This window comes from Argiope bruennichi, chromosome 6 (genome assembly GCF_947563725.1).
Source record: "Argiope bruennichi chromosome 6, qqArgBrue1.1, whole genome shotgun sequence".
Lineage (NCBI taxonomy): Eukaryota > Metazoa > Arthropoda > Arachnida > Araneae > Araneidae > Argiope > Argiope bruennichi.
The window spans coordinates 24,262,456-24,550,813 of record NC_079156.1 but is presented as its reverse complement, the minus strand read 5'-3'; the positions used below and the strand labels follow the sequence as shown (position 1 = coordinate 24,550,813).

General features: G+C 29.5%; 1 protein-coding gene across 1 annotated transcript; it reads left to right on the top strand.

Annotated features, from left to right (window-relative positions):
• The first annotated feature begins 86,549 nt into the window (after window positions 1-86,549).
• Window positions 86,550-214,708, top strand: LOC129972479 (homeobox protein DBX1-A-like). The gene is made up of 5 exons (XM_056086624.1): window positions 86,550-87,813; window positions 148,622-148,684; window positions 159,044-159,169; window positions 193,995-194,254; window positions 214,146-214,708. The coding sequence occupies exons 1-5, from the start codon at window positions 87,396-87,398 to the stop codon at window positions 214,449-214,451; spliced, it is 1,173 nt and encodes a 390-aa protein (XP_055942599.1). The 5' UTR covers window positions 86,550-87,395; the 3' UTR covers window positions 214,452-214,708.
• The last annotated feature ends 73,650 nt before the right edge of the window (window positions 214,709-288,358 follow it).

Below are 288,358 nucleotides of genomic sequence, written 5' to 3'. Positions count from 1 at the left end.
AGGGGTAATAGTTATATACAAGGGGCTCTGCTATTGAGCCGATGAGGTAGTGTTAACACCCAGACCTGAACAGATAATGTTTTTTATATGATGATCATAGGACGGTATTGCTGCTTTATTGGACAGTCTATTTGTCATGTAACGATCTCTGTATGTTTTTTTGTCGTCATTATACGCGGTTCCTTAGTATTAAGTGGTGTCAAATTCGTAACTTTGGTCGTTATGTATGGCTGCTCTATACCATCTGTTAATGTATACTCAAAAGCTAAACTATGCCTTTAATCATGTCTTTGTTGTGAGAGATAAAAATTATTGTTTGTTGTACTGGAACGGCCGTAAATTTCATTTGCGACCAATCGTGTTACGGTAATTTGACTGCAAGAATTTTGTGTAAAACTTAAGCAAATATTTGCTGACTGAGTGACAAAATTTGTTCAATAAAATTTTTTTTTTTTCCCTTCATTTTTTTGAATCACCTAAAAGTCTCCGAAAAAGTATGGTAAAAGCCGTCAAAAATTGGCTTTTACATTAAGCTTGAACAACTTTCTGATATAAGTAATTTGAAAAGACATTTAACCTCTCTGCGGTTATCTGTTTTTGTTCGAGGTGCCTTCTGTCAGTATTATTATTGGCCCATTATCATTTTTAAAAAGAATAAATATGGATCAGAAACACTTTTGAAGTTTTCCGAGCACCAAACTAATTTTTTTTAAACCAAGATATATATATATATATAGTAAATTTTTACTAGGCAGGCATACTTTGTAAATAATTCTGTGCAAAAATCTTTCAAATTGCTCTGTAGACTAAGCTACCAAGTTGGATTGCAATTATTCCTCAAGAAGAAAATGCTCACTGAGAAAGAGTTTTTCAAAAATTTTACTAAACTTTAATCGAAGTTGTAATGATTTTTCTCAATAGTATTGGAGTATTTCATTACACAAAAGCATTTAAATGCTAACATTTTTATCACTTAACTTTTTTTTTAATTTTTAATAATTTTTCAGAATTGTTTTTAATTACAAATTATTACAATGCTGATTATTAAAGTGATAAATTTACAATTACTTTTATCAATTCAGTAAATTGTTGGTAATATTAAAAGTTATATACTTTCTGTTGTGAATGTTAAAAAAAGTTTCAAATTATGTTATTATGATTACGATAAAAAAAAAGTTGTTTTGGATAGAATTTTCACTCTCGCTTTTATTAATAAGATAATATTTATAAGGTTGCTTTCTTCTGTAAACTGCATAATGCAAAAATCATTATTACATCGGCCGTTGAATTCTGCGGGCAGAGTTCCAAAGTCGATGCAATCAAGCCAGACCAAGAGAAGACAGATAAATCAAATCTACAACATTACCACATTCTGATGTTTCCAACTAGAGATTTAATTTATTTTTTTCGCTAAATTATTTTTCGAAAATGTTATTTATACATTATATAATATATATACTAGGAAAAGTTTGGTATAAATAGTAAATCTGAATGTTGAAAGGATTTTTTTTTTAGTTAAAAATATAAGTTTTCATTCTCTTACTGAAAATTCATCCTATGAAATTTATCGATCAGTTTTAACAAAATCATTCTTGAGAAATGCTGAACTAAAACTGTAGCTGCAACGCAAGAGTAGCGGTGCCAAGTCTACTCACACCGAGCAGATAACACACATTCGATATATCAGATTTAGATGGAAATTATATGGTAAAGATGGAAACCAACTAAAAAATTAATACGTAACTCAACTATGCTTAACCTATAACATTCTTACAAGAATTACTTGAAAATATATACATAGGGTGTTCCAAAAGTCCATTATATTGAATAACTGTTACAATTAAAAACATGTATCTATATTTTATGACTCAAAATAATTCATACAAAGAATTTTATCAGATACTAGAAATGCCGTTATCCAATAATGTTTAGTTATTGTTGGAAGAACCGACCAAAGGAATAGAAAATAACATTAAGTACACCATTTAGCATTTAGTCTCATTTTTTTTTTTTTTTTTTTTTTTTTTGCCACTTTGTGGCCAATTACCTCGAGGAGAATGTCAGTTTGACAAATCGGTCTATGCAAGGATGTACAATGCTCAAGATAGCAGTCGGCCACAACAAATCCTGTCGATACTGCTACGTTCAGTGTGGTGGCGGGGTGGTCGGCTGTACGCAAGAAGAAGTCTCATTTTTTAATGGGTGCTCTCAATTCACCGATTGCTTCTAAAGTTGGCTTACAACTATATCACCCTTCTTTTTGTAAAGAAATCCATTGTATGAGATTTGGGAAATTTGGGTAAAAAAAGGGGATCATTTTTTTGCAGTTATAATAGTGGTATATTCGTCAGACCATTATGATAGGATTTCAGGTTGCGCAGAGGAGCTCCATTAAGCTAGAAATATCATTCTTCACTCTCAAACGCCTCTTGAATGCCTGACATCATAACACATTCGTGTTGTGAAAAATAAATATTGTAAATCATGCTATATATATATATATATATATATATATATATATTTATATATATATATGCTAACCAGCAAGAATGGTCTCTCCAAAATTTTCTCGCATACTTTCTAATAATGGTATCATCTCCCTCACCACTCATAAAAGTACGAACTGGACAAGCCGCTCATGCCATGCATGGCAATTTCGTAATTACGAAATGTAGCTTGGTTTTTACTGAATCTAGCGTGCGATCTTTGACGAATTATCGCTGGTATACGATAAATACATCAATACCAAAAATTCGAGTATGTATTTTGGGCATCTTTTTTCCAACCGAAATCGAAATCAAAATTTAACACAGAACTGCAAATTGTAGTCAAAAAATCACAAACCGAATTTTATATATTGAAGTCACGGCGTTTTCGAGCTATCCCGTTTATGTGGTTGTGAAAGTAAAATCCGATTTGGTTCCAATTTTAATACCATTTTCAATTTAGATGTTAAATCTGAACCAAATTTTATCTATCTAGCTCTCTTCGTTTTGCAGTAATCGTGTTAACTTATATTCGGATAGCCGTATAGGCAAACTTGCCCTGAATAGATTTTATAAAAAACTTGATAAGAATCTACAAAATTGATGCAGAGAGGATATGGGTTGCTTGGGCTCTCTGAGATCTAAAATGTGGAAATTTGTTAAAATCTTGAGTTCATCATCTTTGGCGATTACAATATTTTTCTCTTTGTACACTTCCTATACGAAAAAGTAAAAAGTTACATTACACAATTAATATAATGTTCCTATACTACTCTAATGTCAAATAATGAATGCTATCAACCGAAAAACTTTCATGAGCAGAATGTCTTTCATTTCAGAGAAGAATTCATAAGCCCTCCATTGTGAAGACGCAAAATTCATTGAAAGAACAGGATATATTTGAGTTGCTGGATGGATAGCCATAAGAAACATCAAGAGCTTTTAAGAGAGCTTTAAAAAGTTTCGAGTGCAGTGATTTTATAAATAGTTTTTTAATAAATATATTTGAGTGACTTAACAATAATATCTTACAAACAATTGATAAATTCAAAAGAAATTCCATTTTCAAAATCAGCTTTTCCACTTTTTAAAGTCAAAATCTATGGTTTTAGATCAATCAGTCCAAAATGTATCTACTGTTGACGACGCTACACGACGGATCGAATATTGACTGAAATGTTAGACCCATGTGTGAGTTAAATAATTCATCCGTTGCAGGGATAAATATTTCTACTTTCACAGTATGGTGTCCAATTAATCCTGAATCACAGTTTGAATAGTCCGTTGATGTCAGAAGAATTGCTGACGCAATGGTGATATTATTAGATTCCAATTTTTCGATTCAAATTGAGAAATTAAATTAAAAATGATTATTTATCTAATTAATATTGATAAAATAATTCGTACCATGTAGCCGTACGATCACACAGACGAATGGCTTGTTATGAATGTTTGGGGCTACAATTGACTCAGCTGTAAAAAGACGACAATTGCTGGAATATTTTCGAATTCGAATGTTCGACTTGAGAACTGAAATCCCATCACATAAACTATTAACGGTTGAAGCACTCGACGTTTAAAGGGTTCGTAGAATCTTGTACTGCTGTCTTAGTAATAAATTTCATAAAAAATATCATGATGTTATAAATATGCCAAAGAAATTGTTTATTAATTCAAATAAATACAAATGTGCTGAAAAAAATGAAAATTTATATAAAATTCGTTGCATATATTTTCTTAATTTTTAAAAATGAGAATTCATAAGCGAATCTTTATAAGGAAATAGCAAGCACAAAATCTGTTTAAAACTTTATAACGCGCCCGTGTGAAACAACTTTCGTTTACCGAATGTATCAAAAATCCTAATTCTTTAAACGATTTTGAGTTGGAAAGCGATTGCAGCTTTACGGATGAGAAAACGAACTTTGTTCCTAAGCAAAATGAAGTCACAACTAATTCAGTAGACGCATTAACATCATACTTTCAAATACTGGAGCGACCTTGTTAAATTATTCCAAACTATTCCATAACTTACATTGTACCATGCAAATGTATACTGAAAATTCATTCGGTCAAAAAATAAATAATAAACTGATGGATAGAGGAAGAGGAATTATTATGTCAATAGATGCCTTATTTGGCGTAGATAAAGAAAACGAAAAAAAAGTACATTAATTTCTGGTTGATTTTGATAATTTTTTAAGATAAATTATTATTATTATTACTGAACAAATTTATCAAATGAATATTTTTATATTTCGAAAACTGTATATCATTTTTAATTTTTTCTAAAAATATCTATGTTGATATTTGCCAATCGAATTGTTGAATCGTATGTAAATTTCCTGAAGAAAATAAATTTCTTTTGTTCGAATTACGATAGAAGACATGTCATTTCTATGAACAATCCAACTAACTTAATCTCTAAAAATACGTATTTAAGTCTCAAATTTAATGAGTAATTCTCTTTGATGGAATGGCTCGCTTTTTATATAGATAATTTTGATTCCACTAATAATGATTTTCCCCAAGAAAGTTAAAGCTTTAATTGAAATTATTCTAACGTCTAATGTATCATAATTTTGCTAGTGATATTTTAAATTTCAATAACAGTCACTTTAGTGGCATAGCCCCTGCATTTTATATAATCAGACAACTTTTGACCTCTCTAATAATGGTTTTCTCAAGAAGTTAAGTTTTGAAGTCAAATTCTAAAGTCTAATGTGTCTTATGATTTTGTAGTGGTATTTTAAATTCGAATAAAAATTATACTGAATTAACTTTCTCGAATTGTAGGTTATATTTTCAGTTTCTTTATAATTTTGCAATTCAAAGAACCTGGGAAAGATCAACTATGATTTCTTGTTGTTGTATAATCTTTCTGAAATATGTTTTGCAACTGTTATCTTTGGCATTGAGAGATAAATGAAATATACGTACATTTTTTCCTATTTCTAATATATATTAAGATAATAAATTTTTTTAAAATCAAGTAAAAAATTCAAAGTCTTCTGAAAAAATGAAAAATAAAAATTATTTAGTGAAAAAAATTTTAGAAAAGAAATTAGAGAGAATAATTTTTGTCAAACTGCTACAAACGCCTAAATTTATTAGTGTGTTTGTATACATATATATTGCTCTGACTATCATTTTCCCAGATTTTATTATAGTGCTAATACTTTAATGTACAATAATAATTAACAAAATTAACGGATGAAAATTAATACTCTTAAAAATTTTCTTTCAGGTAATTGAGTATATGTGTGTATTTCTGTTATTAAAAAATGATGGAACTATTTCAAAAATCCTATAAGAATTCAAAAAATTCGAAAATGTTCAAATAATTATGTAAGTGTGGTATTAGTCAGAGTTTCGAATGAAATTAACCAATTGTTAAAGGAAAAATTAACCAATTGTTAAAGGAAAATGTAACCAATTGTATTAATTATCAATGAATTAATTGAATATTTATTCTTATTGTAAATAATATAAATCGATAATTTAATTTATTATTTTGTATATAGTTTAAACATTACAATTGTTTTTTGATTAATTTGAAATATGATTTTTTCTTTTTCAAATTCTATAATTTAAATAATAATTTTTGCATTGTATTTTGATTGTGTTAAGTAAATGAAAATCTCTGTTTTCTCATGTTATGAAGTTACGAAAAATTTAATCGTCAAAAAATTTGAAATCCAGATTTTGTCGAATATCCACGCTTTAGACTTTCCTGAATTCGAAAAACACATTTTTGGCATTATGTCCATTTGCCGCGATGTTCTAAGTATATGCAATTTGGTATGGGATTTTTATGACTGTAAAGTAGTTCGGTGTTAGATTTTTGTACCAGTCGACTGGAAACAACGCGTCTAAAACACAAATTCGACTTTTAGATGCTTATTGCTAAATCTCAAGGTTTAATCTCCGAAAAATCATCAGAATCCCATGACAGACTCAACAAAAGTTCGGGCCATAAATCAATATTTCGTAACAATTGTTCGCTAAAACCATGTAAGGCACTCGCTGTCTACAATTTTATGCGGAAGAAAGGGGGAAACACATTTATTAGAAAATATGCGAGAAAGTTTTGGAAGGATCAATTCTCCTTATTTAATATTGTTTCAAAATTTGAAATTTCAAGCGGGAGTATGTTATGACATCATATAATCTCCCCTTCCTATTGTAAAGCTGTCAACAGAGAAATGTAAACAACCAACGGTTCAAGCAGAAATTCAAATGCGCAGTACGACCTGCGCGTGATCTAGTGCACCCCAGCAGGGGCAAATGAAAAACATCTATTAATATTATCAACGATATAAAATCCACTCCCTCTTAACAGCGAAACGAAAAATAAAAATTGAATTTATTTACTATTAGCCACTTTTGCCGAATAGTTTGTTCATCCAAATTATTGTCTACTTACACTCTTAAATGATTAATATGGCGTACATTAAAAAAAAAATAGTTCGCTTTTTTATTCGATACAACTGAAAAACACGAATTCAATTCAATTGGCTTTCTGCAAATTAAAAAGCGTTTATATTGAAAAATAAAAACGGAAGCGGAAATCTTTCCACGGAGTTAATAAATGGTAAAAACACAGGATTGAATGCTCTGATGAAGGAATTTGAATTCTTCATAGCATGTAAGAACATTGTTACGGATATTGCATCATATTTATTTAATTTCTTAAAATTAAAGGAAAAAAATTGTTCGGAAATGAAAGCGATATCATTAAAATGATAACTTTTTGAAACTCATTTTATAAGATAATTGTTCTGGAAGTTATGAGCAGCAATTTCCATAAGCAAGTCATAACGATTACTTATCTGGTAGACGGTTGTGTTCGATTAACCTTCCTGTTTGAAGCCTATTTCTTGCTTTCTTTTGTATCTTCTGCCCTCTGACTGAATGCAATTTTTTATAAAACAACGAATCGTCTCATAATTTATTTACAAAATAATATCGAGCAACTTCATTAATTAATTAAACGAAGTGTTGAATTCAATTCAGCTGTAATAACGGTCAATAAATAGCAATCTGAAATTCGTATGATGATTTGTTTACATTTAGTTGTGGCCTCTCGGCGATAAGTAATAAGCGCTATTTCTGTGCCACATATGTTAGAACTTTATATATATATATATGTATATGTGTTGTGTGTGTGTGTGTGTGTGTGTGTAAGGATATATTTAACTCTTAATTTAATCCAAATTAATTTCCATAACTTTATCCTAATTTAGCCCATCGTAACTTCATTCTAAAATATTCTCTTATTTCGTGATCCAATTCCACTGTGATACTTTTGCCCTTATCAGAGGTTAAAATATGATTTCATCTGCACGTGTCAGGAAATCCTATGTTATATAAGTCTAGTGATCATTTGTTTCGGCCCTTTTTCGCTCTTCTACTTCTACTTTTGTGCAGCGCTGCGCCTGCTTGTAAATAAATTGCTTTCCCGCGATGAATATTAAAGAGAGAATAAAACGAAATTAAAAATACAAAGCCTCTTCACTGCTTGTCAGACCTGCACTCTGCTTCAACCAAAGTAATGTTATATATATATATATATATATATATGTATATATATATTTCAGTTCTAAACCTTGAAGTAATCATATCTAAATATATTAAGTAATCATTAATAGAAAACCTTGAATTATTATTATATAAAAATTTTAATCAATTATTAATAGAATTGGAGAAATGACATTTAAAAATATTCTAATTTTGTTATAAAATATTCATATTTCATTTGCGTTACAAATTTTGATTTTGTTAATACTTGGATGAAGACAGAACAGCATTTTGGAGTTTCAAAACAGATAAAATAAAAAAAAGTACATTTCACAAGATACAATGTCCAGAATCTTGAAGATAAAAAATAAAAATATCCTATTAGATTAGAAGCGTGCTGCGGACAACGGTCAGAAAATAATACATTGATAAAATATCAAAGGTCAGTGGCTAATCCTATCTTTAAGGGAATTGCACCGCGTGTTTTGGAATTGTTCATCGATGACCAAAAGACACACACACGCAGCTATCAAACTCAATCCAGACTGTGATGCGGGCATTCGAGAAAGATAAATAAATAACGAAACAATAATAAAAAAAATACGAACGTTCTAAACCCCAAACTTTTCAATGTCAAAAACACGCTCCTTTGAAAAATTTTTCAATCCGGTCCGTTTCTTGACTCAGAATTTTATTTTTTTATAAGTTTTCTCTAAAAAACGCAACCCCCTTAAAAAGGCTCTTGCTATCCGCCCCTCCCCTCAAGAAAAAGGGGGCATTTGTCCGTAAATAATAATAAATACACGAAAAAAATAACTTTTTTAAAAGTTCGAAACATCTGTCTTTTATTATTATCATTTTACTTATTTTTTTTCAAAGACGATTTCTATGTTGGAGGGCGACTGATTCTTAAAATGCCAACAAATAAAAAGTTATTGCTCAAAAACGTGATCTGGCAACATAAAGTTAGGGAGAAAATGCTGGTCTTTAGAGGGGTTGGGGGGGGAGTATTTGCTAGGGCATGTGTGTATAGCGAAGAAATGTAATATATATAAGTCCATATAGAGTAAAGCTAGCAGAGATAAACGATAAATTTCTCAGCCTATAAAGTCGAATTGAAAGTTTTGTTTATTTATTTTTTTCATTTTCCTCCTTTTAAAGTGAGCCTTTTATACTTCGAACATGATGGTTGGCGAAAGTTTTATAAATCTACTTTTTTATTTCGTCTTTTTCACTTTTTTTTTTTTTAGAGAAGGATATCTATATTTGTTGCCATTTGAAATAAGAGGGGAAAGTGAAAATAAAACCTGTGATGGCAACAAAAATCTGTTAGATACAGTTTGGTGGATTCTGTCCATCAATTTTTTTTGAAAAAAAATATAGGTTTCAATTTTTTTTTTTTTTTTTTTTTTTTTTTTCCTTTTACACTTATTAGATTCTTTCAGAAGAGCGACGCGATGACAGAGGAGTTCCTTTTATGAGCATAAGTATCGAGTTCTTGTCAAAATATTAGACATTTTTTGTCACCCTCACACTCTCCCGTGGCTATATTTGAGAAGTTTTAACGGATGGCTGATTCTTTGTCTCTCATCCTGCTTTTCAAATTTTCGAAAGTTGGGGACAACTAAATAAAGGAACAAACTTTGAAACTGATCTTTTTAAGTTAGTGACACACTGGAGAATCAATTTCTGATCGGTTTCTGTAAAATTGGCATCACGTTCAAAGACTGTGGAGAGCTCGTAAAAGGATATTTTTAATGATAAAAGAATTTTTTTTTCGGAAGTATTTTTGAAAAAGGTCTAGCTATCTTGTAAAGGTTATTTTTAGAGATAAAAGGAAGATTCAAGATGAAAAGAAACTGTCTTTAATTTTTTGTAATGGGATATAAAAGAAATAGAACACAAACCTGCATTTTCTTAGAATTTCTTTTTTTAAAGGAATTAAAGAAATTATTTAATTTTAGTAAATAAATTAGTAAGTGTTCTTTTCCTGCGAATGCTGCATTTTTCATTTATATATTTAAAAAAGTATCTTTTACGATTTCCCATTCTGTTTTAAAACATAATTATATGAGGGGATAATTTCACTGATTTTCAATAGAGTTTTAAATTACTCCAAGGAACTAAAGAGAAAAATTAAATGAATAAATAACCCTATTGTACATATTTAATTAGCTTCTGAAAATTAATAAACTGAGAGTGGCCATTTTCGTGAGAGAAAATTTTTCTGAAATACTTTTAACAGGGTTCCAACAATTTTTATTACAATTTAAAAAAAGATTGAAGATAAAAAAATTTTCCTTTAACTTTCTGCAATGGGATATAAAAGAAATAGAACATGAACCTGCTTTATTATAGGCAAAGATAAACATTAAAAATTATTTAATTTTAGTAATGAAATGAGCAAAACCCTTTTTAAACTAGCTTAATACGAATACCATTTTTGTCAATTACAAATTGTCAATTATGAATTATCTACTTGTTTTAAAATTAAATCGTATCGTGTGAATGATCGTATTGAAGAATCAATTTCCGATGAAAATATTGAATACTTTCTTATTAAATATTCTTTATTATTTTAAATGACGTTTTTATGAACCCATTAATTTTTCCCCGTTCATTTCTATATTCGTATAATCTGCATTTCGATACTACTTTATATCTTCAAATGCAGTTTTCCCAAATTTAAAAAAATATTCTGTGTATCATTCAAAGAATCTCATAAATAATTTATATTTCTCTAATATATATATATATTTTTATTCCATTTTGATATAATAATTTCCTAAATATAAATTGCAGTTCTCGAACTGCAAAATAAACAAAGTATCCAATTAAAAAAATTTGCAAAAAAGGAAAAAAAAAAAGAGAATGTAATTTTAAAAAAAGTTTGCTGATGTTTTAATTCTTCATAATACGAAAAAAAATTTGGAAATTTAATGTATTTATTCGTCGAATTCTAGTATTTAAAGACTAGATAGAAATCAGTTTATTTCAGAGTTCAGGAACCAGGTAATATGTTTCTTAAATTATCTCCCAAATTTTGAATTAATCATATGATAAACTTCTAAATTTGAAAGTTTTCGCTTTATACCCATTTTTGACAAAAAAAAAAAAAAAAAAAATTTCATAAGTATTTTTTTTTCAATTTATTTGATTCAAATAATCAAAAATATAATACCTTTTAAAAAATTCTAATCGAATGTAAAATGCATCTTAGAAAAATATTTAATTTTAGTAAGAAAATGAGTAAGCATTTCTTTTAAAATCATTTTCTATATGATTGCCACATTTTTCATTTACCTATTTCAAAAATATTTTTATTGCAAATTTTCATCTTATTTAAAAACTTAAATCCGTCACAGAATTTTTCACTGATTTTAAATAGCATCTTAAATTATTCTTAGAAATTAAGGGAAAGTGATTAAGTTAATAGACAAGCTTACAATATATTTGTGTGTGTGTGTGTGTGTGTGTGGGTGTGTGTGTGTCTGTGTGTGTGTGTCTCTCTCTCTCTCTCTCTCTCTGTGTGTGTGTGTCTCTCTCTCTCTCTCTCTCTCTGTGTGTGTGTGTGTGTGTGTGAATACTGTTACGAATCTACAGTACTGTTTTCCTGCATTGCTAGTATGCTTGTTGAAAAAACCGATTTACAGGAATTTTAAATAAAAATTTAAATAAATTTTAAATAATAAATACAAAAAATAAATATTAAATAAACCCCAAATTTGTAGTCCATTTGGCAACAAGAATAAACACTTCAGAAAATGCAAGAATTAAATTCTTATTTTTTTAAGAACGGAGATCTCGAAATTCTTCGAGAAAATTAAACACAAATTCATGCTCTGGTGGAAAACCTAAATAAATTCGAGAAGCTGAAGTAATTCCATCAAATTTATTTTTACAGCGTTTATTTCTGATTGAGCAATCTGATTTGTAAACTCTCGGCGCTAACAAAACAGTGTACTCATGCTGAGACTAACAGAGAGTACTGCTTCTGTAACTTAATTAATGATTTGCTGTTTAATTGTATGTTATTATTGTCAACAGGAGCTGTTCTTTTTATATATCTTCGCTGTATATTTGCTACCTTTGCCCTATGCTTTCCCAGAATTTTCATATAATAAAGCATCATCTTCCATTATCTAACGGAGGGTGTTGGACTTTTATTATATATCCTTCGAATGGTTTTCCAAACAACTTTTATTAATTTTCTTATATTAATGCTTGCAGAGCAGATATTTTCACGAATTTTAATTTTCCCCTTAAATTAATTAAACAAATCTAGGCAAAATTATTAGACTAACAAAAACGATTGGGTAGTTTAGCCAAAAATAGTTCTCAAAACTCGAGATATTACATTATTTACATACATGCTCAATATCCAATTAATATTTTTTTGAAAATATATTTATTTTATATGTATTTGTATCCCATAGTTATTGACTGTTTTGCATAAATCTACTAAATAAAAAAATCAAATTAAAATAAATTTATCTTCGTTTTTTGAAAGTAGATTGCTATTTTTAATCTCCAAATTAAAAAAAAATCTCAATTTCTTTAAAATCGTTATTCTTTTATATATATATATATTTATATAAACACATTTAATTTTATTTTCGCTTTTGACTAGCTGACAAAACCCCTCTTGGTACAGAAAGTTTGTTACGTCACCTGAATTTTGGAGCGAATGAAACATTTTTGGAATCTTCATTCCATCTTGTAATAACGATTCCAAGATGAATCAATCATGGAATATTTTTACGAGATTTTAAAAACAACGGATTGATTTTGATACTTTCTTTCAGACACTAATTTATAAATTTATATCAATATGTTAATTATTTTGTCAAGCATTTTCTGTTTTAATGAAATTGTATTTCCTTACTGCTTTATTTAAATATACAAAAAAAAATTGTGACCTAATTTTCTTTTAATTTTATTCAAATTAGTGAAAAAACCTAAAGTTATAAAACCTGAATATTTCTAAAAATTAATAAGACAAATAATACATGCTAATAATTTTTCACAATACACTTCATACTTTGAGTTGAAAATAATTTTTCAGTAATATATCTGGTCAGAGAACAATATAAATTAATTCCTTTTTTCAGTTTTAATTGGAAATTTTTTAAAAAATAACTAATTTTATGTTTTTTTTATTTGGCTTTATACTCATCTATAGATAATAACTTCTCTGTCATAACAAAAAAGAAGAAGAAAAAGAAAAAGATCTGTTGTCCAAACTTAAAGTCGGGAATTGAGACATTATTATTCCTTCCATAACCCCAAGCAAACTGCCCTGTCTATGGAAACTGCGTCCAACATATACCATGTCAAGAGATATCGGTACACTAAACCTTGTAGGCCCCATTCTCGGAACTAAATTTTCCAAAAAACAGACTTTCAACGATACACTGGAACAGTCGGAATCGGCGTTCGGAGAAGAGTGGTTCAAGTCAAAGCCTTACAAAATGTACATTGAAATTCAGGAATCACCTAAAATTCACCTAATTAATGTAAAAAAAACTAATATTATAAACAGCAATATATACTTTTTTTATTTAGTTGATATTTAGTTGATTTAGTTTGATTTTATTTTAGTTGATAAAAAATAGCTTTTCGTCTTCACACCTCTTTTCTTTTCTATTAAATTCAAACATTCTAATAAGTTCAAAAATTCTAATTTACTGCCACAAATCTCGTTGCAATAAATTCAAACATAACGAGATTTTAAATATATAAAAAAAATCTCAAAAGGGCTTGTAAATATGATATTGGATAGGATATAGGAAAATACATAAATATTTTTTTTTAGATTCTTCACTACTTATAATAAAAAATCAACCAGAAAAATATTTCGATTTTAAAAACTTATTAACCATTATTGAAATAGTAGTGAATAAAAATGCTATTCTTTTTTTTTTCTTTTTAATATTTTTTCGTATACAAAATAAAAAGGAAGTACTATAACCGTCCAAAAATTCACATTCCAGATTTTGACGAATGTACAGGTCTCAGACATCTGTGAGTTCGAAAAACACGAAAAAGAATGTCTGTCTGTCTGCGACAGAGATAATTTAACCCTTTCTAGGGCGTGGGAAGTATGCTTTCCACCAAATTTATCAATCTTTGTATGAAATTATGTAGGTTGGCATAAGTTCTGACAAATTTTTTTAGTAAGTCAGAAACATAGATGCTTCAGTTCTTTATCTCAGACAAAATAATGTGTTTTTATTTGTTACTTTAATATTAATTAACCACATTAATTAATTAATCAAATTAAATTTACCTAATAAGCTAAATAAATCCCTTTTCTTAATTTAATTTCATGCCTAAAAATATTTTAACATAGTATGACTATAAAAAATGGACCTTTAAAGGGTTAAAAGACATTAAGCTGGATCGATGAAAGTTGATATATAGATTTAAGATTAAATTTAGATGTATATCAAATTTTGAAAGAAATCTCTTCACAGAAAGTCTGTCTGTCTGGTTGTTGGAGTACAAATGAATTCGATATTTACAAGATGCAAATAACTAAGCAGATAAAATTTGGTGCACAAGTTTAAGATTTAAAATATAGTCAAATTTTAAACCAAATTCATCAAACAATTGACGCTTTGTCAGTTTGCACTTTTGCATGCATGTAAACACAATCATTCATAAAAGCAATGAAATTCGATATGTTATCTTTAGATTACTGCAGTAGTTTCGTGATACATCTTATTGCCAATCAGTTGGCAAAAGGTCATTCAAAATAAATATTTTCGTGATGGAATCAGTCATAATATTAGATTCACGCCAAAGATCTATCGTTCACCAATATCATGCAAGTTATTTGCAGTCTTTCCAAGGCTCTCAATTTCATGTGGGGGGAAAGAGGACAAGACCTCTATGGGAAGGTATACGAGAAAGTTTCGGGAAAACGAATCCACCTGTTAATTTTTAATAATTTTTATTTTTGCATTTGAGAATTGAGATAATAATTTTTAAATGATAAGAAGGTCTCAAACAGAAAGAGTTTCGGATCTCCAATCTATTCAACAACAGTTGCGAGATAGTCAGTTTCAAAAATATTGTTTTTGTGAATTTAATTGTGACTCTTAAAACCAGAGGTAGAAAATATTGCATTAATAGTGCCACTTCATTGAAAAACTACAGAATTTCTATTTCTCACAGAATTTGTAGACTAAACTTTTTAGACTAAAAAAAAACTCTATAAATAATAAAGGTGAATTAAGTTTGGATTCTTAAGGACAGACAACATAACCTAGAGTTATCAAATTTAGCACGGATATTTTTTTGAAGAATAAAAATATGCATCTTGGACCAACTTTTTAATTATTTGAAAATTAAATAAGAATTCAAAGATTTTCTCTAAAAACTCCTGAAAATATTATTGCAAAAAATTGATTTTTACATCATTTTAAAATTTATAAAATTATCTCTTTAAATGTGCAATTTTTTTCTTATTTTTAGCAGTTTTTTTAAACATATTTTCCTCATTTTCAATAATAGACTTTATCGGTTTGAAATTCAAACCGTTTGCATTATTCCATCAAATATTTATGGAAACATTGTTGAAAGCTAAGGAAGAAGGACAATGTTTAATATATGTGTATACTAGTTACTTGAAGAATAAAGAAATGAAGTTAATGTATCATGAATTTAAATGATAATTTTCCCTGAATATTATGTTTTTAATAGAACTGCAATGTTATGGAACTTGATTCTGTTAGGGGGGCTCATATATACAATGAAGTAAACATGCGTAAGGCTATTGAAATAAACGGCCAGTTTTGATGTTCGTTACAATTTGATAATTAAAAATACTTTTTAAGCGAAACACATTAAATTAAGCTTAAGAGATTTGATTGCATTTTAACATGATCAATATTTTTGGCTACCAATTGGTCATTAAAGGCGTGTAATATGTAATAGAAAGAACAGCATGAAATTGATAATTAAAACTTCGTTATTCTTTTTAATTTATAATTTTAGAATGCAATAAAATTTCAAAATTCAATCAACTGTTTATTAAATTTTGTATTGGGAAAAGAATGATGCCAAATATTTGCAATAAAGCTGTAAAATGGGTTTCATTAGAGTATAAAGAGTACTGTTTATCCTTTAATACAGGGAAAATATTAACTGTTCTGTAATGGTGTTTCCCTGCACAATTAGTCCCCCGATCCTTGTAACCATTTGGTGATTCTGTGAGATAAAAATGAACGATCGCGAAAATACAAGAATTGTGGGTATATCTTTTTTAGAATTTGAAATCCATAGATTCTCCTAAAACATTTTATTCACAGAGAGAAAATATATAGAAACATGAGAAAACGACAGCGAGTGTGTCAAGCTAATTCTTTCATCGCAATGTTGATCTCTGAGCGATCTCTCTGGCTGTATTGGAACAAAGCATCTTTATCCTTTTTTTGAGCTTGTTGGACTTTCCGCTATACATTCTCCTAATTTCTATAACAACACGACTGCTTAACTTTTAATAGAATTAAGGCCACTCTTTATTCTAAATGTTCATTTTAACAATTATTGTTTCAGTCATTTAAATCTGTTTGTTGCTTGCAAGAGAAAAAAAAATTCTTTAATACTGTAAAATAAGAGGAATAGAAATATGAAAATTTCTTTACTATATAAAAAATTAGCCGCATAAATAATATGTTCATCTAATCTTTATAATGCATAATGTTCGCCAATGTTTTTTGCTTAAGATGCTGCTTTCTTAATTGGTTCAAAATTTGAAAAATCTTTTGAGGAAGTTTTATAAAAATATTTACAAATGAGCATTTCATTATTTATGATCAAGTTTGTTTCAAGCATGTTTTGCAACTTGAAGTCATTATTTCGCAGTCACAAAAAGAAACAATTTTTTGACAAAAATTAGTTGGTGTTTTGGTACTTCTAATATTAATAAAAGATTATTCATTAATTGAATATACTTTAATTAATTGAATATACTTGCAATGGTTATCAAACGAAAAGGAAGCAATTGAAACGTATGAAGGTGATTAAAAAATAGAACATCTAGTATGTTTTTAGATTTTTGTTCAAATTATGCATTTTTTTTAAAATTTAAATTATTTTTTATCCGTATTGATTTAGCAGAATTTCAAGCTCATGGACTGCCAAAAATTTTTTTAAGTGATAAAGGATTTGCCGAAACATCGCTTAAGTTAAAATCTAAGCATGCTGGAAAGGAATCATTAACTTTATAATTTTTTAATTTTTTTATAAACTTTCGGCCACACTAATATCCTATTTTAAAGATACGTAAAGAATAAGAAGATCGAAAATTTTTATATAAAAAATTTTCAAGTTACTAGGACAATCTATCTCCACATCAAAATAATATTCTCGATCCACTATAGCTTGTTACAGTCATTTTATTACCAAGGTGCCACTGGAAAATGGTTAATAGACTGATTGGATATGAATACTTTTAATGTAAAAGTAATAAATATAGGAACTACGCCAACTGACAAAATCAAACTTTGGAGAAAAGGCTTACTGACTTGTTTTTATTCCCTGGATCTCCTAAACGAAATCTTTCGAATAGAATGGCAATCTGCTACTCTTCTACACAAAGTTCCCATCATTTTCCCTCTAACTCTCTTCGCTGCCATCTCAAAACTTTTTTTCACATCTTGTTGCTATCTGAAGCAAATTTTGTCATTTTCTAATGATCATCTATACATTTCCTCAGCTTTTCCTCCACCCTTTTCTTTACATAAAGACAACCATCTTGAAGCTTAGAAAGGGAAAGGAGAAGGAATCAGGAAATAGATTGGTTGAGTTGGAGAATTGTCATCAAAGGGTTAATGTTGTCTCTAGTAACCGCATTTGTTATGAACTTATAAAGAGTAAGGGTACATAGCATCTTCATAGAAACTGGAATACGAATTTCAAATAATCATCACAGGCATAATATAGTTGAGAAATCTAAATGGTTACTTAATTATCTTTTTAAAATTTTTATTAATTACCACAATCTATGGTTTCATAAAGATAATTGTATTTACCCTTTATTATTTATTTATTTATTGTTTTGGTATAACTGATCTGCAAATTTTGCAATTCTTTTTTTATTGTCAAATGCCCTGAACAAAACACTGCTGTATAAATCTCCACAGAATATTATCGTCTTAAAAATTATAGTATTCCTTTTAAAGACTAAGAAGCTGATACTGCACTAATGTATTAAAACCTTAATTGAAGAGCGATCATTTGTATGACCATAGTAGGTTTAATTCCAATATTACAGGTATTTGTATTACAGTAGGTTTAATTTTTTTTTTAAAGTAATATTGAATAAAACAATTTTAGAAAGTTCAAATTGTTCAATCTTTTATATACATACATACATATATATATTGATAACCTTTTATTGTAAATAAAGTTTCGTAAGAGTGACATTTGAAATCATCCTATAGCTCTTGTATATTTTCTATGCCTCCTTTTTTTTTGTGTGTGTGTGTGTGTGTGTGTGTGTTTTTGTTTGTTTGTTTCTTTAATAAACTTCATGTGGATTCCAATAAATACGTTTAATGCAAACATAATAGTAAATTTGTATATTAATAAAGCTCAGCAGGTTTTAAAACTTCTCGATATTCATTATCTCTTACAACATTTCACACAACATAGATATAATGAGATAAGGAAGTTCTCTCAAAATAGGCCTTGCTTAGCTTTAAGATGCAAAGTTAATCGATGTAAATTGAATTGCACACTGCTGTGAATAAAATTGCACTAACACTGAATATCATTGAGTTTAATTAAAAATCTAACATCATTGATTTTTAACTGTATTAAACATTGAACATAACTGCGTTTAAATTTAATCAAAAATTTAACATCATTGATTTTAAATCATGCTAAACATTGAACATCATTGCGTCTAAACTGAATTAAGCAATGAATATTTAGCATCGTATTATAAGATATTCTTTTATACGCGAGATTAATCGGTTTAAATTGAACTGAATATTGAAGCTAATAAAGCTACACAAATGTTGAAAAACATTGCGTATAAATTGTGCTAAACATTGAACATCATTGCATTTAAATTGTGCTAAACATTGAACATAATTGCATTTTGTTATGATGTATTTGTATTGTATTCAAACTTAATAAGTTTTAAATGAAAATGTGTGTGATATTAAATATTGGTAGCAGTGAGCGGATATTTGATTCACAATAGGATCAACAGGCACATAGATTACAGATCATCAGTAAAATCACATATCGTATTTGTAGTCGGTATGCCGAGACCTTATATAAGATTTCAGAAATGAGGTGTAATTGTAGTACTAGGTAGGCGATAAAATATTACTTAATTTTTTTTTTTCTATTTCAAGAAATTTAAATCTATTAACAATACTTATAATAGAAAAATATTTTAATCTAATCACCCAGGTTGTTATTTATAGGTGGGAATTTGTGCATAATACAAGGTTCAATAAAAAGATTTTCTTTAAAAAATAGGCATTGTTTATCTTCAAAACGCAAAGTCAATCAACTTAATTTGAACTAAACATTTTTAATGGGAAATATTTGTGTAATTTCTTCTAATTTTAAGAAAGATATATAAATATTTATGTATCCTAATGTGTGTTTTAAAATTAAATTACTTTTCTTTTTAGCTGCCATGTTGCTCATCATTTATAAACTGAGTTACGTAACAACACTGTAAGTGATATACGTCTTACTAACTATTAAGAACTACATACACAGTTTTTTTTTTTTTTTTACTCTTATTGTTCCTTGTATTTGATATTAGGCGCCAGGGACTTGAACCAAACGTGCTCGAACTTTCCGACGATATATGGTCGGATAGTAGCAAGAGGGGAGGCGTATTTTTGAAAGGGGATGGCGTTTTCTTCCTTGGTGCCGGTGTTAAGGTGTCCACTATGGCCGGTCAACAAGCCGTAAAACCAAGGGTCCGTTGAACGGGCGAAACGGCTGAGAAGGTCGTAAAAATTCGAGTGCCGCTCGTTCCAGAGTTTGAAGGTTGCTACAGCAGCACGGCGTGCTTGGCGATCGCCAACTGAATCTGTTGACAAACTAGAATGCTTGAAAAAACAGAAAATATATGCTAACATCATCTTAAAGTTATTCGGAAATAAAATGAGAGATAATAAAACAACAAAAATTGCTTTAAGAAATTTTAAGAAAGATCATCTTCATTCTTAATAAATGAGCATAAAATTTTAGCATATCCACTTAAATGCTAAATTTTTCGTGTGTTGAATTTCCTATGGGTTATAATTTCAAAGGCGCTTTGCGGTTCAACTGATGTCTCCCTTATCTGGTATCTTAATGAGGAATCATGAGGGATTGTAAGGAATAGTGAAAGAATTATGAAATTTCACTCCACCGGCTCTCATATTTTGATCTAAACCGGCCAAAACGGTCTCTTGAAACTTCCTGCATTGTCTCAAATAAAGATTTTACTACCTTAATTTAACCCTTTTTAGGGCCGTGGGAAGTAACTTCCCACCAAATTTATCAATCTTTGTATGAAATTTTGTAGGTTGGCATAAGTTCTGACAAATTTTGTTAGTAAGTCAGAAACTTAGATGCTTCAGTTCTTTATCTCAGGCAAAATGATGTGTCTTGATTTGTTACTTAATTATTAATTAACCAAATTAATGAATTAATCAAATTAAATTGATCTAATAAGCTAAATGAATTCCTTTTCTTATTCTAATTTCAAGCCTAAAAATATTTTAACATAATATGACTAGAAAAAAATGGCCCTTAAAAGGGTTAAGCATAAAATACAGACTTGGGACAATGAACGCCACGAGCGCTCAGTTCTGCCTGTGAGCATTTTGTGCTACAAAGTATAATAAAGACAACGGAGTATACGCTTAGGACATATTTTTAATAGATTAAACCAAAATTTGACAGAGATATATAATAGCAAATAATGCCTAATTTCATTTGTTTAGTTTTTGAATTATTACAATTACATAGTAGAGAATAAGCATACAAAAATTGTCTTATCGATTTCATTCAAGATTTGACAAGAATCTACGATTTAGACACTAAAATTATGTACCAAATTTCATTTATCTAAGTCTTTTAAATTTCTGAGTACTTTAAATGCATGCAAAAATATAGACCAACAAACGATCAAGCCTTTGACGGAATTTGCTCAAAATTGAATATATGTCTATTTATTAGATGTTAAAACTTAGTACTAAATATATTCATTGTCCTTTTTACATTTTGTTGTCACTGTTTACACTTTAATTCATTCAGATATTCTGATGAAATGAGACTTCCTTTGAAAATGAAATTTCTCTCAAAATTTGGCAGAAATCTACAAATTTAGTGAAAAGACCACAAAATTTCATGCGTCAAGCTCGAAATGCTTTTGAGTTAGCGCATTCATAAATAGATAGTCATAATTCCAAAATTATATTTTCGAAACTTAGGGAAGTCTAAAAGCAGAGATTCGTTAAAATTTCAAGTTCGAATATTTTTTAAGGATTGCAATCATTTTTATCTTTGTACAATAACTCAGTATGCGAGAAAATTGAAATCTTAAAATGCAGAAGCATTCATTATTTTTTTTTTTTATAAAATGCGCATCCTACTCAAATCTTAGGGTTTTTTTTTTTTTTTTTTTTTTTTTTTTTGCAATTTTTAGTTATCGCAAGGGATTTTAAGTTTTTTTCCCCTTTCGACTTCATTTCGACATTGACATTACAATTTGCCATTATACCTGAAATTATAAAATAATTTCGCACCCGCTTCGAATGAAACTTCAATTTTATTACAAAATATATGCCAAGGATTTATGCATAAGAATTTTCTAATATCATACTTATTTGTACATGAAGAACTCAAATATCGATTAGGCAGGAAAATAGATTATGCTAATCCATTATTAAAAAATAAATTCTGATGGCATTCTACAAGATAGACCGTTTGACTCAAAGCCAGCAAATTTGGCACAAATATACTTTAAAGAGTGAGAATATGCACCTTGAGGCAAGTTTTTATATTTCTAACATATTTTAATTAATTAAATACTAAGCGAAAATTTGGTATTGCATTGCATATAACTGATTTTAAAAGCTCCTTTTAATGACTTCAGTTCCATTAATAGGCAAGTTTTTCCTAAATTTTGGCAATTTTTTAAAGATATAATTTTGCATAATTTTCAACAATAGCTCTTACATTGTTGCCTTGAAATTTGAATCGCTTTCATCGTTTTATCAAATATTAAATCACTGGATTTTCTTCCATTTTTGAAGAAATCTAAAGATGTAGAAGCCCGTTTAGTATGTATGTAGTTTACAAGATGTATAAAAAAATGAAGTTGCGATACCAAGAAACTTAGAAACTTAGATTTTCATTTTTAATAGCACCATTACGTCATAGGACTGATCTCTATTAGAAAGATCCTTGTGAATAATGAACAAAATATATGTAAACTAATTTAAATAACACGGCTTTAATGTCTGACAATTTGACGGATATGAAATTGTATATATGTTCAGTAAATGTAATTAACTGGTGATTATGCATAATTACCGATAATGATTCATTTTCACCAACGTTTACTGGTGATAATGAATAATTATCTGTAATTATATATAATCACTAATTAATCATGATTATCGTAACACATACATGATTTAACCGAACCAGCTTGCAGCTAGAGTGAAATATATTTAATACACAAAAAAGTGAATATTTTTCTCACTTGCCTTATAATTACGAGTTATCCACTTTCATAGTTATCACAAATAATTTTATCGCAAAATATAAAGCTTATTTTAAACTGTTTTCCTTCAGATTTGTGAAGCTTTTTTTTTCGGATAAAACCGCCATCTTGGCGACCCGGCTATAACGAGAGCTATAGTCCGTGATGTGTTGTCTGGGAGCCACATATCATCAACTGTGTTTTTCGCTGTTATGGCCATGGGACAACTTGTACCTTGGCCACGTTGTTCTCAAAATAAACAAATAAAATAAATATGAAAGCGGGGATAAATATAGGGCGAAGAGGGGGAGTTTATATCTATATGGGAAAGCCGTCCGGATTTTGTTCAATGCATTTGGTCAAGTGACTGTTAGGGAATGTAGGCATGTTTGTAGGATGGAAACACTATTTATCAAACTCTTGTTTTTATGGTTGTTGTTTTTTCAGATACGTGCAAGTTTTTATTTTAAAATGCATTGTAGAAATATTATAACTCGACAGATATTTCATTAAACTACTCATTCTGCAGCATCTGGGTAGAAAATGGTGCACTTGAGCATATTATGTAAGAAAATTTGAAACAAGACACCCCTCATCCATTTTTACTTTCTCGTATAAGTATAGAGAAAGTATTGCCATCGTCAAAATATTCGAACTCAAGACAAATATTTCATTAAACTACTCATTCTGCAGCATCTGAGCAGAAAATTGTGTACTTGAGCATATTATGTAAGAAAATTTGAACCAAGACACCCCTCATCCATTTTTACTTTCTCGTATAAGTATAGAGAAAGTATTGCCATCGTCAAAATATTCGAATTCAAGACAAATATTTCATTAAACTACTCATTCTGCAGCATCTGAGCAGAAAATTGTGTACTTGAGCATATTATGTAAGAAAATTTGAACCAAGACACCCCTCATCCATTTTTACTTTCTCGTATAAGTATAGAGAAAGTATTGCCATCGTCAAAATATTCGAACTCAAGACAAATATTTCATTAAACTACTCATTCTGCAGCATCTGAGCAGAAAATTGTGTACTTGAGCATATTATGTAAGAAAATTTGAACCAAGACACCCCTCATCCATTTTTACGTTCTCGTGTAAGTATAGAGAAAGTATTGTCATCGTCAAAATATTCGAACTCAAGATTTTGGCTAATCTCCACGTTTTAGACTCCCTGAGTTCGAAAAACACATTTTTAGTAAATGTCCGTTCGTCCGTCAGTGACTAAGTTAACTCAAAAACGCTTTGAATTACACGTTTGAAATTTGGTATATAGTCTTTACCCGAAATGTGCAGATATCTATCAAATTTTGAGTAAAATCTGTTCAGAGAAACTTCGTCTGCCCGACTGTTTTAATATACTTTAATACGATCACTACAAAATGGGGAGAGCTAGATAAATAAGATTCGGTACCCAGATTTAATATCTATAATAAAGACATCTGTCGAATTTTGAGCCAAATCTAACAACGGATCGAATGTCTGTAGGTCTGTTCTTTTAGAAACATGTAAATGCGATGATTCAAAGCTTTTGGCGCTTTTTATACAAACTATAAGGATAAAACTTTACTGAGGTAGCATTCAACTGACGCTGCTTCGGAGACATTGGGTAATATGCTTACTTCAGGACTCGTTATACAAACTCTATGAACTTTTCTGAGGTAGCAATTATTAATTTTAATTGCTAATTCAATTAATTATTTCATACATAATATAACCGGTGAATGAGACATTAAAAAGCATTATACGTACCTAATTCGTTTTTAGATGATAAAGGAACATTAAACTATAATAAATGATGTTTTCTTAAATTTTATTTAAAAGATAAATTATTTTTATTACTTTATTCTGTACCTTTTACTTTCATTATATTCTTAGAAACATGTATGATGTCATCAACTGCTGCTGACGTCAGCAACTTAAATTCTCATGATTGCAATTTATGACTACGAAGAAAAAAGAATCATTATTTGCAATATCTACATAGCTATGGTGGAAAAAACAATTAACAGCAAAATGTACTTCGTTATCTAAAAAAGTCAAACCTGTAAACTGACTGAATATTGTAACTATCAAATACTTTTTTTACGAAAATCCAATTCATCCATACATTACATGCTTTCGAATTCTCGCTGCTTAACGCTCTCTATACCAGCAGGAATAAAAATCTTCCCTCGCCATCTATGTAAAGCTTCGCAATTTATCTCAAGCGTATGAACCCATCGAGGACATAAAAAATATTCCCTTGCCGAGATCGCTTTCCATCAGACATCCACATCACAAGGGAGGGAGGCTCATCCTTTCTATCTGCTGCGGAATAAGGAACAGCATATTTTCAAAGGGTCCTGTAGTACCAGCTAACCGTCAAACCCTCCAGTTGGAGTGTCGCTTGCATCACCATGAATGGCGGATGCAGGAATGGTTGGAGGTTCCTCCCATTCACTTGCTAATCGTCTGGGAGCAGATGGGTCCTGGACGCCCCTCGATCACAATGGGACGGGATTCGAATTAGCCAGGAAAACGAGGTATGGGGAGATTATTTACTTCGAATCGCGACGATGTTCCTTTCATACATGCCTATATTGATTGATTATGGAGGAGATACTGTTGGCGGTTTCTTCCTCTACTTGTGCCTTGATGTAATGATTCTCTGAATATACCAAATAAAAAGTGGGCAGATTGGTGGGTGCCGTATCATAAAGCGAAATTATTTGGGCTATAAGACTTCTGAATCTTTTCCGACTGGCATCCCTATCAGGTATAAAACATGAAACCATAAATTTGGAAAATAATTTTTTGGAAAATAAAATATTAATTGCAGACAATTAAGCAGTCAAAACTGAATTACTCATTTTGATGTAAGGATAGCTCTTAATCTAATTTAAATCTTAATTCATTTCCAAATTTCCGTGTTAATTTAGAACATATTAACTTCATTCTAAAATGGTCTCTTATTTCCTGATTCAATACCATTTTTTTTATTTAATTAATTTTACCTACTCTCTATAAAACTACTCACTTCAACGTTTTCCCATAATCCAAGTGAAGGGGAAAAAATCCTTAATGTTTACCAAATTCTTTTAAAGATACCCAAAATTTCCTTGCCTAAATCAACATGTGGCAAAGAAATCCCTTTGAAAATCGAATTGTAAAACCACCGAAGGAAAAGATTTCAGTCTCTTTGGTTCTTCTGCTCTTGTGTCGCGATATAGACTGACGTATTACTTACCACTTATTCTTTGAACGTAAATTATGCCTCTTATGCTGAAATAAATCGAAGTTCTAAAATTTCTAAAGTTTCTTCTTCTCGGCTACGTATATGCCAAAAGATGTTACAATTTCTAATGTTTCCTTTTTTTAAGAAGTATAGAAAGTGGAAATATTATAATCATTAAATATTCGATCACCATATTTTGACGAATCTTTAAATTTCAGATTTCAAAGAACCCGAGAAATACATTTCTGGGATTATTTCTTCTATCTGTCTGTGAATATGGTATCTCAAAAATGCTTCGAGCTAAAAGAATGAAATTTAATATACAAACTTAACACCAAATCTTAGAATTATAGACAAATTTTGAATGCAATCCATTAAGAGAAAGTCTGCCTGTCTGACTATTCCGAGTATAAGATAATAACAAAATATAAAGAGCTAGATAGATAAATTTAGCACACAAGATTTAGTATCTAAAATGTAGATCCATATTAAATTTGGAATCAAATCCGTCAAGAGATTGGTAATCTGTTTTGCACTTTGGAAGTAAAGATGATAATTCTAAACTGAGATAAATGAAATTTGGTTCATAGTTTCAGGATCTAAATTCTAGATTCTAGATCAAATTTTGAACCAAATTGTCAAAGAGTTGATCATCTGTCGGTCTCTATTTCTGTATGCATGTGAATGGAATAATTCAAAAACGTAATGGCTCAAATAAATAGAATTTGGCGTCTGGTTATGTGATTATAATTGTAATTCTATGTCTAATTTGGTTTCAGTTGGTTAGTAAATAGACGTCAAAATACATATTTGATTTTCTGGTGGTTTATTAACAACATATCAGTGAATAATCGTAAAAAAATATTTCCAATGATCGCACTTTAGATTCATATCAAAGAACCTGCAATTGTTGTTCGCCAATTCTAGATAATTAATATATAAGTACAGATTTTCTTTATTATGCTGTGAAGCAAGGGATTCTCATATGTGGACTTAGAAAGAAAAATCTGAGTACTCGTTTTGTTCACAATCTTTTCCAAAGCCTGTAATTTTATGTGCAGGGTGATTAGAGAATATACGAGAGAGCTTTGTGGATACAAAAATCAGTTTGGTTAAAAAATTTAAACTGTCTTTTAAATAATTTGTTAAGTAACAGATTAAAATTGGTCAGGTTTAGCATAAAAGGTAGCAGGCAGGCAGATCTTATTCATTTTCCAAAAGTTCAGAATCATCTAATGCAGTCTCTAATCTAAGACGAAATGTTCTTGACGACCTCATAGGATTAAAATTTAGAGAATTTAAATTAGATTGTGCAAAGATGGTTTTCTGCCGGCTGATGTCACAAAAATCAAAGAATCACAGAAAAGTAATCATTGTGGAAACGGAAATGAGGATAGTTGTAAAATGTGCTAAAGCTCTCTATATGGAGCTTAGCCACTTTTTCCATTCAAAAAGACGAACGTGTAGAAAAGAAATTCAACTAATTGAGAATGGATTGACATATTTCTATTGATTGGAAATGGTACCACCCTTCATGTAATGCAACTTTTCAATGCATCGCACATTGCACAGATGACTCATGGCACCAAATCAAAAAATTCAAAAGGACAATTTCTGTCTCCATTGCAAGCAGATCTTGAAGACCAGAGGCGTCAACATATGAAGGCACGTCAACATAAGTACTCGTATAAATGGCCAAGAGTCCAATAAAAGGGATCCCGCATCTCTTTTTAGAAATGATAACCTGTCAAATGTATTAAAGTTATCAGTTATCTTTAGGGGGACCTAAACCAATTGTGTACCAGCAGAAAATATGTAATATGAATAATCTAATAATATATATATATATATATATATATATATATATATATTAGCTTGCCAACAAATAACAGGCGAAATATTACCACGTGTTCATCAAAATAGGTTAGGGTGCCATTAGGTCTATCATTTGTGTCGATATGGGAGGACACATGTGTAATGTGAATTATACATAATACGATAGTCATTTGTGAGAAGAAAATAAGTATTAGTTACCTTTTTCATCATTTATATGGTGACGTTTATCTTACCCAACATTAATATAATTACACATGTGTAGACATCTACAGACTCTTCCTTTTCCCTAATTACAATTTTTATTAAAATTTGTTTAAACCTCTCATTCCTAAAATCATTCGAGTTCAAGTACCTCAGAATGCTGGAGTATCTGAATATCTCTTTCAAAAATAAGAAAAATCCACCCTCTCCCCCCGAAAACTACAACGACATGCCGTGTTCTTAAGGAGATGATATTCAAAAGAGGCGCGTGTTTTGTTGATGGCTATTGAGTTCGAACATAGTTTGAGAGTTTTCAGAAAACTTTTCTGTCTATCAAACCCTTCTGGGTGAAGGCATGTAACGAACAAAATGTGGGTCTCGGGTATTTAATCAATCACACTTAATAAAAAGGAGAAGAATTTCCCAGTGATATCTAAGCATCGTGGGCGCATGCCGTAATTTCGTTGAACGGACGTTTAAAGCTTTTTAGTACTGAAAGAGTAAACAAATTTTAATGTATCCTAATTTTTTTTCATTTATTCCCATTCTGTCTATTACCTCAACAGAAGCCGAGATAGATATATAAATAGATACCATAATTTATTGGTTCTGAATCAATATTTAGCTTTATTGCGTCAAGCCTATGATTAAGTACAAGTACGCAGTACCATATAAAATTGTCCAAATTATAAAACACTTGCAGTTAACATTAAAAGCGTCAAACTCTTACGATAAAATACTTATATTCTTAAAATGGAGCAAGTACAGTTACTAAAAATTAGTAAAAAATAATTAGAAAATGAAAACTTATTCACAAGCAGTTTTAGGTTTAAAAAAAATTAATTAAAATTCACATAAATTAACGATTTGAATTAGAGGCAGAAAAGAAGAAAAAAATTGATGGAAATGAAAATTATAGCAGTCTTTTAATTTGATGCCTTTTTAAACAGCATTTCTCATGAACAAAGGTATTTAAAGCCCAAGAATAAAATATTTTAAAATCAACCATCGAAATATTTTTTAAAATATTTGCTTCAGTGTGGCTTTGTTAGAATTCAAATTAATTAAAAAAGAAGTATGATAGAAGAAAATAGAAAATTTTAAGAATGCGAATTGTGTGTGGGCCAAATTCTGTATCCTTCATCAACTTTTATAATTTCTCACTCAAGAAGTTTTAATATTAATATAATATTTTCAGCAATTGGATTTCCTTAGAAAGCGTATGAGTCTCAGGAAAAAATAAATCGTTTTCAATGCAGGAAAAATAATTTGACATAGATCTAGAAAACGTTTTCAATTCTTAAACCTGTTAGCTGGAAAAAACTTATTGACCAATCCGGATCAATCCAATTGAATGCACCCCACTAAAAAAATCACACCCGAAACACTTAAAACTCCATTTCGATACCAGCTAACCAATGACGGAGCTCTTTAATAAAACATCACACATCGTCGTAGGCGGGGTTCACGAGGGAGCATGCGCGGGACTCGAAAAATGAAAAACAAACAAATTCCCATCCCAATCCAAAAATGGGAAAACACTATGATATCAATAGCTTTCCAAGTAGGAAAAATTAGTTCGATAGCGAAGAAAAGAGTGAAAAAAATATTCTATAAATACATACCAATGGGTGCGAAAAAATGAGGGTGGAAAAAAAAAAAGGTGTCGCAGCATCAGTTTAAAATTTTCAAAGCTGGAACACAAGCTCCTATAGTGGGGGAAGCCCTTCATAACAGCTAATGGTCATTTGATGGTGTTATTGACAGGACCGTGCCTATGCAGATATATCCAGGGGGTGTTGGGGGTGTAGCGGGAGGGAAGGAGGAGGGGAGGATACTTCCACAGCTGTGGCCTTCATCTTTGACTCATCAGTGGGTCGACCTCCGATAGCAGCTAATGGAAATTTAATAGCGCTTCCATAGAGAAAACACGTGGTGAAGCATCACTTGCTCTTGAGCTTCTCGTGTGACGTCACAGCGCAACAGCCGGCGTCCGGACGCTGTTGAAAGAAGGAGTGGGGAGGAATGCTGAGCGGACGAGAGTCGCTCGCTCCCAGTGTCGTGAAGGAGGGGGGGGGGCAATGTTTTAACCTCCTCAAGCATGAATTTTTATATTCATTTGTAAGAACACTTGATGCTGCATTATTTAATCTAGCAGCATAAGAATCGTAGATTAAAACAGTCCTTATCATTTCCTCAGCAGTATTCTTTCTCTTAATCCTTTTTCTTTAGTCTTAGTGATTCAGACTCCTTTTGAAGATAGCCCACTCTCGTAAGTAATCATATAAGACGAGAGAGGAGAATTGTGGCATGTTATTTTGATCAAAGGAATCTGGTTGGTAAATGTAATTTCTATCTTAATATTGACAAAAATCATTGTGGTTTTGTCTATCTGCCTGTAAGTTCCAAATCTTCTCTTAAACAACAATGTTGGAACAAACCAAACAGTGCGCACCTATTATTCAAGATAGGTGATGTTAGCTTCTCAAATTGGAAAAATTAATTCAATTTTTAATTAATTAGAAATTGATTATATAAAAAAAGATATAAGTTAAACTGCCTTAAAAATAATCGGGGAAATTTTGAAATATTAGTTAAGTTTTTTTAAAACATTTCTTCACATCGTTTTCCATGCAATTTGCATGGAACAAAGGAAATTTAAATGGAAAAAAGGAAATTTAAAAGATAGTTTAATTTTAGAAAAGAAGTAATTATATTTGAGATTTTTTAAAAATATACAACATCCGGTCTCAATGCTCTAAAATAAAAATTTCTAACTCATTGTTCGTAAATTAATTATATATAAAATAAAAATAAAAATGCATTTTATGCGAAATATTATCTAGAAAATTTCTTTATTAGTTTTGACATATTAATATTTAATAATTGATATTGGATATATTTTTGTTGTTGCACGTACAGTAATTATATAATTATTTTTTGTTAAATGAAGTAAACAAAACGAAATCCTTGTCATTGTCGAAAAATTCAAACTCGTGATTTTCAAGAATTTTCTAGTTTTAAACTTCCCTGGCTCCGAAAAACACATTTTTTTTGGAATTATATATATCTTTGAACACGATAATACGATAAAGTTGGAGGTTAGACTTATTAAATTTGAAGCGTTTACATTGAATTCGTAAATTTATATTAAATTTTGAACGAACATCATTTATCGAATATTTGTCTTCTGTTTGTCGGAAAGGAAGGGAACATAGTTACTACAAAGAGGATGATGATTAGGGCTTGGTACACAGTTTTAGCACCTCACATAGGAAATTTTGAATTAAATCCCATTAGAGTTGACCATCTCTTAATATATGCATTCGCATGCAGGTAAACAAAATAGCTAATTAAATGAAATAAGTTATCTGATGCCGTGGTTGTGTACCAAATTTTGTTTTTAACCGATCGGAAAAAAAGCAGTCCATTATAATACGAAGTTCAATGCAGGACTCTGAAAATAAAAATCTTAGCACTCGTGGCTTTTTTGGCCATGCAGAAGGTCTTCAAATTTTATGCCGTTCTAAGAGGAATGGAATGACATTTTTATTAGCGAATATGCAAGAAAGTTTCAGAGAGATTTTTCCAGTTTATTCTAAATTTACTTTTCAATATTAAATTTTACATAAGTTTTTGAATCCTCTCTTTCAAGACAGAAAATTAACTTCCTTTTGGCGATTTTTTTTGTTGTTGTTGGCAAAGTCAAAATGTTATTTCAGTATTAAATAATAATACAGCAGGGAATTCAATTAACTTATTGTTTTTTTAATCATCTTTTAAAAGCATTAAAGGAAAATTAAATTACCCACCAAATACTTTAATACCTACACTTCAATGTATAGACTTTAAAATGTGTTAGAGTAAAAAATTCTTGAAGATATTTGTAATTTATAATTTTTTCTGTAAGCTTTTCTCCCTTAAAATGTTTTAAAATGAATTGTGTTAAAATATAATGGATAAAATTTAATGCTAAGATTTTGGAAAATCTTTGAGTCACATTGATTTAAAACAAGTTCTTTCCTTTTCTGCCTATTTCTTGCCTGTATTTTCTAGTCTTTTCTAGCCTTTTAGCCTTCGTAAAGAATTAAATAACTAGTTTTATATATATAATGAATGGAATGAAATTAAATATACTTATAACAAAGCAAAAGTTACATTTATCAAGTTATGATTCGGCATAATATTCCTTCATTTTAAAAAGTGTAATACTTTTAATGTAAATAATACGGATATATAAAATACTATTGCTAATCTGCAATACATATTTCTTCTTGTTTGTCTTATAGAAAGAAAGAGAGACCTACAAAAATTCTAATTAGTTGCTGATGAGCTACCAAATCAATGAACCATTTGACGTCAAGTTTGAGGATAGTTTGACTACTAATTTGGCAACAAACATGAAAATTTTAGGAAAAGCTATAATCATGATCTCACCTTATAAGGAACTGAGATTTAGGGATACTTCTGGAGAATTTTACATACTGTATTATCTGTATTGTACGAAAACCGACTCGCTCATACTAGGATTAATTCTCTATTTAGAATGGTGATCCCTCTGTGATCTAGTGACACTGAACGCTATTGCATTATTCTGTTATTTATTGAACAATTTACGATTTGCTTGTATTATTAATTTCCACAAGTGTTGTTCTTTTCTTTTATCTACGTTTCATGAGTTTTTGAACAATAAAACGTCGTTTTCCATTGTCGAATTTCTTTGTATACCCACTTGACGATCTCCATACTCAATGCGGTGCAATAGTATAATATAAAGAATCCTATTATCACTTTATCGACTTTAGCATCATTCATCCACTTTAGCATATATAGAACGGAGCTGCATTCCCTATCAGGAATGGGGAAACTCAATTCTACGTGGTGACACAGTAAATAATAATATCTAATACAAATTTCAATTAATAAAAATAAGTTATTTGACTAATAGTAGCAAAATCTTCCGTTGTTTTTTTTTTTTTTTCATAATATTTGTGACGAAATCTAATCAGTAGCTTACATCCTATAATACATTTGAATATCTACCTATAGTTCCTATTTTTTATTTATATAAATTTCTAAACTTTTTAATATTTGAGGCAATAACTTTCCATATTGCTAAATCTGCCGCCTGATTAATCACCAGTTCCTTACGGCAATAGTATGGTATTTACTTACATCGTTTCTTTCACCAGGGGTTCGCCTTATATGAGGATGAGACGTTTCTAGCATTGGTGATAGGATACAAAAGGAATACAAAAATGGTGGGGGTCTGCTACCTCCTTCGGATGACGGGACCACGGAGCTTCCCATGGGAAGGGTTTTACCATGGCCGGTAATGGCTCTTAGGTCTCAACTTCATTTCCCGCCGATACTGTCGCCGCAGTCCGGTCATTCAAATTTTATCCGAATGCCTTTAATAGGGCGAGGGGGGGGGGTGGAGTAACCTAGTGTGGTTACTTAAATCATATAGGTTTCTTAATGAGGAAAAGTTGTTCATCTTATTTAAGACAAATTCCTCATCTGTCATGGATTCATTCACTACATTTAAATTACTGAATTTTGCTTACAAATTTTTGACGGCTTCTGGATTTAGTAAATAAATTACATAATAATAAAAAATTTTATCTAAAAACATTAAAAATTTTGGTTTTCAGTAGATTCTTTTTGCGTTCGGAAACTTGTATTTTCTCACATGCTAAATATATGTAGAAAGAAAACAGCATGATATTCACAAAATTCGACTTAAAATGTATTGTATTTCTGCTATTCTGTCCACACTCTATTCAAATTACTGTTTTTTTGTAATTTGGGTTTGCATATAAATTGACTCGATACTTTTTTCTTCAGAACATAGAGATATCGAAACATTCAAAATTGTAATTCTTTTGATGATAACGATGCTTTTGTTTAGCACATATTGTATACGGGTGAGTAAAACATTGATAAACTGTCAAAAGGCAGCAATATAAAAATAAAATAAAGGTCAGAAAACACATAAGTCATGCTGCAGAATACTACAAATGCAAGAAATATATAAAATGAAGACACAAAATAATTTCATATTATTAAATTTCTGTGCCAATCATTCCATTCTGTGAAAATATCCTTTTACTCAAGGTATTAATATGTATATATTTTCAGAAGATTAAAATTTACTCAGATACCAAAATAATAATTTTTACCATAATACATTTTTTTTTCTGATTACGCATTTCTTTATTATTTTTTGGAGCTTCTTTATTATTCTTTCGAACTGCTTCATTATAGTGTCTCTTTTCATATCTTGAAACGCTGTCTTTCTAATCTTTGTGAGTGCTTCATTTTAATGTGTGAAAATGAATTTTTAAGAAGATGCGAGTACCGGCAGGTTAGCACTTTCCGGTCAAAAGATAGAAGAGGCCCCACCTCCTCGATCTGTGGCTCTATTCGAATCGTCTGCCACATCCGGAGCAACCCCCTCAGGGGGGTGGGTGTGATGATGCTCTTGCTCCGCCATCCTTTCATCTCTTAGAATCGTTTTCCGGGATAACTCCCTGCGTAGCATCAATGAAGATGCACTTGGGGACCATATATTAATTGTAATTTTTCTATCTGCTGATCAGTTATCAGGATGTGATGTTTTCTGTTTTCAGGAATTAAAAGCTAGAATACTATAAGCATTCTCCTAAATAATCCTTACATTTTGTGCGAATGAAACCAAATGACAGGGCTACTTTTTTTTCTCTTTTGGATGATATAAATATTCACTCTACATAAGTATTGGGGTACATGCACTGAGCATTAAATAATGCCACTGAGATTTTAAGATCTCACTACCGCTGCTGAACTAATCTTTCTAACATCTAATCACCAAGAAGATAATTTTCAGTCATAAATTACATTACGTCCCTTCTTGTGACGAGGTTCTTTTTATACTAATGATGGAATTCAAGATTATGAAAATTCTTTTTAAGGAATTTCTTCTGAATAAAACTTTTGAAATTGCTCCAACGATTATTAGAACTATCAATTTGGATATGACAAAGAAAATTAAGTGACTATTTTTGGAATAACTTTAAAAAAATGTGATAAAACATTTGTGTACTTTAATTGTTACATAACTTAGATTGAAAGAAAAAAACATATAGAATAAAATATTAAATCAGTTGTTGAATATAGTTTGTTATATATACCAGTTAAAAAAATACATATAACAAACTATATTCAACAACCGACCGGTATTTATATCAGTTAAAAAATAGTTGGAAAATATTAAGAATTTCTTAGGAGAGGGGAAGGGAGCTAAAAAGGGGTATAAAACATAAACATTATAGTTCATAAGTTTGTCGAAGAATCATTCAAAATTGTTCAAATATTATTAAAATATATTATCTAGTTCCTGAACTGAGATATAAGCTGTACTTCTATCCATTCATTGAATAATGTTTCTTCTTTTGGCAAATAGCCAGTCAGCTGTAATTTTTTTTTCACGTCATACAACACTAAAATAATGTGAAATCTTTTAAATGAAACAAATAGTTTTTTTTTTTTTAAAATTCAGAAACTAAAAAGCACTTTCATAAATTATTATATCAAATTTAAGCAAAAATGTGAGTAATTTTTCAATTTATGATGTCTTCGGTAAAAAGATTTTATTGAAATTTGGAATTTCAGAAAATAATATTTAAAAATATAAAATAGCATTAAAAAATTAACATTACAATTATAAAAATAAATGGTAACTTCCCAAGAAAAATTTTAAACAAAATTCAAACAATTTTAAGAAAACAACTTTTTAAAAATTGAAAATATTGAATTAATGATTCGGTTTTTTTCAAGAAAAACTGATTTTTGAATGTAGTTATTTACCTTACGAAATTGGTGGGATTAGTTTTTATTACTTATAAATTAACAAAATGAAGAAAGAAAATATCCCATTTCTTTGCAAATGATTCAATTTGTATCAAATGTAGATCATACTATAATGAAAATCCAACAGCTTTGTTTAAAGTATCAGTAATTTAAAAGTTTTTATTTCATGCTTTGTTTTCTTTTTCGATATACATTTCAACTGTTTCTTATATAATTGTTTACTTTTGAGGTCTCATATAAAAATTTTAATGAACTGATATATCATTTTTTAATAGGCCAGCAAATTAAACAAATATAAATATCAACTCTCCGTCATAGGGAATAAAGGAAATGAAAATAATTGAAGACCCATTGTAATATAACAGAAATTAAATACTTTATCTAAAGTATACATACCGCAGTTGCCTCTTCATGTACCTGATTTGTCAAATGGGAAAAAATTGTTGTGTGCTTTTTCAGTTTTGTATAAAAAAGCGTCTCTGAATTTTTAAGAGAATCGATACAGGAGCCAGGCACCGTAATCTTCCTTTCCAGTTCCATACTCATCTATTAATTAGTAGTTCTGCATTCCTCCTTCAGAGTCGTAGATTAAATATATGACTCAAATTACTCTGCAAATAAGTAGTAGTGCATAGTTGTAATTGGTGCACACCAAGGTAATCTTAATATTTATCTTTAGTAAAAAAAATGTGGTGGTTAAAATTTCTATTAAAATTTTATCTTATAAAGTACACAGATATTAAATAAAATTCTTCTTCTTTAGCTTTCAATAATGGAAGAAAATCCCGCTGTTGAATATTTATTTGATGAAACAATGAAAATGGTTTGAATTTCAAGGCAAGCAACAATGCAATCTGTTGTCTGTAATTAGGCAAAAATAAAAAGATATTTTTTAAAATTTGCACTAGTATTAAACTGATATAATTTAAAAGACAATTTTAAAATTTTGAAATGGTGAAAAATTCACTTTTGTGCGATAATATTTTAGGAAGTTATCCCGGGAAAAAGATAAAAATTCTGCTTAATTTTTAATTAATTTTAATTCTAATTAAAATTTCAAAAAAAAAATTGCTCTGAGAAGTACATTTCCTGTTTGCTGGGTATTTATGTGCCTAATTTGATAGCTGTAGATCAGACTTTCTGCTATGTAGAGCGCCAACACGCACATAAACTTTTATCTTCATTATTAGTAGTAAAGATAAAATTGAATTAGTATTTGCTTCTGTGTTTAAAAATCTGATGTAATGCAATATATATACTAAAATTAATTGCTTACATGACTATGAAAATTTATTATGTTCCTATTTCTTATGCTGCACATTCATTTATAACATCGGCCATATTCTTTTATTTGAATCATCAGCAACTTTTTACATATGAATTATTTCACAAAGACTTAATTTCAAAACATATAGCAGAAATTCGTTAAAGTGCTAATTTCTATAATATATATATATTGCTAGAATAATTTACTTCATTAATGTGTTTGCAAATAACCATGGGAAATGTTTTCAGATATTTTCAAGCTTTTGATAAAACATATCCTACCAGATTTGAATGATACTTTTCTTGGTTAACCCTTTAAAAAAGTACTCCTGCCTCATAGGACGTCGAATTATTGCTTATAAAACTTATAAGATAAATTAAATCATTGACTAAAATTATAAGTCAATACAAAAATTACACATAATCTACAAACTCAAGTGCTGTATGGATTTTTTACTGAGGTTAACAGAGAACAATACAATTCCGAAATGGAAAACGTCAGTTAATTAAATAATAATAAAACAGTTAAGTGGTAAATATTACATATTAAAGCTATATGATAAAAGTGATACCAGCACAAGTGACTTTGAACCAAATTTCTAATTTTTCTTTTTCTTATCTGAAATATCCGGATTTGCTTTACATTCTATAAATCATTATTTTCTTTAAAAATTTAAACAACGCTAATTATTTTTGCAAGTTTTTGGCTCTAACTTAGTACTCAAAAAGTTAATAAAAAATATTTTAACATCAAAATGTCTAGATTAAATCTCATTTTTATATTATTAATAAAAAATATATATAAACCTGGATATCCATCATTTTTTTTATTCCAAAGAAATAAAAAAAGAAATTCTTTGGAGATGTAAAAGGGTGAAATATAAATAAAATAAATTCAGGAAAATTACACTTCTTGCTTCAAAAATGATGTTATTCGAGAAAGTGCGTGCGCAATTGTGTATCTAAATTTATTACATTATTATTTTGAATTATTTGAAATTATATCGGTAGTATCCAGGATTTTTGAAACGGACATACAATCATTTGTATCACTCCTGACATTCCCACTTCTTCAATAACCAGAAACCATCATTCCATACTTCTCTCACAATTTTCGCAACCTGTCTCGGCCCCTCCACCAACGAAACGAACAATAACGATACCCCGCAAGCGTATGATTGGTACCCAGTGTAAACCTCTCGCCTATCCCACAGGTGTCAAAGACATCACCCCATTGTCACTTAAAGACACTTAGGAAGGAAGGGAGGAAAGACACCTTCGGGCCATCCCCAGAGCACGCTCTTTGCCTCCCATCTTTTTAATCCAACCACCGTTTTGTTCAGAGGATTTTGCAGTCCTCCTCTAAAAAGGATTGGATTAAAGGACTCGAAGATGGAGAGGTGAATAGAGACCTCCCACCTCCTGCGTCTGTCACTTAATATTGTGTGGGCGAAATTACTCCGGGATTTCAGCCGGAAAAGATGGCCTTTGATTTCGGACAATTTAAAGAGGGGAAGTGCAGTCCTTTGGGGGCAGGTTGCTCAGGTATGACGGTCAGTTGGAGCTTCGGCTAATTTTAGAATAATGGTCAGGCCGGGCTACCATATTCGGAATAATGACCAGTTCAATTAAGTTCCACCAGGGTCAACAATGGGATGCTTCTGACCCTGTCCATCGTTGAAAAGTCCTAATGATATCTTTCAGTGACTTATTAACTGAAAATCTCTTAATAATGACATAGATGTCTTTCAGGGGATCAAACTTTATGTCAGAGAAATGTGGGAAGAAAATATTATTCTAATTAATGCATTTTATAGTCTAAGAAGATTCAATGATTTCAGAAATATTATATGCAACAAATTGGACTCCCATAAAGTTCATATATAAAATGGCCAGAATTTTGTAAGAATATAAGAAAGAATGTATAGAATGAATGGTGCAAAACTAATGTATTATGATTTTTTTTTTTGAAAATATTTTTCTAAAAATTTCAACTTATTAAATCTATGTTGACATATGATTTCTTTAAGCAAGACATTATGGTTTTTCTTTGACTGAGCTAAAGTATATAAAGTAGAGTTTACATCAAAAGATGGAAGTAGAACCATATAGGAGTTTCAGATACGTCTTAATTAACGCATGTAAATAAAATAGGTTCTATATATTTTTTGTTCTAGCTAAGCCATAGATCAACATTGTTTCTGAAAAATAAATAATTCTTCAATTAAATTACTAAAAATAAAAAAGCAAGATGCCTAGAATTGTTTATGCTTTTCAATCTCCTTTAGATTCCATATGCTTACAATATTACAACTAATTTAAATTGCATGTTAATTTATTAGGAATACTATGCAAAATGAATATTCTATTCAGACATGCTGCTTCTCGCAAAGATTCATATATGCTCCATTATATGTAATGAATAAGGAGAAATTTCGAAACAAGTGTCTTTTTTCACTCAAAATATTAAAAAGATTCAATTCATTGATAATTAATTTATATTGCTCAATTAGGTTTAAAAAGTGTTTAGTTTATCGCATAGGAAACATATAAAGAGATAATATCCTAATCGTAGCCAAAATTTCAATCGCGAAGTTTTAATGAATCACCACATTTCAGATCTCCCTGAATTCGAAAAACACTTTTTTGGAATTAAATCTGCTTGTCTATGAACATGACAACTTAAAAATTTTTTGAGGTAGACGGGCGATGTTTAGAATGTAGTTTTTGAGATAGACGGGCGAGTTTAGATAGTTTTTGAACTATAATTGTTTTTGAGATAGATGATGTTATATACTGAACGATACTATGATGTTATATTCTAAACGATAGTTTTTGAGATAGATGGGTGAGTTTAGATAGTTATTGAACTATAATAGTTTTTGAGATAGATGATGTTATATACATTTGATGTTTTATACTGAACGAGAGTTTTTGAGATAGACGGGCGAAGTTTAGAATGTGGTCCTTTCACAACATTTTGAACGAAATCCATAAATGGGAAGTCTGTCTGCGAGTCCGAGTGCATTAGACACTTTGATTAAATTTATTTTTTTAAACTCGGAAAACGGACAAATAATTTTTATTTAATGAAAAAAGAAAAAAAAATCACTGATTTAAATTTTCACTTCATTTTTGAAACAATGTGGATTTTCAGAAAAAAAAATCTGACCAAATTGATTCATTTAAGACTACATCAAAATCTATCTCGAGATTAAAAAATTTATTGTCTCTTCAATGAATGGATGTATTTCCAAAAATGACTCCAATCTGAAATGAATCCAACAAGAGAAACCAAATAATAGTTCACTCTAAAATTGTAACTATTAGATAAAAAAATAGTTTATGAAAAAATAAAATTTCATTAATTCGTAAAAATTTAAAAAAAAAAAAAAAAAACGAATGCTTCCAAAAAACAAAAGACCCGATGATGCTTCAATGAAGCAATGACACCATTCAAAATTGCCGAAGCCTCCCCGATTTGCAATCAATAACTGGAAGCGGCGAATAATACTTCCAACTCCCAATTCCATTCCATTGTGTTTCCATTTTCTATTAAAGACTTCAAGAGGTGTCCAAACCGTAAAAGACGATCCCATCCCTCCCGGAACGCTTTGACAACCCATCACGAGGTGATACATTGAAATACAAAATGCGCATTCTGGGACATCGGGCGAAGGGGGGAGGAGGCGAGTACAAGACTCCCCAAAGGGGTGAAAAGAAGGGAGGGGGTGCCATCTCCATTCCCTAATTAAAGTGTCGTCTTTCTAAAGGCGTAACACATGGCGACATCCGGAACTTGTTTAAACAATGCTTAAGCGGCAAGCCAATTAATACGGCCACCCCTGCTAGACAACATTCTAATTAACTGGGGACTAATGAGCCAGAGAACAACCCTTAGTGCGCTAATGAGACGACCATCATCTTCTCCTCCACCCTGCCTCCGACTCCTTCGGTTCGTTCTCTTTTGGCTTACGGTTAAAAGGGGGTGGCGAGCTCGTGGAAGAAGAAACAATTGTCCTTTGATTGGCTCCAGAGAGTGTTCTATTTTTCGAATGAGGCTCGGTCAAGTGTGAGAGGAGTTTTAAATATCTGTTTTCTGATGAATATCGTGCGTTGTGGAAGTATGGATTTTCTGATGATTAAATTTAGAAATTTGGATGGGGGTTGGCCACGTTTTGTTTAGTTTTGGATTGCGAATGAAGATTATTATATGTAAACAATGAGTTTGGATTCGATGGGTGATTCCTTGGATTTATTATCTGGAAAACAACGAATTTTAAATATTTTTGTGGGAACAACAAAGTAAGCTGGTTAAATTGGATTCTATCGAGAGTTTAATTTGGTGGAAGGCTGTGCTAAAAAGCTGCATGCAGTGTTCAATAATTTAATAAAGTTGGTGTTTAAAATGTTAACCTTTAAAATCAGAGTATCGCCTTTAAGCTACACACTTGTTTCATAAATACTATGAAAACAAGACAGAAGCTCTAATTTTTGTTGCTATCATTAGGATATATATACTGAGAATATTGTTAAGTCAATTTACAGCATACACATGGCTGTACTACTGCTGAAAAAAAACGAAAAATGATGTTTTCACTTCTGACTACATATCCTTTCTGTTTCGTTTCCGCAGTTGAAAATACCATATTGTTACAGAAAATCCTTCCTGCGTGATAACGAATAGCACTTTATTCCATAAGAAAGCACGAAAAAAAAAAAAAAAGGTAACAAAACACAGATGAAGCATACATAAAGATAGAAACAGAAATCAACAACACACTAGTAAATGCAAATCGCTAACTAAATAGCTGCATAAAGCACTTAGCGTAAAGAACTTACGAAGGGATCAAAACAAAAAGAATTTCTTTAACTACTACTTTAGCTCTGCATCGGGGTTTTATAGTCTCCGAGACAAGACACAGAAACTTATGTCATGATCAGCCAAATTTGATAACTAATAGAGATATAGGCAAAATTCTTGAATTTTCGGGAAACTTCATTTTTGTTTCCAATTTCATAACGAAGTCACCAAATAATTACCAAGTTTGTCGCCGAGGTGTAGGAACCATAGACCTTACATCCATTAAAATATATGTAAAACTGTCTTCCCTACTATAAGGCTAAGTGCGCAGAAAACAATATTATAGATTAGTGTCAATATTTTATTCCGTAATGATGAATTAAAAATTACTACTTGAAAAATTGGGTATTTAATCTATATTTATAACAGTTCATTTTATTAATATACTCTTTTAAAGCCCAGTATTGACGATTGGCAACAAATTGTTTCTTAACCAAAATCATGCTTTAAAAAGTTATAATTTTTTAAAGCATTTACTTGTTATTTAATTTTTTTAAAAAATGGAAGCCAAAATGCATTTTAAAATCATTTTTTAAAAATCAGGCATTTAAGAGTTGATGTAGTATTAATAAAATTTAACATTTCCATGTCAACTGAATATGCCATATCTGTGCATCAAAGCTGGAAGTTTCTATTCTATGTGTCCAGTATGAGTGTATATTTATCTGTTAACATGTATGGAATATATATTTATCTGTTATTTGTCCTAAATAATTTTAATCTATAGCATTTTACATAATTATATTGCCTTTTTTTTTTTTTTTTTGCAGTGTGGAAGATTTTATATAGTAACTAGTATAATGCTGGCTTACATTGTAGTATTTTAGTAGCAAATTTAAACGATGACTCATAACTTTTTTTTTTACAATCCTAATGGCCAACAATGGCTAAACAAATGTAGATAACTTCAGGGGATATATATATATGTATATATTTTTTTCCTACCTCATCAAATTTAGTTTCAAAATTGCAATAAAAGACACAGGTTTTCAATCCATGACGTTCTCATCCGGGACAAACGATACACATTTTTTCTTCCACTTCTTTGTGATCACCATTGCTGGCTCAGATGTCATCCACTTTCAGTACCCATTAGTTTCAAAATAGGGGTTCTGTGTCAAGTAGTTCTCACGCTATTGTCAAGCAATTTGTTTAGTTTAGTTTAGTTATATTAACGTCCCGTTGTAAAGCAACACTAGGGCTATTTTTGGGACGGACCTCGTCATTTTGAACCACGGTCAGATGACGAGGACAACACCTGAGCTGGCACCCCCCTCTCCACTCCACACCACACCACACCACACCAGCCGGAGGACGTTTGCATGACGGATTTAACGTGCAACAGACCCCTTACACGACGGTTCTTCGGTGGAACTGGGTCTCGAACTTGAAACCCTACGGCTCACAAGTCAAGACCTTGCCTCCAGGCCACCGCGGTCGCCAAGAAATTTGTTAATTCACCTCATTTTTACTTTCTTCTATACGAATTATATATAAAGCATCGTCATTGTCAAAAATTCGAACTCGGGATTTAGACGAACCACCACGTTTCAGACCGAAAAGCACATTTTCGGAAAATGTCTGCCTGTCTATCTGTCTGTGACAAAGATAACTTAAAAAGGCTTTGAGCCAGACATATGGAATTTGGTACATGGTCTTTTCATCAAATTTTCAGATTTCTTTCAAATTCGATAAAGCTCCGTTCAGAAGAAATCTCTCTGTCCAACTGTCAGAATATACGTTAACACGATAACTACAAAACGAAGAGAGTTTGATAGATAAAATAATTCGGTTCAAAGACTTTATTACATCTATAATGTAGGCACAAAATCAAGCCAACACAATAGATTTTGAGCCAAGTCCAAAATGGCCATCTTTCGATCTGTACTTTCAGAAACATGTAAAAGCAATAAATCAAAATCGCAAAGACTTAAATAAATATATCAAATTATGTATAGGATTTTGAGACTATGAATGTTGTTTGTGTCAAATTTTTGTTTCAACTGGTTGGGCCAAAATGCTTCTAAAATGCAAATTCGATTTAGAGTGCTAATAATTGCTTTCCAGGCATTTATCGCCAAAACACTCGCCAAGAATTTGAAGTTTTAAAATATTTTGATGAAGAAGCTATTAAAGTAGAAATTGCATAAAATATTTAATTATTAAAATTTTAACGAACATTAAGATTGGCGAACCGGCTGGTCGCCAAAGGCGGCTAGTAATAAATAAATGAGAAATATGATTGTCTGAAATAGTTTAGTAATCCTTTTCTAATATAATGTTTTTAAGATTAGATTCTGTAAAGGTATGCGATTACATTTGGGATACATTTTTTCAGAAAAACGTATAGCATGGTTAAATTTTTGTATAAAATATATTGAAAAGAAAGAAAAAGAAAATATACTCAATAAAAGTCAAAAGTGTTTAGAAAATTCAAATATACACATATTTAATAAAAATGAGGTATAAAGCCATCTAGTTTAGAAGCTTTATGAAATGTTTTATTCATTGTCTTACTAATACCTTAAAAGTGTATTATCTTGTTCTTGAACTAAATAATAAAATGTATTTGTATTCAATATTTAAATGATGAAATACTACTAATAAATAACAAGAAATGTTCACTTTCTTTCACGATGTGAAGCATTACAATAACTGCAAAATCTTTCTAAATAAATTGATTGCTTAGTGTACCTTTCAGGAACTGCAGAACGTATTGAGAAATTATTCAATCAAATGTGAAAAAAATACATATGTCTAATTCATGAGTTTTTCGTCAGAATGCTTTACAAAATTCTAAAATTTGAGAATATATAAGCTTTAATGATATATGATTTAAAAATTAAATATAAAAATATAAAAATCAAATGATTTCCCAAAGAATAATCTTAGAAACCAAATTCAATCAGTTTAATATTGCTGAGAAATTAAGAATGTTGAATAAAAAATATATTTAATATTTTCACCAGAAATCGCCTTTTCATCGCAGTCCTTAAATGACAGCTAAAAATTATTTCATTCTAAAAATTCCAAGAAATAAATTCATCTTTTATCTATAAGACTTCCATAAAAAAAAAAAAAAGTACTTTTGTGACATCCTGCAACTGTAATAACTGCATGGGACGATTATTACCACTAAAAGCACTGATGCGTTTCTTTATTGGTTGACAAAAGTATATCATTGTCCACTTAAACGACAGAAATAAATGTAGTGCGCTTTCTGCTTCGTGGGCCGTGACAAAATATATAAATAAATAAACAAGCAAACGAAAATAATAAACTGCGATTACCGAAAAATTGTAAAAATAAACAAACTGGATTGGAACACCCCATGTTCGATAAGTTTCATAAAAAAGATCTGGCAACTTATCGAATTTACGCTGACACTTGTCCCTTCCTTAATGGAACAATTGCTTTAGCAATATACGGTCAGAAAAGAAAGAAATTATACAAAAGAAAAGAAAAACTTCATTTTTCGTCTGCAGAAAAGAAAATGTCGACACTTGTTCCTTTTTCTGTAAAATGGAGCTAAGGAGCTCACAACAGATTTCCGATAACGAAGGATACAGGACAAAAGCTTGGATTTCGGAACTGAGAATCAAATGTCAAAATGAGTGGCCCCTTCAGATCGTAAATGGTGTAAGTTATTGATTATTTTCCCAGGGACTTCGCCTGTTTTTCATTTGAACGATTAATGCTTTCTATAACTTTGTTTCCTATATCTCAGAAGAATTAAATTTAGTTTTCGTAAATATTGTTACACATCTGCTATACCGATTTCCTATTTACTTAATTTTATTGTATGGAGGACAGATTTAAAGATATTTTTAATGGTTGCCCCGGAAATGATCCCAAATAATTGTAAAGTTAGCGATCATTTGTGGATTTCACGATGGAATTGGCAGAAAAAATTAAAATTCCTGAAAATGAAGGAAATTTAGCTTTATTCTTTAGTTTCTAGAGTTCTTATTGTTAGAAAAATCTCTATAAATGGTAGAAACAGATTCAATCAATTCTATCTTTGAAGTGTTAGTCATGGAGAAAGCTTTTTAGTTGTGCACTCTGAGTGCTATAGCCATTTTCTAATTAGCACTTTATTTCACACACCTACTGTTGTTGTAATTTTCTAAAAGTGTTGTGTTTTGTGTATACTTCGGCTATTTTTTGCTGCAGTCTGGGTTTTTTTGTTCGCTCGGGGAATAAAGCAGTATCTGCTATTATCTAACTCGTTGGAGTTCATTCATCGTATACCCTCCTGACGATTTCCGTAGCAAGGAGGTAAAGAATTGGGGAAGTACTTGGCCTTCGATTTTTCCTTATACTTCCAAAACAAGAAGCATCTCTTGCTTGGATTCAACTTATAATAAAGAAAATATTAATCCTCTTTATAATTTGTCACTCTAATTTAATATTTTCATAAGAAAACTGACATAATTTCAAAAATTGTATTTTCTAATAAATCGACCATTTTTTTGACATATCTACCACTTTGATGTCAATACTACAAGTAAAGTTTCATTCATTTAGCTTTCAGTATTTTTGAGTTGTACTGAATATACAAGCGAATGGTTGGATAGACAAAGAATCGACCAGTCGATAAATGGGTTCTACAATATGATTAGACTAACAATATAATATTCGTATCCTAATTAATAACAATCCTAATTATATTGTTGTCCTAAATTTCTTTCATCTAAATATTTGGTTTAAAAAAATTTAAATCGCATACATAATTATTGGCGAGTTTTATTCAACATTTAATACCAATCAACGACTTTGATATGGATAATTTGACCATGCATGTATTTTCGCAGTCAAGATCATGCTAAAATATAAGGCATACAGAAAACAGAACACATAAAAAAATTGTCAAATATATCCTTTTTTTTTTTTTTTTTTTGACTGAGTGAGTTCTAAAAAACAAACTTTTGGATCTACAAATCAAACTTTTTGAGGATAACGCTATTTCTTATTTGCATACTTCTTATAGAAACCAGTAACAATGACCTCCCAGAATTCCCCTCTTATGCTCTCTAATGAAGGTGTTATTTCTTTACCCTGTATAAAAACGAGGGACCTTAAACAAGCCCGTGCATATCAAAAGTGAGCTAAGCGAACACTAAGCGAAGGCATTTTGATTTAAGAGCATTTAATTGGTCCTCTGCGGAAAGGAAGGACTACTCCAGAAAAGAAGGGGTCAAAAAGCTGAAAGAAGAGAAGAAATCGAAACTAAAGTAAAGAAATTTACTATATTTTGAGATGATAAAAATTCTGGAAGAAAAGCTAGAAAAAAGTGTGAAATGTTAAAAATTTAACTCTGTTAAATTAGTTTTAAAGTATAGAAAAATATAATAAGTACAATAAATATAATAATGCAACCTAAAACAAATGTACACATTATAATAAAACTCCATAAGAATAAATGAATTGTACATAAATTTAGGCAATGTTGTCAAGCAATATAAGTGAAAAAAAATCCTGATACAAAATCCAAGCAAATCATATTTACAATACAAGCATTAGATGAAATAAAAATAATAATTAATGATAACTATCAATTTTGTAACTGATTGTCTGTTAACAAATTCCTTAATTAAATTTAAAGTTTTCTTTCTGTTCATTTTTAAAAGTAAAAAATGAATTTGACAGAAGTAAATTCTACGTTGATAAGTATCAACGTGAATTTTGACAGTCATTTCATGTAAATATAATGTGCATAAACATATATTCAAATCCACCTGATATATATATATATATATATATATATTAAATTGACTATAAAATGAATTCTGTAGCTACGTATTTATCATAAAATTGAAATTAGTATCTGTTAGTTATCGGTTATCAACCAATTATCACAATTCCACATAGTCAAGATCCAAACTTCTTCATTTTTTTCCTTAAAAGATATATTTCCACATATTTTGTTAAATATGATTTCTAAAAAATAATGGCCTTCTCATTCACTTTCCTTATATAATATTTTTATTATTTATATTCAGATCAGCCAAATATATATATGTATTTAAATTAACTATAAAATGAATTCCGTAGCCAAGCAATCATCATAAAATTGAAATTAGTTTCTGTTAGTTATCGTTCTGCCAACCAATATAACTATTCCAGAATAATCCATATACCAACTTCTAAACTTTTAACTTTCAAAAGGTATATTTGTACATGTTAAAGATTATTTCCAAAAAATAACAGACTTCATATTAAATTTCCTGATATAGCATCTCCTTTTCTTGCACAGATAGAAAATCATTCGCCTATAGGCAAAAAAGTCGATTTTATTTCGAATCTTTGAAAACTGTTAAGGACGATTTAGAGCCGATGAAAATGTCACGGCAAAAGACTCATTCTGCTATCGTTCTCAGCATTACGATATTGAACAGGAAAATTCTGTCTAAGTCAGAAACAGGCCTAAAGGTCCCTTTTTCCTACCTGACACTTTCACTCAAAAAAGCAAAGAAAAAAACCTGTTGACGGAAGGAACCTTTGACTTATTTCTTTTAGATGAGCTCTACAACTTCTTCGTGGTCATTGGGCGCAAATATTGATCCACTCGACGTCCGCTACCGTTTATTTGATCATTTGTTTACGTCGAATGTCTTTTCTCTTCAATGTTGCCATTTTCAACAGAGAAACTTCGACTGCTGATGTACAATTTTAGAATTTTATTCTGTAAATGCTGAATTGGCGTTATTTTTATAGTGAAATCAAAATTGAAAGAAGAATCGAAATTTAAATTTATTAAAAAAATTAAATACCCATTTTATTAGCAAATTTCATTTTAATTATTTTTTGCAATTAGATATAAATTTTTAATATTTATTATAAATTTTATGCAATAACTAATAACTGTAACTATTTTTTCAAATTCACTTTTTTTTTTGTTCCCCATGTGAGAAATCAAATTTAAATTAAATTATTTATGAGCTTATAATTAAGTTCTAAAAAAACTGAAATAGTATACTGCCATTAATAACAAATTATTTCAGAACTCTAGAATATCAGGAAATCGGAAAAAAATCAATTAAAACATTCTATTTTTATAAATAAAACAATCTAATTGAAAGTGATTAAAAAATAAAATGAAATAATAACATCAGCAAATTCGAATTCACATAAACTTCATTCTAAACAATTTGTGCACTTTTTTAATGTCGTCTGCTGAGACAGGGAATAAATTTAAAATAGAAAAAAAAATTCATCTTTTGCGTTCGTAAATTTTTGTCTATTGAAAATTCATATTAATTATAATTAGAAGAAATTTTTTCCTGTGTTCTGAAAATATTCTCTGAGAAATCAAATAACATTAATCATTAAAGATAAATAAAAACATATAAAAATAAAATAATATCATTAACTAATCTGAAATCAAATAAACTTCATTCAAAGTATTTTTCATACTTTTTAAAAGGTCGTCTGCTAAATAGATCCTATAATTATAAAATTTTTAAAAAATATTTTGTTTTCTTGGTATATTCTTTAATAGAGAATTCAGGCGAAGTAATTAAAAATTTTCCCTATTCTGAAATTATCGACTCCTGAGTAATCCAATAATGAGTATTTTAATAATAAAAAATGCTTTTATAATGACCTGTTACTTGTTATTTTATGTTTGATTTAACCTGACTTTTCGATATGAATATAGATGAAATCGTGCATTCAATCTTTCATTCACTTTTTTATGTGCTGAAAATCTAAAATTCTGTACACTTATGAATTAGAGATGTTAAAGCACTAATTTAATGTCCTCAAAATCTATTCATGAGATATCGATTATTCAATTAAATTTCTCTGGAGATGAATATGAGAAATATCTGATTTCAATATTTCGTAGTTTAAATAACAATGAATTATATATGAAAGACTAAAGGCAGAAATTAATTCAAATAAAAAATACTATTGTTTTTGTACACCAAAAAAAGTGTATATTTAAAAACGTTTCATTTTAATTTATGAAATATTTTAAATCACATTGTTTTTGTTGTAACTTTTGTTACATTTTTGTTTTGAGAAATACTGGTAAAATGTTTGGGCGTAATGTCTTTTTCGACTTAGAATTTCGCGCGATCTCTTATGTGATTCAAAAAGGTGAAAACACACACACAAAATGATTGTTTTTCCATTGAATAAAACAAAAAATTTCATTTTTACATATTAGTATATTTTACCAGGGGAAAAGATTTCTAAATTTATAATCAATTAAAAATGTGTAAGGGAAGGATGTTGGTTTATCAAAAGAAGATTTCTGGGAATATATATTTGATAAACTGAGAATGTATGTAAAAAATGTATAATGCTGAAAATATTTATTTTTTACATCAAATACAAAATTATTTATTTCTGCTTTTCTTTTAAAAAAAATATTTTATTTTAGTGGGAAAAGTCTGAACTCAAAAAATTAAGAATAAATTGACAAAACCAAAAAAGGAAAAAAATTAGACCATAAAATACAATAAATACGAAGCTGTAATGTATTAGATAATCACTAAATGCATATCATTGTTGCCTCTCATTCATATATTTCTTTATCTCTTTGTCTTTCTTCAAATATTTCTTGGATAGAAAACTGATCGTATTATTAAATAGCGTATTGTCTCGAAAACTGAAATATTTCTTATCAGCTATTTTCTCACTATCTTTTGTCATATAAACAAACAAAGGGAAAAGAATAATTTTTGATGGCATGGTTTTAAACCCAACAATAGACTTTAATGTAACCTAAAAAAAGTTTTATATCTTTCTAAACGTCTATCAAGAAAGGAGGATGTAGTGCCTCATTTCTTATATACCTCCCTTCTCATCCAAAATATATTTTTGAACAAGCGAACACGTTACTAAAAAAATAAAAAAAAAGATGAAGGGAAAAAAATTCTACAGCCCTATTATTATTATTATCATCAGCATCCATCTTTTTGTCTGCTTTAAAAACTGCTCCTAAACTGTCTTAATATCATTATGCCGTGTCGCTAAAAACTGCAAAAATTATCTTTTTATTCACTGAATTACAGCGATTGGTTAACAGTAGCCTTTTCAGACACCTGAATAGATAATATTTAAGGATAAAAGAGCTGGTGATTTTTTGAAGCAGAAAAAGGCAGAGAGAGAGAGAGAGAGAGAAAAAAAAAATCATAAAAATCTAAATAAGAAAAGAAGCAGAGGGAAAGCCCCGCAAGCGAGAAAAAGGACGTCAAACTCGAGACATGGCCACAAAAGGACCAAGATACAGAGGCGTCCGCTTTTTTAAAAAAATAATATGCAAATAAAAAAATCAGTATTTTTTTATTGTTATTATTATCATTCTTTAGAGTGGCATCGTCGCTTTGTGCGGAGCATTCTATTTTGAAGGGGGGAGGAGATCTTTGAAGTCGATGATGCTGGAAAAGACAGACGATATGGTTGCAGACGATTTTTGTCCCATCTGCTTCCCCTGAATTGTTGTGCAGATGAATGAATTGGCAGAGAAAGTGGACGGTCAGTGAGATGGTGGTGACACACTTTCTTTGGAAGATCCTGAATGTGGAACTGTCCTTGTAATCAATCAGCACCTTTGCCAAGTATTCAAATTTTGTATTTTCACTCCAGGCTGGGTAAGGTTATGCATCTATCCAATCTCAGGATATTAAAAAATAATACTTTTTATTGAAAAAAAACCCACACATAATTAATTCTAAACTAGTCATCTGGCGAACTAGTTGTTCACCCGGGAATATTCTTTCATTTTAATTTCAATTGAATCACTTATCCATATATTACAATTGTAAAATGAGTCCCTTATACATGTACTTTAACAATATATATATATTCAAATTCTGATGAATATACAGGGTGTTCATTAATTATTGTCGGGGTTTCTGTACATCATAACTTTGGAAAAAAAAATATTACGCAAAAACTGATTACGTATTCGTAAATTACAACTCAAAGAATTTTATTAATGATATTAAAAAGATTATTGAATTGGTACATGGCTGCCCTTCGTGACTCGTAACACAGCGAGACGAAATTCGATTTCCCTCCACGTGTTCTCCAGCATTTGTGGGGTAACATTTTGAATCGCAGTAACAATTCTGCGCTTCAGTTCATCAAGGGAGGGCACAGGGGTCTTGTATACAATGTTCTTGACAAACCCCCATAGAAAGAAGTCCAGCGGTGTTATATCTGGTGATCTTGGAGACCATGGGATTGGTAATCCTCTTCCACACCATCTGTCGGGAAAGTTCTCGTCTAAAAAGTCACGTACAATCATGTCCCAATGTGGGAGTGCACCATCCTGTTGAAAAATCACATCTGGCTAATGTTGCTGCATCTGAAGAACCGCATACATCTCCAGCATATCAAGATATGTCACGGAGTTTATTGTTGTTTCAGAAAAGAAGAAAGGTCCAATAACTTCAGTATGTGATAAAGCGCACCAAACATTCACCTTTGGGCTATCTCTTTCCAATTCTCGATAATCGTGCGGGTTCTCCAAGCCCCATATTCTACAGTTATGCTTATTCACTTTTTCTGAATCATGAAAAGTGGATTCGTCACTGAAGAACCATTTCCGAAGGTAATTTTCATCATCCTCAATTCGAGTCAAAATTTGTTCAGCGAACTCAAAACGACGCGGTTTATCATTCGGGTGTAAAGCTTGCACAATTTGCACTTTGTAGGCATTCAGATGAAGGCAGTTATGAAGAACGTTCCATATCGTCGTATGCGGCATATGTAACTGCACAGCTGCTTGTCTCGTTGATTTTTGTGGACTGCACAAATAAACGTTTCTTGGATGCGATCCACATTTTCCAACGAAGTGCTCGGTCTACCCGCTCTCTTTCGGTGTAGAACGCTACAAGTTTCCTGAAATTGTGTTAACCAGCGTCTGATAATATTATCCGAAGGAGGATCTTTCTTGTACGTGGTCCTGAAGCGACGTTGAGTAGTTATGACTGATTTAGTTTTGAAAAAACACAATACACACATTGCTTTTTCTTGCACGATCGCTTTTATTTATGACGTCATAATTACCCAGACTGCAAATGCGCTAAGATCGCATTGTTGTCACGTAAAATTCTTTGAGTTGTAATTTACGAATACGTAATCGGTTTTTGCGTAATATTTTTTATTCGAAAGTTATGAGGTACGGAAACCTCGACAATAATTAATGAACACCCTGTATAATAGCATATATTTTCAGTAGCCTTAATATCTGTTCTGTAGCCTTATCTATTAACCTTATTTCTTATCTCACGATGTCTATTTATCGCATACGTGAATTTTCCTTATGGTTTTGAGTGAAATGATGCGCATTTGTATGCAAACTGAATTGCTCGTCATCTAACATCTGATTTCACGTGATCTAACACAGTCACTTCATATTTTCATTTTTGTGTTTACTTTTATTACATATATTACATTATTTTAATTACATTATCCATATTTTATATTGATGATCCCCTCCAGAAAATATTTTTGAGCATCAAATTGTGATAGAAATTTGTTCGTTTAAATGTTTTACACTGATTCTGTACCTTGTGTGCATATATATATATACAGGGTGTCTCAAAACCCTTGACCGCGGCTTTTATTCTAGAAATATTGATCGTAGACATTTACTCATATACTGTAAATTACAAAGTTGTGTAAAAAAAGGTGCAAATTGCTATGAAATCAATTAAAATTTTCAGGGGATTAAAGTTTAAAAAATACAAAATTTTTAAACTGACCTCACACAAAAAAATTTCATGTGAGTAAAATGTGCTACATCCTTTAATAAGGTCATGTATGAAATTTCAGCATTTTATCACAAAAAGTCTCAAAGATATGAAACTACATAAATGCCGACTTAAACCACTTTTCGATGCCTGGATATATGATTTCGCAAACAGAAAAAATCATGTCGGATGTTCGTGTTTTAGGGGTCGTACACAAATTAACAAAGAAAGTAATGATTGAATAAATAAATAATAATTTTACTATTTATTTGTTCAAAGTTATTAAAAATTTGTAGAAATAATAACTTAAAGGAAAGATTACTTTAATGAAAGATTACACAAGATTTTTTACAAGTTTACTGACTGTGCTATTTTTAAGTTATATTCTGTAATTCACAATATAAAATTTTAAAGTATTTTCAGGAAGCATAGATTTTAAAATTTGTATTTAAAACTAAAGATATGAAGCATATTTAATTTTCTTAAGATGCATTTCTGCGTCGCGTCATCTGCAACATTTGCATTTTAATTTGTGATTGATCCTTCTCCAACTTTGTTTTAACATATCTTTGAGAATTTTCATGATAAAATTCTGAAGTTTTGTACATGACCTTATTAGAGGATGGGGCACATTTTACTAGGAATTTTTTTGTACGGGGTCCTATAAAAATTTAAATTTTGTATTTTTTGAAGTTTAATTCCCTGAACATTTGGCACCTTTTTTTACGCAACTTTGTAATTTACAGTATATGTCTACGATCAACATTTAAGGAATAAAAGCCGAGGTCAAGGTTTTTGAGACACCCTGTATATGATCCTGATAGAAACTGACTTCTTGATATAACAAAACTTAATAACGTAATTATAAAGTTCATCTATTTTTTAACTTTAGAGATACTGTAACTTCATTTTCTTATTCACTTTTAAACTACACACTTTATAAATAGAATCCCTTTTCATTGTCTATCAAAATACAAGGAAGTCACGCAATAAAATATTTTGCATAACAATTAAAATGGTTTGAATTTCCAATAAATTTTATCAGTAAAAAAAAAGTAAGAACAATTTGCAGGATTGTTTAAATTATATGATTAGAAAGACAATTTTATTTTTTTTAAATTTCGAGATGGTATGAAGTTTATGATGATGATGGTTTCTTATGACGATGGTTTAACTTTAATACTTACTAGAATTTTCTCAGAAAATTCCAAAATTTAAATTTTTAAGCAATTATAACAGTAAACAAAATTTCAAAAAATATCTCCAAGGTTCACATTCCTAGTTGCACAGGTCACATTCCTAACTACACACACACACACACACACACACACACACACACACACACACACACACCACACAAATTCTTACATACTAATTTTTATTAGGAATGGAGATGTAAAATGTACAATTTATTCCTGTATTAAGATGATACAACGCTTATTATTTCAATTTTTAGTTGATAATTTATATAATATCCAATGAATTTCTTTACAATTTTTTAAAATCTCTCAGAAGTGCGTGTTTTCATCTTCCAAAGCAAGCATGCCTAAAATGTAGTCATTCTAGATCAAACAATTCGCCCTGCACGCAGTCATGGTTTTGCTTGCCGTTATCAACAGCAATTTAAATTGCATTTAAAAATACAGTTTCCCTTATCATTAAAGATCACTTATCATTAAATCACTAAAGTTAAAGCTTAACTTATATGATTCAAATTAACTAGTTCTACTCATAATTATTAAGTTCTGAATCATAATTATTAAGTGGATAACTTTTAATGGTATTAGTGTTATTATTAAATATGTTGCAGAAATGAGCTGCCTCAAATAATCTGAGGTACATAATTGGTTCTGGTTATACATTTATTTTAAGGAAATCTTATGAAAAAAGTCCCAATGTTGTATTTTTAGATATCTGGATGATGAGGATATCCACAAGTTGTCTTGCAGTAATTGTATATGAAAACTTTAGAAGCCATTCCAATCCAAAACAACTACTAATAGTACACATAAAAGAAAATCCACCGTTCATTCGAGAACATTTTCATTATCAATTCTGTGTAATTCTTTCATTGTAAATCATTGCTTTTCGTTGTTCTTCTTTGGCGAGCTATGGTTTTAACGTTTTGGTGTTAGAGAGCTGCTTTTGATTCTCACTTCCTACAATATAATTCTAATTTAGAAAAGTCTAATTCTTACAAAAAATCGTTAACTCAAGAAAATTTTCTAATTATAAATAATGAATTTTTTAATAACAATGCAAAATTTCGAAAATTTTTACTGCAAATGGCGCTATAAAATTAACAATTAAAGCAACAAATGGTAATAATTATAGAAAATAATTATTCTTTGTATTTTCTCTTTTCATTTCGTTTTTCTCCATTCTCAGTGTATTTGTTTAAACAAAAGATTGGCCTGTAAACAAACTATATTTTTGAGAACACAGGCCAAGAAATTGAATGTCTATTGACGTCGAGGAACTCATAAAAATTCCAGTCATTAAATCTTCTATTTGGAGCATTTTGTCAAATCTTTTGTATTTAGCTCTCTCCTAATGTAAAAAGTTAACACTCGTTTAATGTATTTTATGCATTTTTTAATGCTTCACAATTTAATATGTAATGTAAAAGGAAATTTTTTTTTCTTTCTATTCTTTTTCGGTACCAATATGTATTTTCTCTATAAAGTTCTTTATTGTTTGCAAGGGCCCAATGTCAACAAGTGCAGTTTGTTCCTTCGTGCTAGGTAGGGTTGCTTGACGGCGGTCCCGGCAAGTTTCCCGCATGGTCTGTGGCTAGGTCGGGGTATCACACAATATATCTAACTAATAAAAGTCTGTAATTAAAATATTTTTTTTACATCTAACCAGTAAAGCAATTTTAATAATCTATTTTCAAATGGGCTCTTTGATTTCCTTGGTATATTTCACTATTAATAGTAAATTTTGATTTTTTTTTCTCTCTGGCCATTTTTTACATTACTAACTTTTTTTTCAAATGTTACAAGCCATTCAGTCAAAATAACGAATAGACTAATGTTAATAAAGGAAAAGAATGAAAAATGAGAAAAAGCCTTCGATGAAACATTGAAATAAAAAACATTAGATGAAACACTGAGATGAAAAAACATTGTCGACAAAAATAATTGCATGGATTTATAATGATTGAATTATGAAAGGTTTAAACATGTCGAGTTTATGCATTTCCCTTCGCAAGTCATTTGAATATTCTATGCATGATGAAATGTAAAATTTTACGATTTCCCCTTTGGAGATCTTTCTGTTTATTTCAGAAGATACTTAAAACCTTTGCATAGAATAGGAACGTTTATTAGCTCGTAAAAGAAAAAAGTTTTTAATCGCTGAATAGTAATTATTCAAGAAAAAGCATAAGGACAAAAATACTGAATAAAAAAAAGAACTCTTACACCAGAATCCCTTAAAATTCACACGCTACGACTAACTGCAGCCCGCCTTTTACCCATCCATGCAGGCTCTTTTAAAACCAACCACCTCTATAAATAAAAACCGCCGTAAAAATAAAAAGCGAGAAAATAAAATAAAAAATTCCGTATAAATAAAAGGCAAATAAAAAATATTTCATTTTTTTTTTCTTTCTTTTCCAACCACCGCGTTTCATGCATGGAATTTTTTTATCGCTTCTATAACTTTAAACCAAATCTTCTGGTGCATTCAAAACGTAACTTTATAAATATATATTTTTAAAAATATATTATTTCTTGTACCTCCTACCTCTCCCGCTCTATATCCAGGCTGGCACTAGAGGTTTTTATTATTTTTTATTTTTGCAAATATATATATATTCTTATCAACCTCTTTCTTCCAAGATGAAACGCTTTGTGAAATGAAAAGGACTGAAGAAATAAATATAAATACAAATAAATCAATAATAAATAAATAAAAATAAAACCCCTTTCCGCGAGTAAACCTAGCCAGCTAAGAGAAATAAAACCGGCTTCAATGTCAGCCAATAAAAATGGATTACGTATGGAATATTTTTGAAAAGCTCGAGTGCTATATATAGGCATGGAGACCGATATATATTTTATTATTCGTCCTATTTTATATCGCTCCTGAGTTCCGTTTTCCTTTTTTTTTTCCTTTAAGTATTATTTATTTTTTATAGAGTTAATCGTAGGAATACCAATGCAGCGTTTCTTCTCCCACGGGATACAAAAAGGGAGTGGGCCGAGTGAGGTGTGAAGAAAATGAAAAGGCAAATCACCAAAGTGGAGTTTGATTTTCTCTTTTTCAATCCAGCCTTCTTTTCAACTCCAAGTTGCGCGCTTTACATATTGTTAAAGAAATGAAACTGCTTAAAGCAGGGGTATTTTTACAGTTTATGCGATTTCTAGATGCAAATCTGATATTAATTTGGTTTTTAACCTATTTCTGCCTAATGCAGAATTTTTACTTTTTCATATACTAAGAAAAAACTTTTAAATTCCAGAGTTTTATTCGTCTCTATCCACACTTCAATCACTCTGAGTCAAAGAAGCATACTCTTAGAATTACGTCTATGTGTGAATATAATACCAATGTGTGAGTTGAAATAGAATTATGTCTATGTGTGAATATAATATCAATGTGTGAATCGAAACAGAATTATGTCTATGTGTGAATATAATGCCTATGTGTGAATATAATGCCTATGTGTGAGTCGAAATAGAATTATGTATATGTGTAAATATGTCTATGTGTTTTTAGAAAATTTATACTGCCAAAAAATTGGTATCATTGGAAAATTAATTTTTTAAATTTTGAAATGATGCGAAAATCATTTTTTTGCGGTAATATTTGGAGAAGGTAAGGAAATCTTAATTTTTAATTAAATAAAATTCTGATTAAAATTTCGAAACAATAGATTTGAGGGGCTCATTACAGCCGTCCAAAAAATATATGTACCAAATCTAATGAAATCTAAATGAAACAGTCTGACGTGTAGATTGCCAACACACACACCTTTTCATGTTTTTTATTAGCAGTTATTGATGTACTGTCCTTCTAGAATTCGAAAATCCTCCGATGTGTGTTCAGAATGTGTTTATTTAGTTAAAACTGGGGAAAGATGAAATGTGACGGTGCTTGTATTTAACAATAAGATGAACTCGGATTATACGCCGGCTTAGGTGGTGTAAAAGCTGCGGATAATTGGTAATATTGTCGAAAAAGGATATTAATTCACTGTAAGATACTTTAGAGAAATTTTTATTTATTGTAAGGGGCTAAATCATTAAATTATAATGAATAAAAGGAAGATTTCTTATCTTAAAATTTGGTAATTCACTTTTTTACAAAATAATTATAATCTTTTAAGTTAAAAACTTTTTTTATTTGTTATTGAAATTTTTGATAATATTTGGAGATAACTTTGATAATATTTCTGGATAATCTCATTATTGTATAAAATTGTAATTAATGATTTTGTATAAAATATCTTTCGTGCCATTCTTGAAAGCGTTTTTCTTCTTGAACTAGCCATATAAGTAATCAATACACAATTCTGAGATAAGATTAAATAGTAGGTAAAAAAAGATGCGACATTTGCATACGTGAAAAAAAAAAAAAGAACTAAAAGTATTTATGGGCGGAAATTAAGATTTAAGGTCTCATCTCTTAGATGGTAGAAACGCCGAAAAGTGATAATCTTGAGATACTGAAACGAACACTATAAGAATATTTTATTTATTATTTAATGCTAATGACTTTTTCCCTTTCCAACCGCTCCTTGCAAGGTAGAAAATGTAATCCTTTTATACTAAATTGATAAACGCGTTATTCATTTTTATTCATCAAATTTCGCTAAAAAATTTTCATACTAGGAGGTGAAACCTTAAATATTTTGCAAATTTCATATCAAGAGGCAGCAATTTAAGGACGATAAACTTCCCCATCTAATTACGTGGTCAGGAGCTCTGAAAAAAAAACTGCTGCTCAAAGTTTGCTTTTTTAAATAACTATTTCCTGCTGCTACAAAAGTGATTAAAGGATAATTAAGGCCTCTTTTTCATTAGAATTTTTCTTTCCTAAAATTCGTGAAAGATGGTAACTGTAGATTTCTTTCTTTCTTTCATTTTTTTCTTTTTTTGGTGATGACATAAACTTTATAATACTGTATATAACAGATTTCACTCTTTCATTATATTTCAAATGCACTCAAGAAATTTGATTTTATTGAAATTATTAATCTATACTAATAATAAAGATAAATATCTGTGTGTGTTGGCATTCTGCAGGACAGATCGTTTGACCTACAGTAATCAAATTTTTCACATATATTCTTGAAGAATGGGTGTATGCAACTCGAAATGATTTTTTAAAAAATTAATTAGAATTTTATTTAATTAAAAAATTATCCTGAATTTTGGTATTTTCCAGCTATGCCTTCCAAAAACATTATTGCAAAAATATAAATTTTTCCACGTTTCAGAATTTAAAAAAAAAAAAAAAAAAAAAAAAAAAAATCATCTTTTTAACGATATTTATTTAACAGTCGAGTAAATTTTTGCTAACTTTTGGCAATTTTTTAAAAATAATATTTTACCTAATTTCCAATTATAGAATACATTTTTTGTCCTGAGATTCAACAAATAAAGCAGGAAGTCTAACTATAAAAATTGAAACACAATGAAAAATGCATGTTACAACTTGCCCTAAGGGTTTGTTCCAACTTGCCTCACGTATGCTTTCGACCATTTATTTTAAAATTAATATTGAAAATATTAAAAAATTAAAATTACAGTGAGTGTGTTGTAATTTTCTAATGAACTGCCCGATTTTAAATATAATATTTTTAATCTACACAAACACAGATATACTACAAAATTTACAAACACACATAGACAATTAGGTTAAAGAAAACAGTATGGTGGAGGGATTCCGCCGGTTCCAGCCGAAAGCAGTTGGATTAACGCAAGGGTTGCGCATGGGAAAAAATCGCCCTCAGGATGCAGGTTTCCCATTCAACTGCTTGTCTGTAAACACCACAAGGGGGCGCTGTCTGCTCAAAGGGAAAAAGAGGTGCTACAATATTGTATTTTATAGCTTAGTACACAGACAAAATAAAAATGTAATAACTTTTTTTTAAGATTAAGATCCCCATTAACGAGTTAAAATGCAAGACGCTCACACAATTTCCTACCACCCGCTTCAGCCGGATATTTATTAACTGTGCTTATTTATTAGGTTCAATCATAAAACTCTTGTTTGATAAAAATTGGACGAAACTAAAGATCTACAATCTAGTGGCGCCCATCACCTTGCCCAAGATTCACAATTTTATGCAATTGGAACAGCATTTTTATTAGAGAACATACGAGAAAGTTTAAGGGAGATAACTTCCATTGACTTTTATAGTAATGTAATTTATGCTTAGAAAATCGAGGTCGATTCATTTTAGCATACGCTTGTTTTTAATTGAATACATCAGAAAATTGTAAAAATAGCTGATATGACTTTTCTGGTCTAACCCGTATTATAATTTAATTAGTTCTGGTATTGCAATCCTTTATTTTTTTATTTTATTGCATTAACATAGCAACACTCTGAAAAGCGAGAAACTGGGAATTTAAAAATTTTATTTAAAATCATTTTTGTTGTTGTAAAACATATTCTGTGCTGAAATAGTGCATAAAATTTAGTTTTTTGGATATGATTTAACTCTATATCATTATCGGCTCGCCACAACGTTTAGGATCCTCCGGTTTATTTGCAAATGATTGGCAAATCGCCAGGAATATGACAAAGGAAATAACAGTTTCCATGAACACATCACTGTCCAAATCTCCCTCAATCAGCCCCATCAACTCTCCATTTAAAATAACCGTCTGTTCCCTCCCCTTCACCTATCAACCCAAACTGTCGCTAAATAATCATATCCGACACTAATTGAAATACAGAAGACACTGGGGGTGGGATAGGGGATTTGGGCGCGCTTGTCTATCGGAAAACCATACAGTTACCCAGGAGAAGGACAGGAGACTTTTCCGGAACGATTCTGGCAATCCCCCCCTCCTCAACCCACCTCGGAAAAGGCCCATGAAATGAAACTATAACATTCATCATTAACGCGCGATGGGCAATAATAAACAAGCTTCGAGGGGATCCTGACAACCTCTCCTTTATCCACCAATCAGAAGAGAGAGATGGGGAGGAAGGGGAGCTCAAGATGATGAGGGTCGGTCTTTCTCTGACACTGACAGCAGACGAAAATTCATGTTGGGACAAGGGACTGAGATGTGGACCATAATGTCCGGGGGTGCTTTTGCCGTAGACTGCTGGAGTCGGTCGGTTGTTCATCACATTGCTACAGTTTCAGGGGAACGAAATCATACGCACCAGTTATTACCCTCCCCTCGACCACCCCCCGTACAAATCCGGAACCCTCTCTCTTCTAGCACCCGTCAATAGCACGTGGTGTCAGGACCCCCCTTTCTTCCACCTTATATAAGGAGCGGTGATTTCAGGCGTTTAGCTTTGTCCCCACCCCATGCACAACCCCTGGCAAAAGTCTGTTGTTCCTCATAATTAGTGGAGGCTTCGGACCCTGACCCTCCCCCTCCCCTTTCCAGAGGAAAACTTTGCGAGCCTTCGCCTTCAGCGTCCACACGAAATCTGGCGTCACCTACAAACCAATAAAAGATCATCAATTGCTCTGAGGGGGAAGGGGGAGGGTAGGTTCTGCAGGGTCCGGCAGGGGTAAAAGATGGGGAGGTGTAGGGATCAGCTGCAAGTGACAAGGCGGTACCCTGATGAATGGAAACGTTCCTTCGTTCCATTCTTAGGTTGCGCTCTTTTGTTCTATCAATTCCGTCCTATTTGGCGTGTAGTAGCAGTGGTAGGGATTTAATCGCAAAGAGTGTCGATGACAGTAGGATACATTGATGAAATGCGGAGCGGATAGGGTTCGGGGTGGACAAAAGTTGCTAGAATCAATTTAAGTCGTATGAAGGCGGGGTAATTGGAGCGGTTTTACGGGGTGTTGTTCGGAAAGTGATGATTCGCTGTAATTACACTTCTCGACGCGATTTTGAAGTTGGGTCAGTTGATTAAAAGTTTAAGGGATTTATTGGTGTGTTCAAGTTTCGGTCATTTCATGAGAATAAATATTCTTGCAGTTTAATGAAACGTCCATTTGTTCTATTAGGAAAATCATTAGGGAAATTTTGGTTATGGAAATATTTACGCATACATCAAAATGGTGATTTTACAAATAATTTTTACTAAATGATATACTCATCTTTGTACAGGATTAAAATACTTTTTAATGTAAAAATCACTTTTCTATAAAATATTATAGCAAATAAAATTTTTTGTTTAAACCTCTGAAGCGTTTTTTAAAAATTAAAATGTGAATATCAATTGGATCGGACGATTTCTAAAAAATGCCAATTGCATGTGTGTAAATGTAGAAGTAGACGCCAAAATGTATATGTCTTTTTCTTTACTATACTTCTGAACACAAAACACTTATGTACGGGATTCAGAACAGAAAATCTAAGAACGCATGGCATGGGTTTGTTGAAGGCTCATTATTTTTTTATAAGAAGGAAGGAGGATAACATTTTTATTCAAGAATATACGAGAAAAATTCGGGGAGACAACTTCCACTCCTTTTATTTTTTTTAAAAAATCATATTTATGCCTTGTTATATTTCATAGAAAATCATATTTATACCTAATAATCTAGAAAATGTATCATTATCAATGACAATTTCAGCTTATAGTTTGTAAAATTTTTTAATAACCACTTTGTTGATGACAAATATAAAATGTATCCACAAAAAAAGTAAGAAAAAATTCAATGAAATTTAATATATTTTCCATAGAACATACAGCATAATTATACAGGACAATCTGCTGACGTTTAAAACTAAATTCTGTGGGAAATATGATTTGCTTTTAAATAAATTAGAATCATGTTCAAGACTAAATAACAGAGCACAGGAAGGCAACGCGTAATTTTTTTCTTAGAGACAACATGAAACATTTGTAAGATTAAAGGCCACAGAGCCTAGGCGCTTCCCAACAACCCCCCATATCAGATTGAATGTTACAAATGTTTCAACCATTTCTAACATTCAATCTGATTCTTGCTAAAAAATTTTCGATTAATATAACCGCTTTAAACAAAAGTTCTTTTTAAATAGGATATAATAAAATGTTAATGATATTAAGTGTCAGAATATTTGAATCTAAATAGGACAGCTATTCATTTCAGGATCCTGTGATTCTTTTTCCGACGATTGTACTTCGCTAAGTGGGGGGGGGGGAGCAGAAAGATGAGTAATTATAACTCTTTCGCGAGTAAATTGAATCCTCCCTATTCATAAATGTAAACATCTTCTCCTTTCATCTTTCCTCTCACTATTTTTTTGGTGGAATAAACACCAACTGACGCATGCGCAAGAGCGAAGAAGGTTCCTAAATTCGAGAAGGAACAGTATATACAGTGACAATTGAAGCTGAATCGCTTGAAAAGTTACAAATGTATCTTCGTGTGCTGAAAATATATTTTTAATTTATTTAAAAATAGTTTATATTGTCGATAATAATTAAATTCAAATTGCATTTATTAATTTTAAGGATAATACAAATTTAAATCAATTCAAAAATTGATTCCATAAATAATGGAATTAACCCATTTGACAATTTTAAAATCCTGAGAAGGGTGATAACATAATTTTATAATTCATTTCGAAAGAAAATTAAACTTATTACAACTTACTCCCTAATTTAAGGAAGTCGGCTCGGGTCCACCGTGCTAATTTAATCTTCAAATCCATTATAAATTTTGGAGATAGTAAAAGGACACGATTTCATGGCTACAGTAGAATAATAAACTATCATTTCAATCTGCCATGTAACTGTAATTTTCCGTGGACAAATTCCAATGGAAAAAAATTAATTTCGATAGATTTGAGAAAAAAAGTATTTCCTTTTCTAAATATTTAAACTAAGTCAGACTTGGGTATCTATTTAAAAAAATTATTTCACTTATGGATATCCTTAAAATTACGTTTTAATGAAAAAATGTGTCGAAAAGTAATTTTAGCAACTTCTGTTAGTGGAGCAATGAAATATATTTTAAGAAATCAATAAATTTCTATATCTATTTTTTCTAATATTAATAAAAAAATGTATATGTGTGATTTTGGTGGCTATCCATAAGTCAAAAAGTTCAATAAAGAGCTATTAAATTTAGCACGAATATATTTTGGAGGGTACAAATGTATACATAAGAGCTATTTTCTTTTAGAAATTTTAATTAACAGAAAGTTAAATAAAGCTTCCGACAGTTTTTTTTTTTTTTTTTTTTTTTTTTTTTTTTTTGCAATAACATGTGAAAATGCTGTACAAAAAACATTTTAAAATTCCATCAAAAAAACTTTTAATGACACAAATAATGCAATTTTTTGCTGACTTTTGAGAATATTTTTGAAATCTTTTTTGCATACTTTTCAAAAAAAAAAAATCTTTCATTTTTGCAATGAATTAAGGATGCTTTCAGTATTTCCTCAAATCTTCAATGACGTAATTTTTCCATTGCCAAAAGCTAAGGAAAAGAAATCATGTTTGTTATTTGGCAATTTAAGAACGTTTTAGAAATAAAAACGTCTGCATGTTTTAGAAATAAGAAAAGTCGCTTTTGGAGTAAGAAATTGAAGTGCAGCATTCACAAAAAAACAGCAAGGAATTATAAAATAGATTACCCAGATTATTAGCAATATTTCTATGACATTATGATGCCTTGCCATTATGCAAATACCCAAAAGAACTATTATAAAGCTATTAAAATAGTATGACTGAAATATAAATTATAATTTGATGCTCTAAAAATACTTTGTTGATGCGATCATGAGTATAAAGTTACGCATAAAAAATTTAATTTGAGCATAATAATATTCTTAGTAGGTCGCCAAAGGTGGCTAGTGAATCATAAAACTGCTAATCACTAAAACGATCTACACGTAAAAACTAAAATTTATTCACTCACTTTCAATCCCAGATAACTTTGCGCGCCTTCTAAAATACAGCTTTCTGCATCAGAATCTATCCCTCCTCAACCCTAGTCCCATTCTCCAATTCGTATCGCGTTAAATAATATGAATATGTAAAATGGAGAAACGTGTTCGGCTCGGGGGTTGAGAGCGCAAAATGCAAACGAATTAAAAGCACTTCCCTCAGATAAATCAGGACTCCTATAATATTTGAAATTTAGATCATCCTGCATTGATTCGAGCGTGCATTCCCGGATTATAGCTGTCCGGGAATCCGGGAAAACTGGCGCGAGTCGCAACAGACGCTATCCGGTCGCTAGCATAATATGTACATTATCATTATGGTAGTTGCATTCTGGCTTGTTTAATGTTCCGATATTCCTATCCGTAATGCACTGCCACCGACTGCGTAATAAATTCGATAAACATGTTCCCTGCGGTTAGAGTGAAGCGTTTTTATTAACCCATCTTAATAAACACAGGCAATTACAGTTTGGATCTAGTTAAATGAGCTGCATTCACTGTATTGGTTCATTTTCATGCAGTAGTTGTAATATTTGATATGTTATGTTAATTTTATTGGGTTCGGAACTGATTATGTGGTACGCTTTGCAGGAATTAGCTCTGCAATATGTTTGGGACGAATCATGATATGAGAAAATTTGATTGGTGCGTGTGTAGTCGGAATATATGCTATTTTATCGACTAAATATGCAGTGTTTAACATCCCGAGTTAGTTTTAGTGGTTATCATTATAACATTTATTTCATTTAATTTAATTTCATAGCTCTAAAGTTCGTTATCTAGAATGTAGAGTAAGTATGCTAGCTTTTCCAAAATTTCTCATTTACAATTGTAAATGAAGCAAAAATAATTCTAGAAGGATTGCAATTGAATCCTAAAACCACAGACATTCTAGTGAAGTATTCGCTGTAACTGAAGAATAAAAAGTGGATATAAAGTAAATAAGCCTTTGAAAGATAAACTGCCTTATACAAATTTCATGCGACTTCATAAAATAGTAAACTAAATTTCAAATAAAAGAAAATCTAAATTCAGATAAAAGAAACTGGGATGTAATAAAAAATAATTTAGATTTTTTTCTTCAAAGAGATAAAATAGAAAAATAATTTAAATGTTTTTTCCTCGAATTTTTCATGTTCTTTTACATAGAGAAGAGAAATTATTTAACACTTTGAATGCCGTATGAATTAGATTTCACCTTTACTTGCTAATTAGATGCCCTAATATCTACTACAATTAAAAAGTAATAAAGAAAAAAAGTAAAGATCTCATTAGATAGATGATACAAATTACAGACTTGAATCGTGGCATCTACTATATGTAAAGCATAAACCTTTTGCCCAGCATCAGTTTGCATTGTTGTGTTTTTCAGTATGTTGTTTCAATATGCATGGCTATACAGAAAGACTCTCTTTCATGTACCTTTTTGCGTTCTTCAGTTAATTTATTATATATTCATTAATATAAAAACAGACAGCTTATGACATTTTTCAGTTAGTGTACTAGTTCAATTAGTGTATATATTTTTTTCAATGATCTTTGGAAAAAGTGCCAGGAGCTAATTGATGTATCCGCTTTGAGATGGCCGATCGAGTGGTTTAAAATCAAATTTTCATAATTCGATCGATTTAATGGCAACAGAGTGGACTTTTATTTTTATTTAAAATATTAGTGCCGCACGAATATTTCACTAAATACTACTGTAGAATTTGTAAAAAAATATAAAATTCTTCATCAGAACATTTACCAATTCATAATGAATTCATCAGAACATTTACCATTTTACATCATTATTTTTGTCATTTAGACTATTTTTCTTATTAGATATGTATTCCTATTACTAACGTTTCAAAAATTAGCTATTGAGTCCTAATTAACACGAATGATGAATGCACTGTATATATTAAACCAAATTTGCCTTAAAAACACAGAATTATTAAATTAATAATAAAAATTTTTAAGTCACAGAATTATTTTTTGTTATATTCATTTATCAAGAAAATATCTTGTTTCATATTTATTTCATTTCTAGCAGATACGTGCTAAAAATTACATTCCTTTATGTTTAGTTCGCGGTGGGAATTAAATTAAACTTTTAATTTAAGCTTTAGTCAGCGCGGTATCAAAACATTGATAAAAGCTAACTTTTTACAATTAAATTTTTTTAGTCCATCCATAATTATTTTAAATTGCTCGTGCAATTTAAATTTTATTCAATTATTTATTTATTGTGTATGTGTGTGTGTGTGTGTGAAGTGTATTGTTGGAAAATTTGCTTACAATATTTTTAAACATTTGTTAAAAATAGAAACTTAATTTATATGTTAAAAAATTTGTGTCGTTAAAATGATAGCGTTTTGGACTTTAAAATGATGTAAAAATCATTTTCGTGCTGCAATATTTTTGGAAGTTTTCCTAGAAGAATGCCAACATTTCGCTTCATTTTTAATTAATTCAAATTTTAATTCAATTAAAAAAACCGTTTTAAGAAGCCCATTTCCATTATCCAAAATATATTTCTGCCGCGTTGATATCTCTAGGTCAAATGATCTGGCCTGTAGACAGAGAGAGATGATGGTGATGTCGTGTCCACGTTACCACGGAAAGGGGGTGCAGTAGCTTCTGAGGGTAAAGACCCCTGAGCACCCGAGAGCAGAAGTCTGATTTCTAGCTCATATGAAGATGAAACTCACACATTCGCTTGCACAACCCCTTTTTACAGGGGGCGGGGGCACATTCACAGATAGAACGCAGATGAAGAGCAACCATGCCCGAACCGGGATTCGAACTCGGGACGCCCAGATCACGGGGAAGATGCGCTACCGTTATGCACGGACGCCGACGAGAGAGGGAGATAAAAGTGTGCATACATCTTTATTATAAGTAAAGTTAAATATAGAAAGTAAGTTTAAGAAAACCGTGTTTGCAAAAACACTTTTATTAATGTTCTAAAAAACAGAGCTATTAAATGCTTTTTCGTTTTTATTTGTAATTATTAATCACAATTTTTTTTAAATTTTGAAGTTCTTGTTTTTTTTTTTTTAATTTAGCAGATGCTGCCTTTATCTCAGAATCGAAATTTTAAAATATTTATAATTTAACTAATAATTAAAGTTTTGAAAATATTACAATGATGTAGAGTCATTAAAAATTTATCGTAAGGAATTTCAGAACTTGAGAATATCAATAGATAAGTGTAAAATTAACTGAAATTTTATTCTATAGGTTAAAGTGTATAATAATAAGTGCATAATAATAATATTTTATTCGATTAATGACCATTTTAAATTCATATGAACATTATATGTGACAAATCTCCTCATTTTTAATAAAGATTAGATGAAGAAGTAGCCACTTTAATCATCATTCTTCTCGTTTGATTTTCAGCTTATAAAACACATTTTGTTGCCAGTTTCAAATTATCATTTTTTTTTTTTGCCAATAAATCAAATTATTGCAATTTGGTAACAAATCAAATTATTCTGAATTCTAAAACATCTGTATAAATGTCAAAAATTCTCATCCAAATCCAAATATATTAAAATTTTTATCAAATTCAGGTACTTTCTTTGAAATGCTGTATCTTATTACTGTCCACTCACCACTTTTAGGAATCAATTGCTTCGTCTGGTTTAATGGTCTTTGAAGATTCCTATCAAATATTTTGTGTTCCTTAGTTTTAATGACAGCTTCAACTAAATATTTTTTTAGTTTCAAGTTTCGATAGACATATAATTTATTTTATTTTAGTAATTTTACACGATGATTTTCATTATTAGAAGGTGTGCTTATCTGGACTTGCTTTTATTCTATTAACAATATCTCAGATTTGATTGACGCAGAATAACCAGCAAAAAATGTCGTAGAAAATCGCCCGCATACTGGCAAAGTACTTTAAAGATTAAAAAAGAAGTATTTGTAGTATACTCTTTAAAATGTAAATATGTAATAACATTAAAAGTTTTCTTCCTTTGCATTAGGATTTTTTCTATTCATAAAATTCATATACACTCAAATCAAAACCAAATATTAAATTATATTTGAAACAAATATAATTTTTTTGTCAGAATACAAAGCTAAAAAAAGCTGAACTTCATAAAATAATAAATTCTTCTCAACATGAACTTTGAAAATATTGCAGAATTATTGCATAAAAGGAAATTAATCGAACTCAAGAATGATTGAATTCCATTTTGTTGATAAAATCCGTATTGCCACAGAAATGTAAGATCATGTGTAATATAAAAATAATGCTGAAAGAAAATTCCAACAGATCGCAACTCATTAAACTTTGCAATAATCATACAAAAAAAAACATGTATATTAAGTTTACGATTTCGGAACTACATAATGTTCAGGAACACTCCAGTAAAAAGCTAATCATTAAAATCGGATTGAAGCAAATGATAATCTATTAATAAAAATAAATTTAAGAAAGAATTCAGTGTTATACATACGTGCGTTTATAAACAATTTCAGTATCTAAATGCAACCTTATATAATAAAAAAATAATTATTATATATACTCGCTCGCATTCATTATATTATATATATAAACAGATGCCAAAACAGCATCGTACATTTTAGATCATTCTTGTATGAAGAGATACTAAATGTTCCCTTTTCTAATTTTTTGACTATATCTTTATAAAATTCCATCATTGTCACAGAAAAAAGCATCAGTATTTAAAAATGCCTCCATTAAAAAAATTCTTCATCATTGCTTGATTTTAAAGTTAAATGCAATAAAATTTCAAATACAATAAAATTTAAATGCAATAAAATTCCAAAAATTTTATGAAAAGATTATACTGAAATCTATTCAAAGTGGAATGAACTGAATCGTCGTTTTTGATCATCAACAATGGAAAAAACGCAATATTTGTGAAATATCAATAGCAAAAATAGAAACGACTTGAGCTCCATTTTCAATAATGAAATATATTTCTGTAAAATGAAATTAAAAATTTTTTTTACAATCAACAGGAAGTAGGAAAAATTATGTGGAAAAAATTGATATGATTAAAAATATAATTTTTGAGATTTTCAGTTGTTGTAAAAAATCATTTTTGTACTGTAATACTTACGGAAGTTATGATGGGAAAATATCAAGATTTCGCTTCACTTTTAATTAAAATTTCGAAATATAGACAGTTTGTTGATGAAGAAATCGCGTATGTTTCTGTCACATTGGTGATATTGTCTTTTTCCTATACATTAATTAAAAAAATGAAAGGTAAAAAAAATATCATCTACCTCATTAACGGCCACTAAATTATTTGTGCAATGCTGCCTTGGTAATGAATGATGTATTATTAATGCTCGAGAGTTCCTTTGATGAGAATGTAGAAAACTGCCATAGTGGAATATCTTTCCATTGCGAATGCTGGGCGCTTGTTATTGGGAACTAGTAGGTCAATATTCAACCACAATATGCAACAAACTTTGGCTTCCAATGTTGGGAACGTCATATAGTTCCGACTTTAAACTCAGCAGCTTCTTGTATTAATTCTGTTATTCGAAAATTAAAATTTCAGTTGCAAACAAGCGGCCTTTTATATTATATTATATATTTGTAGAAATGTAGCGAAGTGTATAGTTATTAATGTATGCATAAAATAAAAAATATATAAATAGAAAGAAACGTGAATGAATATAGAAAATAAACAAATGAAATATAAATTTAAACTCAGAACTATTTGTAAACAAAAATATTAAACAAATTTTAAATAGGCAATAAAACTTACTAACAAAACGAGAGATACCAAATGCTTAGTCAGAATAGATATTAAAAACTCAAGAATCCCTCACTCAAATTTTTCTATAATAAACCAGTGAAGTGGTCTCTCCCAAAACTTCTCGCATACTCTGTAATAAAGGCGTTATCCCAAAGAATGCCTTGTATGGCATTGACGTACAATTGTAATAAAAGTTTAGCCTTTCGAGTGAATTTAGCATTTTTACTGAATTTGTGGTGTAATCATTGACGAGTTTTAGAGATTGATCCCACGTATGCTGTTAATGGTACCAGAAAATCGAATTGGTATTTTAAATGCATTTTTCCTAGCCATTAAGACAAAAATTTGACACAAAGCTACACTTGTAGTAACCAAATCCATACAAAATTTAATACATTTAAGTCATTTGATTTTTGAGTTATCATGCCTGTATATTTCTAAAAGTATAGACCGACAGATGGTCAACTCCTAATTGGATTTGACTCAAGATTTGATAAGTATCTAGATTATACATGTTTAATTGTACGGGATTTAATTTGCCTTGCTATCTTCTTTTTGTAGTAATCGTATCAACTTATAGTCGAACAGTTAGACAAACAAATTTTTTCTGAATGGATTTGACTCAAAATTTCATAGAAATCCACACATTTGGTGTAAAGACCATATTCCAAATTTCGTCTGCCTAACTCAAAACATTTTTGAGTCATCTTTATCACAATTATTGCGGTTACAAATTTTCTCCGTATGCGAAAAAGTTAAAAGATCTTAATTAGAATTTAGAAAATTCTAAGTAAGATAGACTCACATTTTGTTTAATTTTGTAATAAGTAATTGAAGTATTCTGTTTTTGTTTCACTTTTAAATTATCAATACCTATGATAAATTATAATTTCTTGTCAGCATTTTATTCATCGTTATTTTTCATGACGCTTACATTTTATTCATCATTTTTCATGACGTTGGTATTTTCTTTCTAGCATTTTATTCACTTTTATTCTTCGACGTTTTTATCTATCGTCATTTTTTGTCGTCAAAATTACTCTAACGACTTAAACTCTAAATAAAATTTCTCCTTAAGGAGAGAAAGAGAGCTCAACTGTGATGCGCTTTTTCATTTGTCGAAACATTTGTGAAAAAAATAATTAGTGTCTATCAGAATTAGTGATTACTCTGACAAACTCAACAGAATATCATTATTAAGCACCTGCGAGAAACCGATACAATTTAGACTCTTTCCAAGCTTCTTAAAGGCAAAATAACTGTTCGAAGGAGAAGACGCTCCAGTGTTTTGAAATCCATCATTCCATGACTTAAGCACCTCTTCTCCTCAATCGGATAAAAGTCCTCTCGAATCCTACTGGAATTCCCGGAGATAGCACCGCTATTCACCGCTGCACCTCCCCCCCCCATAACTCCGAAATGAGGGCGCAAACGATACGAAAAAGAGAAAATAATAAATAAATAAATAAAGGCACAAAAGAGAGAAAAGAAAGAAGGAGAAAACCGGCGGGTGGGGTAGATCAACAACAACAGAGCGCGAGGGGAAAATTGTTTTCCATAGCAAATCGATAAATATGATGATTGGGTAAAATGGGTGAAGGAAAAATTTATCTGGCTATATAAATAAAGGGTTAGGGGAGGTGTGGAATATATAGAATAAAATGAGAATTCGAAAAGAAGGAACGGAGAGGAGGAGGAGGGAGAGAGTGCCGGTGAGAAGATGAGAAATATTTCGTCTGTGAATTGCAGGCGAGTCCTTGAAAGGGATGGAGGGTGAGGGAAAGGGTTGGTAAAGATGATTTTAAATAGAAGATGCCCCTGTCAGGGATTTTGATTATGGGTTCCGGATTCATTTATTTATTCCTTCCTATCTCTGGGTGTAGTCCTTTGGTGGGATTTAAAAAAAGACAAAAATGGGATAAACGATTTTTCCTGCGCTCGGCCTGGGTATTAGAGGAATTACAATTGCAACGGATATTCCCTCCCCTGAAGTCATCAAAAAATGTAAAAGAACATGGTAAAAAACAATTGAACTTATCTGGCTAAGATAAAGTAAATTGCTGCTCAATACATGGCCATTCTTCAACAAATATAAGCAACAATCTCACATTTGATTGGTCTTTCTTCCACTAATGCAACAAACATAAGCTATATTTTCACATTTGATTGGTCCTCCTTTTACATATACAACAAATATAAATAACAATCTACCAGAAACAGATCTTCTTATTCATAAGCATTTAAAAGCAATCACTTTACAAGTCCATAAGATATTTTCAGATTCACAAACAATTTACGGCATAGAATCAAAATTCGGTAAAAAAACAAACCAAAAAAAAAACGCGCAATCGCAGCAATAATTGCTGCGATTAACTTAACTTTTAACAGAACTTTTAAACTTATTAACTTTTAAACAGAAATAAAATTAATAAAGCAGAAAAAGAATTGAATTGTTTGTCATAAATGGCTCACAATAAAATTCAGTAAATCTTTCTCCTTGAAGATCAGATGAGAATAGCTAATAAGCATCAAAATTTTTTCTATCAGTAGAAATTAAAAGCAGTAAAATCAGGATCATGGCATTCTAAAGAAACTTATTGGTATATGGGAACTGTGAAAGCTTAGGCATTTCACACTCGAATTCTAGATAGAACTGACTCAACTATCTATTTCCAGAAATCCAAAAACCTTTGAATTAATTTTATTTATTAAAAAAAACTTATTTTAGGATAAACTTTTATAAGCTTACAATTAACCAGATGGTCATATTTGCTTCCATTTTCCTATATGGGCATATAGAAAAAGGAATCATTGTTCAAAACATGTTTGACAATTCCTTTGATATAATTTTTGAATAATTTGCCTTCAAATATTTTTCTATTTATTTCTTGTCATATTTGATAAAATAAGGACTCATTAAAAATTCATTGAATTTCATGGCTGTGTCCAGTCACGATTAAGTGTCATTTTTCTGAATCTTTTTACAATGGCGTTATCAATGAGTGATATAAATTTGTGGTAAAGGTTTATCCAAGCTATCTAGTCCAAGGAATATATGCACGAATGAAACTTTTTTTCATAATTTAATTCTCATTTATACATAGATATTAAAAAGGGAACCAATGCACACTACACTGATTTTTTTAATGAATATTATTTGAATTAATTGGCTTTTATTTAAAAAAGTATCTAGTAAATGCTTTATGCGATGGCAATATACTAATCACTTTTTTTTTTTCTTTCTTCTTTTCGATAACATATTTTTGGTCGGGGGGGGAGAGTGGGAGGTTCCTTTTCTCTATCGCTCGTCTTGATCAAGTCAAGGCCAATAGAACTCTAACATGACGTTAAGTGTACGAGAACTGTATGGGTGTCATAATTTGAGAGCATGTTTTCTCTAATACTGTGTGCACTTTGGTTTTTAAGGTATCCCCATATGTTCAGAGACCATTTTGCGAAATGTCATTAAAATAAACATTTTAATTATATTTTACAATCGTTATTGCATAAAAATTTCAATTTAAGGAAGAAAAACTTTTTTTAACTATCACAAATTTTTTATGAAGTTAAATTTGATAAAAATTCACAAAAATCCGTGGTACATTTAAACAAAATTAAAAGGACAAAACTGCAAAAAGAATGTTGAGATACTTTAATTACGTTTGTCTAGAGGATGTACTAGAATCTAATACAAAATCTCATAAATAATTTGTTTTTATAAATTTTTGAAGTGAATGATATAGAATTTTCTTAATATTGCCCAACTGTCAACACAATAACGGGCTATGAAATCCAATAATTGAGATGCAATTGTAATTATTACAGTACATTCCCTAGAGAATGATATGTAAAATCTACTTGCGAAGTTGGGCGTGGTAGTGAAGAAAGAATTTGAAAAATCACATCACAGGTGTGGGAATTTTATGAATTTACCGATTTTGAGAAAAATATAATATAAAGTACAACAACATATTTTTTAATATAAATTTATGGAACAAATTTATTTGAAATTCAAGGGTACATTGAACCATTTTCATTCTCTTCCATTTGATTCTACTTTTTTTCCCAAGCAATTTTATTGCAAGCAATGAAGGGACGCTTCGATTCATTCACTTGCTTTTGATCAAGAACAGTGCACTCTATACAGTATTTTTGATATATTTAAATCTTAAATTAAAGTTTTAAATCTACAAAAGCCTTTATTAAATTGTGTAATAACCATTTTACATCCAATGTCTGAGTTTGCAACTTCACAAATCTTTTTTTGCGAAATATACTTTCAAATGTTCCCTTTGAATCATTTGCTTTAATTCTGCATTCAATTTGAATATAAGCAGCAACTTAAAATTCACGTAATATATAAATAACTTGATATAAATATAAATAACCTAATATATACAATCTTCGATATATTCATTTCGATTTTTAGTAACCTTCTGGATTTATTGTGGTATTTTTACCTCCGACAGTGCCTTTTGTCCACGCGTTAGTTCAGATTTCTGAGAGCAAATGCATGAAAAAATTAGTTTATTTCGAATTTTTCTTTGAATTTAATTTAATGCTACTTGTGCAGTTAATTTTGATTATTTCATAATATTAGGTGCTTCCATGCATTTTAATCGGAGACATTTATTGGTAAACATGCGAAATATCTATATAAATAAAAATGGTTTTTGGTTTTACCCAATTTACTATTACTTTATTGTTATCATTTAAAAAACTTTCCATTTTGTATTATTGAGTTGTTTAGTGTATAAAGACTCCAATCATGGAACACTCCAAAATGCATTTTTGACATTCATTGCTTTGTTTGTTTGATTTGAAGAAATCTGCTGATGAAACCCATCAGGCACTTTTAGAAACTAATGATGTTGCTCCGTCATATCCTTGATTTCAACGATTTAAAAATGGGGATCTCAATGTCAATGACAAAAAACGGTCTGGAGGACAAAAAAAAAAAAAAATCAACGACAATCAATTGCAAAACTTATTGGACGAAAAGTGGAAAAAGTTGTAGAAAATGACGGAAAATATTTTGATTGATATATATTATACCAATTTTTCTCAAGTATCAAGTAAGCACTTGAAGCTCTCAAAATACAAGTAAGCACTTAATAGTTTCTAAGTATTTTTACAAAATTATCTGTGAGCTTTTCTTTTCCTCCCAAACTTTAAATACTAAAGATAAAAAGAAAGATGTAAAAAACGAAAAAAAAAATTAACAGACATAAAACTACTTGCAATAAACAGAAATTTTAAACGAATATTCATTAATGTGATTGAAAAGACTGAAATTCCTTCATAATCGTTTCCCTTCCGGCGAATTTCAAAAAACTTCTGGTTTCGTATTAAGCTTTCGACATTTACATAAAAGGGGCTAATTTTCTTTCTAATTGTCTTAAAAATAAAATAAAAACAGTTTAAGAAACTTAAAAGTATGGGCTTTCAAATCAAATAATTTAAAAAGTTTTCTAAAATTTGGTTGAAAAATAGTTTTTAACGCAGGCCGAATAACTTAATGTGACCACTTTCCTTCATATCAATAGGTTCAATCTAAATTCCATAATCTTATGCAAACACGAAATATTAATTTAATTTTTTATATTAATCTCAATAATAGTATTTAAAGTGAAAAAGAAAACACTTATTTCAAAGGGAAACCAGTAGAACTGGTCTCCCCAAAGCTTTCGTGCATATTCTGTAATAAACTTTTCGTGCCAATCAACGCCTAGCATGATATTGGCGTACAATAGTTACGAAATATATTCTTTTGGCGGGAATTCAGCATTTTTTACTGAATTTATTGTGTCACCCGAGGCGAGTTTTTCTTTTTCTGGCGATAAATCGCTGGCATGCGGTTAATAGTATCCGAAAATGAAATTTATGCTTTAGAAATGGAATTAGATATCGAATGAGAAATATGTAAACATTTTTCTCATTCGATTGAAACAAAGTTTTGACAAAACACTGTACTTGGAATCATATAATCCATACATAATTTGATATATTTAAGTCACTGCATTTTTGAATTATAGCGTTTACATATTTCTGAAGGTACAGACCGACAGACAGTAAACCGATTGTTAGTTTTAAGTCAAATTTCGACAATTATCTACACTATAGATGCTAAATCTTGTATTAAATCTTGTGCCGAATTTTCATTTATTGGCGGATTTTCATTTATTACGAATTTATACATTTAACTCTTTTCATTTTGTAGTTATTTTATATTCGAACAGCTGGAAAGAAGGACTTCTTCCGAACACATTTAACTTAAAATTTGGTAGAAATTTGCAAATTTGTTGTAAAGACTTTTTACCGAATTTCATGCGACTAAAAACGTTTTTAAGTTATCTTTATCACAGACAGACAAACATTTTCGAACTCAGGGTGGTCTGAAACATGGATATTCGTCGAAATCTCGAGTTCTAATTTTTTGACGATTACAATACTTTCTCTATAGTTTGTATACAAGAAATTAAAATTAGTGTTTATCTAATTCTCGTTGTCTAGATGATAAATCAATGTTTCCGTTGTTGTGTAGTTTATATTATATCAAAAATGTTGGTTCCAAAAATTCAAAGCGGTTTCTTAATAAATCTCAAAAGAATATGAAAGGTTTCTCATGAAAGGGTTTGTAATGTAATTTGAAGCGCATTGACTGAAATTAGGTTGTTCTCTTAAGTCCCAGTGCATGTGCACTTCTGCACAGTCTGAACAATTGTGAAAAAATAATCCCTTAGTGGGAAAAGCCTTGAAAGGATGCGTTAAGCAACTGATTTTTGATATAAAAAATCATTATAAACTACTCATTTTCATACTTTTTCCTTCTTTCACAACAACAGAAATGTTAATACTCTTAATGACAAACACTTCTTTGATATATTAGACTTATTTTATGATTATGCTCTATGGGCATATTAATGGTGTTTTTGATTTCGCTTATTTTCTTTAGCTTTTTATAGCGTCAAATTCAATATTTCGATTCCAACAGACAAAATTTACTCTTGAAAAGGGCAAAAATATAGGGAAATGTAGATGAATACGAGTAAAGGTTTCTAAAAAATCTAAGAGATGCCATTTGAAATTTTGATTTTAAATCTATTGCTTTATTTAAAGAACCTAAGGGTAAAACATTCACTATAATTTCAAACGATAATATGATTGATTCAAGATCGATAAAAAGAAAAAAAAATCGCATGGTATTAAAAATATCTATAATTTTTTTCAATTTTTTTTTAATTATTATTTTTGAATTAAACATTTCTTACTACACCTTTTTTTAAAGGTAATATGACCAGTGAAATTAATTCATTAAGTATTTGATTTTTTTTCAATAAATCTATTTTTAATGAGTTTTATTTCAATAAATCCAAAAAAATAATTTAAAACATACACAACTTTTAAGTTTTTATGAAGATTATTTCTATTCGAAATAATTAGAAAGTAAATTTAAAAAAATTATCTAAAAAGCATCGAAAATTTCCTGAATGCCGTCAAAAATTCAAATGTTCAAAAAGTTTGAGCCCATCGCTTAAAATATGAGATAGAATTGATAAGGATTTAAGCAATAAAGTATTTAATTTTTAAGGGATAACAGCCTGCAAGTACTGTAGCCACTATAACTTCCTATCTCTGCAGGTAGATTTATGAAATCCCTTATTCATATAAGAACTATGAATGTTTTGAGAGTACTAATCATATAGTATTGAAAAACATTAAAAATCCTTTCAGATTCAATAGTACATTGCATTTTTTCATTCAATGACTTTTCGTAAAAAGAGAAAATTTACTAGATCAAAATAGGAAATACCTCTCTGAAAGCAAGAAAACCCAAATTTCTTCATCCAAGGAAAGATTATTGAACGCTGTGTGTTGCTGCGTGTTTTTTTGTTTTTTTTTTAATTTTTTTGTTCAAGTCAGTGGATTTTTTTTTCTTTTTTGGTAAATGTTAAAAGTTTTAAATTTTCATTTTTTTTCTCCTGACAACTATTCATTTATTTAATTTTTGCTTTTTATTTGATCAATTAAGATATACTATTAAGAGAGAAAACAAGAAATTCCTTGATATTTTTATTAAATTTCTTTTGAGAACAAAAATTCAATAAAACAGGAACTTTACAAAATAACTAGGATCTCTTTCAGAGAAACATAGACATCACACTCAAATGCCCTCCCCCCCCCCTATACTCCCTACTCAAAGCTATCTCACAAATAAAACGTAAACAAATTCCTGCCTCCAAAACTGGACAAGAAACGACCAAAGAAAAGGTAGATCCCATAAGAATCCACGGAGATCATCCGCACGTGCAAAGATCGTCTGCCGAGATCCCCCAGGGGGAATCGAATGACACTCTCGCCCCCTCCCAAAACGTTTTTCCGCCTCACTAGCTCCCGATAGAGTTAAGGATATATATAATCCGCACGATATGGTGGGGCAATGCGTTTTTTTGTGCGTCTCTTTTTGTCTTGCCCCCCAGTACAATGGCCATTGGTGCAAATAAAGGCTGTCGGGCGCCTTCTTTATTATTGGACCCCTTGTACGGTTTGCATGCTTCGACGAATCGCATATTGGTTTTCGATTGGGGAAAGGGGGTTGGCTCACTGAGGAATGGGCTCGTCTTTTATCTGCATTTTGGCTACATTCAGTGGCGGGAGTTGCAGCAAAAAACTTTAAACTACTTTAAAGTGTCAGCACACTTTAAGAGATAAGCACTAAAGGAATTTTTCAGGGCATTTAAAAGCAAATTTTGAAATTTTTGCATGCATCATCTTTTTATTAATTCGTTCTGTGTTACATGGGAAAGGGTTTAAACATAAATACATCTCTCCATCCAGCCGAAGTGAATGGAAAAATTGAATAACCGGACTGACGCAAGTAATAATAAAGGAACGAAGAACTATACAAAAAAGAATAGGTCCGTTTGTTATCTGCATTTGAGGCTGCATTCAATAGAAGTAATGTAGCAAAAAAAAAAAAAAAAGTTAAAATTTTGGTGAGGTGTCATTCATTTTTAAATCGATATAACATGGAAAGCATTTCTGTAGCATTTAAAGGAAAGTTCTGAAATATTTTTACACATTCTTTTTTCAAATAGCACAGTCAGTTTACACAGTGTTACCTGGAAAATGTATTAATTCTTAATTAATCTGTATGGAAAATGGGTTATTCAAAATGAATTTGTCTGTACAACCTGTCATCTACTTGCAGCATACAGAAATACTGAATGACCGGATTATCAAAAATCATAATACAGAAACTGAAAACTATGAGAAATAAATATATTTATATGTTATTAATTATAAGTATAGGTAGGGCTCCCTAAAAGGAAGTATATGCCGTCATAAGCGATGTTACAGTTAATCAATCAATACCACCATTACTGTGCCTCTGAAACTAAAATTTTATATGGTAACTTCACATTCATGCTTAAATGCTTCCAAGAGAGCTTATAAGTGTTACTACATACAAAAATTATATAATATAATTGAAAAGCTCCCTTATATGAAGAATTGTTTAAGAAAGGGTTTGTTCTTGTTGTATCGTTACTATTTGGACCACTTGATAATTTTTTAAAACTTACATTGACAGAAAAATAATGAAAAGGTATTATTTTTTTTTCTTTCTTCTTTACAGTCAATTTATTTTCAAGACAATGCTAATTAATCTTTAAAGAAAACTTCTCTAAAGTAGAAAAAGATAGTATAAAAAGTTTTTGTCTTCAGTTAAGAAAACTGGATTTCTAAAATGACATTAGTTTTCTAAATAGGTTTACCAATTTCTTTAAGTACGATAAAAGTAAAAGTAGAAGTAATTTTTAATATTCAAATTCACATCAATATATAACATATGAATACAAGTATAATGTTTCATGAAATAATGCAATGTATCATTTCATGCATGTTTGCGGTTCCGTAATTTTGCTATTCATTTTAGGATTCCCAAACTAACACTTTTGGAGATTTTTATTCCTCAGAGGAATGATACGCAGTAAAAAGCGTGTGTTGCCAGAATTCTTTATTAGGCCTTAACCTTGATTTCCATTCCATTAGACGCATTTTCTTACATTCATCTTTCTCTAATTTGTCGAAATAAACGCCCCCTGACGCATGCACAAAAGCATGGAGGTTTTTCATATCTGAGAATTGGCATATTTTTTGTGTTTTTTAAACCAACATTTGTTACCTTTCATGGTTTTTTTTTTTTTTTTTCCCTTGCTTTGGTTTGTCCTACTTTCAAACATACAAGGTATACTAAGAATTTTAAGTGCTTTCATTGCTTCTCTTCTATTTGAGGATAATAACTCCACTGAATTAAACAATACAATTTAAAAAATATGAATAGTTTCTGAATAACAGCAACCAATTCAAATAATATTTTAAAACCATTTTAATATAACTAGTGCAGTATGTAGTATCCAAAGAAGTTCCCTGCCTGAGAATTTAATAATTTTTTTTTTTTTTTGTTACTTTCTTTGAAACAACGAAAAGTTATTAGTCTTTTATTAAAATATTTAAATGATGTTATATAAAATGCCTTTTCTTTAACTACAATCATGCTGATGTTTATTTCTTTTTTAAAGAGATTCAACAAACCAGATTTACATATTACATTCATTAGCAACAAGAGTAGTATATTTTACGTAGTCCAAATCATAAGTTGCCCAGATATTGAATACAATTGAGTATACCATACTTAGCAGTCGAAAGGGCAGAACCAATCCGGAATTTGCCTCTTACTTCTCTAACAAAAACTATATAATAGGGAAACCGGTGAGAGAAGTCTCCCCGAAGCTTTCTCGTATATTAATAAAATTGTAATCCCTCCTCACCAATTTCTTAAAAATTGTGGATCCTAGGGAAGGCCATAAATACCAAGAGTGCATACATTTTAACTTTCGAAATCCTGCCTCCATTTCATGTTCCGTAGTATTGAAAAAGAAACCGAGTTTGCATTTTAAATGCTCATTTGCTACCAAATGAGACCAACGAAATGATTGTTTTAGAAACTAAATAACGTGCCAAGCTTCATTTATCCTAATCTCTGCATTTTTTGAGGTATTTTGTTTACATGCGTTCGACAGCACATACCAACAGACTGTCGAATCATTGAAAGATTTACTTCAAAATTTGATATGGATGTGCATTTTAGATGCTGATTCTCTGTACAAAATTTGATACGGATTTACTTTTTAAATGCCGATTCTCTGTACAAAATTTGATACGGATGTACATTTTAGATGGCGATTCTCTGTACAAAATTTGATACGGATGTACATTTTAGATGCCGATTCTCTGTGCAAAATTTTATTCATCTAACTCTTCTCGTTTTGTAATTATCTGCACTTCAACAGACAGGCAGACAAATTTCCCGTTATGGATTTTGTTCAAAATTCCATAGAAAATCAGTATTTAGGGTAAGGACAATATACAAAGTATCATTCGTCTAGCTCAAAATGTGTTTGAATTATCTGGAAGGCTTGAATCTGAAAAACACATGAAATGAGGACATGCATCAAATTCTCGAGTTGGAATTTTTTTTTGACGGTTACTATACTTTATTTTCTATACATCATATATGAGAAAGTAAAAAATATAAAATCGTGTTAAAAAGTAATGCCCTTGAAACTCCTTGGAAAATGATAATTTGCCAAAGCATCTTCTACATTTAAATTCTCTAAGATATTCAAGATATCATATACAGAGGCAACAATATATTTTACTTTCACGCAAACCGAGTCTAAAGATTTGACTACCAGATTTGATGAATCTCCATGTTTTAGACTTCTATAAGTTTGGATATTAAATTTATAGGTATACAGGTATCTGTCTCTCTCGGAACACGATGAATTAAAAATGTAATGAGGTGAATGGTTTTCGGTCTTTACACGAAATTTCTAGATTTCTCTTATATATTAGATAGTTTTGGCTAGAATATATTAAATAATTTTGGCTAAAATTGGAATAAATAACGAATTTTGCCGATGTCAATGGGTAGTTCTCTGTGGATATGATTATTCGTGGATATGTGAAAGCGGTAATTCAGAAACACAACAAGCTACATTTGACTATTATGGCTTATGAAATGGTTAACAATTTTCTAATTTAGTAATTATTTTTTTTCAAAGAATGAAAAAATGTTAAATATAATCTGTTTGAAACAGTAGTTCTCATCATAAATTTATCCAAATTCCAAATAGGGAGAAAAAAAAAACCCATAGTTTCAAAAATACTCAAATCTATTGAAAAACCATCATTTTGAGAAAATGACAACCTATTGATTATTCTGAACTCGTTCAGGTTATTTAATAATAAATAATTTATATTATATATATATATATATATATATATATATATATATATATATATAAAGAGAGAGAGAGAGAGAGAGAGAGAGAGAGATTTAGAAAATAAATCTTTAAAATAAAATTTCTTATTTACCCCCCCCCCTTTGACGATAGCATATTTGAGATTTGAAAGTCAATTATAATCTTGAAAATAAAATTTTCTATATATAATTCTCTTTGGAAAATGCTTTAAAGAAATTATTGTATACTCATAAAGAAAAAAAAAATCTCTAATTTTGCCCATGTTATAAATTTTTAAAAAATGGAAAGAAAAAAATGTATTTTTAGAAAAAGATATAGAACTGATTAAGAGTATAAAGCCTTTTTACGGACATTTTCACCAGACGCACTTGACAAACAATTTTTTTTAAATCTTTCAATTTTTTTTAAATTTAAAAATTAATAAATTTCTATATTTTCTAAATCTATTTGATTTTCCCATAGAAACTATTTGAAAAATTGCACTGCAAACTTCCCGAAAGAAAAAGAGAAAAGTAAGATAACGAAGGAACAAATGATATTTACTAAAATTATTTAGTAGTTTTCAAAAAATAACTCAAATAAAAGAAAATCTATATTTTTTGTACTAAGAAATTAATATCCCATTTTCATAACAACAGATACTTATTATAAAAATGTTTCAAACATTTTATGCTTTAAAATATATATAAATTTTTTAATAAGAAATATATTATTAAATCCCACTATATTGAACAAAACATTTTCTTAATACTGTAATTATGAATTTAATCTTTCTAGGTAAGGAACTGAAAATGATTTTTTGTGTTTATATGGTGTAAAAATGAACTGGAAAAAAACATCGATATTTTTATAAGCAAAAAAAAAAAAAAAAACGGAAGCATTTTTTCGAAAATTTTAAATTCATTTCACAAGGAAGTTTTTTAAATTAATTTATACTTTTCTGTCAAAATCAAGCCAATAAATAAATATCGGAAGATTATTTAATCTATATTTTTTCTATTTCCTTAATAGAAATTCAGACATTCTATCAAAATGGATTTAAGGAATGCAAGAAAAATTGTTATAACTTTATATCTTAATGAAAGTCGCGAATTAAAATTTCTTGTCATAATAAAAATCTTTTCTCATTTAAGTAATTCCTTTTAATATAAGTAACGAATTTTAGGAGAATTAATAATATAAATCCATATTTTATGATTAAAAATTGAAATATCAGTATAGAATTAAATTTCTTCATAAAGACAAGTTTAAAGTTTTTTTTTAAAGAATTCAAAAATTTAGTTTTCCAAATAAGCAAATCATTTCTACTGCCTTTTTTATTACAAGGGATATAAATTTAACGGTTTTTAGGATTTAATTCAACCTCCATCCTTCCCATCGTTAGTAAAAAAACATTTCTTTCTACATTATTTAATAAAAAATAAATAAATAGAACAAAACAACTTTTGAATAACTAAACAACTAAATAAATAGAACAAACAAAAGGTTTTCCTTCAAAAGCTCAGCTTGAAATTTTCAAACCACAGCTTCCTCTAATGGCAGCAAATCATATGAAGTAAATGGACATAAAATATTATTTTTTTTTTATTTATTTATTTTCGAAATCTTTTGAGAACAAGAGCATCAGAAATTTACTTCACTCTATTTTCTTCTCTTTTTTCTTTCTTTTCTTTTTTTTTCTTTCTTATTTAACTTTATTAAAATATAAATAAAAGCAATAAAAATGTGTAAAGGTTTTTTTTTAATCAAAAACTTATTTTAAAATTTTTACACCAGTTTCATTTAATCATAACAAAATCATATTAAGCATGTGAGCACGATATATTACTATTCTTTTTATATTATTTAACAATAAGTTGTCCTGTTATTACTATTATTCATAATACTAGAGAAATATTATTTATTTTTTTGCCAAAATCCTTTGAGAATGCGAACAACAGTAATTTGCCTCATCTTATACTTATTTTCTGTTGTCTAATTTCAAGAAAAAATAAATACAATAAAATTTTAAAGATTTTCTATCAAAATCTAAACTTAAAAATCCCAAACCAATATTTCAGATTACAAATTATATGAAACAAGTGAAAATGATGCATGTTTGTTTAATTTTCTTTTCAAAAATCAGTTGAAAGTACGAAAACTTCAGAAATATATCCCAACCTATACTTGTTTTCTATCACCTCACATTTATATAATAAATAATTAAGTATAATAAAAAAATATTCTTTTCAAAGTTTTCCCACCAAAACCAGATTAAAACATTTTTTTTTCAAACTATTATTTCTTATAACGGTAACAAATCATTTGTAGCAGGCAAACGCGATTTGTTTTTATTTATCTTTCTTCAAACTGATTTGAGAACGCGAGCACCAAAAATCTACCTCATCCTGTTCTTGTTCGCGTGAATTTCGACGGCCAAACATCGAAAGAGAAAATAGATTAACCAAATCGCCCTAACTGTGGTGAATAAAAAACATGTAACAGCACTAAAACGAAACAAAACAGCATCTCAACAGGTGATTCGAGAGGGCGTCATCACGTGATAACGACCACGTGACGACAAATGGGCGAGACTCGCTGCTGATGGACAGTCATTTCGTCCAATCAGGTCGAGCGATATGGGGGCCGGCCTTACATTCATGTGGTTCCTGGCGCGGAGTGTATGTATGCGGCTCTTCCCACTTTATTCCGTGAGTTGACACAGCCTGTAGAAGCACATTACGGAAACATTTCGGTATCGCTCTGTATAATTCATGGACTCCATACGTCAGGCCTGATTTGACGACATCAAAGCGGGGCATTTGTTCGATTGATAGAACACCAGTGCTTGCGAAGTGGTTTTAATAGACTTTTATTACAAATCTTAACTTTTGAAGTACTACCGAAAAAAAATATATGAATTGTTGGCATGTTTCTATTCTCTGAGCTACTGAAATTTGATGCTTCTGAAGATTGATTGATGAAAAGAGCGCTACTACTGACGTCACATCAAGTGCTTTGTTTTGATTTGCTGTTCAATCAGATAGATATATCAATCAACATTGGAGTTGGCATAAATGATATGACTGATTGATTGCTTTCTGTGTTGTTTTTCAAACGGTGGACTTCTTTTACGGTTCTAAAATTTGCTGAAAAATCTGAAAGAGATTTATAGAAGCATCTGTAGAAACAAAACTTGTGAAGTGAGAAAATTATTTGATCTGAGCTAAACAAGACTTACAGATGAATTTAATAAATTAACCGTAAACGTCCGGAAACGAGAAATCTAAAAGAAATTAATAAGTGAATAGAAAAAGATATAAAAATTGAAAAAAGTATAGAATTGTGTTGAACCTATTCTAAGCATCGACAATCAAACGCTGCCAGCAAAGTAAGATTTTAAAACAGTGGATTGTGAATATTTCTTTAGATTTTCGTGAAACAGACTTTTGTGAGAAGAGCCGATCTTCATCAACAATTTAAACAACAAATAACTCTATTGTAGTTCTTCAAGTTTGTCGTTTCTTCTGCCGTGTTTTATGAAGACAATGACTTTGGTGACTCTCAGAAACTCTTTACATAGACTGTCCTAAAAAGGACTCAAGCTATTATGTATCCAAATTTACTGGCACAGACATCCGTCTACTCTCCCCTCCTCCGCTGCCCCATGCCAGCCGGTGGTTTGGTGCCCAGTCCGCTGTCCCCAGCGGCCAGTCCTCCAGTCAGTAGTTCTTTTTTGGTGGACAATATTCTAAGAGACAGAGCCGCGGTGGCTGCAGCGGTGGCCAATGCCACCAGCCCATTCCTGGCAAGACCCATTGCGGTGTCAGCGTGCCCCGAGCAGCCCGGGTGCACGGCCTGCACCACGTGCTCTGGGTGCACCCCTCCCGGGAACAATAAAGGACGGTGCCAGAACGGGTCCCAGAGCGGGAGCCCCGCAACGCCGTATCTGAAGTTCGGGGTGAGTGCCATACTAGCGGCTGAGAACAAGGAGAAGATGGGGGCGAAAAACGTTCTGTCAGTTTCTGGTGAGCTCTTGACTTTAATTAATAAAATAATTTCATTAAAATATTATAAAATAAAATAAATTAATATTTCGTTGCGTTCAGTAAACATAATTTTCTGTACGATCCCAAACTCTTGCATTGCAATTTCATATATATGTTATTCTTTTGAGTAAAAGCCTTTAAAAAAAGATCACTCAGAAATTTATTTGTAATATATCAATCAGTGTTGAAATAAATTTCTTATAAATTCAGCATTGAGTTGCTTTTCCAAAATAAATGGAAAATAATCCTATAATTTACTATTTTTTTCTTTTTACCTATCCCCTTTAATTACTGAATTAAAAACAGTTAACTGCTCAAGTACTTAACCTGAGTTAATTCGTTCTGCATAATGTATATATGATACTTTAAAATAATTTGATCTTCACGAGGTTAAAAATATTCTTTTAAAAAAAGATATAGAAAAAACTATTTCATAAGACATTTTAAATAAAAATGTATTTTAAATTTTAATTTAAATTGATTCAAAAAATGATTTCTGGAAAATTATTTAATTTTAGCATTTTTCTGCAGTTTTTATTATGATTTTTCTTGAAGTATTGATTCATTCATCAATTCATAATCATTTTCATAAACTTTTAATTTAATTAGATTAAAAGTTTAATAAAATTATTTTTTAAAGACTGCATTACATTAAATAAATAAATTTACACTAAATCCCGAACTAGACAATGCAATTAATTTTTTAATGTCTTGTGCAGTATGATTTAAGAATGAATCTTGAGTCCATAAACCACAAAGAAATCAAAATTCACTCTTTTAATAGAAACTCCAGTTTAAGTTTTAAATGAATTAATAATGTAAAATAAATGACAGGTTTTGAAAAGTTCAATAATTAAAAAAATATTTTAACCATCGCCTTTTAAAAGTGGGCACACATTTTTAAGAGTACGAATATTTTGAACTTCAATTCCTTAAATTAAAGAATAATTTAAACTTTTAATTTTAATCAATTTATCGAAATATTTCAATACATTTTTTTTTCATAGTTTCAATTTCTAGCTCTTTCAATTTTTAATAAAGGAATCATTGAATAGTTTTTTGATAAATTCAATTTTGAACTGATTTTCAAGACCGATGAAAAATATCCTATTATTAATCATTCATCAAAGCGAAAGATTTAGATTATATTCTTTCATTAATTTGTAGCAGCAAAAGATATTTTATTATTTGGAAAATATATTATACTTCAGATTATCCAAAGAATTTCGAAACAGACTAAATAAATCGATGTACTATAATTGAGTCAATCTCTTGAAATTATATTTTCGTTTTTCACTATATTTTTTTCACCTAAAAGTTCAATAATATCGCTTTCTTGCATTCTTTCATGATTAAAGTACAATTTTTTTTATTGTAATGACTGAATTTTAATTATTAATGAATAATTATTGATATTTAAAGAAAAGTAGAAGAAAGTTTTTATGCGCGAATCCTACTCGATCTTCTTGGGAAAAATTAAAAAGATTATATTAAAGAAAAAAAAAACCCTAAGTTCACGTTGATAAAAGTTTAGAAAATTACTACATTTAGATAAATGTGCATTCTAGGTTATAATATATAACTCTATTAATCAACTGTAAAAGTAATACTTTAAAATAACTTGCAGTAAAATGCCGCAAGTGTTTTACTTCTTTATAGTTTCGAAACTATCAAAACTGTTGACTTTTTTTTTCGAACATTATCTATTTCCTACTACTGTAACACAGATCACAGGACAAGAACATAATAAGCAATATTGAAATCATTTTGTTTCGGTTTGTAATTGTGCTAATAAAATAATTACTTGTTTTACATAAACATCTAATTTGCTTATTAAAAAAAAAGGGGGAAGAAATAAATTGCATCCTTTACATTCAACTTTCAGAAAAGTAAAAGCATTTGAATGAACCTTAAGCATTATGCGAAAACAGCATATTTTAATTGAACCCATTACCTCTGTATACCCTGTCTCTGTTATGTCTTATCTCTGAAAATTTATTGAGTAAACTTCAGATAAAAGTCACATTTCTTTTTATCTTAAAAGTTAGATTTCATGAAGGTCTTGTTTAGATTAATATTTGTCTCTTGATTTTACTTGAGAGGAGCATATTTAAATTGAATCTATTATTTCTATATTTTCTCTATTATCTCAATAATCTTTAACAGACACAGTACTTTTTATCTTAAAAGTTAAATTTCATGAATATAAATTAAATTAATCTCTTGATTTCATTTGAGAAGAGCATTACATTTTACATGAAGAGAAAATATTTTATTTGAATCTTCCTTTAAGTTAGAAAATTGCTTGAAAATATTTTACTTGAACCTTTTTTCACAATCAGAATTTTACTTGAGTGTATTTTCATATATTCAGAGAAGAAACATATTTTAATGGAGAAAATATTTTATTTGAACCTTCTTTCACAATCAGAATTTTACTTGAATGTATTTTAACATATTCAGGGGAGAATATGTTTTAATGGAGGAAATATTTTATGTGAACCTTCCATTTACAGCAGAGAAATAATTTTAGAAATCTTTATAAATAATTTCCGATTTTTTTAAAAAAATGCTTTCCATTTTAAAAACTGTTTTATCTTAAAATGTGAGCTTTATGAATAACTTATTTAGATCAATATTTGCATTTGCATTACTTGATCACTTCAGATACGATCACAATCCTATAAACTTTTAATAGCAACGGAATTCACATTTTATGATTTAATAATTATTTGCATCATCCGAAAATTCTGAATATATTTCTTAATTAAAAGTATTTAAATCAAATCATTCTTTTTTGGCTACTAATTAAGATAAAAATCATAAAATAAGAAAAATTAGAAAAAATGCCCATAAATTTAATATGCATACGAACAAATAATTTTTAATAAAAAGTGAAGAGGGAAAAAAAAATGGTTAGAAATTTAATCATAAACTCAAGAATGTTAAGAATAATTCTAAAAAAAGCAATTTCTTAATTAATATCGGATTGTCGATAAACAATTGTTTTGCTAATAGAATCGCCGTTAGACTATTACGCGTTTTAAAATGTAACACGCAATCACAATTACCAACTTTTATCAAAACTAGAGAAACAGAGATATAATTCTTACTCAGTTATACATTTTCCTTGACATGTGGATGCAATTCTTTTATTTCGACCTAGATTCAGCAAATAATTGATTTTTATCTAAAGATCATTCTTTTATCTTAGATCTAGATCTCTTTTTATAGATTTCTTTTTTATATAACGAATCCTTTCATTTTCTTTTACTATAATTTAAGTCAGTACTTCTATATATTGAACTCTTAACTTTTGCTTTAATTCCATTTTTTATTCTCATGCTGTTAAAGTAAAATATACAAGAAATTAACTTTAAGAAAGTAATTAATTTTAATGCTATGAATTAAAAATTAATTTTAATCTTAATTAGTTTTTCGGGGATTACTAAATTTGTCAAAGTAAATTTAATGAGATGGTAGTTTGAATGTTTGATTTAATTATTTGTTTAGTAAAAAATTTAATTATTTTCATTTTTTCACAAAAAGAGAAATGAAAATTTGGCAAAAGTTTCCATCTAATACGATTTATCTAATGAGTTCATAAAATTGCCCATGATTCACCATTTTACTTTCAAATAAATTTCATGCTAAAAATTTGAAATTAGTTTTAATTAAATTTTCCAAATAAATTAATTTATACCGTTAGATCTTTAAAGCATAAAAATGGATTTACGGAAAGATGTTTTTATCGTTTAAATATGATCATAAGCAAACTTTATCCATTTTTCATTATGAACTTGTTACTATTTTCTAAAATGAAAGAAGAAGAAAAAAAGGATCCATTTACTATCCACCCATTAAATTTTTAGAAACATTTTACATAGATTAAATATAAATATTTCACTAGTATTAAAGCCTTTCAAAAAATCAGACGATTTATAAGGATATCGATAAGGAGAAAAAAACACACCTTATTTTAGAATTTGGTTTTGAAAATTTGGTAATCGAAAAAAGGACTTTTATTATATTATTTAAATTTTAAATGAAGTGTTGATTAGGAATAATAGAAATGTCTTCACAAATTTAACAACACTTTCAATTTTTCAATTTCTTCACAAATTTAAACAATTTCTTTCTTATATTTCAACTTTTTTATTTATTTTATTTTTTGCAAAAAAATTGAGGTTCAGTTAAATTTTTATTGACTGAATAAAAAAAATTATGTGGACTAAAAAAAGAGAAGGAATAAGTAGAAATATCACAAAAAATTTAATGAAATGCCTGAAAAAAAAAAGCCATGCTTTAATTCCATCTCTTGCGTTTATAACTTTTTCTTTTATTCCTCAGAATAAAACTGATATGCAGATTCCATCAATTTGAAATTCTTTGAAAGTAAAAAATGTTTGTTTCATAGTTTCGCATTTCTATCCTGATAGAAATGAATTTTTCAAAAAAAGATTTTAATAGCCTAATAAATATTGCAATAAAGTAGAACAGGACAAATTCGATTTATTTAATAACTCGTATTTGTTTTCGTTCTTTGAATTTCTCCATTAATATAACGTTGATAGGAACCATTTTGGTTTAATTCAAATTATTTGATAATTCGGATTTTTAATCTGGGTCCTTCAGCTTTGAATTATCCATTATCCAATGTACTAGTCATCCTTCACAGAAAAAAAAAGTTTTTAGCACTTTAGAGTTTCTTATGTAAATTTGATATGTTCCTTATAGTTTTCAACATTGCATTCTTTTCACTCTAATTCGCATTTTCAAATAGTTAATTGCTAATAGAATAAGCCACAAAACTTTAAAAAAAATTAATAACGATTTTGATAAATAATTATCTGTGATTGAAAGTAAAGCGAGAAATATTTCAAAAGTAATTCCATAATGATTTTAATAAATAAAACATATTTCTCTACCTTTTTGATCTTCAGTTTTTATTTGTACATATATTTTACAACGGCATTCTTCTTGTTCCATTTTGTTTTAAGGGTTATTTTTAATTGATTCATTAAGAAAAAGAAATATAAAACATCAAAAACTATTTCGCTTTTTATTTACTACGTTACGTTAGATACGTTTTCGAAAATCAACAGTAGGAACAAATTAAAAGTCCTTTGGGTCGAATTTTAAAAATGCGGCCGAAGAATACAAAAGAAAAAAAAACGAGAAAAAAAATTTGATTCTGTGATTAAAAAATAAATAAGTAAAGGTATTATAAACACAAAATCAGAAATAATAGGAAAAATGCCTTCATTATTCAACTGATGTTAAATTTGGTTTGCAAAATTAGTATTAAATATCAAGCAAAAAAAGAGAAAAAATATTAAATTAATTTATATAATTTTATTGAAAAGCTATTCCATGTTTTAAAGATTCGCAGTGATATTAATATATCAGCATTACTTAAAATTTATACTATCTTTATTTTGAAGTTGTCTGTGTTTTCATAAACGGAAAAGATTCACTTTTAAATTGCCATTCCATGAATGAGAATATTAAAGATATTTGCAATCATTGTTACTTCGTGAAAAATTGAATTATTAATAAATTATGAATCGGCAGTTTTTAGAAATTGTTTGGTACAACATAATTTTCCTAAAAATTAACAGATTTAAAAATCGTTTGGTAAACTGATATTTTTATTCGAAATAAAAATTCATTTGTACACAGCAAGAATATTTCATATTGCAGTAATATTTCTCATAAAAGTACTTTTTACATTAAAAATAGTGAATACACTTTAACAAAAATAGAGAAAAAAAATATTTTCATTTTTCCCGAGCAGTGATCTTACCAAAATGCGATCAAAATCAAAAGGGCTCTTCTATTGACTTTCCTTTCACATAAAATCTGTTACAAATGATTGTGGTCATATCTTATGCAACAAAATATTCTCGAATGGTGACGATCAAAGTCATCTAAAAATATTCGAAATTCACTTCTACATAAATGTATTCTCCCTCATTAATTCTTCTTTCAAAAATTTGATATATCCCGTCGGTCATCCCTGAAACAATTACCTAAAGAAAACGATTTTTTTAAATTAATCTTAAAATTTAAATAATTAGTTATTCAGTTATTTTAATTTGATTTTTCGAAAAAATTTTCATAAATTTTAATGAAACTAGTTTTTTTTTATTTGAACGATAAATCAATTTAAATAAGTGCTTATAACATTTTTATTGGAATAAATTTTAATCTTTAAATAACGATTCGGATTTAAACAAATGCGATTTCTAAGAAAATTTTATAATTTTTTTTCTTTAAAATACGGCAATATTTTCTACAGCTTCAAAGTACTGAAAAGATAATTTTGTTTATGTTTTAAATAAATCCGTGAAAGCTAAAGATGAAAATATAAGTTCTGATACTTAAAACACTAAACTGCAGCGGTGTTTTGTTTGTTTGACAAAATCATTGAATCTCAAATTTTATTAAACTTAAAATAAATTAAACGAAAGTTTTTTGATAATATTACAAGTATGGTAACTCTTAATATCATCAACTCACTACGTTTAATGAAATACCAAAACTATTGTTCGCTTTAATTGGGACATAAAAATAAGTAACAAAATTGACTCATTGATCTTAAGTGATTTTTAAATTTTATTACTTAAATATACTTTTTAAATATATACAAATAATAAAGATAAATAATACAGTATTTTATTTACTTTTGACGATTGAATCAAGATTTATTTTAGAAAACTTATTTTTAGTGGCAGCGTTTTTACATTTTTTCTCTTTGGTATACTAAGTATAAACAAAATATTGTAATTATCAAAAAATCGAAATCATGACTTTTATCATGATTTCATCATCTCCACATTTCAGATATCTCTGAGTTTTAAAAAATCTTTTTTCTTTTCTTTTGCATGATTTTTATATGCCTGTTTGCCTTGTCCGTGAGCTCAATACCTCAAAAATTTTCTGATCTAGACAAATGAAATTTTACATATAGAGTACCGACTTAATTTGTAGATTTCTATCAGATTTTCAGCAAAATCCATTTAAAGGAAGTGTTTGTCAGTCTGGATGTATGTGGACTCTAGAATACAAAACGCAAAGAACTAGGTATATGAAAATTGGTACATTGGTTTAACATCTAAAATATAGTTTTCTTTTCAAATTTTGAACAAAATCTTCTAACAATTCTAACAATCTTGAACAAAATAATCCTAACCTTCTGTTTCATCTGTACTTGCATATGCATGTAAATGCATATGAAACGCAACCACTCAAATCTATGAAATTTGGTATGTAATCTCGTGACTACAAGTGTAGTTTCGTGTCAAATTTTTCCATTAGTTCGGCCAAAAGACGTTTAAAATACATATTTACATGATAGATTCCGATTCACGCCAATCATCTATATTTCATAGCCAATGCTCGCCAATGTCATGCAAATTATTTGTGGTCTTAGCCAAGATTCATAATTTTATATGGAGGAAGGGGAGATAAGACTTTAATTGCAGAGTATGCAAGAAAGTTTCAGGGAGAGTACTCCTGGTTTTAATTGTGACGTTCTCCTTTGATACGGTTTTTATTTGAATGGGAAATTCTTCATTTGCTTAATTATGCGTCATGAGGTGATAAAGAAAAGTTTGGATGATTATCTTATTATTCTATTTATCAGTAATTATTAGCTTTAATAATTATTAGTAATAATTTAATCTTTTTTACTTTTAAATGAGTTCACTTTTAAATTTATGAATTATCTAAAGTCTTAAGTTTTCCTGATTTTTGAAGTATGAAAAAGGACAAGTTTGTCACTAAGTTTTAAATTTTCTTATCAATTCAATATATATATATTCGTTGGGATTAGTGCTTGCTAAAATCTTCGATTAAATAATTATGTATCTTGATCTTTGCTTAGTTTGGCAAAGAATTTTAAATTTTGATAGACAAGAAACTTGTATTATTTAAGAAACTTCGCATGATTGTGTTAAATACATGTTTTTTTTTTCATAACTTTTTTGTTATCTTACTTAAAATTTGATTGTTAGTTTAAAATGGATCCTCAACTACTTCTGAAGTTTGTCTTCATATATAAACACTGTAAAATTTCAAAAAAATTATTAAAAATGTACCTTAAATGGAAAACTACTTAACATGGAGAAAATTAAGCCGTATCTTCATATGTTCGGTAACAACAACGGATAAAAAAATTCAGGATGAAACGAATGTAGCCACAGTTAAAACGATTTTAGATTTATTCACTTTTGCGACAATGGAATATAATGCTTTAAAATTTACTTGAAATATATTTATTAATTAATTAAAAAATAGAAAAAAATTATATGACAACAAAATTGATATCATTAAAAAGATATCATTAAAAGATATTTTTGAATTTTAAGTTGGTGAATATCCTTTTTGCACTATATTTTCTACAATTGGGGTAGTAAAATGTCAAAATTTCGCTTTATTTTTAATTAGTTAATATTACAATTAAAATTGCAATGAAAAGGCTCTCATTCCTCGGTACATATTTTGGCTTTCCTAAGTATATGTATGCCAAATTGGGTTGTTCTAAATCTCATGATGAATCCTGTAGAGTGCCAACACATGCACACATGCATCCTTATTATTATTAAAGATCTGTAAATGAAACAATGTAAAAAAAATGAAAGTGAGTCAGTTTAAAGAAAAAGAAATGAGAAAAGTGCCCAAAGAGGAAAACATACGAATAATAAATAAACCGCAAAGTTATATAAAATACTTCTCGTAAAATATAAGCTTGAAGAATATAATAATTCTTATAAAATATAAGCGCTACGAATGTGTATAGTGCAGCAATTCAAGGAACGCTGGGAAAATTTAATATTCTAGTTCTTTGAAAATAAGAATTATATCCATACAAAAAGTCAATAGATGGTTAAAAAATTTTTAATTCAAATTCTATGTCAACTTTTGACTTAATATGTAGAGTAGAATTTTAAAATTCAAAATACAAAAATTCAGTATAAAAAAAAAATGTTACGTTTTCCACATGCAAATACATAGCATAAGTATGAATTTTCTTTCTATGTACTTTTTTTTTCTATTTATTTTAAGAATATTATTTTTGGTAGTTTTTAATTCGAATACCTTTACAACTTTTTTTTTGCTGTTGTTTAAAATCTGTTAACCAATAGGGAATTTTACAACCTTTTTTTATAAGCATTAAATCGTTTTATTTTGAAGCGTCGAAAAGATTTAATTCGAACTCCGATTTTTGTTCCCATGTTTTAGTAAAGAAAGTTAAATATTATTTCTTCATGTTTATGACTTTATCTATTCAGAGTGATAATTTATGTGAAAAATATTCTTTCGAAAATTCACCTTTATGCTATTTATTTATGCATTACCTTTGATGAATCGTAAACTTGGCCGAATTCCTAAATTAAAAAGAAATTGTTGGAAAAGTCTTTTCAATATTTCTTGCTAGAGTCTAACAAAAGAATTAATTAGGGTTAAAGTTGGCATAAGAATATAGAGCATAGAATACAATATCTACAGTAAACAATTTATCTAAAGATTTCTGCAAGTGTTAATTATATGTTTTTTGACAAATGATATATAATGTAAGATCAATTTTATAATAAATCTGAAAAACGAATCTCTTTAAAATTTGCAATCAAGATCAATCAAAATGTTATTAATTTATCATTTCAAATGCAGGTTAAGTCCGGACGATAAAATTATGAAAAAAAAAAAAAAAAATGAAAATTACGATTACTGGATTGGATTTTTTTTTATGTGCGTGATATTTTCAAACTATTAAAATATATAAAAATAAATAAATAAATAAAAAATTAAAATGAAATCTAAGACCGCAAATTTCAAGTTCTCATGTGAAAACATTATTATTTTTAAGTCATTAATTAGTTTAAAAAGGGTTGAAACAATCACGAGACTTCTCTATCGGTCTCTATCACACTCTCTCTCTCTCTCTATATATATATATATATATATATTATATATACATATATAGAGAGAGGTAGAAAAGAATATAGAAATAGAATAGAATATACAAAGAAGTATACGTAATAATAAATCAATACTGGTAATAGCAGGTTAACCTTTTAAAAACACATCTGCTTTCAAAAAAGCATACATAATGATAATTTTTTTAAACTTTCATTTTCAATTTTTCCAGCTGGCAAACAAAGTTTTGTAACTCGACCAATTTTGAGATGAAACAACAACTATGATGTCACAGTTCTACGTCAACCTTTTATAAACGTATCTGCTCTCAAAGAAGCATACATAATAATAATGCAATACTGGTGAAAGCAGGTAAAAAAATATATGCGATTTAAAGATGATGATGAAAATTGCCATTTATGTTTTATTCATTGCCTACGCGATTTCGAGCTTCAATATTAATTACCTACTCGATTTCGAGCTTCAAAACCCCCTAACCAAAACATTATGCTCTTACATGATAAAAAAAAAAAAAATCTAATATCTCCTTAAATTGGGTCACCCTCCCCAAAATTTTCTTCTTGTTACTAAAACCGTTCAATAATTGTTTTACCAAAAAATAAATATAAATAATTACGAATTTTAAAATAAAGCATTATCAATTATCACTAAAGAAAAGTATAAAAGAAAATTTTTGAAATATAGTTAAAAATAGAATGTTGTACTTGCTCTATATTTATTTTCTTTTAACAAAAGAGTGTATTTTGAACATTGTACAAGATGCAAGACTTTATTTTGCAGAAATATGATTACCCGTATTAATTCATTTCATTTCAAATGTAAATTTTTAGCAATATTGTCACTGAAATGAAGTTTGTGTGAACAACTAAATGTCAAGATAAACATTCATAGATTAGACTTCAAGACCTGACAAAAGTAGCGTCAAGCGTCCTTTCCATGACAAATATCTTAATAAAACACAATTTTTGGAGTAAGTTCATGAGATAATTAAATAATAAGCCTGTTTTCAGGCTCATTATTTAATTAAGATGAGCATGACAAAAGCATACATATTATTTTGATATACAGAACATTGATTTTGAATATCTAATTATTATTGAAACTGAATAAAAATATAGCATCCACAACTCTAACACACGCAACCATATTTTATAAATAAGACATATAATTACATTTTTTGCATATGTACAATTTGATAGTTCATTTTACATAAGAAAAATTGGATAAAAAAAGGAACTACAGAACTAAAATTAATCACATTTCACAAGAGAGAATATCACAGAAAGTGCAATGACAAAAAATGTAATTATGTATCTGATTTATAAAGTATTGTATGGCTTTTTCATGTATTAGAGATGTGCATGCCGTGTTTTCTTCAGGTTCAACAATGATTAGATACTCAAAATCAATGTATAATGTAATATTTATATCCAATTGCTAGGCAGATGTGCTACATTTCAGTGACAATTTTGTAAAAGTTTTTAGTTTTCACATTGATTCAAGCGTTCAAATAATTCATAAAAATCTGTTTGAGTTGATGCCAGTTTATTTGAAGAAAATAATTTAAATTATATTTCAAATTAAATGAATTAATGCGACAGCCTTAGTTTTCCAGAATGAAATATTGTCTGGTGTGAATAAAAATATTTTTTATTTTGCTGAGTACTTTTACTACATAATTTAATTGTTCCAATTTTACTTAAAATTAAATAAATTGAAACTTAAAATTTAAGATAAACATTGATAACTCTTTTTATTACTAAAATTAATGCATTGACATAACATCATATTAAAAAACAATGTTCTTTTTTGTGTTTGAACATATGAATTTTATGCCATTGTAATCGTTAGCATACTTTTCGATCGTCGATGCACTGAAAATATTAATCTTTAAAATATGTGCCATTATTGATATGACAGCAAAATCTGACTTTACTCGAAAGCAATTTCGTAAAATTATTTTTTTAAAACTTCAACCGCAATTAATTTTTCTAGATTAGTCGATATATTTTTTTTTATTATTAAGATTAATGGGGTAGTATAACAACCTATTAATATCATACAAAAAACAGTTTTTTTGTGTATGTACATATATGATATAATTGTATGCTTCAGCATACTTTTCGCTTTTCGATACATTGAAAATATTTGCTTGATTTTTAAAACATGTGCCATTACAAAATATGATAGCAAAAACTGACATTACCTGCAGACTCAAAAGCAATTTCACAAAACGTTTTTTTTTTTTTTTTTTTTTTTAATACTTTAACCACAACTAATTTTCCTAGATTGGCACCACCAATAAACTGAAGTAGCTCTTTAAAATCATGGTCTTCGGAACAGGATTGCAATTTTATTTATTTCTGATATATTTATTTTTCGACCACCTTCCGCCCTGAATCAAAATTTTAATTACTTCGCAGCCTAGTCGCCTGGCAAATTGCCACTCTTTAAAGACGCCAGGCAACAAGCTGGAGGAACCAGAACCACATAAAAATAATAATGACGAAACAGAAGAAAAAAAAAGGGGGCAATATTAAATTCTTAAAGCCCGAACACCTATCGCTCGCTACTCGATCAATCAGCCAGAGCGGGATATTACCAGAATAAAACCTCCAATCTCTTATGTTCCCGGTGTGGATTTTTCCTTTTCTAGTTGCCATTTTTTTTTCTTTCTTTTCTTTTTTGTCCAGAGTGATAGCTTATTACGTATCTGCAGACAAGTAAGCGTTATGAACACGCTTTTTCGGAATGATGTTGCCCCAACAGCGGAAGTGTGGAGTTTATTTAATCTGGCTTGATGTATGGCCAATGAATGATGATGCATCGGACGGGCCCACATCTGTTTTGTAATGATTTCGGAGGTGAATTTTATTGCTGCGGAGGTCAAACGCTGCTCGTGAGGGGAAGTGGAGGGATTTTAATTAGGGAAAGGAAGATTACCAGTGTTTTCTACCCCTCGAATTTACGCCAAGGTTGGTTGTCACTGTTTGACTTATAGCCAAAAATAAGACCTTGATTTTATGATGCTAAATATTCTCAAATGATATGATGGAAATACTAATAACCAGCGGTGATGGTCTTTCTACAACTTTTTCATATAATTTCTAATAAAAGTTTTATCTCCTAAACCCTGCAAAAATTGTAGACTTTAGATAAAGTAGAGATTGCTTTACATGCAATTGGCTAACGATAATTGCCATTTATTAACCATTGGCGTGAATCTAGTAGTTTACTGAATCTATTATACCATCATTGGCGGGGTTTTTAGAGATTAATCCCAGGCATGCTGTTAATAATATTTTTTATTTGTTGAATTTGTGCTTTAAGACATCCGACTACGTTAAAAACGCTGGTTTTCGACCATACTGGCGAATTCATTTTTTATTATCATTTCTTGTAGTTCAGGCTTTCCTTTGTCCAAAATAGTATTTTCTAGGATAATGAAGGTCTGACCTATCATCCAGGGAAATTTGAAAAATTTTTTAGCTAAAACATTTCTTTAAATTAAATTTTCTCAAACTTTAATTTTTATAAAAATTTTCCACCGTTAACATGATATCTCAAAAACCAATAGAGGTATTTATATAAAAATTTCAGCGTGTGTTTTAAATACTGTGAGCAATGAAATGAACCAAAAGCTTTATTGTTGGTGAAATACTTTTTCATTTATAGGAGTTTTTAGAAAAATGAAGTTGTAAATTGAAGGAAAAAATGTATATATACGTATATTTTTACCCATAATTTCTTTGCATCTCAAAATGTTTCTTAGATTTTGGTTCATTTCATTCATCATTATATTCTATAACTTGTGTACAAAGAAAAATAGGATTGCTGCATTACAATTTTGTGTAGAGTGTTAACCGTTTTGGTTAAGTTTCATTAAAATTTACTACAAATTTTCCTATTTCTCAAAATATATTATATTTCCAAATAATTTTTTTGTATTTATAGTGTTTATAATTGACAATACATCTAAAAACCATACATATTTTTTAAAAATATTCCTTCGAACGTAGTCGGTTACCTTGTGCATTTTTCCCGATTGAAACCAAAATTTCTAAAGCACTACAATAATAATTACAAAATCACATACTAAATTTCAGTTATTTAAGTCATTGCGTTTTTGAGTTTTCGCGTTTATATACTTTCGGAAGTACAGATAAACAGATGTCCAACCCCTTGTTGTATTTGACTCAAAATTTGATAAGTGCTTACTTGAAACCTGTGTACTGAATTTTATCCATTTAGTTCTCTTCTTTTATTGTTATCGTGTCAACTTATATTCAAACAGTTGGACATACAGACTTTTTCAGAATAGACTTTGTTGAAAATTTGATAGGAATCTACAGATTTGATAGAAAGACCATATATCAAATTTTATAAGCTAGCTCAAAGAGTTTTGAGTGAACTTTGTCACAGACAGATAGACAAACATTTTCTAAAGATAGGTTTCTTAGAACTTAGGTAAGCCCAAAATGTGAAGATTCGTCAAAATCTCGAATTCCAATATTTTGACGATTACTAAATTTTATTTATGCTTCTTATACGAGAAAGTAAAAAAAAATATGTAATTTACTTATATTAATAATTCATTTTGAAGCAACACGAAATTTATTTAGGGTCAAACCTGTTCATTTTGAGTCATAGTCAACCGATGAGAGAAACAGTTGTCTAAATTCAACTTCACACAAGCGAGAGAATGTTTGATCCTCTATATAATGCATATCATACATGCAAATCATGCATGCAAATGAACATTAACATTACATTAAAATGCATTTATAGGAAAATATCTTAAAAGAAATTTTCATTCTAAAATTATAAATTAAATATTAAATTATATAAATTTAAATACTATTTTAATTAATTAACACTAAATTAAATTAACATTGAATTACATAATAGCAAAAGTTAATTAATTAATATTTAATTTAATTTAAATTGAAAATTATATGCTAAAATCATTTCTTGCTTTTTTTAAAAGTATTAAGTTAAGGAATACTAAAATTTCATTTAATTATATTAAATTAAAAAAAATTAAACATTCCAAATATGACTCATTGCAATATAGAATTAAGGTATGTCGAAGAATATTTTTTCTTTCCTAATAAGGATAAAATGTGGGAGTAAACTGTGTTGGCATTGATAAATATATAATTATTCATTTAGGAGGAAGGAGATGTTCATTTAAGTAATATTATGTCTTACAATACCTATCGTATTTCTTTTATATCGTATTTTTTTATTATTTCTTTTTTCGAAGTTGTTGCTAAAAGTTTCAATTTAATCTTAATGGCTTTTTTAGCTATACTTCAAATTTTGATAAGCAAATAACTTGCGCTATTGTAGAAGCCTGACACCATTTTCTTCATTGTGCTTCATATTTCTCTCTCTCTCTCTCTCCCTCTCTCTCTCTCTCTCTCTATATATATATATCCAGTTAGTATATCACTTGAAAGAGCAATAGCATTGAAAAACAGACACATTTAAAAAATTTCCCCATTGCTTGATTTTCAAATTAAGCTAAATTGTAAATACAACAAAATTTCGAAAATTTTATTAAAAGTATGTTTTATACTAAAAGGTATTCAATATTTAAAAATAATAATAATGTTTTGTTAAAAAAAATGGGGGAAAGGGTCAGGATAAAAGTTGGAAGGAAATAAAAGCTGAAAATTAAGCAGATTTTTGTAAAATGCGCTTAAAATATTTTTTTAAAAATAGATTGAAAGATAGAAAAAGTTCTTCGACAAAAAAATGAGAGAATTTGAAAAGGTAATTTCATGAATTTTAATATGATATGAAAATTATTTTGGCACTGCATTATTTTCAGAAGTCTTTGCGAAAAAACACCAAAATGTCCTTTAATTTTGAACTAAGTAAAATTTTTAAAAATTGTTTCGAAGTGAACATTTCTACTCTCCAAAGTACATTCCAAGTTTAGTATTCTAGGTCAAATGGTCTGACCTGTGGAATGCCAATACACGCACACATTTTTCTTTATTATTAATAGTGGTGATATTTGAAAGGCCGTTTTTAAAATGATGTAAAACAAGAATTATGAATTAATTCATTCTTAAAACGAAGATTTTTTTGAAGGGAATAAATTTTATTTTGTGATAAACATTTACAAGAAAAGAAATTCCATAAAGTTATTGAAATTCTTTCAAGCAAATCACTTCACAGAGGAAATTTAGGGCAATTAGTAGCAAATTGAATAAAATAAAAGATATTGAGTAATACCAGTATATTATTATTATTTTTTTTATCTCGAACTAATAAAATTGAATGAGATAAAAATACATAAATAAAACAAAAATTTATTAGAACTTTAATAAAAAATAACACAAATTTTGCGCACTCTTTGACTGCGTACAATTTGAGACATTTGAGCTTTTGATTTTAAAATATCGCATTTTTGAATAAATTAAATCCCGAAAACAAGAAAAGAATCTTGCTTACAAAACAACGCACTTAGCAGTCAGAATTTTCGGGTGTGCCAAAGAAAAACTTTTAGTCAAAACACAGATGTTGGTTTTTGGGTGTTTTTATCATGCATTAATTCATAAAACATTTATTCTGTGAGAGAAACTTCCCTGAAAATAAATAGCTCTTAAAACTATCAATCATTCTTTTAAAACTGACATTTTGAAGTGTTTCTGTGTGCTTGAACAATAGAAATCGGATTTTGTGCAAAAAAATTGTAACCCAAACTAATTATTTTACTATGATGATGTAAATGGACTCACAGGGAGTCGTTGTTCAAGTGTACAAAGCATAATGCGTCATGGTTAAAATTTCATTAAAAATATAATAATTGTATGTGTATGTCACCCTGAAGGAGCGAATTCTGGCAAATGTCGATATTCTCCGGTGAATGCAGAACATACCAAATATGGCGACGAAAGATCGAATATTTGCTAAATATCACTATTTCACACTTTTCCGACAAATGTCGACAATCAGTATGTACTGATTTTGAATGTTGCATGAAAATATTTTATGTTAAGACACAGACGTGATTTTAAATCATATATCATTATAAAGTATGATATTCTGCTCGTTCCAGTATCCCGAGACTACCACTTTTCGACGATTCTACTTTGCTAAGGGAAGAGACACGGAACGATAAGCGCATGGCCAGATCATTCATAGACCTTGATTTTTGTCCATTTCAAATATTTTTCGTTCAGTTTTTTTTATACGTATAATTTAGTGACATTTTGTTTCTGACCATTCTATTTTATTTTTCGAAATGATTGCTTATAGGCTAGTTCAAGTGGGAAAAAAAACTTTTAGTCGTGACACGAAGAATATTCTATATAATATCATTAAATGTGATCCAGATTAACTACCGTTGTTAATCTCAAAATGTTATCGAAAAAATTCAACAGCAAATAAAGAAAGAAATATTTCAGCATTAGGAATTATTATTTTGTAAAAAAAATTGAATTACCAAATTTTAACAACAGAAATCTTCCATTTATTTATTAAAAAATTGAATTACCAAATTTTAAGAACAGTAATCTTCCATTTATTTATTAAAATATTAAATTACCAAATTTTAAGAACAGTAATCTTCCATTTATTTATTAAAATATTAAATTACCAAATTTTAAGAACAGTATTCTTCCATCCTTTTTATTTCTTCCAGTAAATAAAAATTGTTCTAAATTATTTTATTGTGAATTAGTATCTTTTCCCTACAATATTACGTAGTTTTTAAGTCTTCTGTTTGTTTGTTTGTTTCTTTCTTATGGCACTTGCCACTGACAAGCCCGCTGTTACGAAGACAGCGATTTAAGCCTGAGGGGGAACGTCTCTTATTTTTTATAGCAGCGCCAACTAGGGCCAAGAGTACGACTTTGCCACTCACGCATCATTCATTCGCTTACACAACCCCTTTTTACAGGAGGGCACATTCACACATCTCACAGATAGAACAACAGAAGAACAACCATGCCCAAACCGGGACTCGAACCCGGGACGCCCAAATCACGGGGAAGACGCGCTACCCCTATGCCAGGACGCCGGCTTTGTCTTCTAAATCCGAGTTCATTTCATTGTCAAATATAAACTTCTGCTCCTTTCATCTTTCTTCTCATCCTTATTTCGACTAAATAAATGCATTCAGACGCATGCGCAAAAGCGCTGGGGGTTTTTAAATCCCGAAATGAACAGCATATCAAAATAAGAAAAAGTTTAAGTTATAGCTGATGTAAATATATTGTTGAACCTAAACGAGCATTCTAAACAAGGAAATAAATTTATACTTGCACAAAAATTATGTGATTAAAATTTTGTATTAAATTATGTTCCAAAAAAACTTTATTTGCCTCTTCGGTTATGTTTTCTCGTTTTCTTGTTTAACAGAATTTATCTGTGCTTGTCCATATATACAGGCGAAATATTTTCTCTTCCACTGATCTATATGATATGTGTTGACATTAATCCGAAAATATTGAAATTCTCTATCTTCTACAGAAGTTATGTGGTTAACGTTATACAGTCTTACAATTTCAATGGCTAAAACTATAATAAAAATTTGCATAAATGTCCCTTGAATTTAAAATTATGTTTAATGATGACGCAATTTTTTTCGAATAAGAGCGCGTATGGCTTTACCCTCATATTCTTGCATTATTTGCAGTAACATTTGTTACATCAAATAAAATAATATAACATTAATTACATAATTTCTGTGCAAATTTATTACTAGTATAAAAGAAAATTTTTGAATTTTGTTAAATTTCTTTTTATTCTTGAGGTTTGAAATTTTTCAGACCTGTGCATTCTAGATATACTGTTTCCACTGTTTAAATTCAATTATCTCTTAACAAGGGGTAAATTAGATTTCCAATCAGGGTTTAAAAGACTTCGTATCATTGGAGTCATTTTACAATAAGTTTGAGAAACAAATGGTCTTAAGATCAAATAAAAAAATAATTAAAATAATTTTTTAGCAAAATAGCAAAAGTTTTTTTATAAACTTTTTTGAATTATTGCTTATTTATTTATCGGAATCAAATATTGTTGCCATAAAAAGGTTTTTAAAAAGCTTAAATTCTCATACGGCTGATATTTTCAAATTAAAACTATTTTATAACAACTAAATAAGAAACAGTACCAAATTTTTACTAAAATTAAACTCTTTTATTAATACAACGATACTTATAAATGATTTTTATGTTAGAGTTAAGCAATTATATCAGGAATTTTTCGCGACCACTTTCAGTACGTAAGACTTTTTTGGTACTACAACAATACATATATAAAAAATTATTACGTAAAAAATGTTTTGTTTTTTATTTATTTAGCATTTTTTGTAAGTAAATTTTAGTAAAAAATAATCCATTTTAGAATTTACAGAAAATAGTGTTTAAAGATTTAATTAGAGTGAAAAATCAATGTAGCTTCCTATAGAATCCATGCAGAAACAAGATGCAAACAGTTTTATATATATATATATATATATATATATATATATATATATATATATATATATATATATATATATATATATATATATATATAAAACGGCACACAAATATCGAATATTGTATTAAAAAATATTCTCTATTTTCTCCAAAAACTTATTTGTGAATATAGTTACCTACTTTAGGAAATAAAAAATTGCCCAAACAGATGTATGCAATTAATGTAATGTTATATATTTTAAAAAGCTGCAGGACAGGGCTTTAAAGTAGTTATTCATTAAATTATGATGGAATCTTCTGAATCAAAATTATAAATTACCAATTCATTTAAGTCTGTTTGAAAATGTTGAAAGTTTTAACAACAATTTTTTTGATGAATGTACTAAAGGAGTTGACACCAAACCAATATTTTCTGCACTAAGCATAGTTTAAAAGAAACCCGATTCAGAACAATCAAACTAATAGATTAACTACAGCAAAATGCGAGATCCAGTACAATACCCGATGTTTCTGATAATAAATAATGAATGACCCAAACAGATGTATATAAATAATGTAATGTTATATAATTTAAAAAAACTACAGGACAAGGTTTTGAAATAATTATTCAATAAAAGTTATAATGAAATCTGCAGAATCAAAATCTTAAATCGACGATTTATTTAATTTTGCCTTTGAAATGTTAAAAGATTTGACAACAATTTTCTTGATGAAAATATTGAGGGAGTTTAAGCTATCCAATTGTTTTCTGAGCTAAGCAAGGTTAAAAAAAAAGATTCAAAACAATCAAACTAACAAATTAACAACAGAGCACTGTAAAATAGATTTTTGGATACTTTTATCTATTTTAGAAAATCAAGTATGACCCAAACAGATGTATGTATATAATGTAATGTTATAAAATTTTAGGGCAAGGCTTTAAAACAGATGTTGAATTAACTATGATGGGATTTTCTGACTCAAAATCATAAATTGACGATTCAATTAAGTCTCCTTGCAAATGTTAAAAGATTTGACAATAGTTTGCTTGATGAAGGGAATTTATACCATCGCAATATTTTCTGCGCTAAACATAGTTTGAAAGAAAAAACAATTCAGAACAATGAAACTAATAGATTAACTACAGCAAAACGTGATATACAGTACAATACCCGATGTTTCTGATCAACAAATCTATTGCGTAGATTGTAAAAAGGCAAGTTTTGAAGATCTATTATACAAGCTGAAAAGTCAAAAAACCATTACCTCGGAAAAAAAATTAGACGGAGGGAGGGAAAAAAATAAAGGAAAAACGAAACGCCTGATTAAGATCACGATATCTTCATCAAGTTCTGCAACTGCTGAAAGTCGGTAATTAAATGATAATAGAGGTATGAGCAAACAGCCCTGACACTTTGGGGTGGTACCCATAAGTGCCCTCAGGGGGACGAGGGGCTCGTTCATCAGTTTGCAGGCCGGTGACGGCTTAATTGAACGATTCGCCTGCGGTCACAGTTTGGATGGAAAGAAAAAATCTCCGACCCGACCGGAACGAATTTGTCCTGTAAGCTCTTCTTTATACAAGGATGGATTCAGCGATTAGTATGTTCGACATGCAATGAAACGATTCGAGTTCATTTTTGCACGTTTCTGATATTTAACTAATAAATTTACGCAGAATTTTAGAATTTTTGACATGTATTAAAAGTTTAACTGCAGAAAATGTCTATTTCTTTTTTGTAGATAGCATTGCATTCTCTTGAAGGAAAAATGATTAAAATAAGTTTGAAAGCAGAAATTTTGAGTATTTAATTTTTTAATTTTGTACAGCTATTTTTTTCTTCTTAAACATTAGGAAATTTAGAAGAACATGGATAATTTTTGCAAAATTAAATCACAAAATCAGCGAAAATCTTTCAGTTGAATATACTGAAATATTGCAATTTTTTAAATTCATGTTCTGCAATGTTTTAAGACTTCGCAAATATATAAATTACAAATTTTTGCAAACAATATATCTACATTTAGCCTCCAATATTAAAAAAAGATTTATATATAAAAAACAACAACTTAGCGTCTACTATTTATGCGCTGACGCAAATAATCGTCTGCTATTTTTGAAATCTTCTATTATTTATATAATGATTTAAAGCACAAAGAGTATAAATTTCACAAAGAAAAAATTTGTCAAAGTGAGAATTCGAGTTTATATGTGCGTTACGAGTTAACCTCATCAACATTTCCTTTTCTCTTTAAATACCTAGATTCATAAAATCAACTGCCTTGAGAATATGAAGTCGCGCAGATTTCATAAATACTCGAGATATTTTATTGACATTAGATGATTTTAATATCAAATTAGGATATCTATAAATGGCTTAATTTTTAGTTTTTAAGTTTAAAAAAAATGATAAGGCGACACGTATGTAATGCACGGTTGTGTCATTTAAGACATTGGATTAAGGTTACTAGATAACGTTGCAATAATGTTAAAAAGAAATAAAATAGGCATTGAAAGAACTACTTAATCATATAAGGAAATTAATGACACGATTACATTAAATTAATAAAAAGAATATTATTTTTTAAGACAATTTTGCAGCAATGCCAATATGATTACTTAATCATAAACTGAATTATTATATTTATCTCGTTGAATATGAAACAGAACTAAGTATATGATGCATTTTATCCATTATTCTTATTAATTTGTTGAAAGCACATCTTAACACAAATTTTTAATGTGTGTACCTTGTTTTTGTTTATAGTTATTTTTGTCTGTGAAGTATAAAATTTCTTTTTATCCTTAGTTCCATGCTATATAATAATGAAACAAGTGATTTCCAAGCCACTAACTCTATTTCGGTTTTCTTATGATGTGCGAAGAATGCAATGAAGATAAGTAGGTGTCAGAAATCTGCATGAAAAAGTTCACAAGAGAATGTTTTCACATTAATGTTATGGATGATAAAATACTTCCAAGAAACTTACTGGCATACTCGGCAAGCGTTCTTAAATTATTAATTGAATGATAAGGTTTATTGTTAAAAAACATATTCACAACGCTAATCTTTTATATGTTACTAATTATACTTTGGAATAAAATCAACTTTAAGGAACTGATTTTAGTTAATGAAATAAGAAGCAGCAATTTTATTTTCTAAATAAAAGTTATAATATTAACTTATTTATATTTTTTACCTTTAATTTTTAATTCATTATCATTAATATGATGGGATCCTATAATCAACTTTTCTCTCAAATTTATTACCAGGTGGCACCATATGCATAAAGTTAAAATTTAATTGAATTAATCTATTAATTTATAGTAAAGGTCTAAAAATAATAAAATAATGCACTTTCATTTTACATCGGAATATGAATGAAATTTCTATTACACAATTCAATTTTAACAAAATATGAAACAAGTTAAATAACAGAGCAAACCTCTTTTTTTGAGTCCACTAGAATCATGTAAAATTTTTCTAAAAATGTATATCGATAATTATATTATTAAATATGTAACATATACATTTTTTGTCAATGCTTTAAAAAAATTATTTGTATGAGTATCGAAAAAAAAATTCGAGAATATACTGTTAAAGTAGAATGAAAATCAAGTTTCCAAATAAAAGCATAATAAAACTTAATTCTTAACTATGCTAAATATTTTTTAATTTCCTTTTCTTTTAACTCTTGCCGAGCAAAAGAATATAATTAAGTTATTTACCCGGAAAAAAATGTAAATTTTTTGGGATAAGAAATGAAATATCATTTCCTGCATTAAAAAAATTAATTTGTTCATATTTAGTTTTATTATCTTAAATTAAGAACATTTTCGTAACATTGCAAAACAATAATAAAGTTTTCAAACAAGATAATATTTGCCCATTAAATTACAAGATCACAAATAAAATAAAAATTATTTTAATCACATAATCATCAATTTCATATTTAATAATGCTCTCAATATATTTCCCAGCGAATTGATTAAACAAGTGCAAATAGAAGTGCAAAATAAAACTAAAAAAATTCCTAGATAATGCACTCAGAAAAAAGAAAAAAAAAAATCAATTCCTCGTAATTTCCTCTCGTTGCCAGCATCACAATCTAAAATAACACAATACTTAATAACAGATTAAAGCAAGCATTAAGAAGAAGGTTTCCGATGTAATGATTGAATAAAACCATATTTAAAGACCTTATAATACTCGGTAAGCACCGTTTTCAATAATCCATTTATTGGTCGGCCGCTAGAGCAAACATTTTTATTTATTCACCTTTTTTTCCCATCGCATAACGACTTGGTGTGATTATTACTTCGCACTAATAGCCCAAAACTAAAAATATCTCGTTATTATTACCTTGAATAAAACATCATCTAGAGCAGGGAAAGAAGCGGTAATCGCCTCTTATAAGACGTTAATAAATAACAAATTGGAGGAGCGGTAGTCTACGCCCCGATATACGGTATTTGTTTGCGCCTGATGGCAACGTGATTGCTTTTCATTCCGTTCGAGATTCGATTAATAAAAATGGCGGGAAAGACGCTGCCTCGGAACGCCATTTCTAGTATCTTCCTTTAGATGGATGCGTTCTTTTTAGCATAAAACTGATGTAGATATTTATCAAATTCTTTATTTACTTTTATTTGGTGCATGTATTATTGTTTTTTTTATTTTGATATTAATGATATGGAATATTAATATCGCAGTTTCAGAAAATTCTTTGTAAAATGTACTTTATTAAAGAATTTAAAATTTTTTAATATTAAAAAAATTGGTGTTTTATAAATGACAGGAATTAATATATTAGAAAATAAATGTTATTGCAATAAATTTATTGTTATTGCAACATTGGGATTGTTTTTCATTCCTTTCGGAATTCTATTATTCAAAAATGGCCGGAAAATCAAAGTTTTATTTTTAGTTCTTTCCAGTAAAAGTCCACACAATGAAACTGATGTAAAATTTTGCAAGGTACTTACTCTCAAAGTGCAATAAATTCGTGATTATCAGTGGAGCTTGTGAGTGAGGTAATTGAGATTAATCCGCAAAATGAATTTAAAAAAAAAAGGGGATAAATGAACGCGAAAAGGTTTTTGAACAAATTTTGTTTATAGTGGGTGATATGTTATTATAATTTAATAAACAATCGATTTCTCCATTTACAAACTTGTTGGTTCATTTATTTTTTATGAAAATTTTTAATCCCTTCACGGATAATCAAGATTTTACGGAATTATTTTAACATCGGAGCAAAATTTCGATAAAATGTAAGCATAAAAGAAGAGAGAAAAACAAAATATTTTTAATGTGTTTCGGAAATTAATATGATAATTTTTGGATATATATCGATTCAAAATTTAACATTTTTTAGTTCATTTTTGTAGTAAGTAATCATTTTAAACTTGTTAACTACTTTTCATGTTTGTCAAGAAAAATATGTTTGTAATACTATAAGCGGCTAATTATTATATTATTATTATTATATTTTTAAATCTATTCATTTGCGAAACTGGTTTGATTTAATTAGATTTAATTTGTTAAAAAACACATAATACTTTAATTTGAACGATGGTACTTGCTTCACAGATTTCAATGCAAAGAAATGTTTTTTAAATGTTTTTAAAGAGGCAATTCAAAAAAGTTATATAGAAAACAGAAAAAAATGTTATTGATATTCAATTCTTTAAAAAAAATTATTTTATTTCTCAACAAATTACAAGATGCTGAAAAATTTATTTCCATTATCCTAGATTAAGTAGACAAAAAGACACAGCACATTTTATAATCTATTTTATTGACATTTCGTTTAATACAGTACAATATTTATAAGTTTTTGAAAATTCAATTTATCGATTCTGCAAGACCTTGATTGTACAAAGTTTATAATTGTCTTGTATGATAATAATTGCACAAAATATTATAATTAATTTTATAATACTATTACATAATTTTAATGCATTTATTCCATTCAAATAGTTTATGAAAATTTGAACAAAAAGCATAAACATCGGAATTTCTGAAAATTCTAAGTTATAGAAATTCATTTGACTGATACATTTTATATTGACTGCTCTGTAGGACAATGACGCCCTTCAATGACCAAACATGGCGCCTATTACTGATTCAACATTTCGCATTTCTTCCTGATATATATATAAGGGCCTTTCCATAGCCATCAGGAGAAGCGAATACATAAGGGAAAATTAACGAGCTTCCAGTACGAGAGTTATGACCGGTAATGTATAACATATTGAGTTTCGACAGCAAATATCATATTGGATGAAAGTGATTAATAGAAATGGAGCAAATCAAATAAAAATATTACATCATTAGAGCAAAAGTAAAGGGAAATATTTCCATGCATCAAATTATTATTATTATTATTAATAATAATAATAAATATTTCCGTGAAATAATATTTCAGCATGAATCAATAAGATTTTGACCTGCTGATTTTTTAATACTTAAACACTCAATTATTATCACTATAATTGTTAATTATACTCAATTAACTGTTATGAATTAATAATACTTATTTCAGAAAAGAATCATTGATTTTTTAAGTCATTTAAGTTTATAACAAACATGTATAATCTAAAACAATGATTTCAAATTTATTTGGAATAAATCTAGTAATATCTCACTTCAATAGTCAAGTAGAAATTCAAATAACAGAAGAATGTGTCAATTCAGTATATTTCATCATTAAATTAAATGTCGTTTTTTAAATAAAAGAATAATTAAAACGAATACAGTATATTATTCTGAGAACTGATTCATATTCTTATCTATCTTCTTGCCTAGATTCATATATATTATGTCCATTTCCAAATACCCCTTATAATATTTCATACCAAGGCATTAATATATTTAAACTCAACTCCACTTTGTTTTGTAGTGACAAAGTTAAAAAAAAAAAAGAAAAGAAAAGAAAGAAAGAAAAAAGAAATTGGACAAAATAGCTGATTGTTATGTTTTAGCTAGTTATATTTAAAACAATTCAAACTGCATCAATAATTATCACTTTTAATATAATGAAAGATTTGAGGAAATCATTTGACAGAGGTGGAGAATCAATCCTCCCCCCCCCCCAAATAATGCGAAATCACGGAGTCTATCCCTGTAGCATTAAAGCCGTATAATAAGCGCAACAGACATTTTCTTTTATATTTAGCTTCATTCTATCTTACGAATTTTAAAATCTCATCCTTTTTTCCTTGTATAAGATGGGCAAAAAGGCTTGCAAAATTAAAATTGCCTGCCCCATCTGATATATATCACATAATCATGAATTGATTTGATTTCAGAGCAACGAATTTAAAATGTATGCTTTAAGTAGTAAACACAAAAACATTTAATGTCGTAACAGTTTTTAATATGTTTAGTATGTTCTGTGTTTTCTATTTGAATAAAAAAAATGCATCAACAACAACAAAATAATGCATCCTATAACTTAAAATAGTCAATTAAAGATCTGAAGCAAATGTGTTTTTTTGGGGGGGGGAGGGAGTCTTTCTAAAATCTAAATTATTATGTTTTTTCTTATTTTACTGAACAAGAATATTTTTTTTTTCGAAAAAAAAACTTTCAAACACTGCATTTTAAAATAATGCATAATACTTTCTTATTTGGTGAAATTACCAATCACTTCATCAACTGAGAATAAAATTAGCGACTCCAAATGTTTAAAAAGTCATCATTTTTTGCTTTATTATTTAGAAAGGTACGTAAATTTTAAGTCTATAATATTAAGAAATTTAAAAACATATAAATTTAAAGTATCTTTGATGAAAATTATATTCAAATAAATTTCCATCCGTTTTATTCTAAAAACGATGCTTTTAGGATTGTGTCATTAACGAACGCTATAACTTTTCTTAATCATATTTCTCATAAAAAATCATTAAAAAGTCATACAAGATCATGAAAGAAATTCCACGATCTTATCTGTTTTTTAAAACAATATTAATCATATCTAATATTTAATCATTATAAGTCTGTATCTAAAGGATTTGTCTCCAAAACTTTATAAAAAAAATCGAAGTCTGAAAGACAACCATAGCGAGAAAAAAATCATGATAGTATTGTAGATAAAAAATTTCAAACTCAGAAAGAGAAACTAAAGAAAATAAACAATAAGATTAATGTATAAAAAATGAATTTAAAATTATATTCTGCATTGTAATTAAAACCATCGCTATAAGTCACTTTAAATTTTTTTTTCTCATATTCTGTAATAAAGATTATATCCTCTTCCCCCCCTTCCTGTATAAAATAGTGGAACTCAGGTAAGGCCGTGCTCAGATTTTTATTTTCAGAGTCCAGCTGCTAAGATTTATGTATCTCACAGTATGTAAAAGAAAACCGATTATTCATTTTGGCCGCCTTTATTTCGATCGATTGAAGTCAAAATAGGACACAACAGCTACAATTTTGGTAAAACATTGCATGCCAATTTTCATTTATTTAAATCTTTCCAGTTTTGAATTATTGTGTTCATATTCATGAGATGAACAAGCCGACAGACGGACAACCCTTTAGTAGATCTGGTTCAAAAACTGGTTCAGATCTGCATTTTAATCTGTGTGCCAAATCTTATTGATGTAGCTCTTTACATTTTGTGGTTACGGCATTAAGTTGTTTTAGGGCAGTTGGGCAGAAACTGCCTCCAAATTAATTGCATTCAAAATTGGATAGAAATCTAAAAATGTAATGTACGTGCATATGCAAAGTTCATCAGCCTTGCTCCACTCGTTTTTGAGTTACCACATTAATAGGGAGATAGACAGACAGGCAAATTAAAAAAAAAAAAAAGTGTGCTTTCAGACATGGCGGTCTGAAATGTCGCCATATTCGACATAATCTCGAGTTCCAATCTTTTTTTAGCGATTATATTACTTAATATTCTTCGTATACGAAAAAATAAAAGGCTCATTTTACTTCTCTACGCGTCTTCTGATGAAAAATATAACCACTATATTCAAAACATTTTCAATAATGAATATTCATTTCCACCACCGTCTGAAACAAGTTAAGTAAGACATTACAAAAATACATTGGCGATATTTAAATGCAGCCGATGCTTAATTTCAGCGCCGAAAATTCCATTCCAGCCCATTGCATAACCATGAAACCCAACCCTGTTTTAATCTTCATGCGAAGCTGGCTGCCTCTGTTGTTACAGGCTTAATAACCAATTCATATACGTCGGCACACTTACCTGGAGCTATTTATTTTAGCAAACTATACCTGTAATAAATCGAGCGGACGCAGGAAAGCGTGGAGGGAAAGCCTTAATTCATCATGTGTCAAAAACATGATTAAGACAACACCCTACATGTTGGATGCTCAGTTTTAAAGACAATGAGCTATTTAACATAATCCGGAGGGATTTGTTGAAAAGTGGTTTAAGTCAAATGAGTAGATGCATTCTCTGAATACGAAATCGTGTTTCATCACTGTAAGCTCTAAAACCGGCGGCAGTGGTTTCTCCAAAACTTTCTCGCATATTCTCTTATAAAGATGTTACCCCAGAGAACACCTTGCTCGGCATTGGCGTACAACAGTCATGAAATACTAACCAGTAGCGTGAATTTCGCATTTTTACTGAATCTATCGAGTGCTACTTGGCGAGTTTTTTTGGCGATTAATTTTTGGCCTGTGGTTAATAGTATCCGAACACCGAATTTGTGTTTTAAACTCGCTTCCCCATCCGATTGAAACAAAAAATTGACACAGAACTATACTTGTAGTGTACAAAATCACCTACCAAATTTGATTTACATCACTGTGATTTTGAGTTATCGCATTTACAAGTTTCATAAAGTTCAGACCGATAGGCGATCAATCCCTAATCGGACATGGCTCAAAATTTAACAGCGAGAAACTAACCACCGTACATACAGGTTTCCTCTGAACAGATTTGGCTGAAAATTTGATAGAAATCTACAAATTTGGTGTAAAGCTCGTGTACCAAATTTCATCTGTTTAGCTCAAAGCATTTTTAAATTATATTTGTCATAGGACAGACATAATGTCTAACATTTATTTTTTAGACTTAGAGTTATAAAAAGTAGAGATCTGTCAAAAGTTGGTCCGAGTTGGAAATTTTGGTCATTTTATACTGAAAACCAAACATCCGATTTATAAACATTTTCCTGCTCGTGTTTTGAAAATTAAAAGTTCAATTAGAGCAAGAAGCCTTAATTAATTTACAAACGAAATAAAGGTTGATTTATCAAATAGACGTTCAACAAAACCTTGAGAAAAAATTTTAAATATATAAATAGTTCCGTTACTAGTTTTGCTGAATCTGAAAAAGGACGCATTGTTTAAATTTTCATTACACTATTTGAATTCGTAGCAAATCGTAGTCCTCTTTATAAATGATATATTTCGTTTGATAAGTAAAATAAAAATTTACATTCAAGTTTTTATTTTAAAATATGTTAAAACTTCATAATTTTGTTCGAGTAATTTTAATTGATTAGATTTAAATGCACTTTTCATACATCTGGAAATGAAAAGCAAATCTCAAAGTAGTAGCAACACATTCTTTTAGTAGTCACAGGTAAAGACTGTTCTCACAGTAGAATGTCGAAATGATAATGCATTATTCAACCCATGGGAGAATTACATGCATTTTAAATAATGATTAAAGGAAACTCGGCATTTCAGAATTGTAATAAAATACAGTACTTAAGTGTTCTCTTACACACCTGATCTATATTATTTATGAATATTGTAATACATAATGAAGAATAAGTTGTAGGATAAAATATTTACTGAATTTTATTTAGCAATTTAAAAAATTTTATATTTTACTATGAGCATCGATAGTTGCGTGGAGAATATCAAATTTTCGATTTCTCTACAGGCAATATTAACCCCAAAGACGAGTCTGACTTGCGTATCGAGTTATTGAATTTTTAATTTTAAATCTGCTATAAAGTTAGAGTATTAAATAATTTAAAATGCAAAAATCAATCAAAAACGCTCTCATATCTTGAATGTCCTTATATTATAGACATTAAAATAATAATAAGTGTTTCAAATAGGATGCGTCATCTAATTAAGAAGTTAAGTAAAATCGTAGGTCAAGAAGTTGAGCATTTGTGAACGCACGGTAAATAGTTAGATAGATGCCACAATAGAGTGACGGGGCATTGAAATATCGCTGAGGCCAAGTAATTGCTTGGTCTTTGCTAATCCGCCGATCTGGGAAAATTTCATCAAGGAAATCGTGTGCATACCTTTTCAATTGTAAAAATTGTTTTAACCATCTTTTAATTAATTATTTCATTGGCGGAAGCTTATTAAGTTCCTGTTTAGAATGACTCTGAGTTATTTCTGGAAAGTTCGTTGTCCATAACCAGTGCAGGACATAGCTTTTCCATTGTTTTTAAACAACACGGCGCTATGCAAACACATTTACTTATTATCATTCGCGAAAAAAAGAAGAAAAAAAATTCTTGAGCTTAAAATTTTTTTGCTTGCATAATTTCCATATATTTTGTAAAATTAAGTTTCGTTTTAATTTTGTTATTTAGTGATTAATTTATGAATATCCTATATTTCTCAAGCAAATATTTATTAAATATGTTAACAAGCATGTAACGTTGAATTCTAAATTTTACCAATAATATAATGTACATGAAAATATTCAATTTTAAGTTTTCTTCATTTTTAGATTAATGTATGTATATATATATATATATATATATATTTCGAAATTCAAATTTCATAAGCAGAAAATTCTTATTAGAGCTATTTGATATATGTTGTCACTAAATAGAGCAATCACCAAATGAATATTCATCCCATCATGCGTCTTCTGCTACTGTTATTAACGATCAACATGACCGATGGTATAACCTCAATCGCACAGAATATTTAGTAAAGGATTATATTAAAAGATTACCCTTAGTAATTATATAGCTATATTATAATTTTCTACATGAAAAGGAAATGGTTTGTTTTCATTGGTTAATAACATTAAAATGTTTTAAAATCGGTTGAAACAAATTACAGTTGCTGATTTTTTAAAACGAATTTAGGTAATTCAAAAAGCGGAGGGATTTACAGGAGAATGTATTAACGATAGATTCTGAGCTCAAATGGGGTCATGTACTTAAATTATGATATTACGATAGTGCTAAAAACTGTATCGGTTGTTTTATTTTTTTTAAACTAATAATTAAGAATAATTAATTTCGAATTATTTAAAAAGGTTTTTAAAATTTGTTGAATAATATATTAAGTCGAAATAATATTTAAGAAAGCAATAGCTCATAGCTACTGTTATCTATTTTATTTTCTGAAATAAATACTCGTCAATTTTGACAAATTATTTTTCCATAAAAAAATACTACAGAATTTTTTTTCGCTTTTTCGAAAAGTGATTGCAATTAGAATTAGTTCCCGAAAATTTGCGGTTAAGTGAACTCATAACTTTAATTTAATTTGTCACTTCCCAGTGTATAAAGATTTTATTTTACTAAATTTTAATATTAGAAATTACTTATTTATTTATGCTTATTTTGATTTTTAAATAAAAATAACATTACAGTACTAAAAACTGTTTAAAGAAAGAAAAAAAAAAAAAAAAAAAAAAAAAGGCGGTTTTCTAGATTAACTTAAAACGGGTTTTTTTTGTTTATATATATATATATATATATATATATATATATATAATCTAATAAATCTTTCCATTTCAGGAATGTTCTGTCTGTCTTACTGATACAGTTCTAAATTCATCGAATATTTAAAATATCTATGAATTATGTTTCATTCATGTGTCGAATTTGACTATTCAGTTTAACTCTATAATTTTGAGAATTGTTAATTCGATGTCTGTATGGTGCGCTAGCACTACTAAATATTGTAATTAAATATTGTTACCTAAAATAAGTCATGTGGGTGCACAGGGAAAAAATCTAACGGGCTCGATAACGGATAAAGACACATCATTTTGTTTGAAATATAAGTGACAAATGCATAGTCAAAACGTATACAAAACAACATTTAGAAAGATCAATTTAACCCAAGCAGCAAATTGTTATTAAACAATCACAACACAAAGCACTCAGAAAGAACTCTCTATAGACCAACACTCCAAGGAGAGATTTCACTCGACTACTTTTTTGTTTCTCGGATTTTTATAGTCTTTGTTTCAAAGCAAAGAAGCTGCTAGAAGGATATCGTATCTTCACACCTAATCAAGATACCATCAAAATTATAGTCATTTCAAGAACTTTCGTCTCTGTTGACAAATAGTCGTCAAGACAGAGGGAATCGTCGACCTGGCTTACATAAATATCTGTAAAACGTTCTTAAAATACCGGTAAAACTCTCGTTCCCACCATGAAACCAACAATGCAGGGAAACAAAATTACATATCCGCGTCGTAGAAGCTTGAAAAATGGTCGGCGGCCTCATATGTGGGCTACATCATTCGATACTGAAAGGGCGAAAAGCTAAATGGCCCGAACTGTCTTACACAAATTCAAATTGAAGCTTCATTTTCAGGTATGGAGTGGGGGACTAAAATATTTTCGGGAAAAATGTTTCTTTTCCCTTTTTTTTATTGGAGGCTTGTGAAAGGATTTTAATGTATAAACACAAAAAAAGTATTTTTAAAAAAATTATCTTAAAAATTTAGATTAATTTTCAATAATAAAAATATAAGTATTGCTGATTTTTTTTAATGAATGAATTGTTATTTTTAGCCATCAAATTTCATGATAAAATTAATTAACGATTTGTCTGTAGAAGCGTTAATTATGGAGTCTCATAAGTTTTAAGGGGTACAATTTGTAAAAATTTTATAAGCAGCTCGAGTATTCTAAAATCATTGTTTTTGTTTTCTATTATCAAGACAGGTCTGAATCTTTACTATATTTTTTTAAATGTTTCTTAAATTTGATGTTCTTTTGAAAAAAAAAGTAAAAAATAAATTTAATTAAATTTATTCAAAAGATCAGTAAAATCGAAAAACTTTCCAAAATGTAATCAAAAAGCGACTTCATTTATTCGTGATCATCATCTACAATAGTTTACTTTAAGCAGTTCATCTCAATTGATCCCATTTTAACAGATGCCTTTTCTTTTCTCACTTCTGCTTCGTGATTATTTCATCCGGAATTCATGCCTTGGCATAAGCCACTTTTCCTCTGAAGAAGCTGTGGCATTAAGGCATTCAACTCAATTAACTCATCTCTGTTTGTTAAAACGAGTTGCGAGTTAAGTAATTAATTAATCACGCCTGTCTCAAAACAAAGGGCGTGATCACGTGAGAGCTCAGAATGGACGAACTGTTGCCATGACCTTGATGTTAATATCATGAATAAATTATTTAAACGTTTCAGAAACAGATGCCTCGATTTTTCACCTAAAGTAAATGGGAGGCAAAGAAAAATTTTTAATCAAATCATCTGCATTTTTTTTTTGTTTGATGATCGAAAACCTTTGTATAGATATATCTGATGATGTTAATTTTGTACTTTTCTTATTTTTTCGTCGATAAAAATAATTCTGATTTCAATCATGTTAAAACAAGAAAAAAAAAAAAGATTTTGTTGTTCCTTTTTGAAAAACTGATGGTAATATTACAACTCAATGCTTAAGGGAAATAATTCATTTTAAGGGAGGTTGATTATATATAATGTCTTAGCAAAAGTTGTAAATTATTAATTCGCGTTTTTTTTATGTTTATGTTTATCTAATTATACTAACATGGGTAAGCGACACAGGATCTATTGCAGGACAAACTTTGTAATTATGAACTGCGACCAAATGACAAGGGTGATACCAGAGTTTCAAACCCTTTTCAAATTTCCACACCACATCATCGGGAAAGCGTTTAGTACACGACGTCAGATTTAGCATACACAAGTATCCATTTGTGAAACCGAGTTTTGAAATTGGAGCTCCCTTGCCCTGAAACCAAGACTGCACCATTAAACCACCACAGCCAGAATGCTATATTCAGAGGGTTGCGCAATCATTACTTATTATTTCCCTGGCTTTTATCCTAAAAAAGAGGTAATAAATCTCGGAAATGTGTTTCAATTCGCTTTTATTACTGGTTGATGAAAATAAATTTAAATATAAGAAATATTTCATTTTTAGTTAATAAAAAAAATGGAAAATAGTTTATATTATTTAAAAAATGTTTTCTATGGTAAATAGTCGTCCTATTTCTTGATTAACAATAATTTTTCTCTTAAAAAATAATTTTCAACACTGCATTTCAAACATGCAAATATTCATATTATAATATTTATTATATTATTATATCTAATATTTCTTAAACTTTTCTTTACGATATCTTCTTTGGTTTTAGTCCTCACTTAAAAGTGTGTTAATTTTATTTAAAAAAAATTATTTTTTTAAATAGGAAAATTTATTAAATTAATTCTGTCTCTAATGACTTTAAACATTTTAGATTTAAGTAACGGCTTTTGTACTCATTTGATTAAATATATTAATTCAATACATTTATATTACTTCTTCATTCTTGTATTATTGTAGTTAATTTAATTATATTTTTATTATTCAAAGAAATTCCAAAATAAAAACAAGTTTTTGTTTAAGAAAAATTATTTGATTTCATTACTTCAATGCTATATTAACAAAGCATGTTACAAAAAATATTTCAAAACAAAAATTTGAAAAGCATATAACATTACTTTCATGTAATTAATTACATCTTCCTTTTTACATAGGTTGTTTTTTGCAGTTAATCCTCATTTTAAACTTTGTTTATTTTTTAAATTTATAAAATTTATCCTGCCAATAATGTCATAAAGCATTTTAGATTTAAGTTACTATTATTGCATGTATTTGATCAAATTTATCAATTTAACACAATTATAGTACTTCTCCATTCATGTAGTATTGTTTTTAATTTATTTTATACTTTATTTATTCAAAGAGTTTAGGAAATAAAAAACATTTATAATTTTAGGGAAATTGCGACATTTTTATTATTCAAAGAACTTTGAAAAAAATTTCAATTTAAGAACAATTATTAGATTTTAAGTACTTTGATATTGTATTAATTAAGCATTTTCAAACAAAAAAATGTTTCAAATTAAAACTTTGTAGCATTCTTTTGATGTACTACATAATACCTTCTTTGAGAAATAAAAAAATATTCATATGCATTTTGAACAATTTTTTTAGTATTCGGGATGTATTCTGTTCGATAGACAAGTGCATAAAAAGAAAATCATCAAAATTAAAATTTACAACTAAGACATAACAAATGAATTGAATTAATTTTAAAATTAGTTCTAACTTCATTTTAGTTTCCCTAAATTCTTTCTTCCTTTCATTTTTATTTATTTATTTAATAATTTATTGGATCTAAAATCACAGTTAAAGGCTTAATAAGCATCGCTGTATTTAATATAGATACTATGTATCTGTTAAATAAAACACAAAACACTCTAAGCAATTTCATATTAAAACAAACAATGCATGAAATTGGCAAACGGAAATAAAGAAAACAAAACCCGATTTATTATAAAATTAAAGAAGTCCTGATACTGTTTATCAATTCAACTGCGTCGAAAATTTTATAATAAAGATCCTCATCCCATCCCACTAATGAAAAGCTCTGCGAGTACGCATCGAAAGAAACAATTCTGTTCCAAGACACAAGCCAGGAAGTTTTGATTAGCAATTTAAAACAGCAAACGGAAAGATTAAGGAAAAAAAATAAAAATAATAATAACCCTAGAGTGATAATTTACGATCAAGACAGGAATATTTAAAGAGACAAATTTGCTGTCTTCCCTCTTCACTTCCTCTCCACCCCTTTCGTCAGTCTGCCAATGACCATTATTACACAAATTGATAAATCATAGAGCTGCAAACAAGTATTTTAATTTTATTACGTCAAAAAGAGAAGACAGGGCAATACTGCGGCATTTAAATTTCATCCATGTCATCAAATTAACATATCGCTTTACTCGCGAAAGTAAAAGAGGGAAGAAAAATTTCTCACCCCCTGCTCGGTTTTCTCGTCTGCACATACCCCTTCCCTTCCCCCGTTCCCTTCCACTCCCTTTCCCTCCTCCACTTAAATCCTTCAACCAGCTGTTGTATGCTTCGCCATTTTAATTAAAAATAAGAAAGACGTATGTAACTTACTTTACAAGTACCTCTTTGCGTTCTTTAATTTAAGATGAAATGAAGCAATAATAATGCTGTTAGCCGACGGGGGGGGGGTGCTTCGGGGGGCGGAGGAGAGGGGGGAAGGCAAAAGCTTCACATTTACTGTCGCAAATATTTTCTAAAAGGCCCGAACACAACACATCTTTTGTTTCAAATGAAAGAATTCTGTGTTAAACGAATAATCGTCTGCTAAAAGCCGAGCTGTTCTGTGACATTATTCTTAAGTAGTTTTGATTGCCAACAACGCTGGGAGAATTATTATGCTTCTGTTATTATTATTTATTTATTTTTTGCTTCTTATTTTGCCTCTAAGTGTGAGTGTGTCTCTTATTTTGCGCGCTTTAATGTTGTTAAAGTTGTTTAAGTAGTTTCCTTAAACTGGAGTCTGGTGAATGGTGGAAAATTTGCGTACGCCGTCGTCTGTCAAGTAAATGAAGGGGCTGAGTTGTAAAAGGTCTGCTTCGCATTTTCTTCCCTAATTGAAATCGGTTGCTTTTCCAGGTGTGTTAGTGTGTATGTGTATGGTATTACTTTACGTCAAGCTTTGTTTTGCTGTTCCATAAGCCAAAATAACTGCGAAACTTATTTAGACAAGTTATAAAATATGTTTAGTTAATTAAAGTTCGGAAAATGGCAGAGCAAAAGTAAGCAGGTGATTACGGAATTTTGTTACTTTTTGACACATTTTGCGAATGTTACTTCTGCGTTCGTCAAGAAACACAGATAATTGTTTTACAAAATAATTGCAGAACAAGAATTCTTGCCGAAGAGGAAGTATATAATACCTTTTCAGTTCTTTAGAGAGCAGAACAAAATGAATGATCAATCATCGCGTGTAGTTTCCTTCCATTTTTTCAAACAACTTAAAGATAATTTATTTGTGACATCGTTACTTTTTATTATTCATAAACATTTGAAAGTTATCAACATCTTATTCTCATTTAACTAAACATTTAATTATTCTATCAAATCATATTGTAACAAATTTTATCTTTTAGATTCTGGATTTCAAATGTATGAATACTAATAATATAAAATAAATCCAATGTTATTAACAAACGCGAGCATACTTTAAATGTATACTCTGCAGAATATAAAAATTATAAGTTACACTAAATATATGTTTAAACATATTTAATGAAAATTATAATAAATGAGTTTTTAAATATTTCATATAAAATTATTTTATAGTTATTTTTATTTATCCAAATTATTTTTTTAGTTACCTCTACTAATAATAAGCATGGATGTATGTGTATTGGCGCTTTATAGGCTGGATCTTTTGACCAAGAGCTACTAAGCTAGTAAATAATAAACCACTCTAAGCTAATAAATAATACACATCTCTAAGCTAATAAATAATACACATCCCTAAGTTAATAAATAATAAACCACTCTAAGCTAATAAATAATAAACAACTCACTAAAATAAACCACTCTGGGTTTATTTAATTAATTAAAAATTAGGTGAAATTTTAGTGTTTTTAGCAAGAACCTTCCGAAAATATTGCATCGCAGAAATCGTTTTTGCATCATCTTAAAATAAATTTTTAAAAATATCTTGATAAAAATGTTTTTGCTTTTTAATCAAATTTGAAAAATATTTTAAACTATAAAATAATAAAGTATATATGATAAATGAAATAAAATAAGAGAAGACATTAATTGTTGAAATAACCTTTAAAAAAAGTTATGAAAAAATGCTTCTGTACAGTTTCATTTCCAGTTATTCAATTCTATTAAAATGCCTTTAATTTCATTTCTAATTATCATAGATATAAGATAAAAATTGTTTAAAGAAGATAAAAGAATAAGTTTTTCAGACTAAATATTAAAGTATTGAAATTCTCTGTCAAAAATGGTTTCCAACTTTGATGATATCCTAAATTAGTTCAAGAAATTTTTTTTCTATTAATTCTTCAATTGTGGATAATTGCAAAATCATGATCTTGGTATTGCAGTTAACGTATTCTTCAGAAATAATCTCTGTGCATCATGCGAGTTTCAGTAAAGAATCCAGTATTCTTTGTTTCTAATCAAACTTTCATTTTCTTTTTTAGAGACATCATTTCCATCGTTAATATCAAATTAATTTAATTTTAAATCAGGAAATTTTTTTCTGATTAAATAATTCTTTAGTCTTTTTTAAAAATTTGCTTTATAATTGCAATATCTCTGGTGTGAATTCGATTACATTAAAGTTTTAATAAAATGAAGTTTTTTTTTTTTTTTTTTTTTTTTTTTTTTGCATTACCTACTTCGAAGTTCAAGAGCTTTACAAGCATTTTTTTGTATGTTGTTTTGAGTTAAAAATTAAATAATTAAGTTATTTTTTGATGTTATCTCAATACAAAAATCTACTTATCATATAGAAAAAGAAAAAAAAAATAATTATTTTTATTTGATTTGACTTGTTACGAATTAGTTAAAAGGAATTTTCAATCCATTTTACCTTCTTCAGTGTCAGTGTTCTGAAATACTGTACAGCTACATGCTCTTGATGCAATACAATATTTTAATGTTATCTTAATTTAATTGTTAATTAGTCGTTTAATTTCTTTCTCGTATTCAAAGTATAAAGAAAAGATTGTGACTGTCAAAAAAAAAAAAAAAATCGAACTCGAAATTTTGACAAATTTCTAAGTTTCAGACCTCCTTCAGAGTTTGGAAAACATATTTTTGTCATTATGTCTACCTATTTCTCTATTAAGATAATTCAAAAGCGCTTTGAGCTGGACGGGTGAAATTTGGTATATGGAAGATCAAATCTGTAGATTTCTATCAAACTTTAAACGAAATTCAATCAGAGGAAATTTGTCTGTATATCTGTTCGATTACAAGTGAACTCGATAGTTACAGAGCTAGGTAGATTAAATTTGGCACAAAGTGATAGCATTGAAAACATAGATTCTTTCCAAATTTTAAAACGTACCTGTCTAACAGTTGACCCTCTATCCATTTGTACATTCGCATGCATGTATATACAATAGCTCATAAACTCAAGGACTTAAATAAATGAAATTCTGTGTGTTATCTTGTGATTTCAACTGAAGTGCCGTGCGAAATTCTAATCTGAGTTCGTCGGCATTCATAATACACACCCCAGTGTAGATTCAGTGGAGATGTTGCTACATTCACGCGAAAGATCTATATTTCGTAACTATTGTTCATCAAAACAAGGCGCAGCCTTTTCCAAGAACCACAATTTGGTACAGAAGGGTGGGTGGTGGGGAAGGAGGGGATAAAATCTTACTGGAGAGTATGCGAGAAAGTTTCAGAAAGAGCAGTGCCGAACGATTTTTTAGTTTTGATTTAATGCGAGAGGTACCATTTCATAATGAAGTTGCGAAAACTAATTTCTAAATTTATTTTATAATAATGAATAATGATATTCACAGGAAACTTAAAAATAAGAATAAGTTTTTTAATGCAAACTTTTTAAATTTTACTTAAGTGTAGAAAAAATATATATTTTTTATTCATTAGTTGAACATAAAAATATGAGACACTGAATATTCTTTATATCTAGAGGCTCAAGCTTTTACGATTTTTGTTTATCCACATATTTTAAAATATAATAATAATTTTTTTTAATATTAATTCTGGGTGAATATTAAAAGAAAGAAATTTGCTAAAATTAATAAAGATATAAAATGATTAAAATTAAAATTCTAATTTACTTACAGTAATTATTTCAACTCTTTTGCAATTTTTGGTGTAACTTTCAGATGTTTGCTGAAAAATTATTTTCCCCACAGTATTATATTTATAAACATAATATGAAATATTAAACATTTCTACCAACTATACACTTATAATTTTCAATTTTTTGCTATAATTTTTAGTATTTAACCTTCCACAGATGCTATAGGTTTGATGTATGTTCAGTTTGTAACTATTTTTGAGTATTACGCCTGTTAAACTATTAACTGACTTCTCTAAAACCTTTAACTGTAAAATGAACAGTTTTGCATGTGTAAAAAATATTTTTAAATATATTTTTTTCTGCAAAATTCCTAATGATTATATCATTTAAGGACAATAACATATTAATTGTCAAAAAATGAATTAAGACTTTTAAAAATACTTTTCTATTTATATTTATACCCTTTTCTTTCCAAAAAGCAATATGAAAATATCAGAATTTAAGAACTGTAGGATATCAAAAGCTATAAGATATTTTTGATATCATTTATTTAATGAAGTAAAATTTAATCGAACCAAAATCAATGTTCTATTTTTAAAAATTTCTGTTGTTGTTAATAATGGCACTTGCCATTGACAAGCTCGCTGACGAAATCAGCGATTTTAATCCAAGGGAGCGTCTCTTGTTTTTAGTAGCACCAACTACGGACAAGAGTACGTCTTAGCTACTCACGCATCACATTCGCTTGCACAACCCCTTTTTATCGGGGGATACATTCACACATCTCACAGCGAGAACAAATGAAGAACAACCATGCCCGAACCCGAACTCAAACTCAGGACGCACAGATCACAATGAAGACGCGCTACCCCTATGCCAGGACGCCGGCTTAAAAATTTCTAAAATAATGTCAGCTTTTGAAATTATGATAACAATAATATAAAAATTTTACTATTTTTAATCGACGTCAAATGTCAATCCAAATGAATATACTGTATTGGTGATTTAGAAAGAAAAGATTACATGATTAGATTAGGTGATTTATGTAAAAGAAAATAATTTACTTAATTCTTATATAATGTTGTGAGTTGGATGAGGCAACCCATGCATTTTGATTGGATGAACAGACGGAACTTCATAAACATCTATTTATTATAAAATTAATATCTATATTTATAATAATATTAATTAATATTTACAAATACATACATTAAGACACAGTTAAGAGTTGATGCAACGCCCTATTGATACTTCGACAAAATTCTACCATAATGACGTTAATGTTGCCACTTCTAAAATGTTAAATAAAACAGGGACTATACATAATCTAGTTTTAGGAAAAATACAATGAATGCATAAGTTTAGAATTTAAAGACTCAAAAGATATATTTTTTTTTAAATTAAAGAAGAATTGGTGAGATATTTCTATTAAAATAAAAAGAGACTTAACTGAACGATGTTGTTTAGTTTATTCGGAGAAGAGTCTAGTTTTTGAAGCCACACGAAAGTTACTTCGTGGAGGATCTTGTAATTTTTAACCACGATCAGATAATGGGGACGACGCCTGAATCTATTCTTCAAATTTATCATCTAATCAGCGATAGGACATTTGATTTCCAGTAGCAGAAAAAGAAACAAAAACAAAAAAAATAAAGAAACAAACATCTCTTTATCTCAATGTTATATGAATAAGAAACAGAGTAATATGCATAAAATACCTAGTTGATTAACTTTCGAAAATTACTGGAGCACTTACATTATTATGGATTATTGCATGAGGATGTTATTTATTTTTACAATAAATATACTGAAATAATGAAATAAAAATAATTTTGATAAGAAAAGTTTCATGAATTGGCGCGAATTTCCAAAGTGTCGTTTATGAAGAAAAGAAAGGAAGGGGGGGGAGTAAACGGGAGATGCTTTTTTATTACATCTTATTGTGCCTCGCACTACATAGAAGTAATTGGAGGAGAAAGAACGTCCCATGGATCATATATAACGACACTATTACGTTCTTCGTTCCGATGAACATTACTTCTCTATTGTTTTCATGCTATCAGTTACAGCCTGTTGTTTGTAAGACAAGGAGACGGAGAAACAAAAACGAAAAAAAAAAAAAAACTGATCCGATTGTTCATTTCAGCGGCGATTGCTAACAGAAATACAATAACGAATGTGAAGGGGGTGGAAAATAAGCCATAAATAAAAACAACAACAAAAAAAGAGAAATGAACAGCGATCTGCGGCAATAGTGACTCGACTGGCACTCAACTTAGAACCTCTTAAAACGCCCTAAAAGATCTATTCCCGACGCCAAACGACCCGGAAGGCGATCGCAACCGTAACGGCGAGTGTCACGGCGCGTGCGCGCCATTTAACCAATGGGAACGAACCACCCGGTTCGCGCCAGTTAGTGCCAAATGGGACAAAGCAAAAGGGAAAAGTGTTAGAAGTCCTTTTCCAAATCATCGAGCCGATTTGATTGAAAACTGGAGGCAAAAGCAGATTAAGAAACGACGTGAAAGTCAAATCCTATTTTCTCTTTCTGATTCTCTTCCGGCCTCTTTTTTTTATTTGCAATTTTTATGTATTAAAGAAACACAGAAAAAAAAAGAAATAAAAGAACAACAAAAATGTAGAGGAAAAATAAATAAGAATACTAATGCTGAACTAGGGGGAAATTCTTGATTCACCCTCCCCCCCCCCCTCCTCCTCAAAGATTGTCGTCTGCTTCTTTGGAAATAAGCGATTCTGTCAGATTGCCAGTTACGTGGGATTTTCGAAGCATTAAAGAGTGAAGAAGCGAATGGAACGAAACTGTTCTTTCATCATCGCTTTTCCTACCCCCTCCCAACTTTTTTGCAAACGATTTTAAGCTGTCTGATGTTATTAAAGCCAGATGTCATCGGGCGGAAAACAATAGGCGTCATACAAGGAGTTCGAATATTTATTTTTTTCCGAAAAAAGAATAAATGAAAAAAAATGGAGTCCATGAAAATTGAACGATTAAGTAAGAGAAACTGGCATTTGCGTATTCAATTTCTTTTCCGTCGTTCCGTTTTATTTTTCTGGAATATTCACCGCGATGTCATTATGATAGGAGATTAAGCAGTTGGAGAATTTTTTTTTTCAATATCGCCTCACAATCTAAATTAGATGGCATTAAAACTTCCATTAGAATAATATGACTGAATTTATTATCTCAAATCTAAAAATAATACTCATGTCATTTGTTTATTTTAAGCTCTCGTTTCTGTGGCAATTTAGATTTCCTTTTTTGTTCAAGAAATAATTGAATTATGATTTTTTATGCATTTATTTTTTACTAGCAATATAATGCGAATTAAATTTGTTATGATCCAACATTAAAGTGAATTATACAGAGAAACAATAACAAAAAATTATTTCCTCTTTTATCGATTACGTAACGATTCATCCTATTCTTTTAATTTTATTGTTTCATCTTATTTTTATGCTGGAAGTGGCATGAAATTAAATAAAAAGAGCATTTGGAACTTAAGACATAATAATGGTGTTTTTGAATATGAAAAAAATATATCTTCCCACTTATTTTTATTAAATCAAAGCCATCCTTTAATTCATTTGTATAGCTAAACAATATTTCATGAATATTATTATATCGGGCGACAGCAAATATTTCTAATTAGCCGCCTATGATGACCAATTGGTTCGCAGAAATATTAGTTGTGTTTATTTTCCATTAACTCATTAAATCTCTTATGCATAATTTAATATTCATAATTCCCCGAAAAAAAAAAGATTTTAATTCAACAAATTCTGACAAACATCAAAACTGTGTTATTTTAATGGCATCGCATTTGTGCCAAGAGCAGAAAGAGCCATTCTAACTATGTAAAATCCTATGACGTAAAATGCTATTATGAACGTAACCACGTGGTTCATTTATCTTCTAACTTTGTGTGTAACGTCTCTTATTTCTCACGTAAATTATCGAGATATTGAATACAATCTTTCTTGTTTCACTTCCATCAGTGGATAAAATCAATTTCATACAATAATATTTTGGAGTATTATCGTCTAAAAGATCCAAACTCTCGCCTAATTTTTAATTAATAGAAAATTAAAAAATAGTTCCAAGGTCCGCATTCCCACCCCTTCAAAATATACTTGTACTAAAATATAGTAGCTTTGGCCAAACGAACTACCCTATGTAGAACACCAACACACACACACACACACACACACAATTTTTTTATTAGCAGAGACTGTGCAAAATTAGGGGTTTTAAATTAAATTAAAGAAACAAAATTATTTAGTATTATTATTATAACTTTTACTACAATTATAATATTATATTTTGTATACCATATAATTTATTATTTTTGCTGGGGGGACAAAGATATTCGTTGGGGATCACAATTTCGATAAAAAAAAAAGACAGCAAAAGTAAAAACCTACTCAAATAATTGCTTTTCAAACCTCGTCAAGAATATATAAATACCAAGTAAAAATATTTATTTTCTTACTAGAGTGTTTGGACTAAAAAAGGAAAACGACTACCAAAAATGTTCAAAATCCAGAACTAGCAAAACACATGCATAAATGAAAACAAACAACAGGATTTCTCCTGGAAAGCATCATAAAAATAGAATTTCAAACCCTCAAATCTCATCAGAAACATACTCTGCTGAAGCGCCAATGAATTCTGTTGTCATTTAAGTCCGGATATATTATTACTATATGGTGATGATAAAGAAAATAGCCTTTCATGAGATGAGATTTCGCGATAAAATTTCATTTAGTTATATAAATTTCCTTCAGCTATATAATTCCTTTCAGCTATACAAATATTTTAACTTCCTCTTTTTCACCACTCAAACGATCAATGAAATGCATCGTGAATTAAATCTGGATTTTATATTATTAATATATAATGCTTATATAGAAAATAACCTTTCATGAGATGCGATTTCAGTTGCGATAAAAATCAGTGATTAATCAGTTACTTAAATATCCAAAGATCCTTTTTTCTACTTCACAAATGTTTAATAAAATGCATCGCCATTTAAATATGGGCTTATATTATTACTATACGAAGCTGATATAGAAAATAACCTTTCGTGAGATAAGATTTCCTTAGCGATAAAATTCCCTGATTATTCAGTTACGTAGATTCTAAACATCCTTTTTCTACTACACAAATGATTAATGAAATACATTGCCAGTTAAGTTTGGATTTTATACTATTACTGCATGTGGGTAATATAGAAAATAACCTTTCATGGGACACAATTTCCGTCGCGATAAAAATCCCTGATTATTCAGTTATATAGAGATATCTAAACATCCCTTTTTCTACTACACAAATGATTAATGAAATACATTGCCAGTTAAGTTTGGATTTTATACTATTACTGCATGTGGGTAATATAGAAAATAACCTTTCATGGGACACAATTTCCGTCGCGATAAAATTCCCTGATTATTCAGTTACGTAGATTCTAAACATCCCTTTTTCTACTACACAAATGATTAATGAAATACATTGCCAGTTAAGTTTGGATTTTATACTATTACTGCATGTGGGTAATATAGAAAATAACCTTTCATGGGGCACAATTTCCTTAGCGATAAAATTCCCTGATTATTCAATTACATAAATATCCAAAGATCCCTTTTCTGCTACACAAATGATTAACATGACCTAATTTCTCCATTAGCAACATCGTAAAAGTTCCCCACCGTAGCAGCTGATCCATACCTTTATACACACCCAAAACTTAACAAGCCACTCAGGCGAGCGAAACTGTGAGGTAACTCATCACTTGCACTCATCCCCAATTAAAACATCAACAATACTTAATTCGCACAAAACACATTAGAAGCGCTCTCGCCATGCGTGACAAAAAGCCTCCCGATTCAAGTCAACAGCAGCATCCCCCTTCCCTTTCCTTGCTCACTTTGACGCCCCCCCCCCTTCCTAAAACATCCCCCATCCGGCTTCTTAACGTCCTAATAATCACAAAAGCTACAATAGCGACTGCGCTAAACATTATAATAACCTCTAATTACATTCGTAATTACAAGACGATACTGGGAATTCGAGGATTGGGCCTTTTGTCTAACTCTCTCCCCCCCGTGGCTTCTTGGGGAAGTAATTCAAGGGGAAGGAGTTAATACAAATATCGCAGTTAATGCCGAGGTGGTCTTTCATCTGGAATTCGGCTTTATTTAGTTAATAAGGAGCCCGGAGGAAGGAGGCAGACAGGAGTCTTTTGTTGAATCCCAGACTCTTGAATAATGCTGATGATTCCTTTTAAGAATCGCTACGGAGGAAATGGAAGATGCATCCATTAAAGCGGGGAGGATATATTTTTCCGATTGTGACGACGGCATTGTTTAAAAATTCATTAGCCGAAGTGTTTGATTAATTCTTTTCTTGGAATTTCGGAGGGACAGCTATCGTTTAGGAAATCTAATGCGTGATTTGGATACAGGTGGTTGACATATTTTTGTAATAATATATTGATAACAGAAGGTTTTCTAAATTAGATATTATAACGATGTACTTAAAACAAAGTTCTCAGTAGAAAACTTAAAAGTTACGTTAAGATGTTTACTGGAATTTCGGAATTTATGAAATACTTCATGCTTTCGTATTTGTTTGTAGGGCCTAATAAACCTAATTATAACACGACCCCTTTATTTGAATAAATGTACTCTACGAGATTAATTTTAGAATTTAAGCAAATAATATTACGCTGTAATTTAAGGAAATCATGCATTAGATTCTTAAGAGATCACATTGCTGAGCGCTGCTATCGATATTGGTGTGTGGGAACTACAGTAAAAATAGTGGATGTAATTTTCTTAATTCATTATAGGTCTAAGTGCTAAAAGCTGTTTAGGCATGAATCTTAGAATACTGATTTCATTTTGGATCCAAACTTACAATGCGATATTTATACTTTCATTTAAGTATTTCTGACTATAATCTTAATGTACTTAGAAGCAAATGATGCATTTCAACAGGAAAGGTAAAATTTCCTCGCTTACTCTTTAATAAAAGTTTTATATTTCTCATGCCAGCATAAAAAGCGTGATTTCGAGCAAGGCTTTGAAGACCGCGAGTTCTTAAGGTTTTATATTTAGAAAAATATTATTGAAAAAAATTGTGGATATTGGATAAAACAACTATGAAGGTTCAGATTTTTTTTTTAATTTTCCGATTCTTGTATATTGTTTTTGTTTATTTGCTTCGTAGTATAATAAAGGAAACCAAATGTGCATTTTTAGGGCTTTTTGTTGACCGATTTCAACTAAAAATTTGACGTAAACTAGAATTTTAGTAACTAGATCACGTACCAAATTTCATTTATCTAAACCAATACGTTTCTGAATTATCGCATTCACATATAGGCGAAATTATAGACCAACTACAGTTTTGATTCACAGTTTGAGACAAATTTACATGTTATATGCTAAAACTGTCCACCAAATTTTATGCATCTAGCTTTTTGCTATTCATTAAAGTTATAATGAATTACTTATTCGTAAGAAGTTATATATTAGCATAATAAGCTATATTTCATTTTATTTATCATTTATAATAATGGTGAAAATAAATGAATTGTAATTTATTTAACAAAACCCGTTGTTATATTTTCGGGGCATGGAAAAATTAAAATTATTATTCTTGTTAATTAAAAACACATGCATAAAAATCACATATATCAACAAAATGTGATAAGTAAAGAAATAGTGCAAATAAAACCCCTCCGATCTAATAAATTTAGACTAAGAATATTTATCGAATTAACGGATGCGAAAATCACAAGAAGATTGAATAAATGAAAAATTCTAAATTATAAGGAAACTAACATATCAAATGACTTAGAATGTGTATACTAATAATATCTAACCAAAACATTTCGTATATACAGGCTTGAATAAAAGATAATTAAGCTTTCTGAATTATAAGTCGATATTCTTTGAAACTTTTCGATTATGACTGACATGTACTTTAAAGTAGAGTTTTTAGATGGAAAATTATCTCAATTATGTCGTTAAGTCGGTTTAATTTCAAATTATTTTGTGCCTTTATAACTTTTTATCAACAAAAACTTTACAATTATGTATATTACAGTGAAAGAACAATATCTGACAGTTATCGACATTCTCCGGAGAAGTCAGTAAATAGTCGACAGATGTGAATGTCGAAACAGAATGGAGAACACTGATTTTTTTCTTATTTCGGCCTTTCTTGTTAATATATATATAAACTTATTTTTCATATAGTGTATAACTTAATAAATTAAACTTCTGAAAGCAAAAGTTTTAAGGTATTTAAATACATTATTATTCAATAAATTTTAGATTAAACGAATTGGAAACAAGATTGAATTCAGAATTATAATATTAAATAATTCAGTAGCAACTTATCTGATGAATCAAGTAATCTTGAAAATAAATTACAAGATGTAATTTTCTATTTTTAATATACTATTAACGAAAAATAAATTACTAATTTAAAGCAATATCCAAAAAAAATGATAAATAGGAATTATAAATTTTTATCGAATAGCCAAGGCACGGATGAATATATTTTTCTTGCTTCTTTTCATGTTCTCTCTTTCAAATAATAACAAAATCCCTCCCAAAACAATTCTTGTAAGCACATGATAACATGTTATCACTTTTCGAAATAAATTTAATAAAAGTTATTTTTTAAATCTTGAAACTTTTTTTCTCATATTTATAACCAGATGGCACAACGAGGGAGAAATCAGAACTCTAGCTCATCTGGAAATAAAAAACCTCCGATTACAGAACTTCTTTTTTATCTAGACGAAATAAATAAAGTCAAATAAAATTTGCTCCAGCTAGGAAAGAAGCTTCGAAACGCTGCCAGTGCAAGAGAATATCAAAAGCATTAAATGTTTAGATTTTGGACCACCTTTCATCACACGCCTGTGTTTGCTCTAGATAATTCGATACCGGAAAACCCAACAAAACCCCATTACAACATGGTAATAACCTAATAAAGTAACAAAGTAATGAGAATCCAATACCACAGCGACTGCATTTATGATGATTGATCACGAGAATTTTTTAATGCCAACCATTACCATATTGATTGGAAATTAAACAAATCTTTTGAGAGAATGTCCTGCAAGAAAATGGTTTCGAGTCCGTGCAGGGTGGGTCCAATCGTCCCTGTTCCATTTATCAATCACGATACGCTCCCTCGCTGGCCCAGGCGACCGATGCAGCGGAGTTAATCTGGAAATTAATTGTCGGCCTCCGCATTTGGAGGACTGAATATGAAGCGCCTCCCTTTATGTGGGGGGCGACAGCTGGCCCCTTAAACAGCCATCAGGGCTTGATTTGTGGCACCAATGAGCGTGCACAGAAGATTATTTAGTGGGGCAAGGGATGAAAAGCTGGATTTAATAACGGTACCTAGGGTGACAATCATTCGAGCACCGGGGAACGCCACTGGAATTCGATGCGCAGCGAATCGGCCGACACATTCCTTTAAAGAGAAACGTCTCTGCTATTTGTTACTGTCGTAACAAATTAAGATGCTTAAGATGGTTTACTACGCTTAAAATGGTTGTGAGATATCCGTCATCAGGGTACCAACCAAGAGTAGTTTCAAAGAGAATGGAATAAAGTACAGTATTTGAAGATTTCTAGTCTGGCCATATTTGGTCGGGTGACGTGAGATAATAATCATCAAGACAACAACCGGGGATAATTTTAAAGGAATGTAATAAAGTACAAAATTTGAAAATTTCAAGTCCAGGTAGCCAATTTTGAATTAATGTGCAAAAGCCGTGTTTGATCAGGTGACAGATATTTCACGGTTGCGAGATATCCGTCATCAGAATACCAACCAACAGCAATTTCAAAGAGAATGGAATACAGTACAACATTTGACGATTTCTAGTCTGACTAGCTAATTTTGAATTAATGTGCAAAAGCCATACTTGGTTAGGTTATAACTTTAATATTGACTGAAATTAGAAAGAGAGTGAAAGAAATCTAAGTTAATGGTAAGAACAGAGTTTAATATGAGTTTTGCTTTATCAGGAATGTCCTTTTAAAGGTATCTTCACTTTAAACCTTCTTGCTTTCCACAAACATTTGCTGTAATCATCGAAAATTCCAAATCACGAATTAATAACATTACCGCGGATGACAATTATTCGAGAGCTGGGGAAAGCCCTGGAATACGAAAAGCTTCGAACTGGACGATGCACCACCCTAAACAGAAATATCTGTATTCGTCATTATCATAACTATATTTAAGATGGTTGTTTAATCTCTGTCATCAGGAGTCAAATAGAAAACAATGATAAAAGATACGAGATAAAATATAATTTTAGATCTGGCTGGTTTATTTTTAATCAGCGGTGCAAAGGTAATTATAACTACATGCATATATAAAAGTAATTATGGCAATAGTAATTATAACTACGTTTCAGACAATTGTTTGCTTTCTGTTATAAGGGCACAAACAGAAAACACTTTTGAGGGAATGGGATGAAATACAATATTTTGTCTGGCTGGCTTATTTTGAATTAACGGTGCAAAGATGATCATAACTTCATGCATATGTAAAATTAATTACAACAATAATAATTGTAACTAAGTTTAAGACGGTTGTTTCATTTCTGTCGTCAGGGCTCAAAAAGAAAATATTGTTAAAAGATATAAGCTAAAATACCATATTTAATCTGGCTGCTTATTTTTAGTCTGCCGCAAAAATAATTATAACTACATACATATGTAAAAGTAATTATTACAATGGTAATTATAACAACGTTTAAGACGGTTGTTTGATTGTTGTCATACTTGGGCATGTTGCACTAAAATTTATTGGCTGAAATATGGCTCTGTAAAATGGCAGTTTTACGCAGACTATTTATTCTGGTATTTCAAAAAGGGTGTTCCAACAGTTAATTGCAGTTTCAAAGACAAAAGACTCATGTGTACTCTATTTAGACACCAGTAACTATAAGTAATGTTTATGCAATAAAGCTTATAGATTGAGGGTACAGAAATAGTAATAGAATATTTCCTTCAAACTTTCCCATTATATTCATGTTTATAGACATTTTTTTTTCTTTTTAGAAATGACTTTGATCGAAAAAAATCTCTTGTTTTACTCAATTTCAAAATGTAAAAGTAGAATTAATCCATTTAAAATATTAAATAAAATACACAATGAAAATGTTTTATTGCTTTTTTTTCAAGGAACACAAATATTTTGATATAAAAAGATAATTTTTTTTTCTTCCGTAAAGTATTTTATGCCTATGATAAAGTAAAAATTTTTATGTGAAAAACGCTAAGATGATCATGGCTTAAAGACATTATGTTTTTACAAAATAAAATAGCATTCTTTTTACCTGGAAAGCACTAAAAATAATTTCACAAAAAACTTTTTTTTTTATTATTTTGGATAATTTCAAAAAGTACTACTTTTAAGTAAACTATACTATGGATGTGTAGTGTTGCTCTTTAACATTTTTCGTATGAAAACATTTTTTTTTTTTTTTGTGAAACCAGATTTCTTTTATATAAAAAAAGCTTTTTTAGGGTAAAAAATAAATATTCGAAAGATTTTATTTTCCAACAAAATAAGAAAAACTAGTAAAATTGGTAAAAAAAGGTCTTTGCCCCTAAGCTAATGCGATGTTTTTTTTGCTTTTATGCCTGTAATAATTATTAATTTGCTCCTTATTAATTTGAGTTCCTGAAGAGATCCTGTGTCGTAAATACCAGTTTTTGCTCATATTTCCTGTAAATGCAAAGGACAATTTATCAAAAATAGTATTATTTTTTCTTCAAATATTACTGCGTATGCATGGAATTTTGAATTTGGGTGTATGGAAATTTAGTTACAAAATATCCAATGTCATCGGTTTATCCAATAAAAGGTTACAACCAAATGTCAAATGCATTATAGCCAATTAATGTATTTGCAAATAAGAGTATGTTAGGTTTAAACAAACAATCTTCGTCATTCTGATTGACAATAAGTGACATTGGTAACAAGCAACAAATCTCATTTAAGTTTAATGGAATATCGATGAATGTAAGATAACTATTTATTTAATAAATTCATAAGCTTTCTTTTCGCATCCATTGTAAAATGTCTGAATGGTTGTAAGTTGAAAATTCAAATTTTTCCTCAATTATTGCTATATGTGACATTTTCTGATTTCTACCAGGATACAAACTATTTAATATCGGAAAATAATCCAATAAAAGGTACAATCAAAGATGATCTTATGATTTTGTAGCTAAGTAATGGTATTGCAATAACTATATGTTAAGTTTAGACATGCGATCTTTTTTACTCTGAAAGGCGATAAGTGACTTTGGCTACAAAAAAACTAATTTAAACTTGATTAATTGACAATCAATCTAAGAGAAATATTTATTTAAATACCCTAACAAGATTATTATCGGTATTTATAGAATAATGACTGGCTACTATTTAAATATATCCTTTCTTACAGGAAACCGAAAGATGAAATAAATTTTCTTAGTATCATTGTCTATTATTACTTCAGCCTTTTTTTTTTGTTGCCTTATAGTAATTTATTTTTAAATATATCTAATTACTCAAATCAAACTTTTTGTAAGCATCAAAATTTTTTTTAACATTCCCATTTGAGACTCTTTTTCGGTAACAAAATGTCATCTCAACAACTTATAAAGAGTTATTTTTGCGAGCCCTATTATTGATGTTCAAGCACAAATAAATCAAGTTAAAAGTATTAATCCATGATGGTACAGAAATTTAATTAAATGTATTTATTTAAAAGGTTCCAAATTTACTCGATTTACTAAATTATATTTCATTTGACAGTAATTTTCAAACAGATTCCTGTGTGTAATATATTTCATTCCAAATTCACTTTGCAAATATATTGATGATGTTTTCAAATGCAAATCAGCTTTGATAGCATTCGAAAACAACTATACAAATCAAAGTTGTTTTTAAATCGTTAGCCGTAATTTCAAATAGGAGGGCATGAAAAATGATAGTGGTCGCAAAAAATTTCTTAAGACATTTTTTTTCTAGATAACAAAAATAGTTTAAAAACTAATTTGGCTTTAAAGATTTTAATAATTTTGCCGCAATAAGTATTTGAATTGAATTTCCATTTAGTTGACATTATTAAATTTTTTATTAAGTAATCAAACAGTGATGAATTTTCTTGACCGTAATAAAGCCATAGTGAAATAAAGGTGTCAAAATCCGAGATTTGCACCTCACAAAACAGTGGGAGAAATTCTTGCCAAGACGGAATGTGTGCCACCTAGCAAACAAATCTGTGCCATGTAGTTAATCACACTTTGTCCCCTATATCCGTCAGCAATAATTTCAGTATCCACGAAAATGTTTCCAACAATCGCTTAAAACGTAAACAGCCCTTGACCGTGTGACAGTCGCCATCACATTACTTCTCACGGCTTAATTAACCAGAAATGTGACGCTCAGTAGCATGCGGACACCTTACTTGATTAATGCACGTTAACCCCCTAGGCAGAGTGGCGACCGTTCCACAGCGACAGTTTGTACTGTTATTACCTAAATAAATGACAACGCGTAAACATTCAACAACTACCTACCGGCGCAATAAAAATTAATCACTCGCTTGCCGTTCATAAATAAATAAAGAAGAGGAGGGGAAAAAATGACGTCTTCATTCATTACTAATTCAGAGAAATTCCAGAAGAATTAAAAATAAAAATAAAAAAGATCGAGGAAACTCTTCATTTAGTATGCTTTTTTCATTAACTTTTTACTCAAAGAGTGGTTTCTATATTATCTGAAATTCAAAACCGAGTAGAGAGGTAAAGGTGATAAATAATAGACGACAGGGGGCGCTCGTTAATCAACTGACACTTGCATCACGTGATGTGGGTATAAACGTGATTGAAAAGATGTATGAGGAGTTGAGAAAAAATGACCTCTTCTGCATTTTGATTAATTGCAAAGAGGCTAGGTTTCGTAAAAAATATATATTAATTCTTTATTGAGAAGATAAGGCAGGAGGAGATATTTTTCAACTAAGTTAATACCTGTTTCAGGTATTTATTTTGCTTGCTAGAAGTGGAAAAAGTAACATACTGAATCTAATTATCGTTTAAAATCTTTTTCAATATGTAAGGATTTTTTTAAAAAATGGATCGAGATTTCTTTTTTGTTATTATAATTTTTTAGCACTTATATATAACAAACTTAGTTAATTTTGATGATATACATTGGACATTAATGTATTTTTTAGAATGCATCATGTATTTCATAAAAAGAAACTTAAGTTATGAATTAATATATAATTAAATAGAAAAAATAATTAATCATTTATTTCAAGTTTTAAAGACTTAAAAAAGCATTATATATATATATATATATATATATATAATGCTATATATATATATATATATATATATATATATATATATATATATATATATATATATATATATATAGCATTATATATATATATATATATATATATATATATATATATATATATATATATATATATTAGAATGATGATATATATACATATAATGTGGGAAATTAAAAAAAAGTAGTCGTATATATAAGTATAAAAAAAGAATATATAATTTTAAAAAAAGGATTTCTTTTTTTAATTTAGCAAGAAGAATTTCTTTCAAGGAATAATTTTTTTTCTAAAAGTATATAACTATACAGTTAAATAAATTTATATTTAGTCGCAACAACAGCAGCGGTAAAAGATGGTTTTCGCTTTCAATAAATATCTTTTTTGCTGTTTCATTAACAATCGTCTGAAAGCAAATATAAATTCATTTTTATAATTTTTTCTCTATATAGAATTTTATTTTTTAAAATAAGTTTTTCTGAAGTGGGATGTGTTAACAATAAATACCTTTCTTGCTCTTGTTCTCATTAAAAATAATATGTAAATTTTTCCGAAATTTAATAATGAACCAACATGTTCATTAGTTTTAAAATTTGTTTGTGCTTTATAAGTGGTTTCAAAGAGTTGTGCAAAACCCGTTTACTATAAACACCATTTTCATGACTATAGCTGTCGTCTTTCTAAAGTTAAACGATGATGTAAGATATAAGATATATCCTGTATTTTAATAAATCAAACGTCTTGGGATTGGTGTGGCATGAAAGTAATGTAAAGATATTTCACTGCAGTTTTGGTCCTCTTCAAGTTTCAGATTAGCTGAAATTAGCTGAACGTAAATTTAACAAATAGAATCAAAATTAATGTATTTAAACCACAGCAATTACTTTTTAAAATCATTGCTTGAAAGAATGTATTATTTAAATCACGTTGGTACTATAATATCAGAAAAATTGTTCTTAGCAAAAATTGTCTAGAATTTATCATCGCAAAATTAATAATTACAAGGGCAGTTAAAATCATAAGTTTTTTTCCAGATCTTGTAGTCTATGGCTTTGTTTATTCATAAGCTATGTAATAAATGGATATCATCATAAAGTAATAATTATATGTCCAGTAACTTACTAAGAGGAAGTGAATATTCATTATAGAATTTTGCAATTCATCTTGCATTATCTGTTGCTGGATTCGATAAGAAATTAGAAAGATAAATTGCTCCGATATGGAAATGATAATAAATTGAATTAGAAAGCAATTAATTAACTTTTCATTTTTTTCTGAAAAGGTCCCTGAGAGGTCGAATTGTTGCTTCGAAGAGAAAAAAATTCATGAATTACGTATACTGAAATGCAGGAGCAATTAAATGATATATATATATCTAAATATATTTAAGGCATAACTGTTAAAAAAGAACATAATTAAAATAAGAATTTTATTGAAAACTAAGCAAAGGTGTTTAAAGAATATAATTTTAATTTAAATTCACATGTTAGAAAACAAAGGAAATTACTTTGCATTGTTATTGCAATTTCTTGTGAATTTACCAAAATGTAGCCAAATAGAAATGACTTCAACTTACTGGAAGAATTTGGGAAAGGTATCAACATACATCAAAACTTAATCATCATATACTAAGTTGTAGAGAGAATTATAAAATAAAATTTATTCAATAAGATCAAGAAATTTTCAGCATCATATTACTTTTTTAGATAACGGTAGTTTTTACCCTTTTCTTTTTGGGATTCTATTCTTAAGTTACTTGAAATAAGAGTTTTGTTTTTCTGTTTATAAAAGTTAAAACGATTTATCTGTAACCGTGGCAAATTAATACTATTTTAATACACATGCAAGTTAGATTTACCATAAAACATAGGTTTTTAATCTTTTTTTTACAATTTTTTAAATTAAGACAAGCTGGAGTAATTTGCCGAAACTTTCTCGCAGTCTCCAATAAAGGTCTCTCTCTCTGCATAAAATTGTGGCCCTAGGTTAAGGTCTTGAATAGCTTGGATGGCTCTGGCAAACAATAATTGCGAAATATAGATCTTTAGCGTTAATCTAGCATTTTTATTGAATCTATCGAAAGAATAAATATTTTGGATGCCTTTTTTTTTTCCCGACCGAATGAAACCAAAATTTGACAAAGAACTACAGTTTAGTTCGCAAGATTACATACCGAATTTCATTGATTTAAGTCATTCTTTTATGAGTAATTGCATTTACATGTATTCGAAATTACAGACATCCCTTAGATGTATTTGGCTCAAAATTTGACAAGAATGAACATTTTAGATGTTAAATCAATGTTGTATTTAGCTTCGTATGTTTTGTACTTATCGAGTTCAATCAACCAAGCAGGCTTCTTGTGCAGAGATTTCGTTCAAAATTTGATAAGAATGTACATTTTAGATGTTAAATCAATGTATATATTTAGCTGCGTATGTTTTGTACTTATCGAGTTCAATCAACCAAGCAGGCTTCTTGTGAATTGATTTCGTTCAAAATTTGATAAAAATCTACAAATTTGCTTCGAAAATTTAGAACATATTAAATTTCGCTCTTTCTGCTCAAAGTGCGTTTGAGTTATTACATTCACAGACAGAGCGACATCATGCTAAAATGTTTTTCGATCAGGGAAGTCTGAAACGGGAAAATTCGTCAAAACCTCGGGTTCCAATTTTTTAAGGATTAGAATATTTTCTCTGTACTTTGCTTACGAGAAAGTAATAAAATAATCTATTTTGAAACCATACCTATAGATAGACGGTATAGATAGATACCTATAGATAGAATGTTTGGCTATAAATAGATAGATCCGATGAGGTAATGGAAAAATAAGAAGTTCTTTTATGCCCTTCAAGAAGTTCATTGAATTATCAAATTAGATCAGCATTGTATATTTGAAGTTTTTTTTATATAAATAAGAATAGAATTCTTTATCTGAGACCAAATTTCTCAAAAGCAGAATTTCTATTAAAAATAAAGGTGAATGCATGTGTGTGTTGGCCTTCTAAAAATCAGACTATTTGATCTACAATTAAAAACTTTGGTGCAGAGATAATTTGTAGGGTCAGAATGTTCACCTCGGGCTTTATTTTTGAAATTTTAATTAATAAAAAATTAAATGCATATTTGACGTTTCTCAGTGATAACCTCCAAAAATATTACGTTGGAATAAATTGGAATCGTTTTCAATGCTTCTTCTATCATTCCATCTTGTTTCTCCTTCGATTGTTCATGACCAAGGTATGAAGCTTCGAGATATTTATCAATAACCGGATTAGTTATTGAAAAAGTTTCTGTTTAAAGATAATGTTTTTCAATAAAATTTTTGATTACTGTGGAAATTACAACCAACGTTTACTTCAGAAATAAGCACCAACAAAAATTTTTTAAAGTTGTACATTTTTTTAAACATTTACATATTATCTCTTTGGCTTGATGTTTTGTTTCTTATTTTTTCACTAATTACTTTAGGCAACCAGTTAATATATGGTCAATGATTTAAATTTGGCGATATTTGATTTCAGATAATTGTTTTTATATTCCTCCAAATTGTCTGACGCTAAAGCCATGTTATTTTAATTGTCTTAGATGAATTCTGTTTATCGTTAACATGAACCTATATAACAGAGACAATCCTATTATATTAAAAGCATACATATATACAATTAATATATCTACTGAATTTCAAGATATTGTAACTTCACTTTTTTATTTATTTCGTAAAGTACGCAGATCTTAATCAGAATCCTTCTTATTTTAGCTTTCAACAATCGAATAAGATCACACGATTAAATATTTGATGAAATAATGAAAACAGTTTGATGTTTTGTTAGTTAAGTTTTTTATTTAAACAGAGAAATTTTTATTGAACAATCCTCCGACAAAGTACATAAATCACGAAATATATTTGGTAATAAATTAGAAACTGGTTTGAAAAAATTGATTAAAGTTGATTTCTTTTTAATTTTAAAATTTTTATGATCGCACTTTGATTTAGGGAGAATGTTAATGCATTAGTTTAATCCTTTTCCGTTTAAAATATAAATTTTAGGTTAAAACAACAGAAAATTAGAGAGGCCTGTGAGGCAATGAACAGAAATGTACAAGACTTTTAAAATACAAATTTGACACAAATAATTTTAAGTTTAAAAATACTTTGCTGTAGAAGCCCTTAAGACTTTGTTAGATACAAAGATTCAATTGATATTTTAATCAATAACTGGTCTCCAAAGGCGGCTGGTTAAAAATAAATCATTGAATTTAATCATTTTTGTTTTAACCTAAAGTAAAAGATTCTAACACGCGGTATCACTCAACGTTCGAGCAAATAGCGTAGAATAATTTTCACTGTAAAGAAATTGATTAATTTAGCCACAATCTGTACATCTACACCATAACCTTAAAAAACGCCCAACTTGTACCTTGATCATCAAACTATACGTCAAACAACCCAAAATTTATTGCTGGTAGTGTAAATGAAAGATGCTTTTTATCGTTGACCTCATCACAACTCAGGGGTAATTCTGCACCATCTAAATCCCTAAGCACTAAATTCATCCTTTTTTCCTTCTCATCACCCTATTTCCCGCTTGATGAAGATGTTGATAGGACATCGTTTACTGAACAGGCTTTATGGGCGGCGTTCAGTGACGGTTGTAGGGCCTGGAATGGATTTTGATGGAGAGGTCAAACTCCATGAGGACCGCCCATTACCGTAGAAAAAAAAATACTGCTGCGTGGTAATCCGTTTTTCTGTCACATTTTGATCAATCGTAGATCAAGCGTTAGCTAAATATACGTTGCGTCTTGGATAACAGCCATTTCATTGCAGGTAGTCATTTTGATCATCATGTGATTGGATACTGCCTATTAATAAGATGACGACAAATTAATATTCAAATGATTTATCATGATCCATTAGTTAATTCGGCCAGATAAAAAGTGCAGGTGTTTCAATTTGGGAATAATGTAAAAACAGTTTGCGCCATACTTAAGGCTGAAAGGTGAAATTTAACTAGAAACATTGGTGTGTTTTTAAGCAAATGAATATACATGATCAGGTTGATTTTTGGAGAAAATATGGATTATTTTTAAAATTCAAAATCAGAATCGTTTGAGTTTTGTTTCTAATTTTATTCTTAGAGAATGTACATTCATTTTTCTATTTTATAGTGTTGTAACTGTTTTCTTAAATTCTAAACTACAGTAAAATATTTTAAAGAAGATTTCAGAAATTAAACTCTAATTAATATTGCTATGCTCAAATTTTCTTCTTTAATTTTTCAATAATGTTTGCAATTCCTGAACTACAAGATGAGATATCTGTTCGTTTATAAAGTTTTTAATTTGTTTTAATGCCTTATAAATCGAAAAAAAATTGAACATTTCAAGTTATTTATCACTTGATCCTCAATATTTGATGTCAGAAATGAAATAAAGTTTATTTATTAGTTCAGTAATTAAGTAATATATGTCTCAAGTCATCTGCAAAATTTTGAACAAATCATTTGATAAATTCCTAAATTAGAAGATTTTTATTTTATTTTTCAGTTTATCCAAATAAAATGTTATTTATTTCAATTTTTAAACCATTTATTCTTCCAAGATGTATTTTTATGGGGATTTTTTTCCCAATCTATTCTATGCAAAAATACGAAATTACAAGTATTTTACGATATTTTTCAAAAAAATTCAACCTGTATGTCGTAAAATATTTTGAGTAAATATAATGTTGTTTAAGAATTCGAATCATGCTAATGAAATATATAATACATTCTTTTTGTTATGCTTGCCGTTCAAAATAAAAATTTTAAGAATTATTTAATTTTATAGAATGATTAATAAATAATAGCCCAATGGTTATTAAAAACGTATAAAATATTAAAAACTTGTAATTTTACAAATTTTGATGAATTAAAACATTTAATGAATTGTGAAATTTTATTCCAATAAATATATATACTTAAAGAACAAAGAAAATTTGTTCTTATATATTAAGAAGTTTAAGAAAGTGAGGAAGTTTGGTACTCCAAGAAGATAAAAATATTTTTCTAGTAAATTAAAACTTTTAAGAGATTAAGGAACTTTCGTGAATAAATATATTTAGATAAATGTACCCCATTTTCTCACTTTCCAAAAAATTGACTAACTTTTCTTTTGTCTTTTCAGAACACCCTAAATTTCAATACTTTTCTGTCAAAGGAGACTACAAGAACAGTTATGCCTTTTCCGGTAAGAAAACAACTTCACTTCACTTCCGCATTATTTTCAGGAAAACAAAACCTCTTTTAAGATATAAAGCACCGCATTTCCACAAACCCGAATAAAATTTCCGTGAAACAAATACTGTAAACAGGATCATGCTCATCCTTTAAAACGCTTTACTTAACTTAATCTCACTTAACCAAATATTGAAATTAGGGTGTTATTGGAGTGGCCATCAGCCATTGATAGTACCAGACGGTAAGCAGTTCGTTAAACTTTAAATCTGGCCTTTTCCGCAAATATATTTGTTCTTTTACGGATGTGCATAGTTGAAATTTAACCATTTACGGAACTAATATTTATTGCTATAAATCAGCTTTAGGAGACAGACAAATTTCATTTTATTCATTGCAAAATTTGAATATAAAAACAGATATGTCCTATTAACCCTTTAAAGGGCCATTTTTTTCTAGTCATATTATGTTAAAATATTTTTAGGCTTGAAATTAGAATAAGAAAAAGGGATTCATTTAGCTTATTAGATAAATTTAATTTGATTCATTAATTAATTTGGTTAATAAAAAATTAAGTAAATCAAGACACAGCATTTTGTGTAAGATAAAGAACTGAAGCATCTAAGTTTCTGTCTTTCTAAAAAAAATTGCCAGAACTTATGCCAACCTACATAATTTCATATAAAGATGGATAAATTTGGTGGGAAGCATACTTCCTACGGCCCTAGAAAGGGTTAAAAGAAAATCTTCAATCCTATATGGCTACTCATGTGATTAATTTACGAAGGAGAACACTTATTTGTCTCAAAAAAAATTCGAATACTAGTGATTTTCAATATGGTTATCGAGTGAATTATCATTATTTCACAATTGACTTTATGAAATTTAGCTCCCATTTGAGCCATTCACTGAATAAATTTCATCTCAATATTTTATCAAAATTATGGTGCACATTTTAAAAATAATCATTATTTGCTTTTATTTGTAATGTTTTTATACACTGGATTGCTTACCGCTATCGAGAAAATAAATATAAATTTTTTCTCTCTTTATAAATTTTCCTTTTAAATATTATTTGAATCACTTTAATCCGAATCAAATTTTTCCAATAGTTATTTTTTAAATGATTTTTTATTGTTCAATTTGCTTAAAATACACGTTTTAAACCATCGCATTTTTTACTTATAATTGTATTTGCAGCAGTAAAACGAACTGTATTAGCTTTTAATAGCAAAATTCAATTATTATTAAAAAAAATCAGTATTTTATACAATGTTTTTTTTGTATGTTTTATAATGGTATTCTTTTATTTTAGGCATATCTGAAAATCAGAATACAATATTCCATTAAAATCTGAATATATTTTGGGAACATTAATTTGTCTAACATGCTAAATAAATGTGTTTTACAAATCTTTATTTAGCGAAATATAAAGATGAAATTCTAATTAAACAGAAGATTAATATATATCACTGTTGTGAATCGGCATATATCGGGCATTTCTTATTTCCTACATTTCATTAAGCCTTTTTTAAAAATTTCAATTAGTAGGCGAGTGATAGAAATACTTTTTAAGAATAAGGTTGAAAAAAATGTCGCCACATAAATAATTAATGCTGATCGTAATGAATTTTTTTGTAAAGGAGTCTAAAAAAATTTGTTTGCTTTAACAATGGATCGAAGATTTTTTTTAACGCTGTGAAGCAAGCACTTTAAAAAAAAACAGATGGTCATTTCTATTGAAAATGGGTTCAAACGCTTAATTCTTATCCCGAATTTATACTTGTGTATAAGCCATATACCAGAAACTTATTGCTATGATCTCAAGATTGCATTCTAATAGACTCTTTCAAAGCTGTTCACAAATGGCATGCAATTTATACAAATGCATCCAGCTTTCTTACTTAAATCTGTCATTTTATACTTCTCATATACGTTTCATATTTATACTCTCATTATATACAATAAATATTTCTTGAAATTCTTCCTACCTTTGGCTCTATCTCAGTAAAAAGAGTACTTCATAAATAATTTTGATTAATTTTTTTGATTCATTTTTTTTATTAAAAGCTTAATTATTTAGGGATTAAGTGAGAATCTTTGAATATTGGACATATTATATAACTAAATTCTAATACTTGAATTAGTTAGAATAGGATGAAAACATCTAATTCATTATAACTAGGGAGTGCAATACCGGTATACCGAATACCGGTATTTTGAGCCATTTGTTCAATTTTGTAATACCGGTATTCACAAGTTTAAATACCGGTTTTTCGGTATTTACTAGAAATTTTTAATATTGTCTCCACTATATGTTCAGGGATCGCGAACATAGCAAAAAAGTATACATTTTTGTTTTTATGTCTTCCTAACGGGCGAAATTAATTAGCTAATTAATGGCTTAAATCTAAATTAGCGAAATATGGATTATCCCTGAAAGAAAATATTGTATCCATAACGACTGATGGAGCAACAATTATGAAGAAAGTTAGAAAGTTGATTGGTGCAAATCAGCAGTTGTGCTATCTATGCACATGGAATTCAATTAGGAGTAATAGATGTATTATACCAAAAAAATAAAGAACAGAAGAATAAAATTATTGTGGATATAGAAAATTCGGATTCCAACTTAGAAGAGAGTAAGTGTGAGAGTGATATTGACAATGAAGATAATGACGATGTAATTATTGAAGAAGATATTGCTAATGAGGATGAAATATTAACCTATCAAGAATTGCTTCCTATAATTTATAAAGTTCGAAAAATTGTTAACATATTTAAATGTTCCCCTATAAAAAAGGATATATTACTAAAATATATACTAACTGAAAATAAAACAGAATATATGTTAATATTTGATTCTAAAACACGTTGGAACAGTTTACTCCTAATGATGGAACGATTTTTGAACCTGAGAAATCCAATCCAAAAAGCAATAATCGACTTAAACTTGTAAACTATTTTTTCAGATAGTGAATTCGACTTAATATCCAAAACTATATCAGCTCTACTTCCAATAAAACTGACTATTGAGGCATTATGTCTGAGAGATTCTAATTTATTAATAGCTAATGCAACAATTAATTTCATGTTGCAGTCACTGAAAGAACAGCACACATCACTATCTGAAGAATTATATATTTCATTGAAAAATCGCACAGAAGAAAGGCATACCGAAATAGAAAATGTCTTATGGTATTTACATAATTTTAGTGATTTTAAAAATGAAAATGAAAAATAAGAAAAGAAAATAACCAATTCAAATCTGATTAAGTTTAGAGTAATTTTTCTTAAAATTTTTTACCCACAAACCTATCCACATTCAGAAGAATTTGGTTCAATTATCGAAGATTATGATGTCACTACTGTCGATAGTGATAAGGAATTGTCTCTTGAACAAAAATTAGAATTAGCAATAAATAAAAAAAAATTTAAACGAACCAAAATACGATACAGAAATCAGCTATATCCAAAACCATCCGACGAGAAATCGATTTATTTGAAGATGAGGGGTTTAGAAGTAAATACTTGGAAAAAGTATATCGCGCATTGCTAACAGTACCACCAACTAGCGTAGATGCCGAAAGAGCGTTTTCTACAGCTGGTAATTTTTACACAAAATTACTTTTCAGGCTTAATGACAGTACAATTGATACATACTGTTTTTTAAGATCACATTTCAAAAAGTTGTAATAGTACCCCAGACTGAATAGTGATATTTACACTTTTTTGTAATTTAAATAAATAAGATGTTTCTTTACTTTTTTGTGATTATATACTGTTATAATTTATAAGTTACAAATTATTTTTTGTGACATTTACACTCTCTAACAAAACTGGCAAATACAACAAAGAGAAACCTGTGTTTTCTTTCTTTTTCTAAAATTTCTAATACCGGTATTAAAACCGGTATCCCGGTATTAAGATCTAAAAAATACCGAATACCGGTATTGAAATTTTGGTTCGGTATTGCAATCCCTAATTATAACCTTCTAATCATACGTCAGAATTTTGTACAGAATTAGCTTCTTTTCTTTGTAGAATTGTAAAGAATGGCGGATTTCGTCATAAAAGTAATGACATCAAACCGGCAGATCTCGACTTATTGCAAACAAACAATTCTTTTGTCAAATCTACCACTTAGACAATCAACCAAATTAATTTTTAATTTTGTTGAATTAAAAATTGAATTTAAATTAACTATTGGGCAAATTATTTATTCATCGTTTAGGCATTTAGTGTAGGCGTTCCTTGAATGATGGATATATTATATAACTAAATTCTACTTTTTGAATCAGTTAGACTGCAAGGAGAATTCTGATTCGTGCTAACATTTTTAATCGCTTATTTCCATTTTATACATTCTGGGTAGATTCTAAAGAAAGTTGGAGAAAACAAAACGCCAATTCTCGATTTATTGTTCAAAAATAATTTTTTTTATCAAACGACCAATTAGACAATAAATCAAATTGTCTTTAAAGAATAGAATGATTTCTAGAAAGTAAGTTTAGTAAGTTTTTATTAAGTTGTGTAATAATACTGCTCTTTCATCACCAATCTCCAATTCTTAATTCAAGATTCCACCAGGATTGAATTCAAACATTTTGTTTCAGACAGAGTTTTTAAAGTTCTGCAAAATTCACCTCCAGGGTCTCGGCAGTGTAAAAGAATGTTTTCGTCCCCTCATCAGCAGTTCTCGACTCGTTGACAAGAGGGGAATAATTAAAGCAATCTACCAAAACAATTTTGAGACCACAGAAACATTTTAAGAAGTCAATGAGACAAAACTCTCAGTCAATTTACGAGCTAACTAAATTGGATTCCAAGTGAAGGCCCTTTGCGGAAGCCTTTTAATTAAGATTGCCAGCTTTCTCAACTGTGCCAGTGGCGAAAAATCTTTTTGGTGGGAAATAAAGAATCGGAAATCGCTGCCTCACCCTCCATTTCCTCTCGCCCTATCGGCTGTGAAATATCGCGCAAATTATAATTCCAACCTTCCCCCGCACAGAACTAACTCTTTTGCCTTTTGCCTTTTGCCAACCCCAATCTCTTAAAAGCGCATTTGGAATTCTCATTTATTTTGGCGGGAAACCTTGCCATCTCTCCGGTGGGCGAGAGGTATCTTTTAATTTCCAATGAACCTTACCTTTTCGAATTGCGGTTCCGCGTCTTTGAAAATTCCAATAACACCGGGGGCATTTATAAACTTTAAAACAACCCGATCGAAAAGGCACACAACTTAAAAGAGTCGCAAGCAGAGCTAATTTATCGCCTTCAAAACTGCGCCAAAATTATTGCCCGTGCACACGGCCTGCGTATGTCAATAATTTCTGCGGTTTATAGCGCCGAAGGGCCCAACTTTTAAAGAAGCTACACCGGGAAAGCATTTCAAGTCTAATTACTGGTGGCTGTTCCTAATTGGTAGTTTCCCCCTTAGGCCGGGGGGAGGACGAGGGAAATATGCAAATGAGGCGGGGTGGCCTTTTTCGGTGACTAATTGTTAATTAGCGTACGCATGCCGACCGATTAATTACATGGTGATTATTTAGTTAACAAAGATCGCGTCTCTCTACCTCTTTAGAAGGACAGGCGTGCAAATATCGATTGAAAAGAGCGGCTGACTTCTGTTTCTAGCGTTATCAATCTGAAATATGCGAGGACCGTCCCCCAATTGAATGCAGATTGATTGCAGGTCTGATTGGGCCGCCCGGTTTGTCATCATGGACACCAGGAGATATACATTCTTCCTTCCTACCAGGAAAAAGTAGTTTTATTGAAATTACGTTCGTATCTTTGATACCACACTGATATTCTACAAAAGTGAAATGTAAGTGAATAATTTTTTACGTCACATTCATCTAAAAAAAACGCTAGGTTTTTTTTTAAAAAAGAAAATAACATGTTTTCCCGCAGCTAGAAAATAATAATATATTCTTATTGGCTGGAAGATTTTTTATCACAAATAAATACCAGGGAAAGTAATTTTATTCTTCCTACTAAGATACGACGGAATTTTTAAAATTTCCTCTGTATTCCTGATACCAGACGGATATTCTACGAAAGTAAAATTTAAATAAATAATATTTACGTTACATTCTTTAAAAAATAAAAAAAAACATCCTAATTTAATATATGAAAAACACATTTCCTCTTCATTTAGAGAACAAAAATATATTCTTATTTGGTCAGCAGATTTCTCATCATATGAAAATAATTTCATTCTTCCTACGAGTACGGGGCTGGATTTTTAAAATTGCCTTCGTGTGTCTGATAACTCATGGATATTCTGCGAAAATAAAGTTTAAGTGGGTGATATTTACATTTTATAAAAAAAATATATTTTTTTAAGAAAACCACAAGTTTTAGTACAGCTAATGGAGAAGATAAAACGTAATTGTTTCTTATTTGAGTTGAAAATATTTGTTTTGCATATTTTTTATTGCTTTTGCGGGAAAAAAAATGGAACTGCCGGAAACATTTCATGTTAACATGATCCATCGTGAATTTTAACACATACATACATTTTTTTCTTTGCGAAATTCATCACTACATTTGGCCCTAGATGGCGCTACTATTGAAACCAAAGGCGCTCCCCCTCAGGCTTAAACCGGCTGTCTTCGAACACCGGGCTTGCCCATGGCAAGTGCCATAAGAAACAACAACAACAACAATCACTACATTTTGTAAAACCACATAATAAAGTTTAAAAAAACGCTTTAACATGATTTTTTTTATAAAACTGTAGCCTTCAAAAACATCTAATGATAATTCATCTCAGTAAAATACCATTTACAAGCTTACAACTTGTAATAATATTCTTATTGACAAGCTCACAACTTCTAAAAATAAAATTGATCATTTAAAAACTTTTAAGCAACTTATTATTCCTCATTAAAATTTCAGATTAGATCTGTTAGGAACGTGATTGATGAGAGTTTTCATCTCATTTTTGTAATTTAAATAACAAAATATAGTCCTTGCTTTTCAGCAAACATCCGAATGACAGGTATTCCGAATTCCCTATTAGAAGGCATTATCCTCAACTCATTTTTGCGCACGCCTCCGCGTTTCTACCCTTTGTACTCTGCTCTAATCCATAATAATAAATAGATTTTGAGTTTGGTTTGCAAAAAACAAGGTAAATAGCTTGAATTCTTAGTATAGCTTCTAATATAATTTTTATATGTATCTATTATCTCTTTTAATTATCGGCTTTCATAAAATGTCTAATAAATGACATATGAAAGTATATATGAAAAGCTGTATTTTAATTGGCGGTATTTATAACTTTTTTTTCTTTAAATGAACAGAATTTATTTCTTTATTTATTCAAATTATATATTGATCTCATAATGGCCTAAGAATAAAAACTCATTGCTATAAACATTCTCCTTTTAAGTGCAAATTTTTCTCATCACTAGGAATTATTTTAAAGTTCTTAATCTTATCAATTTTTTAAAATTTAATTCCCTAGCAGAAATAGCATGGGGTTGAAATTTTTAATTTTTAAGGGGAATACAAAATATCAATAGCTATGTTTGCTTATATTAGAGTTGCATGCGTATTAATATTAGTAGGTGAAATTGCAAGTAGGAAACGGTATCAACTTTTAAAATGCCTAAATGAAATGTTCAAAGACTTGCTTTGTTTATTATTTTTTTTTAAATTTATGTAACTGTGTTACTGAGCTATTAAAATTTTGTATTCCCTTAAACCTGTGTTTTAATTTTTATCTGAATCTTGTTCTTTGACTTAACAAGCCGTAACGATTGCCTTTTGAATTAGTGCTCCCATAATCTATTGCAAAAATGACTTGGTATCATGTGTCTGACTTGCATTCAATGACGACATGGCAGATTAAGCATCTGCCTAAAGTCGCTGGATTAAAAAAAAGGCTGCAAGAAGTTGATTAAAAAATGTTAGTAGCCTAAATGCCAAATAAATTTGTAAAATATTGAAATTTTATGAATGGAAAATAAGAATAAAATCAGAATTTTAACAAGTATAATTAACTTGCTTCGTATCTGTTTAACTAGTTACTACTGTATTTATAAGTACCAAACATCTATTTAAATATAACTGTATATAATTGCGACTGTAGTTAAGTAGTCGGCCATCTATATCTATACTAATAATAGGGATGAATGTGTGTGTTGGCGCTCTATAGGATAGACCATTTTACCTACAGCTATCGACCCTCGGGGGGGCACCTCGAATGAGGATGAGATGCTTCCGGCATGGTGGTTGGATCTCGCCACCCTGGAGGGTACAATAATAGGTGAGGGATCTGACTCCCCCCACCGATGACGGGACGTACTTCCTTCGGGGAGGGTTGTACCGTGGCCGGTGGCGGCCCTTAGGACTCAACCACAGTTCCCGCCAATTGCTGTTGCGGCGGTCCGGTCATTCAGTTCTTTGGTTTAAATCCGTGTGCCTTAGGGCGGGTCGGAGAGTTAGAAGGTTGACTTACCTACAGCTATCAAGTTTGGTACATATATACTTTGAAGGGTGGAAATGTGCACTTCAGATCAATTTACAAAATAATTAAAATTTTAATTAATTAAAAAATAATCTGTAGTCTGGGGGGGGGTGCTTCACGATAACTTACAAAAGCATTATTGCATAAAAATATAATTTAAATGGTTTCGAAATTAAAAGAATTCTCTTTTTATTAATATTAATTTAACAATTGTGCGAATTTTTACTGAATTTTGCGAATTTTTTAAAAATATTTTTTGTCTGATTTCTGACAATAAAGTATATTATTGCACTGAAATTCAGAACTTTTCATTGTTTTATCAAATATGAAATCGTGTGATATACTTCCATTGTTGAAAGCTAAATAAGAAGGATTTTGTTAAATATCTGTGTAGTTTACAAGACGAATAAGAAAGTGAAGATACAATACCGCAAAATTTAGCCAGATAATATAAACCAGATAATTTATATACCAGATTTTTTTATTTAGCCAGATAACCAAAATTTAGCCAGATAATATATATTTAATAACGCCATGATGCTACGGGACCATTTCCATGAGAAATGTTCATGTATATGATAAATACAACTTAAATGAGATCATTAAAATAAAGCGGCTTTAATGTGAGAAAATACAGAAAACTCTTGATCATGGAGTTATAAAAAATAAGGATATATCTGAAGTCTAATATAATCAGCAATCCCGACGAACCAGCTGGTCGCCTGAGACGATAAGTAATAAATAAAAACATGCATACAAAAGTAAGTATAGTAAAATTAATTTTAAGCAAACCATCAGCTTATTGATTAAAATAAAAGTATATTGATTTATGAAACTAAATCGACTAATTTATTAAAAGAAGAATCTCATCATGTATACTATCTAGAGCCACAAAATGCCTTCATTCGCTACTGCCTCCATTTAAAGTTCGTTAATAATATTTTGAGACATCCTGTATTTGAAGAGAAATTAATTTTAACGTCGGTGATCGTTATTCTTTTTTTTTTTTTTAATGAAACAATATTTTGTTGAAAAGAAACATTTTGAAGTTCTGTAAAAAGGTTCTTTTTCTACATTATTCGTTTTTAATTAAAGTTATTCTTGACTTTTTAGATACTGTCAATGATAACTCCTATAATTATCTCTAATAATAAAGGAGAATTGTTATGAGTGCTTATTGGATAGGAAAAACTTTATGAGATGCCAAATTTGGACTTTGGACTAAATGTGCACTTCAGAGAGTTTTTTTTAAAATTAATTCATTAAAAATTAAGCCATATTTGGGCTCTGTTCTTAGACATGCCTCGATATTTTGATCGCTCAAAACTTTAACATCATTTTAAGATTCATAAAAATTGTCTTTTTAATGATGCCAACTTGATTGTCGTGAAATTTTTATTTCTAAATTTTAGCATTACATTTTTTTTTTTTTTTTTTGCTATAAATTTCAACAATAATTTTCATAGTTGTACTAAAATTTAAACCATTTTCATTGTTTTATAAAATTATTTAATAATCATAATTTTTCGTTGTTAAAAAAAGATTGTACTTAATAACTGTATAAATTAGAAAGTAAATTTACGCATAAGTTAGAAGAAATCTGAATAAAAAAATTACAATGTTAACAGTTTAATATTATCAATTTCCTAATGACTCCACTAGAAAATTAATTTATAACATAACTAAAACAAAGAGAAAATTAATAAAATAATCTGACTGCAATTCATAATCACAATATTATGTTGCCTTTTTTTTCTTTGAGAAAATCAGACAAAATGCATAAAAGAGTAGAATATAAATTTATGTATAAGAGATTTAATTGAAATTAAAGTGGGTGGTTTAATGAATAGAAACTAAGTGAATCTTAAACGATTTTAATCCTCTTTCCAGGAGCTGGTGTTCCTTGCCCTCCGGCCTACACTTACGCCGCATCCTCTGTGGCGAAACCCGTCCCGAGGCCGTTCTTGGACTCGCCTCTACATTCCTTGGTTGCGTGCCGAAATCCATATTTCACAGGTAAAGCATGTTTTCAACACACTCTCTCATTGTATATATTACATATATTTGTTTAAATTGTGTACTAAGAATTATTAAATATATGATTAAATCTACTAAATAATAAAGATTAAAGTGTGACTGTGTAGTCGATCTACAGACCATACTGTTTGATTTGCAGCTACCAAACTTGACATGTATATTCTTTGGAGTATTAGAATGTAAACTTCGGAATAATTTTCTTAAATTTTAAATTAAATAAAATTTGACGGGTTTTTTTTCGCAATAACTCTTGAAAATCTTATTGTACAAAAATGTATTTTATATAATTTTTTAAAGTTTATAATTTGTCTTTTTAATAATAAAAATTCAATAATCATACAGTTTTTTTTTTTTTTGAATTTTGGGAATTTTTTAAAATCTTCCTTTATTTCCAATTATAGTTTACATGGCTGCCCTGAAGTCATCAACCATCTGATGGCGGGATTTTTTTTACATTGATGGAAGTTAGAGAAGACAGATTTTGTTTAATATCTGTGTAATTTAGGCGATAGATAAAATAGTGAAAATGCAATATCACAAAATTTAGTAGACAGATGAACAGCACATTTACATTTTTCGTAATGATGTCATGGGACTAGTCTCCATTGGAAATGTTCATATAATGAACAGAGCGAATGAACGACAAAAGTAACATGATTATTAAAGTAACATGACTTTAATATTGGACAATTTTATGGAAAAATGGACATGAAGTTTTACCTAAATGACTTATCTGAAATCGAATATAACCGATATTCCGACGAATAAGCTATTTGTCTGGGAATACTAGTCTTTATTATTATTGAGAAATGTAGATTACTATTTTCAACCAATTGAATTATTTTATTTTCGGGATGAATTTCTGACGGTGCATGCAATATTTTTTCTTATTGTTCTTATGTTGAACACAACCTTGGTTGGGGCATTAGAGGACCAGAACCGAATTTTGAAATAAAAGCATTATTTCATTTGGCTATTAAGCTGACCAGGTTTGATTAATGAGAGACAAAGCTAAGGATTCTAAACTTATTATCATATATGTTACAAAGTTTTCATTTTTATTTTATTTTCATGTTGGGTTGAATGATGCTTGCTTGGAAGTCTTGACTCAGTTCATAGCCAGTTATTTATTGTCCTTTTTTTCTTTTTTAATAACCGTTGAAAGCGATTGTAAATTTCATTTGATTTTGAACAATGATATGAATATTGTAACTTTATCATTTTGCGTGCGATTTTCTTTTTCATTTACTTTCTGTTTGGAAACATTTGTAAAGCTTCTGATTTTGCCATTTGATGATAACATGTTAAACTCATAACAAGATCAGCTCATCAAAATATAGCGTTGACATAACTCTAGCTTATTTGCTTAGTTAGCTATGAAGAAAGTCAAATCATTTTATCGAAATTTACATCAATTACATAAATATATAACATGCATTAGTCCATCAAAAAAGAAGGATAAACATTAATCATGAAAAAATCAAAAAAAACAACAACCGATCATGTAAAGCTTATTGACATATAAGGATTAAAATTATGTATCAAATCGAATTATAAACTGAAAAAAAGTTCACATATTTTAGAACAGGAAAGAAAATATACCCAGTTCCCAGTGAAGAAAATACATCACTTATATGAACATATCACATGTGCTTGTTTGTCAAAAATGAGAAGATATACATTGTTCCAACTACTCTGAAGCTTAATGAGGCATTCAGATTGCAGTTGCTTACAATTTGAAACTTAATAGAATATGACTATTTATTAAATCAAGATATGGATTGAACAAATTCAAGATATATTTTAAAACAGGATAGTAGAATATACCCAGCCTCCCGTCAGGAATATTCAACACTTATTTGAATCTATCACATATGATTTATTGTCAAAAAAGAAGGATGCACATTGTTCCAATAGTTTGAAACTTAATGGAATACAAGATTGTTATTTATTAAATCTACATACACACGAAGAAAAAAAATTCTTATGCCCTTAGTTGGCACATAAGGATTGCAATTATTTATAACATTTACATATAAACTGATCAAAATTAGGATATATTTTAGAACAACAGCAGCCAGTACCGGTAATATAGATATATATATTGCGTTCCCAGTTAGAAAAATGATGTGCACAATTTGAACACCTTGTCCGTCGTCCTTGCTGGGACGTAAAAATTGCCTTATTTATCAAATTTCCATACAAACAGATAAAAATTAAGATATATTTTAAAACAGAACAAAAGGAATGCATGAAATATATTTCTATACCAGCTAGAAAAGTGATGTTCGCAGTTTGAACAAAATCGTCGCTTATTGGGACGCAAAGATTGCAATTATTTATCAAAAGTGAATATTTACTTTATCGAAAAAGAGAGCCTTGGCATCTCAATGAAACAGTTTCTCACTCGTTTTCCAGGTACATCTGAGTGAAATACGAGCGTTTGGCGGTGACATTTATAGGGACCCACCGTGGATGCAATGAAGCCCAATATCATATTTCATGCAGAGGCAGCGTGGGTCCCTGTGTTTAGATATTTTCTCTACATATTGGAAATCATGAATACCAATATCCCCTGGAATAAAGTCTCATATTTTTGCGCTCTACTATTTTATTGGGTTATTTATGTGACTGAAATCCAGGGACTGGTTTCAAAGTGCAAAAAGGGGGCACATCGATGAGATTTCTCATAGAATAGGGCTACTACATGTTGAATTTTTGAAACACATTTAATATATCCTGACATTTTATCCATATAAATAATAATTAGAAGATTTATGAGTGGAGTATAAAATACATATCTGTTATTTCTAGTAAATGCTATTATTCTCTACGAATAATAAGGAAGACAGTAAGTCCCTGCCTATTTGTCTGTTAAAGTTCTTTATACCAAATCTTTTGACTTAGTGCTATCAAAATTGTCGCTAGTGTACTTTAGAAGATGGTAATATGTTCTTCGAAGATAGAGTTTTGGTATTTTAATTCATTAAAAACTAAACCAGATTCTGTGTTTGTTCGGGATAACTTTTGAAAATGCTATTACCCAGAAATTATTTTTCTATCTTTTTAAAATCCAATAAATTGTCAGTTTTCTAAATTTTCTGCAATTTATAAGAATTTACGAGAATAACTTTCACATTAATTTCCATTGTTGCAATGAAATTTAAATGTTCTCAATAGTCCATCAAGCATTTTATTATACCATTTTCTCACAATAATGAAAACAAAAGAAATAAAAGATAGTATTATCAGAGCAGTTTTCCTGAAGAATAAAAAAAGTGAAGATGAAATTTATCGACAAGTTATTCCTGAGCTTACAGCTATGTATTTACTTGGTTGAATTAGGGATTAAATTATGGGACTTGGTTGAATTAGGAAGTTTCGTGAACAAAATAAGCAAAGCAGCCATAATATTAAAATAATACAAATTTATTGTTTTAATTGTCTTAACCAATCATTTACAAAGGGCTTCATATTTTTTCACCGCTTAGGGTGACAAAAAGTCGCATGCCACTGATGATTTTTGCGATTACATTAAGAGTAACTGAGTTTTCCAATGAAGCACTGACGTTTTTTTTTTTTTCCCCTTTCTTCTGTTGACAACAATTTGTATATATGTATTCTTCTTGTCAAATTGTTATTTTTCCGTGAATAAGCAATTATTTTCTTTATTCTTACTTCAAAATCCGTTTTAATATAGAGAGGAATTTAAACTATTCGCAGAATAAAAAAAAATCTCTTTTTTGGGGGGGAGAGGGGATTTTAGTTGTAAGTTACAATATATTGCCATTTTAACTATCTAAAATATATAGTATTTTTCCCTTTGGTAGCGATAGTCCTTAACTCGGATAATTGACGCTTTTAAAAAATAATTTTGATTTCCACATGAATTAAACTCAAGTAAAAAAAATGATTATTTTGCCTTATGATTCGATAAAATGTATTAAATGGATTGAAACTTAATAAGTTTTAACTATCACTATTTTCTGAAAATATCATCAGATAATATGGAAATAAAAACATGATCTATTTAGTCTTTTAGTATATTTATAAACAGATTTAATATTTTTTTTATTAGTGAAAAAATGTTTTTTAGAGGAATGCTGCAGAAAAATAGTTAAAAATACTAATTCCAATAAAAAAAAATTGAAATCTGCTATCGCAAATTTCAAGTTATCATATGAAAACATTTTTTATAAATTCACATGGTATCAATACGACAGAAAAATCTAATGTTCTCACGCGATTCATATTTTGAAATCACCAAAATTTAGAAAATCGGTTGTTTTTGACCATCTCAAAATCAAAGGATTTCTAAAAATTTTTCTTAAGGCCAGAATTTTTCTTCATGAAAAAAACAGTTTTAATTGGTTTTAAGCAATCATGTGACTAATAAGTTTTGCATGAGTCCATATTTAGAAAACAATGGGTTTTTTGCCATCTCAAAATCGTCCGAGTTCCAAAACCTTTTCCTCGACGCTTTTTTGTGCAAAAATTCGATTTAACCTGGTTTGAAATGATCACGTGACTACTGTATTGCGCAATCGTCAACTTTTAGAAAAACGATGTTTTTTATTTCTCCTTCTTAAAATCGTTCGAGATCTAAAACTTTTATTGCCAATTAGAAATATTAAAAATAAATTACATTATAATTATATAACTTTTGATACTCCTCCTCGCTATTTCGCATTGATTCCCATTTTCTTCTTTGTGCTTCTTAGGATAATAACTTCTTATGATCCTGCCCTTTATTTTCTGCTCGTGAATTTTGAGGCTTAAAAAATCCCACACCAAAACAACATCATATTCTCACATGATAACAAAATTAGATTTAAAGACATTAAACCAGAAAGGCAAAAGCATTAAAATATAAGGAGAGAGAAAAAAAAAGTAAAACACAGCAAAAATAATAAGTGCAAGTTTACACGCACGAAAGATTCCATCCATCGATTATCCAGAAATGAAAATATAAAGCCTTGTAGCATAAAAGGAAAAATTTTCCACCTCACTTTATCTTTTCTGACACATGGAGTAAATCCATTTTAAAGCCTTTAATATTCGAAAGCTCCTTCGAACATTCAGAGATTCAGTTCTTCCCAAGACACTGAAGCTTATAGTCAGGCGTCAGCATATAAAAATTTCCGGCAAATAACACGGCAGAACGAATACTAAATCGAGGTATCAAGTTAAAGATTTTCAAGGCACTCAAGCCTTGTAAACTAACACCACATTTCACCCGCCTCCCATTAGAAAAACAAGACGAGGAAGGGGAAAGAAAAAAAAAAATGGAAAAAATCTTCTCTCTCCCAATAGTTTACTCTCTTAAATGCATAGCCCTTTTTTATCCGTCAATGCTCCATTATATTTTATTTAATATCTCCTTTTTTTTCCACACAGCTTTCGAGTATCGGCGATTTGATCGAACATATTGCGACTTTCCGAACGCAGGAAGGATTTTTCTCAACTCCTCTCTACTTCTCACCCTAAAATGTTCCGAGTTCAAATTCTGCGAGAAATGATGGCAATTTAGTGTTTTAAAGTATATTTATATTCTTTTCTTTCAGTTTTTGCCTTTCAAAAGCTATTACTTTTAAAGGGAAGCTTTTAGGGGGTTGAAGCTATTGATTATTAAATAATCCGTTTAAATGAATAGTAATGAAATGTTTAGTACAGCGATTCCTAAACCTTTTATGATTTTATGGAAATTCCAAAATACTCATAGATAGTTAAAAAGGGCTATTTCTCAAGTTAAGAAAAATGAAAATAATTAAGAGAAAGAAGTAAAAGTGTTTATTTGTTTCTATAAGTGGGCTACATGAAACTTAATTTTTACTTTTTTTTTATAGAAGTAAAAATTAAATATAGAGAAAGTATTGTGAAAGCCAGAAAGTTCTAACAAGAAATTTTGAAGAATTTTCCACTTTTCATACCTCTCTGATTTCGAATAACCCGTATGTAGAATTATGTCTGTCTGTCTGTGAAAAAATTAAAAAACGCTGTGAACAATACAGATGAATCTGTTATATAGATTTGTATCAAGTTTCGAACAAAATCCATTCAGTGGAAAGCTGTCTATCCAGCTGTCCGACTTCAAGTGAACTCCATAACTATAAAATATAAAGAGCTAGATAAATAAAATTTGGCACCTAGGAGCAGCATCTAAAATGTTGATTCTAATAAAATTTTGAACCGAATTTATCGAAGACTATTTGATCGACCTAAACTTTCTCGTTCAAATAAACACAATAATACAAAAATGCAAGAATAAATTGCTGAAATGGGATCTTGTGACTGCAAATGTAGTTCCATGCCAAATTTTGCTTCTAGTCAGTAAGAATAATGACGTCCAAAATGCATATTAGTACAGTAACTTCTATAAAAATATGAAAGCCAAAACAAACGAATTCACTCCAAAAGATCTATATTTCATTACTAGCATTCGCCAATGCATGCAAAGTTTACGCGATCCAACCCAAGGTCCAAAATTTTATGCGGGGAAAGAAAAATTACACCTTTATTGGAAAGTATACGAAAATGGTTTGGGGATGACCATTGCCGCTGGTTTTAAATAAGTAACTCGTTTTAATATATAGAGGCCTAACATTGAAAGAAAATGTTTTATATCCCAAATTTTGCAAATAAAAAGTTTTTAAACTAAATTTCATAATTACTATTAGTAATAACTTCCGGCACTCTATTGACAACTGTTTAAACAAAGGCTGTTCAAGTTATGCAAAGTGAGCCATCTAGTCAAAGCAAAAATCCTATTCATATCAATTTCTTTCTTAACAAGTTTGAAACATCGTGACTCGTCAGTAGGTCACTGCGAGTTTCATAATTTGATATGCATGCCCACCAATGGAGTCACCTGCTAGTGAGTCACTCTCTCCGAATCAATAATTATTTCCTTTTACAAATGCGTTTTTGTTTTAACAGAATGAGTATTTTTTTTTTTAAATCAACAGTGAGACTAGTTAGCAAACCACAAATGGATTTCGCACTGTAAGGGAAAGTCATAGTTAAGGATCCCTATGACCCACAGGTGAGACACGAAAATCGCCTATTATATTGAACAACTAGTCGCCTTTTGCGACCAGCTGATTCCCCAGGGATATTGATTATTTTTTTCAGTTAAATAGTTTAGATATAGTTTCATATCTATGATATCATGAAATTGTCAGATATCAAAGACATGTTACTTTCATTATGTTGGATATCTAAGACATGTTACTTTCATTTTCTTGGATATGCTTCGTCCATTGTGTATATGAAACTTTTTAATGGGGATCAATCCCATGACATCATGGTGCTTTCGACATTTATTAAATAAAGACACTTGATCTATATTAAAGAGCATTCGAGAAAATTTCAGGAAGACAACTCTTTTTTTTTTTTAAATTTATAAATATGTAGAGCATTTCATTTTGAAGAAAAAGAACAATTAATTTGAAATATAGAATATCACATCAGAGTTCTTATACTATGAAAGCGTTATGGCATTGCTATTTAAAAATCAAGTTGTAACATCCGGAATATCAAAATCTATATTCGAAATTATTTGCAATTTTGTATTTGCCTTGCCATTTTCTTGTAGCACGTTGTATCTCGATTCAGTAAATTCAGTTGCCTTAAACTTTTTGAATCCATTCAGAGCTATGAAATTGTTGATTTGATTGCTGTTACTAAACATGAAAAGAATGAATTGACTATTTCATTTTGAGATTCCATAATTAGTAATCTAATCATGTGTTAATATGCTATTGCCGAAACAAAATTTGTTAACGAATTACATGAGAAAGCATAATGACATATGATTTATATTAACATTGAAACGAATTTAAAAGCTTCCATTAATGTTTAGCTATTACCGTGTGATATGAAAATTAAAAGTCACCATTGGCAGAAAATTTAATTGATAGCAATTAAATTAATGGTTGACTCAACTCAAATAATCTGTCAATGAGTTCAAAGATATTAAATTATTCAATTAAGAATAACTGAATGTCATAATTTTATTTTCATAGTATTTTATTTTCATGAAACGTGATTAGAAACTTTCTATTTTCATTATAGATAATCTCTATAATGAGCATTTATACATAATGAGCATTTATTTATATACATTTATATTTATATATAATGAGCATATATATTAGTCAGATTATTATTGCATTTCACGGATATATAAATAATCTAAAAGATATACTGAAACGGAATAAAGTTGAAGCGCAGCATAGGTAGTAAAAAATGTCGTGAATACATCAGCTTTTATCCGATTTGAAAGTCAATAATTTAATTAAAAAAATGTTTGTAATATTTTTTTTAATTTGTAATTCATTCATTCCAACTCAGATTTATCAACGTTTGACTTATATCAGTAAATACAAACAAGTCTATTTAGATTTTTTTTAAAAAGTCTATTTAGCTTGAAACTAAAGAAATATTTAGTGGGAGTTGTCTTTCCGAAACTTTCTCGCATACTCCCAAATAAACATGATTTCTCTATTTCCCCTATTAGCATAAAAATTGTGCATAAACATTATAAATGCAATGAGTGGTTAAATTTTTGATTTGCAAATTCTGCATATGAGCGTTTTATGCTTCGTAGTATAGAAAGGAAACGGAGAATGCATTTTGGAAACTTTTTGCCGATCGATAAAATCCAAAATGTGTCACGGGTCAGCAATTTTAATAAGATCATATTCCAAATTTCATTTACTTGAATTTTTACAATATTGAGCTTTGCTTTTACATTCTTAGGAATGCATAGAATGATAGATGGTCAAGTCTTTGACAAATTTAGTACAAAATTTTATATGCATCTGCACTTTAATTGTCAAAAATAAGTATCAAATTATTTTTATCTAGATCTTTATATTTTGTAGTCATCGGTCTCTTTTGTAAATGGACAGACAGAAAGTTCCTCTATATGGATTTCACTCGAAATTTGATATAACTCACAGACCAAATTTCACTAGACTAGCTCAAAGAAGTTTTGAGCTATCGTACTCTGATACAGATTGAAATAATTCCGAAACTATGTTTTTTAAAGTCAAGAAGGAGTTAAATAAGGAAATTCGGCAAAATCTCGCGTCATTTTTTTTTTCGACAAATACAATATTTTCTTTTTTGTATTTCTTATTCGAGAAGGTAAAAAAAACCCAATGTTAGAAATCAGAATCTTTGAACCCACTTCATCAATCCCTGTCTACGAAATTAAAGACAAATGTCAACGCTGACGGGCATTATTTCATAACTGTGATTAAATTAACAATCTACCCAGTTTGCTCAAATAATCTGTTTACTGAAGATAGCATACTGCTTAAATGCCATGGTATTATTTCTATCATTGCCATAATTCTAGTTCTATAAAACAATTCTCATCTATAATCTTACTTCCATAACATTAATACCACTATAATAAATCATTTGCTGCCTTTTCCACTGCCACTCTCTTAAAGGACTTAGTGTCACGGCCAATAAACTGTAGCCAAACCCAAGTTATCATTACAGGAAGATAACCATCTGAACAACAACAAGCACTTAGCTGCTAATACATAGCCCTCAACACATTCCATATCGCAATTATACACCACCTTATCCCCCCCCCCCTTTCACCAATCAGACGCGTAACACGAGTGAAAGACTGCTGTTCCATCCTTTCCTCCCCCCCCCTTCTTCAACCCCGGGGCAGACGTTTTTTTTCCATTAAGTGACACCAAATCTGTTTATCCGCTCTGGTCGTTGAATCAATTGCTCTCCACTCTTCTCGAGTGCTGCCAGCAGATTATATGAAACACCCGCTGTATATATTTATATATATGGATGGGTATAAATCTACGCGCTCGCATGCATGGTCTTTGCATTGGAGTGGGGCCACTTCGAAAAAGCTAAAGAGAGCGCTTAAAAGCAGCTGTTTTTAGAAGGGGTACGATTTCTTTGTTTCAGTCTCCACTCTTTTTCTTTTTAATTTTTTTCTGCCTCTTCCTTTTTGCACTCTTTAAAGGATTGTTTTATTATGCAGAGGTGCTACCTTCTGGTAATGAGTAGTTCTTGACTGGTGACAGTAACATTGATGGCTCGTGCTTTTAGGAGAAGAACGAGCGTGTTATGAGTTTTAAGAAGTTCGTCGAGACGGGGCACTTGGCTGCGGTAGGTTTTTATGAGTCGTTCGGCGCTTTTATTTTTCCACCTTTTGTTTTTTAAGGAATATTATGAAACGGATTAGTTCCATTGAGGTGGTGGTTTTTGGTTTTGGATATGAATTGAGAGTTGGTTCTTGGAGGAGTAAATAAGAGGGGGATATTGATTTATTGAAAATAATTAACTTAAGTAGAGTGCTTTCTTAAGAAGTCATTGTAGGTAAAATTGATAAAAAAGAAGATAAATAAAGCATTTTGTGTTCTGTTAGCGAAGATATTGTTCTTTATTCCATTTGTTGATAAAAATAGGAACACTAAGAAAATGGAATTATTCAAAAGCAAATAATTAAAAAACGATCAAAATCTCTTAGTAACCACAATGTCAGAGCCGATCTTAGGAGGAGGAGGAACCTATTTGAAAACATATTTGAAAGAGGCGATGGTTTCCAGTAAATTTGAAACGCAAATGTTTCCCCCTTCCTCTCGCATTTTTAAAATTTGAAGACAAATTCAAAAACAAAAAGAAGGTACATTTAAATGAAAAAAAAACTTTACATAGTTATTTATTTAATTCCCAAAAAATGAGGTCAGCTTTTTTTGTTTTCTTATTTTTAATAAAATCAATCAGTAAAATGGGTTTTTTTTAATAATTTTTTTTTTCTATTAATGGTGCGTACATAAATTGAAATTAAAAAATCTTAAATTAACCTAACAAGAATCCAAAATTGGGCAGTTAAGAAAGAGTATGCATTAATTTATCCCAGATTTGACCAAAAATTCTTTCTTTAAAGATTTTAAGGACTTAGAGCCAAGAAAAATAAGTAAAAAAATAGCTTTTTTAAATTTTTAACTATTTCGAGCCTCTTGTCACCTTTCCCAGGACACTTGTCCTAACTGCTGAACTTCTGGCGCCTATACATCTGACGCAGAACCCTACAGAAACAGGACTCCGTTGGGAGTAATCGGATCAGTTGGCAAAAAATCGGACCTGCTCACTGAATTGAATTAAGGCGTAAAATTCTAATAAATAAGCATAATGATAATATCAACTATTCAAAAGTAATGCTTTGAGCGTTATAGATTGTAATTCATAATTCCATAACAAAATTTTTAATATCTTGGAGCAACTTACAAAAAAAAATCAGGACATGCATTCCAACGTATTTAAAGTAAATAAAAATCCTTGTTCTTCAGATAAATTATGTATTTCTTTGCTAATATAATTTTATATTTTACAAATATATTTTCTGATATCAGCAAGTGTAAATTTTAATAGAAAGAAGTAAATAAATGACAGACCTTCTCCATAGTAATTTAGTTTAATCAGATTAATCTCTCATTCAGTTTCTTTGTCCCATAAATCTTTCTTTTTCTTGCTTATGCTTTTTATTTCAATGTACAAAAAAATTTCTTTCATTATTTCATTTAACAATTATAAACATTTTACGTTCTGCATATTAATCCCTTGATGTACGGATTTACTTAATTTCCTAATTAGATGAAATCCTATTTGGGATAATTACTATTATTTTACTTCTTTAAAAAACATAAGGGCAATTGAAGTAAATATACTTTTTTAATGACTTTTGCATTTTAAATTACTTAATATTTTTATTTAATTATTGATGATGATAATGATGTCGCGTCCGCGTTACCAAGGGGGTGCAGTAGCTTCTGAGAGTAAAGACCCCTGAGCACCTGAGGGTAGAAGTCTGACTTCTAGCTCATATGAAGATGACACACACACATTCGCTTGCAAAACCCCTTTTTACAGGGGGGGGCACATTCACACACCTCACAGATTGAACACAGATGAAGAACAACCATGCCCGAACCAGGATTCGAACCCGGGACATCCAGATCACAGGGAAGATGCGCTACCCCTATGCCAGGACGCCGGCTCATTTAATTACTGATTTAAAATATGAAAATTCAGCAATTCCACGAACAAGACTGATTCGTCATTATATGCGAAGGGGTTAGCATTGAAACTGTAGTTATTTAAATATTTTATTCTTCTAGACGCTATCTGAGTGCAGCATAAGGTTTTTTTTTTGTTGTTGTTGTTTGTTTGTTTGTTCATTTCTTTAACTTAAATATAAGGGAAAAAATTATTTGGATCATTTCATTCAACTATCATAGACACTTAGACTTTGCATCTTAATACTGAAGCTCATCATGGACATTCGAGGATTTTATTCTTTTGGTTGCAATCCGAGAGCAGCACTAAGTCGGTGCAAGTAAATGGAAGCCCCGGTACCATCTGCCGCCAATCGATGATCATTCGATACGCCTAAGGGCATTCAGTGGCGTGTCCGTTAGGTCCGATCACCTGCAAGGGTTGTTTCTTGCCAACCCTTTTATTTGCCGACACTTCAAATGGAGTGGGTAATTGATCTCGTGTTTTGCCCGGAGAACTCTTTATTTGAGCTCTTCGAGGCATCTGTCCAGACTTTGCCTATTTGTTTCGAAAACGAGCTGCTGTTTGGGCGATGTTTTTGTCAAAATATGAAGGGGAAGGGAGTGTGTTGAAGAATTTATCGTTCGGCGTTGCGCTTTATTTTATAAGTACATGTGTGATGCTTGCGTGGGGGCGGCAACCGAGGAAATGAAATCTTTGCAAGATCGTAATTTTTGTTTTAGAAATTAAGTAAAGACTTTAAGAGCTTTAAAATAAACCGAGGAACATTCGCAATCAAAGTGGAAAATAAATTTGCCGGTCATTAATCAATTTATTAGAGCAAATAATTTCCCGAAGTTTTACTCATTACGAATCACTTTTTAGAAATCGGAATACTTTAACATCAGCGTATTATTTTTTTCAGATAAAAACAAAGTGTTTTTTATGCACAATAAAAAACCTTTATGCGAAACGTTTATTATTAAATTCAGCAAATATTCAACTGAAATTTAGAATAATTCAGTTAAAGTTCAACAAGAAAAATAACTGAAAATAAAAAAAATAATTTTTAATTATCAATAATTAAAAAAATTTAATAGCCAACTAACAAATCCTTTGTAAAATTTAACCAACGTCAAGTCAAAGATCTAATAATTGTTTTTATTGACGAATTATATTATTTAAAATTAAATATAAAACAATTGTTGATAAATATGTATGATTTGTAGTTTAAATATAAGTTATACAGAAAGACATTACTGGGCAATATAATATAGGTTATAGACATTCCCTAGACTACAATCTACGAATTGTTATTGAATGCAATACCTACCTGCAAGTGCAACCAACACTCCAAATTTCCACACCACCGCAAAGGAAAATTTTTTAAAATAAAATTTGAGCTACAAACATTCTGAAACGGTGGTTTTACGATTATATTTAATCAATTAGTGTTTAATGTGAAGCCTGTAATAGATTGTTTTAAAATTAAATACAAAATCACATTGTTTAACTATTCAATGTCTTCCTACATTGTTTGATATTTCTGCTATTATAATTTGCTTGATATCTGCTGGATGTATAGATGTCAATGTAACAAGTCTCATAAATCGTATATTAACTTCTTAATTACCACATCTATATTAGTACGTACATAGAATTAACTTATATTTTGATTTACAAGCTAAAGTTAAAATCATTCATAGGTAATACAATTCAATACGAAAGTTATGTGGAACGCACAAATATTTTAAATGTTTTATGGACTTTTATTTGAATCAATACTAAAAACACCTGCAATATATTGCGTAATTAATAGAGAAAACAAAATAGTTAATTTTATTTCTATACATTTCTGTGCCGAGTTTGACTCGACATCCTGAAAGAAAAATCAATTTCATATCCTTGTTAGTTTATGTTTATTAAGAAAGACATATAACAGCAAAAACTCTTATATTAATTTTTAGAAATCAAACATATATTTTTGAGTTACCTGGACATTAAAAGGAATTATAAGTTTAAATATATATAATTATGAATCTTATTACTTTCACAGTGTAAGAGGCAAGGATTTAAATTATTATTAAATATCTAATAAAATTCGAAAGGTTATTTCCTATTAAAATCAAATAAATTAAAAATATGTTTGTATAAGACTGTAAGAGAAGAGATGTAAAAATTTCCAAAAATATATAAATTTGTTTACAACGAAGTTATTAATGAATAATTAAAGATATCTCCTATAAAAGTGCTTGCATGTTAAGAACTGCATAAAGTTCTATGAAATCCCTCTAATTGTAAACTAGTGCTGAAAAAAATTATCACAACTGAAGATAAATTGAATTAAATAAATATAGAACTCACCATATTCATGACCTTTGAATAAGTTTTATGCCTAAGTTTTTCTAAAAGTAATAATAATTATTTAAAAGCAACTTTTTTGCCAATCATTTTTATAATATAAGTCTATACGATATCAGCCACTTCTTTAGGTTGAATATTTTAGTTTAAAAAAAATCTATTTTAGTTTTGCCACAGAAATGCATAAGCAATCAAAACAGTTCAATGTTCGTTTCGTTTCTAATTTCAAAAACTAAATAATCGAGATATATTTAAACCCATTTCATTCTGGGCTGTTTCAAAAGTTATAACTTTTCTTTGTCAAATTATCTATTTCTTCTAAATGATTTCTTTTCAGAGTTGCCACTCGCGAAATTGAATAAGAAGAAAGTTACAAAAATACAAGCGAAACTTACCCAAATGTTTTTTCCCCTCAAACTCTTGTAATCCTGCTTTTCAAAGTCCCAATGTTTGCTTAAGCACCCTATTTGTAAACTCATTTCCCTCCTGCAGAATGTTACAGTATTCTTTTGATAACGAACTAAGTCTGAGCTCTCCTCAACAGCTGGCTGATCTTGCGTCCCGTTGCAAGCAAGCCAAACCAATCACAAGAAGAAGGCAAGTCGATATTTAAACGCTGAAAAGAACAACTCCGAAGGCGAAGTCGCATTCGAAGCTAACGAAGCATTTCATGTAGGCTTAGTTTCCTTTTCCATCTTCTTTCACAAAACTAACAACACCGTTTAAGACCCTGCAGAAAAAAAAGGGCACACCAGAAGAATCCAAAATGCCGACTTATTTCGTGAATAGACCAAAAAAGAAAAAAAAAAGGGGGGGGGGGAGGGCGAATCTGGAAGATAAAAAAAAAGTAAAAAAGTACCTTTTTGTTGGCGATGCGATGTGTATTTTTTTTTTCCCCTCTATATAAATCCACTTTTCTGAGAGAGAGGAAATTTAGTTTTCGTGGTTTCGGTCTTCATGTGGAGTCACTACGGGAGGTTTTTCAAACCATGCCCCTTTTCAATGCAAAGCTTCCGTTTTTAAAAGGCCACTGGCTTTTTGTGAGATAGGCTTAAATCTTCGAATTCTCTATTCCACTGTACCAGGAGTGTGGAGGGGTTTTTATAAATGAGACGACGACTTATTCTGACTGAAGAGAGAAAGGGGGGGCTAGGGGGTAGGACAGTGCCTCAGTGTTGCATGCAAACAGTCACTTCATCTGCTGTTTGTGTAAAAAGTTCTTTTCCATTATTATTTGGCTTTTGTGGATTGGTGGAGGGCGATTCCATTTGACTTGATTCTTTTTGTGGGGTCTGTTCCATAGATCAAACGATGGCATGGTGAAGCCGGTTTGAGAAAATCATTAGTGGCAGAAGAGATACCGTTTTTGTGTGTCGCGTTTTCTTTTCCCTTTCGTAAATCTTTCTCTTTTCACTCCCTTATCCTTTCAGGATTGAAAAAGGAAAGCAAAAAAAATATACGTGAATGCTTATATATTTCCAAAGGAAATTGGGGAGGGGGGAGCCATAAATTAGACTGCAATTAATTAAATTTTATAAATTGAATTAATCAAGATATAATATTTATGTCATAAATGGGATATTAGAAGATTTGCTTTACTTTATTCATGAAAAAAAAATAAAGTGTCAAAATTATTTATGGAATAATGATTACTTCATAAATAAAGATCAATGGATAGTTTGACTTCTAAAAATAATCGATTATTTGTAAATAATTATTTGTTTGTTTGATACATTACTTTAAATTTTTGTTTAAATACAATAATAAGTTTGTCTGTAATCTAGAACCGAGTCAGTTGGTAAGGATCTCTACCTGAAGCAGTTTTAGAATGCAAATATGGCAAATGGTGGCAATTATATGGCAAATCGTCCTCATATAGCGAGGGCGACACTTCAAACGTCAATTCCTTTACAAATATCTATGTCATACCAACATAAATCTAGACAAATTGTTTGCCAACGGATTTTAAAACCCTCCGTGCTTTTGTGCATGCGTTAGGATGGGTTTAATTCGGTAAAATAGGGTTAAGCGGAAAGAAAGAGGCATTTACATTTAATAATAAAATAAATTTTCAGTGTGCCAACCCTTAGTGATATAGAACCGCCTAAAAGTGGGCGTCTCAGAATACGGAATCGAACTGTAGCAGCAACCCATAACTATTCGACTTAAAAAAAATAATACTGAAAAGGCAAATCAAGATTAATTTTTGGTTTACTATGATGACACAAACAATTTCTTCGAAATACGTGATGGTATTTGTAAAAAGATATTCTTTTAATTTTTCTCTAGTACCACCTGTTCAAAATTTGATAGAAATTCACAAATTTGATGAGACTACCCCATGAAAAATTTCATCCGTCTAGCTGGAAACAATTTTATTCAATGAGTAAATAAAGAAACAGAATTCCAAAAATACATTTTTCTTGTTCTCAGAAAGATATAAAACTAGAAAGGTTCGTCAAAGTTTTGAGATCAATGTTTTTTTACAATTATAAAACTTCCTCTTTGAATAATTCACCTATGAGGGAAAAAATCGATTAAAATTCTTCTATTATAACAGATTTAAGTTTACTAGTAAATTTAATTTTAAAAAAATTTTTAAAAAAATTCAAGGAGTCAAAATATTAAAGAGCAAAAGTATTGTTCATTCGTCAACATTTCGGGCAATAGCTGTAAAATGAGCTATGGATTCTAAAATTAAACTGATGAAGCGCAATTTACGAATATCATATGAGTATTAAATAACTTAATTATGATGTAGGGGAAAAATGCACATTTTTGTGATAATGTTCTCATTTATATCGAAAACACATGAATTTAATTGCTTATGAATAGCAAATCATGAATAGCATTTAGTTAAATTAACATAAGATAAAACAGTTAATGATGAATGGATTAAATTTTTATTTAGAATATCAATTATTTATAAATTATACACATGTAGAATATGTTGAGAAAAAATATTTACTTTAATTAAATTCTACGAACATATTTTGTTTAATAGCTTGATTCAGAAAGAAATTAAATGAAAAAACAGTTCTTAAAATTCAAAACTTATAAGTACATATAAATCAAATGATGATTAATTGATATCTATTAAATGTTAAATTAAACCAGACGATAAGTATTTTAAAAAAAAAAAGATTCTTTTCAAGTTAAAGCTCGATTATAAATTAAAATCATCTGCAGGTTTACAAGTAGATAATGATTAATTCATGAGAATTACCTATGGAAGTTGCTTAAAATTAATAACACGATGTTTAATTATTACAAACAAGTCTGCAAGAGAAATGTTATTTATTTTGCATCAAATTTTATTTACCATTTATCATCATAATCAATATTATAAACATCCTTGTTAAATATAAGTAAAGTTCAAGGATAAAACACGGTAGCAATTCAAGTTAATGTGATGTTAAAAAGTTCGTTACATTATTTAAAGCACAAAAGTTGATTATGGGTTTTCAAAATTCGTCAATCAAACTATAATGATTAATTGATATCTAAATGCAGGAACACTGGGTAATAAATCAAGCTTGGATGGGAGAAAAAGAACATTTTTAATGATTTTAGAACATAAAAATTCGAATATGACAGTAACTTTGTTCGGTTTTATGATATTTAGCTATTTAATACGAAATAAAAAAAACTCTATAATCATAGCTTTCATACAGAAAAGATATTTGATTTATAGTTTTAATGTCTTAAATGTGAGAAAAACTTTATGATGAAAACTACATTAGCATGAAAATAACATTAAATTATAATTCGGTGTTTTGAAATTTATCATAAAAGTCGTTTAGCAAACGTAATAAACATTTCTTGAAATCGTTAATTATACCTTAATTAAAACAACAAGTAAAGGAACTAAAGATGCCATTAATGGTTTACAAAAAAAGACTTTTTTATAGTAAATAATTTCCATCTACATTCAAAAGAACAAAAAAATTCTCAAAAGTTGACAAGTTTTAATGTTGAAAATTGATTTCTTGATGTAATTAATTTTATTGATATTTAATACGTCATATATTCTTTTTTAATACTCGACTTTTCTGCCAGAATTTACTTACAGAATCAGTATTACTGAAATTCTTAGAACTAAATTTTCCAGAGGAATTTTCTTAAAATATCAGATGTGTGCATACACCTAAACCCTTATGTTAAAAACAATGCCATACCCAAGCTGTACAACGTTATATACAACTTGTTTTAAAAGCAATCTAAAAGTACAACCTACACTAAAACAGCTGTACGATTAACAGAAATTATTTTAAAAGTGGCTAGCTATAAGTCAGTTTTTGAATAATTAAAGGTTCTTAAATACCCCTAATTTTTGCACGAATCCTGAATAACATACGTCAATTATATCCGAGCTAATATTGTCTTGAATTGATTTTTATGCAAACGATAAATGCAGTCATGAAAAGCTGTTACGTGAGGGCTCCGAAATAGAATAAACGAAACCACATTTGTGTTATGAAACTTTCACGTTAATAACCTTCCAATGTGTATGAAAGAACGTAATCATCCCAGAATTTTATTTTCCTAAAAATAAGCATTCAAATGCAAATGCATAATCGCTTCTAAAAATGCATTTTTTATCAATGCATTCCTTCCTTTGATCTTATTCAATGTAACAAAAATTATTCCTCAATGGTTAGAAATGGAATTTTATCCAAATCGAGTGCCAAATGCCCGGGTTAAATATCCGTGGCCACATGCCGCTTAACTGCTCTGATTCCTGAATTGATCCCGACCACAATTCACATTTCATTATTCCCTTACCTTTTATTTTTTGCTTCTCCCCCCCCCCTCCAAAGCAGCCCATTTGTTATATGTAAACCCATCTTTTTATCTGCCTTTTGCATTCCAACTTCGAAAAGACTTTTTATTCTATATTGCAAAAAGTCATCCGTGGAAAAATGGCGTGGTGGCAGATTTTTTTCTCGCCGTGCTCGCAGTGATGCCACTTTGAAACAAAGAATATGTTCTTCATATAAGTCAGTTAGCTGGAAAAAGTTGGAGAAAAATATTCTTACTGATGACATCACAGAATCGTGGCAAAAGGCCAAAAATTCTAGCCATTTCCATATAACAAAGGCAGAAATCACCAATTCTTATTTTCGAGCATACAATGCATACGTTACGGTAATTGTATATAATCTCCAGATTAATCACAAATCCGGAGATTATATACAATTATCGGTGATTATAAATAATTATAAAAATTATTGAGGATTATGAATACATAATCACTGAATTATTATATTTCTCTTAACATATAAAAAGAGAAAATAACGTAATAGTCAAAACATTCAATTTCGAGATATTGTAAATTATCTCGTTTTAGCCTGTGATGTCGCACGATGGTGTCTGTTTTGTTGTTTAAACGCATTTGTTAAGTTTGTGGCAACACCACCTTTTCTATTATGAAAGCTCCCACTAACATTTTCACGGCACTCCGCAGGGCCAGGCTCCTAGAGCACTCGTTTTTGTTTGTTTTCATATTGGGGGATTTTTAAGGTTATTAATAAACTTGCTACATTCTAAATTCCTAACACATTTCCTAACATCCTAAATTCGAAAACTACATTTTTAGAATTATGTCTGTTTGTCTTTGAATACTTTAAACTAGTCAAATGAAATTCCCAAGTATGATTTTTTCATTAAATCTGCAGATTTCTGACAAATTTTTAACGAAACCCACTCACTGGAAGTTTGCTTGCATACTGTACGATTACAGGTAAGCATGCAAACTGGGAAACGGAAAAAGCTAGATTGATAAAATGTGGTACACAATTTTGTCATCCTGAGAGTAGGCCCATATCCATCGAAGCCTTCACCATCTGTCGGTATATATTTACATAGAAATGAGCTCGTAAATATATAAGTCTAAAGCCTTTGATAAATGAAATTTGGTATTTAGGTTTGTTGTTAAAAATATAGTTCTGTGACAAATTTTGCTTTCAGTCTCAAAAAAAAGTGTGCCCAAAATGCATTTTTGGTTTTCTTTCCTATGCTAAGAGCCCCAAAACATATGTGTAAGGTTTTGAAAATAAAAACTTGAGCACTCGTTTTGTTTACGGCCTTACCAATTTTCACTATTTCTATTCGAAGAACATCTTTATTAAAGGGTATATACGAAGAACATCTTTATTAAAGGAATACCCTTTAATAACATCTTTATTAAAGGAATACCCTTTAATAACATCTTTATTAAAGGGTAAGCGATGGAATGTTGTGGAAGATTTATTAAATATATTACATTTTCATTGGGTGTAAATATTTCATTATGTTATTGTAGATTACATTATTATATTAATTTCAAATTTATTTTATCAAGATTATACTTATCTCGTGGCAAAAATAACCAAACATATCATGAGACATTTATCTGCAATTTATCTTACGTTGTACTGGAATGCCTTTTTTTTTCCTTGCAAGAATTACAGTACATTTTCGAATTTTATCATGGAATTATTAATGTACTTTACGGCATCACGGTGTAAATTTCTGATATTTCAATTTTATATATTTGCTATAAAATAAATATGTTACACCGGATGAATAAAAAGTTTATAAACGGTGCTAAAAAATATAGCAGAAATTTCTTTTTATAGACACTGTGTTCCCAGTTAGTTATCAAAATGTAATTGGGTTATTTTTATTTCTTTTAAAATATTCAAACACACTCTGAAGGAAAAAAAATCGCGATTCTCATACGATATTTTTCAGAATATTTTTCGAAAACAGTCTTCAGAGGAAAAAAAAATTATATGAAGATTTTTTTCCAAGTACATACCTGGACACAAACAATAAGGAAGAATCAGAATCAAATTTAGATGTAAAATAAACTATGGCAAAAAATGAGAAATATCTAATTTGCATGAAATTGTAAATAAAACTTGCTTTGTCATATAAATGTACATTATTTTTATTAGCAGAATTTAAAATAAAGTCAAATATAATTTCAGAATCAATAGGTTTACAAAAATCAATTATAAATGGTTTTATTACAGCATAATAATTTGGTTAATTAAATATCTACACTGATGTAAAGAGAAATCATGCATTACCTATAAATATATGATATATTTAAACAACTTCGATATTAAATAAAGTGTTAATTTTTATTTTCATTAATTAATGCCGAATTCTTGATTCTATTAGAAAATATTTTGTCCGGTTACAAACAAACAAAAAAAAATTTTAAATGTCCAGTTACAAATTTTGATTTTTTTTTTAATCTATTGTAATCTTTTCTCCATTTATTAATTTATATTTTTATTTAAGAAATTTCTTCAATATATTTTTCTTGCTTCCCATTAAATTGATAAATAATCATCAATTTCCAGTCAATAATTTGATAAAACATATTTTATCAGCGCAAATATAATCTGTATTTTTCTAAAGCTCTTTTAAGCTTTCCTTACAATCAAATAAAGACATTAACTCCAAATGATTTGTAATTAAGATTTTGTAAGTTAACAAAATAGTCACACTTTTTTTTCTTTCCATTAAATTAATTACTAAATAGTCGTTACTGTTCAATCAAAAACATTATAAAATAAATATTAACGAAAACAGTCTTCTATATTTTCCTAGGATTCTTTTAAACTTCCCTTACAATAAAATAAAAATTAATTTCACACGATTTCAGCTAAAATCATGTGCATTAATGAAATAACCATGCTGTCTTTTTATCGCCAAGTATTTAAATAAATTTTGCATGGCTATTTCATAGATAATTAGATTCATTAAACTAATTCCGTCAAATTAATTAATTAATATTTATTAATTTCCCTCCAATAATTTTATCAACACATAAACAATCTTCGACTTTTTCCCATGATTCTTTTAAACTTCCCTTACAAACAAATATTGACTATAAACGATTTCATTTATGATTATGTAGATGAACAAAATAACCAAGCTGGGTTTTTTTATTGCCAATATTTGGGCCAATTATGCATGGATGTCTCAAACATATATAACAATATCCAATAAATTAATTTCATCAAAATAATTCATTATTACTAATTTCAAATCAAATTTCATGTATATTTTATCGATATATAAATAATTTGACATTTTCTCATAATTCTTCGAAACTCTTCTTACAATCAAATAAACATATTAACTGCAAACGATTTTAGTTAAGATCATGTAGATTAACAAAATAACCGTGGTCTTTTTTTTTTATTATCGCCAATCACCTTAGACCATTTTTACATGGATATTCCACAGATATATAATTCCATCTCCCCCTTTTTTTTCAACCGAAGCCCATTCTCGTGTGTTGCCATCTGCTGTAGAATGTGCTTGAGCCGAAACGGGCGCATTAGCCGCCAGGCCATTAAGCCCAACTGCGGGTGTAATACAGTCAAAAGGCAAAAAAGCTGCCATTTTGCGATTCGCCCACCCCTCCCGATCCCGCCCTTCTCATATTCGGCATTTTCTGACATTACCACTGTCATTCCACCGATGAATCTTTTGCGAGGGGACGATCCCAGAAAACACAGCTTGGAGGCACGTCAAGGGGATTCGCCTGATTGTGTTGTAGGCTGGTACGTAGTTTCCCGCCGAATCGAGGAATATTTGTAATATTAAATGAATAATCGCTGCTTTCCTCTTCTTCAACAAGCGCATGCGCTCGTGTGTTCTTTCGTAAGTTATGAAATTTAAATGTTTTTACAGCCGTGGTTTCCATTCAAAGTGCTTTTTGGTACTAATACGTCCCATTTGAAAGCATGAAATGAAAAGCATGAAATGAAAACAAAACAAAAAACGGCATGTTGCATAAAACTCTTAATTTATCGTGAAATCCACAATTTCTGATATGGCTTCTTAAAAAAAAACCAGCCTCCCTTTTTTTTTGAAGGAAAAAAATTATTGTGCAAAAACACACCAATTACCAATTATTTTAACTCTGAAATGTTGATTATTTAATATCTACATTATTTCTAATAGGGATCCAGTATTCCTCTAAGTAAAAAAAAAAAAAAAAAAGCAATTAAAAGATAAAATTTGTAGCTAATAAGTTTATACATCTCACAAGTTGATATAGAAGAGAAAAAGTTAAATTTAAATACATTAAGAATTCATTTAGAAGCAATATGATCTGAACCCATACTTGAATCGTGATCAGGTGACAAGAACAACACTTGTGTAAGCATTCATATTCAAACTTTTATACCACACCAATGAAAGGTGCTACATCCTTAATGGATCTGACGTGTACTTTGCTCCAATATATGGCAAGTGAAAATGAGTTTCAAACACTCAGCATCCAAAATCTGGACTTTATCTCAAAGCCTATGAGAACCCCATTGAATTTTCTTTCAGTTAATTAGACACCTATCAGATCATCGTAGAGAGGGAAGAGAAATATTTATAACTTGATACAGGATTTACTTCACCAGTAAAGAAAATGTAAATTTAGTTATTTAATAGCTTTTCTAATGCCTTGCTCAAAGTGGTCAAAAGTCCTGAAAAACAAATAATCGTACTTCGTTCTGCATAGAAACATTTTTTCATAAAATGATACTTGGATAAATATCCAATATTCTTTTTTGTTGTAGCCTGCCTCTTACTTTTATTATCATTGAAAAGTTATGAATTTATGCAAAGTTATGAAAACCGCCATTCACTCTTTAGTTATAATTTGATAAGTGGAATAATTAGTTTTTACAAGTCAGTTCTTTTTTGTATATTCTTATTTCGTCATGGAATAAAACACAATTAAGGAACATGATTTATTTAATAGAATTTGGAAGAAGAATTGTTATCAAATATTTAATTTCGTGTCCTTAAATATAGCGGTTTCTAAATTAAGGGTATTAAAATATAAAAACATTAAGAATAAGCTGAAAGAAGCAAGATGTAGTATAGTGGTTTATTCTCACTTTCCTGGTGTTTACAATAATTGTATAGGACGAGTTACCCTTACTCCAGTGACGCTTCATATCTCACTATGAGGAGTGGGCGCATCAACCTTTCATAATAAAAATTATTATACATAGATTATAATGTCCGTTTTAAATATCTGCACGATTCTTTCATTTAGATTATTTCGATCGCTAAAGTAGGGCGAACGTCGCTTATTATGGTTAGGTTTGCATCAACAATGCAATGGGTATTGTCATACATATATGTGTTTCTATTCAACATACAATGAGAATTTGTCCAACATATAACCAAGTTCAAGATTTGCCGATGTTGAATATGTGTTACAGATTGCAATACAACTTTGAACCCCTCTTATGACCTTCTGTGTAGAATTAAATATATATATTAGCACAAAACTGCGGCTGTAAGCACCAAAATGTTACACATCTAAACTGAAGACGTTTTATTTTAATAGCCTTATATCTGTTCTGATCATTGCATATATCAACCAAACTAAACGAGTCGAGTCCCATGACGTCATAGTTTTATTAAACAAGTAACTACCTATATAACCCCTAATCTAACTTTAACTTAATTAACGGTACAGTAGTTTTGATTTCTTATTCCTCACTCGAATTATACAAATTCCTGAATATATCCATTAATGAATTTTCCTTCCGAAAGCTTTTAAAAATGGAAGAAAATTAAAGATTGAAACAACTGACCAGTGAAAATGGTATGAATAATGAAACAATGAATTCTATTATAAAAATAAAACAAAAAAAATTATTCCTAAAAAAATTACCAAAATTCATCAAAAAATTTCCACGAAAATTAAACGGGTACCTTAAAAAGACAACTATTTAAATTTTAAAATTGTGTAAAAATTAGTTTTGCGTAATTAAAATTTCAGTAGGCTATATAAATTTTTTTCCATAATTTTTAAATTAATTAAAATAAAAACCTCTCCCCAAAGGGCACATTTCATCTTCCAAAGTATATCTGAGTCAAATTTAGTAGCTCTGGAACAAACGATCCATTTTGTAGGGCACTCACACCCTTCCCCTCATATACATTCTTCTTTATTACTTTCTCATACACGAAATATTAAAAATCATCAAAAAATAAATCATCAAAAGTAATCATCAAAAAATAAATCATCAAAAGTAATCATCAAAAAATAAATCATCAAAAGTAATCATCAAAAAATAAATCATCAAAAGTAATCATCAAAAAATAAATCATCAAAAGTAATCATCAAAAAATAAAACTCGAGTTTTTGAGTGAGAAACCTCCCTGAAATCAAAAAACACATTTTTGACATTATATCTGTTTCAAAGAACACGGTAACTCTAGTTTAGTTTAGTTTAGTTATATTAACGTCCAGTTTTAAAGCAACACTAGGGCTATTTTGGGACGGACCTCGTAATACTGAACCGTGGTCAGATAACGAGGACGGCACCTGAGCTAGAACCCCCCTCTCCACACCAGCGGCAGGACGTTTAACGTAACACGATAACTCGAAGCCGCTATGAGTTCGATGAAACTTAGCATACGGATTTTACATCACCTTCGTAGATTTCTATCAATTTTTGATCAAAATCTCTTTAGAGGAAGTCTGTCTGTTTGTCTGGTCGTTCTAACACAAATTAACACGATAACTATTAAAAGAAGAGAGCTAGATGGAATAGATTAGGTACACTGATTTAATATCTATATTGTACTTATCAAATTTCTGGACAAATCTAAAAAGGACCGACCGTCTCTTGGCCTGTAGTTTCAAAACATGTAAACGTAGTAATTTAAAATGCTATAAAGTATCAAATATGCTACAATTATGTATAAAAGTATCAAAAGTTAAAGTATCAAAAATGCTATAATATTCAATGCTATAATTCCATATCAAATTTTGGTTTCAATCGGTTGGGTAAAACGCGTATAAAATCGAAATTCACGACCCCTAAATTCAAATTTATTTATTAGATAGTATGCGAGAAAGTTTTATGGAGACAGTGGTCTCCATAAAACTCCCTATGTTTAATATAGATATATCATTCATTTTTGCATTCTTTAATAAAAAGAAAAGAGGGTTTTACTCACACTTATAAGCGTTTTCAAATACTATTGAATATTATTTAAATCAAAACAAATTATTTGATATTAAGCTATTGCCTTCTATTAAGAATATACTTGAGCATTTATAATAAACTTAATTTCCATTTCAACTTCAATAAATTCTACTGATCAAATAATAGCATTTATTTCCTTCAATCAGACATCACCTGAAGCATTTCACAATAGAAAATTAAATCAGACATTAAGTCGCAATGCACGATTTTATTGAATCACTACAAATTGCACCATTTGCAAGCCGTTACATTTATTCGCCACTTCATTATTATTTAGCCCCCATCTTTCATTGTTCATTAACAAATGAAACAATAACCCATTAACTTTAAAAGAACCACTGCTGTTAATGCATTATGAATACGGCCCCTTTAAATAGTTGAGTCGTTTCTCCCCTTCTTTCACCCTCCCCTATCCGAAGAAAAAGAGCAGAAAAATATGAAATAAAATGAAAATGGAAAGGAAAAAAAAAATCTTAATTTGAAGCGGAAAAATTTTTTGTCATTTATCCTGTTCTTTTGTAACCGTCATTAAATAGATACTTAAGGGCCGCGATTGGAGTCGCGAGTCCATTTTTCAAAAATATTTATATTCCCCGAAAGCTGTTACAGTCACATTAGATTTTAAATGCTTCATTTAAATAATCAAAAGTCTCGTTGCTCAGCCGATTTCCCCACTTTGTGCGTTTGTTTATTTTATTAGATTCGCGGATTTTAAATGAGAGTCGACGGCAAATGACTGGGTGGGGAGCGAAGTGGCGCAAGTGGCGGATTTGCATTTTTAATGCTTTTCTGGATTTCGTGCCTTGATTGCAGTGGACGCAGAAACGGATGCGACAGATATTCGTTCATGCAATCAGATACAAAAAATTGTGTTTTTGCTTTCTCGCATGCGAAGTACAGATAATGTATTGTAACAGTGAAAAAATTCCTATATGTAATTTTGACGAATCGTCACATTTTAGATCTCCCTGTGTCCAAAATAACACATTTTTCGAACTATATCAATCAATCTATTGTGAATAGGATAAATAAAACACATTTTGAACTAAATGGCTGAAATTTGGAATATGGAACAGCCACCAAATTTAAAGATTTCTATCATTTTTAACGAAATCTTTCAGAGAAAGACTAAAATTTGGTATAAAGGTTAAGCATCTAAAATATTGATTCTTTTTAAATTCTGAACCAAATTAGTCACATGGTCGACTGTCTATCGATTCGTACTTTCGCTCGTATGTAAATACATTAACTCATAAATGTAATGACTTAAATCAAAATTCGGCATGTAATCTAACGATTACAGTTGTAGATTTTCTGTCATATTTTTATGCCAGTTGGCTAGCAAAAGACTTTAAAAATACGTATGCTCGAGATAGATTCACTAAAAATTCTAGATTCACATTTAAGATCTATATTTCGTGATTAACTTTCACCAATGCCATGCAAGGCAACCGGGGTTTTATCCTAAGTCTGTTCACAATTTTATGAGGAGGATAGGGGACAACACCTTCATTGGTGAGTATGCAAGAAAGTTTTATGGAGACCTCTCAAACTGTTTCTGTATGCGTTTTGTCAATAAAAAAGCCTTTCGCGATAGAGGTTGTTATCTCAAAACAAGAAACTTAAATAATAATTCACAAATCTCTAAACCCTCACTTTAATACACCTAAACTAGATTACTTAGATAATTATAAGTACTACACCAGTTCTCATAGAACTGGTGTAGTACTCTATCTTTATCTCTAATAATACTATCGTTATCTAATCTAATAATACTAATATATAATCTAATAATACTATCTTTATCTCTAATAATAATAAAGGGGAATTTGTGTGTCTATTTGTCTGTTTCTTTCTGTCTGTCTTTGTGGCTCTTCAGGACAGGCTGCTTGAACCTCAATTATCAAATTTGGTATTACATACTCTGAAGGCTGAGAATGTGCACCATGGAGAGATTTTATTGAAATTTTAATTATTAAAAATTTTGGAAGGTGAATATGGGCACGCAAAAACTTTTTTTTATTAAATTTTAACTTAAAAATAAGCTAGCGTTTCTTCGTTATATATTAATTTCATTTTATATATAAATATTTTAAAAGTGCCTTTTTTTTAATGATATTAATTTAGTGTGTGTGTGTTTTTAATTTTGACAAATTTTTAAAAACTTTTTTTTGTCTTATTTCCAACAAAATAATATATTTTTGATCTGAAATTCAAATTCATTGTCATTGTTTCCGTCGAGTGTTCTAAGAAAGAAAGATTCTTTTTAATATTTGTGTAGTTTACAAAATTAATAGAAAAGGGGTGTTTCAATACCACAAAAGTGAAGAGACGCATGAATGGACATTTCTACTTTTTTAATTGAGCTATGATGTCATGGGATGGGTCTCTATTAGAAAGGCTCAAATGCAGTCTTAGGGTATAAATACCATAAGACTGCAATTTGACATCTATAGCAAAATCTAAAATTAAAAAAATTTGGTGGAGGAAAGCATTAAGAGAAAGGTGCATAAAATATGTAATTAAAAATTTTAGCAAACACAAATCCTGAGAAATCACTTGGTTTCCAAAAGTAGCTAGTATATAAAAAATTTTAAAAAAAAGTTCAAAAACTATTTATCAATTCATAGGGAACTATTTTAAATCTAGATTACTGCCTTAACAAATTTTACTTGAAAATAAAGAAAGATCTGATAGAATCTATCTGCTAAATAATTCAAACTAGGGACCTGGCAAGATAAAATTTGTATGGAAAATCGGTTGAAGGAAGAGAATCAAGATCTCAAAATTCATAGAAAATGATAACAAATTTTATTTTAGTTATTAAAATATCTACTATTCAATCTACTACTGTCAATCTACTATTTTTCTACAATCGTCTACTTTTCAAATTCGCTTTGGTGAAAAGTATCTCTGGATTTCAAGAAAATTATGTTTTTAAGAAAATATGTTTAGTAAATTCTCGAGAATTTTGCATCTATCGGGGAAAGATGTGCGAATAGAAACAATCAATTTCATAATTATTGTTTAAACATTTTTTTTTTTGTCAAAAACTTTATGAAATGAACAATTTTGAGCGAATATATGAAAAAAAAATAATATAACTGTAAATGATTTGAAAATACTATAAAGTGTTTATGTATATAAAAAAATATAAAATTCATGATATTTATTATAATATTCTTTTCTTTTTTTTCAGTAAAAACAGTTTAGTTTTTTTTTAAATTTAATTTCACTATACATCGATCACATTTATTCTAAATTTCAATAAACTGCTATATGAATATTAATACCGGCCACCCTTTTTACGTTTTGCTGGAAGCAGAAAGATGTAATTTCTTAATGTAAGACATCATGGAAATAGTCTTTAAGCAATATGCGCAGTTACATTTACAAATAATGAGCTGCTTGACATGATTCCATTACAAACGATAAAGACATTTGTTTTTTTCTCGGCATTTTTGAAAAAAAAAAGTAATAAGCAAACAGAAAAGTAGAATAAATAATTTTTATGATTTTTAACAAACATACTCGCAAATATAACTATTTTAGAAAAAAACCCACATTAAAACTCTAAATGAAATACAATATAAAGGCCCAAAAGATTTCCAGGAGAATAATTTTGGTAAAAATTAAAAAAAAAACAGTAAAATATTTTTTTAAATAATTATTTCTTTTAAATGAGTATGCTGTAACTTAAACTTATGCATGCAAAGACGTTTGTCGCAATTAAGTTTGAATTTAAAACTGTTCTGTAACCTGCCAAAATAATTGTTTTCAGACTCCTGCACCTAGAAACTAACTTCTGTTCGAGCCCTTTGCAGCTAGAAAATAACATCTAATGCTCATGTTTGCAAAAAAAGTATTATTCTCACTTCTCATCTAAAAACACTTTATTAAAACTATTTGTGTTTAAAGCCTCTAGAAAAATTAACTGTAGAATATAAGGTATTCTAGTTCTTTTTTGGACACTTTGATAAGCAGATAAAACTTCTCAACTTGACATTTTTTCCCAGCAAAAACAGAAAAAAGAAGCATAAAATACTGAAACCAAAATGAGGAAATACTCTTTCCACAAGCTTTACTCAATCTTTTTCTAAAACATTCGACAAAAAAGTCAAGCCCAGATTATTATAGCTATTTATTCACTTTTTATTTGGTGCATTGAAAACTGAAAAGAAGAATTATGTGCAATTATGCATTCGAAAAAAAAAAAGGGAAATATTTCGTTGAAAACTGATGCATTATAGTGAAAGAAAAACGCTTTTTCTTTTAAAAATGCATGCTTTTAGAAGAAATAGTAGCTGTTTAGAGTTCTCATTTACAAGTTAATTACCGAAATAATTACCGCTTTTTCATCACGAAAAGTTTTTCTGTTTTTCAAGTATCTGACAGAAATAAAAGCAAACAATAAACGCAAAATTCCAATTACGGTCTAGTTGATAATTAGCGTTGTTTTTAAGCAACAGCAACAGATGCAGTTTTTTTAAAAGTACTCTTTGCACATTTCAGTAGATAGCCTCAGTAATTGAGACAATAAAATTTTTAAAAAACCGGTTTTAAGCATGTTTAATTTGCTTTTTATTGAGGCGGTTGTCGGAAATTGATAAATTTTCAGTACAAGAGAGAAATTATTTGAAGTTGAATTATTTTTCTAAATTTCATATTTCAGCTTTATTTTTTAACGCATTTCTAATTAGAATGACAACTTATACCAAAAAAATATATCGAATCATATGTATGATTAACTAGATTTACATTTAGCATTTTCTAAAAACAATGGATATAAAGGATGTGACATGGCCTTTATTTTCATTTAAAAAAAATTCGACTTTTGTAGATAAAAATTAGTAGAGATATTTCCTTTTAAAATTTATGTTGATATAGTTTATGCTTGATTGTGGTACATTCGGTTGTAGACTTGTGAATAAGATACTATTTTAATAATCCCGATTATAGCCCTGCTGGTTATTCATTTTTCTCTATTATTTATTCGGTTCGACCAGAGAATTTTTTTTCTGTCTGCTTAATTTAAAGCAATCAATCTACATAATTCAGTCTATAATCAAAATTATCATAAATTAAAACGACAAAAATTTTGAAATATCTCGTTTAATTCTTGTCACGTAGAAATCAAGCTTTGTGTTATTTTCGCAAGGGTAAAAGTAAATCCTTACTAAATATACTTACAGAGAATGGAGAAATGGTATAAAAAATTAAATTTTGCAACTTTTAAAAAAATACCTTACCTTCTTATCTATCCCAGGTGCCGCTATCCCCATTTGGGGATTTGAAATATTACGTACACCACTCCGCGCCAAAAATATCAATCGTAAGTTTGAAATTTAATTTTATTCTATATATACCAGTTAATATAGTGTGTAACGGAGAATGCGCATTATATGCATCGTTTCTTTACAAGAGAACAAATTTGAAATTCGTCGGTAAGTCGAAATAAACAGAATTGTCATAGTCGAAGCATTAAATTTTAGGTTTATTTTCTATATCATAATGAAATACCGTACATAAATACTATGTAATTTAGATGATATAATAACGACCTGTTACTTACTCAGTCTTTTGTTTTTTAATGAAATGAATTGATTGATTCTTTTATAACGCTACACTTTTTCAAAAATGTCAAATATTTTCAAAAAACAACATAATTTGAATATAATTATACTGGAACAACTTTTTGTTATGTATAATATACATAACTTATCCACCCAGAAATTAACCCTTATGTTCATTTTGTATAGTATACCATACATACAACTTTATAAAAATATACTACCACTATAAAATAATTTTTAACTTAGTTTTATTTAACGATTTTTATTACACGATTTTTTTATTTATTTTTGATGTTTTTTATAGCGTAAAGAAGCTACCTATATACATTTTTTTTTTTTTTTTTTGCTTTTCTTCAAAAAAGCAATCTTGCCACGATAAGGGTTAAAAAAAAGACAGTGAACGGGTTAAATATTCCTAACATAAATGCTTATCTCATTTCAAAACTTAAAATTCTTGTTTTATAGCTTTTATCATATTTTGGCATCGGTGGTTTGAAGTCTCAATATTGGATAAGGATTCTGAGCAATGCATTTATAAAACTGAATTTTAGGAAAGATATTTTTATAAGAATGTCTGACCACTGTTGAATCTGTGGTGACGAATGTGTTCTTAATATGGTGAGGTATGTAAAGACTTGATTAGCGAATTAGATGCCATCTACATCATTTGATTAAAGCTACAAAATTACGATATTTCCATGATAGCTTCATAATGGAATATTGATGAAAGGGACTTAACACTGATGAATTTTTTTAAATGCTCATTCAATTTTAAAAACTTTTATATTACTGAACTTTCTTTATTGAATCAGAAAATTTATTATAGAATAATCCTCCAATACATAATGTATTATGTATACATAGAAAAATTAAATGCTGAATCAGTCTCCATTCTTTTCTTATAATTTTTACGAACATGCTTTGAATTAATAAAATGCTATTAAATTAGTTAACATTTAGTCATATCTCATTTAAAATTAAAATGTAAAACAATACAAAATTGGTGTATACCACAATAAACATAACCTCAAAAGATTTCTAAAATAGAACGATTTACATGACTATCAACACTTGTTTTAAAATATTTTGCCGATGAAATCACCCCAAAAAAATCAAACAAAATAATGAATGCATATCTACATACAAAAGATCCAATTGAAATTTTACATGACCTGATGAGACCCACTGGTAACTGATGAAAAGTCTTAATTTTAATATAGACTTATTCAGCGAAATTTTAATCATAAACTGAAGAGGTTCAACTCTAGGATTGCATAATCATTTCTTTCTTTATGAAATATCTTGTTAAGAAGTATTCGAATTATCATTGATATGGTAGGGGGATTTGGACATAATTGGCACCATGAAAGACTTCTAATCTAATCACAGATCATCCCCTCGTAAGTTTTTTGAAAAGAATTTTAGAAATGATAAATCGATTAATTTATTCATTTAAAAAAAAGAACTCAGTATTTTAATATTGCCCATAGATGTTGATTTTAACCTTTTGCATTCAGAAAAGTAATTCGATGCCTAATTATTCATCGAATACAAATTATTTTATTACTCCGAAAAATATATATACAATTGTTTTAAATTGAATTTCATCGAAAAGTTAAGTTACACCTTCTTCCCCCCTCTGTTGGTATTTTTAGCAATCAAAATTAGAAAATAAATAAAATGTCAAAATTATGCGTCATCTTGAACGGTACTTGAGAGGAGACATCCGAGTGAAAAGGGTTAATACTGGATGAAAATAAGTCTTTTCATGAGTTAAAAGAGACAAAGTAGAGAAGAGTAATACTAATGTCTCCATTAATAATAATGTCTTATAGATGCTAATGTCTCCATTTAAATTACACTACAGCTAATGGAGCCAAATAAAAAAATAAAACAGCCAAGCTCGTTTCTTATTTTATTTATGCTGGAATCATAACAGCAAAAGTATTTTCCTTGAACTAATCAAAATCTTCATAATTTTTTTAATTAAAAATAAATATAAAATGGGAATAATTGCATATATATTTGCATTATTTTTAATTATAATTTCATATTTTATTTATACTGAAGACTGTCATTTCTTATGCAGTTTTTGTTCACTCCCGTTAAATTAGTTATTATAGAGGACCTGAAAAAATTATATTTAATGTTGCCATGTGATCTTATTTTAATAAATAAATGCAATTGATTAAAATTTAAAATTTCCTTTTTCAGGTATTTAACTAAGTGACTTCGATACATAGAAATATATATGTTTCTTAAATCATCATATAAAACTTTAGAGTCAATAAAAAACAAAATATACTAGCATAATATAGTACATTTAAGCAAATCAATTATTAAAGAAATATTTAATCGGCATGAAGCAATGACTTTTATAAACATCAAATACAATCAGCATATTACGATAGATTTCCAGATAAAAATTTAGGAACAAAAGAAAAAAAATATTTCGTAAAGTAAAAATTTGAAAATGAAAAACATAATGAAACACACGATATATAATATACAATTTTGGTCAAAATCCACCCATCTTTCAGACTTATTTATTACCATTTTCATTTGACTTTAAACATTACATTATTACATTACTTGCTACATTACGACCTTAACTATTTATATTTTACTTAATTTAAACTTCAATCTTATCTTGAATATTTTTCAAAATGGTTTGTAGCTGAAAGAACATTCAAGTTAGTTGCACAATATATTTTTCGATATTTTTTTGTTATTATGCATCGCATTTATGAATATTTCGTATTACATGGTTCCTTTCTTAATTTGATTTTTGTGTACTGATCTCTCTTGCAGGGCCTAACTCCAGCCTGCCTGGTGTAACGGTGGGCTTCAACGGCTTGGGGATCCCGACCTCCGGGGTAACGTTCCCCCTGCCGGCTACCTTCCCGTGGGCGGCGGCAGCCCGCGGAAAACCCCGCCGGGGCATGATGCGGAGGGCAGTCTTTAGCGACGCACAAAGGCAGGGGCTGGAGAAGAGGTTTCAGATACAGAAGTACATAAGCAAGCCGGACAGGAAGAAACTGGCCGAGAAGCTGGGACTCAAAGATTCGCAGGTGTGTTCCAGTCTCTAGTTTTATTTTTACTATCTAATCGATGAGAAGGGAGAATTGTTCTGAAATTATACATATTTTCGAATAAAAATGAACGTATGGATATATATGTGTTGGTATATGCGCTCCAGTTATGGTGTCGTGAAGCTCGGATCGTTAGACCTTGAGCTACCAAAGCTATTAAAGGTATCGTTTGGAAGTTTAAAAATGCATATTTTAAAAATTTTATTATAATTTAATGAATTAAAAAATTTCCGAAAGAATTACAACTTTAAAATAAGTTTCATGCCATCTTAAAATTTAAAAATAGATTTTTTTTTTTTTAATAATATGAATTTAATGCTGTTGCAAATTCTTTTAAAATATTGGCAATTTGAAAATATATATATATATATATATTTTGACCTTTAATACTAGATTGAATTTTTGCACTGAGACTCAAACTATTTTCATGGTTCCATCAAATATTTTATAACGTGATTTTCTTCCATTGTTTAAAATCAATGAAGTAGGACTAAGTTCAATATCTGAATAATTTACGAAATGAACGTAACTCCGCGAAAATTTGAAGAATCGGAGGATAAAAAATTTTAAAGCGCTATATGACATAAGACTTGAATGTAAAAGAAAAGTTCATATACAGAATGAAAAAAAACAGATACAAAGCTGTTAAGCCAACATGGCTTTGATCTCTGTAACAATTTAAAGCTTAAAATTATTTTAGTAAAAGAATCATGAGCATGAAGTTGAGCATAAATAATTTAATTGAAAATAAATACAACCATTATTCAGTGCATAACAACTGGTGGGCAGCTAGTAATTAATATGCTTTTTGTGTCAATGAAAATCTACTTTTTCATATCTTTTTCTTATACAAAAGATAGAATTTAATTTTGTAATAAACCGTGTATTGTCAGAAAGTTATCAAGTTATAAAATCATGATTATCGGCATAACATTTATCGTTATTAGACAAAAAAAATTTCATTGAATATAAATTTGTCCTCTCTCTGATTTACGTTTTTAAATTCAATGTTATAAAAAATAATCTAATGAAAGTTTATATCGTATTTTGCTTGAGCATTCGTTTGAACCACGTACAAAATCTTTTTACGATAATATTCAAATTCTCTTTTGAGATTTTCAGTCCTAATCTACACCAAGTTTATAATTAATTTCAATTCATTTAGCTCATCGTATTAATAACAATATTTAAAGAATTTAATTTAATGAAAGTTGCACATCTTATTTTGCTTGGGCAACCGGTCTGATCATGCACAAAATTGTTTTTATGATAACTTAAAAACCCTCTTTGGGATTCTCAAATCTAATCCATGTATTCTATACCAAGATTACACTGGATTTCAATTCAATTAGCTTCGGTGCTATAACAACAATATTTAAGAAATGTACGAGTTTAATGAAAGTTGCATGTCCTACGTTGCTTGAGGATCCAATTGGACCATGCATGCCATGGATTTTATGAAAATATTAGAACTTATTTGAAGTTCCCAGTCCTAATCTTCAATATCAATTAAGCACTCTGCAGTAAGTTTGCACTTTTCCGCTTTTCTCTAATTCTGTTATTTTAATCTGTTATCATCTTAACACCAACAACGTGCGATGAAATTATACTGGAGATTGATCCAAGTGATATTACCAATGACAATATTGAACAAAATTTTTATTCTCTTACTGGATAAATCATCAATTAGCACTTGTATTCCATCTGTTCAATTGCCATGACGATTTGACACCTCAAGAGAAACTTCTCATGTCTCTCAAAAGCCTGAAAACATTAAGAATTGGAGGAGGAGTTCGATCCAGATTTCATCAACATAAAACAAGGCGTTTTGTCTGCTTTTTAGTAAAATTCGTAGTTTAGCCTTGTAATTTTGAAATACATACATAAAATATCGATACGATCGATTCTACGAAAAAGATCAAGTTTCTGGGGAAAAAAATCTAAATTTCTCTCCAAATACCACGACCAGACTTCTGCAATACATTGATTACAGCCTCAAAGATTGGTATTAAAATTTTCTCAAAAAAAATCCAATTCTAATTTATTATTAATTTTTATTGTGACCCGATGCCACTTTCATTACCAATAAAAATACCATTTAAAATCTCAGCCTTTTTAAAAACATTTCATCTATTGCAATTAAAATCTATAATCATCTTGATAAAAATAACTGTCATCAGATTACAATGGACTATATCTTACTTCTCTGGAATTCACATTGGTACCCGTTGTGATGGTCGTTAGAATTATACCAAAACACTATTCAAAATGTTAATAATTGATGTTGTGCTGTAATCCGAATTTCATTACTAATAGCAAAACCCATTCAAATTTCTGCTTCTAATATCGATAGACCCACTAATGCAAATGAAATTAAAACCTATAATCGTCTTAATGAAAATGACTCAGTTTTCATCGAATCATATCTTACTATTCTGCAATTCATATAGCATCTGCCATGATGTTCATTCGAATTTTCAAAAAACGTGATCCAAATATCGCCTGCCTGATTTAAAAATGAAAGCCAAAAAAAAAAAATTCTATTGACACTAATAATTGTGTTAAATGTCCACTAGGAAAATCAAATTTTTGAACTCTTCCGTGGGTTTTAAAATAATGCATCTTGATACTTAACTATTTTGTTTCAATTACATCGCATTTTAATAAGAATTAGGACTTGGGGTTTTTTGGCACCAAGTCAAAAAAATAATTGTTGTAGTGCGCTTAAAATTCCCCGACCCAAATTTCATCAGCCACAACATGCTGTTTTGGTGCGATCCAAGTTTCATGACAATATTGATCTAAATGTCTAGTTGACGGCACTACACACCCTGACTTCATTAACCTAGGCTAGTGGTTGCCTCTGGTTGACAAACAAATATATTGAAAAACAATCATTTTAAAGACAATAATGTACGTCAGGTTTATATAACCCCTATCCAAAATAATGTAAATGCTTATAATTCGCCGGTCCAACTTTAATTAGCTACAACATTACAAACTTCTGCTGTACATAGACTAAACCATAAAGTGCAATTCGGGTGTAAAATTAATGCGTTTAAAATGACATTCCTTGATAATGTCAAATCCTTGATAATGATGATGTTTCCCGATCCAAGTTTCATTATCACCATCAAGACCCATTCAAATTTCTGACCAACGCTTCCAGTGGAACTCTGCCATTCATGTCCATAATCATCCCAATTCTGGTGGCGGCTCATCAGCAGCTTTTTAGGTCTCTCCTCATCAGGCCAAACGCAATTAGATGCGGGGCACACTCAACCACCTCTGGAACTTCATGAGAGAGGAGCCCAATCGGGATAAATATCAGGGTCATTACATTGCCCCCTGCCCAGTATCGATTCAGCACTCTGGTGCAGTGCAGGATAAACGCATTTACCCCGCCTACAGACGGATTAATTCCATGCACAGTCGAGGATAATTATGCCAACGGACTATCATCAGAGCGGTTGCTTTGATGGACTTTAAGCGGGGTGTCATGGAAATCACCGATTGAGAAGACTTGATTTGATGAGAAGGGAAATTCGATATGAGAAGTGGACCCGAGTCCTTCAAAACGAAATTTTTAATTTCCCATATTGATGTTTAGATCTGATCAGTGATAACTGCTCATTATTTGCTGTCATGTTTTTAGTTTATTACAGCCAACAACAACGCCGTGTATAGAAAGCTTAGAGAAACCCATCATTGGTGAATGATTTAATGCGTTTCTACTAGCCTACGAGCTATAAAACCCCCATAAAGTTTAACAATTTTATTCAAACACATGGGGACAGTGGGCATAAAATACAATCCCTTGGTGCTTAAGATTAAATTTTAATAAAATATGTTCACTGTCTTAATTTAGAATTATATTCATTACTGTATAAGTAGATAGAGTGATACATCGATTTTTCTTGTTCTGTCAAGCAACTTATATTCTCTCGATACACTCAAATTCTGTTTCTAGTGGTATCGCGCCGTAAAAATTCGCAGTATCAAAGAATTAAGTAATTGAATCACCACAGAATAAGTATTTCCGGAGAATTCTTAATTTGCGTATGAAATAAGAATAATCAGAAATACGCATTTTCGGAGTCATAACAGCTACTGTGACCTTCAAATACTTAACAATGTTTTGGGAGAAATCTCTATCCGTAGCTACTAATAATAAAGATGTGTGTGTGCGTCTTAACGCTCTACAGTTCACGCCGATTGGCCAACATTAATCAAATACAGTACATATATACTTTGTAGTTGAGAGTGCAGACCTCGGGTTTTGTTTTGAAATTTTAATTGGAATTTCAATTAATTAAAAATGAAGCTAAATTTAGACGTTTTTCTGCCACAACTTTCAAAAATATTATAACACAAAAGTGATTTTTACATCTTAACATTTAAAAAAAATTATTTTTTTTAATGATATCAATTAAGAAAATTATTTCCTGTTCATGGATTTTATCAAAAATTTCATAGATAACATTTCAGTGTTAATACCACACAACAAATTTCATCTGTCATAGCGTTTTTGAGCAAACAGAATGACAGAAATAATTCCAAAAATCTGTTTTTGGAACTCAGGAAGGTCTAAAGCATAAAGAGTTCTCAAAATATCGACTTCGATTATTATTATTATTATTATTATTATTATTATTATTGACGATTACAGTACTTTCGTATCTAGTAATCGTGTGTGTGAAGAGATATAAATTAATAATTCAGTTTATTTTCATTTTTTTTCGTATATTATTTTTAAACCTTTAAAAAAAAAAAAGTATTTTTTTTTCCTAAAAGAAAACCAACATTCAGAGAATTAGGTCTCATAATATTCTTACCGCTTTTCGGAACTTTTATTTTGATCGCACGAAAAAGGACCCCAAAGAATTTCTGAAGAGAAAGAAACGTATCAAGTATAAAATTCAAAAAGCAGAAAACTAATCTTTTGCCAATATTTCTCAAAGAAAATACGAAAAGGAAAAGAAAAAGATCCATTCATGAAAAGCACTCTTCTAGGGCAATCTTTTATAAATAAAATCCTATTAAAATAGAACCGTGAAATATAGATATATATTTATGTAAGAATCTGGCCCAGGCTGAGAAATTTATAGGTTTCCAGGGCCAATGCTTTGAAGATGAAGAAGAAAGAAAAAATATACTGGTTTTAAAAACCAAAGTGAAAAAAGAAGAAATAAAAATGAGAAATATATATATTCTTCTAAATATTTTGAGGGGTGGAGGGCCTTGCGTTCTCTTATGAAGCCGCGTCTCAATTCGCACATTGCCAATAAACCGTGAAAAAACGAGATCGAAATTCAATGGCGAAATATGACGCCGAAATAGTCCACAACGAATCGAAGTGAAGAAAAAAATCTCAAATATTATATTATATATGAAAAGAGAAAGAATTTTTTTCTTCTTTTTCCTTTTCAAAGAGATGAAAATCCATCTTTCCTTTCAGAAATCTCACTTAGTTCTGAATATATATGTATATATATTTTATTTAATAAAAAATAATAAAGCAAAGTGAAAAAATCACTTCATATAAGTGAAGTTGTCAGAGTTAAAATGAAGTAAGTGATTTTGCTTGGTTTTAAACAATTTTTGCACAATACAATTACAAATTCGTAATTGCACAACTTTAAATTGTTAGATTCAGATTAAAATATTAATTTCTGAAAATTGATATTTTAGCTAAAATAACGATAACTAAAACTTGTTAATTAAAATTTGTTAACGTGATTGAAAGAATTTATTTTTAATAGCTTAAAAATTAAGACCAATTTCATTTATGATCATAAATTTAATTTAATTATGCATTTTTCAAATTAAAACAGTTCCTTTCAATTTGTATTTTGAGAATTAAATTAAGTTTTGTTTTTAAAGAACGGTTTTGGGACCATCTCTGCTTATTAATGTTTGAGAACAAATTTAAATATTATATATAAAAGAGTCATTGAAAAATAATGACCAAAGATCTAAATTAAAAATTATTTATTCCCCAATAAAATTATATCTTGCTTAGTGGGAAAACGATGGATTAATAAAATATATAATGGTGTGAACGAATTAATAGTAATAGAAAGAACAAGCGATAAAACTTTTTTAATGAAATTTTTTTATAAAAATCAAGGATTTTTATAAAGTATTGCAGTTATCAAATTTTATTATTTAAGTCTGATTGTCTAGAACATAAAATATCCCTGAATGATAAAAAAGAAACCGAGGCAATAATTTTGAATGTTTTTTAACATAATTTGATATAGAATGTAATTTTTTTTCTAAATGATCCATTTATATCTCTTATTAGATCATGTACTTATTATTTACTTTACACTTTAAAAAACTTTTTTTATTATGTTTATCAATATAGTTTATGAACTAATTAAAAAAAAGATTTTTTATTTAATAATGGCAGATTATCCCTTTCTAAAAAGCCATATATCATTGCTAAATATGTAACGCGTCAGCACGATATAATAATTAGAGTCATTTTGAATATTACCAAATTTTCATTAATGCAATTTTAATGTCATTTGAGAGTGAAAATTTTACAAAATCTACAAATTATAAGACTAATATTGTTCTAAGTAATTGAAATAAAAATGTTATTGAAATGAAATAAAAATGTTACTGAAATGAAATAAAAATGTTACTGAAATGAAATAAAAATGTTATTAAATGAATTGAAATAAAAAAATAACTTATAATTCTTATCTTTTCTTTAATAGAAAACATAGCGTTGTTTTCTTCTGAGAAAAAACTTATTTCTTACTAAGAAGATGCATTTTTACATACGCACATACTTACAAATTCTTTATAATATCCAGTAATAATTATCTATTCTATCCTTTTTTGAATCTATTCTATCCCTTTTCAAATTTCAAATTAGCATCGAAAGGTTTTCGATGGTTAAAAAAAATTCCATTTAAAAATAATTCAATTTATATAGTACACCAATGCGACTGAATTTGTTAACTTTAACTTTTTAATTTTAAATTAGAGTCAAAAGCTTTTAAATGATTAATAAAAAATACTATTTTTAAAACTTTTTATTTAAAATAATTCAATTTACAAGTTAGACGATTCGACAGTATTTTTAATATGATGGAATCAAACATGAGCGTATAAATTTAATTTTTCAATTTTTAAATAAAACAATTTATTTAATCAGCAATCGCTTTAATATTATTATCAACATTGAAGCATATTTTCGGGCTGCAGTTCTAAATAAAAACTAAAAAGTAAAATTTGACCACATTTTACCTCATACCATTATGGAACTAAAATCGTCTGCTTTTTGGGTATCGTTTGCTTAACGATAGCGCTATATGAGCTTTCTTCTCTTAAAAATATAAATAAAAGAGCTGCGGAAAACTTATTCAAGCCTTCGATCTTATAAACTTGGGAAAAGAGGAGGAGGATGGAAAAAAAAGAATGTTTTTTTTATTCGATATTTTTTCCTCTCTTTATTTCGAAGTTATTCGTTTCCAGTTGGCTAAACCCGAACTTCCTTTATTGCACGTCATAAAACAGAATTAAAGATTTTTTGACGCATGCGAAGAAATGAGATGCTTTTTATTATTTTTTTTTATACTTATATAAAATATTTCTCTCCTTTTACTCACTAGTTTTCATATTTATATTTCTTCTCTTTATTTTTTTTCTATTTGAATTTTTTTTATAAGAATTATAAGCAGTTGGTGGTATAATATTTGCGAGGTATTTGTATGCGATATGGAGCGGTTATTTTTTGGTGTCAAGTAAGACGATTCTTAATTAGAATTTAAAAATCAAATATTTTTTTATCATTATCATCACATTCTACTTATCGTTTTTACTTTATGTATTGGCCTTTTTAATTCTGGGATTAAGATTTATTTATACATAAAAAAAGGGAAATTACATTTACAAATTATCATTATACTATATTTTATAGAAAACTTTATTGACAATGGTTTAGACTGCAGCGTTTTATCTTTAATAATTTGAAATAATGAACATATAAGCCAGAGAAGCAATATGTAAATTTTATTAAGGCATTATAAAATTATTCTAAGTTAATTACAAAAAAAAGAAGGAAATATAGTTTGAATGTAAAATCGAAACCAGGACTTATATCGAACACATGATATAAGAACTATTTTGCGACTTTCATTATTTTCTGAAAGTAGAGAAATTATGTGCAAGGAGATAAACTTCAGATGATACTAATTCAATCAAATTTCTCAAATATTAAAAATTATGAATCAGATTTCTTTTCGGTATTTTCAATTGAAACTTAAGTTCAATTCAATTTTAATTAAACTAAGTAGTTATACTACCGTATATACAAAATCCCTTCCACCTTTCAACAATGAGGACAAAATTTTTGATGGAGTACATTTTGTTCTCGAACTACTAACACTAACTTGATTATGTGCCAAAACAGTTTTTTCCCCATCATATTAATTATGAAATATTATTATAAATAAAGATGAGATGTTGTTAATTTTTCCCTTGCCTTTTAAAAGCCTTATCACTACAAAACAATTTTTTTAAATGTTTTTTTCTGCATTTAAACTAGCAAAACGTTAACTAGTAACAAGTCATTTAGTTTCTAACAGTTCTCACAAATTTAAGATACTAAAGTAACAGTTGCAGTTAACAAAATATAATAATTAGAAGAGAAGACATGATTTATTTTACTAATAGAATTATTCCTTACTATTTTTCTAACTTTTTTTTTAATGATTACTGGACTGAAGAATGCGAATTTCATGAATAGGAAATGGACTCTCAATTTTTATGACAGATGATGAATTGCGAAAGCTTTTCAGAAAACAATTAATTGTGTAGAATTCATGAAATGGTTTTTGCATTCCATTATAAGAAGTAAAAGTTTATATACAATTTATTCAAATTGTACGGATTAGTAGTATTATATATTTATTTTATAGAAACTTGAACATTATGGAAACTTTGAGAAAAAAATTCAAATTCCTTATTACAATAAATAAACAGAATAAAAAAATCTAATTTCCTAAGATAAAACTTATTATTTAATTCAAAAATTAATTGAGGAGATTTCAAAATTAATTTCATAAATTACAATACTAGGTTATATAACAGATATATCTCTTTTAAATGAAATTATAAAAGTATTATAAAAATATACTGTTTAAATTAATTTATTAATTATTTCTTTAATTTTTAAAAAATTATTTTATCTCATGGATTTTAACATTATTATTTTTTCAATAAAATGTGATGTTAATAACGTGGAATAACTAAATTACTGAATTTTATATTCTAAATTTTTTCCAGTTTCAAAATAAAAATTTAGAAAAAAATCCAATAAACATTAAGATAAAATAAAATGAGATACGATTTTTTATTAATTAAGTAGAATTTCAAGTTTAAATTTGATATTAAACATTTAATACAAATATTTATGTGAAAAAAGTCGTTTTCGTACTTCGTTGCATTTTCAAAAGTCACCGTTACTACTAATAAAGATAAATACGTTTGTGCATATATCTTGGAAGGTGGGGATGTGCCCCTTGGGCCACTTTTTATTTTAATTATTAAAAATTAAGCAAAAATTTGGCGTTTTTCTGTTATAACTTTCTAAAATATTATTTCGCAATAATAAATTTCACACCATCTTAAAAATTAAAAAAAAAAAAGTTTTAACTATGCCAACTTAATAATCATGCAAATTTTTGCTTAAATCCGGTAATTTTCTTATTTTTTTGGTTAATTTCTAATAATAGATTATATTTTTGTCCTGAAATTGAAACCGTTTTCAATGTTTCCTCCAGTGATCTTTCTATTATTGGAAGCTAAAGAAGAAGGATTCTATTTAATATCCATGTATTTTTACAAGACAACTGAGAAAGTGAAGATACAATATCGACCGATACATTTAAATGAATATGATATTAACATTTTAATGATATTAATGTTAATCTTTGATGTCATAGGCTGGTCTCCATTAGAAAGTTTCATGTGCACGAAAAACAGAACTTAAGTTGGAAATTTAAATAGCACTTTTTTAATGTCTATCAATTTGGAGAAATCATGGATTTATCTGGTACCAAATATAACTCATATTCGCGGCGAATCAGCTGGTCCCCTGAAGCGACTAGTTCGAAATAAATCCCAAATGAAATGTCATCTATTCCATTTAAAGCCATGTTTATAAGCCAGTGAAATCATAAAAAGTTAATGTATTTTGCGAAAAAGATCCAGTGCAAACTTTTTGTCAAAAGTATGCATGTTTCATTCAGCTATGCGAATGTCCATCATCGCAAGACCAGAAACCGTGAATTCAAACACGGATTAAACTGTGGTCAATAAAATAGATCCCACCATCCCTTGCAGTTTCACCCCCCCTGCGAGGAAATCCTTCCAATTCATATCGATGACAATTCATTCTCCAAGTGCAAAATCCTTCTAAAGAGTGCGTGTGTTTGGGGGGGGGGAGGGTCATGGGGCTGGAGAAAGGATCATTTTCGAACCGAAAATTCAACTGGGGGTGGAGAGGGGGTTCACCAGCTGACGTCTCTATTGCGCCGAAATCACCCCTCTCAGTCCGCACCACGTGCACTTGTCATGTGGCCAACTCCATACCATTGTGTGCACCACCCTTGGCATCATTCGAACAAGATGGCGGCGCGCCCTCCCCCCTCAGGGACCGAGAGATTTTGGCTTTTTCTCCCTCCCCCTCAGGATAAGGGGGTTGTGTTATTGAAATGGAGGGTGACATTATGTACGTGAGTGAATGCGTATGTTTTAAAGCGCATGCAGGTTTTCTCGGATTTCTGTCATCGGACCAGCACCTTCAATTTTTCATGAACGGTCATTTTCAGGCCGATTTGCGGTTTTTTTATAAATAAACCTTTACGAATAACGTTGGATGTAAATGGGATTTAATGGGCAACTGAATAAATCTATCGGCATTATAATAGGGAATTTCGATTTTGAGCATAATATTGTAATTTCAAATATTCACCTGAATGCGTTAAATTGAAGTTTTGACCACAATATGGTTCTGAGCCAGTTTTCGAAAAGTCACGTTTTAAAAATCGTTTTTTAAGACACAAGAGTTAAGTTTTGATTCAATAAGTCTGTTCATTTTCAGAAAATTTATGATACGTTAGGCGTAAAATCATACATAAAAACCCAATAAACTTGTATGATTTTTATTTTGTTAATTCCAAAATTTTCAGAAATAAGTTGATATTATTAAACATGATTAAAGAGAAACTATTTATTAAAACTTATATTTCCATATCTAAGAGTTATTAATGAATATTTTAAATTTTTGTAGTTGAGTAAAATATTGAAAAAAAATGAATACACTCCTTAATAAGAATTTAAATTAAACTTGTTCAAAGACAAATAATATTAACCGTAATAAAATAATTATATAGTTGAACTTATAGGGATTTTTTTAGAACATATTTAAAAATTTTTTTTAGTCCAAAGCTTATTTAAATTGCTATCTTTGCAATTTTCTTACAGTATAAAAATGTCAGTTCCATATTAAAGTTTTAAAAAAAATTTCAACATTTAATTGTATTATAAGAGTTTTTTTACATTCCAAAATATAGATCTTTGCATTTCAAGTCACAGCACAAACTTTCCTTTCCAAAATTATTTAAAATGATTAATAAAAATCATGCTTTGTTTCGTTATTTATTTTCGTTTGATATTTCATCTATTTTTAGATAAGTGAATTGTTGAAATAAGGATTTTAGTATTAATATCTTGCAATGTGAAACCAGTCATTGGTTTAGGCATCAAAACATGACTAATTTTACAAATCCCTTGATCCTGTGATCAGTCACATCTTCAATATTTTATGAAATTTATGCTACAGAGAATTGTATTCGAAAAAAAGATTATAGAACTTTCTTCCATATCATTGCTTTATCGCAATTTAGATTGATTGTCGCCATATATATGTATATATATAAAATTATTTCTGAATCCCTTTAATAAGAATTAGCAAGTAAAGATGAATTTATTCTTTTAGTATGAAAAATGTTTTTGAAAAAAAAAAAAGCATTTCAAACATTATTTAAATATTATTTCAAACTTTATTTAAAAAAATATCTAAATTATATATTTTAGATATTTTAAATTATATATTTATTCAAAAAGTCTTTTAAGCATTAAAAGAAGGCAGTATTATTGATTTTTTAGAACAGATTACAATTCATCAAAATGAAAATGAAAATATTATAGAAAGAAATAAATAGCACAGATTAAAAAAAAAAAGCAAGCAAATGATAGATTTCTTAAATAAAATTTAGTACTTTTTAATTGGAAGTAAATGTATGTGTTCTCATCATAAGTCAAAAAAATCAAAGGGAATAGTGAGGTTTTTATTTTTTTAAAGACCAAATACATAAATTAAAAATATTTTATTTCCACACTTTTTCAAATAAAGTCTCCTTAAATATATTAATATCGCGAACACATTCAAGATGGTTCTTTAATCCAAAGTTTGGAATATTATTAAGAACATTTCTGACAACCCACATAAATGTGAACATGGTTAATGAAAAATACCTTTGAAAAAATGTGACGGATTTTATTTCCCTGGAGCATCCACTTATTAAAAAAAAATGTGACACCTTAGCCACGGGGACAGGTAATTCACTTGTAATGAACAGGTGTTACCTAGTACTGACATGCCTAAAGCTTATTTCAGTCAAAAATACTGCATATGTCTGTCGCATTTTTTTCATTTTTTTGTCGCTACAAAACTTAATTAACCCCAAAAGTAAGTCGTTTCGACACCGTGGGATATTTTTTGTAATATTTTTTCTGCTTTTCCAAGTTGTCAAGGAAATATTTTTTCTTCAATGGTAGAAATGTATATAAAAACACCGTACTCAACGCCCTTATTTATAATGCACAAAGTTATGTTTCTTGACTGAGGATTTTAGAATTAATCGAAAAAGTAGTAGCTGAGGTCGATTTTCTTTTTTCGTGATTACATTCATTTTCAAGCCCTTCCATTATAGCGAATATTCAAAGTAACCTTAATGTAATGTGTATTGTTTAAATTTTTATTTATGAGATTAAATAATCTTGAAATAATTCATTAGTTATATTATTCGTAAGCTTGAACAAATTGATAAGCTATATTATTTTCAGATGCTTTAAGCACAATTTCGTAAAATGTCACAATTTTTAAAACTTTTTACTGTTGCATGATTAAAAAATATCGAGATAGTTACAAAATCAGATAAATAAATAAAAAAGAATAAAAAATTAAAATTTTAGATTTGTTAATATGAAACTAAAGGAGAAAATAAAACCTTTTACCATTAGAAAAGTTCTTTTCTCAAAATGAATTAAAAAAAGAATCACTTTCACTATAACATGACAAGCATGTTTTCCGTGTCCAGAAGAAGCGTTGTGTTTCTTTTAAAATTAAATGCATACAAGTGCCACGGAATCGGTCATAATTATTTAACAGTTTTCGATGTATTTTACTTTGAAAGTTAAAGAGAAAAAAAGAGGAAAAAAGCAAAAATACATACATACTTAACCTTTTTTTGAATACACGTTTAAAATTCTTTTGTATATATATTTAACTTTTCTTTGAATGCATCCTTAGCATTTTTTTTATACATATTTAACCCCCAATCGAAAAAGAGAATTCATTTGTAGATGATTTTCCTCATATGCTTTTATCAATCAGAAAGAAAGAAATTCTAAAACATAAAAAACATATAATCTGAAAATGAGCAGTATTTCTAATGTGTTTTAATAAACGAAGTGAAAAATTACAAATAGGTATTACAGTTTTTCATGGTAATGCAGATAAATTACAGTTTTTGCAAAAAGTTAACAGACATATGCAGCATTTTCACCCACCTCTTGCTAAGGAATTTTATAAATTCCCATTGCCAATTTTTCAAATATTAAGAAATATGTCTTAAAGGAAAAAACAATTTTTGATCACTTTTCTGGTCTCTACTAGTAATTTCTGATAAAAAGGACAACGTCTACTAATTGACCGTTTACAAGTTAGACTACTAGACATAGTGTAATTACAAATTTAAAAAATTTACATATATTTATGGGATAACAAATGCTCACCATGGATGGGATTTTTAATTGAAATTTATAAAAGAATTTTAATAAATTAAGAATTGTGTACAGTTTTGGCATTCTTTTTCCTTCCATATCTCTCAAATACAATTGCAGAAAACCGATACTTACATCACTTTAATTTTTTTTAACTGCAACATTTTTCTGAGTTTCAGCAAATTTGAAATATTTCTTTTTTTCTAATTTTCAGCAATCGATTTTATTATTGATATGAAATTCTTTCGTTCCCCTTAATTTTATCAAATATTAATCAGTGTAATTTTCTTTTGTTGGCAGTGAATAAGAAACAGTCTTTTTAACATCTGTTAAGTTTAGTTAACGACTTAGAAAATGAAGCTGCAGCACCTTGAAAGTTAAAAGATAGATAAATCGGACAATTACACTTTTAATAGCCTTATTACGTCATTGGATTTGACTGTATTAGGATAATTCATGCACACAATGGACGGTATAGATATAAAGCCTTTTAAAATAACACATCTTTAAAGTCTGTCATAATTTGATGCTGGCAAATATTCTCTTGGAGGAATCATGATTATTGTTTAGCATAAGATATTTAACAGAAAGGTGAACATAAACTAATATTCCCGGCGAGACAGCTGGTCACCAAATGTCGCTAGTAGCTTATATGACACAAGTGACCGACTCGAAAAGCACAGCAGCCTCTAAAACAGATCTTTGTTTCTGTATTCCACCTGCAATACCTCAAAAGTCAAGATATTTTTACCCTTTGCTGATCCCACTCTTCACCGCACGTGCTGAAAAAAGTAGTATTGACAGCTTCTGATACCCCCGACATAACAGATGCATGAATATATGCGCACCTCAACGCAAACGTATCTATAACTCTTACCCTTCTATAACTCTGCGTGTGGGTGGGTGTATATATATATCCATATATAAGCCCCCCTCATCCCCTTATGCATCCAGATCACACACACGCATCAACCAAACACCAAAAAAGTGCTTGTGCAAGCAGGAAAAAGATAACTCTAAAAAAGAGTGCAGGATATATCAGGTAGCGCCAAAAACTCCGCCATACATGCAAAACCGGTAGGGCTTTTGCATTAACGGTTCTTTACCTCCCTCCCCTCTCCATCTTCAATCCACGGTTGCAACTGAATATCGTGAATAGCAATGACGTCACAGCTGCAACCAATAGGAAGTAGCGCTTGTCATACGAATTGCTACGTCTCATTGATTCGCGCATGCGTTCTTCAAAGAAATGAGGTGTCTTTTATATCTCCCCCCCCTCCACTTCCCCATCTAGGATGGATGAAATAAGAGATAGTGGGAATTGGCGTTTTTAAAGTGTAAAAAGGGGGGTGGTCGTGATTTGAATCGGGGGGAGAATTTAATTGGAAGATAATTGCTATGTGAAGCGGCGCGGAGTTTAATAAATGGATTTTTAAATAAGCGCCATGATTTAAATGCGCATTGAATAGATTAATTTTGGAGTTATTTTGAGTCATTGGAATAAAAGGTCATTAACGCGGTTTAATTTACTATTTCGAATTTTCGAGAATAATCATTAGACAATTTCATTGAAACTGTAAAAAGTAATCTTTTTTTTTTTTTTTATTTGGTAAAGTAGAACAGTTTTCAAATTAATTGTCAGTTTTATTACTTTTATCATTCCCATTTATTTTAATTATTTAAAAACTGATCTGTTGAAGAATTTTTCCACAAAATATTATGGCGCAGATAATAAATAAAAAAGATATATTTATTTAAAAAGAAAATGATTTTTATTTTAAATATACAATGAAAAAAAAATTACAAATATAAAAATTTTATTTCTTTTTTTAAAGTTAATAATAGAATTATTATTCTACATGAAAAATTCAAATTTAAAAATAATTTAAATATATTCAAGATTGCAATTAGTTTCTTTTCTGACTTCAAATCTATTTCGTAATAATGGATTCTTACAGACAAATGGTGTTTTAAAAAGTTTTGATTTTCTTTTTAATATTCTGTGCAATTCGTGGATTTTTTTTTTTTCACTTTTTATGAAAAAGCGTTAAGGAAGACGGAAGTTTTAGGAATTATGCAGTATTTTATACTTAAATTTCAGCAAATTTACTAAAGGAGCCGATTTTTTTAAAAAAAATTTTGAACAGAAATTTAATTAATTCAAATTAAACTGAATTTAGATGTTTTTACTCGATAACTGAAGAAAATATTGTTATAGAAAAAATAATTTTACACCGTTTTAAAATAATATATTTTTGATTGGTACCAATTTATTAATCCTGCAAATTTTTCCTAAGTTTCTGCATTTTTTTTTTTTTTTTTTTTTTTTGCTAAATTTATCGCTGATATGAAGGTTTTTTTTTTTTTTTTAAATTTATTTATTGTTTTAGCGACAATCTGATCGCGCACTTTTCTTTCATTACTGAAAGTTCAACGAGGAGGATTTTTTTTAATATCTGTGCACTTTAAGAGACATATAAAAAAGTGAAATTACAATATCAAGAAATTTATAAGACAGTTGAAACACACATTTACATTTTTAAAAGCGCCATGATATCATGGCGCATCTAGTATACATCTTTAAGTATGCATCTTTAATGCCTTGCAATTTCACCATATCATAGATATGAAAGCTATATATAAACGATTTAACTGGACTTAACCAATATCTCTGGCGATTTAGCAGTCCGCCAAAGACTTACTAAATTATAACAAATAATCAAATAATAGAGGTGTAATTAAAATGAATTTTAATATCAAATTTGTAGACATAATCATATTGGAATATTGCACAATGTGCTAGAAATTATATTTAATATTTTCTAGCATTATAAATCCAATTCTTATCATCTTTAGAAAAAAGGTTAAACCATTCACAATGCCTTTTGTAATATTATAGATATGTGTATATATAAATCAGAATAGATTAAGTAGATTAATTAAAAACAAAGATTTATCAGCAATTTTTTTTTTCTTATCTTCAAAATGCTAGTGTAGTTTTTCATAGCAAGTGCTTATGAATATCTACCAATAATAAAGAAAAATGTGTATCGATGCTTGGTCATCTGTTAACAATACTATTTAAACAAGAGCTATGAAATTTATCTTAAATACATTTTGGGAAGTGGGAATTTAGAAATCGGCTCAACAATCTTTTTGAATTTTCAGTTAAAATGTCACTTAAAAAAGGAAGTGATATTGTGGACTTTTCCTGTGATAAATTCTAAAAATATTATTGCATAAAAATAATTTTGCAATAATACCTTAATGGCCTTCGCAGCCAAATATCGCCTGAGGTAGGCAATATTTGAATAATTAATTTTTTAAAAATATGTATTTACGTTCATTAATCATCTAACAGAGAGTGTGATACCGACCAATAACCTTCGGCTCATCATCAATGTTGTGTGAGCGGATACTTAAATTTGTTTCGGCTATCACACCCATATTGGCTATCCCCCACCATGAGCGTCCATTAACACTTGTGGTGAAAATATATGCCACACACGTCCAGACGGCTTATCTCAGAATCACCAACGACATGCTACACGCGTCAGCAGGCAATTATCACAGATCTTAAAAAGATGTTCGCTACCCGTCGACTGATATTGTTTGTTGGAATTGAACCGGAATCTTAGGTAAAAAATGAATTCATTTAGAAGATATAAATCTTTTTCTTATTTTTATAAGGTGTCAAGATACTTTGTGTGGCGTCTCTGTGAGTTACAAGGGATGTTTTAGTATGCACACCTGTGAAATTTTTGCCAGCGCTAGTGGTTAAAGTAATAGGAGTGAATCTTTAAAATATATTAATCATTCTAAAAACATTATCAAACTACGATGTTTTGGATTTCTTTTTAAAGCTATTCGTATCAAAAATATCCTACGATATCAAATACAGTATCCTATAATATCAAATTTGATGTTTACAATAATATACACTCACGTGCTGATATTATATATAATGTGCACATATGTGCTTATATAGATGTACATATGCGAGCATAAATATATAGTTATTACATGGGATAAATCAATTGCCCACTGTGGAACCCCATCTCCTTCCGATGATTGAGGGTGTGCAACCGATGTTGTGCACCGTGGTTGCATACTTTGAGTCGAAAAGGGGGAGAATATCTGGAAAGGGGTTGGGCGTTCACTGACTTTATTGCAGGGATTGTGGGTTAGTGGGGCGTGGAAATTATGGGGGAGATCGTCATCTGGAGAGATCACGCTTTAGATCCAAACAGTGAATTTAAGCGATATCGGGCGGGGTTCTCGATGGAGGCAGAGTAGGTGGTTGAGGCATGGAATCGGAAGAATGCAAAATTGTGCGAAAAAACGATCGAAAGTTACATCAATAACGAAAAAAATCGGCTTCAAAACAAATTAAAGAAAAATAAATTTTGATTCGAGCGAAGGGGGGGGGGGAGGTACCTCGATTCAATAAGAATTGATAGATGAAGCATATCTTCTTTTTATAGAACAGGATTTCCATTCGATTTATTCATGTGATATAGTGTTAATATTCCTTTGCTTATTAACCACCTGCGGTGACACTAGCAGCGAAGCTACACAAAATATTCGATATCATATAAGAAATAGGAAAAAGATTTACACCTTCTAAGGGATTTAATTTTTGACTTAAGATTGTGTTTTTGTAAACTTTGCTCTGGCAAATATTCTTAGCTCACGAGTCACGAACATCATTTTTTACTTCCGTGACATTTGCCTGCTGACATGCATAGTACGCTGTTGGTGATTCTCTGACAAAAGCATCTCGACGTGTGTGGCACTTCTTTCCACCACCAGTGGTCAATAAAAGAGATTTTGATTGAAATCTCTTAACGTGCGATTTCACATCACCAACAACATCAAGTCGCCAGAATTCAACAAGGCAAAACATTAGTAAAAGAATTAGCAATATGGTTTAATTTATCCACTTGGTTGTTTGGGTTACCATATTGGCAATAAATTCAAAAGGCATATTTACCCCCCCCCCCCTCACATTTAATGACGAGTCGGACGCGAGCATCGAATTACTGAATTTTTAATTTTAAACGTAAAATCAAGCGAAAATATTAATTTAAAATGCAAATTACTTGCATTTTAAGTGCAAAACGTGGAAATTTCACTGCCCAGTTATTCGAATATAAATTAATACAATAACTACAAACCAAAGAGAGCCTGATGGATACAATTCTATGCACATATTTAACATTTATAGTATAAACACTAATCTAATGTTCAGCGAAATCCAATAAGGGATTGACCGACTGTTTGTCTGTACTTTCAGAAACATGTAAACACAACAACTCAAAAATTCAATGACTTAAATATATCAAATTTGGCGTGAGATTTTGTGACTACAAGTGATCAAATTTTGTTTCAATTGTTTTGGAAAAGCGTGTCTAAAACACAAGTTTGATTTTCGGACACTATTAATCGCATGCCAAGGATTTGAAAAAATCGCCAAGGATCAAACGACAGATTTAGTAAATATGCTAAAATCACGCCAGAAGTCAATATTCCACAACAATTGTGTGCCAATGTTTTGCAAGGCGTTCTCTGGAATAACACTTCGATTAGAGAGTATGGGCGAAAGTTTTGGGGAGACCATTGGATTTTTGGGAGATGATATGACTTATCTTCATCGACTGAATAGTAAAGGCAAAAATCTCTAATAATATTTTTAGAGAGTAATTGGAAAACTTACAGATCTTTGACAATATTAAATATATCTCTGTCAACAATACCTAACATACAATATTTTCTCCTGCAGGTGAAAATTTGGTTCCAGAACCGACGAATGAAGTGGCGGAATTCGAAGGAGCGAGAACTGCTGTCAAGTGGCGGATCCAGAGAACAGACCCTCCCCACCAAGCACAATCCCAACCCTGACCTCAGTGACGTCGGCTCATACGTATCCAAAGACTCGGACTGCATCCGGGATGAGAACACTTTCAAGGACATGAAGATCACCCCCTGCCACACACCGGACAGTCCGGGAGACGATGACAGTGGGCATCCTCATTTGCGGCACTGCGTAGATCGCAGTTCTGACGAAATGGACATCAAAGTGTTATAAGACAAATTTGCTGGATAGTTTGCCGTACTATTTCGGACAATGAATATCTCATATTGTGACACGAAAGATCAAAATTCAAAGGAATAATAATGACTCGATATATATGAATGACATCTTGATTCCATGCTATTGATGAAATCGTAGAACCCTCTTCTATAAACGCATGTTGAATATCTAAATTAATATAAATTATAAAAACATTCTGACAAAATGCCATCTGGTTATGTTTAGTTTTTATATTCTTACTTATTTCATGATTTTACGATCGCAATTCCTCATAAGCCGAAATCTGAATGTAACGTTAGTAATGATAATAAGCAATTTGGTTTAATTAAACAAACAGCGAAGATAAATTTGAATAATATAAAATAACAGCAAAAAATGTTGGTGATATAATGTTGGTTTCTAAACGGCATTTTAGAATAGGAAAAACTATTCTTTTAAATTATTCCTAAGATATTATAAGATGATTATTCATAAGATAAAAAAAAAATCTTACCTTCAAAATCCTTTTGGATAGGAGTTCAAATCTGCCTTATAAGCGGGTAGAGTGCATATTGAATCCATCATCTTTCTGACACGGAGTTAAAATTAGGAGATTAGGACGATAATTACGATTTCGTTTTCGTCAGACAACAAAGTTTCAAAATTAGATAATCGCCATGTTACCCAATTATGACTTTAATATGGAATTTCAATTTAATCCCTACGATGAGATAATCATTCTTTAATTATGTAAATATAAATCAATTCCATTCTATTGAAATTATCTGTTTTACTAAACAACTTCATTGTTTTATTTATTCAATTGTTGAATTGGTTCTTGCAACGAAACAGAGTAAATATAACAATCAACAGCAAAAGAGGAAGTATTCTTAATACCTTAAACCTTTGATTACCTATTAGTGCAACAATTCTAAACAGCAAACCCTAACTAGCATATTTATAATTGTCAATAAACACTCCCAAACCTTGTTTATTTCAAACGAAATGTAGTATTTTTAAATCAGGACTTCAGCTTATTTATAAATGTTATTATAGTTATTTCAAAGTAATAATATTAACCAGTACCAGTGATTACCTTGAAATTTCCGAGGAACTTAAAAATTGACTTGTCTAAGTCTATGGCCACGTTTGTTGACAAGGCAAATCAAGCTGAAAAGTGCATCTTTGATCATTATTATTATGCGGACATCCCGAAATGTGCACTAATTCTTAAAAAATATTTTGTATATTTGATTAGAATTTGATTTTCAGCAATAGCAATCAGTATTATGCTTTTTTTTTAAACGAAAATTGTTTAATCCTATGAATCTCTTCATATATCTCTAAAACACGCTGCATTTAAAGGATATTCTAAACTTTCTAGGCATTGCCAACTTTATTTATTGCTGTCTATAATCAAGTTTTCATTTTATGACGAATAAATTTTAGTTCTGACAAAAAATATACTTTTTATTTTTAAACATCATAACTGAAACAGAAGAGAAGACATTGTGAATGTTCTGCGTCTTGAATTGCATGTGAAATCATTGATATAGAAAGATGGAATTATTAATAGGTGTACAGTAATGGAAAAAAATAGACATTGAAAATTTCGTATCAAGACTCTAATCTCAAGACCAAAGACTTGATGGTATCTTAAGACGCTGAAATTGTGCTACCGGTGTTGGTTATTGTGAAGTAAAAAAACTATGAAGCTACACTCCAAGACTTTTGTTGGATGACGTACTCTCTTTCAACTCTGCGGGAGTTTTCTGAAACTGTGTAATAACTTTGCTGTTAAGTGATATTGTCTCGGTGTTTTGCATACAAATCGAATTATGTAGAAGTACTGAAAAGTCAAGAAATGTAAGAGCCTCCAGAATCAATAGAAATGAAATAAACATGAAACTATAAAGTGAAAAATTTATTTCAATTCACGAGAGTGATTCGACAAATTTTTTAGAAAAATTTAACGCTCTGGTTTTGAAATTTTTAGGCTTTTTATGTAACTTAAAACAGTGACTTTGGACTTACATTTCTTGACATATTCAAAAAGAGCTGTCTTGTACTTTTAAAATGTCTTAAAAGAAAAGAATGCTTTATTAACCATTTATTTAAACTCACAGAATTTGAACTTCCTCAAAACTGTTTCATTTAAATTTTGTAATAGATATCGATGCAAATTATTAATATAAAACTAAAAAAAAAGTAACTTGATCTTTATTTATATTTAACAAAACAAAATAATTTACCCATGTTATCACAAAATTATTTAATTTAACTTTAATATGAAACCAAAAATACATTTTACATTCGAACTTAATATATTTAAATTCTTACTAAGATTTTGATTTTTTTTTTTGCTAGTTAATTTAGTTGAATAATTTAACTTATGTTCGGAAATTCAACTGATATTTGGATATTTAACCATGCATAGCAATTCTTTTAATGTTTAACCTCTGCTGTGAAATTCTATCTACTGTTCATTCTCGGATTCTGAAACCTTCGGCGCTTTTGCGCATGCGTCAGGTATTTTGTCAAAAAGGGGGTGAGAGGGTAGATGAAAGGAAGAGATGTTTACATTTAACAAAGGGGTGAAAGATTATTCATGAATTTAGAAGGCGTAACAACTGCTCATTTTTCCGTGTACCACAACTTGGCGAAGTGCAAGCTGCGTAAAGTGCTAGTCTAGGGATCCGAAAATGAACAGTAAATGTGTAATGCAAGAAAAATAACATCTAAAAATTTATTTTCAGAGCAAATTTTTATTTAAAAATTAATTAAAAATCCTAAGGTTTAATTAAAAATTTTATTTAAAAAATTCACCTGTAGAAAGACAAAATTAGAAATGTTTTAAACATTACATAATTTAAAATTGATTTTAAAACTGCAAAAATTATAAGTGGCATAAACATAAATGACTTCAGGAAATGTAGATCTAAAACGTTGGCTGTTGCGTGAATCGTCAGTAATTCACACCAACTTTCTAATTAGATGAACATTACTTTACTGCAGTTAGGAGAAAGCAAAAAAATAATTCAAATCACATGATGGTAACAAATGTGCTAATTATAAATAATTTTAAATTTTTTATTAAAATCTTTGTTTAGTTCTAATATTCAGCAAAATACTAAAAACATTTTCTCATTTTCTCTAATTACTAAAAAAAAAAAAAAAAAAAAAATTGAGAAATCATCGAAAAAATTATGTTTTATTTATAAAGTGATTGGTGCAATTCGATGATTTCTAGGGGAGATTGCATTGTTTGTGCATCTAGACAGCTCTTGTTTATAAATATTTCTGTATATAGTGTACACACTAACGTTCCTATAAGCATTTTTGCTTTGCCCAAAACTGCACGATGCATGTGCCAAATTACAGATTGTACTGAAAAACGACTGAAAAGAAAATTTTATTTCTTTGTGTTTGCAAATGTCTAATAAATAAGATCATGCAAATATGTTTGTGTCTTTAATTTTTTGTGTCCTGTACAAATTATATGGCATTTTCCAGTAAATATTTTCTCAAATATACTCCTGTGGAATTGTTACGAAACGTAGATAAGATACATAACAGTAATTTTCATGGTTTAAATCCAAAACAGGACAGTAAGCTTGTACCAGGATTTACTATTCAGATAGGGGAGGCAGGATAAAGGTTGAAAGTTGAAACAGTAATATATCGTTCTTAAATAAAATGCACTAATTTGAGAGACGAACTTTAAATAAAAATGTTATAGATATTAAAAAGACCTATATAATGATCTGTAAAATGTTATGAGAATTGAATTAGGTTAGGAGTAAATTTTTTTAAAAAAATAAAAGCTAATTCGGAAAAATATTTTTTTATTTTTAAAATATTTATGTGAAATTTTTGAAATTCCATTTAAATACTGTTATATGGAAGGACTAACTAATCAATTATGTTTATGAAAATAATTGATTTCAGCATTATTTTTATTAAAAATTAAACATTGTTTTAAAAAATGTAAGAATTTTTTTATATATATTTTTCTATTAATCAGGATTTATTGAAGAAAAATAATTTTGTTTTAAAGTTGTTGTTCTTTGATTTTAAATAGATTCATAATAATATTTATTTTTAAAATAAAATAAATGCGATGATAATTAAATTTGAAATTATCTTGATTTAATTTATTAATACATAAATTGGCTTGACCTTTACATTAGCAAAAAAATGTTTTTCTTTTTCAAATTTAATTTTTCACAGTCTTTTTTAATCTGATCATCCTGATACATTTTGAAATGAAATAACAGTTTCAGAATAGGATTTTTCTATCACTTAATTCTTAGTGATAGAAAAATACTTGTAGGCATTTTTTTTAAAGATACCTTTTTTTCCAAATATAATCAAGTTTTTCAAAAAAATATGCATATATCAATCTGAAAATTTTAATAGTTATTACCATCTACGTAAAATATATTTAAAAGGAATTCCAAATTTTCTCACAAATTAAACAAAAATAAAAAGTTTTTTCAAATTTAAATTGAGGCAGTTGATTTCCCTCGATTTTCTTTACATCTGAATCTCTGAAATCATACAAATCAAATCAAGATATCTGAAAATATCCACTTCAATTTTGCGATAAAACGTATTCCTATATCCAACCTAAATGATACTCTTCAAAACTATATCGAGCTTTCAATTCCTAGTAAGAAAGTATTGACTATAACTGAATTATATAGAAAATAAAGAAATGTTAATAAAATGATAGTGATGGATACCTGTTTCAGTTAAAATAAAGCAAAGAAATATAACCTTACATATCTATACTAATAATAAAGATGTGTGTGTGTGTGTGTGTGTGTGTGTGTGTGTGTGTGTGTGTGTGTGTGTGTGTGTGTGTGTGTGTGTGTGTGTGTGTGTGTGTGTGTGTGTGTGTGTGTGTGTGTGTGTGTGTGCGCGCGCGCGTTGATGCCCTACAGATAAGACCTTTTGATCTACAGCTACCATTCGGCATATGTAAACCTTGGAGATTGGAAATGTGCACGTGGGAATGATTTTTTAAAATTTTGAATAGAATATTCACTAATTAAAAATTACTAATTTCAGAAAAATCATTGCACAAAACTAATCGTTTCAAAATTTAAAAAATTATCTATTTAATGATACCAATTTAATAGAAATGCAAATTTCTTTTAAATTTTAGCAACTTAAAAAAATATTCTTTCTTAATTTTCAGCAACGGATTACATTATTGGTTACCCTGAAGTTCGACCCATTTCCATTATTTCATCAAATTCTTAAAAGCGTGGTTTTCTGTCATTGTTGAAACTTAACCAAAAGTAAGATTCTCTTTAATATCTTTATACCTTACGTAACGTATAAAAAAACTGAATCTACAATATCGTGGATTTTAGAAACTAGATGAACTGTATGTTTACGTTTTCAACGACGCCAAGATGTCATGTAACTGGTCTCTTATTAGAATAACACGGCTTCAATGTCTGGTAATTTGGCTGAAACATGGACATGAAGTTATATCTGCACATTTCAAAGAAAATTTTTAACTAATATTCATAAACGATCCAGTTGGTCGCCAACGGCACGCAGTTTTAAATGAAAAGAAATGTCCACATTATTGCTGAAAAAAAAACTATAAAACTGAGTGAGTTATGAAAATTTGGATATTAGTATCTTATAAAAACGAACGATTTCAGACCACTCCATCGACCTTTTCAAATAAAGATAAACAATCAGCTCTCAGAGTTTCCATAAGGTTGATTGGCCCTAAGATTATGAAAATGTTGATTGCTCTTATTTAGTATTATTTAGAATTTCATAATCTCGTCAGATTTGATAGCAGAAGATGAAAATGATTTTTTTCTTTTTTTAATTTAAAAGTTGGAATATCAAGAATATTTCGCAGAATATGATTTCTGAGGACCAATGGATTGTTAGAAAATTTAGACTATATAATTTCTTGAAGTATATTTATTGACAGAAACAAAATAAAATATTAATATTCATGACATTCAAATCTTTTGAAAGCAAAATTAAAAACTGAATTTTATAATGAATCAGAGATATAGTTATTGAATTATTCTTGGAAATATTGCTTTAATTATGAAAATTATTCTTATTGAACATAAGATTTTAACGACGAACGATTCTGTTTTCTGTACTCATATTATTAAAAGCAAACGTGCTTTGTTTTATCAAAAAAAGTTTTAAGATTAACGTGATTTTAATACTTATTGATTTAATATTTTAATATAAAAAACTTTCATTTAAAGTAAAAATTTTAAGCGAACTGGTAGAAACCTGGAGAATACATCTTTCAATAAACAGAAAGGCTTCTATAAATAATATGAGTTATATGATTATCAAAATTTGAAATCCTATACGATTTTATATTATTTCATATGTTATACCTTCAAGCGTCTTTTTTTTTTTAAGCCCTCAAATGTAACCGGATATTTTAATAAAACATGCTTATTAAGACAAGATAGAGGACTAAAGGTGAGACATGCAAGATTTAAAAAAATTAACTTGATTTTATTGAGAATTATTGAATGAATATACTATAAATTGTCATCATGATTTACAAATTAAAAATTATGAAATATAATTATCTATTACTTATAATAAAACTCAATGTGTGTGTATGTGGGCGATCTACAGCCAGACCGTTCTACCTACATCTGCCAAATTTGGCATGTGTATACATTGAAGATCAGGAATGTGCACCTTGGAGCAATTCTTTTGAATTTCTAATTAGAATTTTAATTAATTAGAAATTGAGCAAAATTTCAGCGTTTTTTTTTTTTTTTTTTTTTGCTATATTTCCTGAAGATATTATCCCTCAAAAATAATTTACATAATATTGAAATTCAAAAAATTATCTTTTTAATGATATTAAAAATAAATTTCTATTTTTAATGAATCTTTAAAAAATATTTTAATTGTATTTTTTAAGAATTTATTTCGTGCGAAATAAAAATATAACCTGCACGAGTGCGTCAAAGAGAAAAAAATTAGCTTTTATCAACGTGATGCCATCACATTAATAGAAATTCAAATTAGGAAAAAATCAACAATTATTGCAAATTAAATATATAAACGTGTAATTTTCAGCACTGGACTGTATGAAGTGAAAAAAAAAATTGAAATATGATATTTTCTAAATGGAGGAAAAGTTATTCACTGCTTTTCTATGTTCTTTTACAATATCTATATTATTAATTCAATAAAACAATTCAATTTAAGGCAAACATGGTTTAATATATATAGGATAATCACTCTAATCAGTGACCATCAGCTAATTTGGGCCATACATCTGCTAACAAATGAACTAAATAATTATGGTCCAAATGAACTAAATAATTATATTTTATATTATTTAAGCTAATAAATGCTAAGATGAATTAAGAATTTCAAATTTTTACATAGGTCATCTGCCTTTTGAATCATATTTAACAAAATTTTTGAGAAACCAATATTTTAAATAAAATTATTTGAACTCCAATAAACTAAATCCATCACTAACACTTACTAATTTATGAAATTTGAATATCACTCTTCTATAAAAACAGGCGATTTAAGACCACTTCACCGACCGTCTCAAAGATGTGCCAATCCTCTCCCAGGGTTTTCCCAGAGTGATTGGTATATGATTAGGAAAATATCGATTGTTCTAATATTGATATATAGAAACTTCATGAATTGGTCAGATTTGATCGCAGAAGATAGAAACGTTTATTTATTTATTTAAAAGTTGGAGTGTCGAGGGTATTTCGTAGAATACGATTCCTTAGAACCAAAGGCTTTGTAAAATTTAAACTTCAAAATTTTTTTTCATAAGTACATTTATTGACTGAAATAAAATATTTTTATTTACATCATTTAAATCTTTTGAAAGCAAGACTAAAAACTGAATTTACGACGAATCAGAGAAATTTTTCTTGAATAATTCTTTGAGGTATTATATAAATCACGAAAATTATTCTGCAGTGCACATATAATTTTAAAGCTGAACGACTTTGCTTTCAATTTTCATATTTAAGGAAAAAAAAGACATGGTTGGTTTTAGTAAAAAAATGTTTTTATATTAATTGCAGTTTAACATTTCCACTCTTATTTAAAGTTGAAATTTTATAGGAGCTGACAGAAAATTAAGGAGAGAGATAAGTAGTACAATGAAAAGGACTGTTTAAGACCTGCATAATAGTACACTGATTTATATAACTACTGAAATTTGAAGCTTAAAACTATTTTTCAGAAAAAAACTATTAAGAAACCAAATTACATAAAATATTTTATTGAAAATTTTAGCGACCATTAATACTGGCGAACCGGATGGTTGCCAAAGGCGGCTAGTTTTCAATTAAAAAACAAAACAAAAATAGAAGTGCTTTCACCAATTTATTTATTGATTATGATAAACAAATTTCGAGATTTGAATCAAATGAATACAATTGGATTTTAATTACTTTAAATTTTCTCTATCCATTTTGAATAGTCAAATTATATTTTTGACTTAGAAAAAACTTAGACCACACACACAAACGTGTGAGTGTGTTGGCATTTTACAGCTGCTAAATTTGGCATTGATGGCCACATGGAGGGTGGAAATGTGCACACTGGATTTAAAAAAATTTAATTAGAATTTTAATCAATTAAAAATTAATTTGAATTTTGTCATTTATACGCGATAACTTCCGAAGATATTATTACACAAAAATACATTTTAAATCGTTTTAAAATTTAAAAAAATATTCTTTTTAACGACACCAATTCAATGAAATTCAAAGAAGAAGGAATCTGTTTAATATCTGGGCACTCTACAAGATGAATTAAAAAAAATGAAATTACCACAAAATTGTAATCTTATTTTAGTTCTGAGATGACAATCACCAATTAGAATTACAGTTTTTATTTGTAGTATTGTGAGATTACAATACCACAATAAAAAAAAAATGAGATTACAATACCTCAAAATTTAGATGTATGAACTGGAAATTTATGTTTTTATTAATAAGTTTATGCTTTATTTGTAACATTTATGTTTTTAATTTTAATAAATACTATAATGCCATGCGACTTGTGTCCAATAGAAAGGTTCATGTACGTAATAAAAAGAACATAAGTAAGAATATATAACATGAATTTAATATCTGCAAATTTGGAGGAATCATGGACAGAAGTAATTTTGAAAGAATTAACTGTAATTGAATTTAAACAATATTTCTGGAGAGCTAGTAATAAATAAAAAAGTGGTTACGATAATGTGAATCTTATAAGATAAATGAATTGGGCAATTACGCCTTTAATCACACTGTGATATAATGATATAATGAGATCCAACTACATTTGGAAGGTTTACGTACCCGTAAATAGAACAGGTGTAAGAATTTATAAATAACACTGATTTAATGTCTATGACAATTTGAAGTTTACAAATAGTTTATTAAAAGAATCGCGGATATAAAGCAGTTAATTCAAATTAAATTAAACTAAATTGGCTGCATATAATTTGAATTAAACGCAACTAATATTCCCGGCAGACCAGATGGTCGCCAATTTATCTAGTGTTATAATAAAATTGTGTCCGAGAAATATATGCTAAAATATGAGCAAATAAAAGAAATAGTGAGTTAAAATAGTTATTAGAGTATTATTTGCTTTTAAATCAAATGTTTTCTTCATGCAGTATTCGAGAAATAAAGAAATAAAGATTTCAATTTTCATTAGTTTTAATAGTATATATAACAAATTAGAATCCTGTCGGCTCTTTAATATGTAACATTATTTGTTGTGAAGCAGGATGCAGTTTTGAAGACAGTGAAGAGACTTTTTATCTTTTTAAATTCTTTTTAATCCATCGGGAAAGCATAATTATTTACAAGCAAAGAAGCGGACATTGCGCGTCCGCCACAGCGCGGAATAAAGCAGAAGTGGGGAAGAAGGACCAAAATAAATAATCCCTCGTCTTATATAACCTTAGATTTTGATAGGGAAAATATTTCTCCACAGTGCTAATATATTAATAAGATTCGGATAGGGATTTCTGACGCATGTCAATCACATGTAAGAGAAACACAGGGATCTTTTAAGAAATAATGCGCTTACTGGACATATTTTACCCCTTCACACCGAGCGTGTGAAAGTATCGGCGTTTAGCTGATTAAGCAATTTTATGAAGCTTCTCTTGAATTAATTAAGTAGAGAAAGTGGAAATGGATCAAGAAATAAGAGAATATTTTAGAATGAAGTTACTATGGGCTAAATTAAGATAAAATCTTGGAAATTAATTAAGTTGAAATTAAAGTTTAAATTATCATTACATATTATATATAATAAATTACTGTATTTAATAACGACTTCTACAAGAAATATCAAAAATTGTAATTATTATTATTACTACAGAGTGCTGGATTTTATATTCAATATTATAAATAAATCTTTATACATATCCTTAGATGCATAAAATAAATATTTATGATATTTTCAAATGTTTTTTTAGAAATTTATTTCAAACGTTTCAAATATTTATAGATGTTTAAAAATGTATGTTTTTAATTGTGTTTATAAATAACGTTCAAGTCAAATATTTGCATGTGATATTGAATAAAATATTTTGTTTATTTCTAAATAACACTAAACATAAGATTTCTGACATCAATATAAATAATATTACATATAATGCTCTAAAAATCAATAAATGACATTAAATATAACATTTAAATTTTAATAAAAGTGCAAAATCTTCTACGAATTTTCAAATATGGAAATAAATTTACTTATTTAACCGATATATCTAATTCATTAAACCAGAGTATTTATGCAATTTGATTCTCAGAGAAACACAACTTGAAGAATAAAAAATAAGCATTAGAGCCATTTCTGTTGCTGGAATTGCATCCATTTAAATCGCACTTTCAGTAAAAAAGTATTTCACTTATTTCAACATTCGCTTTCCTATATTTCCGCAATTCCACTACTATTACCGTGAATAATATGACGCGAATTTATTAAATCCAAGTATCTAAATTAAAAACCGAAGAGTTTTTTTTTTCTTTTCGAATAAAGTGAGGTATAAAACACTTTTTTGCGGACAGTTATATACAGTTTCGCCTGGGCATTTGGCGAAATTGTGGAATCCTATTCGATTTGCATACTCTAGATGAGGGCCGGTATATTTGATATTTCAAAAGCCACTTTGGTGAAGGGAATTTTTGTAATAAACCTGTCAAGTTTGAATATTTCATTTTAAAGTGACTTATTTCTCAGCAAGTAGCGCGTGATAAAGTAAAAAACTTTTTTTCTTCTCATCAGTTGCAGCATTTTTTTTTTTTATTTCAACATCAAGCCTTCCGGTACTACTTTGGAAGAAAATTCAATTTCAAAGTTTTTTAAGTTATTAAATGAAAAGGATAAAGACGTTCTCCAAATTTTTTTTTACTGTTTCTTGCTCTCTATAATATGTATACATTTATTTCTTCGCTCTGCTATTTTAAATTATTTTATTTCCTTAATATCTTTTTCTCTCTTTTGCAAAGAGTGCCTTGATTGTAATGACTTGTAAAACATGAACGCAATTTGCTTATTAAATTTAAAAAGAAAACGAGAGCCAGACTCGAATAATAACATTTTCGCTAACATGCTATTAGCTGTCATTTTCTCCACAAGATAAAAGGGGGTTCTGTTTCTTCTCCCCTAAATTATTAAATAAATTGCTTTTTCTCGTCCAATTCCCACTCCTCCCTCCCTTCAAAGTTATCATCCCACCCTTCCATTTGAATTGATAGAAAAGACTCCAAGAATAAAAAAAAAAAAAAAATCGATGAAAGGCAAAAACAAACTGGAGGCGAATATATATGCAAGAAAGAGAACGGGAAAAAAAATCGACCGTGTAATAATAAATTTATGAAAATAAAAAAAATCTTCCGCACATGTAAAAATATTAAGTTCTCCGCCTTTTTTTTTTTAAATATTTTTTTATTTTTTAGGGGGAGGTCTTTTCGTTTTACGGAAAGATTACCATAAAGGGAGGGAAATAAAATCAAAATTAAAATCAAAACAAAAAATTTCCATCTTTCCTCAACCCCCCCCCCTCTTATAAAAAATGATAGGTATAAAAAGAGAGGAAAGGAAGGGGGGGGGGAGTTTGAAATAAATAATATTTAAAAAAATATATCTCAGAGTCTCCCAAAGGCTGTCAAATGAGTTTTTCCAGATCTTAATAACAGTGTCACCACCACATATATATCTTGCGATATAGATATATCCAACCAAGGAAAAGTCTAAAAGCTCAAATCCATTTCGCACTTTTCTCTTGATTTTTCGGAGCGTTAAAATTTTCGTCTCCGCACCGAGCAATATTCGAAAGGTTATTTAAATGCTGACATATACCATTCAAAACGAGTTTTATTTTTGCCGGCGCTCACCCCCTTTGAATCCCCCCACCCCCTCGACCATCTCGCCGAAAAATTATTAAAATTTTGCCGTAAAAGCTGCAAAATGCAGAAAAGAGCCCCAGCGTTTTAACCCCCACTTCTCCGCTTTCTCTCTCTCTCTCTTCAACGGGGCGGCGCGCTGGGCACACGCCTCACGGAGTTGATAATTTGTTGAAATAATTTTGCGGCCGGAGTGTTCCAACAGCCAGGGCGGCACCGCTTTTAGTAGAGCCACATGCACCTGTTAGGAAAGTCGTTTGCGTGTGTGCCGTCGCCTACCCCTTCTGAGGGGGGCGTGAAATTACATCTCACAGTTTTCTTTACAAAATAAGGAAGCGAGCAATAAAGGTTTTGCTTCTGTGTGCCGGGGCGCTGCTTTAAAATGAGATCTGCAGTGGCGCGTTGAAAAATTTTTCTCTTTTACCGACTTAACATATACGGTGACATGTATTAAATTAAATTGTTCATTTATTATTATGTTTTTTCTCTTTTTCCCTGAAAGGGGAACTACTCCGTTTCCCTTTTCTGCTACCATATTAAAACTAGAAGACATCCCCCCCTTCCCCCCGCCCCATTGTTCATAGTCGGCATTATGTAATATGCATTTACGGAGAAATTTGTTTATATATCTACAAGGTTTCGGTTGCTTTTCTCTTTTCGCCGCATTTCGTCGCGCTACAAAAGACCCAGCATATTTGCTTAACATCAACGCGTGTTAACTCGAGACGAGATGTGATTTTTCTTTCAAACTGAGCACTGGATGTAGGAAGTCCTCTTACTCGAATGTCTTCTTGTTTTTGAAAAATATGTTCAGAGGTGTTTATTAAGTTTAATAACGAAATTCTATTAAGTAAGATTTCGAAAAAAAGGGGGGAAATTAGATATTATTTCATGATGTAGAGATGATTTATTCTGCTGTTCATTTAGTTAAAATGGTAGTTTGATGTGCTTTTGAAATTCGAATCAATATTTACATAATAGAGAAAAAAAAACACTTTAAAAATGCTGCACATTTTGCTTGTATAAAACAAATATGAAGGAATACAAAAATGCCCTCAAATAAGTGAAATATTAAAAAAATATTTATATGATATAAAGAAAGATTTTTTCGAGAACAAAAATATTAAAAATATTATAGTTTTAAAATCAGAATTAAAAAAAACTTATACATAAAATAGCGAAATATAGATCAATAAAGGAATAAAAAATAATTTATCATTTCAGGTGCTAATATTGAATGTTCCATTTGAACATACCACCCGTTTTTAACAACCACTTGTTTCGCTAATAACGAGTAATGTTAAAAATTTCAATCAAATTCATTTAGTCTCTGTGTCTTATGGCTTTCTCTGCAAAATATTTTTAAATATCAAATTTGGATAGGTACATAATTCGTACTATTTCAGAAGACATGCACTGTTCTATTCATTGTACTATGCAGCTCTCTGATTTTTTTGTCGATATATTTAAATGTTAATTATATCACAGGACAGGAATGCTTAAAAAACGATTCACTTTAAAATGTTTCCACCAATACATAATATTTATGTCTAACTTTAATTTTAAATACAAAAAAAATAATTAAAAGCATGCCATATATTGTAATTCCTTCACATGTAAATATTAGCTTTATCTTCAAGATTTGATCAATAATAATGGAAATAACACCAGAACGAAATATTAGTAACTACAATGAAAACGATTTGAATTTCAATTCAAGAATGAAAAACGTATTGTTTAAAAATATTAAGTAATTTTAAAATTTATTTTGAAATAGTGTAAAAATATAGGGCAAAAACTGTAACATCATAAAAAGATCATTTTTTAAATTTTATGTTGACATAAAAATGATTTTTTTTTTTTTGTATTTGTTGTAATATTTTCGGAAATTGGCGGGTATTTTTCAATGCCAATATTTTTGGAAATTTGGCACTTTTTCAATGCATCAAAATTTTACTTAACATTTCAATGTTTAAAATTTTAATAAAAATTTCGAAAGGATTGCTCAGAAAGGCACATTCTCATTCTCTAAAGTGCAAATGTGCCAAATTTGCTAGTTCTAAATCAAAAGATTTTGGCCTGCAGACTTCCCCCCCCCTCCCACACACAAACATTCACAGAGAAAGAGAGAGTATAAACACATTATTAACTTATGTTAAACATTAGTATTAACAGCAGAGATGCTATGTTAAAATATGAATGTTAATGCTAATACTTCCAACTAATACAAATTATGTTAATACTAATCAATAATATACAGGGTGTTTCATAAATGATTAGAGTAACTTTAAGGGGTGAGGTTACACATCAAGACGAGTAATAGTAAATAGGAAACCAAGTGTCCCTAACGTCTTCCGAAGGAGATAGGCGCCATCCAAGTTTAGGGCCCTAAATTTCAAATGATGATAAAAAACGGAAAAATGGATCAATTCATTTGCGGTTTTTCGTTAAAATCATTCTTTAAATTAGTATTTTCTTTAAAAAAAATTTTAAAGACAAAGTTTAAAAAATGCCGATAGAGGGCGCTCTAGACTTTGGAGTACAGAACAACTACTTTTTACCGGTATTTTTTTTATTTTGTTAAATGTTTACTAAAGCTTAGACTAACTTAAATTTTGAGATCAAAATTGAAACCATCGGGAGTGGTTAAGTGGCGCAAATTTAACCGCGTTCAGGGGGTTAAATTTTAAACGCTTGTATCTAATGAGCAAAATAATAATGATGAAGCAAACTTTAATAGGTGATAGTAAAACACCAAAACAATCAACTTTCATTAGAAAATGCATGATTTGAATTCAGACGCAAACGTGTTAGAACATGTTCAAATTTTATCCATGCAAATTTTATAGCTGCAAGTTTCTGGAAAAAGAACAAGAAATTGCGATATGGGGAAGAAGAAGAACGCATATGCAAATTGTTATGAAGATAAAAGCCTCTGACCCGAGTGTGCAAGTGTAAATCACGGTAGAAACGTAACGAAAGATGTTGCCCTTCACTAATCAAGAAAAGGCTGATATGCACTTCATCTACGGAACTGCAAATGGGAATAATGCAGAGGCGAGACGATTGTACGGAGAAAAGTTTCCCAACAGGCGTTTGCCCAATGATAAAACATTTGTGCGCTTGCACAGACAGTTGTGTGAGACAGGATCCTTATTTTATGCACGTTCAAATGCAGGCTGTGCGAAGTCTAACAGAACGGTTGCTGTGGAAGAAAAAATTCTGGATATGGTGGCTGATCATCCAAATACAAGCACGCGAGCAGTGGCTAGTCAAATTGAAGTATCGCCCTCCACGACATGGCGAGTACTAAAGGATGAAAGTATGCATCCTTTTCATGTCCAACGAGTCCAGGAACTGACTCAAAAGGATTTTCCTCGTCGAATGGATTTTACTTGCTGGTATCTGCAGAAGAACACCCTAAGTCCCGATTTTGGTGCAACTGTGCTTTTTACAGATGAATGTACATTTATACGTGAGGGTACATTTAACACCCACAATTCCCACCAATGGGCAGATGTAAATCCACATGCATCTTCTACACATGCATATCAGCGACGATTTTCCATAAATGTTTGGGCAGGAATAATTGGTGACCATCTACTTGGACCTTATCTTCTGCCAGAACGCCTGGATGGAAAAAAATATCTTACCTTTCTGCAACAGTTGCTGCCAGAAATGATGACAGATGTTCCCCCTCGTATCCAGCGAGTAATGTGGTTCCAGCAAGATGAAGCACCAGCTCATCATGAGCCAGAGGTGTGAAATTATCTAAACGCAACCTTTCCAAATCAATGGATTGGGCGAGGTGGTCCTGTCCCTTGGCCATCGCGATCGCCCGATCTTTCATGCCTGGATTTCTTTTTGTGGGGGCACCTGAAGAGTCTTATGTATGAGACTCCTATCGAATCTGCAGAAGAACTCGTCCCCAGGCTTTCGGCCGCTGCATTGGAGGTGCGCGATACTCCTGGCGTGTTTCAGAGAGTTCGTGAATCCCTTCTTCGCCGTTGTACCGCATGCATCGCCTCTAATGGCCAGTGTTTCGAACAGCTATTGTAATCATTTATAATTAAACTTTTTTTTATAACGTAAATGTTCTTTGTTTTCTTTCTTGTCTCTTAAAATGAAATCTCTTTCAGCGCCCTCTATCACCTTCGAGTTAAAATTACGACTATGATTTCTTTGATGAATGTTGTTTGTTTTGGTGTTTTACTATCACCTATTAAAGTTTGCTTCATCATTTATTATTTTGCTCACTAGATACAAGGGTTTAAAATTTAACCCCCTGAAAGCGGTTAAATTTGCGCCACTTAACCGCTCCCGATGGTTTCAATTTTGCCCTCAAAATTTAAGTTAAAGTCTAAGCTTTAGTAAACATTTAACAAAATAAAAAAAAATAAAAAACTGGCAAAAAGTAGTTGTTCGGTACTTCAAAGTCTAGAGAGCCCTCTATCAGCATTTTTTAAACTTTGTCTTTAAAAACTTTTTTAAAGAAAATACTAATTTAAAGAATGCTTTTAGCGAAAACCGCTATGAATCGATCCATTTTTCCGTTTTTTATCATCATTTGAAATTTAGGGCCCTAAACTTTGATGGCGCCTATATATATCTCCTTCGGAAGACGTTTGGGACACTTGGTTTCCTATTTACTATTACTCGTCTTGATGTGCACTATCACCCCTTAAAGTTACTCCCATCATTTATGAAACGCCCTGTATATCCCATTTAAGTTAATTAATTCGGAAAAATAATGAAGTATAAAAATGAAAAGTTACTACAATTATTTCATCTTAAATTTTTCTTTCATTATTGATGATGAGGATATAAAAATAAAGCAATTTTTCCATGATGGGTACGTTTCTTTGATCACTTTGCTGCCTTGGACAGAAGCAAAGAGGAGGTTTTGCTGTTAGGAGAACGTTCCAAAGAATGATGAAGTCATTAACACTTTTTTGTAATAAAGTATAATGCTAAGTGTTACAGCTTATTTTGTGTGCTGTAAAATGACGCATTGCCTGTTTTTACACATTTGTATCTTCGCAATAGTTTTTTCACGACTTTTGAGGCCGTGTTCCAGAGATACAGAATCATAATACTAAATGGTTATAATTTCTGGAACTTCTCACTTTGACGATAGATTGTAAGGTTAAAATATTTTTCCAATCCTGCTTTTATATAAAATATCTTTCTCGATTCAAAATTCGAAAATAAATAAGAAAATTAAATTGTAATTAATGACAAATATTAAAAATAATATAAAATCATAATGCTGGCAAAAATTTCTAATGTTTTGCTTACTTCAGAAAGAAAGTCTAACAATTCTTAATGATTTCAACGAGGTGAGCTCAAAAATGGTTTTTAAAATATTTGATCTCTTCAGACTTCGGTATTTTAACTAAAATTAAAAATATAAATATCCACTTGGTGTAATACAGACTACTGGCAGCACAGGAACTGTTAAACTATGCTTCTAAGGATGGAAAATACAAGGTGAAACAGAAGGAGAACACGAAAACACAGATTATCAGGGATTGTAAGCGGGATATTAGTAGCATGCACATTTCTTCACTGCCTTCTTTGTTTGATTCTATAAATGGTTCATGAGTGGCATTCCGAGATTATTTTGTTAATATTGTTGGGCCTCATTTTCCTTGGAAGTTTTCATCAATGCCAGCGATGTTTTAACGGTAGTGTCCATCATTCTTATCTTCTACAGACAACAGGTATTAAGAAAAATTTCAATAAAATCATAAAAAATGTAAGTTTAAAGATTATATTTCATAGAGAAAACTTCCTTTTTCAGTCACTAAAAAAGAGTTATTGCACTTTAGTCATAGCATCGTAAAAAAAATGTACTTTTCAAGATCAAATTCCATGGGGCACTTCTTCCCTAGCATTATTGCAATACGATAATTACACAGTAACAGAAATGTAGTTTTCAATTTCAAATTCCATGGAGAACTTCTTTCCTTTCAGTCACTAATGAATAGTTATTGCTCTATGGTAACTATGGTACTCTATGGTAATAACACGGTAACAGAAATGTACTTTCCGAGATCACATTTCATGGAGCTCTTCTTTTCTTTCAGTCACTAAGGAATAGTTACTGTTCTGTGGTAATAACAAGGTAACAGAAATGTACTTTTCAAGATAAAATTTCATGGAGAACTTCTTTCCTTTCAGTCACTAAGAAATAGTTGTTGCACAATAGTTATAACATGGTAACAAAAATGTACTTTTTCAATTCAAATTTCATGGAACACTTCTGTTTTCCTTTTAGTCACTAACGAAAATATATCGTTCTATGATAATAACACGGTAACAGAAAGAAATGTATTTTTTAAGATCAAATTTCAACTTCTTTTATTTCTGTCAGTAACGAATAGATGTAGCTTTATGGTAACAATATATCCCAATCTTTAGCATGATTAGTAAGCGGGCAATCAAACTAAGAGTTACCTGGTGGGTTTTGCAAGTAAACTAATATTTCGCTTTTGAAAAACAAATATTATTCTTCGCTAATGCTACATAAATTTTCTATATTAATTATATACTTTCTAGGTTGATAAACAGGAGGTTTCACTTACTGATGCACTGGAGAAAATAATACGCGTAAATATTTAACATGCCTATAATGCGAAATTTCATAATAAGATTTAACGCAGAAGTGCAGAATCGTGCTATCTAATTGGTACTGAAATTGGTAATTATTTGGATTATAAAAAGTCGATAGGACTTAAATAACAATTTATGAACTATAAATGGCAGAAAGAAAAACAAATCAACTGTTTATGTGTGTGAGTATAAATGTGTGTGAGCGTGTGTCCGTAAAAAATAAAATTTAAAAAAACCCATAATTATATATATAGAGAGAAAACCTATTTTTAAAATTTTGAAAACTAAAGCCAAATTATCCGTTTTATTCTCTGCTTCTTGTTCAGTATTCCCGAATTAATAGTATCCGACTACTTTGGTTTCGGAAATTTCTGGATATACACCAGAATTATAATTCAAATTTCATTAAAACATCTTGAAACAGGATTTTTCTCAAATATTTTTACTTGCAAAAGCTGAAGAAGCTGAGATAAAAGTTACCAATATTTTGTTAAGTCAGTTGAGGCTAACAAACCTTCAGGTTAAGGACCAGCATTTAGACATTTCTCTTTAAATCCTTAATTGAGTTAAATTCACTTATTTACAGTAACACTGAGTCTCCAAATTATTTTTAGACATCGTATTTTTGGAAAATGGCTCGATGATAAAGGAGACACCGGGAAGGGCATCACTTTTTCAAACTTCCATAAAGATTTTCTAGGGATCAACTACCAAACCACCGAATCTCCAGCTCCAAACCTGAGATTATGTTGCAAAGTTACCGTGGTCCAATGAACTGTGAGGAAAAAAATTGTTTAAATAAGAACATTCTTAGTGAATCAGGATAACTCGAAATACTCATAAGAAGGATTAGATTTCATGACATAAAATTTTTCTTGAATACATATACGGAATTATTTTGGAGAAAATACCTTTATTAATATAAAATGAAAAGAAGGGCGATATTAATATACATGTAACAAAAAATTGTCTTACAGAGAACATGCCAATAAATTTATTACACAGGAAAAGAGCACCTTATATTACCAATTTAAAGTAATTTCCTTTTTCCTCGAATGCTAAAGTGGGAACAGACCCCCTTCCTATCTAAAGCGGAGGGAAATCACTTGAACGCAAATGACACCCGACCGCGCTTTTAAAGAGCCCTCTCTTCTCTCTCGCCAAAAAAAAATCCAGGAAAACGCCAAGCAAGAAAAAATTTCACCGTTCAAACAACTTACGACGTCTTATTAGCAGTCTCCAGAGAATTAACACGGCGTAAAGTCCCTAATTAGCGGTAATGAGAATGTAAATGCAGTGTGCGAAGACGTTTCAGGTTTTTTTCCCCCTCTTCTCTCAACTTCATTTATTTTAATAATAATAATAATTGTAATCCCAGCAAAGCATAAGTAACCCTAAAGGAGTTTTATTAATACCGTGTGTCTTACTTAACTTGATGGCTAATTAATTGCTTTAAAGGTATTAACAGTTTTTATGAACGGCTCGAAACGGCTATCAGCGTTGGCGTCGAGTTTTGGCTTATTGAGTCGAAAAACTGCTTGAATATATTTATGGCTAGAAATAAGACGAAGCAAATAATATTAATTTATTGTAGAACGAATTTTCATTCGAATGCCCTTTGCTTCCACCTGTTCCGAAAGTAAAATCAGATTACCTATGCATGAATAACGTGTTATTAAGTTCATTACAACCCTCTCGAAGGATATATTAAAGTTTGGGCTCCCGATAGAGTAATAGGGAAATTTATATGCATTGAGTGGAATTCGTTGCATAATAAAGAAAATTGCATAGCTTAATTTAATTTTCAAGTATTAAAAGGTTTTTTTTTATGGAAATTTAAAAATCATGTTTGCCTAATGAAAAGCTAACAAGCTGATACAGTTTCTGGCTTTTCTGTTTTAAGTGTAATATTTGAAGATAAATTCAGGAACAAATGGGTTTTATTTTTAAAATATAACACATGTCTTCACTAAGGTTTAAATTAACTTATAAATACATGATTATTTGTTTGGAATTTAAAAAATCGTTTATTATAGGAAAATAATCATAGGTTACGTAAAAATTAAAAAAACATCCAGATAATAATATGGTACATTTATTTTGATAAAAATTGTATGTAGACTTTTGACATCATACAGTGTTTCCCAAAAATCTAGCTAATATCTAATATAATTTTTACACACAACATCAAACATTGATAGCTTACCCGACTACAAATGAAAAGTGATTTTTTAACTATTAGATAAATCACTCCTTTATAGGGAACTCGACAATAGAAATCACCTCTTCAGGTAACGCACTGAACTAAATCACCACATTCATATAACGTACATCACACACACATATAACGCACCTGCCAAAAGTAATATCAACTTTTTTCTTTCACACATGAATTATTGTCTGGTTATCGACGTGCTTTCGGAAAGAACACACTCAGGTTTTTGAATAAAATTAAGTGGAATGGATGTAGACAAATGACAACAATATGTATTTAAGGGTTAAATTTAAAAGTAGTGATTTTGTTTAGAATGCAAATATATATATATATATATATATATTTGTGTGTGTGTGTGTGTGTGTGTGTGTGTGTGTGTGTGTGTGTGTGTGTGTGTGTGTGTGTGTGTGTGTGTGTGTGTAATGATATTTCTTAATTAAAATCTTAATTTACTATTTCTTTTAATCTTAAATGAATCCATATTACTTTATTCTTTTTTTTTCAAATTTCCACTTTTTTTATTTAATTATTTCTAATATGTGCTCTAAAAAATTCCTGATTCGGAAATTTCCATACTGCAAGCGAAGAGATAAAAATCACTAATGCCAACCATATTCATTTCAAAGATATCTAAGATTTCTTTTTCTAAATCAATGTGTCAAAGAAATCTGTATAAGAATATCTCAGTAACAAATAGTGAGGTAAAAATTTCGCACACTTTTGCTTTTATGTTATGTTGAGAACAGACATATTCCACCTTTGTCTCCATGTATAAAGTATGCCCCTCAGTGGAAAAATAAATTGAATTTCATTCTCACTTTGCTTTTTTGTCGGCCATCCATCTGCAAACTTGTATAAGTATGTAGTCAGAATTCCAAATTTCTTAAATTATAAATTTGGAATTTCAGGTTTGGAGAAATGTCGACTCCTTCACTTTTTCAAAAATCAAGATTATAACAGTGGATCATTTACACACTAGATAAAGTTTAAACTTTAGCGGTCAGAACTTAGTTCAAATTTGTCATTCTGCAACAACTTTCGAAAATATTATATAAAAAAATCAAACTTTTCACCAACATAAGATCGAAAATTTAAATATTGTACAATTTTTCTCATATGTGAATAGATATAAAAAATATTTTCAAGGATATTTTACAGCAATGTTTTTATTGTTAAACTAAAAGTTAAATCGTTTTTAATTTTGCTAATATACATTCCCAAGTTTTTCATCCATTTTTTAAACCAAGGTATGAATGTTCGGCTTATTTTTCCCATAATGGGTAGATTTTTTAAAGCCTACTTTAAATAAAAATTTTGTTTTATCTTTAATTTTATGATAATAACAAGTAAGGCTTAACTTTAGAAATAAGCAATGGTAAAAATTCGGCCAGTTTAAGACTATATTGTTTATTTCTGTAATATAAATGGATGTATAAAAGTACATATATTACCACTCTTTTATCGTGAAGTTTTCCTTTTATACCGATTCACCGGGGGTATTGGTTATGTTTCAATTTAGTTTTAGGGTTTACATTTAACTTCATGAACAATATTTACTTCAAATTGCCTGTAATCAAAGCCAAATTATTTTAATTGTCTTAAATTTTGTTTACCGTTTACTCGGGCCTTTCTAATGGAGATCGATCCCATGACCTCACAGTAATATTTAAACTGTAAATAAATATCCGGCTCATCTATCTTCTAAATTTCGAGATATTATAATTTCAGTTTTTTTTTATTTGACTTGTAATCGATATAGATATTAAATGATTTTTCCTCTTTAGCTTTTAACAATGGGTAGGAAAACACGCGAGGGATTATTTAATTAAATGATGAAAAGAATTTGAACTGGGGGAGATTTGAAAAAGTCTATATTCAGACCCTTAAAAGTATATCAGGATCAAATTTGGAAGTTTTAGGTCAAATGGTCTGACATTGTAGAAAGCCAACACACACACACCTTTATTATATGTAAAATATTTTGGCAGGACAGAAATTAATCTATGGTAACGTTTCGTAGGCTGGAGACTGCTTGAAGTAAACAAAAATAGAAAACGTCCAAATGTCAAAAAAAAAAATCCTTTGGTAGAATGGACAGAAATTAATCTATGGAAATGTTTATCAGGAGACTGCCTGAACCAAATAAAAATAGCAAATGTCTAAGCGTCCAAAATATCTTTTGGCAAAATGGACAAAAATAAATATATGGAAATGTTTCTCAGAGGATTGCTTGAACCAAATAAAAATAGCAAATGTCTAAACGCCTCAAAAAATCTTTTGATTGAATGGACAAAAATTACCCATGCAGTTGCTTTGTTGGAGTTGAACAAAATAAAATTGAAAATTAAATATCCTAAACAAATTCTTTTGGCAGAATGGACAGAAATTAATTAATTCAAATGTTTCGCTGGAGTCAGCTTGAACCAAATAAAAAAAGAAAATGTCTAAACGTTCCCCCCAAAAAATATCTTTTGGTTAATCCATAGAAATGTTTAGCTGGAGATTGACTGAACTAATTGAAAATAGAAAATGTCTAAATATTAAAAACAAAAATCTTTTGGTAGAATGGACATAAATTAATCTATGGACTCGTTCCTCTGGAGATTGCTTGAACCAAATAAGAATAGAAAATGTCTAAATATCCTCTAGAAAATATCCTTTGACAAAATGAACAAAGATTACCCACGCAGTTGCTTCGCTGGTGACTGTCCCGAGCCAAATAAAATGGCAAAATATATAACTGCCCTAAAACAAATCATTTGGCAGAGTAAACAAAAATTATTGCATGCAGATGTTCCACTGATGGCCGTTTGTACTAAATAAAAACACAAAAGGCTTTTGCCTAGACTCCATCTCAATTCCATATTCAAATTTCTAGGCCTAATTAGATATTCATCGCATGACACTTTCATTGCTAACCACATCTCACTTTACATTTTTCACTCGTACTGAATACTCATTAAATGCTTGGAAAATGCTGGAGACTCTGCACCATCAATATTCCATTCATGTTTCATGTAATAATTAAGAAAAAAACCCACAAACAAAATGTTCCAAAGAGAGGAGAGAATGAGCAGTTGGAATTCTTTCCTGCGTAATTATTTTAATCTAATTAACTTTTACTTCTATCTCCGGAGAGATGCGCAAAATTGATTAACCTATGACATCAGAGCTGACAAATGGTCGTTTTACATATTCATCATTTACAATTGAGTTATCGCGAGAGCCGCAATTAAATAGTAAAGATGCTGATCCATAAATCAAGTATTATAATAAGGAATAAAAGAACTTGTTTTAATTATATAAAAGTGCAAATTAATTACGGAGGAAAGCTTATAAATTTACTGCAGCATTAATGATATTTACTCCGAAATGTTAATCAAACAAAAAAGATGATTTTATTTTTCTTAAAACGTGATATATTTTAAAAGGGGGCGTTAGTTACAAACTTGCGTTTCCTATGCAACGATTGATTGAATTATTTTCAATGATTCAAGCTATCCCCCAGCTCTAGGAGAACCCCAACATCTATTGATCGAAGCACTTGCTTATTTTATTTTTGATACACCAGAAATTGTAGATGCAGATTATTGGAAACATATTCCCTCAAAATTTAAGTCCACTTATACTATTAGATTTTTGCCTTTATTCTATACCTGGCCTTTCACCTATATTCTGCACTTTCTCTTTATACTCTTTATTCTTTAACTCGCCTCATTTCCTATTTCAGTGAATTTTAATAATTTTGATATATCCCTAGCACGCAATACGAACTTGTAAAGTAAGATTTTCTGAATTTCAGCAGGAAATAATGGCAACACTTTTGAAACGTTGCATGAGAAACAATCTTAAGGAAAACCATTTTATATTAAGTGCAAAGTCAAATCACATGATACATGGCAGTTGTTCTTCATTCTTCAAGCATATGGGAATTTTTCATTTGTATTTATTTAAATAAATCCTTTTTGCTTCTTTAGGAATGAATCACTCTTAAGCATTCAAATAAGACTACTTAATAAATTTGTATCATTTGCATCCTTAATCACAAACGATTACTCTGACTTGCCTAGAAGACACGAAAAAAAAACTGAATGATCGGACCACCACGATAGCATTAGTGGGAACTAATGTTGAATCTTAAGGGACATCAACGGCAACGGTACAACCTCTCCCGAAGGAAGCATATTCCGTCATCGGTAAAGGGTAGCCAAGCCAATTTTTGTATCCACCAAGGCTGTCAGAACCAACCACCATATCGGAAGATTCTCATTCCCATGTCAGAGGTGTCTCAAGTAGGTCGTAATTAAAATTTATAAACACATATGACTTCCGCCTTGTTCCTGGGGAACAAGATGTATCAAGTATTTACAGGGAAAAATCTTACTACAGTTTAATGAGTAAAAGAAAATACAGAGGAGAAAGAAAACAGTTCATAAAATAGTTTATAAAAGCAAGTCAAATTGAATATGTCTGTAAAAAAATTTACAAAAGAAAGGAGGGGGTAGTCTTAAAGAAATTTTCTCTCATATTATTAGTTAAAAGTGTTATCTCCCTCCCTTCGCATAAAACTGTGTACCTTAGGCAAAGCTAAGAAAGTTACGAGAGCTCAGATTTTTCTTTTCAGCGTTCCGCACATGAGAATTTCGGACATCGTCATGTAGGAAAGAAAAACAAACATGCTTTGGAATCTTTTTTTACAATCGACTGATTCCAAAATTAGAAACAGTATTACAATTTAGTATTAAAATTTTAACAACACACTAAATTTCATTTATAAGTAATCGCATTTACATTCATGAAAATTTACAGACAAACAGACGGTTAAGCCTTGATAGACTTTATTGCAAATATGCACTTTAATCGTTCCAATTATATACCAATTTCATTTATATTTTTGAGCATATTGAGTTACCTTTTTTCCTTGCAATCGAAAGTATAGACCACCAGACAGTCAATCCTTTGATTAATTCTGTCAAACTTTGAAAAGAATATATGTTTAAGAGTCTGAATCAATGTACCAGATTGGATCACTACGGCTTTTTATGTTTTGTAGCTAAGCTTACTTTACTCGGACTTACTTTTTCAAAATTTGAAAGAAACCTAAAAATTAAGTCTAAAAACCCCATACCAAATTTCATTCATCTAATTTAAACAATTTTTGACTTGTTATATTTATAAACAAGCAAACATAACTTCCAAAATTTGTCTCTATGACTCAAGAATATTTGAAACGTTGAGATTTCCAATTTCTGAGCTCGAATTTTTGCCAGTTGCAAAATTACGTCATCATTAAATTCTAGTAAATAAAATTGCTTCATATGGAATTAGTGATTTTGAAGATATCGTTAGCTTTCAGATTAGATTTTCGTAATTCATGAATTGCGGCTGAAATTAGTTCTCCCCCAACGCATTCCAACACCATTGTTCTAACACTCAAAAAAAAAAAAAAATATTAGAATAGGATTTTTGAAATTTTTTAACAAAAGCAAAAACCGAATTTTCCTAATCTAACCTCATTTAAAATAAATAATATTAAACCAATGTTTTAATTCACTAATAGTTGAAGAAATTGGTATCTCTTCAGATATATTGAACGTCCCAATCTCATCATTACTTGCCTGTATATAACAAACTTTATTTCAAATATATCAAAGAGCTTCACTTTTAAATTACCCACTTGCAAATCATTTTACTATTTAAAATCTTTAAGAAATGAAATTCGACTTAAATCCAAATAAAATGCCATCAGCGAACGTATTGAAGCTTCCAAATGTTCATTCTAAACCACATCGACACATTCGAAACTCATTTCAATTTCAAAACATCCAATCGCTTTCGGTATTAAATTCCTTTCCTAAAAATAACCGCACCGGGGCAATATAGCTCTTTTGTTTGCGCGTAAACAATAACACTCCGCAAGGAAAATATCAAAATATGAAAACAAGAGAGAAAAGAAAAACATTAAAAAAAATACATTTAAGAGAAGAAACCAGATCAAGCAATAAAAAAGACGAACTACACCGTAAAAAAAAGAAAGAAAGAAAGTAAAAACGAAGATAGAAGAAGGAGAAATTACTGCCTTAAGAAGGAGACGAAATAGCAAATGAATAGATGACTTCAAACCTTTTTCTGAAAATGAGGCTGGCTAAATCTCTTTCCAGTTCCCCAATTTGCATTCAGATCTTCTTGGAGTCAATTATATCCCTCAAATAATGATAATACGAATTTCCTGAGGAGGATCGGGGGGGGGGAGATGAGAAGAAAGAAAAGTAAAGATAACACTCAGGATAAGAAGATGAAGATTGAAAGGAAGGGGGGGGGGGGATGATAAATAAATAATTGAATAATGATTTTTCTTTAAGTCTTTCACCAAAGGCCCTCCCATGAAAGCTTTGACAATAAAAGACTTATTTCTTAAAATTCAATGAGATATTTTGATAACGAATTCGTTTCGAGGGATTACGTTCAGAATGAGATTGTAATTTAACGGCCGGAATTCGGGGGGATTTTTTGGAAGGAAATAATTTGGTCAGGGAAAAAAATAAATATAATGAAAAAGAGCTTATAAATTTGCATTTTATATGAAGACTAAAATATAGCTTTTTTTTATTTCAATTATTTTCTATTTCTTAATCTTTAATGCATAATTCCTGATTGCAAATATTATAGAATCTTAAAATCTACTTTTCACATATTCATCATCAAATAGCAACACCTGTACGAAATAAAAAAATTAAACTAATTTATTAATTGAAAATTTGGTCTAATATATTAAAATATCGTATTTATATTAAAAATCGAATCTTTATGTATCTGAATCGCCAATAATAGAAAAAAAAATCACTAATTGCAAACGAAAAAATCAATATTGGGAACAGCAATGAAAACGATTTGAGATTCACTTCAACAATTATGTATCGTATAACATTGATAAATATGTTTTAAATATTTTTTCAAAAATAATTAATGGCAGGTAAGGTTATACAATAAGAATTAATTTGTATCATTGAAAATAATTTTTTTTAATATTTTAAGATCATGTAGAAATAGTTCTTTTGATGTGATATTTTTGAAAGTAATCGTGGGGAAATAACAAAATAACATTTACTTTTAATTAATTTAAATTCTGATAAAAATTTTGAAAAAATCTCTTTGAGATGCATATTCTACCCCTTTAAATTATATGCGTGGCAAGTTTGTTAATTCTAGTTCAAACAATCTGGTTTGAACAGCAACTCACATGTACGTTATTAGGAGAGATGTTTTATTCATTTGAATTTATCATTTCCCTGTTGTTTGTTTCTTTTATGATTATATTATTTTTGGTATATGATTGATAAGGTATATCAAAATGTGTATATAAAAAAAATGGAGACGTGCAATATATTCATTATAGCAACACAAGTTTTTATCAATGTAAAATAATATCGTGAAATCTCTTATTTAAAATACAATTTGCGAAGAATGGCGTTTGATATGTAATTTTTGTCTTATGTACCAATAAGATGTTAGCAAGGGGGAAAAACTTGGAGTCTCTATAAAGGCTTTATGTAATTTGACATTATGATCAAATAATAGTTTTTAATCAATATTCCGAATTTTTCTTTTTTGTGGTATTCATTGTGTCTTGATTTCTTTAAGGTATTTTTTTTTTAATTTCCACGCCGATCCAACGTGGCATATAAAATATATATTGCGTAGCAGAGATAGTATATACTATGGTAAAAGTATGTATAGTATGGTATAGTTTAATTCACAGCATAGAGAAAATATGGTTACAGGTCTTTTCAGGTCACTGACCCATCCAACTTTTTTATAACTAGAGAGAATTTTATTCCCTGTAAGGTCTCGCAGTTTCCCCACAATATGGTATTTCTACCCCAATACAAATATTCATACATATGGCTTGTTGGGTTTTTGAGTTTTGGTTTCAACGCATTGAATTGACAGACTGACAGATGTTTAACTCATTTATGGGTCTAACTCAAAATTTGAAATATAGCTACAACCTTGATGGTAAAACAAAATGCAAAATTTCATCCATATAGCCTACAGCATTTTTGTTATAAATTTTATATTATGTTTATATTATATATATATATATATATACTATCTCAATATTTTTGCTTTAATATTTCGACACGACAGAGTAACATTTGAAAACTTATTACTTCATCATTAAAAAGCATATTTCTACTTAACATTTCTTAACCAAGAAATCTCGTAAATTCAAGCTATGAAATTTTCACCCAAATTTTGAGTGTCGTATGGAAATAATATGAATTAAATTTATTCAATTATCTTAATATTAAACTGAAAACATTCAGATATATACTACAAAATTATTCAGCACTAGAACGTCTTCACTTTGTTCTACATTCAGAACTTTGCTATTTATTATAGAGCTCTTACATCAGAACATATTGAGAAATGGATTCAGAAGCTTCGTGTTTACAAACAAGAAATGACATGAAATCCGAATGTTCAGGAAAATTTCACTAAGAAATATCAGTTTAATCTATTCTTAACATAAACACTTTACAAGTGGAAATCGTTTCTATGTTTTCTGATGAGTATTGCCAGATTACAATGCTGAAATAAATCCAAATTTTGATATATTCACTGAAGCATTTATTTGTTTCAGAACCATCATTATTGGAATATCGAATCTTCTAAAATATATCTCAATTCTGATGTATACAAAAACTAAAAACAATATTAAAAAAAAAATTGTATTGTTAAAAAAATAATTTGTGAAATGAAGTGAAAATGTTTCCATAAAATACTTTTGAATAAAATTCGGTTTTCCTAAGTACTAAGGACTTACTTAGAATATAAAATATTAAAAAGTCATGGAAATTATGATTTTTTTTTTTTTACTTCAAAAAAATTTCAAGGACACCGTTTACTTAGATTCGATGTTGTTAATTTTTTCGGCTAATAGTTAAGTACAAAACATTGCATCTTTCTATCATTTGAATGTATCTTTAGATTCAAATTGATCTAATATTAAAACATTATATACTTAATTTTCGAAGTACACATTTCAATCAAATACAAAGAAAAAGCATGAAAACAATTTTTTTAAGAAGTTATGAAGAAATATCATTTTCCCCTTCTAAATTATTAGAAGGAAGTAATTATTAGAATTATTCTTCTAATAAATAATATTTATTTATAATTTATTCTAATAAATAATAAATAAAATACAATAAATCGATAAACAAAAATAAATAATAAATTAAATAAAATTTTAAAAAAAGCAAAAACAAAATTTATTATACAATTTTATGTCATTAGCTAATATTAAAAAAATATTTTAAATAAAAAAAAATTAATAAAGAAATTGGCACTTGCGATGCTTCTGCAAGTACTTTGTTCGGATGTGCAGAAACACAAGCGTAACTCAGTCAGACGATATTCTGAAAGTCAAGGCTGATAAGAAGAGGATTTTTTTTTTCTTCTGAATAACATAACGCGAGATGCCTATCTTAAGAAAAAAAAGGGTACAAATAATTAAAAAAATTATTTTTAAAATCCCAAACACAAACTAAGTTAAACATAAATTTCTAATGCTAATCTCTTAGGGAAATGGTGAGTAGGACGACCTTGGAATTGCTATTAATGTCAGGAGAGCAGTAGGACTTGATTTCCCACACAAAGCTTATCTGCGTATTCTTTAATCGCTCTCTTCACTAATTCCTTCTATTTATTTTTTGTATCTACCCAAGAAATGACTGCTATTTTTATTCCTAAACAGACTAGGCAAAAATTCAAACTTCTTCAAAAAGAAGGAGCAGATTAAAAATATTTATTTTCAACGAACAACAATAGATAAAGAAAAGTTGAAGGTTTTGTTTTATGCAAACCAGTAAAAATGGTTCTTTTTTGTTTACGAAAAAAATGGCAACGATTCTGGAAAAAATGTTTCATGCGTTGAAGTATGCAAAAAGTGAATCCATTGTTGCAGAGCAGTTTGCATTTCATTATAAGTTCAGCAAAGAACCACCTTGTCCTAAAAAGATTTACAGTCTTTACTTCCTAGTACCTGGTTACAAGTGCAAGTGGAAAAATACTAGTCATTCTAGCATACCAGCTAAAAATATTGAGCGTAATCGAATTGAATTCGAATGCAGATCTAATCTTGAGAGTACATAAAAGACAGGGTGTATATACCACTTATGACTGTTACTCATTAAGATCTGCTAGATCGGATGATTTCAGCAGTACGTTCACTCTTGTAGTTTGCAGCATAACAAATGGAGTTCATGTTGACTGCATAAAATAAAATTTTGAACTTTTCTGTATCAAACTATGTAGAGAATGCTTGTTGCTCTTAATGGTTGCTGAATGACTAATGCCCAAATTAATGACCCTGACTTTGGTGACAAGAATTATAACGAACCAAATGTGGAAATCATTTTAGAAAATTCTATATACACTGTCGGGAGAATACATAAGCGAAGATGCTCACATAAGCGTCTATTCTCTAATTGAAATATTGGTTGCAGAGCGAACTCTAATTGTTTGTGCTCAGCTTTCATTTAGAAATTAATTGTGAGCTTGTGTTGTTAGTATCTACAAGTATTTTTCACTGTGTCGAATGTTTTTGTTTTTTTTATTGATTGCGCTGAATGTTTTCCATGTGATAAAGCATTGTTTTCCGTTACCGAGCTTGTTGTAATTATTGCACCATACACTCACTGGGCCAGTATGCATCTGTAAAAATATCATATACCGCTAACATACGAGGTACAGAAATCACTTCTATTACTTACTGTTGATGGACAACAGTTAAATGTAAACAAACCGTCATAAAAATTTTAGACTGTTTCGTTCAATATTTTTACAGCTTAACTGAATTCAACATTTCGCTTAACTAATAAATGGAGGCGCAAAATATCATTAAAAATGCTCTGTAAATGGGTCACTGCGTCACCAAAAAATTTAATTTGTCAGAGGAAAGAGAATATAAATGAACTTAAGAATAAGAAATCGATAATATTAACATTGCAGATTGATGACCATATATTCTTAAATAAATGTGTTAAAAATAATTTTTGCATTATCTTAAGACTCAAAATTATCCTTTTTTACTTATAATAAATTGCCTTTAAATACAATATTTTTTTAATATCAATAATATTTTTTAAATTCAATTTGTTACTCAATACAAACAGTGTCTTTAAATTTTATGATGAAATTCACCCATAAAAGCATTCATCGCTGTGCTTTTAACCCCAGAGTGGGATTTTCACTCCCGTTTTTATTTCTCTATATATGCTCTTTTTAATTTACAGTAAACTGATGGAATTGAATTCATGTTTTTAAGTCCCACAACATAACAAGATGAAATTTCTTTTAACGAAAATTATCCATTTTAATCATTAAACAATCTGAAAAATCAAAAATGTGAGAGAACTAGCTGGTCACTGAAGACGGCTAGTATAACTTATTCAGATAAACTGAAACAAAGCATTCAAGAGACATTATTATTTATTAGTCAACTGATGTAATCATATAATAAATTGTATTAATGTGCCGCTTTCCTTATAATAAAAACTTAAAACAGTGTAATGATATCGTAAAACGATGTACGTACAAGTTTATTCATTTCGCAACATTTGTTCGTGAAAACGAATGCTTAATTGAAGTCGGTGAGCAGTATGTTAATAATTTAACTTTTCCAAGCGATTTGTTCTATTGTATTTGCGGAAATTACCCCCATTTAGATTTAGAAAAGATTTGTCATAAAATTCATTTAACTAAATGGGCTGATTATGTTAATTGCGCGACAGAATTCTTCTAATGATCGCCAATCGATGCCTGCTCATTATTTAATTCTGTTGAAAATTATTCCGATTCATGGTCTGATGTATCCATTTTGGTTGATTCGAGACCCAAGTAATTCTTCCTATCATTATTTATTTGGTTAATTAAACTTTTTAAAAATATACATAAGTTTTATAATTACAATTAAGGTTTTATTCCAAAATCTTTTTCTTTAAAAACATACACATATTTAAAAGGAATTAAGAATTTGTGTATTGATGATATTTTGACGTTTATAGGAATTAAAGAAACAAAATTAACATGAAATAAACAGGTTTCTGTATAAAATAAATTTGGAATAATCTTCATTAATAGAATTTCTCCAAGTGCTTAAAGGCAACTTTGATTGTACACCATGGAATTTTCTTTTTCGTATTTAGCAAATAAAATATTTTGAGAAAAAATTTATATATCTTAAATAAACATTTTTGAAATATAAGAATAAAGCTACATTATTTAAGCAATGATAGAAAGGAGTTTTTTTTTTGTCCATAAAAATATAATATATTTTTGTCAAATCATAAAACGATTTTGCAGTTTGCAATGCATATAAAAATTTGGGAAATCACTAAGAATTGAATTAAAGACAAATTTACATTTTATGAATGAAAAAGCAATTTCAAAAGATATTTCATATATAAGGAATATTTAAGGTATAATTTATCTGAATATCCATCTAATTTTGTTTTGATTAACAATGATCTGGAAAGTTTTAAAAAAGTTTTTTTTTATAACTAGTTGACTGAAGTCATAAATTTAAGATATACGACTTTTTGATATGTTTCCTCTACTCTAAAATTAAGTGTAACATTTTAATTTTCTTACATAAATTACACTTCCAATTTTAAACAAAAGGTTAGGAACAGAATCTTTATACCGAAATTTTATTAGTTATATTTGTTCCGCTGTAGTATATTTTTCCTTAATGATATAATAGTAAAAATTGATTAAATTCTTTTTTTAAATTTGGCTGCAGCGGTTTGCTGTCCAAATACATCTGAATTGTTTAAAAGTTTTTTATCTTTTAATAATGGATTCAGTAAATTTGGAATAGCGATCTCCTTGAAAATATTTATTATCTTCAAATCATAAAGTTACAAACGTCAGATGAAATTTATTAGCTTCAACAGATGTTAATTTCTAAATAATTAATGATATGATTAAATTAAATGTGAACGTTCAAGGCAATAGCACGAATTTTTATCATATATATAATGATTATTTATCTAGTTATCATTTTGTCCAGTAATCTGAAATAACCAACCAAGAGGGACAAGTAGATCGATAATAGAATGTCAGCCAAATTCTTAATTAAAAACATAAAAGCATTATTAAGAGACTTTTCTTATTCAAAAATAATGAGTTTCCCGAATAAGTAAATCAAAGTGAATCATTAAATTAATTTTTTAAATATATATAGAACTTTGAAATGAAAAGATACTTTACTTAATCAAGTGATTTAAATATTTAATTTTAGAAATAACTAGAAAAAGTCTTTAATTTATATTTTGGGAATTTATCAGTGTATCTTGAATTTATCAATTAGAAAGAATAAATTCAACTCTGAAAGATCACTTTTATTAATCTATTTAAAAACAATTTCTTTTCTGTGTTTTAATTACTTTCCATTTTTTAATCTTCAATTTATAATGCATTATTATTATTATTAAGGAATCTTGAAATCGTTATTTTTACAAATTTGCTAACAGAAGACACATTCAGAATGAATTCAAAACTCAGTTAAATTAATCAATTAACTTATAATTAAATTCTTGTGATATTAAGTGCATTGCCATCAAATTAACGCTTGCTTTCAAAACTTTAATGCATAAAGAATCGAATAAAGAAATTCATCACAAATTTCAATTTAAAGAAAGAAAAAATAAATTAAAATGTATAAAAAGTAGGTTTTCCAAGTGCTGACTTTGTACATACTTCGATAACCATAAGTTGTTGTTTTTTTTTTAATTTGTATCTATCCTTATTCAAAGAATATACATTTTTATACTGCCAAATTACGCATGATAATGTGTTATTTTTATTTGAATCAGAGTTCCCTATATTTTGTATTTCTGTATTCAAAAAAATGAAATTAGCTTTTAATCTTTGATTTCTTTTCTTTCGCTTTTAAATTTTCATGTATTGATTCATCTTTTAAAAAATGCAATAAAAAGCTTAACAACAACATTGTGTTGTCCAAAGGCAACAATTCAAACGTTTAGTAACAAAATTCAGTTACATTTTCCAATATTCGAATTGGAAAACTGATAATGATGATTAATCAAATCAGATTCCTTCCGATAACGATAGGTGCGAAGGTAAATCCGAAACTAAATATTTACAAGATCCCCGAATCTCGAAGGAAAATTCCACCTTCGAGCAAAATTAGTCCCACAGGAGAACTTTTTTCAAAAGAGAGAAAAATGAGAGGATGGGTTCAGCAACGCACAACTAAAAAGGCAAAGAAAGCAAAAAAAAGAAAAGAAACCTTACCCCACAACACCCTTTAAAAAAATCGTCAAGATATTAAAATATATCCCCCCCCACCCGCCACCGCCCAGACACGAACTATTGGCATGCGTCTTTACCGTACGATAAAAGGACTCCGGTGTCGTTTGATATAAGGAAAAAAAGTACATTTCTATACAAGCCTGGGTACCTTTGCTCAACTTGTGCTGGTGGTACATTTTGAAAAAGAGCCTCAGGTCTGCTTTAATAAGGTGGACCCCGCTTTCGCTCCCTTTAAATGCATAAGCTCCGCCAACCAATCAGAGAGAGGTTCGCAGATTTGTCGGATACCCTTCGGGGCGAAATTCAAATTCGTCGGCATTTACGGCATCGCATGCATACATGTATGCTGGTATGAGCGAAGCATGTATGGGGAGGGCAGAAAGGCATCGAGTGGTGTAAGTCACTGGGAAGGATGGGGACTACGGAGTTCTGATTATTGCTCTAGGTTTCTTCGTATTCCATTCCCAGAATAAACAGAAAAAAACAATTATCTGAGTATTAACAGGTGAAATAAGTTTTAATGACGAGTATTAATGAACTACAAAGGTAAGATTAATTATCAAAGGTAATAGTGACTAACTATAGTCACACGATACTGCAAGTCTCTAGGAATGAGGATTAGAAAGTTGTGATTATTAAATTGGGTTTGTTCTTATTTTCTGTCCTCAGAAGCAGCTTTAATCATCAGATCATTTACTATGAATATTAACTAACTATCCATGTAAGATTAATTAACTATTACAATGAGTATTAACTAATTACCTTCACACGACATTGCAAGTCTCTGGAAATGATGAGGACTAGAGAGTTGTGGCCATTGGATTAAGTTTCTTCTTCTTTCCTGTCCTCATTAAAAAACAGAAGCAGTTTAATCATCAGACGATTTACTATAAGTATTTTAACTATACCTAGCTGAATATTAACTGAACACCGTTACAAAACAGTGCAATAATCCAAGAAAGAAATATTGTTTGCGGTTCTGGATTAAGGAATTTTAGTAATTGGCCTGGGTTTTTTCTTATTCTTTCAAAAAAAACAAAGGGCAGGAAGTTTTAATTATCGCAGTACTATTAGTATTACTGTGTATTTACAAAGAAATCTTAAATAGGGTTCATAAATAAATGAGTTCATCTTTGTACACCACCTGGTACACCAAGAATATTGGTTATATTTAATTTACATAAAATCGCTTAGGCATAACTTCATGTCCAAAATTCCGTCTAATTGTCAAACTCTAAAATCATTATTTTAATACTCTTTTATCTGTCCTGTTTATTCTGCATAATGAACAATCTTAATAGATTGAGATCCCATCACAACATAATCGTAAAACTGTAGACATTCATAGTGCCATCATATTCATCATAATTCAAATCGTTATTTTATATATATATATATATATATATATATATGATTCATCTATCTTCTAACTTTCGTGATACTGTATTTCTTTCCTTATTTCTCACTACTTACCGACTCCCTGGGGATATTGGTTTTAGTTCATTTTAATTAAATCATATAGAAATGAATATGATACCTGTCAAATTGTCAGACATTAAACGTGTTATTTTAATTGTCTTGCATATACAAGTGTTCAGCGTGTACATGAACCATTTTAAAAAAGTTGATATCACAGCAAACTATGATATCACATCTGTATTTGAAATGCGAGTGTCCATTTCATCTACTTTTCTAAATTTATAAACTTCACTTTTATATTCCTTTTGTTAACTACGCAGATATTAAACAAAATCTTTCTTTAGCTTTCAACTATTAAGAAAATCACGGGATTAAATATTTGATGAAGCAATGAAAATGATTTGAATCTCGGAGCAACAATATAATCTATTGTTGGAAATTGAGCAATTTAAAATTAAAGCAAATTAAAATTAAAACAAATTCGAAACTAAGCAAATTAAAAAATACCAAGATACAAAAAATTTACATGATTAATAGATTGGTATCCTTAACAAAACACTTTTTTAAATTTTGAAATAGTGCAAAATTAGTTTTTGTGCAGCATAAATTTTGGAAATTATAGGTAGAAAAATTAAAAAATCACCTTAATTTTAATTAAATAAAATTTTAAAAAATCGGCTTGAAATACACATTTTCGCTCTCCAATCTATATTTGATCAAACTGCCTGGCCATTATATCGCCAACATACATACACACGCATTCATCTTTATTATTTGTAGAGATTAAGATGAAACTGAAACTCATAATTATCCTGTAACAATCGTCTTAAAATTGTCCTGTATTATATTATTTAGGAAAGTCAATGGCTAGATAAAGTTTCTAGCTCTTAAGTTGCGCTTTGCTGGTTGAAATAAGATAATTTATGTACAATTTTGTTGAAAGCATATTTACCAAAGAGAGAATGAAAATTTTCTAAGCAAGTGTTATTGCATTTACTAATTGAAACTTTCTAGGCTATCAAAACTTAAGCATTGACAGGAAAAAAATAGCTGAATTGAATAGTGTTTCGCAATAAAGTTTTTAAAAAAATCCTTCTCCTATTTTAAATATTTATTATTTATTCAGAAAATGTGATTAAATAATCCCTCGACTTGCCATTCAGGTAAAATATTTGATTTGCTTCAAAAATCAAAGTAAATATGTATGATTGATAGGAAAGAAAAGTGTAAAATTGTGTATCGTCAGTTAAAACAAATCCAGTTGTTTCGCATTATCGCCGAAATAATCTTGAAAGATATACTATAATGATTCTTGCTCTTTTTTTATTATTTTGTATAAAACAATTCAATTTCATAAACTTTCCACCCCAAGAAGAGATTTATTTCATAAAATAGTTATTTTGATTCCAGAACTTTTGAAAGTGATAATCTATCCCATTTGAATAAAGAAAAAATACTTATAGCCTTTTTACATTCAGATGTCTTAGTATCTAAAAACAAAATGGTTAAATAATTCAATTTTTTTTAATTTGCTGAATAACAATTTTAAAGTAAAGTGCAGATACATCAATATTTACATATAATTGAGGAATATTTAACAACTAATTTTATTTCCACATTTTTCTGATATATTGAAAAATTATGAAAACGATTCGTATAAGTCAATCAAAAGAAACTAACTCTGAATCCTGTTCTGTAAACGCCATAGTGTCTGTTTTGATCGCACTAAATTGGAGGAAAACGTGTTCTTGACTTAACGATATTTTTGTTTATAATATTAAAAAAATCCTTTTATATATTGCGTTCTAAATTAAATTTTATAAACTTAAGCAACTTCAATCTAAATGACTACATTACTAATTGTGTTACAAATAATTGAAAGATGTATAAATCTGCCATTTGGTATTATGAGAAATTTTGTTCCAATAAAAAAAAGAGATTATCATCCATCAGTAGCTAATTTCTTTTTTTTTTAATGTGCAAACGTAAAATAAAATTATTTCTCGCATTAATCAAACGGTAAGAAAGCTAGCAGAACTAATTAAATTTTATGTCTAATTTTATGATATACACAGCAGCACGGCGGTTCTGAGATTCAAAACGACCTGGATGAAAATAAACGAAGAATATGGCGCTGATATTGTTTCTGCTTTCTATATCGGTCATGGAATTTTTCATAGCCGAACAGTCAGTTCTACCAGTCGATAAAATACCTGTCGATAAACATTTTGATTTAACTCAAATGATAAAAATGCTGCATATGTATAGTTGTATCTTTTAGAGGAAATCCTATTTTGACGCTATTATGTATACAATCATTACTATAAACAGGTCAGCTGATGAAAACGATAATTTTATAGAAATATAATAATAATTTTACAATAATTAATTTTACATTCACATTTCGCTGCATCATGAAAACTACTGAAAAATGAAAAATTCAGATGAAGTCAATCCATTAACAAACCGATCTAGCAACCAGAATTACCTAACTTGAATTCAAGTTTCTGGCATTAACCGCCGTACGAGTGTGATTTGCTTCTACCTAATGACAAAAGCCCATTAAATATCGAGAATATATATATCCTGAAGTATACGAAGATATATCTTAGATAAGTAAATACATATAGACGAGTAACACTTAAAAATAGGAAATATTATCTTGCACATCTAAAAATTAAGTTTCTTACAGAATTGTCAATTTATATAATGTATTTTAATTCGTGTTGTTTTAGATGTAAGGATTTTTCACACAAAGTGATACACGTTATGGTAAATGTAATTAACGCGTGATTGCTCATTATGAATAATCACCGGTTTTTATACATTATTACCCGTGATTAACGCGTGATTTTGTATAAAAACTGGTGATTATTCATAATGAACAATAAGTTTAGTGTTGATCATTCATAATCATCGGATTAATCATATTTACCTTAACATATGCATTTATTAGCCGAGTTAGAAAAGTAAAAATCAAGCAATAGAATAATTTAAATAAAACTAATGAAATGTTTTCTGAATTCGAATTGCATTGATTATATCACCTTTAATAATGTTAATGATCATAAATAATTCGAATATAAATAATAAGCGATGTTATATGTGTAAACTAATAAAAAAGAAAAAAATTATGAAAATTGAAATAAAAGAAACCGCAAATAAATAAATTCAAGTTCTAATGTAAGAACTACAATAATTTCACCAAAAGTATCTAAAGTGAAAAAAAATGAGTAAATAATTTAGAAAAAAAAATTTCTGAAAATTGTTTGCATGATTTTCTAAATGCACATTGAATTTCAAAAATGTATAGGCTGACTTTTTTGAAGCATATCATTTGAGTGTAAACTAATTCCGTGGTATAAAAGAGTTCATAAACCTGCTTAAAAGCAGTTTCGAGGCAGTTTTAAAGCAGTTTTTTTTGTTTTTTGTCATTATTGTTACTCTAAGTTATAGCGCAAAATGACCGAGTTCGTAAACAAGTAAATTTACAGCAAGGCTGGTAATATATAGCTTGATCCATTTTTCCGATCACAAACCCATAAAATTATTTTATTTATCGTATTTCCCTTCCTAATAAAATTGCTGAATTTAGGCCACGAATATCTTCCATGCCATTCTCGAACAATTATTACAAAATATCAATTTTTGAATAAAATCTACTGCTTTTATTAAATATTAAATACGATCTTCAGCAATTTTTTTTTAGATTAATCGCTGACACGCTCTTAATACACAAGTATCAGAAAATCGAATATATATTTCGGATGGATTTTTTTTTCAGCTCAGTGAAACTGATATTTGGCACAGAATTATATTTGCAATCACAAGATCCCATATCAAATTTCAGTTATTTAAGTCTTTGCATTTTTTGAGTTATCTAGTTTATATACATGGCCGGCAATACAGACCCACAAAATGTTAAGCTCCTGATGGATTTGTTTCAAAATTTGACAAGCACCTACATTTTAGATGCTATACCTGTGCATCCAATTATTAGCTCCTTTCTGTTACAGATAACGTATTCATTTGTACTCAAACAGTCGGACGGACAATTTTAATCAGAAATTATTTCGCTCAGAATTTAATAAAAATCTACAAATTAAGTGTAAAGACTATATATTAAATTTCTTACGCTTAGATCAAAGTATTTTTGTGTTGCCGTGCCGATAGGCAGACAGAGTGATAGACGGACATAATTCCAATGTGCTTTTCGGACTATGAGAGGTCAAAAATGGTGATTCATTAAAGTCTCGAGTTGGAATGTTTTGGCAATTATAATATTTTTTTTATATGCTGGCTAGAAATTAATAAATCACAATTTCCAGTTCAACAACATTCATTGTTCTATCTCCTGTTCAGCGCCTTCTTATTCTTAAGATTATTTTAGTTCAGACACATCAGAATATTGGAACGCCTCAGTTCCTCTTTCAAAGACAAGAACGATTTCTCGCTCCCTCTTCCCTCAGAAACCGAAATAACAACGCGGGTTTTTAAGGAGTTATTATATAAAAGAAGCTATGTTTAACTGATAGCTATTAACCAAATCAGACATCTTTTGAGCGTTCTTAGAAAACTTAACTATTCCTCATATCCATCGGGCGAGTATCTAAAATGGACAAAGCAAACACCATGGGTATCTTGTTTACTAGGAAGTTAGTATTCAATCCCCCTCGACGATTGAAGATCGGTATTTCCTACAGCCCCCTTACTCGTCCATTTGATACATCTTCATCAACGTTTAAAGCTTCGGACAAAGGATTTTTAATTGATTATTATAAATCATTTTCCTGCAATGATTTTAATTCATTAATTTTTTTTTACTTCGAACATTTTTTTCAAAGATGTTTAAATCAAATGTCTTCAACTTCTTACGGATAAAAAATACTCAATATAAAATCCCTCTAGTAAACAATAAGTTCAACGTTAGTTAGCTTTTATTTAAAATAAAACAGTAAACCATCACACAAATATTTTTAAAAGAAGAAAAGTCCTATAATAAATTGATGAAAAGATACATTTTTGATGCTCTAACTTAATACTCTTTAAAAATTAGTACAAAATTTTAAAAATTTCTATTGATTCCTTTTTAAAACAATGCTGTTATTCTAGATTATGTAAAAATAACAATGCTAGCTTAATCTATTAGCAAATTTTCAGATTTTAGTGAGAGCATTACGTTTTTAATTAATTATTACAATGTAACTAAATTTAAAAGCGGTTAATCTTCTTGATTCTCTTATAGTCTATGAACTGTACTTTTATGAAATGACGCATGCGTAAAGTTTTCAATTTATTATTTAAAGAGTCATTTTTTACATTAAACGTATCTAAACAACCTTGAATTTATTACAGTATATGATACTGACAATATTTTCATGAAAAAAGGAGGCAATTCTTTGCATCTAATTGTCTCTTGTAAAATATAGGTGTGTTGTATTGTTGTGACTTATAGCACTTTACGAGCCCGCTGATAGTTATCTGTCAGCGATTTAAGCAGAGGGAGCATCTCTTGTTTTTTCAGTAGCGCCAACTAGGTTTAGGATTTAGCTATTTCAGCATCACATTCGCTTGCACAACCCCTTTTTATAAGGGGGAACATTCACCCATAGAATAGAGAAGAACAACCATGCCTGAAACGGGACTCGAACCCGGGAAGCTCAGTTCAAGGGTAAGAAGCGCTACCCGTATGCCAAGACCCCGGCGGAAAATATAGGTTCTGTATAGTATAGTACATTCTGTTACGTAAGCATGTTGCCCCGCCTCTCACTTGTAACGCCCTCTAGCGGTATATGTAAAAAACCATCAGTCTTTGTAACATCATCGACGAAGCAGCACGCCGAAAGGCAAAGCTCAAACCAACTCCCGAAAGCGGAGAAACAAAATCTTTAAAATACAAAAAAGGTCCGTCATCATTATCGAACCTCTCCACATTCGATATGCTTTTAGCAAGTTATTATAATTGATTGAAATTTTTTTACATTAAAAGTGTACTAATCACCTGGAATTTTTTACAGTATGGTTACCATGTCAAAATGAAAGGACAAATTTGTAAAATTCACAATTAATAATATCATCTAAATAACACATACTACAATAAAAAAGAAATTTAATCTTTTTGAATCAGTTATCTATTGGCAATATTTTCATAAAATGATATATTTATAAACTTCTCAAAGTATTATTTAAAGAATATTTTCTGTACATTAAATCCTCTTGAATCTATTTTAATTTACCGACATTGCTGTCAAGAGAAGAGGACTTTATATTCTTTTCTGTAGAGCCCTTTCCCACATACATCTGCCGTGAAAGCTGGTCTAGCGCATGTTAAATCCGCAGGGGTCAGATGTCCTCTGGCTGGTAAGCTGTGGAAGCTTGGGGTGGGGGGTGCCAGCTCAGGTGTCATTCTCATCATCTGACCACGATTCAAAATTACGAAAACCATTTCAAATAGCCCTACTGTTGCTGCAAAACGAGACATTAATATAATTAAAATAAACCCACATATATCTGCACAAACTGCAAACGGAACTAATAAAATCCTGGAATTAGGAATTTGTTGTGGTATCTATGTCTATGTAGAACATAACTCTACATGAACAACCAAATCTCTCGAATGCATCGAGATCTGCAGACAATGCCATTTGTAGAAAGAAACAATCCGTTGTGCACCACTTTTCCTCTGCGCTTCTGTGGCGGGTGATGGGCTTAACAGGGTTTCGGTAAAATCTGGTGTTAAAGCCTTTGCCCGAGCGATACCGCCTCCTTTTGATGGAATTGAAGAGATGGGTGGGGAAGTGAAATTCATGTTAAATAGAGAAGTCGGAACTGTCTGGGGGAGATCGTCCTAAATGCGCGCGGGAGGAATTGTTCGGAATGGATCTTTCAGCGAATTGATTGATTGATTTGAAATATCGGTGGGTTTATGTGTCTACTGAAGAGCGTTTATAGTATGTGATAGTCATTAACTGCTTACAATTTGCAACAGTAAGGGCACGATTAAGATTAAAGTCTTATTAATAAAAGTCTTTAAATGCAATGCAGTTAAAATATTGCTAAAACAATAATTATCGATAATGCAATCGATGAAGATAAAAACACCTTGAATATTGCTCATTTGAGATCTTTATTATAAAAATAAAATTTATGGAGCAACAAGGGCAAACTAAATCATTGCTCTTTCTGCGTTACTAAAATAACTATCTTTATTCAGCTTTTCTTCGTTCTGTATTTGTAACTTTGAAATCTCGATGTGATTTTTCTTCTTTTCTTTTATAACATCATCATATCTTTTATCCCCATTTTTTATAACGTAATGATTGATTTCGATGACATTCTAAATTCTATTCATTTTGCTGCTTCAGCCAGAATACGTAGAGTCAATAGCTTATTTAATATCGCGTCCGCCAAATTTAATCATTTAGATAAATTCTCATTACATAAATATTAAATAAATTCTGAAGAAATTGATATTTTTAATATTTTTTAGGTTTAACACTTTTAAAAATTAATTTCTACAACTTTTAAACACTAGTGCACTTTTTAGGTTTTTAGGAGTCAATTTATACAACTTTTAATTTCTAATACTTCTTTTAATGTTTTTATCATTGGTTATAATTAACTTTTGAAATGTAAATGTTTTTAAGATCGAATATATTCAATTTTTTTTATTCATGCAGTTTTTAATGTTTCAGATGTAATATATTTAGTTCTCAAATCTTTTATATATTTTTAATGTTTTGGGATTCAGATTTCATTCTGAAGTACTAGAATTTAAGTATTTTAATATTTTTAAAGTGATTGTATGCACTTAATAAATACCTTATAAGATTCCTGTCATTAATTACTTATAGATTTTATTTCCTGTGTGTTTTTCATTTTGTAATGACTTCTGTAACTAACATTTTTTTCTGTACGGTGAGCAATTTTCTAATACATGAATATTATAAATACGAAGAAAATTATTTTAAATATTTCGCGTTTTTGTATGGTATGGCTAATAAAAACCTGCCTTCATTAATATTGTTTTTAAATGTTTAATTCATGCCAGATTACCAACCATTTAAAAAAAATTCCTCTCTTAAGAAAAGGGCTGATGACTGATCTTTTCTAGAATGGATGTTTAAAGTACTTAACAAGAGTTTATCTGAAATCATTTCATGCTCCGCGCTATGCATAAAATGCCATTTTAAATTTCATTCCTCTATGTATTTAATTGAAACTAGTGAAGAAATATCCTCAGTTTCTTTTTTTCATTCAATCACGCAGATATACACCCTCAATCTAAGCAATTTACCGAAACTGCTATTAGAAGTTATGAAAGTAAAATTGGAATACCTTCCTTAGCCATTTTTCGACTCAATTTCGATAAATCGACCCATTTATAGAGAATATTTTGCATTAAGAAGTAAGGTTTAATAATTATAAATTAAGACAAACTTTTGAAATTCTTAATCATGTGTAGAAATTAATAAGAGTTGACCAAAACTTCATTGCATAAAAAAATATGTAGAGAAATTTCAAGCTTTAAAACTGAAAGCAGAGCGAGTTTGAAAATTTCTTAGTCTTTGAAAAAAAAATTTCCTTTATTTATTTAAATTTTCTAGTATTTTTTTCGGCCTTTTTCCAAGAATATTTCAATAAACTGACCCATTTACAAAGCATATTCTTCATTAATAAATCAGAGTTAGTAATAAAAAAAACTAAGATACATTTTTTTTAAAAAAATTCATATATAGTATTAATTTAGATTGACTAAAATATCACTGCATAAAAAATACGCAGATAAATTCCAATTTTTAAAGCTTAAAATATTACGAACTTGAAAATTCCTTAATTCTTGAAAAAATAAATTTCCTTCGTTTACTTAGTTTTTCTAAGTAAACATAAAATGGGTATTTAATCTTTTCTAGGTTTACGAATATCTCGTGAGATTTTTATTTGGAAGAAAATTTCCAAAGAAAAACTTTCCTAATGTATGCTAATCATATTTTTGAAACATTTGAAAAAGAAATGCTATGGAAAAAACAACTTATCACTTCCAGTAATATTCATACATAAGGAAAAAAATGAGATTTAGGGAAAATGGAATCAATTTACTTGTCATCTTATTAAATCAATTTACATGTCATTATTTTGTATCTGCAAATGAAGAAGCAATGACAGCATTTAGTGTTGCCATCATAATACCCCGATTGTAGGCCATTTGATCTACCGATATGTTAGCAACATTTCTGAAAAAGTTTGAGGAAAATTTGCCTTGAGATTTCTTAAATCCTCAAATAAGGTTAATTTCTTTACTATATTTTAGTAATAACCAACTGTTTAAATATAAATAAATAAATAAAGAGTTTTCAACGATTGAATAAAGAGTCGAAAATCAGAAAGGTTAGTCCTTTAAATATAGACTTAATATTTCGAGATAGCTATCAGAATTGAATCTCTACATTGAGGAAGTATGGGTGGTGTGTGATTATCTGCTGTTCTATCTAATGAAGTGCTAGCCACATTTCTGAAGAAATTTGGAGATAAAATTTAGTTTTGAAAATTTCACAAAAGCAAATTTTTGCAACTTAAAATGGGAAAATTTCTTTTACTTTAGTATTAATTTTACTATTTATTAATAGATAAATTAAATAAAAACCAGCAGGAAACTAAACATCTGAATACTTTAATCGAGACTTAGCTATCAGAATCGGACCTCTATATTGAGGAAGTATTGATGGTATAGTGTGATTACTCTATTATCTGCCATTCAGTCGATAATTGAGTAATAAACCAGATTTCTTAAAAAAATTTGGAGGGAAAATTGATTCTGAGAATTTCTCAGAATCAAATTTTCTCAATTTAAAATCGATTAATTTCCTTCTTGTATTTTAGTATTAATGTACTATTGACGAATAAATAAATAAGGAATGGAAGCCTGACCATAGAATCGAAAACTAGAACGTCTGGTCACTTTAATCGAGAATATTATATCGATAGCTATCAGAATTGAATCTCCACATGAGGAAGCACTGGCGGCATCCAGTGTTTCTAATTACCCCGAGTGATTATCGGCCATTCAGTCTAACGACGTGTTAACCACATTTCTGCGCCTCCGAGAGCGACAATTAATATTTATAGACTCTCGGCGCGGACGCGTGCGCGCACAGTGATACATAAATAGAGGCGGAGAGAGCCGGGGCAATTTGCGCACTTTCGTGAGGGGGAGAAGCTGTCAGCGGCACATGCCGCCCGAGGCCGGCCGGCTCATTTTCGCAGCCCTGGACGATCCAGGCCTTGCGGGGAAGCGTGGTCTATCTCGATATGAGGTCATACTCTGAGAGTTTCGTCTTTTTTTATATTCTAGGTAATAGCGTGCTACATGCTGAAGCATTTTTTTTTTGTGTGTGTGTGTGTGTGTGTGATATTTGAAAGATATGCTTTGTGAAAGTAAGCAATGCTAATAAGTTCAACGTCAAAAGTATCATTATGAATTTTAATTAATTTTATGCCTGGTGGTATGGCTCCTTTAACAAGAGAAATTTAAAGCATTAGTCTATATTTTTTTTCCTTCTTTTTTAGGGAGACTCGGGTTCATTTACGTTATAAATATTTGCTTTCTTTGGAGGAAAAAAAATCTGCTTGGCACAGAGCGGTTTTTTTTTTTTTTTTTTTTTTTGTAACAACAAAATAACCCCATTCTTTTAAAATTGGGAAAAAGAAAAGAAAGAAAGGAAGAAAAATAATGGGAAAAAATTACTCTTCAAATTTTCCCTTATTAATAATATAAACTAAAAGGATATAGGGTCAAGTAACGAACTCCTCTATAATTGAACATTTTCTTAATATGCAGTGATAGGGAAAAAAATCCTTAAAAAAATATAGTAAATATTTTTGTAGGGTTTTTTTTTTTTTTTTTTAAGTTAGCTAATTTCGTAATTATATACTTTCAAAATAACGTGATTATGAAAATATACTTTGAGACAAAAAAGAGAAAGAAGGAAAATAAAGGGGGGGGGGAGCAGCATCAGAATATATTTTCAGTTCAATTAAGGAAACTTGGTTCCCTAGATGGGCCTACTGCTTTTCTAAATTAAATTTCTAATATCTTTGAAAATTTAAAAAAAAACGTTTTTTTTTTTAATTATTAATCTCATATTTAACCATGTATGATTCCAATTGTGTTAACAGAGTACCATTTTTTCCCCTTTTTATATTTACATATGATACAAAATCACCTAATTTCAGTTTTTGCTCTTCAATTAATATTTGATTAGTTTAATTCCATTTCATTGCTGAGGATTTCTATGGATTTTTATTGCATTTTGTGCAATAAAGATCCAAGAAAAAATCCAAATTCAGTAGTTTCTCCCTTATGGGCCCAATAAACGTGTGAAAGTTAGACAATACACGCATATAGATGGCATTAAATGTAAGATATGCAAGTTCTGGGCCACGAGACATATATCAGAAAAGAAAAAGCTTTTATAACTATCTTTGAATAATTAGAATAAATCAGAATAATCATAAATATAGAATCGGCGAAAATTATTAAAAATAATGTAGACTAATTTATTTTCTGAAGGCATATCTTACTTTAAGCAGAAAAAATTCAAGCAGAGTAAATTTTCAAAAAAAAAAAATTGAGCTGAAATTTTAGTTTTAAATGTTCTATTAGGCACCAACATGAATTATTTCATGATCCATATTTGGGTCATGAAATTAATTAGTTAATTATCGGAACATCACCTCAAAATAAATTTTCTTAAAAATTCTGTTTTATTTCTAATTTTAAAAGAATGTTTCAGTATTTATGAAATGATCTGTTGCAAGGGGATTTTTAAAAGAAAAAAAAAATGGCAAAAATATTCATATTTTCTAATGCATTTATTGAAATATCTATTAATGCTTGTATTAATTAAAACAATTAGAAATATGATATTATAGCAGGTTAAATCGATTTATATTGAAAAAAAACAGTGAAAGGTTCATTTTATGATTCATGCAATTAATAATGAGGATAATATAAAAAATGAATTTGAAACAAAATTAATGTAAACAATTATTATTTTTTTCAAAAACTGTGGACCTTAACCTAAAATAGATTCCAAAATTTTATATGCACTCTTCTTGTTTCAGATTCTTCAACATTTATGAATCGAAAAATTAAAAAAAAAATTGTTTTGACTTGCATTAAAATTTGCTTGAAATTTATGTATAATATTTTTTTTTAGTTAGCATGATTAAAACTTCATTCTGAAATTTATTTTCTAATTTTCGATCCCGGCAAAATAATTCTGAAAGAAACTTGATATATAAAAAAATTTTCTGCCTGAAAATAGCAGGGAGTAGAAAAAATTTTAAAGGCTGTAATATGTAAGCTATAACGCTTCTTCATGTATTAATAGATCTGCGAATACTCTCTGGTGAAGCGCATACTATAGACAATATTCGTCTAACGCGTTTTAAAATTCGGTATCAAATATAGTTAATCATTTATTATTATCTATTAGAATTTTCAAGAAAACAGTTATGACATAGGATTAATATAATTTAATAATTATAAATATAAATTAATATAATTTAATTAATATAATTTAATAATTACATTATTTAATAGGGTTGTCAATACTTTACTACACGAATGATGGTAAATTCGAATCTTGCGTTAATTTTGGGACATCCTTTAAATGTTCTAAATTTTCTATCCGATATTTAATTTTATTTGCTAAAAAATCTCCTTTATTATATAACCAAATTAACCCTTATCCAGAACGTCCCAGTTCCCTTAATCACATTATAATCGAAACAGCTATTTCGTTTTCAACGAACAGATGTTTCAATTCGTTTTTTGTACGTTACATTCGAAAAGAACTTCAACACAAAACCACTTTTCCTCTTTCAAAGAACCACTGAAAGAATCTCCATCTCATCTGCCTCAGTATATTTGTCTATCTTCCATTCCCGGGGGAGAAATTCTTACTTAACACATATCCATGTCAAAAGAGAGAAAAAAGGGAAAGAAAAAAAATGAGAAAGGGGTGTCTCTATCCCTTCAATCTCATTTTGCATCTCGAATAGACGAATAGGAACACGATCTTATCCCAAATTTTTCCAGCTCCCCCCTTATTCCATTTAAGGTCATTTATCCCGAACTTTCCCTGGAAAAGGAACTTCGTTCCCGTTCATCTTCAGAGAGGCGGATTTTTCCCAATTTTCCATCCAATATTTTATCTCTCCCGTTCCAGTGCGGGATTAGGTCTTTAAGGCGAGCACGGGAGAAAATGATTCGAGGTTTTTTTCTTCTTCTTCCATTTCCGAACGTCTGTCTAACCCGGGTAAGTCTGTCAAATCCTATTTTCCCACACGATATCGGAAATGAGATGCAACTCGCATTCGCTTCTTACTCCTTTCTTTGGAAGAAAAATTCATCTTTCGCGCCAAGCTTCCCATAGAAAGAAAAAAAGAAGAATGTTTCTTAATTTATTCGGAAGAAAGGGAACGGGAGCTTTCTGGAAATGTGTAACACTTTCAGCTGGAGGGATTTGAAACCAAGTAATTCTATTAATCTTTATTTGGGATGCTATAAGTTTGAAGGTGTTGAAAGTGATGGAGTTTGAAAGTTACCGGGGCCGATGTTTTTCAAACGGGGAAAATAAATTTAGTTTCATGCTAGCCGTTTTTGGCGATCAGCTGGTTCACCGAAAATATTAGTTGTGCTTGTTATGAATCAAATCTTATGTGCATAATTTAATGTAAATTATTTTCCCCAAAAATAAATTTATTGTCTGACACAATTTGATGCTTAAAGTCATTATTTTTATAGCCTTAAACCTGTTCTGTTCATAAAGTGCATGAATCATCCTAATGGACTCAAGTGCCATGATATAATTGTACAATTAATCCTTTGCATTTGGATGCATCTTCTCAGGCACCATTCAAGACAGTGCATCATTTTGAGACTTATTATTTATTTTTAAATTTTGTTGTTAAAATATAGCTACCTATTGGTAAGAAGATGTAGATTAAAATTAAGGGTGCCGATGTTTTCCAAACAGAGCAAAAACTCCAATTTAATTTCCTCGTCCAGTTTTTATTCAGCGAAATTAAACTTAAAGAAATTATATATGTTATATAAAGAAGTCATTATATTATTGTTTGCCAACGGATTCTAAAGCCCCCCATACTTTTGTGCATGCATTAGAATGGGTTTCATTCGTCAAAATAGGGGTGAGAGGAAAGGAGATGTTTAAGTTTAACAATAAAGTAAATTCGGATTATTCGCATTCTTAATTAAAACAAAATAACACGTTCAGAAAATGACATAATACTCACATATACATGAAAAAAATTGAAAGAAAAAGTAACTAGTAGGATGGAAATCAAGATCAAAGAATGACAAAGAATTCCAGAAAAACTCTCATCCTTTCGCAACTAATTCCTTAGTGATATAGAATCATTGGAAAGTGGTCGCCTTCGGATACTAAAATGAGCAATAGATGAATAATTATGCATCGAATCATTTTTCCGATTGCAAAGAGTTAAAAACGTAGCTTTCAGGATAATCGATTTTCTAACTTTTTAGGGACTGTTTTTAAATTTTCTTATTATATTTTCTTTAAAGTTTTTAATACAGATATTAAGCAAGATCCATCATTCTTAATTTTCGATAGTAGAAAAAAAATCAGGAGATTTAATATTTGGGGAAACAAAGACGACAGTTTGAATCTCAATTCAGAAATTAAATCTGCTGTTGAGAGTTATCCAAAAAGTATTCTTAAGAAAGAATAAAATTCAAGAAAAATTTGCATGACAATTAAATTGAATCCCTAAAAAAGTAATTTTTTATATTTAAAAATGATGTAGTAATCATTTCCTGCCATAATTTTTTTCAAATGATAGAAAAATATCAAATTTTCGCTAATTTCTTAATTACTTGAAATTGTAAAAATTTTAAAAAAAGCACCGAAGTATACATTCTTTTCTAATGTATATAATACCAAAATTTCGCAATTTTGGGCTTAATGATCTATCCTGTAAAGCGACAAAATAAACACATTCACCTTATTGTTGTTTATAATGGCACTTCCCATGGAGAAGCTCGATGACGAAGTCAGCGATTTTAAGCCAAGGGAGCGTCTCTTGCTTTAGTAGCACCAACTAGGGCAAACAGTTAGCTACTCATGCAGGAGTTAGCTACTAGGTTTTAGCTACAAGGTCTATCTCGCAAGAGTTAGCTATTAGGTCTTAGCTACAAGGTCCATCTCGCAAGAGTTAGCTACTAGGTCTTAGCTACAAGGTCCATCTCGCAAGAGTTAGCTACTAGGTCTTAGCTACAAGGTCTATCTCGCAAGAGTTAGCTACTAGGTCTTAGCTACAAGGTCTATCTCGCAAGAGTTAGCTACTAGGTCTTAGCTACAAGGTCTATCTCGCAAGAGTTAGCTACTAGGTCTTAACTACTCACGCATCACATTCGCTTGCACAACCCCTTTTTAAAGGGGGGCACATTCACACATCTCACAGATAGAACAGATGAAGAACAACCATGCCCGAACCAGGACTCGAACCCAGGACGTCCAGATCACGGGGAAGACGCTCTACCCCTAAGCCAGGACGCCGGCTACATTCATCTTATTATTAATATAAATGCACTTTGAATTTCTAATAGGTTTTTTATTGTATTGATTGAATTTTGGTAGAAGGGTGAACGTTATTTATTTTAAATACTAAAACATTTTAATATCATTAATAAAACGCATTTGTATAATGAGAAACACTTTCTAAAACAAAAACTTTAACGTATCAAACAGGATACAGAAAAAAAAAAGTCACATTTTTCCTAACTCAGTTATTTAAAATTAGTAGTAGTCTGTGTGCACTGGATTGGAAATAAATATTTTACAGCAAACAACACTAATTCATGACCAGTTTGTGTTAGTGAAATCAAAATCCAAAACAAAGAAAGCGATCTCACCGAAAACTTGTTCGCATATTCTCTAATAAATGTGTTATTCACCTTCCTTCAACAACAACAAAAAATTGCAACTTTTGGCGACATTTTGTGTTTTGTAGTATAATATAGAAGACTGAACATGAATTTTCAAATTTTATCTTTTCCATCGATTAAAAAATTCCATCGATTTCCATCGATCTAAAACTTAGTACAGAGCTGTAATTTTAGCAAGAAAATCACATGACGAGTTTCAAGTGTCTACGTAAGTGCTCTTTGGAATTATCGCTTTTACATGCATGCGAAAAATACAGACCGAAAGATGGTTAACTCTTTGAAGGTTCCAAGTTCGAACCCCGATTCCACTAAAGATGCGTCATGTATGTGGGCCTGGTGCCTTTTAAATCTAACTGAAGGCAAATGTTCCTCCCGTTGTTTGATATGCAAGTTTGTAGAAGGATAAGTTTTGGTAAATTTGGTCTGTCCCAAAATAGCCCTCATGGCGCTTCCAAAGAGAACATTAATATAACTAAATTAAACGGTTAACTCCTTGACATATTTGGTTCAAATGCAAGTGTTTATGCAAATATGCACTTTAGATACTGAATCTGCATTAATCCATTGAATCTGCCTTTCAACCATTTAGCTTTTTTTGTGTGTGTGTGTGTGTGTGTGTGTGTGTTTTGTGTTGAAGTAGTCTATCTGAGAGAAAGAGCACAGTAAAACAGACCAACTTCCCATGAATGATCTTGTTCAAAATTTGATAGAAATTTGCATATTTGGTATACACTCTAGGTTCCAAATTTCATTTATTTAGCTCAAATCCTTTCTGAATTTCCGTGTTAACAGTCCGACAGACATAATTCCAAAGTTGCGCTTTCCGGATTTTGGGTCCAAAATGTGGAAATTCGTCAACATTTGGAATTTTTAACGACTACAATATATTCTCTTTATTTATTTCGCATACGATAAAGTAGAAGTAACAGTTATTTATCGATTTCCTGATGGCGTCATTCTTTTGCAACCTCATACTACCATTTCTACCTTATCAAACCAATATCTACGTTAAAATTCATTAATAAGAACATGCAATCTATTTCGCATCATTTAATTTAAATAAAAAGAAACTTTGTTTCATTAAAATAATCAGAAGTTTTTCTTAATGAAGTAATCAGATTTTAAACAGATTAGGCAATTAGGTTACATCAATCAATTTATTTAATGAAACATACTATTTTAAGCCAAGTTTTTAGGTGCGACTCGAATCTTAAAAATAAGAATTGAACGCATGCGCTTAATGTTCTATTTATCAAATATTTTTGCATAAAAGTTATCGTTAATTTTGAGTAATATCTTGTCAAAAGGTTCAATTATAAACACTGGCCAATAGAAAAAAAATTATCGCCACCTTACTCACTCTTTATTAAAAACTTATGTAATAAACTGAGCACCAAGACGATAACTGAAAAATCTATTATAATAAGCAAAATATTTTTTATCATTCAATAAAATATTTAAAAAGTACTAAAGATTGTACTGAAATTATTTGAAGTGCAAATCTGGAGAAACAGTGAAAATATTAATTAATATTATAAAAAAATAGACATGATAATTAAATTATGAAAATATTAAAATAGCTGATTGATATGGATAATACAGAAATAGACAAAATTTCAAAAGTCCAACATATCAATCAGGAAGATATAAATCAATTATAAAATTCGATCTTTGCACCATAAATCAAATCAAATAAAAATATTATTTATTAAATGATCTTAGCTTAATGGTCGTATTATTTTTCCTGGCTTGTTATGATAGCTTATTTATTATTATTTTTTTAGATTTATTATTTAATTCTAAACACAAGTACAAATTACTACTCTCAGTTCAACTGTACATGCAAATTAACACAATAGTTATAATTTTTATACTAATTGGTATGCGTGCGCAAATTATAATGGTATTTTCCAAGAATATTTGTGTCAATTCTCTAGTAAATGAATAACATATGTAACATGCATTTGTTTTATATGAATAAAATTGGAAATCTACATACTTAAAATTATTTTTGAATAGGACGTCTTCTTGCAATGTCCGTTCCAGAATCCTAGGCCATTTATATATTGGTACATTCCAAAGTATATTATTTCTAATTTATAACAGAATTTAACCCAAATATCATTGGAGTAAATATCAAGCTTCAATTCAAAAGTTCCCAAGTATTAATACCAATATTAAACCTATTCAAGGCAAACTGTAGAACGAACAAGGCATGTTCGAAATGAATTTTTTCAAAAACATTCGAAACTAGTTTTATTTTTTGAATATTTGCATAAAAAAGATTTAAAAACATCTATGAAACCAAAATATACCAATTAAGTAGCAAATTAAAAAGAAAAAAAATGGAAAAATGATGTTTTTTGGTTAAAAAGATGTATAAAACTGGTTTAGAGGTTTATCAAATGATTTGCTTAAAATTGGGCATATTGCTTAAGAAATATCTAATCTAGTTCCTGAACTAAAATATAGACTGTATCTCTATTCATTCTTTAAATATTGGAGTTCAAATGATAAATTACGCGAATTTTTTTTTTTTTTCACATTGTGAAGCAAGAAAACAACTATAAAAATATTTCTAAATGAATAACTTATTTTCTAGTTCAGAAATTACAGAACAAATTGAAGAATTATTATATCAAATTTGAACAGAAAAATATACATTAAATTTTAATTTATGAGATTTTTCGTAATAAAGTTCTACCCAAGATTAGAAATTGAGGAAATAATATCTAAATATGCAAAAAAACATTAAAACGCATGTAAATACAAATATAAAAATCAATGTACTTGCCATAAAATAGACTTCGAAACAAAATTTTAACGTTTTTAGAAGAACCTATTCAAATACTAAATTAAAAAATCAATCCTACTATCTCAAAAAATAGACTTTTTAACATAGTCACCTACCTTAATGTACTTGTAATTAGTAAAATGATCATTACATCAGGCCTCTTACACAGAATCATCCTTTCTGAGTCAACCCTTGGTGCATCATTTGCATTGAAATCGACATTTCCTACACCGTGTTAAAATGCACAAACTGATCAATTTACAGGAGTTCTACTCTTGGGAGAAAAAACAAAATATTACAATCCAATATTTCGCTTTCTTCTCTTCAGTTCCAAGCCGCCGTTGCCAACAAAAACAATCTAATCGCCTTCAGTTAAGATTTCAAGAAATTTAATATCTATTATTAACTTTTTGCACTTGGAAAAGTAATTCGATGCTAAATTATTCACCTAATACAAGAGCTTGTTTATTGTTCCGAAAAATAAATATATATATTTATAAATTATATAATTTTTTAAGTTGAATTTCTCTGAAAAGTTAATTTATATTATTTACCATTCTATAGGTATTTTAAACAGTTAAAATTGAAAAATAAATAAATAAACCGCCAAAATGATGCACCATCTTGAATGGTGACTATGAGTCACCTCTCGAGTGCAAAAGGTTAAAATGCTTGTATTAGTATTAACTTGTATTATCTAGTATTAACTTTACACTTTTGGTATTCTATGGATAACAGCCATTGTTGATACATATCCCACATCGCTTATATTCAAGTCAAAGATGTCCCTTTTTTATATGTACAAATGCGTATTTTTGTAAAAGTGAAAATTATCAAATATACTTGAAGAAAAGAGAGGTTCGAAAGTTGATGCAGATTAAAGATTTTGATGAAAAGGTCAAATCATCGTCTAATTTTTTTTTCAGTGATTCAAATGGATAGACACACAGACATGATTCAGAAAATGCTTTTTAAAAAATATAAGCAGATCTGAAAAGTAGACATTTTATCAAAATCTAATGGTCGTATTTTTTACAGTTATACGTAAATTGGTTTACGAGAAAATTAAATGAATAAAATGAAATCTCCTAAATTAATTCATGATTAAACAGTACAATATTACTTCACTATCATTTTTGAAGAAGAAAAATACATATAACACAGACCCCTCTCCAACTTCCGTTTATTAGAAAACTTTATTCCTAGCTGCAAAAAAACTGTCTCATAATAGCATTGTTTTAATATACCACTATGTTCTAACTCGGATAGTAATTCCGTTTCACTACCATCCATTCTGATGACGATTATTATAATTTAATACTTGTAATACGCACTGTCTTATTGTCAAACATGCGCATATTGAAATCGATTCGATAAACCTTACAATCAAAGCGGGCATAGAAGGCAATCTTCAATGCACGTAGTATTCGCTATGGTGAATAGAGTAGATTAATATAGACTCATTACATTGAAGACTGATTCTAGAGAATGCTATATACTTGTAGAATATAGGGAAGTCAAGAGTATAGCAATACTAAATGGAACAATATAAAGAAATTACATAATAACAAATTATGAGAAAAACGAATCTTGATTGTATTGTAATAAAGCAACTAGCTTAAATTAAAAAGAATTTCTTGTTTTTGTAAATGTAATAAATTTTTCAGTTAGAACTCTCTATCGTATCTTGTTGTATCCATTATTGCTTATTTGAAACAGGATGTCTCAGCACCGTAGCCACAAATTCCTAGGAGAGATAGCGAACATCTAGACGATGCAGAATCACATAGCAATATAGAGGTCAGAAATGCTTGCCTGACACGGTAGATGGCGTTGCACGCGAATGCCAAGCGTTAGCATTCCATAAAAAGATACAGTGGTCGTAATCATTAACATCACAACTTCCTCGCTTTGTATGTGTTTATTATATGGAAAGTACAAGAATTACAGATTCCTAAGGAAAGTAGGGAACACCTAGAAGACTCAGAATCACATAGCAAATACCAGTTCCGAAATGCTTCCCAGACATGGTAGATGGGGTTGCACTTGCGTAGAAATAAAGATGAATGTGTGTTTATATGCTTGCTGACGTTCTACAGATGTTCTATAATTTAATATTCGTGTGCATTTTTTTAGAATTTTAACATTTTTTCAAGATAATTCCAAAACTGCTATTGCACAGAAATAAATGTTTCACCATTTCAAATATAAAAAATTGTCTTTTTAATTATACCAATAGTAGCGTGCCTGTTTTCTGAAATTTAACACTTTAATTTTTTTTTTGCCTAATTTCGAACAATAGATTTTTAAATATTGATCCCCTGAAATTCAAATCGTTTTCAATGTTTCAATATTTGAATTGTCAAATATTTAATTGTGTTCATTTGACAAATATTTAACAGCGTGATTTTCTCCCATCGTTGAAAACTAGAGAAGCAGGATTCTGTTTAATATATGTCTAATTTACAAGATAAATAAAAAAAAGATGACGTGACAGTACTGAGAAAGATAAAAGATAGATTAATATTTTTAATACTTTTATTTTTACATTTTTAACAATTTTATTTTACACGATTTACATTTTTATTAGCGCTGTGTATTAGGGATGTCATGAAACTGGTCTGCACTCATGCAAATAAACAGAATAATCAGAGTTTAAGTAAGACAATTAAAATGATGTTGATTTAATGTCAAAATAGAATAATCGACATGAAATTATATCTAAAGGATTTATCTGGTAGCAAACATAACCAATATTTCTGTCGCACCATCTGGTCGCTCGAGGCTACTAGTTTGCATATTTATACTCTATACTTCACCAATTAAAGAATCAGCTATTCTAATTCCAGGTGCTGGAGCATGGAATTGCATTCTGGAATTCAATGAACACATTTTATATTAAAAGCTTCAATTCATGTTATGACATACCTCTTTCATATATTATCTATTTGTCTTTTGTTTTTGCCATACTAGAAAGTAAATTATCTGATGACAAAATTCATTATTAGCATGATTAATATGCCAAAAGGCAGAGATACACGTGTGTCTGACACTTTCATTATGCACCTCCGATGACACAAATCTCCATTACCAATAACCCTCGCATCCCTTTGTTTATACAGACCATTCTTCACAAAACATAACAATCTGTTAATTATATTTGATTGTTCCCTTTTGCACAAAGCTTGACTCCGATACCGAATTTAAAAGAGCCACATTAACAACTTAACCACTACTGACTCAGACCTCTTTCCTCCAAGACCAATCCCCCCCCCCTTTCATTTGCATGAAAATACACTTTTGGGTGAGGCTTAAGCGATGTTCGATAAATGTGTTCAATTACATTCCTTTCCCGAATTTCCCTTCATTTCATTGAATTAAAACGATTCTAAAATAAGAAGAACTTGAAGTGAAGAGAGTGAGAGGTTCTTACGGAAGGGGAGAATCATAAGAAGAAGAAGGGGGGAGTGAGCAAGGCAGCATTTTTACCCTTAATGAAAATTCATTTATGTAATAAAAGGGCCCTCGTCAGAAATGTCAGATCCAGTCAACAACTTGATTCCATTAAACACCCATAAAATTAAATGGAGTGGAAATTAGAATCTGATTTATCATCTATTATTGGATTTATGCAAATAAGATATTTGAAACGAGCTCCAGAGAGATGCTGTCTTGAGTCTTTTAAACGTTTCTTTCATTTTGTTTGTCGTTAAGTTTTTTTTTTTTCCGTCCTCCTTTTATGTTTAAAAGGAATGAAATGAAGGCATTGAAGTTCTAATCAATTATGAAAATAGCTGAAGGGATAAGTTAATGTCTGTTGCTCTCTTGAGATGACAGTTTTATGCTTAATGATTAGGTGATTGTGTCTTGATGGGTATGAAGAAGTTACGAAAATCTCTGAAGTTTGGGCTTTTAAATTAACTTTTAAATGTTTGGTATTTAAAAATTGACTGAAAGGAAATATTTTTGACTTTCATTTCTTGAATAAATCATGAGAAAAATTCATATTTCCCTTTAAGTATGGTTTACAGCTAATAAATAACTCGTTGTATGTCAGCAATAGTAAGATTTAATTCTACGAAAAAAAAAACTAATGTTAATAGTAATAACTTGCATACTGAATTTCTCTGCTTACAGCTTTTAATTCAGCATTACTAATAATATAATGAATAAAATACGGAATTCTTAATAATTTTTATTAAACAAAAAGAAAAACAGAAAATTTATTAGTTCCAGATAAAAAAAATCAGCACCAATTCATTTCTTAGCATTCGCATCGTCATATTGTAAATTGATTTAATAACAGACAAGCCGCCTCTGGCTTGTCCGCTCAGATAATTGTACGGAAAATTTTTTAAAAAAAGCATTAGTCCAATTATTTCAGCATTTGCACCACCATATTGTAGATGGGTTTAGTAATAGACTAGCCGCCTTTGGCGACCAATTTGTTAGCCCAGACTTTGTACAGAAAAATAAAATTAAAAAGTCACAGGTAAAAAAATTAGCACCAATTCATTTCTCAGCATTCGAGTCACCATGTTGTAAATTGATTTAATAACAGACTAACCACCTTTGGCTACCAGCTTGCCCACCCAGATTATTGACTTTTTAGGCAGTTAAAGGAGTAATACGAAATATTCCTTTTAAAAAATGTCTGGTAACATGAATTCAATTAAATCCGACAATTATAAATCTGTACATGCAAATAAATAGCGTGCATACAATGAAATAAAAGCGACAGTGGAAATCCTACTTCGGAATTATTGTGCAAAAAAAAAAAAAAATTATCTTAATTTAAACATGGGCAAAAAACAATTGAATGATTTGCAAAATAATTTTAAATTTCATCGTTACTATTATTTCAATTTCATTATTACAGACTATGTATCAAATAATTTTTAAAAAAATTGAACGATAAAAATTTTGTATAATTAAAATCATACTTTTTTAAAGATTTCAAATAATACAAAAATCATTTTTGTGATAAATGAGCTTTGGAAGATATCAGCATCAATTTTCATAAGCAAGGTATAGGACTTATTTGGCAACGGTTAAATTTACTTCTACTATCGATTAAACTTTCTGAGCCGGTGTCCTGGCATAGGGGTAGCGCGTCTTCACCGTTATCTGGCCGTCCTGGGCTCGAGTCCCAGTTTGGCCATGGTTGTTATTCCGTTTTTCTATCTGTGAGATGTGTGAATGTGCCCTCCTGTAAAAAGGGGTTGTGCAAGCGAATGAGTGATGCGTGAGTAGTTAAGTTGTACCCTTGACCCTAGCTGGGGCTTCTATAAAAACAAGAGAAGCTCCCCCACCGGCTTAAAATCGCTGCCTTCGTAATAGCGGGCTTGTCCGTGGCAAGTGCCATAAGAAACAACAGCAGACTTTCTGTTTAACGCCTATTTCTATTATTGTGATTTCTTCCGCGTCCTCCTTCCTCCAACTGAATGGTATTTTTGGTGATACAATGAGCCTTCTTCCAAGTTTTCTAAAAATATTTTGAATCCCCAATTATTAGTTAAGTGAAGCATTCAATTAAATATAGCTGTCTGAACGGCCACCCGGCGATTTGTTTTCATTTATCTATTGCCATCCATTAATAAATAATAAGAGCGACTTATGCGCTACAATCATTAATCTATATACTTATAATAAAGCTCAATGCGCGCGCGCGCGCGTGTGTGTGTGTGTGTGTGTGTGTGTGTGTGTGTGTGTGTGTGTGTGTGTGTGTGTGTGTGTGTGTTGGCGCTCTACAGGCCAGACCGTTTGACATACAGCTACCAAATTTGGTACATGTATACCTTGGAGGTTGGGAATGTGCACCTGGGGTTCCTTTTTTCGAATTTTTAATTAGAATTTTAATTATTAATTAAAAACTAACTTTCCCGCCAAAAAAATCTTCCATTTTCCCCACCGCCAAACGAGAAAGGCTTCAGTTTTTTTTTCTCCCAACAGTCATGAGGCTAGGGTTAAAATTTTTCGGCGGATTATTTCAATCGATTCTGTTTATTTTCTTAATGTTTGATGCATTTAAAATTAAACATTGTTAATGAATCGATCTTTCAGATTCATTCTGAAGTACTTTTGAATTAAAATAAAACAGAATAAAGGAAATTAAAAATGTCTAATCCGCATAGCGTTACCCCAACTGGCGTAGAAAAAATCACGTATTTGCTTTACGTAACCGGCGAAGAAAATTCACGTATGCGCATTCTGTTCTGATTGTTGCCATGACAACCGTTATCAATGGATGATTTAAATTATTTTTGGGTTAGTTGCATGCTTTTGTAAGTAAATTGTATTTATGTTAGTTATATATATTTTGTATATGCTTATAGTTTTAAGTACATCGTTTTTTAAGTAGTTTTTTTAAAACCTGTTTTCAACCGTTTATTTTAAACGATTCGTTTTATTTTCTTAGTGTTTGATGCATTTAAATTTATACCATTGTTCATTAATCGATCTGATCATTATGATCATAAAATATCATAATGAATCTAAGAAAATTTTGTTGACCAACTCTTGAGATATTACATAAATTAAAAAAGATATTCTTTAGTACCCATAAAGTTTAAACGCTGAGTGACTCTATTTTCAGTAATCAGATTATAAAAAAAATGCTTTGTTTCAGTAAAAAATATTATTATATTAATTGAGGATTAATTCTTTCCACTTTAATTTAAAGCATAAATTCTACGGGTGCTAACAGAAAATGAGAGAGATACATATTACGTTATGACTGAAGGCCTTTATAATATTATGAATGAATTATATGATAATCAAAATTTGAAGTTTTAAAATATTTTGATTAAGAAGCTATTAAAGTAGAAATTTCATAAAATATTTAATTATTAAAATTTTAACGAACATTAAGATTGGCGAACCGGCTGGTCGCCAAAGGCGGCTAGTATTATATATAGATGTATATATATACATATAGAGGGAGAGAATTCACAGTGTATTGGTAAAAGCATGCATTAGAGTTCAATTATTTTCTAATAATATTTTAGAAAACAGAATTGGATTTATCGCTTAAATGCAACACTGGATATTAAAGGGCTAAATAATTGACAATCTTGAAAAATATTAAATGAAGACAATTTTTATGAAACATTTTTAAAGAAATCTGTTTATAATGTTGATTCAGCATTAAATGAAAATCAATATCTGTCGCCTACTTATTATAATATTGATTATTAATATACATTTCCTTGCAGTTTATTTGCAAAATGCGTAGTTTTTATCATTTTACTTATACCATCTTATCTGTGTTAATGCCTTATTGACCGGAAACATTGTGACATCTTTTGATAATCACTCGTTGTTGAATGGGATTGTTATATGGTGTCTTTTGATAACCGAACATGATGGACTGAATATTAGGTAGTTTAAATGTGTTAATGTAGTATTATATAATTTAATTGTGGTTGTGTAGTATATACAACTTAATTGTGGTTATATAATATTATATAATTTAATTATGATAGATTGATTGTTGAATTCGAGTAGTGAAATACTCAGAGAATGGAATAATGTAGTTAAGTGATTCAAATTGCCTAAAATTCTTTAATTTATGTTATTCGGTTCGCACATTTTATTGATTATTATCACTAAATTAATATCATTTAAATGGCATATCGCGAAATTTTTAGTCGAGGAAAATGTTCCACAGAACTTTGCGATGATAATTTATCTAACTCTCCAAGTGATATATATTCTTTTTTTTCAAAAGATAATTCATTTTCAGAATATAAATCTATTGAAACGATATGAATATAAAATCAAGAAAATGACAAAAAAAATTTGAAAAACGAGAACAGCGTTCATATTGTTACGAAAAAAAAATCCATTATCTATCCTTCGGTTATAAGGTGAAAGGTCTGATTGGTAAACAAACAAATAATAAAGTTTTACTTCACTTGGAAATACTATACACTTGCAACAAAATACGACAAAGCTTGCACAAAAAACAGCAGAACATTAGCAGAAAATCATTATTAAATAACGGCAACAGCACGAAGCTCTCAGAGAACTTGCTGGAGACTTCCCTCAACTACTCGCATGAGCTTAACTCAATTATATCTATCTATATGAATAACTGGCTCTTCAGCTATACTACACCACCTTTCATAGTTTCTGAAACAGGTCAGAGAATCTTCCAGAACAAATGCCTAATCGATATATCGCCAAGATTCGCGAATATTTTGAGTCCTACAGTTTGTCACCAAATAGTTGCCATGTCAGGGGGTAATTGAGGTGACATTCATTCAGCAGTCATTATTATATCTGTAAAACCATCTTTATTACGTGAATTTTACAAATATTACAAATTCAAAATAATATGTTGGAATAAATTCTTCTTCCTTTACTGGACCCAGAAAACTCGACTGATAGCGGCATTTTATGAAACTTATAAAGGTTAATAAAAACATGCAGTGTAAATATTGAGTATAAAGACTCACGAAATAGTAATAAAGAAACAAACTTTTTAAAAAATTAATTTTTAAAAAAAGGTAATAATTATAATCACAATTGTGATAAAAAGAGCTCTGCTATATGTTAATTTCTATTAATTAAAAGCTCTATGTCAAGTATTAACCTTTTGTTTGATTAAAACACACAAAACATTAAAACTGAGCCTAAATTAACAATGCTGTCCAGTGTATAAGCGATTTCGTCCCTTGAATACTTTGAATAAAATATTACATCCAGAATTGAATCGGAAGGTTATTTTTCTCCCTATTCCGTTCCCCAAACCTCCAAATTGAAAACTGGAAACCGATTCTTCGGAGAATATCCTCTACTAGAAAAGGGAAAATAAATTAAAGAAAACTAAAAAAAAAATTCCTCTTTCTTCTATCCTATATGGATGAGATACGTATGTGACAGAATTCGCTGAGCAAACTGTCAACGTCCGAAACACACCGTCGAAAACAATATACGGCCGCGTGTGTTGTTTCAATGTAAAACTGGACAGGACGGACATTTGGTATAAAGTGTATGAATAGATGTTGCCGTATTTCGAAGCCGTTGATGGACATTCATGTCGTTGGAATTTGCCGATGGTTTTTTTGCCCGTTGCCTTGGTAACGGAGAGATATTTGTTCGGAGAAAGCAGAGCAAAAAAAGATATTATAAAACTGGAGAAGTGCTGTTGTTCAATTCTATATTCAGTGTGGTAAGGAATATTTTCTTTTATATCATGGCAGGAAATTTTAAGAACCGAAAATAAGGATGGGGGGGGGGGTAATGTTATATGTGGTTTAAATACAAGTCATAAAATTAAAGAGATTTACCCATAAATTGCCAGAAAGAGATTCGTAGGAAACCAAGTAAAAAAAAGATTTAAAAAAAGATATTATAAAACTGGAGAAATGTTATTGTTCAATTCTATATTCTTTGTGTTAGGAATATTTTCTTTTATAACATAGTAGGAATTATTATTGCATGTGGTTAAGTCATAAAATGAAAGAGACTGTGCATACATTGCTAGAATAAGATTCGGAAGAAGCAAAGTAAAAAGAAAAATGTATTATAAAACTGGAAAATTGATGTTTAATTCTATATTCAGTGTGGTAGAGATATTTTTTTTTTATTACGATAGAATGGGTTATAAAAAATTATGTTAGCAAACACGTTTCATCCCTGTGTATAAACTATGCCCTCCCATGGAAAAATAAATTGTAACTAAATTCCCAATTTGTCTTCATATATGAATTAAGCCATCTCATACTGTAGGTGTGTGACATAAGTTCTTCATGAGGGAGGGTGTTGTAATAATTTTAAAAATTCATTATTTTTGTTGGAATTTTCAATTTTAAATGCAAAAGAAAGGCTTGAGATCTTGTACAAACCATGATAAATTTACATTTCACCATTTACATGTATTATATATTCAATAGTGTCGGAATATAATATGTTGAAATAAAGGTGTTTATAGAAATGCTGTAAAGGTTAAAAAAAACATTCTTTTGAAATATATTTAGACTGAAAAATAAGAAATAAACAAAATAAAATATTCAATCAAATGTTAATTCTTTTTAATTTCCAGGAGTTGTCTTGTCATCGAAGCATTAAATCTAATTAACTTTTTTTCCCCAGTGTCACTTTATTTTCATTCAGGGCCGTGTTCAGATTATTTATCGAAAAAGAACTAATGAATCGCTCAAGACGAATTTTATGTTCAAACTCAAATATATTTGAATATCATTAACTTTTATAATTGGTTTTTTTATACCAGATAGATAGAAGCAATTTTCAAAAAAATAAAGAAAACATAAGCTTCATTCGGATAATTATTCAAAAAACAAAAGCATAAACTTCCATTAAACGTTCCAGGAAATGTATCATTTAATTCCGAGTTACCAACCTTCAATTAGCAGGAAAAAAATGAAGAGATTGGAAAATGTTTCACAAAAGATCGACTACGGAAATAATTGGTAATTATCAAAAGAAATTCCTAATTGACTTCTCAGAAGTTTTCTCTAATTATTTATCCAATGCATTATCGTCAGAGAGAGAAAAAAGCAAGCAAGCATCTTCAATAAAGCCGAGCATTTATTATAATTCAAAGAAACAATTAGTGATTATCAATAAAGCATTAAAAGAAGATATATCTCTTGTAATTTTCACTACTATATTAAATACAGGGGGAGGGGGGTAGTAATCGTGTGGTTGCAAGCATAATTCCCAAATAGGATTTTGCTGGTCATTAAGGTGCTCGAAGAAGGTTTACGTAATTAGAGATTCGGCGATTTTGCCAAAAAATATAACAAAAATATTTCTTTTTCTAGTAATTAATAATCGATCCTTTTTGTAGTTTACTAGCTATATTGATTTATATAAATATAACTAAATAAAATTACATATTTATGACACATCAAATTGAAAAGAATGGTCTTAGAAATATAAAGCTATTTTACTTCCATTTTAAAAGAAGTTTATTATTACATAAGAATGAGGATTAACAAAACTAAATATATAGAATACTTTCTGTTAACAAGCGTAAGTGTTCATCCCAAAACTTTCTCACATATTTTCTATCAAGCCGCCTTTGGCGACCAGCCGGTTCGCCAGTATTACCGCTCGCTACAATTTTCAATTAAATATTTTAAGTAACTTGTCTCTTAATAGCTTCTCAAACAAAACATTTTTAATATTCAAATTTTGATAGTCATACCAAACTTATACTGTTGTTTAGATCGTTTCGTTCAATTTACTATATATATTTTGCTAATTTGTTGTCATTTCCGGTAAAACTTTAACTTTAATTTAAAATGGAAACGATGAAATTGCAATTAATATAAAGATATTTTTTAATAAAACCAAGCGTTTTATTTCATTTATCATCTTTATTGTTATTTATTTATTATTATTATTATTGAATATGAGTATTGCAAACAGAATCGCTCGGTATTTAAGTCTTGTGTGAACTACAAAATATTTTTCATAATTTATGTAATATCTCAAACAATAATTCAACAAAAATTTCTCAGATTCAGCATAAAATTCAGTTTTTAGTTTTGCTTTCAAAAGGATTGAAGTGAAATCAATAAAAATATTTTGTTCCGGCCTATAAATATATTTCAAAAATTATGAAGTCTAAATTTAATGCAGTAAGGTATCAGATTCTGAGAAATATTCTGGACACACCAAATTTTAAATAAATGAATGAATGTTTCTATTTTCCACGATCAACTAAGACTTATTTATGAAGTTCTGAATGTTAAAAATTTAGAAAAACTCAACATTTTCATAATCTTAGGCAAATGAATCTTGAGGAACCTGCGCGCTGATTGGCGTATTTTCTTTAAAACGATCAATGGAAAAATCTAAAATTATCCTTTTTTTTTTTTTTTTTTTTTTTTTTTTTTGAATAGTGATATTCAAATTTTCATAAATCAGTCAGTTTAAGTGATTGATTTAGTCGATTGGAAATTAATTCTTTATTTAAAATATTATTGTTTCAAGAACATTTTGTTAAACGTGATTTTCACAGCAGAAGCTTTATGTAAAATCAAAAATTCGTTATTTATTAGAATATTTATTGGATCAAGTTACATAAAATATAATCATTTTCCATTTAGACCATTTTAGAAGATCTGTGTCTATTACTAAAGGTTTACAAATTAGCTGTGTGGCCCTGATTTAAATGGATATCCTGTTCATATTAAACAAAACTTGCCTTAAAATAAAACTGATTCATTGGATTAATAATACAGATAGTGTAAAAGATCATGAAATAATTTTTCTTGAATTTATTTTATAGAAAAAAATAATATTTCACATTTGTTTCATTTCCTACAGACACGTGACAAAAATCATATTTTTGCAGATTTCATTTCCAAAAAGATTTAATTTATTTTTAAATGGAGCTTTAATTAATGTGATGGAAACACTTTGAAAAAGCTAATTTTTCCCCATGAATGCGAAACGTGCTCGTGCAGCTTAAATTTTATTTTTATTTTGTTCGAAAAAAATTGTTGAAAAATATAATTAAAATATTTATTTAAAAATTAATTAAAAATATAAATTTAATTTTAAGGTTAAAACATTGGTATCATTTAAAATATAAATTTTTGGTCTTTAACTTGATGTAAAAATCTTTTTTGTGCGGTAATATTTTCGGAAGTTATAGCAGAAACACGCTAAAATTTCACTTATTTTTTAAATAAATAGAATTATAATTAAAAATTCGAAAAAATAACCCCGAGGTGCACATTCCCGGCCTCCAAGGTATACACGTGCCAAATTTCGTAGCTGATGTTCGAACGGTCTGGCCTGTAGAGCGCCAATACACACACACACATTGAGCTTTATTATAAGTACAGATAGATAGATAAAGGTGATACTCCAGAGAACAACTTCCACGGCATTGGCTTACAATTGTTAGGAAATAATAATCTTCGCTATGAATATAGTATTTTGATTGAATCTTTTGTGTAATCCTTGGCGAGTTATTTGGCGATGATATGCGATTAATAGTATAGGAAATCCTTGGTATGTGATTATAAAGTTTTAGACGCATTTTACCTAAGTGATTGAAATAAAAACAGAGCTGCAACTGCAGTCACAAAATCACATACTAAATTTGATATATTTAAATCGTTGCGTCTTTAAATGAACACGTTTACATGTTTTTTGAAAGCATAGACTGACAGACAGTTAACAGAGAATTAACCCATAGTTGGTTTTAGCTCAAAATTTAATAGGTGTGTGTGCTAAAACTGTGTATAATTTTATCTATCTAGCTCTCCTCATTTTATAGTTAATGTATAAACTTATATTTGAACAGTTGGACAAACGGACTTCCTCTAAACAGATTTTTTTCAAAATTCAATAAACATCTGCAAATTTGATGTAAATAATGTATACCGAATTTCAACCGTCTTTTTCGAAGCATTTTTGAGTTATCTTTGTCACCGATGAGCATTTCCCAAAAATGTGTTTTTCAAACTGAGGGGGGTCTAAAACTTGGAGATACGTCAAAATCTCGATTTCAAATTTTTTAACTCTAACTATACTAAGCATACGAGAAAGTAAAAATAAAGGTGTGTATGTGTGTGTGTGCATTGACGCTCTATGGAGCTGATCGTTAAATTGAAAACAAAGGTATATTTTGGAGAAAGGGAATGTGCAACTTGGAGCGATTTTTTAAAAAATTTATTAAAAAAATTTGAAATTACTGAAATTTAAAAAAAATTATCATTCTGAAATTTAAAAAAATATTTTAATTGCATAAATTTTTTGCCTTTATATAATTAATTTTTGAAAAATATTTTAACCCTATTTTACAACAATATATTTCTCTATCCTTATGAAACTCAATTTGTTGTCATTATTGCTATTAATATTTCAAACTGGCAGAGGTTGTTTTTTGTTTTTTTTCATTGTTGAGTTTGCTTCAATAAGGAGCATGATTTTAATAATTTTTGAAATTCTGTTCTACTTGCAATGAAGGCTCAACATCAAAATCAAATAATGGTGAAAATGTTGTTGCTTTTTTCTTAGATTGTATAAAGATATAGACAAGAAAATAGCAAAACCAATAACACAATGGAAAAGTGGAAGCCTTTTAAAATAGCATTAACTATATGTCTATCAAAATGTGGTTTAAAAATTTTAGTTGAATAAGTCTTTATGATATACTTACATAAATTATATAAACGCAATTTTTAGCATTCATTAATCCAGCGGACCAGCTAACAGCGAACAACAGCTAATATCTGTTATACAAAAGAAATTATATTATGTTATAAAAAGCATTGTATTTTATGCGTTTGGTGATTGGCAGATAGCGAGTCACTTGATCCATGACATTTGAGGTTTGTTTTGCCAGTATTGTTTTAAATATTTAGTGAAAATTATCATTACATCTTAGTAAGTATTTATATTGGCCTTGACGGTGAAATGGTGATAAAAAAAATAAAACCTTAATTACGAACAAATGAACAGCAAATGAGTTTTAAACAATTTTATTGTTAATTCTAATTTTAGGCACAACGTTTGTGGCAACAATAATGAATAGCCTCGCAATTTGCTTATCTTTTTCATCTCTCAGTTAGAAATCATCTGAATGTGTAATCAATAAACGTATTAATCCATCGTGCACTGTTTTTATTTAATAGTAATAGGGCGCTCAGCAATATCAGATGAAGAGGGGGAAAACTCACGAAGAAAAACCGAAAGAGAATCTGGCAATATGAAAAGTAAAGCTGATCATGAACCTGCCAAGTTGGCGGCAAAACGTGGAAAACTGATTTAATATTTAGATATTAGAAGTATAAGCAAATAATGTTCTCATTATAGGTCTTTGAGTTTTGAATCGGATATAAGCCAACCGGAAAATAAATGTTACCGTCATAGAAACATTGAACTAATGGCCAGTGGAGTTTTAAAACTTACTAACTGGAACTAATGAACATCGAGTACAATATCGAATAACATCGGGGGTGGAGAGCGAAGCCCCTCAATTATATATATATATATATATATATATATATATATATATATATATATATATATATATATATATATATATATATATATATATATATATATATATATATATATATATAAATGTACATTACAGAAAAATATTAAATTTGTTCGATGAATTAGGAATAACCAATTTGGCAATTACATTCGTCAAATTAATATAGCATGTAATTCGCTTTTTGAGTATATTTTTATAATTTGCCGAAATTTTTTCTTGGCGCATTTTGATCGCTGTTCAAATCGAATTGTACCAAATTGCATAATATCAAATTGCTACATGCATCTTAAATATTTTCAATCCTTCTTGACTGCATCCTTATTTATATGCAAATTATATGAAACTGGAACCAAAATAGCTTCTCAATATGCCAAAAGCATGTGTCTCTTAAATCTAACTATGGAATGGGTGGTGGAATTTTAATTCCGGAGAATCGGATGGCGTGCATTATTAATTGTTAATAAGATCATTTGTGCTTTATTTCTTAATCCAACCGTCCATTTCTGGAGTCATTACAGCTAGGAACGGGTGGTGGATTTTTGACACAGCGAATAAATCATCCCGATCTAATGGAATGTGTTAACTTCGCCATAATGAGGAGCTATCTTAAAAGCTCATAAATCAAATTAGCAAAATATTTCACGGCAAGGCGGTAATGCCCCGTGCCTTCAGTCGATTGGATTACTTGGGGCGCAATGCGGCGGAATTTCCGGAAGCCTATAATAGTTCGTAAATTACATATCCTCCATTAGCCAAAGAGAGTTCTTAAGTTCCTTTGACTAATAGTGCAAAATTATTTTGAAGACGACTTAATAGTTTCGCAAAGAAACAATTAATCTTACCTCTGTAACAAAGGACCACATGATGCGCCCCCTCGTGTCATTTATACCAACCATAATCGAGTTTGAAAAATGGGACATAAACCATTAAACTGATATGGGAAGATGAGGAGAAAAAGCGGGGCGCTAGGAAATGACGATTTTTTTCCCGCTCTTTTGGCGTAGATTTTTTGAATATTTTTTTTTATAGATAGTTTTTATCCACCGGTTCTTTCTCCCTCTCTCTTTCTATTTACAGCGAAATTTTTCCCAAACTTCATTATCTGTCGGCCTAAGACATTTTCTTCTAATGAGCCGATACGGTGTCCCCTGATTAATTTTGGCGCGCGTGGTTACGGGTAAAAAAAAGTAAAAAAATAAAAGAAGGAAAGAAAAAAAAAAAAGAGGCAAGGAAAATAGTTCCGCAAAAACCGTGTAAGAAGAAATTAAGGCCGAGTAGCATAAAAAAAATCCTATCCTAGAGGGCTGCATATTAGTTAATCATGCAGACTACGAAAGAAAAAATTGGAAAAAAATCTGGAAGAGAAGAAAAAAAAAATATTTAAGCTCTAATTAAAACCTCCGAGGTAAAAAAGGGTATTGGGGGAAAAAATAATAATGCGTAAAAATTCGATGAAAGCATTGTGCTCGCCTACCTTTTGTTGCTGAATAGAACTCGTTAGTTCCTGTATCAAAACCTCGTGTAATAGAGTAGCGGCGATACACACACGCAAAAAAAAAAAAAAAAAAAAAAAGTTAAAAAAAGAAACTAAACAATAAAAAAAGGGGGTCTCTATTGTGTTTCTCATCCACAACGTTTTTAACTTCAACGCTTGCTACGGATCAAAACATACGTGTGTATTAAAAAAAAAGGAACTTTAGCGTCCAATCAAAAAATAAAGATGACGGGAGATGTAGAAAAAAAAAGTAAGTGCTTTTAGGAGCAAACGATAGAATATGGGGACGAGAAGGGAGGGAGAGGGGGGACATGAGAATGATGGAGCTTCCGATGTGTGCGGGGGACAAAAAAAAATCTCAGTTCCGTCATTACCATGTATGAAAACGATTTTACTCAATAATTGCGTCTTTAATGGCCAATAGCGATTATTCTGTGCTTTGAACGGAACAATAGGATGCTGAGATGAATCGGCTCTGTCGCCCAATCAGCGCACTTCTAGGGCGTGGTTTGGTCTCCGTCTTGTAGATTAGGCGACAATTAATTCTCCTTCAGACCACCAGGTGTCCCTGGCAAGCGATTAGTCGCCTGATGAACGGCATTAATTCCCTTCTCTACTCCATGGAGAGCGGAGGGGGAGCCGGAGCTGCCGGATTTGGCAACTTAGTTCTTTCTTTAGAGGGAGGAGGAATCTGGGGGGGGGGGCTCCTCTTTTTGCTGATGAGACATTTAGAGGAGTGGAGACAGGTATTCGACCAGAATTAAAATTATTGACGGTACTTATTTTTATAAATTTTGCGTCTCGCAAATTTTACTCTAGGTGTCTATTAAATGGGGAAAAGTAGTTGAAGTCATCAATTATTTATTTTTGTTCTTTTCTATTATAAAATGATTTTTAAAAAACTATTAATTTTGCAAATAAATTTTTTTAAAATAAATAAATAAAACAGAAATTTGGTAAATTTTAATGCAATTTTAAATATAGATTTCGAATTCTATTTTAAAGTAGATGTAATTTATTGAAATGCAAGCAACATTAAATGACTTAAAGAACGATTGTTACCTTTAAATCTGATGTAAAGAATCTCAATAGAATCGACATCTCACCATTCTAATTACCATTCCATGAGACAAGATTACGCAATAGCATGCTTCAGATTTGTTTACCTGGTGAATTTTCATTAATGATTATAATTTAATTATATAATATTAATTATAATTAATATCATAATATAAATTTATTAATATTAGCATTATATTATAAATTAATTATATTATACATAATAAACTTAATGATCACATACAGGTGTTACGATCAATGAGATTAATCGATTATTATTAATAAAAATTAATTAATTATAATAAGCGTAATATATATTTATACATATTTAAAATTTACATTTTAGTAGTAAAAGAGAAGCAGACGTGGAATTCTTCAGATAATAACATTTTATTTGTTCTTGAGTTTTTTTAAATGTTCTATTTTCAGATATTTTTTGCTCGAACCGTGGTTAAATATCGGCGAAGTCCGAAAAAAAAAAGTTGGAAAGGGGAGCTAGTGAAATTTTCATAGTTTATCTATTTTTAGAATGCAATTTTGTAGCGAAAGCATTTATGATTTTCAGTACATAAAGAGGAGT

Excerpts from the sequence above, each read along its gene's own strand:
- LOC129972479 (XM_056086624.1), top strand. The coding sequence starts at position 87,396 with ATGTATCCAAATTTACTGGCACAGACATCCGTCTACTCTCCCCTCCTC. Across the intron at positions 87,814-148,621 it reads AAACGTTCTGTCAGTTTCTG|AACACCCTAAATTTCAATAC; the intron begins GTGAGCTCTTGA and ends TTGTCTTTTCAG. Across the intron at positions 148,685-159,043 it reads GAACAGTTATGCCTTTTCCG|GAGCTGGTGTTCCTTGCCCT; the intron begins GTAAGAAAACAA and ends TCCTCTTTCCAG.